This window comes from Amblyraja radiata, chromosome 9 (assembly GCF_010909765.2).
Source record: "Amblyraja radiata isolate CabotCenter1 chromosome 9, sAmbRad1.1.pri, whole genome shotgun sequence".
Lineage (NCBI taxonomy): Eukaryota > Metazoa > Chordata > Chondrichthyes > Rajiformes > Rajidae > Amblyraja > Amblyraja radiata.
In genome coordinates, this window is record NC_045964.1 from 7,545,219 (window position 1) to 7,833,576 (window position 288,358).

The window sequence follows — 288,358 nt, forward strand, 5'->3', positions numbered from 1 at the left end:
CAGCATCTATGGAGCGTACACAGAAATGCTGGAGAAACTCAGCTGGACAGACAGGCAGCATCTGTGGAGAGTACACAAAATTGCTGGAGAAACTCAGCGGGTGCAGCAGCATCTGTGGAGCGAAGGAAATAGGCAACGTTTCGGGCCGAAACCCTTCTTCAGACTCTGGAGAGACTCTTTTTCAGATTGAGACGTCGCCCATTCCTTCTCTCCAGAGGTGCTGAGTTGCTCCAGCATTTTGTCTCTTATCTTCACTCACTCTCACACACACGCAAACCGGAATAGGACAGGATGAGAGTTTTGGTAATAGTATAGGTATAGATATAGCGGGACAGGCAGCATCTCTGGGGAACATCGATAGGTGATGTTTCGGGGGTCTTCTTCAAACCTTGTGTTACCGTATGTGTGTTTGCCAAGTTAATCTGATACAAGGAGACGTAATGGGGAAGTTCAGATCCATGGAGTGCACAGCAGGGACAATTTGGGACTTCAGGAGCCTCTCTGGACTACCACAGATGGGTCCAGGAGCTTGAGCTGAAATTGTTTCAACCATCCACCAGACTGAGCATTTCATGAATTACATGTTTCAAAGAGTGGTCACCCTCGTTTCGAAGGATGGTTGGAAAGATAGACATAGGGTGACTGTCAAATAAACAAACAAAAATGCACGTAGGTGGTTCCAGGGTTTTATGAGGTTATTACTCCATATCTCCTGCCCATTGTTCAAGTCAAGTCAAGTCACATTTATTTATATAGCACATTTAAAAAACAACTCTCGTTGGCCAAAGTGCTTTACATTGGTATAAGAATAGTATAACAGACAACAGTGGTTCATAGATTAAATACAAACATCACTACATACATATAGCCCTCGCTCAGAGGACGTCAAGAAAGGCTTGGGAGATGAGCTTTTAGTTTCGACTTAAAGGAGTCGATGGATGGGGCAGTTCTGATGGGAAGAGGGCTGCTGTTCCACAGTCTAGGAGCTGCAACTGCAAAGGCACAGTCGCCCCTGAGCTTATGCCTAGACCGCGGGATATTCAGCAACCCCAAGTCGGCCGATCTGAGGGACCTGGAGGTGGTGTGGTGGGTGAGCAGACTTTTAATGTAGGTGGGGGCAAGTCCAGCGAGGGCTTTGTGGACATAAAGGAGGATCTTGAAATTTATTCGGAACCGCACAGGGAGCCAGTGGAGAGAGGCCAGGATCGGGGTGATGTGGTCCCTTTTTCTGGTGCCCGTCAGGAGTCTCGCTGCGGCGTTTTGGACCAGTTGCAGGCGGGACAGGGAAGATTTTCTGATGCCAGTATAAAGGGAGTTGCAGTAATCGAGGCGGGAGGAGATTAATGTGTGGATGATCTTTTCGAGGTCATCAAACTGGAAGAATTGTTTTATTTTAGCTATCGTCCGAAGCTGAAAGAAGCTAGCTTTTACCACGGCATTGACTTGTTTGTCAATTTTCAGTGCTGAGTCAAATATCACGCCAAGGTTTTTGATGTGAGGTTTGTGCAGAGTCAAACAGGATGCCTTCAATTACCTGGATGAAAGAGAGATGGAGTTCCTGTTGAATTCCTGAGCTGACAGCCATTTTATAGAATACCTCATTCCTAGACTTGCAAACTACCCTAAGACCTACAGCCGTGAAGAACCTATTCTCTCATATCCTTCCTACACAGTCAGAGTCTCACAGAGGCCACCACTCAAGGTAGTTAGTTCAGTTTAGAGGTACAGCATAGAAACAGGCCCCCTCAGTCCTCCGAGTCCGCGCCGACCAGTGATTCCCCCAATACTAAAGCTATTTTACACACACTGGGGACAATTTACAATTTTACCACACCAATTAACCTGCAAACCTGTATGTTTTTGGAGTGTGGGAGGAAACAGGAGCACCCAGAGAACACCCACGCAGGTCATGGGGAGAACGTACAAACTCTGTACAGACAAACCCTGTAGTCAAGATTGAACCCGGGTCTCTGGCGCTGTAAAGCAGCAACTCTTCCGCTGTGCCACCATTCGGAGACCCTCATCTATCTCCTGGAATCTGTATTAGCCAAAGATGTGTGGAAAGTGACCATTTTATGATTCAACTTGGGTAGCCTCATAACACAAGTATATGTGCTCTGAACACAAACTGAGAAAATCATCAAATGCTGCTAGAAGATCATCCACTCGGTGAAAGACACTCTCTGGTTACCTGAACCTTGTAAATCTTACAGTGCAAGAAGCTAGATATAATGTGAAGGCTGGCACATTCCAAGGCCCAGAACTCCAGGACAAGCTCAACCTTGATGAAGCTGCTACAGAAGCTCAATAGGAAAAGGCCGCAGACTGAGACCCTACTGCTGTGTACATTGAGGGGACAAGAAGCTGTGTACAAATCCTGTGAAATATTACATCAAAGAAAGTATGTAATGGAAAATGAATATCAGGCTGATGTAAATAGATCACTATAAGCCCTGTCCCACTGTACGAGTTCATTCAAGTGCTCTCCCGAGTTTAAAAAAAAATCAAACTCGTGGTAAGCACATAGAATGAACGTAGCGGGTACATCGGAGCTCGGGGATGTCTCTTAGCGGCTCGTAACGCTAACGGCAGGTACTTGGGAAATGCGATAAACTCGAGAAGACACGTAAAGATTTTTCAACATGTTGAAAATTGTCCACGAGAGCCCCTAGTACCGACGAGCGGCCATTACTCTCTGAGTTCGAATCAGGGCAAACTCGGGAGAACTCTTTGAATGAACTCGTACAGTGGGACAGGGCTTTTAGGGTTCACAAGTTCACGTTATAGGAGTGGAATTAGGCCATTAGGCCATTCGGCCCATCGAGTTTACTCTGCCCTTCCATTATGGCTAATCTCTGCCTTGTAATCCCATTTTCCTGCCTTCTCCCCATAACCCTTGACACCCATTCTAATCAAGAATTTGTCTATCTCTGCCTTAAAAATATCCACTGACTTGGCCTCAACAGCCCCCTGTGGCAATGAGTTCCACAGATTAACTACCCTCTGACTCATATTCTCTGGCTCATACGGAGAAAGACGGCATGTACTGCCCATATTGGTAGTTTTTATAGATAAAATGCATTTTTGCAAAAATAAAATCATTTTCTTGAACCAGTGCTGATGGTAATGGAGTCACAGGCAAGACCCTAGCAACAAAAATTATTATTCAGATGTGCAGAGAAATAGCCAGAAGTCAAGAGCGGAATAGTTTTAGTTGCTAGAAAACCACAGATCAGGCACTTTCTATCAAAAGAGAAGATAGACACAAAAAGCTGGAGTAACTCAGCGGGTCAGCATCATCTCAGGAGAGAAGGAAACGGTGACGTTTCAGGTTGGAATCCTAAGTTTAAAGAAGGGTTCTGACCCGAAACGTCACCTATTCCTTTTCCTCAGAGTTGCTGTCTGACCCGCTGAGTTACACCTGCATTTTGTGTCTATCTTCAGTATGAACCAACATCTGCAGTTCATTCCCGCACATTCTGTCAAAAGAGAAACAGATAACATTTTACTTTTGTTGAAATGTGAAAGTGTTGGGAAAAAATATGTTTACGTTGTAGAGAAGATGGCAGCAGCTGGCATAGGACAGAGAGAATGCCTGTGGTATGGTAAGACCAAGGCAAATGGATTAACAGGGGAAGTTAAAAGATGAATTTGCTGATTTTTTCCGTGATGTGTGTTGCTAATAACAGGACTGTGGGACTTGCCCGGCAAGTCAAGCTGTACAAAAGGTGAGAGGAAAACTGGTCCCAAATCACAGATGGATGACGTATGGCACAAATGGTCAGTTCTTATGGAAGGAAAATTACCTAAAGTTGGAGAATCTTATATTGAGTCTGAAAAGCCAGATAGAAAATGAGATGCAGTTCCTCACATTTGCATTGGGCTTCATAACAGTGTGGACCATCTATCTATATCTTCTATCTATCTATATTACTAAAAGTCTGATCTTGACCACTTCCTGTTGTTCTGTATATTGATTTTAGAAAAAACGTTGCTACTTAAGGCTGTGATTTTTGACCATCTTACTCAGAATCCCCCTCCGCTGCGCAGGACAAGAGGATTTTTCCCATCGATGAAAAATAAAAGTTATTAGTGTTTAAAAAATGTTGAGATTCTCTCTCCTGAAGGTCACGCCCCTTCCGGAGGGACTATAAAACCAGGAAGTGTTGAGTGCCTCAGTCAGTCTCTGCAAGATGGGGAAAGCGTGAGGGACACATCTCTCAGTCTGGGCTGTGAATAACACTGAACACATGTCTACTAAACTATGAGTGGTTTTACTGACCTGTCAATTCCCTTAATGTGATTTGAAAATATATTTTGGAAATGCTAAAACTGTGTTGCCTTTGGTTTGGAAATGCTAAAGCTGTGTTGCCTTTGGTTTGGAAACGCTAAAGCTGTGTTGCCTTTGGTTTGGAAATGCTAAAACTGTGTTGCCTTTGGTTTGGAAACGCTAAAGCTGTGTTGCCTTTGGTTTGGAAACGCTAAAGCTGTGTTGCCTTTAGTTTGGAAACACTAAAGCTGTGTTGCCTTTAGTTTGGAAACACTAAAGCTGTGTTGCCTAAAGTTTGGAAGTAATAAAGCTGCGTTGCCTAATTAAAGTTGCCTTGCCTAATTAAAGTTGCCTTGCCTAATTAAAGTTGCCTTGCCTAATTAAAGTTGCCTTGCCTAATTAAAGTTGCCTTGCCTATATAATTAAAAGTTATTATATAACACAGCCCCCTCCCCCACACACACCCCCTCTCCCCCACTCACCTCCTCCCCCACACACACCCTCCCCCACACACCCCCTCCCCCCATTCCCACCACACCCCCCCCCCCCCCCCACCCCCACCCCACCCCCCCACCCCACCACACCACACCCCACCCCCCCCCCCCCCCCCACACAGCCTCCCATGTGATTGGGACCCAACAGGTCCCACTTGGTCTATTAGATATTAAGTTGGAGTGGGTAGGAAGGAACTGCTGATGTTGGTTTAAACTGAAGATAGACATAAAAAGCTAGAGTAACTCAGCAGCACAGGCAGCATCTTCTTTTGAGTTTGAAGAATGGTCTTGACCCGAAACATCACCCATTCCTTTTCTCCAGAGATGCTGCCTGTGCTGAGTTACTCCAGCTTTTTGTGTCTAAAGTTGGAGTGGGAATAATATGGAGGATTAAAAGGGCAGACAACATGAAGCTGGAAGTTGCTCATGCAGAATGGATGCAGCTGCTCCAAAACACAAACAGGGTACAGGTGTAAGGGATTACGTAGCTGGAGGAGCAAGTAAGTATTTCTGTCATTATAGACGAGATTCCAGGATGGTATGTTTCTTCCCTGAAGCCAGGGCATAACAATATTGAAAGTTTGAGGAACATTTGTGTAGCGGCACGGTGGCCCAGTGGTAGAGTTGCTGCCTTACAGCACAAGAGACCCGAGTTCAATCCTGACTACAGATGCTGTCTGAACGAAGTTTGTACGTTCCCCCCGTGACCCGCGTGGGTATTCTCCGAGATCTTTGGTCTCCTCCCACACTCCAAAGACGTACAGGCTTGTAGATATAAATGTAAAATTGTCCCTAGTGTGTGTAGGATAGTGTTAGTTGCGGGGATCGCTGGTCGGTGCAGACTCGGTGGGCCGAAGGGCCTGTTTCGGCGCTTCTCTAAACTAAACCAAAGGTGGATGGACAGTTAGAAGTTGTGGTCCATGTTGGCTCCAACGATGGAGGTTTAAAAAAAAAGCGTGAGGTCCTGCAGATAGATTGTAAGGTGGCAGGCAAAGAATTATGAAACTGGACTTCTTTATCTTTAGAATACACCTCTTGTCATGCGACAATTAATATGGAAATGGGAGAACATGTGGGTGGAAAGAAGGTCCAGGAGGGAAGATTTTAGATTCCTGAGTACTGGGACTCGTGGGACCTGTGTGCAGATCAGATGAGTTTAGCTCAACAGGACTGGCATTAACATACTCAGGAGAATGACTCCTGGTGCTGTGTGTAGAGGGATTAAACCAGCTGCTCAGACAAATGGGAAACAAGATTCAGAAAGGCAGAACTAGAAATGGAAGGCAGAAAAATGATGAGAGAGTTTGAAAGGAGAGGAAGCAGATTATAAAATGGACAAAAAAGGCGATGCTTTTTTTGTGGAGGGGAGAGGAGTGAAGGTGGAAGTTACTTATAATGAAATAATTCAACATACATAACGCTGGGTTGTAAGCTATCCAACCAAAATACGAGATGCCCGTGTCTCGACCTGAAAAGTCACTCATCCGTTTTCTCCAGATATGCTGCCTAACCCGCTGAGTTACTCCAGCACGTTTTGTCTATCTATGTTTGGTACTGTTTACCACAATTCGGGGAGTTTAGCGAATAAGGAGCCGTAAGATACTGGAGTAAAATAAATCTGCTGGATGAACTCGAGCAGCATCTGTGATAGGAAATGGATAGTCAATATTTCGGGTTGGGACTTTTGTTTTGGATATGGAGTTCAGTGAATAGGGCCATTGAACTGAAGATGTGGAGATATGATATTTTGGAGATGGTTAAAAGGGGTTAGAATGGTCATTTAGCATTCCTGGATATATAGTTTTCAAATGAGATAGAAGTGAAGGGAATAGCAATTCTGTGAGAAGTGATGATAAGTTATAAGGTTATCAAATGAGGAGCAGCACCTTCGCTTGGGTAAGACTGGTGGAAGAACCGGGAAGGGGGAGGGGATGGAGAGAGAAAGCAAGGGCTATCGAAAGTTAGAGAAGTTATTGTTCATACCGCTGGGGTGTAAACTACCCAAGCAAAATATGAGGTGCGGTATGAATATTGACTTCTCTCACTCTTCCTTTCCATCTCCCTCCATCCCTCCCCCATCCTAGTTCTCCGACCAGTTTTGATTGTCTTCCTGATTAAAATTTAATCTTTGTACGCTTTGTTGTCACCTTCTCCTAATGATTTATTCCACATTTTCCTTGATCATCATCCCCTTTGAGGTCTCGTTTTCACATCTTATGCTCCTGTCCCACTTTGGCGATTTTTTTTTGGCGACTACAGGCCACATAGTTGCGGGGTGATGCCTGTATGGTCGTGCATAGTCTCCTTAAGTCACCTAAAGAGTCGTAACGTTTTTCTGGGTGCCGCTGGATTTTGAAATGTTCAAAACCTTTCGGCGACTGTGGGCTTGACGTAGCTTGTCTTCTCCTGTCGTAGGTGCTGTCGTAGGTTGCCGCCAGGATGGCACAGGTTGTCGGCAGGTGACGTTGGTTGTCGCCGGGTGCTGACCTCGGTGAATTCCATTGGCGACTACCTACGTCAACCGGCGACAGGTACCGCCGACTGAATTGTCTTCAGTTGTCGCCGACAGGGTCGTTGCTTGTCGTAGCTTGTCGCGGGTGGATGTAGGTTGACTTTGGATGTCGTAGGTTGACGTAGGTGTGGTCGTAGGTGGATGTCCTAAGTCACGACGATTGGGTCACCAGTTGTCGGTAGCCTGACGTCGACTGGGTGGTAGGTTGTCGTAGACATTGTCATTGGGCGAGTCCAGTCGCTGCTTTTTCGGCGACTTGCTATGACTGTGACGGTCGCCGGCAGTCCCCGACAAAATCGTCTAAGTGTGACAGGCCCATTACTTTTCCATATCTCTGTGTCTCCCTCTCCTCTGTCTCTCAGTCTGAAGAAGGGTCTCGACCCAAAACGTCACCCATTCTTTCTATCCAGAGATGCTGCCTGTCCTGCTGTGTTACTCCAGCATTTCTTGTCTATCTTCAGTGTAAGCCAGCATCTGCATTCTTCCTACTCAAATGAGGCCAAATGGATTGAACTGAAGAACAAACAAAGGGCAGTCACACTATTATGGGTGTACAACAAGGATCCAAACAGTGCAAGAAAGATGGTCGGAGCAGATGACCTCGCAAGCAGCTGACGTGAAGAGCCATAAGAGCAGTACATGTGGGGGTTTTAGTTACCCAAATATTAACTGCATCTTCTAGATATTAGAGGGCACAGAATTACGAAGCTACGGCAAAAAACAATTCATGCTGGAATAACTCAGTGGGTCAGGTAGTATCTTTAGAGAACATGGCTAGGTGACGTTTTGGTTTGGGACCCTTCTCAGACTAATTGTAGCTTGGGGGAGAAAGCTGGAAGAGAAAAGGGCAGGACAATAGGTTTATACAGGTGAGGAGGGTTTTTGATAGATGGTGGAGAAAGGCCAGAGATTTAGGGTGGTGCAGTGGTAGAGTTGCTGGGTTCAATCCTGACAACAGGTACTGTCTGTATGGAGTTTGACTCTGCTTCTCCTTCCACTGATGCTACCTGACCTGCTTGAGTGTTTCCAGGATTTTCTGTTTTTATTTCGTATTTCCAGCATCTGTAGTTCTTATGACTTTAAATGGAATGAGGATTTCAGCCTCCACCATTACTTCAGGCAAGAGACCCAGGTCCCCTCCATCTTCTACGTGAAAAACAATGTTTGTGCCTAACATGATGCCAAATTAAACTGCCTGTACATGAGTGATATCTTTTTTTTTTTAATGCAGCTGGTAAATCTCTCTGTCTTTTCAGAGGTTTTGAAAAACAAAATAGAGAGCCTTGCAACAATGCTTACTGCTCCAACCAATTTTATTTATTTAGCGAATGCAAAGTCCTTTAGCCAAGCAGTTGCCTCTTGATCTGCTGTATGAAGGGTGACAAGTCCTCCTTTGAGTCTTTGTTGAGGGCATGCTTCAATGATGTGTTGCATTGTTTGCTGCTCTCCACAAGCACACCATGGGGTTGGACTGCTGCCCCATTTGTGAAGGCTGGCCAAGCAGGGGCCATGTCCAGTCCTGAATCTATTCAGCGTCGTCCACTGCTTCCTTGGGAGATTGGTGCCAGGGACCGGTAGGGTGGGGTCTGACACCAGATGTTTATTTGGGACGTCCTTGGACTCCCATTCCCTTTTCCAAGCTGATTGGATGGTGAAATCAGCTGGTGGTGGGTTCTTCCAAATTGGTCGTCTAGATGGAAGTCGAGCAGTGGGTGGGTTGAAGATGTCCATGTGAATTGGCAGATGAGGGGAGTTTTTGGTCTTTTGGAGCATCCTTTGAGTGAGGACTACTCGCCGGATGTGTGGAGGGGCTATGTTGGATAGGACAGGGAGCCAGGGGAGTGGTGTTGAGCGGATTGTTCCTGTGATGATCCTCATTGTTGAGTTCAATTGGGTGTCCACATGGTGTGTGTGGGATGACCTGGACCAAACAGGGGCACAATATTCGGCTGAAGAAAATGCAAGGGCTAGTGCTGAAATGCGCAGTGTGGGGGCTGCTGCCCCCCACTTTGAGCCAGCAAGCTTACTGAGGAGACTGTTTCTGGACTTCACCTTAGCTGCTGTTCTGTTCTCCAACAAATGGCAGAAGATCATAAGTGATTGGAGCAGATTTAGGCCATTCGGCCCATCAAGTCTATTCCATCATTCGTGAAGTCTTCGCCTGACTCCTGAAGAGTGTTTCTGATCTGTTGGACAGGTGTTTGGGGTTTTTTTCTTTATTATAGACAGAATTCTTCTGTCATCAGCTGTGAAGGTCTTGCTTGGCCTGCCAGTCCCTTTGCGATTAGTAAGCTCACCAGTGCTCTCTTCCTTCTTAATGATGTTCCAAACAGTGTGATTTTGGTAAGCCTAAGGTTTGGCTGATGTCTCTAACAGTTTTATTCTTGTTTCTCAGTCTCATAATGGCTTCTTTGACTTTCATTGGCACAACTTTGGTCCACATGTTGATAAACAGCAATAAACGTCTCCAAAGGTGATGGAAAGACTAGGGGAAAGACTAGGCGGTGAGAGCTCTCTTATACCTGCATTAAGGAGGCACTTAAATACACCTGAGCAATTACAAACACCTGTGAAGCCATGTGTCCCAAACATTATGGTGCCCTGAAATGGGGGGGACTATGCATAAATACAGCTGTAATTTCTACATGGTGAAACCAAAATGTATAAAATATACCCTTTAATAAAATCTGACAATGTGCACTTTAACCACATGTGATTTATTTCTGTCACAAATCTCAAATTGTGGAATACAGAAGCAAATAAATAAATTATGGGTCTTTGGCCCAAACATTATTGAGGGCACTGTATATCTCTTGTTTCCCTTTCCCCTGACTCTCAGTCTGGAGAAGGGTTTCGACCCGAAACATCACCTATTTCTTTTCTCTAAAGATGCGGTCTGACCCGCTGAGTTACTCCAGCTTTTTTGTCTCTAACAACCTGTGCCCATTGTGATATCTATGAAAGTTCAAGTTTCAAATTCAAGTTACATTTATTGTCACATGCACCAATTGGTACAGTGAGATTTAAGTTACCAAACAGCCATACGAATAAAAAAAAAACTCAACACACTTTAGAATTTAACATAGACATCCCCACACAGCAGAATCAATGTTTCCCACTGTGAGGGAAGGCAACAAAGTTCAGTCATCTTCCTCTTTGTACACCCGTGGTCGGGGCCTTTTGAGCCCTCCCCTGTTGCCGCTATGGCGGCTCGATGTTCAGGCCCTCTCGCCGGGATGATCGGAACTCCGACGTCGGAACGGAAGAACATTCTCAGCAGCTTGGAGTTTCCGAATCGGCCCCTTCTTACCGGAGATCGCGGCTCCCAAAGTCTACATGCCGAGCTGGGCGGAGATTCAACGCTGCCGGAGCTCGGCAATAGGAACACCAGGACTCCGCGATGTTGAAGTCAGCGCCGCCCGCGGCTAGAAGCTCCGCAACCACAGCTCCACGATGATAAAGCAGCAGGCCCAACTCTCCGGAGCTTCAACATGGCGATCCCCGGTAAGGCATCGCCCGCTCTGTGATGGTAATTCAGTGCTGCCCGGCTGCTGAAGCTCTGGCTGGTCTCCGGCAGGAAAGACCACTCCAATCCAGATGGTAGGCCATGAGGGGGGGGGCGAAGACATGACTCGGAGAATAGATGCACCCTCGCCAGGAAGTGATTGAGAAACGGTTTCCCCCCTTACCCTCCCTACCTCTCCCACATAAAAAGACTAAGAAACCTCCAAAACATACTTTTTAAACAGACTAAAAATAACAAAAAGATGAAAAAACAGACATAGGCAGAGGCTGCCTTCATACGGCGCCCCTGGTGGTCAAGTGTGAGCCTTGCACTAAGTACACAGAAGACCAGACCTACAACACCACCTAAACAATTAAAATCCACACCAAAACCTTGGTCAATGTGGGATCAAGTTCCAAATTTTGGGAGACAGCACTTGGCAGGTATTGAAATTAACAGCTGACCTAATTGAGTCACCTTAACCCCTGTCTCAATACAAAGGTGATCATTTGAAGGCTTAAACCTGGCAGCTCAGTGTCTAGCAAGCAGCAGTAATGCTGATTGCATCAGAGGCATTGAGAAGTCAGGTCCTCAATGCACCGAACAGGGCTACCATCAACACTACTTCTGCAAATTCCTCCAGATCCTTGTGTGGGATAGATAACATAGCTTCTTCAGCTTCCTCTCCCAATCCAAAATCACCATCAGAAAGGTTGTGACCCTACTGTACCAGTTTCAATGAGCAGGCCAGATCACCACATCCCTGGTATCAGACTTGAAACCCTCAGATGGACGTAAAATGTTGGAGTAACTCAGCGGGTCAGGCAGCATCTCTGGAGAAAAGGATTGGGTGCCTTTTCGGATCGGAAGCCTTCCACAGACAGAAACAGTTTTGAAACCCTCACTCTGACCAGAGCTCTCTTATGTCAAACAGCTTCCAAGAGATCAAATTTGTTCTTCATTTTTATTCTTTATTTTTTTTTATATATAAAGGTGTCTCTCAAAATTCCTTGAAAAAAATGGAACATCCTCACCAACAACTGGGAATCCCAGGCTCGTTCACAAGGATCACTCACACCGCAGTCATTCTTAGGAAAGCAGTCAATGAAATCAAGGACCAATAACACCCCAGTCACTCCCTCTTCTCCCTTCTCATGTCGTGCAGTAAATACAAAAGCTTGAAAGCATGTACCACCAGATTCAAGAACTTTCACCAGATTCAGATTCAGATTCTTCCCCTTTGTTATCACTTTCCTGAACAGTCCTCAAATGCTACTAATGGATTCCTGATCTAATCCACCTTATTGCAGCACTTGCACTTTGTTTCATCTGCACTTTCTCTGTTGTACTAATACTATATTCTCCATGCATTATTTTCTCTTTGTACTATTTAATATACTCATGCATGATATGGTTAACATGCAAACTAAAGTTTTTCACTGTATTTCTGTACGTGTGAAAATAATAATAAACCAAACCAAACCCAAGACCATTGACAAAACAGCCTTAAGAGCCTGTCTCACTTACGCAACCTTTACAGGCGACTGCTGGCACCCGTGATAGGTCGCCAAAATTGTCAACATGTTGAAAATTCAGCGGCGACCAGAAAGACGCTACGACTCTTTGGAGACCTCTCACGACCATAGGAGACCTCTCACGACCATAGGAGACCTCTCACGACCATACAAGCGACCCTGGTGACATGTCACGGGTGACCTCTCACGACCCTAGGAGACCTCTCACGACCATACATCCTATATGGTCATGAGAGGTCTCCTATGGTCATGAGAGGTCTCCAAAGAGTCCTAGCATCTTTCTGGTCGCTGCTGAATTTTCAACATGTTGAACATTTTGGCGACCTATCAAGGGTGCCGGCAGTCGCCTGTAAAGGTTGCGTAAGTGGGACAGGCCCTTTAGGAAGACACTGAACACCACGAGTCTCTCTGATAGGAGTAGTGGAGACCACATGCAAACAGTGGAAGGAACCAACAGAATGGCTGTCACCCCCCCCAACTCTATAAGCTCCACCAAACCCACCTCTGGCAGAATATGTGGCCCCTTCAGGAGCCCACAGAACTGGAATTGAACCAAGACATTCTTAACCCCAAGGAACTCCCCCAAAATAAAATCTCATACACCATAGAGTGATGAAGTTGACTGATATTTTCCACTCAAGGGAGAGGGATATTGTCTCCTTTTCCCTAAGTAATTAGCATGAAACTAATCTGCATTGTATGTTTGTGAGGTGGATAGACACAAAATGCAGGAGTAACTCAGCGGGACAGGCAGCATCTCTGGAGAGAAGTTATGGGTGATGTTTTGGGTCAAGACCCTTCTTCAAAAGCTGCGAGATGGAGGTTTTTTTGGAAGTCCAAGAAGTGACAGACCGCACCAGGCGATGCTCAGACACCCCATGGTTCCACAAGGATCACAAAAACTAACATGGTCTGAACATACAACTTGAGTACAATCACGAGTAAAAATACGTCTTGGTTAATAGCATGCACCTGGGGACCAGAGAGGAAGGTGTAAACACAAAAACAGCTCCAGGAGCAAGATGATAATTCAAACAGCCCCATTAGTTAGGACAGTAACCCACACACCAGCTGCACTAGTTACGATAGTACTCCACAACAGATCCACTAGTTACGATTGCAATACACACACCAGCTACACTTCTTAGGATAGTAATCCATACACCAGTTGCACTAGCTAGAGTGCTAATCCACACACAAAATGCACTAGTTATGATAATAATCCACACACTAGCTCCACTAGCTAGAGTGGTAATCAACATAACTGGTCAAAGGTGAGAGTGCTAATCCACACACCAGCTGCACTTGTTACAATAGTAATCCACACACCAGCCCCACTAGTTAGCAGTAACCCACACACCAGCTCCACTAGTTAGGATAGTAATACACACACCAGCTCCACTAGTTAGGATAGTAATGCACACACCAGCTCCACTAGTTAGGATAGTAATGCATACACCAGCTCCACTAGTTAGGATAGTAATGCACACACCAGCTACATTAGTTAGGATAGTAACTCACACACCAGCTCCACTAGTTAGGATAGTAATGCACACACCAGCTACACTAGTTAGGATAGTAATGCCCACACCAGCTCCACTAGTTAGGATAGTAATGCCCACACCAGCTCAACTAGTTAGGATAGTAATGCACACACCAGCTACACTAGTTAGGATAGTAATCCACACACCAGCTCCATGTTTGTACGGCAACAGCCCCCCAATGTAGCATAAACCATAGTAAGGCAGCCATTATTAGAATGAAACTACAACAGGTGCTTGTGATCACCACTATCTTTAAAGTGCTGGTCTTTCGTCCTTGCTGGGTTTAATTCCTAGAATCCCACTACACTTTCCTCTGCTTTCCGAGTAACTGCAAACTTGTTCCTTTTCTTGGCCTTTGAAAACGTGGTTGCAGGTGTGAGGAGAAAGGTTGCAACTGCGTGGAAACAATGTGGTTGCGGGAAGCTTTGCAGCCTGCTGCGCTGTAGATGGTAAATGCTAAAGAGGCTGGGACAGACACAAAATGCTGGAGGAACTCAGCGGGACAGGCAGCATCTCTGGAGGGTAGTAATGGGGTAACGTTTCGTGTCGAGACTCTTCTTCAGACTGGGCTGCAGATCCTGCACACAGGGCGAGGAGGTGGCAGGAGTGTTCCTGATGCAACCTGCAACTATGGAGGAACAAAAATAATAAACGTATAATGATGGTTGAAAACTCGCATTGTTCGAGTGTGAAAGGTTGGATCGGCAACATCTGGGCTGACATCTAACTGCGGTTTCATGAGGAAGTGATATGACAGGCAGGAAATAATTGCCATGTGTTCCAATTTCACAGTGTTACCAATATGTTCCTGGCATGTTGTCACATATTGTAAATTTCATAAGATGAAATGTATTGAATAAACCATTAAAAAAAATCAAAAATCAAATTGTATATATGAAGTCTGAAAGATTCGTAACATGGGAAGAGCACTTCATACATGCTGTTTGCATTCTTGTTTTATGGGGGGGGGGGGGGGGGGGGGGGGATGGATACGGTGTAGGGAAAGTCGAACAACAAGAGTCAGCCGAGCTTTCATTCCTGAACCCTGTGTGTGGATGTGCGGGGAGCGTCAGTCAGTGAACTGTTCACCAGCCTGTCCAGACTCACCGATGAAGAAGAATACTGGAAGGTTGCCATAGACGTCTCAGCGAGCGTTATACGGAAAGGAAGAGAACCAATGTCAAACAGGACAGGCTTTCTTGTTCTATGTTCTATGTTTCTTTGTACCGTTCAGGTTCACACATTAGCCACCCCCCCTGCTCTGCTTGTCATCCAGACCAGTGTTCGTGTACTAAGGATGGCATATTGAAACCTAAATATATACAGATAAATATCCCTGGTAAACAGCCCGCCTGCCTGCTCCGTTCACCCGTGCTTGCTGCTTTCACTTGCGTTCCTGCTGTCAAATGCGAATGTCAGAAATCTGTGTCGTGGCTTGTCACCTCCAGCTGATGCCCGGGGCAGGTTGGGGGGGGGAGGGAGGGTGGGGGTTGGGGAGACGGCTGGGGGGAGGGGGGTGTAAATGGAAAGTGGGAAGGCAGCTCGCAGGTCCCAAGGCGCTGGGTAAAGAGTGCGGAGGCCAGCACGTTGCCGGGCCGGGCCGGGGAGAAGGAGGAGGCGAGTGGGTGGGTGTGACAGCGTTGCTCGGCCCGGCCACAGCGGCCAATGAAGCGGGCCGACCCGCCCTCCGCGCCCGGCTCCTCGCCCATTGGCGGTCGCGCTGTCCTCGGCAGCTCCGGCTGGAGGCGGCTACACTGTGGCGGAATGGCGGCCGTCATTCACAACCCCCTCAAATCGTAAGTAAGCAGCTGTTGCACCGCTGCCCAGCCGCGGAGCCGCGGGCACTGCCTTCCCTTTCGGCGCTGGCGCTGGGCGGGTCGCGGTGGGCGCTGCTCCCGGGCTGCGGAGCGGGGTAGGTGCTACTGCTGCAGCACCGATGGCTGGGAGCCGGGGTCTGGCCAGGGACGGCTGGGCTGGGCTGGCCCTGCCCGGCGCCCCCTTTGACAGATGCATAGTTCGCAGTGCATATCTCTGGCGTACGTATCTCCTGCAGTCTGATGCACCGGGCGACACCTCCCTCCCGTAGCTGGCCGGGCTCCGAGAGGAAGGGAAACCAAGGGAAGGGATACATTCCCAGCCCTCACCCTCTCCACACTTGCTATTCACCTGCTGCCTGCAACCACGGCCTTGCTGTTTGTTTTTTTACACACACACACACTCTCCACATCAGAGAGAGCAAAGTGTATTTGCAATTAATTGAATCCACGTGGAATTATTCTCGTTTATCTTAATTTACAGCAAGCTGCAATGTGCCCGTTTTTCTATAACGGCTCCTTCGACTTGGTATTTCTCACGCGATGATGTGTATTCTTTTAAAAAAATAACAAAGTTTGAATGAGTCTTGTCATTTTGCTGCAAACTTTTGAAAGAATGTGTTTTGTAGAGCGTGCACGAGCAGTTCCGTATTTCACGTATGTTGTCTTCAGACAAGTTACCTTTCAAATGGGATCCAGCTCTTCATTGCTTTACTGTTAAAATCCACACAGTCGCGTTTATGTGTTTCAACAGTGCAGGGTAATCGGTGTTGCAGTGTGCTGTGTGTTGTGTGTGTTTATATGTTAAATAGTTGGAGCAACATATTATACAGGTTATTGCACAGCTATTTTGACTGTGTATTGCGGGATTTTGAAACAATGTATCTACTTTCTATCAGTTACATACAAAATACAACACGAATTGTTGCATTTTGAGCTCAATGATATTTATTGCATATGCTTGAAAATTGCCTTATCGCAGTTGCGTGCCCTCGGGGTTTTTAAGGATGATTGTCAACCTCTTTCATCTTTATTAGCGCATTATTAATTTATTGGTCGGCGTTTAAGATTTACAACACACTCGCTGCAAGTCGCCGTTTTAACCGCCCTCTTCAGACCTCGGGAGAGTCTCTGAAGACGGGTCTCTACCCGAAATGTCGCCCATTCCTTCTCTCCCGGAGATGCTGCCTGTCCCGCTGGGTTCCTCCAGCTTTTTGTGTCTCTCTTCGGAGCCTTTTATCTGTCTCAATTGACAACATGCCTTCTTCCCACGTCTGTGGAGGAGGCAGCCGAGCCAGAATCCTATCGCGTTCCGCTGTGGGCTCTGGTCGTAACTGCTGCAATTTCCAAATCACGTTGTTACAGTCAGACGGGCTTGGATCCCAGCAATCAGCTCACCCCAAACCCTGCCCATGTTGGCATCCCATTGCCCCCGCCCCCCGTTTACCACCCTAAATTGGCACTTTAAATTGGTTTTAAAATTCTCCTTGTTTTCAAATGCCTGCGTCGCTTCATCCTCCCCTTTATCTAACTTCCTGCAGCCCGACGATGTTTGGAGCCCTGCCCACTTCTAATCCAGCCACCTGAGCATCCCTTTATTTTCATTGTGCCTTCAGCTGCCAACTCACAAGCTTTGGAAATCCACCCCCGTCGCAGAACCGGTCCCTTCGCACAAATCCCCAAAATCCGACCGAAGATAAACACTAAAAGCTGGAGTAACTCAGCGGGCCAGGCAGCATCTCTGGGGAGAAGGAATAGGTGACGTTTCGGGTCGAGACCCTTTTGCAGACCCACTCCATCCAGCTCTTTGTGTCTATCTTCGGTTTAAATCCAGCATCTGCAGTCCCTTCCTACACATCCTAAAATCTACCACTCGCCTACAATCCCCAGTTACTCGCCCACGAATGTTTAGGATGTGGCAGAAACAATCGCCGTCACAGGGGGATTGTGCAGACTGCACTCGCACAGCACCCGAGGTCAGTCAGCATTGCTGGCAACAAGCCGCGCTGCCTTCCCAATAATACGCCTTTTAAAGCCTCTTTCTTTGTCCAACCTTTTGATCGCCTGCCTCATTATGGCGGCTTAGAGTTAATTTCTGCTTTGTTTAAATTGGACCCTGGCAAGTGATTTAGCACCCCTTGATGTCGTGAAGTATCCTCCGTACTTTGAAATTGCTGTTGACTCCAGAGCTGTCACGTTACTGAAATGCTGTTTCATTGTTCGACCTTAATTTGAATGCTTACGAGTTCAATGTTATCTCAAGAGGCTAATGGATGCAGATACAACATATTACATCTTTAAATATGCAGTTTTAAGCTGGCGGCAACCACGAAAAAAACGATTTCTGTGTTTTTTCCCCATGCGCCGTATTCTCAAGATGTTTTGAAGTGCCTGTGTTTGCGTGGTTGTGTCAAAGCAGGGATATGCATGTGAGAGACCACTCCATGCCTTGCGCTGTAACAAACATAGAAACATAGAAATTAGGTGCAGGAGTAGGCCATTCGGCCCTTCGAGCCTGCACCGCCATTCAATATGATCATGGCTGATCATCCAACTCAGTATCCCGTACCTGCCTTCTCTCCATACCCTCTGATCCCCTTAGCCACAAGGGCCTACAAAGCTCTTGCCCAATGTGTGGGCACTAATTCCCTTTTAGTACGCGACACGGTCATCGAGGTAAGTATTGATTGGTGTACGAAGGAACTGCAGATGCGGGTTTAAACCGAAGATAGACACAAAATGCTGGGGTAACAGCGGGACAGGCAGCATCGCTGGAGAGAAGGAATGGGTGACTGGCTGAATCAGACTGAAGAAGTGTCTCGACCCGAAACGTCACCCATTCCTTCTCTCCAGAGATGCTGCCTGTCTGTCCCGCTGAGTTACTCCAGCATTTTGTGTCTGTATTCGGTGTAAACCAGCATCTGGAGTTCCATCCTACAGAGTCGGTCTGATCAGCAGGCTCAGCACCCAGAGCGATGGAGTGAGTGCAGGATCAAGTGGACCTGGTTCACAGTCTGGGATTCCAGGCTGGGCTGTGGTTTGGCGCAGCATTGCCATTAGGGACAACTTGGAGCACTGGCAATAAAAGTACTCGTGTGCTTCTAACGCACAGAAATCGCCATTGAGGCCCTTCTGAGCCATGATGCAGGGTATGAATGAATGACACGTTATTATCATGTGATATGTCACAGTGAGGTGCTTGGTTTTGCATACGCAAGTATGCAAAGAGTCGCCACATAAAAGGCACCGACAATCTTACAAAGTCTTCCATTTAATCCCCAATGGTCCACCTTTGTTCTCGGTGATCCCCGCTCCCCTTCCACGCCAGGTTCCCCTTACTTAGTTCTCTTTGTTCGCTCAGTGCCCCCCCCCCCCCCCCACATGCTGGGTACCCCTTCGTTCTCATTGGCGCGTCAAGCCTCTGCCTCTGCAGATGCTGCCTGACCTGCTGAGTTTCTCTGGTATTGAGGTAGTGCAGCGTAGGTTTACAAGGTTAATTCCTGGGATGGCGGGACTGTCATATGCTGAGGGAATGGAGCAGCTGGGCTTGTACACTCTGGAGTTTAGAAGGATGAGAGGAGATCTTATTGAAACATATTAAGGGCTTGGACACGTTAGAGGCAGGAAACATGTTCCTGATGTTTGGGAAGTCCAGAACCAGGGGCCAGCCACAGTTTAAGAATAAGGAGTAAGCCATTTAGAACAGAGACGAGGAAACACTTTTTCTCACAGAGAGTTTTGAGTCTGTGGAATTCTCTGCCTCAATTCTGGTGGAGGCAGGTTTTCTGGATGTTTTCAAGAGAGAGCTAGATAGGGCTCTTAAAAATAGTGGAGTCAGGGGATATGGGGAGAAGGCAGGAACGGGGTACTGATTGGGGATGATCAGCCATGATCACATTGGATGGCAGTGCTGGCTCGAAGGGCCAAATGGCCTCCTCCTGCACCTATTTTCTATTGTCTAAGACCAGCAAAGCAAATTAGATCAGAGCTTGAATAGCTGGGCTATCCCCTGGTTGTCCAGCTTGTACACCTTTTGAAGATCCGGTGTCCTAATTTTAATGACTTGACATGAATGAAACCCACCCGTCTGGGGGAATGGTGCTGTCACCAATGAACATGTCAAATTAATCTCGACCCGAAATGTCACCTTTTTTTTTCTCCAGAGACGCTGTCTGACCTGCTGAGTTACTCCAGCTTTTTGTGCCTATCGTGTAGTTATCCCAATACACTTCAGTAAAAGCACTGATAATAGCTGGGACCTCAGTCTCTGAGTGTGCATCCATCTACCTACTGCTTTACTCCCTCAGTTATCCAGACTACATTTCCTCCCACCCAACCTCAAGCAAAGAAGTTAAACCCTACTCTCAATTTCTCTGTCTCTGCCGTATCTGCTCCCAAGATGAAACTCTCTGCTCCAGGGCATCCGAGATGTCCTCTTTCTTTCTTTAATAAAAGTGTTTACCCCCACCCCCCCTCCCTGTCGTCATAGATGGATCCCTCATCCATGCCTCTTCTGTATTCTGTAGTTCAGCTCTTGCTCCCCCTCCCCCCCAGATGGTACAAGGATAGAGTTCCTCTGATCAACTCGTCATTCATCCCACCAGCCTCTGCTTCCAACACATCATTCTCCGACATTTCCGCCACCTCCAACGTGATGCCACCAGCAGTCGCATCTTCCCCTCCCCACCCCTTTCCTCCTTCGGCAGGGCCCACTCCATCTGCAAGTCCTTTGTTCACTCATCTCTTCCCACACAAACCATCCTCTCCCCAAGTACCTTTTCCCCTGCAACCACAGGAGATGTGGCACCTGTTTCTATCCCTCCTCCCTCGTATCCAGCCAGTGACCCGAGTAATCCTTCCAGGTGAGAAAGGGATTCATGTGCATCTCTTCTAACCTCGCCTGCTGTAAACGGTGTCCTCAAAGTGACCTCCTCACATTGGCAAGACCAGGCATAGACTCCGTGACTGTTTCGCCAAACACTGGCGCTCGGTCAATCAAGCCCATTGTCAGAGGCCACACACAGAGTGAGGAACAGCACCTCGTATTCCACTTGGGTAGCTCACAAGCCAATGTTGATTTCCAAAAATTTGGAGGAATTAACCAAAACACTCCCTCTCCTCCCCCCCTCTTTCTTTCCCCCCCTCTCTTCCCACCTGGGCTTGCACTAATTTCCTCCCTCCCCACCCACTTCCACATATATTCCATCATCTGGCTTCACAATTCGCAACTCTTCTTTCCTTATCCCAAACCTTTTGTCCTTCTATTGCTGGCCTTTGTGCAACCATCTGCCTATCAACCCCCCCCCCCCCTCCATCCCCCCCTCTACCTATCACTTGCCAAGCCTTGTCCTGGTCATCTTATTTTCCAGCTATTTTTCCGCCCCCAACAGTCTGTCTATCCTTTCCTTCTTTGTGTTTTTAATTGTATGTGTTAAATGTATGTTTTTAGTGTACTTTAGCTTGTTTTATGTGGGGGGTGGGTGGGGTTTGGGGATTTTTTTTCTCATCTCTTACCTCGACAGAGATGCAATTTTATTTCCGTATCGTATCTCCGTCCGCACTGCGGCCTAACATCGAGGAGTTGGCGGCATTTGCTGGAGACCTTATATTGAGAGCTGCACTGCAGTTGCCTGCGGACTTACCATCGCGGAGCTCGCGATCCCTTTGTCAGGGGTCGACCTCCAACCGTGGGTGCTTGCGGACGTAACGTTACGGAGCCCGCGGGCACAGGTCAGAGACCGACTTTGGGAACTCGCCACGATGCGGGGGCTTCGACTGCCGGCTGCGGGAGCTTCGATCGCTCCGACGGATGGTTCGACTGCCCGACTGCAGAGAATAAATTGGACTTTGTTGCCTTCCATCACAGTGAGGAATGTGGGGAATCGACTGTGGTGGATGTTTATGTTAACTTTTATGTAGTTGTGTGTCTTGTTGCTTTTGTTTTTGTATGGCTGTATGGTAATTGGTACATGTGACAATAAAAGACCTTTGAATCCAAAACGTCAGCTATCCATGTTCTCCAAAGATACTGCCTGACCCACTGAGTTACTCCAGCACTGTCTTTTTTTGTAAATCAGCATCTACAGCTCCATGTTTCTACATTTTACTGCTTGACTGAGACGGGGAGTATGGTCACCGTGAGCAGCTTCCTACTAATTCTGAAGATTAGCTGCTTTCCCAGAGGAGGGTTATTGTTGCTGAGATGCAATATTGGAGCAATAACACAGCCTTGTTGGTGACCTGTCTTCATGTATGGAAATGGTTCTGTTGTAGACGTATTGTTAAAATCATGTCTTGCATGTGCTGTCGTGAAGCACAGAAGATGCAGCTGATTATTTTGGGCAGCGAAATTAGAAAAGGATGTTCCACAATCCTAGCCTACTGGTGGCTTTGTGGTTGAAAGTAGCCATGTACAGCTGCAGGTGTTTTATTGGTGGTGTTGTCATTGTGGTGAAGATGGTTTCCATTGTGCCTCTGTATGGGCAAGATCCGCACTGTTTCCAGGAGCAACTCTTGGCCACTAAGTGTTGAAGAGGACTTTAACCTTCCGTGTAGCAGCAGACCCTTCTGCAGTTACCAGTGCATGTAGAGAGACTGTTTCCACTAGTGGGAGAGTCTAGGACCAGAGATCATAGCCTCAGAATTAAAGGACTTTCCTTTAGGAAGGAGGTGAGGAGGAATTTCTTCAGCCAGAGGATAGTGAATCTGTGGAATTCTTTGCCACCGATGGCTGTGGTTGCCAAGTCAATGGATATTTTTATGGCAGAGATAGATAGATTCTTGATTAGTACGGGTGTCACAGGTTGTGGGGAGAAGGCAGGAGAATAGGGTTAGGAGGGAGAGATAGATCAGCCATGATTGAATGGCAGAGTAGACTTGATAGGCCGAAGGGCCTCATTCTGTTCCTATCACTTATGGCCAGGGTCTAACTTGTATCCTTTCTTGAAGATGGTCATGGCTACAGCATCTTTGACGTCCTCTGGTAGATCATCCTCTTTCCAGAAGTGGATGATGAGTGTGGATTTGTGCCTGAAGCCCTTCATTGCTGGGAGTTTTACGAATTCAGCAGTGATAGCATCTGCTCCCAGGACCTTGTTGTTATTATTGTGTTAGATTTGGGCTTCTCAAATGTCTGTTGGTGAGGAGTGGCAGCAAGCCCGGCCCGTCCATGTGGAATGGAGTCAAGGATGCGATGCCAAGTCAAGGTAATTGTCATATGCACCAGTGCTTTTTCAACCTGAGGTGCGGGTACAAAGGAATCCTTGCTTGCAACAGGATCTCGGGTACATAGACTCAGACAGAATACAAAAACATATTGTGCAGGAAGAAAATGCAGATGCTGGTTTACACCGAAGATAGACACACAATGCTGGAGTAACTCAGCAGGACAGGCAGCATCTCTGGATAGAAGGAATGGGTGACTTTTCGGGTCGAGGCCCTTCTCCAGATGGTCTGGACCCAAAACAAAAACATATTGCACATTACACAAATTCTACAAGACTGTGCAAAAGAGCAAAAGTCAAGATATTAATTGAAAATACAATTGTAAAATGACTCCATGGTGGTGTGAGAAGTGGCCTGTAGTGTGATATTGCCAAGGTGGAATTAGGTTTGTTCAGGTCAGTGCAAGAACCTGATAGTTGTAGGAAAAGAGTTGTTCCTGAACCTGCTGGTGCGAGACCTTGGGCTCCTGCATGACGGCAACAGTGAGGAGAGGCAGTGGTTTGTCCTTGATGACAGATACCACCGCTTTGAGGCAGTGTCTCTTGTCACGAGTCTACGAGTGCCCCGGTCTCCGGTCTCCGGGGAGGAGGCAACCGCTCCAGACTTTCCAAGCCGCTTGAGGAATTGTTTCACCCGACGCCAGTGTTCCATCTTCACGGCAAGAGGGCCCTGAAAATCATCGGACTGGCTGCAAGGCCACAAATGGGCCCCGACCTCGGGTGTTTCAGAGGAAGAGGACTTAACTTTCTGTTGCCTTTCCGCACAGTGGACATTTTTGATTCTGTTGTGGGGGGATGTTTGTGTTGAACTCTATAATGTGTTGTGTCCATTTTCTTTCTTTCTTTATTTTTAACCTTTTTCTATGGTTTGTATGTAAACTTATTATTTAATTTATGTAAAGCACTTTGGTGTCAATGCAAGTTGACTTAAAATGTGCTATATAAATAAAGCAATAATAATAATAATAATAAGGACAGTCACAGTTAAGGAAGTCCACAAAGCATTTAATCGGACAGGTATTGACTGCCTCTCTGTTTTTAATGAGTCCACCCTCATTCCTCCTGGGTGTGGGCCTGGAATATGAGTGTGCCCTTCTATCCTGTGCTCTGTTCTTGAGCTTTGTGCTTTTCTGTTGGACCTTTGCCTTCAGGTGTGTTAAATCTCTTTCTCTTCCCTCGAGGTGGAGTGGAGTTCCCAACACGGGACAATCTTCTTGTGTTTCTGGTTAATTAACTCCCTGATCTGCTCATGCTCATGGAACTGATCGCGGTCCCCTTTGGAAATGAAAGCAAGAATGTCTTTACTGGTCCAAATTGTGGTTTCGTTTTTAAACTCAAGTACATTAGATGGAGCAAAGTGCAAGCACAGAGTGCAGAATATAGTTCTCAGCATTGTAACGAGTCAGTTCTATAGACAAAGTTTAAATAGCGCAATGGGGTAGATGTGAATCAGTCAATACCCTGGCTTATGGAAGGACTCTTTAGAAGCCTGATAATAGGGGAGGGGGGGGAGAAGCTGGTGCTGAGTCTGGTGATACGGGCTTCCAAGCTTCTGTACCTTCTGCCGGACAGAAGCAGGGAGAAGATAGAATGACTGGGGTGGGACGTCGTTGATGATATTGACTGCTTTTCCAAGGCAGCGTGGTGTAGATGGAGTCAATAGTGGGCAGTCTGGTCTGGTCACAGTTATGGACTGTGCTATATCTACAGCTCTGCAATTACTCACACACTTGGGCCGAGCTGTTCCCAAAGCCAACTGTGAAGAAACCTGAGAGAATGCTTTGTGTGGTGCATCTGTAGAAGAGTCGTTGGATATGTGCCAAATTTCCACTGTCACCAAAGAAACTTGAGGTGTTGATGTGCTGCTTTCTTGGCAGTGGAAACAGTGTGGTTGGTCCATGACAGATCATTGGTAATATTAACGCCAGGGACCTTGAAGATCTCAACCATTTCCACAGGTATCATTGACGGTGATTGGAGCATGTACACCATGCTCCTTGAAGTCGATAAAGCTCCTTCATCTTCCTGACATGGAGAGAGAGGTTATTGTCCTGACACCATGTCACTAAGTTCTCTATCTCCTTGCTGTACTCTGTCTCATCACTGTTTGGGATCCAGCCCGCCACAAACTTGTAGATGGATTGAAGGGCCTATCTCACTTGGGCGTCATTTGCGCGTCACGCAGATGGCACGGGAAGATTTTGTACATCTCAAAATCCTTGGGCGCCGCGCGCGATTGCGTGTCACTGCCTACGACACCATGCACCATGCGCGCATAATGCGCACCATACACGCATCACGTGCGCGTCGTGACGCGTAATTTATGTTACGTAAATGACAAGCAAACGACGCCCAAGTGGGGCAGGCCCTTTAGAGCCGAATTTGGCCGTACCGTCGCCAGTGTGTCGGGAGTATAGTAGGGGATGAGGAACGCATCCTTGTGTGGGATGGGCGTTGAGAATTATTGTGGAGAAGGTGTGGTCACCTCACCGTGTCCTCACCGATTGTGTGGTCTATACATCAGATAGTCAATGATCCAGTGGCAGAAGGGTGTGCTGATTTCTAGGTTTGCGAGTTTGGAGATGTTTCGATGGGATTATGGCATTGAAGACAGAGTTGATAGTTGATGAATAGTTTAGGAGCCCTTGTTTAGATGTTCCAGAAATGTGTCTAGGGCCAGGGAGATGCTGTTTACTGCGAGCCCGTTGTGATGGTACACAAACCGCTGCAGTCCAAGGCTGGCCGGGAGGCTGGAGCTAATGAGTGCCATCGGAAGACCTCAGGGCTGCCCTTGACTGCGGACATTCTGCATCCCCTGTAGGCAGGATTTGGCAGGTTGTCCAAGACGCACTGTCTGAGAAGGGCTGTTTTAGTAGATTAGTTTAATTTAGAGATACGGCACAGAAACAGGCCCTTCGGCCCACCGAGTCCGCGCCGACCAGTGTTCCTCACACACTAACGCTATCCTACACATAGGGACAATTTTACATTTTATGCCAAGCCAATTAACCTACAAGCCTGTATGTCTTGGAGTGTGGGAGGAAAGCGGAGAAAACCCACGCAGGTCACGGGGAGAACGTACACACTCTTTACAGACAGACAGCACCCGTAGTCAGGATCGAACCAGGGTCTCCGACACTGCTACTCTACCGCTGCACCACCGCGCCGACCTTGATCCTTTCAGACCTTCATCATTGATTTTTCAGCAGTGCTGTTTTGGTTAGCTGGGCCTGTGATTTAGATGGTGGTTATTCCAACACTCATTGTTTCATGGCTTGGGGAAGGAGATGTGGACACCTTTTCAGTCCCTTGCTTGTGCAGTGATATCCTCACAGGTGAGGGGAAGGGCAGTGTTGACATGGTGACTCGGGCTTGACCATGGAACAGGGTGAGATGGACATCCTGGGATATGGGCTTTATTACTCCTTCCTTGGTAATTAAACCTTGCCAGAGGTCGCATCTTTTTCATTCCTGCGTTGAAGTCATCCAGGTGGATCAATTTGTTTCCATTTGGGACGTAGGGCTGGAGTTTTTCCCAAGTCGGAAAAACATCATAGATAAACACAAAAATCTGGAGTAACTCAACTGGACGGGCAGCATCTCTGGAGCGAAGGAATGGGTAAGAAGGAACTGCAGATGCTGGTTTAAACCGAAGATAGACACAAAAAGCTGGAGTAACTCAGCGGGACAGGCAGCATCTCTGGAGCGAAGGAACGGGTGACGTTTCGGGTCGACTCTTCCTCAGACTGGTTAGGGATAAGGGAAACGTGAGATATAGATGATGATGTGGAGAGATAAAGAACAATGAATGAAGGATACGCAAAAAAGTAATTATGATAAAGGAAACAGGCCATTGTAAGCTGTTTGTAGGATGAAAACGAGAAGCTGGTGCGACTTGGGTGGAGGAGGGATAGAGAGAGAGAGAGGGAATGCCGGGGTTACCTGAAGTGAGAGAAATCAATTTTCATACCACTGGGCTGTAAGCTGCCCAAGCGAAATATGAGATGCTGTTCCTCGAATTTGCGTTTAGCCTCACTCTGACAATGAAGGAGACCGAGGACAGAACTGTCTGTGTAGGAATGGGAAGGAGAATTAAAGTGTCCGGCAACCGGGAGATCAGGCAGGTTCACGCGGGCTGAGCGAAGGTGTTCCGCGAAACGATCGCCCAGTCTGCGTTTGGTCTCGCTGATGTATAAGACCACATCTTGAACAAAGGATACAGTAGATGAGGTTGGAGGAGGTGCAGGTGAACCTCTGCCTCACCTGAAAGGACTGTCGGGGTCCCTGGACAGAGTCGAGGGAGGAGGCATGGCGACACGTGCTGCATCTTCAGTGGTTGCAGGGGAAGGAGGGGGTGGTTTGGGTGGGGAGGGATGAGTTAACCAGGGAGTTGCGGAGGGAATGGTCTCTGCGGAAGGGGGAAAGGGGTGGAGATGGGAAAATGTGGCTAATGATGGGATCCCGTAGGAAGTGGCGGAAATTTCGGAGGATTATGTGTACTATGTGATGGCTGATGGGGCGGAAGGTAAGGGGGAGTCTGGCTCTGTTGCGACTAGGGGGGAGGGGGAGCAAGGGCGGAGCCTCGGGGTTCCGGGGAGACACGAGTGAGGGCCTCATCTATGATAGGAGAGGGGAACCCCTGTTCCCTAAAGAATGAACACATCTCGGATGTCCTAGTATGGAGCATCTCATCTTGGGTACAGATGCGGCGTAGACGGAGGAATAGGTAGGGGATAGAGTCTTTGCAGGAAGCAGGGTGTGAAGAGGTGTAGTCGACATAGTTGTGGGAGTCAGTGATAGATGTCAGTCAATAGTCCATTTCTTGTGTTGGAGATTGTGAGATCAAGAAAGGGGAGGGAGGTTTCGGAGATGGTCCAAGTAAATTTGAGTGGGGGATGAAAATTGGCAGTGAAGTTGATGAAGTCCATGAGTTCTGCGTGGGTGCAAGAAGTAGCACCGATGCAGTCATCAATGTAATGGAGATATAGTTCGGAGATAGGGCCAGTGTACGCCTGGAACAGGGATTATTCAACGTACCCTACAAAGAGGCAGGCATTGCTGGGGCCCATGCGGGTATCCATAGCTACGCCTTGGACTTGGAGGAAGCGGGAGGAGTCAAAAGAGAAGTTGTTAAGGGTGAGGACCAGCTCCGCTAGGCGGAGTAGAGTGTTAGTAAAGGGAAATTGGCTGGTTCTGCGGTCGAGGAAGCATCGGAGGGCTTTAAGGCCTTCCTGGTGGGGGATGGAGGTGTAGAGTGACTGGACATCCATAGTAAAGATGAGGGAGTGGGGGCTCGGAAGGCGGAAATGATTAAAGAGACGAAGCGCATGTGAGGTATCTTGGACATAGGTCGGGAGTGATTGGACCAGGTGGGGTAGGATGGAGCCGAGGTATGTGGAATGATTTCCGTGGGTCAGGAGCAGGCAGAAACAATGGGTCTGCCAGGGCAGTTGTGTTTGTGGATTTTGGGGAGCAGCTAAAAGTGGGCTGTGCAGGGCTGGGAAACGATAAGGTTGGAGGCTGTAGAAGACGGGACAGCCAGAAGTGATGAAATCGGTAATGGCGTTTGAGATTAAGGCCAGGTGCTCATCTGTGGGATTGTGGGATCAGATTGAGAGCCTTCTTCAGACTGAGAGTCATGGGAGAGGGAGTTTAGAGATATGGAAGGGTAAGGTGTGAAAAGGACAGATCAAATCAGAGGATGATCAAGAAAATGTGGAATGGTTCACTGTTGGCTGAGGGGAGGGTGACAACGAGGAATACAAACGGTAAGATTAGTCCGGAGGACAGGAGGACTAGTCGGGGAACTAGGGTAGGGAAGGGACGGTGAGAGAGGTCGACTTCACTGGAAACTTCCAGGGTTGGGACAAGTGCCTGCACAATCGTGATACGGTGATCTGTCTCAGAGTGAGTGGAAGGGCCATAAAGGGCCTGTCCCACTGTACGAGGTAAATCAAGAGTTCTCCCGAGTTTTCCCCTGATTCGAACGCGGAGAATGTCCATAGCGGGTCCGTAGGAGTTCGTGGATGTCTGGTAGCGGCTCGTAATGCTAACGGTGGGCACACGTGAAATCTGGTAAACTTGTGACGTTTTTTCATCCCTGCAAAAAATGTCCACAAGTTAAAAAAATACTTGTGATGAAAAAATGGTTACTTTTTACTTGTACGAGCCGCTACGAGACATCCACGAACTCCTACGAACCCGATACAGACATTCTCCGAGTTCGAAGCAGCGGAAAACTCGGGAGAACTCTTGAATTACCTCATACAATGGGACAGGCCCTTAAAACATTTACTAATTCTGTAAGGGCAATCGCTGAGACACAAGACCGGCTCCCTCTTGATGAGGAAGTTTGCTTCATGAAGGCACCCTTCCTCTGATGGTGTAACCTCCAGAAGATGAGGTGCCAACAACCATGTTGTTTGAACTGGCCACCCATTGCTCAGTGTGTCTGACTCTGTGCAGCAATATTGATGGCAACGTTTCTGAGTTCTCCAGCTGTTTCCCAAGAGGGTAAATTTAGAAAGTCTAAGAAAAAGTGATATTTATATGCTCTAACAAACGTCTTTTTCTTCCAAAGAATTGATGTGTATTTTTAGGATGGGCCGGTAATGGTATCAGGCAAGAAGTTGTTGTATTTTCCCTCTGCAGTGAACTGCAATAGCTAATTAAATGGAGGTTGATAGAATATATCATCGTTTATTTTACTGTGTGCATAGATGGAGATGAAAGCATGTGCAGCATATCTTCTGGGTTTGTTTTGAATGAATGAATGAATAAGTTTATTGGCCAAGTATGTACACATACAAGGAATTTGCCTTGGTGCTCCGCTCGCAAGTAACAACACGACACACTGTAACAGTTAAAGGTCAAAGGTTGATTTATTGTCACATACACCTAGATGTAGTGAAATTCTTTTTGCCAATGCAGCACATAAAAAAGAATACAAACATAACAATAATAAATAGCTTTAACATAAAAACATCCCCCCACAATGGTTCCCATTATGAGGGAAGGCACAAAGTCCAGTCCCATCCCCAATGTCCACCCATAGTCGGGCCTATTGAGGCCTCCACAGTTGCCTCTACGGAGGCCCGATGTTCCAGGCCGTCCTCGCCGGGTGATGATGTTCCGGCGTCGGGAGAGTCCTCTCAGCGGCATGGGAACCCTGGAACGGCCGCCTCCCTACTCGAGACCGTGGCTTCCGGAGCCGACAAGGCCGCGCCGATGGAGCTCAACTGGCGATCTCGTCGCGAGATCCCAGGCTCCCGGTGTAAAGTTCGGCGCCGCCGCCCGCAGCTTCGCGATGTTTTTAACGCCGGTCCCAGCTCACCGGAGTTCCAGCGCGGTGACTCAGGCAAGGCACCGCCCGCCCCGCAATGGCGCTCCAGCGCTGCACCGCCGTCCTCAGACCCGCAGCTCCGCCACCGCCGATGCCGGTGCCACCGATGCCGAGGCTCCGGGCGGTCCCCTCGCTCCTCGGACCCGCAGCCGCCGCCGATGCCGAGGCTCCGGGCGGTCCCCTCAGGAAATGCCGCTCCAGGCCCGCTGGTAGGCCGCGAGGACGGGTCGAAAGTGCAGCCCGGAGAAAAGCTGCATCTTCGACCAGGTAGGGACCCTGAAAATTCGTTTCCCCCTCTCCTCCCCCCCCCCCCCCCCCCCCATACATAAAAAAGCTAGAACTCCTTAAAAACAAAACACTAAACTAACTAAAAATAAGAAAAAATAAATGAAAAACAGACAGCTGCAGGCTAGGCAGCCATACCCCCTACAGGTCGGCGCCAATATTCTTAAGAACGACACATAAAACATTAAACATTAATAACAAAACATTATAGTTTAAACATGTGAATGCAATAAAATACCAGAGTAAAAGGAGGCTCCAGACTTTTGGTTATTGAGTGGAGCTACTGCTTGTGGGGAAAAAAAGCTGTTTTTATGTCTGGCTGTGGCAGCTTTGACAGTCCGGGAAGTGATTCAAAGTGTTTGTGGCCAGGGTGAGAGGGGTCAGAGATGATCTTACCCGCTCGCTTCCTGGCCATTGCAGTGTACAGTTCGTCAATGGGGGGGGAAGGTTGCAGCCAATAACCTTCTCAGCTGATCGGACTGATCGGATGTCGTGCTTGGTGGCTGAGCCAAACCAGACCATGATGGAGAAGGTGAGGACAGACTCTACGATGGCCGTATAGAATTGGACCCTCATTGCCTGTGGCAGATTGTGTTTCCTCAGATGCCTGTACATCCGATGGACTTGCACATGTAACTACATATGGTTAGGTGATAAGGTCATAAGTGATAGGAGCAGAATTAGGCCATTCAGCCCATCATCTACTCCGCCATTTAATCATGGATGATCTGTCTCTCTATCCTAACCCCATTCTCCTGCCTTCTCCCCATAACTGGTCAGGCCGCATTTGGAGTACTGTGAGCAAATTTGGATCCCATATCTGGAGAGGGTCCAGAGGAGATTTACAAGAATGATTCCAGGAATGATTGGAACATGATGAGCATTTGACAGTACTGGGCCTCTACTCGCTGGGGTTTAGAAGGTAGATCTCATTGAAACCTCATTGAAACTTACAGAATAATGAATGGCATAGATAGAGTGAATGTGGAAAGGATGTTTTCACTGGTGGGAGAGTCTAGGACCAGAGGCCATGGCCTCAGAAGTAAAGGACACTCTTTTAGAAAGGAGTTGAGTAGGAACTTCTTTAGTCAGAGGGTAATTAATCTGTGGAAATCATTGCCACAGAGGGCTGTAGAGGCTAAGTCAGTGGATATTTTTAAGGCAGTGATAGACAAACTCTTGATTAGATCAGGTATCAAGGGTTATGGGGAGAAGGCAGGAAAATGGGTTTAGGAGGCAGAGATCTGATTCCACTCCTATAACGTGAACTTGTGAACAAGATAATAAATAAACAAAATATCAATAAATTAATAACCCCTATACCAGAGCAAAAAAAAAATCCTGGCCTGAGTCACAGACTGTGAAAGATGGTACAAATTTTATAGTTTCAGGTTTTGAGAGTAACATGAAATGAGAGTGTGGCCAGGGTTGTGTGGGTCTTTGATGTTGGCTGCCATTTTGAGGCAACGCCTCCATTCGTTCCCTTCGATGGTGGGGAGGTCAGTGGGGATCTACCATTCTTTGTTACCTCCTTCATTCCCTGGTCATTTGAGTTGCTGAACACATAAATATACTCTCTACCAGTGCCAATGCTGTAGTCCAACATTAAGAGCCATGCTCAATCCCACTGAATAACAGAAAATCCCTAAGAGCAGCACCAGCTCATTGTGGCAAATTGTCCCCTGTCACTGTGAACATTCCACAGTGCAAGGCCTTAAGGGCCTGCCCCACTGTACGAGGTAATTCAAGAGTTCTCCCGAGTTTTCCCCTGATTCGAACTCGGAGAATGTCCGTAGGAGTTCGTGGATGTCCCGTAGCGGCTCGAAGAAAGTAAAAAGTATCCATTTTTTTCATCACGAGTATTTTTTTACTCGTGGACATTTTTCACAGTGTTGAAAAAACGTCACGAGTTTACCGGATTTCCCGAGTACCCACCGTTACTTTTACGAGCCTCTACGAGACATCCACGAACTCCTACGAACCCGCTACGGACATTCTCCGAGTTCGAAACAGGGGAAAACTCGGGGGAACTCTTGAATTACCTCGTACAGTGGGACAGGCCCTTTTACAGCCTTGTGTACATCAGCTCTTTAAGAGGGCACTTTGAAATTGCAATTAGTGTCACTAAAATAGTGACAGTGACAGTGAAGATGATGCTCAAAAATTACATTGGGATCTAAATCATCTCAGCATGGGGGCCGAGGAATGGGGAATGTATTTTAATTTGGATGTTTTAAATGTTGCATTTTAGGAAGTCAAACCAGGACAGGACCTTCACAAAAAAATGTAGGAACCTAGAGGGTGTTGTTGAGAGGAGGGATCTCAGAGTCCAGTGTTTAGTTCCCTGGAAGTGGTGTCACAGTTTGATAGTGTGGTCAAGATGGCTTTTGTAATGTTGGCCTTCAGTCAGAGAATTGAGTATAGAACTTGGGACATTGTACAAGACCTTGGAGAAGCCACACCTGCTGAAGTAGCTCAGCGTGTCAGGCAGCATCTCAAGAGAACATGGATTGGTGACGTATTGGGTCGGGACCCTTCTTCAAAAAGGTACAAGTTCGAGCTGTAATTGGCATCTCCAGTACTTAATGTAACTGGAATTAACCAGGTCTAAAGCTACATGTCCTAATAAAATGAACTCATACTTTAATTCCACCTCATCAACTTGGAGATGAACCTCCACTGTTCCGTTTCCCTGATCCAGTTTCTACATGGTAAGATGTTTTTACCTCTCACTGGTACTCTTCCAGTTGATCTGTTTACAGGGATTAGCAAATTTCTGGTGCAAATCTGTGAGCATGGGAAAGGACAACAGATTAGAGTTACCTAGAACATAAAAACGCCTGTTCAGCCATTCCGTAACAAATCCTGTTGCTTATCTCTGCACCACTTCCTTGCACTAACTCCATCATTCTCTTAATATCCAAACATTTATCCATCTCTGGTGAATATACTTAGTAACTGAGTCTCTCTAGCCCTCTTGAATAAAAATTCCCAAGCATTCCCAAGCAATTCCCAAGTATGCTTTGGGTGAAGACATTTCTTCAGTCCCAAATGGCAGTCTCCTTATTTTGAGATTGAGTTTCCTTGTTCTCAAACCCCTAGCCTGGAGAAACATTCTCTCTGTGTCTACCCTGTCAAACATTTGCATGTTTCTCTGAAATCATCTCTTATAAGCTCACGAGTAAGATTCATTCCATTTAACCTGTTAATATTATCCCCAACTCCTTGTCAAATTGCTTCCTGCAGTGCACATTATTGAAGGAATTCTGCACTTCCAAATGCATTGCATCAAGTGCTTCTTCCCTCAACAGTCCTAGTTACAACCTCACAAAACTTTGATTTGTTAACCGTGATTCCCTTTTTGTAAATTCATATTCACCCACTCGTTGTTTTCCAAGCTTTCTACCACAACTGCAAAATAGTTTTTAATGTTTGCTCCACAGCTGATAACAGGCCAGATTTTTTAAAATCTCTTTTTCCCTTTATGTAGTGATATTATGTTTTAAATTTCTGGGAACTGCTCCAGAATTTATGGAATTTTGGAAATTGATAACAGTGCAGGACTATTTTCTCAGCCACCTCTTGAAAACTTTACGATGCGTGTTTATCAGGGCCTGGAGATTTATCAGCCCCATTTATATGACAGATGGCACAATGGGCTAAGTGTTCGGCTGGCGACCGGAAGGTAGCCGGTTCGAATCCCGCTTGGAGTGCATACTGTCGTTGTGTCCTTGGGCAAGACACTTCACCCACCTTTGCCTGTGTGTGAATGTGTGTGAGTGATTGGTGGTGGTCGGAGGGGCCGTAGGCGCAGATTGGCAGCCACGTTTCCGTCAGTCTGCCCCAGGGCAGCTGTGGCTACAGAAGTAGCTTACCACCACCGAGTGTGACTGAGGAGTGAATGAATAATGCGATGTAAAGCGCCTTGAGTATTAGAAAGGCGCTATATAAATCCCATCCATTATTATTATTATTATTATTATTTACTTCACTGTTTTTAAACTCGTGGTCATTTCATTCAGTCTTCATGTTATCATCTTCATTATTTCATCTACTATTTCTGGGAAGGATGTTATGTCCTTTACAAAGGTGGATACAAAATATTTGAATCATTTATTAGACCATTCCATTGCCCAGTATTTTCCCATAAAGGGCTCACACTGATCTTCCCTCATGTTTATCTTTTGTTCATAGATGGGGATGTTTTTGTTTTGGAGACACAGCATGGAACTAAGCCCTTCGGCCCACCGAGTCCGCACCGACCAGCGATCCCCGCACATTAACACTATCCTATACACACCAGGGACAATTTTACATTTATACCACGCCAATTATCCAGAGATGCTGCCTGTCCAGCATTTTGTGTCTACCTTCAACCTACAAATCTGTACGTCTTTGTAGTGTGGGAAGAAACCGAAAATCTCAGAGAAAACCCACGCAGGTCATGGGCAGAAGGTACACCAAGCACCCATAGCCAGGATTGAACCCAGGTCTCTGAGGCAGTAACAACTCTACCATCGCACTAAATGGTAGATGTGATGCATTTTTGAGTTGAATGTTAAGGACTCTTCTTTAGAAGTGGTCCATTGTATAGTGATTAAGGTCAATGAAAATTCCTTGTCCTTGTTTCATTATAATTGATGGTCACTAATTGAGTTTCAATTTTTAAACCTTGTCTGCTTTCCTGTGGCCCTTTTCTGTTGCTTTGCCAACTGCTGCTGTCAACCTTGCCGTAGGCAGGTCAGGCTGATCTGTTTCCCTTTGGCTTTCCTCACTGGTAGGAGCTGGATCAGCACGGAATCTTATCCGCTTGACACTTTTCACCCCGCAGCTAAAGCAAAGCAACTCAAATTGCTCGCTCTGCCCTTTCGCCTTCTGTGGAGCAGTTTTTTCTCAGCAAGTATATATCCTATGCATCCATCTCCATTCCAGATAGTGTCTTCCAGATCACAATTTAATCCGAAAGTAAGTAGCTCTCTTAATTGTGTATGAAGGAACTGCAGATGCTGGTTTAAACCAAAGATAGACACAAAATGCTGGAGTAACTCAGCGGGACAGGCAGCATCTCTGGAGAGCATCCCCAGAGATGCTGCCTGTCCCGCTGAGTTATGGGGCTGTCCCACTGTCCGAGTTAATTCAAGAGTTCTTCCGTTTCCCCTGATTCGAACTCGGAGAATTACGGTAATAGCCGCTCGTAGGTACTCGGGGCTCTCGTGGACATTTTTCAACATGTTGAAAAAACTTCACGAGTCTTACCGAGCTTACCGTGTTTCCCGAGTACCTGCCGTTAGCGTTACGAGCCGCTAAGAGACGTCCCGAGCTCCGACGTACCCGCTACGTACATTCTACGTGCTTCCACGAGTTTGATATTTTTTAAGCTCGGGAGAGCTCTTGAATTAGCTCGTACAGTGGGACAGGGCCTTTACTCCAGCATTTTGTGTCTATCTTTAGCTCTCTTAATTCCCTGCGTTTCATTTGCTAATCACCTTCATACTGTCATCTCTGATGTTCCGGCATTTCTCCGTCTCTGCTTTCTATTCCTTTATCAGCACTGTGGCCAATATTAATTACATGTCCCTAAATGCTATGGGGAAAGTGATAGTGAACTGCCTTTGTACTGCCCCAACCCTCTTGGTGAAGGTGCAGGAGTTCAAACATTAAAAACAAAAATAACACCCACTCCCAATGTGACCTCTTGAAGGTGAAACAAAATAACAGCAGATGGATGCAAATTGCTGGAGTGATTGAGGGGGACAGGCAGCATCTCTGGAGTGAAGGAACGGGTGATGTTTCGGGTCGAGACCCTTCTTCGGAGATGCTGCCTGTCCCGTTGAGTTACTCTAGCATTTTGAGCCTATCTTCGGTGTAAACTAGCTTGTGCAGTTCCTTCCTACACCAAATAACAGCAGATGCTGGCTTAAGTTGTCTGGCTGAATGGTTACTGAGGAACACAGATAAAGGAGCATGTCAAAGCTATGAAGTGCAGGGCTGTAGGAAATGAACAGCTCTGGAGAGGTACAAACTGTTAATGTTCCGAAGTAGCGCGGAGCACCAGATCTTCCCAGTTCTGACACAAATGGAGAAAGTAAGTTACAGGAAACCGTAGGATTTGACGTCGAGTCCAGAAGCCACTCCGTGCCTGGATGGAAAAGGAGGGACTGTTCCTCAGGCTTAGGGTGGTGAATCTGTGGAATTCTTTGCCACAGAAGGCTGTGGAGGCCAAGTCAGTGGATGTATTCACGTCAGAGAGAGATAGATTCTTGATTAGTAAGGGTGTCAGAGGTTATGGGGACAATAGACAATAGGTGCAGGAGTAGGCCATTCGGCCCTTCGAGCCAGCACCGCCATTCTATGTGATCATGGCTGATCATCCCCAATCAGTACTCCGTTCCTGCCTTCTCCCCATATCCCCTGACTCCGCTATCTTTAAGAGCCCTATCTAGCTCTCTCTTGAAAGTATCCAGAGAACCGGCCTCCACCGCCCAGAGAATTCCACAGAGAAGGCAGGAGAATGGGGTTAGGCGGGGGGAGATAGATCAGCCATGATTGAATGGCGGAGTTGACATGATGGGCCGACGGCCTAATTCTGCTCCTATCATTTATGATTCACCTTCAAGAGGCCACGTAAGGAGTGGGAGTAGGTGGGCAGTGATTGGCAGGCAATAAGCTCACCCTAGGGATTGAATGCAACCATTCTGCAGAACGGTTGTCCTGTTTGCATTTTGGTTCCTCTGGTGCAGAGATACATACCCGAGGACGGAGGTACATCGGCCCAACTTGTCCATGGACCAAGTTATCTGCCAGACCTAGTCTCACGCGCCTGTACCTGGCCTACATCCCTCCAAACCTTTCCTATCCAAGTACCTGTCTAAATTTCATTCCAATATTGTAACTGTATCCGTCTCTATCAGTTCCTCATGTATTGACATTCCGCTGACTGGTTAGCACGCAACAAAAGCATCTCACTGTACCTGGGCACACGTGACAATAGACTAAACTGAACTGAACTCTGGCAGCTCATTTCATATACCCACCATCCTTGGTGTGGAAAAAGTTGCCCTCCAGATCCCCTTTCAATCTTTCCCTTCTCACCTTAAGCACCCTGGCGCAGCGGTAAAGTTGCTGCCCTGCAGCGAATGCAGCGCCGGAGACCGGGATCGATCCCGACTACGGGTGCCGTCTGTACGGAGTTTGTACGTTCTCCCCGTGACCTGCGTGGGTTTTCTCCGAGATCTTCGGTTTCCTCCCACACTCCAAAGACGTACAGGTATGAAGGTTAATTGGCTTGATAAATGTAAAAATTGTCCCTTGTGTGTGGAGGATAGTGTTAATATGTGGGGATCACTGGTCGGCGCGCACCTGGTGGGCCGAAGGGCCTGTTTCCACGCTGTATCTCTAAACTAAGCTAAACGATGCCTCCCCAAGTCGGGGGGGGGGGGGGGAGGGGGGGGGGGGGGGGGGGGGGTACTGGCTATTTCATTATCTATGCCACTCAAGATTCCATAAACTCCTACAAGGTCTTCCCTCAACCTTCTATGTTCCAGAGAAAGAATACCCAGACCATCCAGCCTTCCAGACTTGGTATCATCTTTGTAAATCTCTTTTGCACTTTTTCCAGTTTAATGATATCCTTCCTATAGCAAGGTGACCAGAACCGTACACAGTACTCCAAATGCGGCCTTAATATTTAATACAGTGGTAAGATGATGTCCCAACTCAATACAGTGACCGATGAATGTAAGCAGCAAAAGGTTGCCTTCGTTCCCCGAGCTACTTGTGTCTCCACTGTAATGTAATTATGTGCCTGCATTCTAGGTCTCTCTGATCTACAACACTCCCCAGAGCCTTACCATTGTAAATTTTACCCTGGTTTGTCTTACTATAATGCAGCACCTCACATTTATTTGAATTAAACTCTAGTAGCCATTCCTAGGCCAATTGATCAGGTTGATCAAGATCTCGTCGTAATCTTAAAATCTTTTTCACTGTCCACTTTACCACCAACTTTAGTGTCTTTGTATGCTTCGTTGCCATCCTCTCCGAGCTAACAATGATCTATTCTGCATTTCCCTTGAGCTTCGTCCTGTTTGATGTATTGTTTTCACACCATACCCTTCCATATCTCTGTTTCTCCCCTCCCTTGACTCTCTGTCTGAAGAAGGGCCTCAACCCAAAACGTCACCCATTCCTTCTATCCTGAGATGCTGCCTGTCCTGCTGAGTTACTCCAGCATTTTGTGTCTATCTTCAGTGTAAACTAGCATCTATAGTTCCTTCCTACACATCAGAACACGTTCAATATGCAAATTCATTGACTAGAAGTTTTATGCACTTTTATGCTGGAGGTGCGCACTTTCAAACTTCTGTGCTTCTTGCTTGATGGGAGAGGGGAGAAGAGGAAGTGACCAGGGAGAGACTGGTCCTTGATAATGCTAGTGACCTTGTCAAGGCAGCGTGATGTGTAGATGGAGTCAATGGAAATGGGGATGTTTGACATAATGGTCTGGGCTATGTTTGCAACACTCTGCAATTTCCTGCGGTCTTGGATGGAGTTATTCCCAAACCAAGCTGTGGTGTATCCAATAAAATGCTTTCTACCGCATAGTTGTAGACATTGTGAGGGTTGTTGGGGACTTGCCAAACTTCCTAAGCCTTCTAAGAAAGTAGAGGCGTTGGTTTGCTTTCTTGGTCATTGCTTCAATGTGGCTGGTCCAGGATAAATCCAGTGATATTTATTCCTAAGAACTTGAAGAGCTTGACTTCTACTTCAGACTTCTTCTTCTTCTTTTCGATCCCATCTTGTTACAAATGTTGACCTTGCTGTCATCGTCCGTCCTGAAAAGGACGCGAGCCTCCGGCGACAATCAGTGGGAGCCATCACTTGTCGCAATAGATGATGGTGGTAGCAGAATTAGCTCAGGATACTTCCAGATTCCAGCCCCACGATGTGGACGCTTCTGCTATGGTGCCTTCTACTTCAGTGTCATCAATGTGACAATAGACAATAGGTGCAGGAGTAGGCCATTCGGCCCTTCGAGCCAGCACTGCCATTCAATGTGATCATGGCTGCTCATCCCCAATCAGTACCCCGTTCCTGCCTTCTCCCCATATCCCCTGACTCCGCTATTTTTAAGAGCACTATCTAGCTCTCTCTTGAAAGTATCCAGAGTACCGGTCTCCACCGCCCTCTGAGGCAGAGAATAACACAGACCCACAACTCTCAGTGAGAAAAAGTGTTCCCTCATCTACGTTCTAAATGGCCTACCCCTTACTCTTAAACTGTGGCCCCTGGTTCTGGACTCCCACAACATCGGGAACATGTTTCCTGCCTCTAGTGTGTCCAAACCCTTAATAATCTTATGTGTTTCAATAAGATATCCTCTCATCCTTCTAAACTCCAGAGTTTACAAGCCCAGCCGCTCCATTCTCTCAGCATATGACAGTCCCACCATCTCGGGAATTAACCTTGTAAACCTACGCTGCATTCCCTCAATAGCAAGAATGTCCTTCCTCAAATTTGGGGACCAAAACTGAACACAATATTCCAGGTGTGGTCTCACTAGGGCCCTATACAACTGCAGAAGGACCTCTATGCTCCTATACTCAACTCCTCTAGTTATAAAGGTCAACATGCCATTCACTTTCTTCACTGCCTGCTGTACCTGCATGCTTACTTTCAATGACTGATGAAAAAGGACCCCCAGATCCCGTTGTACTTCCCCTTTTCCCAACTTGACACCATTTAGATACTAATCTGCCTTCCTGTTTTTGCCAGCAAAGTGGATAACCTTACATTTATCCACATTAAACTGCATCTGCCATGCATCTGCCCACCCACGCAACCACCCAACCTGTCCAAGTTGCCCTGCATTCCCTGTGTACTGGGGTATGTGTAGCTCTTCGCATCCTGAAGTCGATCACAATCTCCTTTGTCATGCACACTTTGAGGGAGAGATTGTTTTCTTGGCACCAGGTCAAGAGGTTCTCAATCTCCTTCCTGTTCTCCATCTCATCATTATTTTATACACAGCCCAGTATGGTGGTGTCGTCTGCGAACTGAGTTGTATTTGGCTCACAGTCATGTGTATAAGTTCATAAGTTTATTAATTGTCACATACACCAATTGGTGTAGTGAAATTCACTGGCCAGGTCAGTCATACAATTTTAAAAGGAACACTAAAAAAAAACACATTTTGAGATAAACATCCATCACAGTGACTCCTACACATTCCTCACTGTGATGGAAGGCAAAAATAAAGTTCCAAGTCCTGCCCTTGTTGTTCTTCCTCGGTCGGGGGCCTCGAGCCCCCGTTGACGGGATGGTTTTGACTCCCTTAGCCGGCGGCGTTCGGGCCCTCCGCGTCGAGGCGTTCAGCTCCTGCATCGGGGGGGATGTCAGCTCCCCCGCGCCGTGCGATCGAACCTCGCATCGTGGCTGGACGAACCTTCTGCGATGTTGGAGCTCCCGACTTGCCTCTCCTGAGACTGTGAGCCCTAGATGGTAAGTCCGCAGGCCGCGGTGGGAGCGATCCCAGGCAAGGGATCCGCTCCGATGTATAAGAGTATAGAAGGGGTTTGAGGACGCATCCTTGCGGAGCAGCAGTGTTGAGGATTGGCGTAGCAGATGGTTTGTCACCTTTCGTCACTGATTGGGGTCCGTTGGTCAGGAAGTCGAGGATCCAGTTGCAGAGGACATTGTTGACCTCAAGTTTCAAAAGTTTGGAGATGAGCTTGGATAGGATAATGGTGTTGAAAGCAGAGCTGTAGTCTATGAATAGGAGTCTGACGTAGGTGTCCTCCTCATCCAGGTATTCCAGGGATGAGCGTAGGGCCAGTAGATGAACTGCAGTAGTTCAAGGTTGCTTGGTAGGCTGGATCTAATGTGTTCCATAACCAACCCTCTCGAAGCACTTCATCATAGTGGATGTCAAGGCCACTGGACTGTAGTCATTAAGGCATGAGATTGGATTGGATTAGCTGATATTGGATTGTCCCTTTTGAACCTGGTCAGCCCTCTCCTTATAAAGCCAGGTTTAGTTTAGTTTAGTTTAGAGATACAGCGCGGAAACAGGCACTTCGGCCCACCGGGTCCGCGCCGACCAGCGATCCCCGCACATTAACACTATCCTACGCACACTAGGGATAATTTTCACATTTACCAAGTCAATTAACCTACAAACCTGAACGTCTTTGGAGTGAGGGAGGAAACCGAAGATCTCGGAGAAAACCCACGCGGGTCACGGGGAGAACGTACAAACTCCGTACAGACGTAGTCAGGATCAAACCCGGGTCTCCGGCGCTGCATTCGCCGTAAGACAGCAACTCTACCGCTGCGCCACCGTGACTGCCCTGGTGTTCCAACCTGAGGAGGTTGGAAAGGGTGAGTGAAGAAGAGGAAGAGCGAGTTGCTAATTGTGTTCCCCTGTTACAGGTTTGGAGAAACACTGAGCCACTGGGACAACCCTGACACCTCCAGCGCTTACTTATGGTCAAGACTGAGCTGCCGGGACCAGCCCAAGACAGCCGGTTCCTCCTCTGAGGCCAAGACTGTGTCTGGGGCATGCCTTAGACCACCAGTGCCCCCCAGCTGCCCACAGACAGCAATGGACTCTGCCCGCACACGGAGCCACCAGGATAAGCCAGAGACCGCCAATGTCTCCTCTTCAAGCCCAGTAACGTTTGTCCCAAGAGTGCTGCAAGCAGTGTTTTTACGGCAGAGTTTGGTTTAATTTAGAGGTGCAGCATGGAAACAGGCCCTTCAGCCCAACGAGTCCATGCTACCATTGGTCACCCGTTCGCACTAGTGGATCTAGAACCCGGATCTCTGGCGCCGTGAGGCAGTAGCTTTACCCGCTGCACCACAGCAGACGGTGATTTACAAAAATGGCTACAAAGTGCCGGTGTAACTCAGCAGGTCAAGCAGCATCGCTGGAGGTCATGGATAGGCAATGTTTCAGGTCGCGACCCGTAGACTGATTGTGGTGGGCGGAGATCGGGGTGGAGAGAAAGGTGGGGCAGGACAAAGACAATTTTAAGTAAATACCACTTTCACGACCTAATTCACAACCTTTTTTACTCGTGGACATTTTTCATCATGCTAGAAAAAACGCCCCGACCTGCTTGATGCCACGAGTACCTCGCATCACGACCTCCTACAACCTACCGATGACCTCGTGATGACCATGCAGTGAGTATGACTCAAGGGCAAACTCGGCAGAGGTCATGAATTAGGTCGTGAAAGTGGAACAGGCCCTTGAGCCATTTACAGTGTACAGATGATACATGATAAGGGAATAATGTTTAGTGCAAGGAAAAGCCAGTAAAGACCGATCAAAGATAGTCCGAGGGTCACCAATGAGGTAGATAGTAGTTCAGGACTCCAAGGACTTGCCAGGCTTTGTCCTGTTCCTCCTTTCTCTTCCCTAACCTCCCCCTCCCCCCACCACAAACAGTCTGAACAAGGGTCCTGACTTGAAACGTCACGTCCCTGTGTTCTCCACAGATGCTGCCTGACCTGCTGAGTTACTCCAGCACTTTGTGATAGGTGGATACAGGTGAGGGAGGGTGGGGTTGATTGGCAAATGATTCGTCAAAGACCAGAGATGAAAAGACAAAAAGTGCGAGATGAGGATAAAAGATGTCTGAATTGTGAATCCAGAAGAAATATAGGGGGAAATGTATGGGGGAAGGGGCGAAGTGGGGGTGAATACAGGTCATAGTGTCATAGAGTGATTCAGTGTGAAACCAGGACCTTCAGCCCAACCTGCTTACACTGGCCAACATGTCCAAGCCACACTGGTTCCACCTGCCTGCATTTGGCCCATATCCCTTCAAACCCATCCTATCCACCAGTCTAACTGTTTCTTAAACGTTGGGATATCATATCCCAGTCTCAACTACCTCCTCTGGCAGCTTGTTCCATACACCCACCACCCTTTGTGTGAAAAGGTTACCCTTCAGATTCCTATTAAATCTTTTCCACTTCACCTTAAACCTAGTTCCTCTGGTCCTTGATTCCCCTACTCTGGGCAAGAGACTCTGTGCATCTACCCGATCTATTCCTCTCACGACTTTATACACCTCTATAAGATCACCCCTCATCCTCCTGCGCTCCAAGGAATCGTGTCCCAGCCTCCTCGACCTCTCCCTATAGCTCTGACCCTCTAGTCCTGGCAACATCCTCGTAAATCTTCTCCGTACGCGTTGCAGCTTGACAACATCTTTCAGTTCAGAACAGAACACGATTAAATGTGGCCTCTGGTGGGGCACAGGGGATGAGAGCGGGAGGGCAGGCGGAGGCAAGAGTGAGTGGTTGTTTGTCGGAGAATTTAATGTTTAGGTTGTAAGCTACCCAAGCAGAATCTGATTCTTAATAAAGATTTTTAATAAAGATTGGATGAACGGTAACCAGAGTTGACAGGAATGCAGAGCTGATGTGACGAGCAGAGCAGTGGTGATTATATTGAATAGCGGAGCAGTGATTTAATTAACTGCCCATAATGTTTATTTGTTCTTCTATTTGACAGATTTACTATATTTGGAAAATGCTGATTTGTGAGCACTGGGGGAGGGGGGTTGTGTTTTGTTTAACTTTGTGAAACGTAGGGAATGAAGATGCGTTGCCTCTCACAATTTGCGCTATCCACCATCGGGTCTGAAGAAGGGCCCCGACTCAAAACACCAGGGCATCGGAAATGTCCTCGTTCTTCAGGGAACGGGGATTCCCCTCCGCCACCATAGATGAGGCTCACACCAGGGTCTCATCCATACCCCGCAACACTGCTCTCTCTCCCCATCCCCGCACTCGCAACAAGGGCAGAGTCCCCCTAGTCCTCACCTTTCACCCCACTAGCCGCCAAATACAACACATAATCCTCCGCCATTTCCGCCACCTCCAACGTGACCCCACCACTCGCCACATCTTCCCATCTCCCCCCATGTCTGCTTTCCGCAAAGACTGCTCCCTCCGCAACTCCCTCGTCAATTCTTCCCTTCCCTCCCGCACCACCCCCTCCCCGGGCACTTTCCGTTGCAACCGCAAGAAATGCAACACCTGTCCCTTCACCTCCCCCCTCGACTCCATTCAAGGACCTAAGCAGTCGTTCCAGGTGCGACAAAGGTTCACCTGTATCTCCTCCAACCTCATCTACTGCATCCGCTGCTCTAGATGTCAGCTGATTTACATCGGGGAGACCAAGCGTAGGTTGGGCGATCGTTTCGCCGAACACCTCCGCTCAGTCCGCAAAAACCTACCTGAACTCCCGGTGGCTCAGCACTTCAACTCCCCCTCCCATTCCCAATCCGACCTCTCTGTCCTGGGTCTCCTCCATTGCCAGAGTGAGCAACAGCGGAAATTGGAGGAACAGCACCTCATATTCCGTCTGGGGACCTTGCGTCCTTATGGCATTAACATTGAATTCTCCCAATTTTGCTAGCCCTTGCTGTCTCTTCCCCTTCCTTAACCCTCTAGCTGTCTCCTCCCACCCTCCCATCCGCCCGCCCTCGGGCTCCTCCCCCTCCTCCCCTTTTCCTTCTTTCTCCCACCCCCCATCAGTCTGAAGAAGGGTTTCGGCCCGAAACGTCGCCTATTTCCTTCGCTCCATAGATGCTGCTGCACCCGCTGAGTTTCCCCAGCAATTTTGTGTACCTCTTATCCATTCCTTACACATGTGCTGTCCGACCCATTGAGTCGGGGGCGGAAAACCCAGGGGTGGGGGTGGGGGGGGGGGGGAGGGTGCAGGGGGGAGATGTGTCCCCCCCCGCTTGGAGAAGTGGGGGACGATTTCTCTCCCCCCCCATTTCTTGTAATCCGGATTTTAAAACCCGGAGAAATCTCCGCTTTCCGCGAGACAGTGGGGGTGGGACTGATGGTCGATGGCGCCGATTGGACGAGAGAGACGTCGGTCAGCAGGCAATGGGGGCAGGATATGATGATTCAACGCAATGATTGGAGGAGGGAGGTGTCGGTCAGAGGCGGAAGTGGGGGGGGGGGGTGGGACTGAGGATAGAGCGCGGTGGTCGAAGGAGGGAGACGTCCTGGTGGGAACGACGGCCCAGGTTTACAGCCAGCGTGGAGAAACAGCGCTAGCTCCACGGCTCCGGATTGGTGTCCCGTGAGTCCAGGCAGGGCTGTAGGTTAACCTGGCGAGACAGGCAGAGTTGAGCTGCATTTAGCGCTGCTTCAACTCGCTGGTCATAAGCCTGGGCCATCGTTCCCGTAATTACCGTCCACAGGGCCCAAGGTTGAACCCTCCAAAGCCTCGTGTGTGTGTGTGAGTGTGCGCATGCGCGCGCGGCCACCAAGAAATTGTGTCCCCCCCCTGTTTTGATAGCGATTTCCGTGCCTGCGCAGAGTTATTCCGGCACTTTGTGCTTTGATCGAAAGCTATAAGACTGGTAGCTGCAGAGTGGTTTCACAGTGGACATGAAGATTGCTTCAGCTCACCAACTTTGCTGAAATACTAGCACAGAGTCTTTTGCCCAGAGTAGGTGAATCGAGGACCTAGATTGGACATAGGTTTAAGGTGAAGGGGAAAGGATTTAATAGGAATCTGAGGGATAACATTTTCACACAAAGGGTAGTGCACTTATACCATGTCTCTTGTCTGTTGCTTCATGTCAGAAGAAGGGTCTCGACCCGAAACGTCACCTATTCCGTTTTTCCAGAGACGCTGTCTGACCCGCTGAGTTACTACAGCATTTTGTGTCTACCTTCTGTTACTTCTTGAAGCTAGCTTCTGATTTGAACTCTCCAAGCACATGCAAGTGTTACTGAGTGATAGAAGTTGAATCTATTAAAAATTGTGAACCTTTGAATAGATTCTTTGTGTGTGGAGAGAACAAACGTAGAACAATTAAGTCTGAAGAAGTGTCTCGACCCAAAACGTCACCTATTCCTTTTGTCCAGAGATGCTGCCTGTCCCGCTGAGTTACTCCAGCATTTTGTGTCTGTCTTCGATGTAAGGCAGTAGCTCAACTGCTGCGCCACCGTGCCGACCTTAAATACTTAAATACATTTTGTAAATTACCAAATGCAAACTAGCCTTTAAATAACATTGTTCAATGATACTTTGCTCATGTTACTACAATGGAAAACTTTGACAGAAGTATTTTGTTCTAGAATATAATGAACAGGAACTGACCAATTCTTCTGCACCAGGCAATGGAATCACCTCCCAAGGGCCTTGATGGCATTTTGAGAGATTTGGATGTCTTATCTAATAAGTTTGAAGAGGTGAATTCAGAAAGCAATTACATGGCTTTTATTGATAGGCGAGAAGAGCCTTTTTGGAGGACAAGATTTTTCCTCGAAATATTGAATCTTTTAGTAGATACTTTGAGCGTGCCCTTGTTTTGGAAAGAACAGCCTAATATTAGAGTCGAGTTGAATTGATTGTTACCTGGTAACTAGTGAAGCTTCTGTAAACATGGTTTCTGTGTTATTTTTAGTTACTCTGTAGTCCTTATTTAACATGTATATCATAAAACTAGATTGAATACATTTGGCCTTGCGATTACTCTTTTCATAATTGATTGGATGCAGAATTAGGCCATTCGGCCCATCAAGACTACTCCGCCATCCGATCATCGATGATCTATCTCTCCCTCTCATTATCCTTTCTCCTGCCTTCTCCCCATAACCCCCTGACACTCGTCCTAATCAAGAATGCATCTATCTCTGCCTTAAAAATATCCATTGACTTGGCCTCCACAGCCTCCTGTGGCAAAGAATTCCACAGATTCACCTGATGAAAGAAACATTAAATTTGATATAGAAACATAGATAATAGGTGCACGAGGAGGCCATTCGGCCCTTCGAGCCAGCACCGCCATTCATTGTGATCATGGCTGATCGTCCCCAATCAATAACCCGTGCCTGCCTTCTCCCCATATCCTTTGATTCCACTAGCCCCAAGAGCTCTATCTAACTCTCTCTTAAATCCATCCAGTGATTTGGCCTCCACTGGGATTATTATTTGCAATTGAGAATTAACTGGAGAATTTGGAAAGATGTTTAAAAATTCAGCTCGTCCTCCGCTTTAACATGCTGTGTGCTGTACTAATTACCAGAAAGTACAACTCATCAGTAGATGTTGGTAAGGTATGATATTGTCATTTGACATTTTCGAAAGCCATATTTGTTTGGACTGAAAGACTTGGCAGTGCAATTATAGATTTATTTTGCTTCAAATCTGCATTGTGTTTGAAGAGATCAAGTTATACTATTCTAATTGATCGTTGCGGCATTATTCATGGATGCTGTGGAATTTTTAAAGGCTGTTTTTAAAGACATTTAATTGCTGAGCGTAGAATATTTGTGGAACTGCGATGATTGCCCATGGAATTGATGAGATTGATGGGAGATTGAATCAACTTCTCTAGTTTGGCAACTGCTTGTAAATTCCTGTCACTTTTGGATGAACAGTACGAAGATTTAATCATCGATGACATCCCATTGTTAAACTTGCACCGAATATTATATAGGATGGGTTTATAACTTTCCAATGAATAAAACTCCTTGGAGACAATAGACAATAGACAATAGGTGCAGGAGTAGGCCATTCGACCCTTCAAGCCAGCACCGCCATTCAATGTGATCATGGCTGATCATCCCCAATTAATACCCCGTTCCTGCCTTCTCCCCATATCCCCTGACTCTGCTATTTTTAAGAGCCCTATCTAGCTCTCTCTTGAAAGCATCCAGAGAACCTGCCTCCACCACCCTCTGTGGCAGAGAATTCCACAGACTCACCACTCTCTGCGAGAAAAAGTGTTTCCTCGTCTCCGTTCTAAATGGCTTACTCCTTATTCTTAAACTGTGGCCCCTGGTTCTGGACTCCCACAACATCGGGAACATGTTTCTTGCCTCTAGCGTGTCCAAACTCTTAACAATCTTATATGTTTCAATGAGATACCCTCTCATCCTTATAAACTCCAGGGTGTTCAAGCCCAGCTGCTCCATTCTCTCAGCACATGGCAGTCCCGCCATCCCGGGAATTAACCTTGTAAACCTACGCTGCACTCCTTCAATAGCAAGAATGTCCTTCCTCAAATTAGGGGACCAAAACTGCACACAATTCTCCAGGTGTGGTCTCACTAGGGCCCTGTATTTGTCGGCACGGTGGCGTAGCAGTAGTTGCTGCCTTACAGCGCCAGAGACCGGGTTTGATCCTGACTATGGGTGATGTCTGTACGGAGTTTGTACGTTCTCCTCGTGACCTGCGCGTGTTTTCCCCAAGCTCCTCGGTTTCCTCCCACACTCCAAAGACGAACGGTACATGTTTGTAAGTTAATTCGCTTGGTGTAAATGTTAAAATTGTCCCTAGTGTGTGTAGGGTAGTGCTAGTGTGCGGGGATCGCTGGTCGCTGTGGATTCAGTGGGCTGAAGGGCCTGTTTCCGTGCTGTATCATTAAATTAAACTGCACTAAACTAAATTTTGGAAGCTGTCACAATTTGTGTGGGCTGTCAGTGAATTGGTCAGCAGCTTTAGCAGTGGTTGCATTGCTGTTGCCTCTGTATTTCAGCATAGTTCACACTAACGTGGCCTGAGGGATAAACTCTCTGGAATTCTTGGAAGAGGGTTGATGACCATTCAAACCAAATATTTCTGTACATGAATGGCTCTGTACCTGCGCCATTCTGTGGCAAATATTCTTTAACGTTTTCTCGTGATACATAGATTTTCATAATCGAAATGGAAATTGACGGAGTGTTTTTTTTTTTAACCAACGTCAGTTGAATTTGTTTTGTACTAGTGGGGAAGATGATGGTATCCTGGACTCTGACTTTACCCTGAGGTTAGCCAGGGTGGAATACACATGTTGAACAGTGAGTGTGGTGTGGGTTAGTGCTAATTTGGCTTCTGATATGTAGCACCAATTGTCCCAGTTGCTGCAAGGGTAAGACAAAAAAAAATTTCTAACAGAAAAAACAAAGCATTGCATTCCAATTTTATCTGTGAAAATGGAACCAAGGACATGCCTGTTAAAGATATTATTACTAGACTAGACTAAGTGGGACCCGTTGGGTCCCAGCATCACACAGGAGGGCTGGTCATCCAACGCAATATTCCACCTCTCCACCAATTCTAATATTTGTGGCCAGTTGGGGGGGGGGCGGCTTTCTGGAGCGCTAATATGGGTGTTGTGGGCTGAAGGGACTGGTTTCCAGACGGCTAGTATGCAAATTGTGCGCCAAATGGATTCTTGGGCTGGCGTCTCAGTCAATCAAGCCTGTTGTGCTGGCAACTCACTCACTCACGGCTGGTGGGCTGGTAGTTGACTCACGGCTAATCCTTGAAATTCTATTTCAAGCAGGGTATAAGGCCACCAAATTCAAGTGCAGTTTCTTACCACTTCTAGCAGGGTGCAAGGCCACCAAATTCAAGTGCAGTTTCATACCATTTGAAGTAGGGTGCAAAGCCACTAAAGACAGCGAATCGTGACCTCTCCCTCCTCCATCTTGCAGAGACTGAGCCCCACCCACATTTCCGGGTTTTATAACCCCCCCCCCCCCCCCACTGGAAAAGGTGTGGCTTTCATGGAGTGATTGACAGGAGAGAGATTCTCAACATTTTTTTTTTAACTAATAACACTTTTATTTTTAATTGATGGGAAGAATTCTCTGCACCTGCTCAGCAGAGGGGGACTGGGTAAGATGGCCAAAAATCACAGCCGTAAGTGGTAGCGTTTTATCTAAAATCAATATACAGTGCAAACAGGAAGTAAGTGCATTTACAGTAGTGCCTTTTAACTTCAAGCCAAAGCACCCAAGCCACCATTTGCAGTAAGTAGTGCCTTTCAACTTCATGCCACCATTTGCAGTAAGTGGTGCCTTTCAACTTCAAGCCAATGCACCCACGCCACCATTTGCAGTAAGTAATGCTTTTAACTTCAAGCCAATGCACCCAAGCCACCATTTGCAGTAAGTAATGCCTTTTAACTTCAAGCCATTGCATCCAAGCCACCATTAGCAGTAAGTAGTGGCTTTCAACTTCAAGCCACACCCAAGCCACCATTAGCAGTAATAGTGCCTTTCAACTTCAAACCAAAGCTCCCAAGCCACCACTTGCAGTAAGTAGTGCCTTTCAACTCCATGCCTCCATTTGCAGTGCCTTTCAACTTAATGCCAAAGCACCCAAGCTACAATTTGCAGTAAGTAGTGCCTTTGAACTTAAAGCCAAAGCACCCACGCCCCCATTTGCAGTAAGTAATGCATTTTAACTTCAAGCCATTGCACCCAAGCCACCATCTGCAGTAAGTAGTGCCTTTCAACTTCAAGCCACACCCAAGCCACCATTTGCAGTAAGTAGTGCCTTTCAACTTCAAGCCACACCCAAGCCATCATTTGCAGTAAGTAGTGCCTTTCAACTTCAAGTCAAAGCAACCAAGCCACCATTTGCAGTAATTAGTGCCTTTCAACTTCAAGCCAAAGCAACCAAGCCTCCATTTGCAGTAAGTAGTGCCTTTCAACTTCAAGCCAAAGCAACCAAGCCACCATTCGCAGTAATAGTGCCTTTCAACTTCAAGTCAAAGCTCCCAAGCCACCATTTGCAGTAAGTAGTGCCTTTCATGCCACCATTTGCAGTAAGTTGTGTTTTTCAACTTCAAGCCACACCCAAGCCATCATTTGCAGGAAGTAGTGCCTTTCAACTTCAAAACTCCCAAGCCACCATTTGCAGTAAGTAGTGCCTTTCAACTACATGCCACCATTTGCAGTAAGTAATGCCTTTCAACTTCAAGCCATTGCACCCAAGCCACCATTTGCAGTAAGTACTGCCTTTCAACTGCAAGCCAAAGCACCCAAGCCACCATTTGCAGTAAGTAGTGCATTTCAACTTCAAGCCACACCCAAGCCATCATTTGCAGGAAGTAGTGCCTTTCAACTTCAAGCCAAAGCAACCAATCCACCATTTGCAGTAAGTAGTGCCTTTCAACTTCATGCCACCATTTGCAGTAAGTGGTGTCTTTCAACTTCAAGCCACACCCAAGCCACCATTTGCAGTAAGTAGTGCCTTTCAACTTCAAGCCAAAGCAACCAAGCCACCATTTGCAGTAAGTAGTGCCTTTCAACTTCAAGCCATTGCACCCAAGCCACCATTTGCAGTAAGTACTGCCTTTCAACTGCAAGCCAAAGCACCCAAGCCACCATTTGCAGTAAGTAGTGCCTTTCAACCTCATGCCACCATTTGCAGTAAGAAGTGCCTTTCAACTTCAAGCCACAACCAAGCCATCATTTGCAGGAAGTAGTGCCTTTCAACTTCAAGTCAAAGCTCTCAAGCCACCATTTGCAGTAAGTAGTGCCTTTCAACTTCAAACCAGCAACCAATCCACCATTTGCAGTAAATAGTGCCTTTCAACTTCATGCCACCATTTGCAGTAAGTAGTGTCTTTCAACTTCAAGCCACACCCAAGCCACCATTTACAGTAAGTGGTGTCTTTCAACTTCAAGCCACACCCAAGCCACCATTTGCAGTAAGTAGTGCCTTTCAACTTCAAGCCAAAGCAACCTAGGCACCATTTGCAGTAAGTAGTGCCTTTCAACTTCAAGCCAAAGCAACCAAGCCATCATTTGCAGTAAATAGTGCCTATCAACTTCAAGCCAAAGCTCCCAAGCCATCATTTACAGTAAGTAGTGCCTTTCAACTTCAAGCCAAAGCAACCAATCCACCATTTGCAGTAAGTAGTGCCTTTCAACTGCATACCACCATTTGCAGTAAGTGGTGTCTTTCAACTTCAAGCCACACCCAAGCCACCATTTGCTGTAAGTAGTGCCTTTCAACTTCAAGCCAAAGCAACCAAGCCACCATTTGCAGTAAGTAGTGCCTTTCAACTTCAAGCCAAAGCTCCCAAGCCACCATTTGCAGTAAGTAGTGCCTTTCAACTTCATGCCACCATTTGCAGTAAGTAGTGCCTTTCAACTTCATGCCATCATTTGCAGTAAGTAGTGCCTTTCAATTTCAAGACACACCCAAGCCAAGCCAACCAGGGGGGGGGTAAAAACATTAATATTTTTGTCATTTTTAATTGATGGGAAAAATCCTCAGCACACACGCGGCGGAGGGGGGCTCTGAGCAAGGTGGCCAAAAATGACGGCCGTAGGTGGCGGCGTTCTCTCGGAAATCGCAGCACAGATGGCCAAAACCGGTCAAGAACAGACTTTTAGTAATATAGAAGATGGTCAACAGCCATTGACTTAAATGGATGAATGTTGAGTGACCATTATACTGATGGTATATTTTTCTCCCAAGGGTGCTAAGGTCTCTAGGGAGAAGCCTGAGATTATCCCATGCTTAGTTTAGAGATACAGCATGGAAACAGGCCCTTCGGCCCCACTGAGTCCATGCCGACCAGCGATTCCCCCTCACACTAACGCTATACTTCACACACTAGGGACAATTTCCAATTTTTACCGAAGCCAATTAGCCTAGAAACCTGTTCGTATTTGGAGTGTGGGAGGAAGCCGGAGCACCTGGAGTAAACCCGCGCAGGTCACGGGGAGAACGTACAAACTCCGTACAGACAGCACCCATAGTCAGGATCGAACCCGTGTCATTGGCGCAGTAAGGCAGCAGATCTGCGCCACCGTGCTACCTGCTTTTTTTTTGGTAAGAGAGATAATTTTTTCTTTGTTGGTTCAATGCCCGTCAGCATTCATGGAACCCAATAAATATACGCACCTACAATTAAATGAGTTTGTCTTGTATAATGGAGAAAAATACATTTTGCAACAAAATAATAGACTTTCCAGGGGGTCACTGCAAGTGGAATCATTCATCGCTCAATATATAATAAAGGAGAAAAGTCTGAAGAAGGGTCTCGACCCGAAACGTCGCCTAATTCCTTCGCTCCATAGATGCTGCCTCACCCACTGAGTTTCCCCAGCATTTTTGTCTACCTTCGATTTTCCAGCGTCTGCAGTTCCTTCTTAAACAAAAAGTTGTACACATGTTTATTAAAAAAAAAAAGAAAATCACTCTCTCATTTCTCCATCTTCTTCTTCCTCATGGCTTTCACTGCACCAGGCAAGCATGCTTTAGTACCCACTCCCTCAGGGGTTTGGAGTTAGTGCGGCAGGCGGACACAGGCAGAAACATAAATGGAGAAGGACTCTCAGCTAAAGGACATGTTCACTAGGGTTGTCAGGGTGCAATTCCGATACCTGAACCTCCACAAGGAGTGTGTAGGAAGGAACTGGAGATGCTGGTTTAAACCCAAGACAAAATGCTGGAGTAACTCAGCGGGACAGACAGCATAGCATCTCTGGAGAGAAGGAATGGGCGATGTTTCGGGCCGAAACCCTTCTTCAGACTGATGGGGGGTGGCGGGGAGAAGAAAGGAAAAAGGAGGAAGAGGAGCCCGAGGACTGAAGGATGGGAGGAGACAGCCCGAGGGCTGGGGAAAGGGAGGAGACAGCAAGGGCTAACAAAATTGGGAGAATTCAATGTTCATGCCCCCAGGATGCAGACTCCCCAAGCAGAATATGAGGTGCTGTTCCTCCAATTTCCGGTGTTGCTCGCTCTGGCCATGGAGGAGACCTAGGACAGAGAGGTCGGATGGGGAATGGGAGGGGTAGTTGAAGTGCTGAGCCACCGGGAGGTCAGCTTGGTTATTGCGGAGATATTCAGCGAAACGATCGCCCAGCCTCCGCTTGGTCTCACCGATGTAGATCTGCTGACATCTAGAGCAGCGGATGCAATAGATGAGGTTGGAGGAGATGCAGGTGAACCTCTGTCGCACCTGGAACGACTGCTTGGGTCATGGAATGGAGTCGAGGGGGGAGGTAAAGGGACAAGTGTTGCATCTCTTGTGGTTGCAACGGAAAGTGCCCGGGGAGGGGGTGGTACGGGAGGGAAGGGAAGAATTGACAAGGGAGTTACGGAGGGAGCGGTCTTTGCGGAAGGCAGACATAGGGGGAGATGGGAAGATGTGGCGAGTGGGGTCACGTTGGAGGTGGCGAAACTGACGGAGGATTACTTGGTGTATGTGCCGGCTAGTGGAGTGAAAGGTGAGGACTAGGGGGACTCTGCCTTTGTTGCGAGTGGGGGGATGGGGAGAGAGAGCAGGTGTTGCAGGGTACGGAAGAGACCCTGGTGCGAGCCTCATCTATGGTGGAGGGGGGGAACCCCCGTTCCCTGAAGAATGAGGACATTTCAGATGCCCTGGTGTGGAACACCTCATCCTGGGAGCAGATGTGACGTAGACGGAGGAATTGGGAGTAGGGGATGGAGTCCTTACGGGAAGCAGGGTGGGAAGAAGTGTAGTCCAGATAGCCATGGGAGTCAGTAGGTTTATAGTGGATGTCGGTCAGAAATCTATCACCTGCGATGGAGATAGTGAGGTCAAGGAATGGTAGGGAAGTGTCGGAAATGGTCCAGGTGTATTGGAGTGTCGGATGGAAGTCAGTGGCGAAGTGGATGAAGTCAGTCAGTTGTGTGTGGGTGCAGGAGGTGGCACCAAAGCAGTTGTCGATGTCAGGAGGTGGCACCAAAGCACATGTCCCCTGTGGACTTGTGCATTGAGCTTCTCCCCAGCTCCAACAGTAGAAACATTCGTGGACCACTTTAAGGTAGCTGGCTGGGTATTGTGGTCATTACATTCTACACATTTGGCTCATTGTACACTTACCATTAAGGTAATTGTATTGCAGTTTGCCATATCCTGTGTGCAGTGGAGGTCACAATTCCTTCAAGAAAGCAAAGCAAAAAGAAAGCAAAAGCACATTAGACTCTTTTACCAAAGGCAAGCAATGTGACATGGATTTGCACAAATTGCAGAATTCCCCATGAAACAATATTTAATTGGCATTACAGTTGTTTAATCGGGTAGCGAAGGATAGAGTTACACTTGGCTCATTGTCCATAAACCTTTATTCAAAGAATAAACTGGAAAAAACCCACTCAGGACAAGGGGAGAATGTACTAACTCCATACAGACAGCACCTGAAGTCAGGATCGAACCCGGGTCTCTGGCACTGTAGACCCTGGTCTCCTTATTGTGCAAGAAAGAACTGCAGATGCTGGTAAAATCGAAGGGACACACAAAATGCTGGAGTAACTCAGCGGGTGAGGCAGCATCTATGGAGAGAAGGAATGGGCGACGTTTCGGGTCGAGGCCCCTCTTCATTCCTTCTCTCCATAGAGCTGCCTCACCCGCTGAGTTACTCCAGCATGTTGTGTCTTCCTTCTCCTTATTGTGCAACTGCCTCTCTCCTTAGCAAGATTAAAATACACACAAATTAATTCACTTGGATGCAAAAAACGATTCCATTCTCTCTCTTAAAATGCACATTACTGTCTTTCCATTAAACTGAAAACTATCGTCCTCCATGCAACTTTCACAACTGAAATCTCTTCATCTTCAGATGCTGCCTCTTTGGGATCTTCAAATATTTCCCTTAACATTCAGTGAAATAATCTGTTAATTTTTACATTTTATTCTCCCCAATAATAGCTTCAGCCGGGTAAGATCACTCAATCTCCTTCTTCTTTCGTATGGCGTGCACAGCCTAAAGTTGTTGGACAACTTGTTCTATTTGATATTCCGTTTGTGCACGTAGAGTTGATTGTATTAGTCGAAACAGGGTCGAGAGCAGTCTTCAGATGACCCGAAACGTCACCCATTCCTTCTCTCCAGAGGTGCTGCCTGTCCCGCTGAGTTACTCCAGCATTTTGTGTCTATCTTCGGCTTAAACCAGCATCTGCAGTTCCTTCCTCCACATGTAATTCATGGTACTGGCCAAATAAAGTCCCATGTCCACTATGTCTACGAGCGCCTGTATTTCAGCAGCTGGAGAATGTTAACAAGCCTTTTTATTTTCTTAGCATCACAAGCTAGAGGACAACATTTACCATTCTCGCCCATAAGAATCCAGCTGCACTAGAGTATCCATCAGGAAGAGTAGCATGTGAAGCATCACTAAAGGTAACTCGCTTCATTTTCCTTGGTTCGCATAAGCGAGCATTTATCTAATTTTAAATTTCATTAGTTTCTTCTTTTTTCCCCTTTAAAACATTCCCCAGTTGACCTTAACACATCAAAACTAACAAATTACTTAATCCTAATTGTACATCCAGTTCGGCAATCTAATCAAACTTCACATTCACTCTCTTTAGATATAACATCATCTATTAGTAATAACCTAGCTGAATTAATCGGAATGCAACCCATAATCTCTAAATAGCAATGTTGATTTTAGTTAACACCATTGTCATTAACCTTATCTAATGTATTCAAATGCCCCACATTTGTAACTTGAAATTCTTCTTTAAAAGTCTAGAGAGTCAAGATTGCAACATGCACTGAAATGGAACAATGATATTTCTACTCGCCAACAGTCTGTCTGTCCTTTACTCTTTTTTTGTTAGTTTTAGTATGTATTAAAAGTATGTTTTAGTGTTCCATGGTTTGTTTTATGTGGGGGGAGGGGGAGGGAAGGGGGTGGGGGGAAACTTCTTTTCAATCTCTTACCTCGACGGACATGAGATTTTTTTCCATATATCGTACCTCTACCCCCACTGCGGCCTAACATTGTGGAGTTGCCGGCCTTTGCTGGAGACCGGGAGTCTGCGGGACTTTAACATCGCGGAGCTTGCAATCCCTTTGCTGGGGATCGAAGCTCCAACCGCGGGGCCTGTGGACTTTAACATGGTGAAGTCTCGCGGCCTCTGGTAAGAAGATGCCGACTCGGGAGCTCCATGCCGCGGAGAGAGTTTCAACCGCCCCGACAAGGGAGTTTCGATCACCCCGACGGGGACTTCGATCGTCGGCTGCTGGGGCTTTGATCGCCCCGACTGAGGATGATTTGACTTCCCCGACTGCGGGGGAACAAGAGGAAGAAGATTGAACTTTATTGCCTTCCGTCACAGTGAGGAATGTAGAGTCCATTGTGGTGGATGTTTAAGTTAACTTTTATGTGGTTGCGTGTCTTGTTGCTTTTCACTTAGAATGGCTGTAACTCAAATGTCACTGTACCTTAATTGGTACATGTGACAATAAATCTGACCTTGAGAGCTTGAACAAGTTTGTAAACAGTACTTAATAGATAACATAATAACCAAAAAAAGTTCAATACATTAAAAAAACCCTATACGATATAAACAAAACAAAAGCCCAAAGTCCCTAGTTTTAGTTTGTACTTCAAAGGTTAGCTGGAGTTTGTAGTGTTTCTATTGCCTAATGATCAGTTTAGGTTAGTTTAGTTTATTGTGTCACGAGTACCAAAGTACATCCAGTCAGCAGAAAGACAACACATGATTACAATCGAGCCATTTACAGTGTATAGATACATGATAAGGGAATAATGTTTCGTGCAAGGTGAAGCCGGAAAAGTCCGATCAAGGATAGTCCGAGGGTCACCAATGAGGTAGATAGTAGTTCAGCACTGCTCTCTGGTTGTGGTGGGATGATTCAGTTGCCTGATAACAGCTGGGAAGAAACTGTTCCTGAATCTGGGGGTGTGTGTTTTCACATTTCTATACCTTTTTCCCGAATGGGAGAGGGGAGAAGAGTGAGTGGCCAGGGTGCGAATCGTCTTTGATTATGCTGCTGGCCTTGCCAAGGCAACGTGAGGTATAAATGGAGTCAATGGAAGGGATGGGATGGTTTGGGCTGCAATTTGCTGCAATTTCTTGGTGTCTTGGATGGAGCTGCTCCCAAACCAAGTTGTGATGCATCCTGATGAAATGCTTTCTATGGTGCATCTGTAGAAGTTGGTGAGAGTTGTAGAGGACATGTCGAACTACCTAAGGCTTCTAAGGAAGTAGAGGCGTGGTGTGCTTTTTGGACGTTGCTTCAATATGGGCGATCCAGGAGAAATTGTTGGTGATATTGACTCCGAGGAATTTGAAGTTCTCAACCATCTCTGCTTCTGCGCCGTCTATGCAAACTGGGGATGTGTACCACTTCGCTTCCTGAAGCCGATTACCATCTCCTTTGCCTTGCTGACATTGAGCGAAAGGTTGTTGTCTTGACACCAGGTCATGAGGTCTTCGATCTTCTTCCTATACTCCAAGTCTCCGGGGGACAGGTGCTTCAGGAGGGACAGGGGTGAGGGTTAAAGAGGAGGGGGGGGTTGCCTGATTGGTTAAGGAGGACGTCAAGGCAGTGATCAGAGGTGACATTACAAACGGTTTGTCTAGTGGGGCTATATGGGTGGAGCTGAGGAACAGGAAAGGGATGATCACCTTGTTGGGGTTGTACTACAGACCCCGAATAGTCAACGGGAATTAGAAGAACAGACGTGCCAGGAGATTGCAGACAGCTGCAAGTTAAACAAGGTTGTTATAGCAGGAGGTTTTAACTTTCTCAATATTCACTGGGAAAGTCATGGTGTGAAAGCTTTAGATGGGGTGCAATTCCTCAAAGGTGTTCAGGAGAGTTTTCTACGGCAACTTGTAGAGGGCGTCAGGCATGAGAGTGCAACACTTGATCTAGTAATAATAATAATAATAATAATGCATTTTATTTGCTGGCACCTTTCTGGACACCCAAGGACACCTTACAGGACATAAAATCACAATACATTTATCAATATTAAAATCAAGTTGATTAAAAACAAAAAACAAAAAATACACAAAACATTTTAAGTCATTAAAATCAGGGTGAACATGGTGGAAGTTATGTCGGGTATGCTAATCTAAACAGGTGTGTTTTGAGTTGTGATTTGAATTGATCGATAGTGTCCAGGTGACGGATGGGAGGTGGGAGAGTGTTCCAGAGACGTGGGGCAGAGCAGCTGAAGGCTCTGGCACCCATGGTGCTGAGTCTAAATGTGGGGACAGTTAAAATTGCAGCTGAGGAGGAACGAAGTGACCGGGAAGGAGTGTATGGTAGCAGCAGGTCAGAGAGGTATTGGGGAGCAAGGTGGTGTAGGGCTTTGAAGGTCAGCAGTAAAATCTTGTAGTTAATCCGGTGGTGCACAGGGAGCCAGTGGAGCTGAGTGAGGATGGGTGTGATGTGGTCCGATGATCTGGTGCGGGTGATGATCCGGGCTGCAGAGTTCTGAATGCATTGGAGGCGATGAGGAAGTTTATTGGAGGTGCAAGTGAGGAGGGCGTTGCAGTAATCGATGCGGGATGTGACCACAGCGTGGATGAGGACTTTTGTATTGTCTTTGGAGAGGGAGGGGCGGAGTCTGGAGATGTTGCGGAGATGAAAGTATGCAGAGCGTGTGATATTGCTGATGTGGGGGCCAAAGGAAAGTGTACTGTCCAGAATGACGCCGAGACTTTTGACATGGGAGGAGGTGGGTATGGGTGAGCCATCAACTGAAATGGTGAATGGGTGGGTTTTGGAGAGTGTGGACTTTGAGCCAATTAGCATGATTTCTGTTTTATTTCCATTGAGTTTTAGAAGGTTGAGTGACATCCAATTGCTGATAGCTTGAAGACAGGTGGTGAGGGCAGTTGGGGGAAGGGAGGTGTTTGGTTTTGTGGAGAGGTAAAGCTGTGTATCATCGGCGTAGCAGTGAAAATTGATTCCAAAATGACGGAGATTATTGCCAAGAGGTTGAATATAGATGATAAAAAGCAGTGGACCCAGCACCGATCCCTGAGGAACACCATGGGTGACTGTGGCAGTTATGGATGTGACTTTATTTCCCTGGATGAACTGTTTTCTGTTATGTTCTAGTCTTGGGAAATTGGGAAGGGCAAGTGAATGAAGTGGAGGAGCCTTTTGAGACCAGTGAGTTTGATTAGGTTTAAGATAGTTATGCATAGGGACAGAGAGGCCCCACTTGTTAAAATGCTAAATTGGGGTAAGGCCATCTTTGAGGGTATGAGAGAAGTTGAATGGGGCAGGTTGTTTCAGGGGAAAGGAACATCAGCCAAATGGGATGTTTTTAAAAGTGTGCTGATAAAAGCTCAGGATATGCACGTCCCTGTTAGTGAAGGGCAAGGCAGGAAAATGTAAGGAAGCTTGGCTGATGAGGGAAATAGAGGCATTGGTCAAGAATAAGATGGGACAGGTATAGGCAGCTGGGATCGTGTATCCCTGGAGGAGCTTCGGGAACTAAGGAGCAATGTAAAAAAGGAAATCAGAAGGGCAAAAAGGGGCCAGGAGATAGCTCTGGCAGATAGTATTAAGGACAACCCCAAGAGTTTTTATAAATACATAAGGGGGAAAAGGGTAACTAGAGAGCCAGTGGGACCCCTCAGGAATCTAGGCGGGCAACCATGTGTGGAGCCACAGGAGATGGGCAAGGTCCTCAATGAATATTTCCCCTCTGTATTTACCAAGGATGACTATGAGTATTATTTGATATCTAGCCCACAATGGTAGTGTTGTCTGCGAATTTCAAAGGTTTCGAAGGTCTTTTATTGTCACATGTACCAATTAAGGTGCAGTGATATGCGAATTACCATACAGCCATACAGAAAAAAAAGCAACAAGACACATAACTACATAAAAGTTAACATAAACATCCACCACAGCGGATTCCCCACATTCCTCACTGTGATGGAAGGCAAAAAAGTCTAATCTTCCTGTTTATTTTCCCATGGTTGGGACGATCAAACTCCTGCAGCCGGCGGTCAAAGCCCCCGCGTTGGGGCGATCGAAGCTCCTGCGGCTTGGAGCTCCCGAAGACCAAAGACTTTTAACATCCTAGCTCTGTGATGCTAAAGTCTGCAGGCACCCACAGTTGGAGCTTCGAGGGCGATTCCTGGCAAAGGGATCACGGGCTCCGTGGTGTTAAAGTCCACAGGCTCCCGCGGTGGAGCTCCCGAAGTCGGTCTCCAGCAAAGGTGATGTTAGGCCGCAGTGCGGACGGAGATACGATACGGAAAAAATCGCATCTCCATCGAGGTAAGAGATTAGAAAAAGTTCCCCCAACCGCCACCCCCACATAAAACAAGCTGGAGAGACACTAAAAACATACATTTAACACATACTATTTAAACAACAAGGAGGATGGGACAGACAGACTGTTGGCAGAATAGATTTGCGCAGGACTGCACAGTCATGGGTGTATAAGGAGTATAGAAGGGGATCGAGAATGTGGAGCACCAGTGTTCGGGATTATCAACAAGTGGAAGTTGGGAAGAAGCTATTCCTGAACCTAGAGGTCACTATTTTCAGGCTCCTTTACCTATACAATGCCAGTATTCGTGGTGGACCAGCAGTGTCCACCATTTGTTGTAATCTTCTTCGGTCCTGGACATTTGAGTTGCAGAAACAGGTTGTGATGCAACAGTCATAGATGGTCATACAGTGTGAAGACAGGCCCTTCTGTAGGTATGTTGCAAAGCCTACCTGAAGCGTCTTTGAAAATCTGCCGCTACGGGTGTGCGCGATTTTGGCGCCGTTTAGAGGGGGCGGGTTTAAAACGCGATTTTCTCTAGGCTGTTCAAATCGCAGATGTTCAGCCTAGTTAATTATTAACGAAAAATCGCTGGAAGACCCCGTCGCAAAAGCTATTATTAGTTTTAAAGGCCTTGAATAATAGTTATAGTAGTTTAAAAATCAATCTCTAAACCCGCGACCGCCAGCAACCGCAGGGTCTCATAAAGCAGACAGCTGAAGGTAGGTTGTATATTTTTACATTAAAAAGGGCTTCTAAAGATCCCTTTATACAAAGTTTAATATTGCGAGTAGCTCATTTTGGGTCCATTATATCGCGCAGTATTTTTCTGGGCATTTGGGGCACAAATCTACCGCAATGTGAACGTTCTAAACCAGCGCGTTCCACAGAGACCCACTGGAAAGCTGATTTAAATGGGCATTTATTTACAGCAATTGAACACTGAATTCCTTCCATTTGGCCTATAAATTAATGTAAATGAGATTTAAAAATCATGTTTTATTGTGAATTATTTGTGAATATTATTTGGACATTTAGGCTATTTAAAAATGTTAATCATTTATTAAGAAATGGATAGATGTTTAGATCTAGTAATTGAAGTCTGAAATTAGCTACAATTAGGTAACTAACTAATTATATGCTTTAATTTCAGGTCATCCAAGTAAGATTATTTTATATTTGTTTCAGAATGCTTCAATCTATGATAACTGAAAATTTCATTCAGTTCTCTTAATTTTTAAGAAAGTTATGGGCTTTTGACTGTTCACGATCACAACTTTTTTGTTATGTCCATAGAAAATCAATAGGGAACAAGATGCTCATTTCCGAGTATGAAAATGGCCATAACTTTTTAAATACTTGCGATATGAAAGTGAATTAGGTGTCAAATTAAACTTAGTTTTATGCTTTATCTGATGGGATAAATTACAGACTTGATTTTTAAAATCTCAAAATTTTGTAACATTGCTACCTTCTGCCCAATATGGTCCCACCCTGCCCATGCTTGGCCCATAATCCTCTAAACCTGTCCGATCCATGTACCTCTCCAATTGTCTCTTAAATGTTATGATAGTACCTGCTTCAACAATCTCCTCCGGCAGCTCATTCCATATACCCACCATCCTTTGTGTAAAAAAAAAGTGACCCCTCAGTCTGAAGAAGGGACTTGACCCGAAACGTCACCTATTCCTTCGCTCCATAGATGCTGCCTCACCCGCTGAGTTTTTCCAGCATTTTTGCCTTCCTGCGATTTTTCCAGCATCTGCAGTTCTTTCTTAAACAACCCCTTAGTCAATATGCTCTTGACCGTATACCTGTTCAAGAAAGTATTTGTTGTCATAAGTTAATGTGATAGGAACAGAATTAGGCCATTCGGCCCATCAAGTCTACTCCGCCATTCAATCATGGCTGATCTAACTCTCCCCAACCCCATTCTCCTGCCTTCTCCCATTAACCCCTTACACCTGTACTAATCAAGAATTGATCAATCTCTGCCTTAAAAAATATCCATTGACGGCCCTCACAGCCTTCTGTGGCAATTAATACCACTGATTCACCAGTCCCCTGACCAAAGAAATTCCTCCTCATCCCTTTCCTAAAGGAACGTCCTTGTATTTGTCATACTGAATCTCCTCAATCTTCTAAGGAAGTAGAGGTGTGGATGGGCTTACTTTATGATTGCATCAAAGTGCTGGGTCCAGGTCAGATCCTCAGAGATATGCACGCCCAAAAACTTGACGCTGTTGACTCTCCCCACCACCGACTGTCGATGAAGACAGGTTTGTATTCTGAAGTCAACAATCTGCTCCTTGGTTTCAGTAACATAGAGAGCAAGGTTGTTGTTTTGGCACCATTTAATAAAACTATTTCCCTCCTATACTCTGACTCATCATTGTCCACAATCCGTCCAACAATGGTGGTGTCATCGGCGAATTTAAAGATGGAGTTGGAACTGTGTCAGGCTACACAGTCATGAGTAGAGAGTGAGTATGAGGCACGTGCCATCAGGGTAGGCAAGGTAGGCACTGCCTACCCTGCCTAAAATTATAAAATGGTAATTATTAAATATAAATAGTAAAGGCACAGGAGAATTATGCCTATCTAAGAGATCGATCTCTTAAGTAGGCATAATTCTCCCGTGCCTTTCATCCACAGTACATGTAACACGCAAAAGTATGTGCAGCTCATGTACCGTGGACGCTGCTTCAAGCCTTCAATGACAACGGCCTATAAAGGCAGCTGAAATTCTGCCGTTACACCATGGACTGCGTGCATGCGCTGCGCAAGTTTCTTGGCGGGTTTTTCAAATAGATAATGGATTGTCATTATCTTAAGAGTATCTTAAGAAATGAAGAGAGAAGAATGGAGTTTGTGTACAAATAATGTGGTAAGTAGATTTCTTTGAACTATATGTTTTTAAATACTTTATTAAGAGAAAAGGCTTTTGAAGATAAATTACTTTATAAAAGTCGACTGACTGCCTAGCGGAGAGGAGAACAATCTGCGCATGCGCGGTTTTCAAGATTTTCAAGACTGTCTGCCTACCCTGAGTAATTACTCACGGCACGTGCCTGGTGAGTAGAGCAAGGACTGAGCACACAGCCTTGAGGTGCTCCTGAGCTGATGGTTATCGAGGTGGAAGTGTTGAGCATTCAACTATTTATTCATTGTCTCTATTTAGGATTTTTTTTGAATACTGTGATATTACCTCACATGAAACCATGATGTATTGTGAAGCTGCCTGGTTGGTATTGATAAAATGTGATGTGATCTGAATTTAATTGAACATCACAGCAAAACTGATCCCACATTCCCAGAAGCTTCATTCTGGCCATGAGAGGCATTTGGCTTTTATACATTTTCTTCTTGATTTGTTAAGGGGAATTTGTGGCTATCTAATGAGTAAATTCTTTGAGAAGGTAACAAGGAGGGCCAATGAGGGTAGTGCATCTCATAGTGTACATGGATTTTTGCAAGTCTTTGAGAAAGTCACAAAGTCTCCAGCAAAGGCCGCCAACTCCTCGATGTTAGGCCGCGGTGCGGACGGAAATACGATACGGAAAAAAATCGCATCTCCGTCGAGGTAAGAGATTGGAAAAAGTTTCCCCCAACCCACCCCCCCCAACCTTCCCCCACATAAAACAAACTAAAGAGACACTAAAACATACATTGTAAAAACATCTAGTAGTGCGGTGAAAAAGGTCAAAACCCCATTGGGTTCAAACTTGGCTCAGCAGCAGAAATCGGAGGACAATGGTCGATGGGTATTTTTGCTACCAGTGAGTTTCCATGGGGATCTGTGCTTGGTTAGTTGAGTTTTTGTAGCCTATATATTTCTCTTCATTTGATCATGATGAAGAAGATTACAGATAACACAAAAACAATGGCCATCACATAAATCAACCTCCCTCCCTTCCTGAAGAAGGGTCTCGACCTAAAACGTCACCCATTGCTTCTCTCCAGTGATGCTGCCTGTCCCGTTGAGTTGACCCAGTATTTTGTGTCTGTCTCGTGAATCTTCCCCACTGTTATCAGACACTTGAGCGGTCCTGTCATATGCTCAGGTTGAATTTGCCTTCCATCACAGTGAGGAATGTGGAGGAGTCACTGTGGTGGATGTTTATATTAAAATGTGTTTTGTGTGTTCCGTTGCTTTTTATTTGTATGACTGACTTGGCAAACGAAATTCCTCGTATGTTGCAAAATATACTTGGCTAATAAAGTATTATTGTGATTGTGATTCTCAATTTTCCAGTCTTGATTTGTCCCAGCCCATGCACCTTTTCTTATCTGTACTTTCTTTGTGGCTGTAGCTACTTGTAGCATGGTAGACAAAAGTGCTGGAGAAACTCAGCGGGTTCAGCAGCATCTATGGAGCGAAGGAAATAGGTAACGTTTCGGACCAAAACCCTTCTTCAGACTGATGGAGGGTTGGGGGGGGGGGGGGGGGACGGGGAGAAGAAAGGAAAAAGGAAGAGGAGGAGTCGGAGGGCTGAGTGAGAGCTGAGAAGGGGAGGAGAAGGGCTACTTGGAATTGGAGAATTCAGTGTGAGGACAGGGGAGGAGGAGGGATGGAGAGAGAGGGACTGTAAAGGTTACTTGAAGTTAGAGAAATCAATGTTCATATCACTGGGGTGGAATGGGAGGGGGGGAGTTACACAGTTTGACCTTCTTCCCTTAAAAATATATATCGAAGAATTGGAAGGAGTTCAAAGGTGGTTCACAAAATGTGTTCTTTGGATAAGAGGACTGTCCTATCAAGAGCAGCTGGACTATCTGGGCCTGTACTCCTTGGAGAATGTGGGGTAACCTTTCCAGACATAGAAGGTCCTAGTGGATTAACAGGGGAGTTCCTTCGTCTCAGTCTGAAGAAGGGTCTCGACCCGAAACTTCACCCATTCCTTCTTTGCAAAGATGCTGCCTCTCCTGCTGAGCTACTCCAGCATTTTGTGTCTATTAACATGGGAGACGTTAGGATGTTCTTGTGGATGGGAGGACTGCGAAGAAGAGGACATAGTTACAAGATGAGGGACTGGTCATTTAAAACTGAGGTGCATAGAAACTTCTTCTCACAGAGGAAGGTGAATCTTTGCAATTCTCTGTCCCTGATGCTGATCGTATTACTAGATATAATTGATGATGACAGATAAGGATTGGAAAGTTTACAGCCCCTGTCCCACGATGCTGTCCCACGATGCTGTCCCACGATGATGTCCCACGATGCTGTCCCACGATGCTGTCCCACGATGCTGTCCCACGATGCTGTCCCACGATGCTGTCCCACGATGCTGTCCCACGATGATGTCCCACGATGCTGTCCCACGATGATGTCCCACGACCCAAGAGCTCTCCCGAGTTTTAAAAAAAATCAAACTTGTGGTACTTCATCACCAGTATCTTTTTACTCTTGGACATTTTTCACAGTGTTGAAAAAACTTCACGAGTTACCGCGTTTCCCGAGTACCTGCCGTTAGCATTACGAGCCGCTACGACACATCCATAAACTCTGACGTAGCCGCTACGTACTTACCACGAGTTTGATTTTTTTTAAAACTCAGGAGAGCTCTTGAGTAAACTCACATCCTGGGACAGGGGCTTAAGGGTTCAGGGGAAGTGGCACAGAAGATAAGTTGATGCCAGCATTGATCAGCCACAATCTTATTGAATAGTTTACTTTAGTTTTAGAGATACATAGCTCAACGAGTCCGAATTTAACAGCGACCCACCGAACGCTAACACTATCCTACACACACTGGGGACATTTTGTACATTTATACGTTTATACCAAGCCAATTCACCTACAAACCTGTACATCTTTGGAGTGTGGGATGAAACCGAGGATCTCGGAGAAAACCCACGCAGGTCACAGGGAGAACGTACAAACTCCGTAGAGACAGCACCCGCAGTCAGGATCAAAGCCGGGTATCTGGCGCTGTAAAGCAGTAGCTTGAGGGGCCTGATGACCTACTCCGCCTCAGATTTTCTCGTGTACTCCTCACATTAGACAAAAAATGTAAAATATTAATTCTTTCTGAGCTTGTTTTGTACAGGCCTGAGTTGGAAGCCACAAACCTTCAAGCCGGCTCCTTGAGTGATTATAGACAGTCTGAAGAAGGGTCTCGACCCGAAACGTCACCCATTCCTTCTCTCCAGAGATGCTGCCTGTCCCGCTGAGTTACCCCAGCATTTTGTGTAAACCAGCATCTTCAGTTCCTTCCTACACATCCATAATTGATTATCAAGGTTGATTTTTATCTTTCCTTCGCTCTCCAGCCCTGTCCCCACATCCCTAGACTCTCTTAGTACCGAAAATATATCTCCGCTGAGTAGTTACTGGGACTTGCTTGGTTATTGATTTCCAGAAACATTCACTTCATTATTGATTCACAGGTTATGAATGAAGTGTTGCTCACAGCATGTGATGCCGAGTGGAATCCAATCATGAAGACAATGGGGACTTTCAGCCTCATATCACCGCAGGTCATGGCTGACACGTTTGGTTATTGGAAAGAATAAATAGATATTTCTCTCTTATCGTGTATTGCCACAGAAGATAGTTGAGGCCAGTTCATTGGCTATATTTAAGAGGGAGTTAGATGTGGCCCTTGTGGCTAAAGGGATCAGGGGGTATGGAGAGAAGGCAGGGATGGGATACTGAGTTGGATGATCAGCCATGATCATATCGAATGGCGGTGCAGGGTCGAAGGGCCGAATGGCCTACTCCTGCACCTATTTTCTATGTTTCTATGTCCAATTTTCATACAGAGATGCAGAACAGAAACAGGCCCTTGGGGGCCACCTAGTCTGTGTCCATCCACATTAATCCTGCTTTAATTCCACTTTTTTTAATTTCAAAAATGCCTATTTACACTAATCCTACATTAACTCTGCTTTTTCTTATTAACCTCCTAGTCCTGTCGACTGCCCTCAGGTTGTATATCGCCCACTTACACACTGGGAGCAATTTACAGGGGCCAATTAACCCACCCACCATGTCCTTGGGAGACAATAGACAATATGTGCAGGAGTAGGCCATTCGGCCCTTCGAGCCAGTGGGAGGAAACCAGAGCACTCGGGGGGAAAAACCCATATGGTCACAGGGAGAATATGCAAACTCCATGCCTACACCACCTGATGTCAGGATTGAACCTGGACCTCTGCAACAGTGAGGCAGTAACAGCACCACTGTATTCTCTCCTATAGGAGTTTTATTCCTAATCAATTTTATCTTCCATATGTAAAGCAGACAGAGATTAATTCATTGCCAGCATTTATTTCAAGAGGACTAGAATACAAAAATGTGATGTGATGCTGAGGCTCTTTAAGCCGCTGGTCAGGCCACATTTGGAGTATTGTGAGCAATTTTGGGCCCCATATATGAGGAAGGATGTGCTGGCCCTGGAGAGGGTCCAGAGGTGATTTATGAGAATGATCCCAGGAATGAGTGGGTTAACATACAGTACGATGAGTGTTTGCCAGCACTGGGCCTGCACTCGCTGGAGTTTAGAAGGATGAGGGGGTACCTTATTGAAATGTATCTAATAGTGAGAGGCCTGGATAGGGTGGATGTGGTGAGGATGTTTCCACTAGTGGGAGAGCCTAGGACCCCAGAGGTGATAGCCTCAGAATTAAAGGACGTACCTTTAGGAAGATGAATAGGGATTTCTTTAGTCGGAGGGTGGTGAATCTGTGGAATTCTGTGCCGCAGTAGGCTGTGGAGGGTTTCAATGGATATTTTTAAGGCAGAGATAGATAGATTCTTGATTAGTGCGGGTGTCGGGGGTTATGAGGTGAAGGCAGGAGAATGGGGTTAGGAGGGAGCGATAGATCAGCCATGATTGAATGGCGGAGTAGACGATGGGCCGAATGGCCTAATTCTGCTCCTATCACTTATGAACAAGAACTTACTGTTGTATTGTGGTTATGGTAAAATGATGGGCATTGCTATTCATCTTTGGAGTTGGTGGATATCTGGATTATTTCACAACACACCTCATTACAAGGAAAGAGACCTGTCCTTTTTCCCATGTCTTCCATGCAATTTTGGATCTTCCAAGACTTGCTATTGTTAAATTTTAGAATTCCACTGGGAGCAATTTACAGGGGCCAATTAACCCACCCACCATGTCCTTGGGAGACAATAGACAATAGACATTATGTGCAGGAGTAGGCCATTCGGCCCTTCGAGCCAGTGGGAGGAAACCAGAGCACTCGGGGGGGAAACAGTGGAATTAAAGCAGGATTAATGTTAAATTTTAGAATTCCACATCAGGTGGTCAATGCTGATGGAGACCGGGGGCTCGCCCGCCGTGGACGGAGGACCCACCCGGTAGGCCCGACTTGCTTGCCACGGTCAAAGAACTTGTATCGTAGACCGGAACCCCTCCAGGAAGGCCCGCTGTGGATCGACGGCCCACGCCGTGGACTGTGAACCCACCTGGTATATGATCGGCTCGCACGCCTAGACTGGAAGGAGTCAAACGGAGGACTGGTAAGCAGACCGGCTGTAGGAGGTAGCACAACGCGACTGGGGAGTGGGCCGCTGGAGGTCCTGCAGCTGCCTGGAGCTCGCCTGGACTGGGCCCCGCTCCAAGATGCCAAGCACATGGAACAGATGCAGCATACAGCGGTGGAGCAGCAGCAGAGAACACCAACCAAGTGACCCGGGCAACCCCACCAGGACAACGGGCCTTCATGGCCAGGTCAAGAACCCTGCACTTACAACAACTGGCACTTGAAAATGGCGATTCTCTACACAGTCTCAGTGTATTACTGCTGTACACTTGTACTGTATCTGAGATGCTTATCTAACATGTATCTGAGTGCTTATGTATTGTGATACTTCTACTGAACTGTGTACAAAAATAAATGTCACTGTACCTCGGTACAGGTGACAAATAAAGTACTGTACTATACCATACCGTACCATACCATGCTGCTTGCTCACAGTTCCAGACCATGCAACAATTCCCATCTGGCTCATTCACTTTTGTGTGTGTTGGTTTCTCTCGATGAATGTACTGTCTAGTTATTGCTGGCTGTATATACGACCAGCAATGCATGGCCATTTCTAATCATAATTTTATATACGGGATCCAGGTGTAAGGGGCACCGCCAGCACGGAGTGAATATCCCTACTCTGAAGGGGTAGCAAGAACAGCCAGAGGGAAGAGCACACGTTCTTTTCAATGGCTTGGGGAGAAGGAATGATGAGGTCTTGCCGAAGACCTTCAGGAAGAAGGATAATAACATGTGGAATTCCCTGTCACAGAGGGCAGTGGAGGCCAGATCACTGGATGGATTTAATAGAGAGTTAGATACAGCTCTAGGGGATAGTGGAATCAAGGGATATGGGGAGGAGGCAGGCACAGGTTATTGATTGGGGACGATCAGCCATGATCACAATGAATCAAAGGGCCGAATGGCCTACTCCTGCACCTATTTTCTATGTTTCTATGCTAGTTTACACCGGAAATAGACACAAAATGCTGGAGTAACTCAGCGGGACAGGCAGCATCTCTGGAGAGAAGGAACGGGTGACATTTCGGGTCGAGACCCATCTTCAGTCTGAGAGTCAGGGGAGAGGGAAACTGGAGATGTGGAAGGATACAAAGCAAAGGGTACAAAGCGAATGTGAGGTGTGAAAAGGACAGATCAAAGCATACAATGCTCGAGGAAATGTAGAATGGTTCTTGTTAGTTGAGGGGAACGAGGTATACAATCAGCAATATTTAATAATCAGTGAAACTTGTCAGAGAACTAGGGTGGGGGAGGGATGGAGAGAGGGGGAAAGCAAGGGTTAGTTGAAATTAAAGAAATAAATATTCATACTGCTGGATTGTTTTTATTTCCTTTTTATTTATTTTTATTGGATCTTATTTCTCTTCAGTAATTTCCAAGTCTCATCCTTGGTTTCTCCCTTTTTTTAAATCTCCCTCGAGAAACTTGATTTGTTTTTGTTTTCTACAAGTTTATTCTCTGTGTCTTTGCTCCCCTTAAAATAATTTTTGTTATTTTCTGCAGGCTTCCAAAATTTCTTCTGGTCTACCATTCAAATCGAAAAAAAAATTATGTTTAATACTACCATCATCAACTTCCTTAAGGGGCTGTCCCACTGTACGTGTTCATTCAAGAGTTTTCCTGAGGTTCCCCTGATCCCAACTCGGAGAATTACGGTAATAGCCGCTCGTAGGTACTCGGGGCTCTCGTGGACATTTTTCAACATGTTGAAAAATCTTTACCCGTCTTCACGAGCTTACCGCGTTTCCCGAGTACCTGCCGTTAGCGTTACGAGCCGCTAAGAGACGTCCCGAGCTCCGACGTACCTGCTACGTTCATTCTACGTGCTTACCACGAGTTTGATTTTTTTTAAACTCGGGAGAGCTCTTGAATTACCTCGTACAGTGGGACAGGCCCTTTAGTTAGCTCCAAATAGATTACTCCTTGAGTGGGATATTTCTCAGTGGAATGTACTTTTAAAGAGTTCGGAAATATTTCCTTCATGTCTGCCATTGATTATAGACCATTTTATCTTTCCTATTTTTCCAGTCAACTTTAACTGCTAAAGTTTCAGGCCTTTGTAATTCCCTTTATTTCAGTTTGAGACATTAACTTCAGGCCCAATTTCTAACTTTCAAACTGAACATGAAATTATCATGTTATGATCACTCTTCCCTCAAAGGGCATAATTGAAGGCCTGAGCAGAACACAGTGTGAGAGTAACTCAGCAGGTCAGGCAGCATTTGTGGAGGGAATGGACAGGCGTCATTTAAATTGCCCTGTCTTGTAACACTTGTCCAGTATTTAAATGTTTTTTTCTCAGTTAACTCTGTGATGTACTGTTCCAAGAACCTGTACTGAATATGCAGGGAATTTGTTGCCATGCCTAGCTACGCCAAGTTGTCTAATCTATAGTAAAATTGCTGTTGCTCAATTATTGCAGTACATTTGGAGGTGCAAAGGGACTTGGGCGTGCTGATGTAGGATTCCCTAAAAGTTAATTTGCAAGTCGAATCAGTAATAAGGAAAGTAAATGCAAATTTCAAGAGGGCTAGAATACAAACACAGGGATGTAATGCTGAGGCTCTATGAGGTGGTGAACAGGCCGCATTTGGAGTATCGTGAGCAATTTTGGGCACCATATCTGAGGAAGGATGTACTGGCTCTGGAGAGGGTCCAGAGGAGGTTTACAAGAATGATGCCAGGAATGAGCGGGTTATCATACGTTGAGCGTTTGACGGCACTGGGCCTGTAATGGGTGGAGTTTAGAAGTATGACGGGGGACCTCATTGAAACATACAGAATAGTAAAAGGCCTGGATACAGTGGATGTGGAGAGGATGTTTCCACTAATGTGGGAGAGTCTAAGACTAGAGGTCATAGCCTCAGAATTAAAGGACGTTCCATAAGGAAGGAAGTGAGGCGGAATTTCTTTAGTCAGAGGGTGGTGGATCTGTGGAATTCTTTGCCACGGAGTCTGTGGAGGCCAAGTCAATGGATATTTTTAAGGCAGAGGTAGATAGATTCTTGATTAGTACGGGTGTCAGGAGTTGTGGGGAGAAGGCAGGAGAATGGGGTTAGGAGGGAGAGATGGATCAGCCTCGATTGAATGACGAAGTGGACTTGATGGGCTGAATGGCCTAATTCTCCTATCACTTATGACCTTATGACATTTGTTACAAGCCGCTGTTCTTTCTTAGTTTATATTCTGTGCTGGAGGGAAGCTCCTGTTTAACATCTCACTCCTATGCTTTCTCTTCTTTGATTTTTATTATCTCCACCCAAACTGGTTTAAAATTCTCTGCACCCAGATCCTTTCTCTTTGATCTTGTTCTTTCTCAACAGAACTGCCCATCTCTGTTTTTTTTTTTCTATCTGCCTCTCCTTCCATACCATCAAATAACGGCTTGTGTGCTGAGATTCTATTATTAAAGACAGACACAAAAAGCTGGAGTAACAGTGGGACAGGCAGCATCTCTAGATAGAAGGAATGGGTGATGCTTTGGGTCGAGACCCTTCTTCAGACTCTGTGTGACTTTTTGTGTCTATCTTCGGTGTAAGCCAGCATCTGCAGTTCCTTCCGACACAGTACATGATTAATGTCTGTTTTAAACTTTTTTAATGTTGTTCGAAGGATATGAAATCTGGAGGCCATAACTACTCCCTCTCTCTTCTCGTATAATGCCATGATATTCTAATGGACCTGTCCCACTTTCACGACCTAATTCACAACCATTTATACTCGTGGCCATTTTTCATCAGACTAGAAAAACGCCCCGACCTACTTGATGCCACGAGTACCTACGACTAGCATCACAACCTACCTACGACCTACCTACGACCTCCTATGACCTTCTACGACCTCGTGACGACCATGCTGCGAGTACGAGTCAAGGGCAAACTCGGCAGACGTCGTGAATTAGGTCATGAAAGTGGGACAGGCCCTTAACACAGCTCAACCGTAGGAAGGGGGACCCTGAGTAACCTCTATTTAGCTTCTCCTCATAATGATAATGTGGATCTTAGCACAGGAGACCATTGAAGGAGCAGTGCATGCTCCTGTTCTTTGGAAAAACAATAATGTATGCTAACCTATTGTGCCTGTATTATGCTGACATTCTTAACCTGTCTTTATTAATTTGTTTCATGCAGTCTGATTGCCTGACGTTTGCATGAGTGTGCGGGCGCATGTGTGCCAATTGCGACTTTCTCCATTGCAAGAAATCCCTCTGTGTTTCCACAGGCTGGGAGAGCAGTTCTACAAGGAAGCCATCGAACATTGCCGTAACTACAATGCCCGCCTGTGTGCCGAGCGCAGTGTGCGGCTGCCGTTCCTGGACTCGCAAACCGGAGTCGCTCAAAACAACTGCTACATCTGGATGGAGAAGAGACACCGTGGCCCGGGTAATATGCTGGTGTGAATCTGGGTGTTCCCAAAGTTAAACATGGAAATATAGAAAATAGGTGCAGGAATAGGTCATTCAACCGTTCGAGCCAGCACCGCCATTCAATATGATTGTGGCTGATCATCCAAAATCAGCATTTCATTCCTGCTTTCTCCCCATATCCCTCAATTCCATTAGCCCCAAGAGCTATATCTACAGTGCATTCAGAAAGTATTCAGACCCCTTCACTTTTTCCACATTTTGTTACATTACAGTCTTATTCTAAAATTGATTAAATTCTTTTTTTTAAATCATCAAACTACACACAATACCCCATAATTAAATAAAAACACGAACAGGTGTTTAGTAATGTTTGCAAAGTAATTAAAAACAAATAACTGAAATATCACATTTATATAAATATTCAGACCCTTTACTCAGTACTTCGTTGAGGCCCCTTTGGCAGCGATTACAGCCTCAGGTCTTCTTGGGTATGATGCTACAAGCTTGGCACACCTGTATTTGGGTAATTTCTCCCATTCTTCTCTGAAAATCCTCTCAGGCTCTGTCAGGTTGGATGGGGAGCGTCGATGCACAGCTATTTTCAGGTCCCACCAGAGATGCTCGATCAGGTTCAACTCAGGGCTCTGGCTGGGCCACTCAAGGACATTCACAGACTTGTCACGAAGCCACTCCTGCGTTGTCTTGGCTGTGTGCTTAGGGTCGTTGTCCTGTTGGCAGGTGAACTTTCACCCCAGTCTGAGGTCCTGAATGCTCTGGAGCAGATTTTCATCAAGGATCTCTCTGTACTTTGTTCCGTTCATCTTTCCTTCAATCCTGACTAGTCTCCCAGTTCCTGCCGCTGAAAAACATCCCCACAGCATGATGCTGCCACCGCCATGCTTCACCGTAGGTATGGTATTGGCCAGGTGATGAGCGGTGCCTCGTTTCCTCCAGACGTGATGCTTGGCATTCAGGCCAAAGAGTTCAATCTTGGTTTCATCTGACCAGAGCACCAGAGAAAACAACCCTTTTAGCAAACTCCAAGTGGGCTGTCATGTGACTTTCACAGGAGTGGCTTCCATCCGGCCACTCTACCATAAAGGCCTGATTGGTGGAGTTCTTCTGGAAGGTTCTCCCATCTCCACAGAGGAACTCTGGAGCTCTGTCAGAGTGACCATCGGGTTCTTGGTCATCCCCCTGACCAAGGTCCTTCTCCCCCGATTGCTCAGCTTGGCCGGGCGGTCAGCTCTATGAAGAGTCCTGGTGGTTCCAAAGTTCCACCATTTAAGAATGACGGAGGCCACTGTGCTCTTCTGGACCTGCAATGTTGCAGAAATTGTTTTATACCCTTCCCCAGATCTGTGCCTCGACACAATCCTGTCTCGGAGGTCTACGGACAATTCCTTCGGCTTCATGGCTTGGTTTTTGCTCTGACATGCACTGTCAACTGTGGGACCTTATATAGACAGGTGTGTGCCTTTCCAAATCATGTTCAATCAATTTAATGTACTCCAATCAAGTTGTAGAAACATCTCAAGGATAATCAATGGAAACACCATAGCAAAGGGTCTGAATACTTACGTAAATGTGATATTTCAGTTATTTCTTTTTAATTTCTCTGCAAAAATGTCTAAATACCTGTTTACGTTTCTTCATTCTCGCCTACACACACACACACACACACACACACACACACACACACACACACACACACACACACACACACACACACACACACACACACACACACACACAAAAACACAAAAAACACAAACAATAATAGTGCAAAAAGACAAAACCAGTGCCCCCCAAAGTCTATGTAGTTCAGAGCTTGGTTGTAGTGTTTAATAGCCTGATGGCTGTAGGGAAGAAGCTGTTCCTGAATCTGGACATTACAGTTTTCAGGCTCCTATATCTTCTTCCCAGTGGCACGATTAAATGAGTGTGTGGCCAGGATGGTGTGGGTCTCTGATGATGCTGGCTGTCTTTTTGAGGCAGCAACTCCTGTAAATCCCTTCGATGTTGTGGACGTCAGAACCCGTGATGGACTGGGCAGTGTTCACCAGCTTTTGCAGTCTTCTTAGCTCCTGGGCAGTCAAGTTGCCGAACCAGGCCATAATGGAACCAGTCAATATGCGCTCTACTGTACACCTGTAGAAGTTCAAGAGAGTTTTCTCTGACATACAGAATCTGTGCAATCTTCTCAAGAAGTAGAGACGTTGATGGGCTTTCTTTATGATTGCGTTAGTGTCCAGGAAAGATCTGGTTAAAAAACTGGTTTTACATGTTGCTGCCAATATTGTGTGTTGGGTGCGTCTTTGTGAGACATGAGCACAATCTGTGTACAAAATCTCCTAACCTTAAAGAAATGTTTGTGTTGCACAGAGTTTGTAATTGACTGTGTACAAGCTGCTGCACGCTAATTCAGTGACTGTCTCTTGCAGGCTTGGCTCCTGGTCAACTGTACACTTACCCCGCCCGCTGTTGGCATAAGAAGAGGCGTCTGCACCCCCCGGAAGACCCCAGGTTGAGACTTTGTGAAATAAAACTCGGTGAGTTGTTCTTCCCCCGCCCTGAAGCCTGACACCGGTAGAATAACGGCATTGGAGGTTTCCTGTACAAACCACACTTTAACAAAACAAGCCACGAAGTGCTTCAAATCGTACATTGTATGCGTTGGAATTAGCTGCTCTGTTAACTTCGAAGGAGGAAGTGGTGAGGAGGACAGTTAACATGCATTAAATTATAGAAACATAGAAAATAGGTGCAGGAGTAGGCCATTCGGCCCTTCGAGCCAGCACCGCCATTCAATATGATCATGGCTGATCATCCAAAATCAGTACCCAGTTCCTGCTTTCTCCCCATATCCCTTGATTCTGTTCGTCCTAAGAAGTATATCTAACTCTCTCTTGACTATATCCAGTGAATTGGCTTCCACTACCTTCTGTGGCAGAGATTTCCACAGATTCACAACTATCTGGGTGAAAAAGATTTTCCTCATCTCAGTCCTAAATGGCCTACCCCTTATTCTGAAACTGTGACTCTCGGTTCTGGACCAGGTGTGGTTCCAACATCAGGTATCGGTGTGGTTCCAACATTTTCATCGGATATCAGATTATAAGAAGCTGTGGTAGGGGCCTCCTACTGCCCTCCCCTTCAGCCAGGCCCTATCAGAAGGTGGGGCAACGAGTGCCATTTGGTATGGGCCTCATGCCTGCCTGCTTCAAAGGGATCTTGATTTGGGGGCCTCTAAAATTGAAATTAGCCTGGGCCTCAGTTCATCTATGAGAGGGCCTGCTTTCAGCCTGCTCTACCTTTCAACCAAGATGCCAGTCTTCTACCTCCATGCCATTTTCTCGCTCCCCCCGTTTGATCAAGCAGTCCCTTCTTTGAATAAACTCTGACTGACTGAGCCTTCATGACCTTCTGGGGTAGAGAATTCCATGGATTCATCACCCCTAGAGGGATGAAGAAAATTCTCCCCCTCTCACTCTTTAGTTTAGTTTAGTTTGGTGATACAGCGCAGAAACAGGCCCTTCGGCCCACCGTCTCCGCACCGACCAACGATCCCCACACATTAACATTATCTTACAAACACACTAGGGATAAATTTACACTTACTGTATACCCAGCCAATTAACCTGCAAACCTGTATGTCTTTGGAGTGTGGGAGGAAACCGAAGATCTCGGAGAAAAACCTATGCGGTCAGGGGGAGAACGTACAAACTCCGTACAGACAAGCACCCGTCGTCGGGATCGAACCCGGGTCTCTGGCGCTGCAAGCGCTGTAAGGCAGCAACTCTACTGCTGCGCCACCGTGCCGCCCCAGGCGCACAGCTGTAAGACCTCCCACTCACTCTTTGACAGGTTTAGCACACTTGCACCGTTTTTCCAGTGTTTCTGCAGGATGTAATGGGTGTGTAAATTAACTTGTATAATCTGGATATAACTTGTCTGGAATATTTCCATAATACTTGGAGGCAGAGTGGATGACCTATTGCCCCAAACTATCACCCAAACTGGCCCTTCAGCCCATCATGTTATGCTGGCCACCCACAGAGCAGTCCCATTATCCCTCTCTTATTTCCCTGCAGCCCTACGGTATGGTACTTTGCTCCTTAACTTGTCACATGCACCGAGGTACAGTGAAACTCATTTTGTGCACAGTTCAGTCCAAGTATCACTATAAATAAGCACTTCGATACATCTTAAATAGGCATCCCTGCAGCTTATACGTCCTCATACTTGCCCAGTTCACAGCCGTCTGGAAATGAAGAGGTTAGATTTGTTTCAACATGGAAGGCTTTTGATAGAACACATAGAGAGATAAAGGGTTGCCTCTAGATTAGGGTGGGGAGTGAGAGTTACTGACCAGCTGTGGAGAACAGAGGTAGCAGGGTGCTGGTGATCGTGGACCCTCTGACCTTACAAGCCAATACACCAGCACTTTTCAACTTGGTTAAATGCCATCCCGGGCAAAGCTTGCAGGATGTCGGGACTTTATTGGAATAGCTATCTAAAATAGATGAGAAGGGAACCATTGTGCAATCAACGGACCCTGAATAAGTCGGCAAAAATGGTTATGAGCACTTCTTTTTGTATAATTAAAACTAATTGCACCTCTCTGCTACCTTCAGGTAGAAGGTACAGGAGTCTGAAGACTGCAATGACCAGGTTCAGGAATAGCTACTTCCCCACAGCCATCAGGCTATTAAACTTGGCTCGTGCAAAACTCTGAACATTAATAGCCCATTATCTGTTATTTGCACTTTATCAGTTTATTTATTCATGCGTGTACATATTTATTTCATGGTATATGGACACACTGATTTGTTTTGTAGTCAATGCCTACTATTTTCTGTGTGCTGAAGCAAAGCAAGAATTTCATTGTCCTATCAGAGACACATGATAATAAACTCACTTGAACTTGAACTTAATTGAGAACATAGAACTGTAAAGGACAGGGACATGCCCTTTGGCCCACAATGCCCATTTTGAGCATGATGCCAAGTTAAAATAATCACCTCTGCTTGTGTGCGATCCATTACATTCCCTGTATATCCATGTGCCCAAAAGCCTTTCAATGCCACTATTGTGTTTGCTTCCACCACCAATCTTGGCAGGGCATTCACCCAGGCACCCACCGTTCTCTGTACGGGAAAAAAACGTACTCTGATAAAAAAAGATTCTGATTCTCTCTGCCTCTCATAATTGTTTATACTTCTAACAGGTCTCCTCTCAAACTATATCACTCCAAAGAAAATATTCCAAGTTTGTCCAACCTCCTTATAGCTAATATCCGCTAATCCAAGCAGCATTAAGCCTCTTCAGCTCCCTCTCCAAAGCCTCCACATCTATCCACTGATGGGGGTGAACAGAACTTTGTTAAAAGCTTTGTTGAAGCTGCAAGGTGACTTCCTGACTCAATGTATTAACCAATGAAGGCAAGCATACCATATGTCTTCTTCACCACTTTATCTGCTCGAGACCCTTCTTCAGACTGAGAGTCAGGGGAGAGGGAGACACGGAGATAAGGAAGTGTAAGGTGTGAAAATGAGACAAAGGGGATGGAGATCAATGAAAATGTAGACTAGATCATTGTAAGCTAGGGGAAGGTGACAACAAAGCAAACAGATAAAATGTAATCAGGGACAGTTAGACTGGTCGGAGAACTGGGAAGGGGGAAGGGATGGAGAGAGAGGGAAAGCAAGAGTTCCTTGAAGTTAGAGAAGTCAATATTCACACCGCTGGGGTGTAAGCTGCCCAAGCGAAATATGAGGAGCTGTTCCTCTAATTTGTGCTGGGCCTCACTCTGACAGTGGAGGAGGCCCTGGACAGAAAGGTCAGTGTAGGAATAGGAGGGGGAGTTCAAGTGTTTAAAAACCTGGAGATCAGGTAGGTTTAGGCGGACTGAGTGGAGGTGTTCGGCGAAACGATCGCCGATCTTGCGCTTGGTCTCACCAATCCATGGGTGTTCACACCTGGAACAGCAGATACAGTGGATGAGGTTGGAGGAGGTGCAAGTGAACCTCTGCCTCACCTGAAAAATATTGCTAAGATATTTGGAGTCTGGAATTCTTCGTGTGGTAATTTGGGTGGTAATTGCCCATGGTTAAAAATATACCCCCTATTTCTGTTGGACCATTTTCTAACGATTTTGATTTTTTAACACTTTTTATAGTATATACAGTAACACAATCTGCACCCTCCTCTGGTTGTGTCATCAAGTCAATGCATTCTATTGGGCTTTAGTTCAGTTTAGTTTATTGTCACGTGTACCGAGGTACAATGAAAAGCTTTCGTTGCATGCTATCCAGACAGCGGAAAGACGATACATGATTACAATCGAGCCATTTACAGTGTACAGATACTTGATCAGGAACACTTGCTCATGCCATCAAAACAGATCAGATATACCATACATAGATACAATCAGTCCAAACCCAAGGGCATTAGAAACATAGAAACATAGAAAATAGGTGCAGGAGTAGGCCATTCGGCCCTTCGAGCCTGCACTAGATAGAGCAAAGAGGAATTTACAAAATGCAGAATATAGCTGCTAGCATTGCAACACATTGATTCCTTAGACAAAGTCCAATGTCCTCAGTGGAATAGAAGTGTTTTATTTAGAACAATGGGGTCTCAGATGAGATAGAATTTACAAATGGTCTTTGCCATTCTGCCCCTCTAATCTGTACTGGCTCTTCTGTAAGAGCAACCCAGCCTGCCCCATTCCTTCCATGGAGAACTCAGATATTTATCCAGCTTCTTTCTGAATATTAGAATTAAATTAGTCCCTGCAATTCGCCCAGCAGTGCATCACAGACCCTAACCTAATTTTTGAATTTGATCTTTGATTTTTTTAATTCTCTGCCCCCACCCCCCACCCACCCGCAATGCCTTCATTCTGTGTCCTTAGTTCTTAACTCCCTGCCAATTGGAACAATTTTTTTCTCTCTAATTTAGTTTAGAGATACAGCGTGGACACAGGCCCTTCGGCCCACTGAGTCCGCACCGACCAGCGATCCCCCCGCACACTAACACTATCCTACACACACGGGACAATTTTTGAAAAACATATATACCAAGCCAATTAATCTACAAACCTGTACGTCTTTGGAGTGTGGGAGGAAACTGAAGATCTCTGAGAAAACCCACGCTGGTCACGGGGAGAACGTACAAACTCCATACAGACAGCACCTGTAGTCGGGATCAAACCCTGGTCTCTGGCGCTGTAAGGCAGTAGCTCTACTGCTGTGCCACCTTGCCGCCCTCCTCTGTCTACACCTAATATGGTTTTAAAATAATCTATCAATCCCCTTCTAACCCCAAAGCGCCCCGACCTAGCTTCTCCAGATTCTCTATATAACTAAAATCCCTCAACCTTGGAATCATTTTGGTTAGTCTCCTCTTTGCCTCTGAAAAGCTTTCATATATTATACAAATTGTAGTTCCTGGAACTGGACACAATACTCCAGTTGGGTTTTGAAGGTTTAAGCACCACCAGGTATATTAAATCTTTCCCCTCTTGCCTTAGACCTGTGCCTTCTGGTTCTTGATTCCCCTACTCTGGGTAAAAGATTCTGCATTCACCATCATGATTTTATACACCACTGTAAGATCATGCTTCAGCCTCCTGCACTCAAAGGCATAAAGAACAAGCCTGTCCAGCCTCTCGCTACAACTCAGGTCCTGGCAACATCCTTGTCAACACCCTTTTCTGCACTCTTTCCAGCTTAACAGCATCCATCCTATAACAGGGTGACCAAAAACTGAACACAATACAACAAATAAGGCCTCAACAACATCTTGTACAACTGTAACATAACATCCTCAACGTCTTTACTCCATACCCTGACTGATGAAGGCCAATGTACTGAAAGCCTTCTTGACCACCTAATCTATCTGTTAATGCTCCTTTCAAAGACTTATGTACCTGCACTCCTAGATCCCTCTGTTGCATAGCCCTCCCCAGGGCCCTACCATTCACTGTGAAGGCCCTGTCCTGGTTTATCTTCCCAAAACGCACCAACCTGCACTTATCTACATGAATCATTATTTAGCCCACTTGCCCAGCTGATCAGGAGCCTGCTGCAATTTTTGATAGCCATCTTCGCTATCTACGATACCACCCGCTTTAGTGGCATCAACAAACTTATTAATCATTCTTTTATATTCTCAATCCAAATCGTTGATATCAACCACAAACAGCAATGGTCCCAACACCGAACCCTGAGGCACACTACTAGTCACTAGTCACACCTCCAGAATGAAAAACAACCTTCCACCATCTTCCATGAAGCCAATTTTCTATCCAGTCAGCTGGCTCTCTCTGGATCCCATGCGATCTAACTTTCCTGAGGAAACTGCCATGCAAAACATTATTGAACGTCTTGCTGAAGTCCATGTGGACAACATCTACAGCTTTGCCTACATCAATCTTTTTGGTTACTCTTCAAAAACAACTCAGTCGGACTAGTAAGGCACAATCTCCCACATACAAAACCACGCTGACTATCCCTAATCAGCCCCAGACTATCAAAATGCCAAATAGAGACACAAAAAGCTGGAGTGACTCAGCGGGTCAGACAGCGTCTCTGGAGAAAAGGAATAGGCGATAATTTGTGTTGAGACCCTTCTTCAGACTGCCAAATGCCTTTATGTCTTATCTCTCAGAATCCTTTCCATTAACTTGCCTACCACAGATTTTGGGCTCACTGGTCTATAGCGCCGAGGATTTTCCTTGCAGACCTTCTTAAATAGGGCATGACACGAGCTGCCCTTGTCTTCCGACACCTCCCCCTTGTCTAATGATAGTTCATAAATCTTAGCCATGGCGCTTGCCATTTCTTCATTAGCTTCCCACAGTGTCCTCGGATATATATGATCAGGCCCAGCTGCAAAGCTATTTAACGTTTCCACTCCATCCCTGATTTAAAGCTGGTCTCACAGCGAATGTGCTTTCTGGATGGGAAACTCGATTGAAATATACATTAGCTGATGAAAGGCATTAACCTCTCAGCACGGTGGCACAGTGGTATAGTTGCTGCCTTGCAGGCTCAGAAACCCGGATTCAATCCTGATTACGGGTGCTGTCTGTACAGATCCCCCAGTGACCCGCGTGGGTTTTCTCCGGGATCTTCGGTTTCCTCCCACGCTCCAAAGATGTGCAGGTTTGTAGGTTAATTGATTTGGTATCATTGTAACTTGTCCCTAGTGTGTGTTGGATAGCACCAAGGTGCGGGGATCGTTGTTCGGTGCGGACACGGTGGGCTGAAGGACCTGTTTCCGCGCTGTATCTCTAAACTAAACTAAACCTGACTCTCCAAAGATGCTTGGTGGCCAGCCGTGCATTTTCTGCATTTTGTTTCCGTGTTAATGTTGGAAACATGAACATACAAAGAATTGGGAGCAGGCAGTGTCTGCTGTACCATCAGACAAGCTCATGAGTGATCTGACTGTGACTTCCACTCTGCAGTCGGTCCTCCACAGCCACGATAACCTTCCACTGCTCCTGCTGGATAGCCACCCCTGCCTCAAGAATTATCAATGACTCTCTTCTCCAATGCAGTCAGACTTCCAAAGCTCTCCCATGTGAAAGCCTTGGATCGAGTGGATGTGGAGAGGATGTTTCTACTAGTGGGAGAGGACAGGACTAGAGGTCATAGCCTCAGAATTAAAGGACGTTCCTTTAGGAAGGAGGTGAAGAGGAATTTCTTTAGTCAGAAGGTGATGAATCTGTGGAATTCTTTGCCACAGAAGGCTGTGGAGGCCAAGTCAGTGGATATTTTTAAGGCAGAGAGAGATAGATTCTTGATTAGTACGGGTGTCAGGGGTTATGGGAAGAAGGCAGGAGAATGGAGTTAGGAGGGAGATATAGGATTGATGGAGGAGTAGAGTTGATGGGTCGAATAGCCTAATTCTGCTCCTATCACATTTGACCTTATCATCATTCCTGACTTGGGGCGGAGAGAAAAAAATTCACCACCTCTTTGTCTCAAATTGGTGACCATTTATTTTGTTCACAGTGACCCAGAGTTCTCACACATCCACCTGTCAAGTACCTGAGGGTGCTGCATGTTTCAAATTGGTATTATGGTCCAAAGTCACTCTTCCTCTCCCCATCCCATCTTACACTGTCTTCTTTAATTCATGCTCGTACCTTTCCAAGCAACTAATTTAAATTGCTGGAGCAATCACTGAGAAGCATAATTGTAAAGCGAGCCTGAGAACAATAATTTGGTGCGGACACAAAGAATAGCAGACGCTGGTTTAGAAAATAAGGTTCAGTTTAGTTTACTGTCACTCTTACCGAGGGACAGTGAAAGGTTTTTGTTGCGTGCTATCCAGTCAGCAGAAAGACAATACATAATTACAATCGAGCCATTCACAGTGTGCAGATGGTAGCTGAGCGCTTACCACAACCAGAGAGCAGTGCTGAACTACTATCTACCTCTTTGGTGACCCTCAGACTATCCTTGATTGGATTTTGCTGGCTTTACCTTGCACTAAACGTTATTCCCTTATCATGTACACTGTGAATGGCTCGATTGTACTAATCATGTATTGTCTTTACGCTGACTGGTTAGCACGCAACTAAAGCTTTTCACTATACCTCGGTACACGTGACAATAAACTAACCTGAACTGAACTGATAAGGGAATAACGTTTAGTGCAAGGTAAAGCCAGCAAAGTCTAATCAAGGATAGTCCGAGGGTCACCAATGAGGTAGATAGTAGTTCAGCACTGCTTCAGCGCAAAGTGCTGGAGCAACTTAGAAATGTGATGAGTAACTTGGTGTAGTAATGCTACTGTGTGGAACCATTGTCTGCTGTCACATTGGCATCTCTGGGTCCCCTTCTGTTTTGGGTGAGAGGGCTACTGCAGACAGACAGACGCTGCTGCTCCAGACTCAGCCGTAACCACTTTACAGTGGCTAATTATGCCCCTTTTAAATACAGGTTTATTACGAGGATCTTCTGCGGAATAAATTGCCTCTGGCAAGGAATTGACATTATTAAAAACTAATTGCTAAAGTTGTCTTATTCCATAGACCCTGCTGGAAGGAAAGACAGGCTTATTTTTGGCCTAAACCAGAATTTGATGCAGAAATGTATTTGCTGTGGTTATTCCATTTATACAGTGTAATTGTTCCCTGTTTTGTCAACAGTGACTTTCAGATAAAGAAGGGTAAAGGATAAAGAAAGGATAAAGTATAAAGAAAGATATTCAGATAAATGAAGAAGGGTCTCGACAAGAAACGTCACCTATTCCTTCGCTCCATAGATGCTGCCTCACCCGCTGAGTTTCTCCAGCATTTTTGTCTACCTTCAGATAAAGCAAAGTCTTTGGTCAGACTTTGACCGTGTGCTCTGGCCTTCCAGCCACCAGCGGCCGAGGCTCTTGTGCTCAGCAAAGATAGTGGGTTGTTTAGGAAGGAACTGCAGATGGTGGCTTGAACTGAAGATAGACATAATAAGCTGGAGTAAGTCAGCGGGACAGGCAGCATCTTTGGAGAAAAGGAATTGGTGACATTTCGGATCGATGCTCTTCTTTTCAGGTCTGAAGGGTCTCGACCCGAAAGTCACCTATTCATTCTCCCCAGTGATGCTGCCTGACCCGCTGAGTTACTCCAGCTTTTTGTGTCCACTTTTGTTTAAACCAGCATCTGTGGTTCCTTCCTACACATTCTCTCAGTAATTTCCGTGTTCTAGTCGTCATTGTTTTAGCTCGTTATTTTTGCAGAAGTTGAGCAGAATGTTTGAATGTCTTGAACTTACATCAGGTCAGGAACAGCTTTGGGCTGCAATCCCATTAATTAGTTGCAGCAAGTGAATCTCAGGTCGATGCAGTAGCGTGAACATCAAAAATCAAGTCTATGGAGATGTTTTGGGTGGCCCAGTGACAAAACAGCAGAACTGCAGCCTTACTGCACCAGAGACCCGGGTTCGATCCCGTCCTCAGGTGCTCACTGTGTGGCGTTTGCACTTTCTCGCAGTGACCACATTGGATTTCCTCTGGATGTTTCGGTTTCCTCCAACATCGCAAAGATGTGCGGGTTTGTGGGTTAATTTGACCCTGTAAATTGCCCCCAGTACGTAGGAGGTAGATGAGGAAGTGATCTAACTTAGAACCAGTGCGAACGGGTGATCGATGGTGAGCATGGACTCGGTGGGCCGAAGGGCCTGTATTCATGCTGTGTCTCTAAACTAAAGTAAGTTAATTCTGCGTTGTTGCAGGAGTAGCAGGTTTTAGCAGCAAGCCCGTTGATTCACCTAATTGTATCCACATTGCCTAATTGAGCAGCGGATAAAAGCAAGGCAAGGTTCAGTTCAGTTCAGTCTATTGTCACGTGTACTGAGGTACAGTGAAAAGCTTTTGTTGCGTGCTAACCAGCTAGTGGAAAGACAATGTATGATTACAATCCAGCCATTCGCAGTGTACAGATACATGATAAGGGAATAACGTTGAGTGCAAGGTAAAGCCAGAAAAGTCCGATCAAGGATAGTCCGAGGGTCACCAATGAGGTGGATAGTAGTGGAGCGGCCATGTTGAGAGAGAGACTGTGTTGACGTCAAGTTAGAGTCTTTGGCTCTAGATTTTTTGGCGAGGAGGCTGGAGGAAGGAGGCTATCACAGGTGGATAGGAGGATAAGGTACAGTCTCCCTGTGTGTGAGTCTTGTTATTTTTTTATTTCGCTCCCTTTCATGGTCCAGTTGCAGTGGTGCTGTCAGGTAAGTTGGTACGATGCTGCTCTTGCAGGAAGTGGGGAGACAAGGAAACTGCTGGTGTCTCTGATGACAACACAAGTGGAGATTGTGTCCAAGTGCCCTAAAGACTGCATTAGGGAAATGGAGTTGCAGCTGGATGAACCCAGGGTCATTTGGGGTGTAACGGTAGATTTTTATATCGTTCAAGAGAATACTCCCTCTAGCCACTAAATGGACAGCATGGTTAAGGGGAATGTCTCTGTATGCATGCGAGACCTTCAGAGCTTATTCCCAGATAAATCTTCAAAACACAGTCTTTTGATTGATAAATTCTTTATTGTTGATGAAAAACAATAAGGTACATCCAACCTTCTTCCGACTCGTACACTATAATCTTCATCGAACTCCAGCTTATCGCTTTAAAGGTTAGAAAACTCCTCGTGTCTCCGTTACACTTCGCATGGTCAAAGGGTAAACCTTCCCCATGCTGGTCCCAAACTAAACTAAAAACTAAGCTTCTGCGCAAGAAACTTAGCTCCAAACACGCACTAAAATACGTCATAAATCCCACCCGCAATATAATGGGCAGTCTAAAATTTAAAGATGCATGCCATAATTAATGATACACAAAACAAGCCAAATGGCCACTAAACGGGGGAATAAGAGTTTCTTGGCTAAGGCGCATCGCAAAGTTGTCACACACCCAAGGTCCAGGAAGAGAGAAGGTGGGTGGCCACGAGGAAGGGAAATAGACAGGGAGCGCAGGAGACCCCTGTGCCCTTAAAAATGGGTGTCATGTTTTTAGTGCTGTCGGGGGAGGGGGGTGGTGACACTTGCAAGCTAAGCAGCAGTTCCAGGCAGGGCTGTGACACAGAGCCTGGCACTGCGGCTCGTCAGGGAAGGGTACCGTTAGGTGGAGACATGGTGTAGGTGACTATAGTTCGGGGTGCAGACAGGAGATTCTGCGGCAGCAGTCAAGACTCCAGGATGATGTGCTGCCTGCCTGGCGCCAGGGCCCAGGAGTGCCAGGGCCCAGCATGACATCCACAAGAGGCCGACTAGGAAAAGGGGAGATGCAGCGAGACCTGGGTGTCATGGTACACCAGTCATTGAAAGTGGGCATGCAGGTGCAGCAGGCAGTGAAGAAAGCGAATGGTATGTTAGCTTTCATAGCAAAAGGATTTGAGTATAGGAGCAGGGAGGTTCTACTGCAGTTGTACAGGGTCTTGGTGAGACCACACCTGGAGTATTGCGTACAGTTTTGGTCTCCAAATCTGAGGAAGGACATTATTGCCATAGAGGGAGTGCAGAGAAGGTTCACCAGACTGATTCCTGGGATGTCAGGACTGTCTTATGAAGAAAGACTGGATAGACTTGGTTTATACTCTCTAGAATTTAGGAGATTGAGAGGGGATCTTATAGAAACTTACAAAATTCTTAAGGGGTTGGACAGGCTAGATGCAGGAAGATTGCTCCCGATGTTGGGGAAGTCCAGGACAAGGGGTCACAGCTTAAGGATAAGGGGGAAATCCTTTAAAACCGAGATGAGAAGAACTTTTTTCACACAGAGAGTGGTGAATCTCTGGAACTCCCTGCCACAGAGGGTAGTCGAGGCCAGTTCATTGGCTATATTTAAGAGGGAGTTAGATGTGGCCCTTGTGGCTAAGGGGATCAGAGGGTATGGAGAGAAGGCAGGTACGGGATACTGAGTTGGATGATCAGCCATGATCATATTGAATGGCGGTGCAGGCTCGAAGGGCCGAATGGCCTACTCCTGCACCTAATTTCTATGTTTCTATGTTTCTATGAGAGGGAGCAGCCGCAAGTTGTTGTGCACTTTGGCACAAATGATGGAGTAGGGAAAGAGGGAAAGTAGAGGGACTTCGGTAAAAGACTAAAAAGCAGGACTCCAGTGATCTGTGGATTACTCCCAGTGCCCCGTGCTAGTGAGTTTGGGAACAGGAAGATAAGAGGGGGGGGGAGGAATGTTTGGCTGAGGAGTTGGTGCAGGGGGCAGGGATTCAGATTTCTGGACCATTGGGATCCCTTCTGGGGCAGAGGCGAATTGTACAAGAGGGATGGGTTGCACCTTAACTGGAGGGTAACCAACATCCTGGCAGGCAGGTTCACTAGTGCTACACGGGTTGGGTTTAAACTAGACTGGCAAGGGGGTGGGATCCTGTGCATGACCAAGGAAGCTGAGAGGCTGGAAGGCAGTATGTGTGGTAATGAAAGACAGTGGACAGAATAGGCAGGTTAAAGGCAGGGAGCATGGATGGGCTGTTGGTTTGAATTGTATTTATTTTAATGCGAGAGGCTGATGAACTCAGGGTGTGCTTAGGTACGTGTGTCTGGGGCATTGCAGCTAATACAGAAACCTGGTTAAGAGCGGGACAGCTTAATGTTTCTGGGTACGGGTGCTTCAGCAGCGATAGAGGTGGGGATAAAAGAGGAGGGGGTGTTGGTCTATTGATTAAGGAGGATGTCACGGCAGTGGTCAAGGTGACATTACCGATGGTTCGATGATTATTATGTCGGAAGGAGTGCAAATGCTGGTTTACACCGGTTAGACACAATATGCTGGAGTAACTCAGCAGCGCAGGCAGCGTCTCTGGAGTGAAGGAATGTGTGACGTTTTGGGTCGTGATCCTTCTTCAGACTGAGAGTGAGGGGAGAGGGTAACTAGAGATATGGAAGGGTACAAAGAGCAGACGATGATCAAGGATATGCACAATGATTCATTGTTGGCTGAGGGGAAGCTGACAACGAGGCTGACAAAGACATGTGGGTTTGTGGGTTAATTGGCTGCTGTAAATTGCCCCTAGTGTGTAACGAGTGGATGTGGAAGTATGGTTGTCCTGGGATCAGTGGGCCAAAGGGCCTTTTTTCACATCTATACTATTACTAAAATTCTCATCTTGACCACTTCCGGTCTGCGTTGTTTTTAAATTTGCGCAAAAACGGTACCATATATTGCTAGGATTTTTCGCCTCCTTACTCACCGTTCTCCTCTGATCCAAGCGCGCCATGATTTGTTCCGATCGGTGGAAGATTACAAAAGTTATGAAGGTTTAAAAAATCGTGAGATCAGCAGATTGTTCTCGCCTGTCAGTCACCATGAAGGTAACGCCCCTTCCGGCACCGACTGGAGAATAAAGTCCCGGAGGCGGGGCTGTATCCGTGAGCACGTCCAGAAGCCGCCCAGAATAAAGCTGAAGCAGCGGCTTGTGGGCTGTGCTCGCGGGCGGGGGCGGGCTGTGTTCATGGGTGGGGGCTGTGAGCGAGACGGGAGCAGGGGACGGGAGCAGCTGAGTGAGTCCGGAGCCGGGTCCTGGAGACAGGAGTGCGATCGGAGCCTGGGACGGGCACCGGTGAGCCCACACACCCCTCCAACACCCCCCCCCTCCCCAACACCCCCCTCCCCTACAACCCCCTCCCTCACACCCACCCCTCCCCCACACCCCCTCCCCCACGCTCATCATATGTTAACCTACGCATTCCTGGGACCATTCTTGTAAACCTCCTCTGGACCCTCTCCAGCACCAGCACATCCTTCCTCAGATATGGGGCCCAGAATTGCTCACAAATGCGGCCTGACCAGCGGCTTATAGAGCCTCAACATTACTTCCCTCTGCAGCATCAATGCGTTTCTGATGGAATGCATGGTCATTATTAACTGGATAAAGTATCTGTCCATTTTGTCACGATGGAATTGCAGCAAAGCAAACTCTGACTTTATTTTTGCCCTTGCTCAACCCAGGCCAACCACAAACACTGTGCTTTTTAACTGTGCAGATTTTAATTGTTGATGACATTGTGGTGCTATTATTAAATGGGGTCTAGACCTAAAGAAAAACAGTTGCAAGCAGGCAGGCAGGCAGGGCTGTGGGTTAGAGCAGGAAATCAGGACTCGTTAGACAACTCTTTCACAGAGCCAGCATAGGCATGATGGGATGAATTACTTTTTCTGCTGCATAATTCTATTATACTAGCATGGTAAATGCTCGCATTTATTTAAAGAGGAATAGAATACAAAAACAGTAATGTAATGCTGGTCAGACCGCATTTGGAATATTGTGAGCAATTTTGGGCACCATATCTGAGGAAGGATGTGCCGGCTCTGGAGAGGGTCCAGAGGAGGTTTACAAGAATGATCCCAGGAATTAGTGGATTAACCTATGATGAGCATTTGTCGGCACTGGGCCTGTACCCACTGGAGTTTAGAAGTAACAGGGAGGACCTCATTAAAACATACAGAATAGTGAAAGGATTGGATAGAGTGGAGAGGATGTTTCCACTAGTGGGAAAAGTCTAGGACTAAAGGTCATAGCTTCAAAATTAAAGGACGTTCCTTTAGAAAGGCAATGAGGAGGAATTTCGTTAGTCAGAGGGTAGTGAATCTGTGGAATTTATTGCCACAGGAGGCTGTGGAGGCAGTCAATGGATATTTTAAGGCAGAGATAGATATATTCTTGATTAGTTCATGTGTCAGGGGTTATGGGGAGAAGGCAGGAGAATGGGGTTAGGAAGGAGAGATAGATCAGCCATGATTGAATGGTGGAGTAGACTTGATGGGCCGAATGGCCTAATTCTACTCCTATCACATGACATTATCTTTTTCTTTGTGGGCCAAGTGTACTCAAGACCAAGCGACTGGAATTGGCAGAGCTGGCCGCTGAAGACTGTTTGTGGTTGTACCTTGCTGTGAAAGGACTTGGTGTGTGTGTGTATGCTATCACTGCTCACTCATATCCACCGAGACCAAACGCAGACTGAGCGATCGTCTTGCGGAACACCTTCGCTCAGCCCGCGTGAACCAACCTGATCTCACATTTGCTGGACACTTTCATTCTCCTTCCCATTCCTACACAGACCTTTCTGTCCTCGGTCTCCTCCATTGTCAGAGTGAGACTAAACGCAAATTGGAGGAACTCATCTCATATTTCGCTTGGGCAGCTTACACCCCAGTGGTATGAATATTGATTTCTCTCACTTCAGGTAGCCCCGGCATTCCCTCTCTCTCCATCCCTCCCCCACCCATCCGTCGCACCAGCTTCTCATTTTCACCCAACAGCTTACAATGTTTAGGAAGGAACTGCAGATGCTGGAAAATCGAAGGTAGACAAAAATGCTGGAGAAACTCAGCGGGTGCAGCAGCATCTATGGAGCGAAGGAAATAGGCACCATTTCGGGCTGAAACCCTTCTTCAAACAGCTTACAATGCCCTGTTTCCATTATCATTGTTAATTTTTTACATATCTTTCATTCATTGTTCTTTATCACTCCACATCACCGTCTATATCTCTCGTTTCCCTTATCCCTAACCAGTCCGAAGAAGGGTGTCGACCCGAAACGTAACCCATTCCTTCTCTCCAGAGATGCTGCCTGTCCCGCTGAGTTACTCCAGCTTTTTGTGTCAATCTCCCATTTTGAAGGTCAGTCTCTAACCGCTGCCTGGAGAATTTGTATTCCAACTCGATGCCCGCGGACAACCCTCCCTTTTTGCATTTCCGATGGAATTCGCGGCCATTATTAACTGAATGAAGTTTCTGTACTAATGATCTAGGGATGGACAGTTTCCGCTGTCTCCGGCTTCTGTCAGTGTGTCGTGTAATTAGCTGCTTGTGTTGTGTTGATCTACCTTTTGTTGTGCACGGCCCATTTGAGTCACACTCTGAGAAAATCCATGCTGCGATCAGAAGACAGATTGGTCTCCTACAGCTGGGTTATTCTAACACTGAAACCCCAGGGAGAAAGAGATTTGTCAGGGGCGGCACAGAGGACGGCGGGGGCCGGGAGAGAGAGAGCCTGAAGGTGGACGTTGCATCTTCAATTAAATTCACTCTCCTCTGACATCAGGGCTTTGTCAATTCCCCCGCAATTATTTTAACGTCGCAATTGCTGAGCAAACTCTCCTTTGGAAGCTGTGTTTATGTACTCCTTAAAAATGCATGCAATACAGCGCCAAACAGCATGAGGAAGTTGGAGCAGGGAAGTCAAGGATTTATTTTCACGGTATAAATTAGTAAATCATTGCCCCAAAGGATGAAAAATGTTGCATTTACATTTTTAACCCTTTCCTGCAGCGTGGAAACATAGAAAATAGGTACAGGAGAAGGCCATTCGGCCCTATGAGCCAGCCCTGCCATTCATTGTGATCATGGCTGATCATCCCCAATATAGAAACATAGAAAATAGGTGCAGAATAGGTGCAGCATTACTCCGCTTAAAGGCTTGAAAAGAATAAGCACAGTGCCTGTGTTTGGATTCGTACTGTTATCTATAACAGCACGCTTTGAATAAAATATGCAAAGTAATCTGCATGGAGTCGCAAGGAACTGCAGAATGCTTGAATCTTGTGTACAACACAAAGTGCTGGAGTAACTCAGCTAGTCAGGCAGCATCTTTAGTGGGTCATAAGATCATAAGTGATAGGAGAAGAATTAGGCCATTCGGCCCATTAAGTCTACTCCGCCATTCAATCATGGCTGATCCATCTTCCCCTCTTAACCCCATTCTCCTGCCATCTCGCCAGCACCCCTGACACCCGTGCTAATCAAGAATCTATCTACCCCTGTCTTAAAAATATCCATTGACTTGGCCTCCACAGCCTTCTGTGGCAATGAATTCCACAGATTCGCCACCCTCTGAGGGGTGGAATGTGTATGTGTTTTTTGTTGTTAAGTCGGCAGAATTTCTGATCTTCCCATCTGCAGAGCGTGGGCTTCAACCTTTTGGCCTGCTTGTTCCTAGTTTCCTTTGCAAGCTGAGGGATAAGGTGACCCACCCTCTCTATCCCTTAATCTATCTCAGCGCAACAGGATGCTCGACTTTCGGGTAAAACCACTGGAACTGCACGTTTGTCAATCCCTTACAACATCAATCTTATAAAATCCATGCTCTCCGGCAGCTCTTTGTTGCTTTCAAACTGTTTTTCTCATCAAGTGTTTGTCTGAGGTCTGAGAAAGGCGGGCGGGGGAGGGGAGTGGGTGGGGGGGTGGGGGGGGGGGGGGGTTAGAGATGCCAACAAAAGAGCTAAAATAGTGTTCTGTAAGGATCAGAAATGGGTTCACTTTTCACAAACGATCTGGCTCAGGTAACACAAGCACAACCTGCAGATTTGTGGATGACTCTAAATTGGGGAACGTACTTAATATGGAGCAGGCAAGCTGTCTTCCTCATCGGAGACCCTCGGACTATCCGTTGATCTGGCTTTACCTTGCACTGAACATTATTCCCTTATCCTGTATCTATACACTGTAAATGGCCAGATTATAATCATGTATTGTCTTTTCGCTGACTGGATAGCATGCACAAAAGATTTTCACTGTACCTCGGTACACGTGACAATAGACTAAACTGAAGAAGGTATATTTATATTGGTTTATCTGCCAATCACAAATAAAATGTAAAGTGCATTTTCATAGAAAAAAAATAGAAAAAACATGTGGCAGGAATTGCACAGATTCACGTGGAATAATGTGCATGTTTTTTTTTAAGTCATCAGAATTTCTGATTTTTCCATCTCCGGAGTGTTGGCTTCAACTTCTTTGCTCGCTTGCTCTTAGTTTCTAGGGGAATAAGACCCGTGGAACCTGAGGTGTAAGGTGACCCTTATTTCATAGGAAAAAACGAAATGTAAGGTGCATTTTCAAAAATATATATAAAAGCCGTATATAGCTTGCAAAGTAGATGCAAAGTGGGGTCCTAAGGGGGCGAGCTCACTGGAGGTTAGTCTGCGCGCAGGCATGTTGGTAATGTTGGCATTGCATGTTTGCAGTAGTCAAATTGTGTCATTAATCAATGTGCCACTGATTTTACACAGACCTTGCTGAATGCTTCAGTGACACAGCTAATAGCAAGCATTAAAAAAATCTAGATCCAGTATTTAACAGAAAGAACATTTCTCTTGCCTCCCTGTTCAGTTCAGTTTAGTTTATTGTCACGTGTACCGAGGTACAGTGAAAAGCTTTTCTTGAGTGCTATCCAGTCAGCGGAAAGACAATACTTAATTTCAATAGATTATATAATGATACAAAACAGTTACATGATGAGGAAATTACGTATTGTGCAAGTCTGATCAAGGATAGTCCGAGGGTCATCAACGAGGTGGATAGTAGTTCAGCACTGTTCTCTGGTTGTGGTTATGTGCACCACCTCATATTTCTCTGTATTAAAGTCCATGAAACTGTATTAAACTTGTGAAACTATGCCTTGTGATTATGGCCACTGGTCTCTGGGAAAGCACTCAGCCTCCATTCTTCAGCATGTTAAAGGGGGTGAATAAACATGATATCACAATGCCTGTTTCCCAGCTCGTTCCAGTGTAGCTCCATGATGGTATGAACTGGGCAGAGAACTGAGTTTAGGAGGCACAGTGATGCAGTAGTAGAGTAGGTGGCTCACAGCACCAGAGGCCTGCGTTCAATCTTGGTCTCTATTGCTCTCTGTGTCGAGTTTGCATTTTCTGCCTATGACTGCATGTATTTCCTCCTGGATCTATGGTTTCGTCCCACATCCCAAAGTAACATGGGTTTGTAGGTTAATTGGCCGCTGTTTGATCGCCCACCATGTGGTAGGGAGCGGATGCGAACATGGAATATCTAGTGATATTAGTGTAAGCGGGTGATCGATGGTCATCGTAGACTCGTGAGCCAAAGGGCCTCTTTACATGTTGTATCTTTAGTAATTAATAATAAGAATAGAGGAAACTGACAAAGCAGGAAGTTAAATTGCTGAAAGTAGCTGAATGTTAAAGTAACTCAGTTAAAAATAATAATGCACTGGGATTCATTCCTGCCAGGATAGAATCAAAAAGGCGAGAAGTGTGTTGATTTTGAACAGAATACTGGTTACACTATGAATGTGTAAAAAGATAAAGGTTATTTAATTCCCACAAGCCTGCTCTGCTTCTGAATAATCTAAAGGCTGAACCCAGACTAATTCCATCTATCATACCAACCCCATTGTCCCACACCCTGGAGTTTCTCTGCATGATGAAAGTCTATTGGTCATAGATTTTAAATCGAACAAATGATCCTAACATTGCTTCTTGGCATTTTAAAGGGCCTGTCCCACCTGGGCGTCATTTGCGTGTCACGCAGATGGCGCGCGAATATTTTGTGAATCCCAAATGCCTGGGGCGCCGTGCGCGACTGCGCATCACTGCTTACGTCACCACGCGTCATGCGCGCATCACGAAATGCCGTGACTCGTAAACGATGTCGTGTAAATGACGCCCAAGTGGGACAAGCCCTTAAGTCTCTAATTACTCCCAATCATGGTATGTCAAACTCTCTCCTAACGTTCCTCTTGAAATGGTTGTCTTCAACTTTAACTCCAAGTTCACTTAGTCCTGGGTTCCACAACCTGTGGAAGTGCCTTTGTTGCCTCCCAAGCTCCTGAAGAAGGGTCTCAGACCCGAAACACCACCCATTCCTTCTCTCCAGAGATGCTGCCTGTCCCGCTGATTTACTCCAGCATTTTGTGTCTGCTCCATGAGTGGTTCTCCTTCTGCAACAGGAAAGCTGCGAGGTGATCTGTTGGATCTCTTTCAGGTAATGAAAGGGCTGCAGTCAGTTTGTTTCCAATTGCAAAGGAGCTTGAAGCTAGAGTTACTAAATTCTAGCAGGTATCTGGGCAGCAAGCTCATTGCCCAGTGAATGGTCGGAGTGTGGAACTTATTTCAGCAAGTAGTTGTCGAGGCAGAGATACAACACGGAAACAGGCCCTTCGGCCCACCGTGTCCGCACCGACCAGCGATCCCCGCACATTAATACAAACCTACACACACTAGGGACAATTTACACTCATACCAAGTATATGAAACCGCCAATCAACCTACAAACCTGTACGTCTTTGGAGTGTGGGAGGAAACCGAAGATCTCGGAGAAAACCCACGCGGTTACGGGGAGAACGTACAAACTACGTACAGACAGCACCCGTAGTCGGGATCGAACTCTTCCACTGCAAGCGCTGTAAGGCAGCAACTCTACCGCTGCGCCACCGTGCCACCCATGAGTTCTCCCATGCCGCGTTGTCACCTTCCCCTAGCTAACAATGATCTATTCTACATTCCCCCTTGATCTCTCGTTTTCACACCTTACCCTTCCTTATCTCTATGTCTCCCTCTCTCCCTGACTTTCAGTCTGAAGAAGGGTGATGACCCAAAACGTCACACATTCCCTCTCTCCAGCGTTGCTGCCTGTCCCGCTGAGTTCCTCCAGCATGTTGCGTCTATCTCGGGAATTACGAGATCTCATGAAATCAGCTCCCTAACATCAGCCAATTTGCAATTAACTTTGTCTCAGTTTAATTAAGGGCATTTATTTTTGTTGCATTGCTGTTTTCCCTTGGCATATTATTTAGTCTCTTTTGCAGTCGCTTTTTTTTGCGTGAGATTGTGAGCAGTCTATTGCAGCAAGTTGATCAGTGGTTTCACACTGCTTGATGTTGCTCCAACTAGCACCAATCTGATGGGCCAAATATCTTCTATCTCTTCCGTCATCAGTCACGTTACAGAATGAGCGCAAGGCAGCTTTTGTGCTGTTTCTCAGCCACAGGTTAGGGATGCTTCTCACGGTCCTCTGGAGCTTCCTCTGCTACCTTTACCCTCTCTGAGAATCATGAGTCTCACCTCATGGATGCACGAACCATTACGCCAAAAAAACCCTCACTATTCACTAGTTGAAAGTTGCCTCTTGGGCATTTTGCCTCCTGACCGTCAAATCTTTTGTTAATAATACCCTCTTTAAATAAAAACTGTATGTCATAAGGTCATAAGTGATAGGAGCAGAATTAGACCATTCATCCCATCAAGTCTACTCTGCCATTCAATTATGGCTGATCTATCTCTCCAACCCCATTCTCCTGCCTTCTCCCCACAACCCTTGACACCCGTACTAATCAAGAATCTATCTATCTCTGCCGTAAAAATAACTATTGACGTGGCCTCCACAGCCTTCTGTGGCAAAGAATTCTACAGATTCACCACCCTCTGACTAAATAAATCCCATCTCATCTTCCTAAAGGAACGTCCTTTAATTCTGAGGCTATGACCTCTGGTCCTAGACTCTCCCACTAGTGGAAACATCCTCTCCACATCCACTCTATCCAGGCCTTTCACTATTTAAGTTTCAATGAGGTCCCTCCCCGCATCCTTCTAAACTCCAGCGTATACAGGCCCAGTGCCGCCAAACGATCTTCATAGGTTATAAGCCTTGACGTTCATGTTCTTGCAAGTTGCCACACTCCTCTAAAGTTCTTGGACATGTATCTGTCTCCCCATTCCATGTCTATTTACTTTGGAACTCCATAATTTTGAATCCTTGGTTGGAATATGTTCATTTTCTTTCTGCAGAAGGAGAGATCACTTTGAAACGGGACGGCGTGTCGGCTGAAGGGACCACTTTGGAAGCCCTACTGCGCGGGGAAGCGCTGGAGAAAAGAAATGATCCTAAAGAAGATGAAACACTTAATGAAATTCAGGTCAGTCCTTTTACCTCTTTGGAGAATTGCCACCTGTGTAATTTCCCACTCTTTAAACCGTGATGCTGTTAATAATCATAGTGTTTACTTTAGGTTAAGGATATAGCAGGGAAACAGGCCACTGAGTCAACACCGACCATCGACCACATGTACACACTAGTTCTATGTTATCCCACTTTTGCGTACACTCCCTACACATTAGGGGCAATTTTGCAGATAGACCTGCAAACCCACACATCTTTGGGATGCGGTTGGAAACTGGAGCACCCGGAGAAAACCCACATGATCACAGAAGGACACGCAAACTCCATATGGACAGCACCCGAGGTCAGGATTGAGTCCAGGCCTGTGGTGCTGGGCCAACAATTCTACCAGCTGAGCCTCTGTTGTTCTACATATTTGGGATGGTCCTTCCTTGCTTTTTTTTGTCCCATCAGACCTGACGCAGGAAGAATTCCCTGTGCCCAACAATGGACTCTTTCTCGTAAACCAATTCCTGTGGGGATAAATTAAATGGCATTTTCTGAATCTGTGGCATTTCTCCAAGTAAGCGCAGGAGGAGGCACTTCTCCACTGACCGCCACATGCAAGCTACATGGGGCGGTCGCGGTGGCGCAGTGGTAGAGTTGCTGCCTAACAGCACTTGCAGCGCCGGAGGCCCCGGTTCAATCCCGACTACGGGTGCTGTCAGCACAGAGTTTGTACCTTCTCCCCGTGACCTGCGTGGGTTTTCCTCGAGATCTACGGTTTCCTTCCACACTCCCAAGATGTACAGGTTTGTAGGCTAATTGGCTTGGTATAAAAGTAAATTGCCCATAGTGTGTGTAGGATAGTGTTAATGTGCGGGGATCGCTGGTCGGTGTGGAATCGGTGGGCTGAAGGGCCTGTTTCCGCGCTGTATCTCTAAACTAAAACTAAGCCCCTAGCTCCCTGAAAGTGGCAACGCAAGTAAATAGGTTGATCAAGAAGGTGTACAGCAAGGTTGCCTTCATTGGTGCTGAATGTATGCATCAGGAAATGACATTGCAGCTTTATTAAGGTCACATTTGGATAATTGAGTTGCTGCATTACAGGAAGGGTTCTGAGGTTGAAGTTGTGACATTGTTACTTTCTTTATTATTACCTCAAAGCGCAATGAATGGGTTCATAGCTGCCAAGCAGATCAATAACCCAGTTTACTCATCCAGTATGTTCACTACTTCTCTGACTAGTTTTACCGTCCTTCTGATTAATTTTACTGATTGTCTGCCTCCTTGACACCTTCCGCTCGGCTAACAGTGAAACATTCTATTTTGTTTAAGAAGGAACTGCAGATGCTGGAAAATCAAAGGTAGACAAAAATGCTGGAGAAACTCAGCGGGTGAGGCAGCATCTATGGAGCGAAGGAAATAGGCAACGTTTCGGGCCGAAACGTTGCCTGTTTCCTTCGCTCCATAGATGCTGCCTCACCCGCTGAGTTACTCCAACATTTTTGTCTACCTAGTGAAACATTATACATTTTCTCATCATCGTCTGCTTTGACTTGTTGTTTTCACACCTTACCCCTCCATATCTCTAGTCTCCCTCTCCCCTGATTCTCAGTCTGAAGAAGGGTCTCAACCCGAAACATCACCCATTCCTTTCCCTCCAGAGATGCTGCCTGTCCCGCTGAGTTACTCCAGCATGCTGTGTCTATGTTCAGTCATCTCGCTGCTCCTTATAACTACAGCAGCAATAACTCATAGCAGTAAATATCCAGTGACGTGCGTCAGGTAACTAGAAAGTTTCAACAATTACACCTCTTTTTCCACTGTGGTCATGGCTGTGAGGGTGGTTTCTAACTTAACGACATTTCAAAAGCAAAGTAACGGAAAAAAAATCCTTGCCATTTGTATTCTCAAAAAGAAAGTGAATTGACCCAGACAAGAGAGCAGGTGAGGAGCTGTGGATTATGCCCCTATCCTACTTAGGAAACCTGAACGGAAACCTCTGGAGACTTTGCGCCCCACCCAAGGTTTCCGTGCGGTTCCCGGAGGTTGCAGGTGGTTGCCGGAGGTTGCTGGTAGTGGAAACAGGTAGGGAGACTGACAAAAACCTCCGGGAACCGCACAGAAACCTTGGGTGGGGTGCAAAGTTTCCAGAGGTTTCCATTCAGGTTTCCTAAGTGGGAGAGGGGTATTACTCCCCCTCTCTCCCATTCCCACACTGACCTTTTTGTCCTGGGCCTCCTCCATTGTCAGAGTGAGGCCCAGCGCAAATTGGAGGAACAGCACCTCATATTTCACTTGGGCAGCACACAACTCACCAGTATGAATATTGATCTCACTAAATTCAAGTGACCCTTGAATGAGTAGGTTAACATATGATGAGCATTTGTCAGCACTGGACCTGTGGTTTTTAGAAGAATGAAGGGGGGGGGGGGGGGGGGGGGGGGGGGGGGGGGGGGGGGGGGACTTAATTGAAATGTACTGGATAGTGAAAGGCTTGTATGGAGTGGATGTGGAGAGGATGTTGCCACAGTCTGTGGAGGCCAAGTCAATGGATATTTTTAAGGCAGAGATAGATAGATTCTTGATTAGTATGGATGTCAGGGGTTATGGGGAGAAGGCAGGAGAATGGGGTTAGGAGGGAGATATAGATTATCCATGATTGAATGGCTGTGTAGACTTGATGGGCTGAATGGCTTAATTCTGCTCCTATCACTTATGACCTTGTGACCTTACACCCACTCTGTCTCCATCCCTCGCCCACCCTAGTCGTTATACTAGTTTTACGGTAGTTCTGGTGAGTTTCATTGTCTGTATTAAGGGCCTGTCCCATTTACGTGATTTTTTTAGGCGACTGCCAGCGACAAGGCTGTCGCCTGTATGGTAGTGAGTCGTCCCCTCAGTCGCCCAAAGAGTCGTAGCGTCTTTCTGGTTGCAGCTGGATTTTGAAATGTTCAAAACTTTTCGGCGACAGTCGGCTTGTCATAGCTTGTCTTCTCCTGACGCAGGTGCTGTTGTAGGTTGTCGTAGGTTGTCGCCAGGATGGCGTAGGCTGTCGCTGATGCTGACATCGGTGAATTCCATTGTCGTATTCACCGGCAGTCGCCTAAAAAATCGCCTAAGTGGGACAGGCCCATTAGCCCAGTCGCCGGTTTTTCGGCGACCTGCTACGACTATGTCAGTCGCCTGAAAAAATCGCCTGGCAGGACAGGCCCATAACTTGTTTTTGTCTAGTCCACAACCAACAATGGATCACTTTCTTTATCATTGTTACTTGATTGCATATCTTTCATTAATTTCTTCTATATCTCTCCATATCACCGTCTATATCACTTGTTTATCGTTCCCCTGACTCTCAGTCTGAAGAAGGGTCTCGGCCCGAAACGTCACCCATTCTCCACAGATGCCGCCTGACCTGCTGAGTTACTCCAGTTTTTTGTGTCTATCTTAATATTAACTGTGATATGCCCTTTTAATTTAGCAAGCCCAGATTTGATATTGACAATCTTGTGTCCAGTGAGCTGGTGTTCTTAAAATTAAAAAGTATAATTGCCGCAATTGTGAATCTACCAACTAAAGTAAGAATGTTTCATTGATTGCTCCAGTGGGGGATGCGACATCAGTGTACTGTCATTATTGGCCTCTGACCTGTGTCCTTTCATGTAAGTTTTAACCCTTCATTCACCTTCCTGAGAAAGCGATCCTGAAAATGAAACAGACCACGACAAAACAAACTCAACAATAATGCATAGGAAGGAACTGCTGATCCTGGTTACCACCGAAGATAGACACAAAATGCTGGAGTAACTCATCAGGACAGGCAGCATCTCTGGAAAGAAGGAATGGGTGATGTTCCGGGTCGAGACCCTTTATCAGTGAGAGTCTGACTCTCAGTCTGAAGATGGGTCTGGACCCAAAGCGTCCCCCATTCCTTCTCTCCAGAGATGCTGCCTGTCCTGATGAGTTACTCCAGCATTTTTGTCTGTCCCACTGCAATTGAGCTGGACTGGAGGCGTTTCGAGTAATTGCATTTTTTGTTGACCGCAGAGAGTTCTAAACAACGAGGAGAATGTGGAAGACTTAGAGGAGGAAGAACTTGAAGATGAAGTGCCAAAGCGCAAGAACAAGCCACGGGGAAGGGTAAGCATGATGCAGGAAAGCAAGAAGTACATAAAACTGTTGAGAAACAGTTCTACCTTAACCTGCAAAAAATAATTTGATAGAAATTTAAAATAAGCTGAGTGATGTATGCATTTTTAATAGAGTATGATTAATACTATTCTGTGTTAACTCCCACAAAAGAGAGGACAGATCGACATGACCAAAATAACCTTGCCATATATACCTCTGAAAACAAAAAGCAAATTGCAGTTATTCCCTTGTTCATAGTCATAGTGTGGAAACAGGCACTTCGGTTCAACTTGCCCACACCGGCCAAGATAACCCAGCAACACGAGTCCCCCCTGCTTGCATTTGGTCCATATCCCTCCAAACCTGCCCTATCTTATGCTTGGGTGAAGATGCCAATTAGGACATTTTTGCCTGGAAAATCAAAAGGAAACTGCAGATGCTGGAATTCTGAAATCAGAAAATGTTGCAAATACTCAGCAGGTGGTGAAAGGAGAAGCAGAGTTAATGTTTCAGGTTGAAACAGCTCAGTCCGAGCAGAATAGAATCACCAGGATGTTACCGAGACTGGAGGGTTTGAGATACAAGCAGAGATTGAATAGGCTGGGGCTTTGTTCCCTGGACTGAGAGATAACCTTTTAGAGGTATATAACATAATGAGGGGCTTAGAGAAGGTAGATGTCTCACAGTCTTTTCCCCAGGGTAGAGGAGTCCAGAACTAGAGAACATAGATTTAAGGTATGAGGGGAAAGAGTTTTAAAATGACCTGAGTGTAATTTCTTCACATAAAAGGTAGTACCTGTACTTGTATGATACAAACTCCAGAAGAAGTTGTGGGGTTGGGAACAATAGTTAGATGTTTACAATACATTTAGACAAGTATATGCATAGGAAGGCTTTAGAGGGATCTGGGCCTAATGCAGACAAATGGGACTCGCCCAGTTATAAAACCATGTCAGCATGGGCCAAAGGGCATGTTTCTGTATGGTATTTGACTCTGTGATTCTGCAACTGGTAACGTTTTTAGTTTTAGTGTAGGGATACAGTGTGGAAACTGGACCTTCAGACCACTGAGTCCACGCCGACCATCGATTATCCATTCACACTGGTTCTATGTTATCCCTCTTCCTCATCTAGTCCCCAGGAGCAATGTACAAAGGCCAATTAACCGCACGTCTTTGGACCTATCTGGACCTATTAACTTGAGGTGGAATTAAAGGTGCACGATAATATTATAGTATAGTTGAATCAAACCCTGTACTTCATTCACAATAATGTGCACTACACATGGTGAAAGTGATCATACTTGACTTACATAGAAACATAGAAACATAGAAATTAGGTGCAGGAGTAGGCCATTCGGCCCTTCGAGCCTGCACCACCATTCAATATGATCATGGCTGATCATCCAACTCAGTATCCCGTACCTGCCTTCTCTCCATACCCTCTGATCCCCTTAGCCACAAGGGCCACATCTAACTCCCTCTTAAATATAGCCAATGAACTGGCCTCGACTACCCTCTGTGGCTGAGAGTTCCAGAGATTCACCACTCTCTGTGTGAAAAAAGTTATTCTCATCTCGGTTTTAAAGGATTTCCCCCTTATCCTTAAACTGTGACCCCTTGTCCTGGACTTCCCCAACATCGGGAGCAATCTTCCTGCATCTAGCCTGTCCAACCCCTTAAGAATTTTATAAGTTTCTATAAGATCCCCTCTCAATCTCCTAAATTCTAGAGAGTATAAACCAAGTCTATCCAGTCTTTCTTCATAAGACAGTCCTGACATCCCAGGAATCAGTCTGGTGAACCTTCTCTGCACTCCCTCTAGGGCAATAATGTCCTTCCTCAGATTTGGAGGCCAAAACTGTACGCAATACTCCAGGTGTGGTCTCACCAAGACCCTGTACAACTGCAGTAGAACCTCCCTGCTCCTATACTCAAATCCTTTTGCTATGAGCACCAAGGACTTGATACCTGAACCCACGTGATCAGCTGTGTGAGGTGCGTTTACCTGCGTACAGGTGATCGGCCATGTCCACAGTGCCCCCTGCAGCTTCCCCAAAACTGATCCCACTTCCTCATCTCCTCTTGCAATCACGTACTGTATGTTCGATGTTTCAAAACATTACTGGTTAGTATTATTGCATCCACTTATAGCTGTGGGCTGGCATTTGCTGCGGATGTCCCAGACACCCCTTCAATCTGGTGATGACCTTCTCATCTACTGGAGGTGCTAGCTGGTCCTTTCATCTGGTCTTGCCTTTGATTTCTGCAGGGATCAAAGGAGAACCCGGCGTGGGGGGGGACCACCGTGGAGGAGGGGGGGGGGGGGGGGGTGGGATTAGAGAACAAAGGAGGAACTGACGCAGGATACTTTGAAACTCTCCAAAGATGTAGGTTAATTGACTTGGTATAAGTATAAATTGTCCCTCGTGTGTGTGTAGGATAGTGTTAATGTGCGGGGATCGCTGGTCGGTGTGGACTGGAAGGGCCTGTTTCCGCGCTGTATCTCTAAACTAAAGTAAACTAAACTAAACTTTGTCGGCGACCTCTATGTGGCGACTCTTTGCATACCTTGGGTGTGCAAAACAAAGAATTTCACTGTGACTTGTCATGTGACAATAAAGTATTAATTCATTCATGCATGCATTCATTCATGCATGCATTCATTCATTCATTCATTCATTCATTCATTCATTCATTCATTCATTCATGCATTCATTCATTCATTCATTCATTCATTCATTCATTCATTCATTCATTCATTCATTCATTCATTCATTCAGGAGTCCATTCTGAAGTAGCAAATGTGCAAAGCTTAACAGCGATGTGGATTTGTGCCTTGCTCAATTCTTAACCATGAAAACGGTAGCTATCGTCAGCAAATTTACAAACGTTAAACGTAATTCCTTGTGAAGATCAGCGACATTTTGTGAGTGGGATCCACATTCTCACGGTCAAGTGCTTGTGGAATTTCTGGCCTTTGGCTAATTACTCACTGAGCTGTGTTATAGCTGAATTTGAAACAATGTCCCCAGTTATGCAGCTTACCACTGAAGCTATTTGTTTCTTGCTGCTTGTTGTGAGGTTATCCATTTTGGTGGCAAAAACAGGAAAGCAGACTATTATCTAAATGGTGGCCGACTAGGAAAAGGGGAGATGCAGCGAGACCTGGGTGTCATGGTACACCAGTCATTGAAAGTGGGCATGCAGGTGCAGCAGGCAGTGAAGAAAGCGAATGGTATGTTAGCTTTCATAGCAAAAGGATTTGAGTATAGGAGCAGGGAGGTTCTACTGCAGTTGTACAGGGTCTTGGTGAGACCACACCTGGAGTATTGCGTACAGTTTTGGTCTCCAAATCTGAGGAAGGACATTATTGCCATAGAGGGAGTGCAGAGAAGGTTCACCAGACTGATTCCTGGGATGTCAGGACTGTCTTATGAAGAAAGACTGGATAGACTTGGTTTATACTCTCTAGAATTTAGGAGATTGAGAGGGGATCTTATAGAAACTTACAAAATTCTTAAGGGGTTGGACAGGCTAGATGCAGGAAGATTGCTCCCGATGTTGGGGAAGTCCAGGACAAGGGGTCACAGCTTAAGGATAAGGGGGAAATCCTTTAAAACCGAGATGAGAAGAACTTTTTTCACACAGAGAGTGGTGAATCTCTGGAACTCCCTGCCACAGAGGGTGGTCGAGGCCAGTTCATTGGCTATATTTAAGAGGGAGTTAGATGTGGCCCTTGTGGCTAAGGGGATCAGAGGGTATGGAGAGAAGGCAGGTACGGGATACTGAGTTGGATGATCAGCCATGATCATATTGAATGGCGGTGCAGGCTCGAAGGGCCGAATGGCCTACTCCTGCACCTAATTTCTATGTTTCTATGTTTCCCTACAAAGGCTAAAAATGATGGATTGAATTGGAGTCAAGCGTTGTGGTGACTGGTCAGGAAAGTGAAAGGGTTCAATTTGATCCATGACTTAGAAAGTTGGACCAGTGTTAAGGGGAGAGATAGCTGTGGACGATGTAGAGGCACGGTGGCGCAGCGGTAGAGTTGCCGCAATTACAGCGCCTACAGCACCAGAGACCCGGGTTCGATCCCAACTACGGGTGCTGTCTGCACAGAGTTTGTACGTTCTCCCTGTGATCGCGTGGGTTTTCTCCAAGATCTTCGGTTTCCTCCCACACTCCTAAGACGTGCAGGTTTGTGGGTTAATTGGCTTGGTATAAGTGTAAATTGTCCCTAGTGTGTGTAGGATAGTGTTAGTGTGCAGGGATCGCTGGTCGGCGCGGACTCGGTGGGCCGAAGAGCCTGATTCCGCACTGTATCTCTAAACTAAACTAACTTACTTACCTACTTACTCCGTATTATGCCTCCGGGCATGTAGGGCAGCAACGAAGGTCCTCCACTCCTGTATGTTCTGGACTAGTTTCTGGACACTACCCCAGGTCAGGTCCATTGTTTTCATTTCCTCCTCTACAGTTCGACGCCAGGTGGTTTCGGGTCTCCCTCGTTTCCTTTTCCCTTCCGGTGTCCAGTGCAGGGCTATTCTTGGGATGCTGTCTGGTTCTCCTCTCAGTATATGGCCATTCCAGTTCCAGGATCCAGCGACATTTTCATGATGATGGTGTCCATGGTCTCTTGTTGGCATTGCTTTTGTTTGGCATTTAGAACTTCCACCTTCCTGCCAGTGGCTTCCTTTCGGCTTTCACCATCGACATTCATCCTAGCATCTGTCGATAGCCCTGGAAGCCCATCGCGCCCTGTAGTGTTGATTCCTTCAGTTGCTGTTTCCGTAACATGTTTGTTTTACGAGACAGGGTTGTTAGCCCAGTGCTCAATCCCCAACCTGGAGGACCAGTGGATTGCTCTTCGTCTCGCCTCTACCCTTCCACCTGTCCAGCATGGGCGACTCTAACAGGAGACGAATCTCCCGCTGGTGTAGCTCTAGTGGTCACTGAGACACACAAGCTCCCCGACCACGACAAGGTTGCAATCCAACGGGGAGAAAATAAACTAAACTAACTATTTAGGCTTTTGTTTAAGAAGGAACTGCAGATGCTGGAAAATCGAAGGTACACAAAAATGCTGGAGAAACTCAGCGGGTGCAGCAGCATCTATGGAGCAAAGGACATAGGCAATGTTTCGGGCCGAAACCCTTCTTCAGACTGATGGGGGGTGGGGGAGGGGGGCGGGGAGAAGAAAGGAAAAAGGAGGAGGAGGAGCCCGAGGGCTGAGGGATGGGAGGAGACAGCAAGGGTTAACAAAATTGGGAGAATTCAATGTTCATGCCCGCAGGATGCAGACTACCCAAGCAGAATATGAGGTGCTGTTCCTCCAATTTCCAGTGTTGCTCGCTCTGGCCATGGAGGAGACCCAGGACAGAGAGGTCGGATACGGAATGGGAGGGGGAGTTGAAGTGCTGAGCCACCGGGAGGTCAGGTTGGTTATTGCAGACCGAGCGGAGGTGTTCGGCGAAACGATCGAACATTTAGGCTCATAATAATAATAATATAATAATACATTTTATTTAATGGGCGCCTTTCAGACATCTCAAGGACACCTTACATAGTAATCGGCATAAAAACATATAATCGGAATTTAACAAGTAAAAAAGACATCACAGAGACACAAATTAAAAACAGAATTCAATCCAAAAACAGAAAATCAAAAACACAGTGTGAAGAGAGAGCAGCGGCAGCCAAAGCGCGCCAGCGTCCATTCTCTCTTCACGGCAGCCATCTTGGACACAGACCTACAGGACTACAATTAGACAAAAAAAATCATCCCCCCACAGTGGGTACCACTGTGGAGGAAGGCACAATGTCCAGTCCCCACCCCATGTTCACCCCAAAGTCAGGCCTATTGAGGCCACCGCAATTGCCTCTACGGAGGCCCGATGTCCCTGGCCGTTCTCACCGGGTGGTCTTGCCCCGGCGTCGGGAGAGTCCTTTCGGCGGATGGGCCACCTGGAACGGCCGCTTCCTGGTTGGAGCCCGCGGCTGCCGAAGCCGACAAGGCCGCGCCGGTTTGGAGCTCCCAGGCTCCCGATGATAAAGTCGGCGCCGCCTCTCCGCACTGCCGCCTCTCCGCTCCGCAGACCCGCAGCCCGGAGATGTTGCTCTCGGCGGTCCAGCTCGTCCATGACCTGAGACACCACAGTCATCAGCCTTTCTGTAGCCATAGGTGGAGGGGCTCTTGGGACAATCTTTCCACCCGCCTTATAACAGGCTACGGCCCTGTTATTGCACACAATGGTAAGAGCCAGCAAGGTTGATGGACGTAACGCAAATGGAAAACAACAGTGCTATTTCAGGTAGACACAAAATGTTGGAGTAACTCAGCGGGTCAGGCAGCATCTCTGGTGAAAAGGAATGGATGATGTTTCGAGTCGAAAACCTTCTTCAGACTGAGAGTCGGGGGGGGGGCAGGGAAACTAGAGGTCTGAAAAGGAACCTCATATTTCTCTTGGGCAGCTTACAACCCAGCGGTATGAATATTGATTTCTCTAATTTAAAGTAACACTTGCATTCCCTCTCTCTCCACCCCTCCCCACCCTAGTCGCCTGCCAGTTCCGATGTTCACATCCAGGTTCTCTTCGTTATGACCTCTTCCACAGCCAACAATGGACCATTGTGGGCTCCACCTTTCCTTGGTCATCGGTGCCGACTCTTATTTGTTCTGAATATTTTCATACCTCTGGTTTCCCTCTCCCTGATTCTCAGTCTGAAGAAGGGTTTCGATCTCAAACGCCACCTATTCCTTTTCGCCAGTGATGTTGCCTGACCTGCTGAGTTACTCTCGATTTTTGTGTCTATCTTCCGTGTAAACTATTTCAGTGTATTGTGCTGGGAGGCATTGGTGTGGAATCCTTCAGGGACTCCTTTGTCCTTTGAGGACCTCTCTTTAGTTTAGATTAGAGATACGGCGCGGAAACAGGGCCTTCGGCCCAACGAGTCCGCACCGACCAGCGATCCCCGCACACTAACACTATCCCACACACACTGGGGACAATTTACATTTACACCAAGCCAATTAACCTACAAACCTGTACGTCTTTGGAGTGTAGGAGGAAACCGAAGATCTCGGAGAAAACCCACGCAGGTCATGGGGAGAACGTACAAACTCCGTACAGACAGCACCCGTAGTCAGGATCAAACCCAGGCCTCTGGCGCCGTAAAGGCAGCAACTCTACCGCTGCGCCACCGTGTATTGTATTGTGTGTATTCTATTTAGTGTATCGTTATAGGAGCCATTGGTGTGGGATCCTTCAGGGATTCTGAACATGAGGACCTTTCTTTGCCAGCATCTTTCGATGACTACAGTCCCTACCTCTCTTTCTTTGGAGAGGTAGAACAGGAGCCAGCAGCCAGTGTGTAAAGTATATGATGGTCCCTATGGAAAGCACATAGAGCTGGGCAGACACTGGGTTGTATCTTGAGGTCCCTGACACCACTCCCCACAAAGCCCCTTTGTGGCCCTGCGTCCATTTTCCCACAGGTAGTCCTGCCCCAACACCAATTGGATATGAATTGGGGATCGCTATTGGTATTCTGCAGGAGGAATTGGTTGTAATACAGCTTCAATCAGGAACTAGAGAACCACTTCAGGGTTGCTTTGGAAATTGACAAGCAGAAAAAAATCTTTCCCCGAAGGGGAAAAACTGTTTCCATGTAACCTTCCTGCAGTAATCAGACACAATTGTCTCTTAAGCAAACAGTCTGTCATTTTCACTGTAGGTGACCATAGAAATTGACAAGAAGACACTTGTGCAAACATTCGCTTGGGCAGCTTACAACCCAGCAGTATGAGTATTGATTTCTCCAACTTCAAGTAACCCTTGCTTTCCCTCTCAATCCCTCCCTCACCCTAGTTCTCCCACGTTTCACTGTCCTTCTGATTAATTTTACTCATTGTGTGCCTCATTGTCACCTTCCCCTCAGCCAACAATGAACCATTTTACGACAATGAACCATTTTACGTTTCCTTACCATCGTCCCCTTTGATCTGCGCTTATCACACCCTGCCCTTCCATATCTCTGTATCTCCCTCTCTCCTGACTCTCAGTCTGAAGAAGGGTCTCGACCCGAAACGTCACCCATTCCTTCTCCCCAGAGATGCTGCCTGTCCCGCTGAGTTACTCCAGCATTGTGTGTCTATCTTCTGTACAATGATTAAACTGGATGTCAGTGAAATTCAGACTCGCTGAGCCGAGGGCCTGTTTCCGCGCTGTATATTTAAACGAAACTAAACTAAACTAAACTAAATTGGGTGGTCTTCCCCCTCATCACATTCCCATGGTGACTTACATTGTAGTCCTTTATTGGTCAATCATATGCACACATTTCATAAACCATAAATTGGATGTAATGTGGCTGCCTAAGATAGACACAAAAAGCTGCAGTAACTCAGCAGGACAGGCAGCATCTCTGGAGAGAAGGAATGGCTGCTTCCTGTCCTGCAGTGGCAGGGATCCTTCCAGGGAACTCCAATCCCAGCAAGATCTGTGCAGCCTCCAATATTTTTAGCTTGTGGTTACAAAAATAAACATGCAGCTATTAAAATAATTTTTATATTGTGGGTCTGAAACTTTCTATTCCATAAATCCCTTTTCCCCAATGGTACAATTATTTTTGTAACGCGATGCTCTACAACACTTCTTCCCACCCTGCTTCCTGTAGGGACTCCATCCCCTACTCCCAAGTCCTCCGTCTACGCCGCATCTGCACCCAGGATGAGATGTTCCAAACCAGGGCATCGGAGATGTCCTCATTCTTTAGGGAACGTAGGTTCCTCGCTTAAAACTATAGATGAGGCTCTCACCAGGGTCTCTTCTATACCTCGTAACTCTGCTCTTACTCCCCATCCCCCCACTCGTAACATGGGCAGAGTCCCCCCTGCCCTACCAGCCGTCACATACAACCGATAATCCTCCGACATTTTCGCCACCTCCAACAGGATCCCACCACTGGCCACATCTTCCCATCTCCTCCCCTTTCGGCTTTCCGCAGAGACCGCTCCCTCCGTAATTCCTTGTTCAATTTGTCCCTTCCCACCCGAACCACTCCCTCCCCTGACACTTTCCCTTGCAACCGCAGAAAATGCTACACTTGCCGCTTTACCTCCCCCCTTGACTCCATTCAAGGACCCAAGCAGTCTTTCCAGGTGCGGCAGAGGTTCACCTGCACCTCCTCCAACCTCATCTATTGCATCCGCTGCTCTAGGTGTCAGCTGCTCTACATTAGTGAGACCAAGTGTAGGCTCGGCGATCGCTTCGCCCAACATCTCCGCTCAGTTCGCAATAACCAACCTGATCTCCCAGTGGCTCAGCACTTCAGCTCCCCCTCCCATTCCGAATCTGACCTTTCTGTCCTGGGCCTCCTCCATGGCCAGAGTGAGGCCCACCATAAATTGGAGGAGCAGCACCTCATATTACGCTTGGGTAGTTTACACCCCAGCGGTATGAACATTGACTTCTCCAATTTCAGGTAGTCCCTGCTTTCTCCCTCTTTCCCCTCCCCTTCCCAGCTCTCCCACAGCCCACTGTCTCCGCCTCTTCCTTTCTTCTTCCCGACCCCCCCACCCCCACATCAGTCTGAAGAAGGGTCTCGACCCGAAACGTCACCTATTTCCTTCACTCCATAGATGCTGCCTCACCAGCATTTTCTCCAGCATTTTTGTCTACCCTCTACAACACAAGATTTCTTCGGCAAGCAACTATCATGCTCTAGCAGCACTCCTTGTAACAGCTGAAGCACATATCCGACTTGTATAAGACGAAATATGTAGGAAGGAACTGCAGATACTTGTTTATACTGAAGATAGACACAAAATGCTGGAGTAACTCAGGGGAACAGGCAGCATCTCTGAAGAGGAATAGGTGACGTTTTGGGTCGAGACCCTGCTTCAGACTGAGAGTCAGGGGAGAGAGAAACGAGAGATATAGACGGTGATGTAGAGAGACATAGAACAAATGAATGAAAGAGGTGCAAAAAAGTAACGATGATAAAGAAAACAGGCCATCGTTAGCTGTGGGCTAGGTGAAAATGAGTTGCAGACAATGAGACTCAACAAGACGACTTGGAGAATCCAAATCTGGGAGTGCAATTATCCCTGAGAGCTGGAGATGGGAGTGTACTCCATGAGAGCAATGTGGGTGGGGGCACAGGGGGAATGGCCCCAGATCGCGCCTCTGTTCCCTCTTTGCTCCACGTCCATTCTACAGGACCAACACTGGTGTGCGTTTTTCAGTGGATCTTGCAGCTCGGTGCAAATCCTCCAGGAATCTTTTGTGAACGGGTTTCGTGAACTGCTCAATTCTATGTATTGGTTGCGAGCTGGGATTTGCTCACACAAATATCTAAATTCTGTGGTAACAGCACAGTGGTGCATGGTCCAGCGTACAGGCATTTTAAGGTTAATTTTAGACTGGTGACCTTTTCTACTGGAGCTTGTTAATGATCTGAAACTTGCACCTTTCACCCTGTGAATACAGAGTTAGTTATAACTCTGGACTCTAATTGGTAGCAATACTTTGCAGGGAACTTGCAGAGAATTTAGGGGCGACACAGTGGTGCACTGGTAGAGGTGCTGCACTTACGGTGCTTGCAGCCCCGGAGACCCGTGTTCGATCCTGACTACGGGTGCTGTCTATATGGAGTCTGTACGTTCTCCCCGTGATCTGCCTGGGTTTTCTCTCAGAGATCTTCGGTTTCCTACCACACTCCAAAGACGTACAGGTTTGTAAGTTAATTGGCCTGGTAAATGTAAAAATTGTCCCTAGTGGGTGTAGGATAGTGTTAATGTGCGGGGATTGCTGGTTGGTGCTGACTCAGTGGGCCGAAGGGCCTGTTTCCGTGCTGCATCTCTAAACTAAGTTGTGAGTCTGTGGAATTCTCTGTCTCAGAAGGCGGTGGAGGCCGGTTCTCTGGATACTTTCAAGAGAGAGCTAGACAGAGCTCTTAAAGATAGCGGAGTCATGGGATATGGGGAGAAGGTAGGAACGGGGTACTGATTGGGGATGATCAGCCATGATCCCATTGAATGGCGGTGCTGGCTCGAAGGGCCGAATGGCCTATTCCTGCACCTATTGTCTATTGTCCATCGTCCATTGTCTAAACTAAACTAAACTAAATTAAATTCTCACTTTATTTTTCTCAGTCTGAAAGTCAGATAATATTAAGTAATAAACCAAATGTATTTGAATTGAAACAGCAATTTGCATCTCTCTCTGATTATATAAAAATCCAGACAAATGAAATGGGTCACGTCACGTGGGTGCTTTTTATTGGGGAAGTTTTCTTAGAGTGACGATTCATTAAGAAATAGTTAACTCACCAAACTCAGTTTAGTTTATTGTCACGTGTACCGAGGTACAGTGGAAAGCTTTTATAGCGTGCTATCCAGTCAGTGGAAAGACAACACATGATTACAATCGAGCCATTTACAGCGTGCAGCTACATGATAAGGGAATAACGTTTAGTGCAAGGTAAAGCCAGCAAAGTCTGATCACGGATAGTCGGTGGGGCACCAAAGAGATAGATAGTAGTTCAGCACTGCTCTCTGGTTGTGGTAGGATGATTGAGTTGCCTGATAACAGCTGGGAAGAAACTGTCCCTGAATCTGGAGGTGTTCGTTTTCACATGGTAGTGCAGCGGTAGAGCTACTGCTTCAGAGATCCGGGTTTGATCCTGACCACTGGGTGCTGTCTATACGGAGGTTGTGTATTCTCCCCATGACCTGCGTGGGTTTTCTCCAAGATCTTCAGTTTGCTCCCACACTTCAAAGACGTACACGTTTGTCAGTTAATTGGCTTGGTATAAACGTAAATTGGCCCTAGTGTGTGTAGGGTAGAGTTAGTGCTTGGGGATCACTGGTCGGTGCGGACTCGGTGGGCCGAAGGGCCTGTTTCCACGCTATATCTCTAATCTATATCTCAGGACGACAGATGGCACAATGGGCTAAGTGTTCGGCTGGCGACCGGAAGGTAGCCGGTTCGAATCCCGCTTGGAGTGCATACTGTCGTTGTGTCCTTGGGCAAGACACTTCACCCACCTTTGCCTGTGTGTGAATGTGTGTGAGTGATTGGTGGTGGTCGGAGGGGCCGTAGGCGCAGATTGGCAGCCACGCTTCCGTCAGTCTGCCCCAGGGCAGCTGTGGCTACAGAAGTAGCTCACCACCACCGAGTGTGACTGAGGAGTGAATGAATAATGCGATGTAAAGCGCCTTGAGTATTCTAGTCGGCCCATCCATTATTAAACAAATCTAGTTATGGGGAAAATTGGATAGGCTAGGTTTGTTTTCCCTGGAACAATAGGGTAGATGGTCCGAATCTTTCTCCTGTATTGGGGATATCTAAAACAAGCGGGCAGAGGTTTAAGGTGAATGAAAGGAGTTTTAAATGAGATCTGAGGAGCAAGTTGCTTTTTACACAGAGTGTGGTCGATGTCTGAAACACACTGCGAGAGGTAGTGGTGGGATTAGATACAATCACTGTGCTTCACAAGGATTTAGACAGTCACTTAAAAGCATCGAAGATTGTAAAGATCATGCAGGCAGATGAGGTTAGTGTAGAAGGGCATAAAGAGCTCCGAGCTGCACGAAAGGCTTGGAATAGTGTGGATGTGGAGAGGATGTTTCCACTAGTAGGAGAGTCTAAGACCAGAGGTCATAGACTGAGAATTAAAGGATGTTCTTTTCGGAAGGAGATGTGGAGATATTTCTTCAGTCAGAGGGTGGTGAATCTGTGGAATTCTTTGCTACACAAGGCTGTGGAGGCCATCAGTGGGTATTTTTAAGGCAGAGATAGATAGATTCTTGAATAGCACAGTTGTCAGGGGTCATGGGGAGAAGGCAGGAGAATGGGGTTGGGAGGGAGAAATAGATCAGCCATGATTGAATGGTGGAGTAGACTTGATGGGCCAAATGGCCTAATTCTACACCTATCCCTATGGCCTTATGACTCTATGGCTCCGTTTAAATATCACAACATATCTCAGCCAATATCTTGGGTGTGTGGAAGAATGAACTGGCTGTTATTAGTGGGAACGTCTGCCCTGCTCCAGTACAAATGCTTGACGAACAATGAAGAGGTGCGAAGGAAGGAACTGCAGATGCTGGTTTAAACAAACATAGACACAAGATAGACACAAAATGCTGGAGTTACTCAGTGGGTCAGACAGCATCACTGGAGTAAACAATAGACAATAGACAATAGACAACAGGTGCAGGAGTAGGCCATTCAGCCCTTCGAACCAGCACCGCCATTCAATATGATCATGGCTGATCATCCCCAATCAGTACCCCGTTCCTGCCTTCTCCCCATATCCCCTGACTCCGCTATCTTTAAGAGCCCTATCTAGCTCTCTCTTGAAAGCATCCAGATAACCTGCCTCCACCGCCCTCTGAGGCAGAGAATTCCACAGACTCACCACTCTCTGTGAGAAAAAGTGTTTCCTCATCTCCGTTCTAAATGGCTTACCCCTTATTCTTAAACTGTTTAAGAATAGTTGGCCCCTGGTTCTGGGCCCCCAACATCGGGAACATGTTTCCTGCCTCTAGCGTGTCCAGGAAAGGAATAGAGTAGATTAGAGTAAAGGAATAGGTGTCATTTTGGGTCGAGGGCTGCTCCTGGTACTGTATGTTTCTATCTCAATTTCTTCCTAAATTGCAGATGGCTGTAAATGTCAGTGATCATTGGAGTGAGCTAATGTGAGCTTTGTTTGTTCCATTGGCCTGGAAGAGTAGGTTTTCCAACTCTTATGATGGTTATTAAGGGGTTTATTGAAAGCAGTCAGTTGTTTGATTTTGCTTTTAACTTTGGAGACAGTTTAGTGTACAGTTCAACTAAAATTTCCAAATTGACGAAGAAACGTATTGTATTCATGTTTAGTTTAGTTTAGTGACACAGGACGGAAACAGGCCCTTCGGCCCATCGTGTTCACGCTGGCCAGCAATCTAAGCACTATCCCACTTGGGACAGTTTACAATGATACTAAGCCAATTAACCTACAAACCTGTACGTCTTTGATGTGTGGGAGAAAACTGGAGATCCCGGAGAAAACCCACGTGGGTCATGGGGAGAACGTACAAACTCTGTACAGACAGCACCCGTAGTCAGGGTTGAATTCTGGTCTCTGGCGCTGTAAGGCAGCAACTCTACCGCTGCGCCAACGTTCCGCCCCCATCTAAGGTAGCAGGGTGTCAACGATAGAATTTAGATGATAATGTAAATATTATAGATTCTTCCAAAAATGATTAAAAGCCTGAAGTGTTTTGAACATAATGCCTAAAGGGCCGTTCCCACTTGGGCGTCATTTGCACGTAATTTACGCTACATCATTTACGCGTCGCGACGAGCACGTGACGCGCGCATGGTGCGCATTACGCGCGCATGGTGCGGGGTGATGTAGGCAGTGATGCGTTGTCGCACGCAGCGCCCCAGGATTTTGGGATGTACAAAATCTTTGCACGCCATCTGCGTGAGGCGCAAATGACGCCCAAATGGGACAGGCCCTTAAGACTGCACTGATACCCAGCTGGTATGTAGTTTAGTTTAGAGATACAACACGGAAACAGGCCCTTCGGCCCACCGAGTCTGCACCGACCAACGATCCCCGCACATTAACGCTACCCTACACACACACAAGGGACAATATATATTTACACCAAACCAATTAACCACAAACCTGTACGTCTCTGGAGTGTGGGAGGAAACCGAAGATCTCGGAGAAAACCCACGCAGGTCACGGGGAGAGCGTACAAACTCCGTACAGACGGCACCCGGAGCCGGGATCGAACCCAGGTCTCTGGCATTGAAAGTGCTGTAAGGCAGCAACTCTACCGCTGCGCCACCGTGCCACCCAGTATATCGGTGCAGAGCGACAGCATATCGTTTCATTTTTCCAGCCAGTAAATGTGTTTCATGGTGCCTTTTATCCTTTTAACTGTCACAGTGAGGTTATTCGGCAGTAACCTTTAGAATTATGCTTTCCAGTGTTGGTAGCATTTGATAATTTCAGTACCGACGCTCACTGGGTTGCCTGTATTTATGCGGTGGCATTTCAGTGTTCTCTACCACTCAAAATCTGTCATCTCGCTGTCTTTTGTCTCCCCTTCCAAAGCTGACAAGCCTGCATCCCTTGACACCTCAGGTGTCCTGCTCAAAATCCATTGCATTGTGGTTCATTTGCTTCCCCTGATTTACATTCATCTGTAAATTTGCTGCTTAAAAAAATATATAATTCAAGTGCTGTGGGCTTCAGAGGCTAAGCTGGAGGGAGCCAGCAGTTTAGTTTAGAGATACAGTGCGCATACAGGCCCTTCGGCCCATCAAGTCCGAGCTGACCAACGATCCCCGCACATTAACACTCTATCCTACAATCGCCGGGGACAATTTAACATTTACACCAAGCCAATTAACCTACAAACCTGTACGTCATTGGAGTGTGGGAGGAAAACGAAGATCTCGGAGAAAACCCCACGCAGGTCACGGGGAGAACGTACATACTCCGTACAGAAAGTAACCGTAGGTACTTGGGATCGAACCCGGGTCTCTGGCGCTGTAAGTAAGAAACTCTACCCCTGCGCCACCATGCCACCAGTAGGCGACTACCAGAGCCCAACCACCCTACCAAAATAATGAAGCATGTTGGGCATGTGTGTTTAATACAAGCCCCAGCATCAATGGTCCGATTTAACTTCGAGCAGTCAGGCTCGACAGCTGAACACGTTGCACATCTGAGGTGAACCTCTTTAGGGGTGGCACAGTGGTGCAGCAGTAGAGCTACTGCCTTCCAGCAGCAGAGACCGGGGTTCAACACCGACTACGGGTGCTGTCTGGACGTAGTTTGTACGTTCTCCCCATGACCGCATGGGGTTTCCCCGCACAATCCAAAGACGTACAGGTTTGTAGGTTAATTGGCTTCGGTAATATTGTAAATTGTTCCCAGTGTGTGTTAGTGTGTGGGGATCGCTAGTCGGCGCGGACCCGGTGGGGAGAAGGGCCTGTTTCCGTGCTGCATGTCTACACTAAACTGAACTAAATTCTGCATCTCTGAAATCTTAGTGCGACTGCATTGTGAAATTAACTCACACCAGGCCGTAACTTTTTGTTGCAAAGTTGTTAGGGTGTGGTCATAAGGTCATAAGTGATAGGATCATAAGTGATAAGAATCAGGCCATTCGGTCCATCAAGTCCACTCCGCCAGACGGCACAATGGGCTAAGTGTTCGGCTGGCAACCGGAAGGTAGCCGGTTCGAATCCCGCTTGGAGTGCATACTGTCGTTGTGTCCTTGGGCAAGACACTTCACCCACCTTTGCCTGTGTGTGAATGTATGTGAATGTGTGTGAGTGATTGGTGGTGGTCGGAGGGGCCGTAGGCGCAGATTGGCAGCCACGCTTCCGTCAGTCTGCCCCAGGGCAGCTGTGGCTACAGAAGTAGCTTACCACCACCGAGTGTGACTGAGGAGTGAATGAATAATGCGATGTAAAGCGACTTGAGTATTAGAAAGGCGCTATATAAATCCCATCTATTATTATTATTATTATTATTATTATTATTCAATCATGGCTGACCTATCTCTCCATCCTAACCCCATTCTCCTGCCTTCTCCCCATAACCCCTGACACCCGCACCAATCAAGAATCTATCTATCTCTGCCTTAAAAATATCTATTAAGGACTTGCATGTTTCTTATACTTGGCCTTTTGTGACAAATTCCACAGATTCACCACCTTCTGACTAAAGAAATTCCTCCTCATCTCCTTCCTAAAGAAACACCCTTTAATTCTGAAGCTATGGCCTCTAGTCCTAGACTCTCCGATTAGTGGAAACACCCTCTCCACATCCACTCTATCCAAGCCTTATCACTGCTTGGTTCATTTCAATGAGGTCCCCCCTCATTGGCCTCCACTAAACGTGCGTTCCTTTTCCTTTATCCTATAGACACGGGGTGTAGGAGGGAAAAGAAAAACAGACGCCTCTTCCCAGGAAGACCAGGACAAGCCATATGTGTGCGACAGTAAGTAGCTCGTGGTGGCGACGAGAAGCTGTGGGCTTCCACCTCCTGCCTCTACACCTTTTTTCTGGCATGCGTAAGAACCGTCTCATCCCTTCTCTGCTCTGTCTTCTGTGAAATTCACTCCTTTTTCTCTTGTTTCTTCTTCTCTGTTTCAGATAGTTTCAAACAAAAGCATAACTCAAAAACATCTGACAAAGGTACTATGCAGTTGCCGATCTAGTCTATCTGTAACTTTGCATAGACTGCAGCTGTGCTGTTCCTCTTCTTACCTATTTTTAATTTACCTATTTGTGTGCACTTTTTTATTCATAATATATCCTTTTAATACTTCACTCTTACTAAAACGATTAGCCACTTTTGGAGAGAAAATGATCAATTTAATATCTTGACAGTGTGGTTTCACATGACTAATGGACAATCTTCCTGGTCTCTCTCTCTCTTTCTGATTGCAGTCTGTGGCAAGCGCTACAAGAACCGGCCTGGCCTCAGCTATCACTATGCTCACACCCATTTAGCCGATGAGGAAGGAGACGATGACCAAGATTCGGAGCCTTGTTCGCCCCCCGTCCTGAAGAACGAGGGGCATAAAAGTAAGTTGAGCTCGAATCTTCTGAATGTTGTAGTTGGCAGGGCAGTACTCAGCATATCGCCAACGTTGACAATTTTACATTTTTACCAAGCCAATTAACCTACAAACCTGTACGTCTTTGGAGTGTGGGAGGAAACCGAAGATCTCAGAGGAAACCCACGCAGATCACGGGGAGAACGTACAAACTCCGTACAGACAGCACCCATAGTCGGGATCGAACCCGGGTCTCTGGCGCTGCATTTTGCTGTAAGGCAGCAACTCTACCGCTGCACCACCGTGACTGCCGAAGTCCCGAGCCATACACACCCTCTCGTCCAGAGCCTGGGTTTCCCCATCTGCATCATAAACACGCACCACATTTAACTCTGCAGTCAGACGGAGACAAAAAGCTGGAGTAACTCAGCGGGTCAGACAGCATCTCGGGATAGAAGGGCACCTCATTGAAACGTACAGAATAGTGAAAGGCTTGGATGGAGTGGATGTGGAGAGGATGTTTCCACTAGTCGGAGAGTCTAGGACTAGAGGTCACGGCCTCAGAATTAACGGGCGTTCTTTTAGGAAGGAGATGATGAGGAATTTCTTTAGTCAGAGGGTGGTGAATCTGTGGGATTCTTTGCCACAGAAGGCTGTGGAGGCCAAGTCAGTGGATATATTTAAGGCAGAGATAGATAGATTCGTGATTAGTACGAGTGTCGGGGGTTATGGGGAGAAGTCAGGAGAATGGGGTTATGAGGGAGAGATAGATCAGCCATGATTGAGTAGACTTGATGGGCCGAATGGCCTAATTCTACTCCTATCACATGATCTTATAATCTTATGAATGTGTGACCTTTCGAGTAGAGACCCTTCTTCACACTGAGTGTCAGGGGAAAGGGACACAAGAGATATGGACGGTGATGCAGAGAGATGTAGAAGACATGAATGGAAGATATGCAAAAAAGTAATGATGATATAGAAAAAGGGCCATTGATAGCTGTGTGCTAGATGAAAACGAGTTACAGACAATGAGACACAACAAGACGACGTTGAAGCTGGTGGGGGAGGGATGGAGAGATGGAGAGAGCCTGAGAGATGGAGAGAGAGGGGATGCAAGGGTCACTTGTCGTCTTGTGGAGTCCCATTGTCTGTAATCATGCTGATAAAGCGGATAAAGATATGTAAAATCATGAGGGGGGGTGTGTAGGGTGAATGCACATTCTTTGACCCAATGTCGGGGAGTCGAGAACCAGGTTTCAGGTGAGAGGGGAAAGATTTAATAGGAACCCGAGGGACTACGTTTACACTCAGAGGGTGGTGGGGCATGTGAAACGAATTGCCAGAGGAGGTAGGTGAGGCAGGTAGTTTAACAGCATCGAAAAGACACTTGGACAGGCACATGATAGGCAAGGTTTCCTGCTCATGTAAGGGAAAGGGAGATGAGTCAAGTGTGGACAAATGGGACTAGCTCAGATGGGGTGTCTTGGTTAGCATGGACAGGTTGGGTCGAAGGGCCTGTAGTGCTGTGAGTGTTTGCGAGGTGTACCGACCAGAGGGAGTTTTAATCCCTCACCTTGTTGGCACATCAGTTAAAGGACCAGACTAACAATCCAGAGTGTTCAGATCATACCAGGCTAGCTGCGTCATTTCAATGCTCTTTCATAGCCTAGGATTTAGAAAAGGAACTAGGGGAGCCACGGTGGTGTAGCGGTAAAGTTGCTGCCTTACAGCGCTTACAGCGCCAGAGACCTAGGTTCGATCCCGACTACGGGTGCTGTCTGTACGGAGTTTGTACGGAGTTTGTACATCCTCCCCGTGGTTTTCTCCGAGATCTTCGTTTTCCTCCCACTTTCCAAAGACGTACAGGTTTGTAGGTTAATTGGCTTGGCATGAAAGTGAAAAATGTCCCTAATGTGTGTAGGCTAGTGTTAATGTCGCTGGTCAGTGCAGACTCAGTGGGCCAAAGGGCCTGTTTCTGTACGGTATCTCTCAACCAAACTTGTACTTGTTCACAAACAAAGTGCTGGAACTCAGCAGACCAGGCAACATCTGTGGAGGGAAATGGACAGGCAATGGTTTGTGTTGGGACTGCTCTTTGCTGTATGGGTCATAAAAGCAACACAATTGCTGTTAACAATCCATCCGGTTTCAGGGGAGGAATCGTCCACCCTTACCTGGTTTGCCCTGTTATGTGTCTCCAGACCCATCCCACGAGGCTGACTGTTAAATACCTTCCAAAAACTGCTTGGTTGGACACAGCTAACCACCAACCATCACAAGGGCAGTTATAGATGGGCAATAAATGCTTAGATTAGTTTCTTTTGTTTAGTTTTAGTGCAGTTTAGTTTACTGTCACGTGTACCAAGGTACAATGAAAAGCTTTTGTTGCGTGTTATCCAGTCAGCAGAAAGACAATACATGATTACAATCGAGCCATTTACAGTGTACAGATACATGATAAGGGAATAATGTTTAGTGCAAGGTAAAGCTAGCAAAGTCCGATCAAAGATGGCCCGAAGATCACCAAAGAGGTAGATAGTAGTTCAGCACTGCTCTCTGGTTGTGGTGGGATGATTCAGTTGCCTGATAACAGCTGGGAAGAAACTGTCCCTGAATCTGGAGGTGTGCGTTTTCACACTTCTATACCTTTTGTCTGATGGGAGAGGGGAGAAGAGGGAGTGGCCTGGGTGTGACTCGTCCTTGATTGTTCTGCTGGCCTTGGCGTGAGGTATAACTGGAGTTTGTTATTGTGACGTGTACCGAGTTACAGTGAAAAGCTTTTGTTTGTATGCTATACAGTTAAATAAAGGACTATTCATAAATACAATCAAGCCGGCCACGGAGCACAGATTAAGGGTAAAGGATACAATATTTAATGCCAGATAATGACAGATTAATGATAGCTCAAAGGACTTCATTGGTGTAGATGGGAGGTCAGGACTGTACCCTTGCTGATACAATGCTGGCATTACCTGTGACTCCCACATCGTGAGAAATGAATAACATGAACAAAGTTACAGAGAGACTGTTTGCAAGAATGCTGCTTTCACTAAGAACATAGAACAGTGCAGTACAGCACAAGAACAGGTCCGTCAGCCCAAAATGTCCATGCTGAACAGGATGCTAAATTAAACTAATCTCCTCTGCCCACATATGATCCACATCCCTCCAATCCCTGCATATCTATGTGCCGAAGGCAATCAACATTAATATTAACCGAAGGAAGCGAAAGAGGGGCATTTGGAGACCACTACTTCATTTGGGAAATATTATTCTTTATATACTCTTCATCTGCCACCTATGATTGCTTGTAGTGTGTAGGAAGTGACTGTAGATGCTGGTTTACGTCAAAGATAGACACAAAATGCTGGAGTAACTCAGCGGGACAAGCAGCATCTCTGGAGAGAAGGAATGGGTGAAGTTTCGTGTCGAGACTCTTTTCTGAAGCAGGGTGTCGACCCGAAACATCACCCATTCCTTCTCTCCAGAGATGCTGCCTGTCCTACTGAGTTACTCCAACATTCTGTGCCTGCCTATAATTACAGTGCAGTTGGATTTATTTGTGATGAAAGCAATCTCATCAGAGGGCGGAACAGTGCTGCAGCTGATAGAGCTGCTGCCTCACAGTGCCAGAGACCCAGGTTTGATCCTGACCTCGGCACTGTCTCTGTGGAGTTTGCATGTTCTCCCTGTAACTGCGTAGGTTTCCTCCGAATGCTATGGTTTCCTCTCATATCCCAAAGACGTGCGATGTCGTAGGTCAATTGGCATTTTGAATTGCCCCTAGTGTGTAGGGAGAGGATGAGAAAGTAAGATAGAACCAGTGTGAAGGGCTGATTGTGAACATCAGTGTGGACTCGGTGATCTGAAGGGCCTATATATATATATATCCACACTCTATGTGTAAAACTAAAACGAAAGATAACATTTCCTGTCAGCAAAACACAGAGTATTGTGAGATTGAAACAGGAGCGTTTGTTAAATGTAAACTGAAGTGGTGCAGTGCAGCAGAGGAATGATTGCTGGAAGCTTCAGAGGTGTGGAGAGAAAGCCTTTCTGCCCTGACCAGCGGTCGTTTAATGAGGTCTGACTGCAAGATGCAGCGTTTGACAGCTTTGCAGTGACAGCACAGATTGAGCTGAGGAGGATTAAGGAGTGGTGGTTAGGCGAGAGAGAGTGTGAAGAATTGTCCTGGGAGCAACAGACAGCTGAATATTGATCAGTTTTTGCTCAAGTAAGCAAGGTCACGGACTGATGCCTTGCCCCATCGAAGCGAATGAAGGAAGTTGAGGCCTAGGTGTGATGATTGTCCTGATTAGCCGGTTACTATAGAAACCACACCGACCTGAGTGTGGTTACGTTCGACAGCAGCTAAAAATAATTTATTTTGCTCAGCTGCGTCCTTTCCTTGTTTTGCTAGCTCGCTGTGTATCAGTAATCAGCAATATCGGCGCAAAACCAGGAGACTGTTTGCACGCTGGCCACAGAAGCAGATGTACAAACTCATATTGCATTCGCTCCACACTCTTAAATCACGATTCCTATCTGTACACTGTAACTGGATCGATTGTAATCATGTATTGTCTTTCCACTGACTGGTTAGCATGCAACAAAAAGCTTTACACTGTACCTCAGTACACGTGATAATAAACTGAACTAAACTAAACTAAACTAACAACAGCGATAGTTTTGCAAGTAAGGCTGGCTGATAGATTCAAAGCGTGGAGAGCGGAAAATGGACCTCATTCTAATAGCATAGGAATTGATTCTTTTTAAAATTTAATTCCATGTGTTCTATTTCCCATGGCCTTTAGTGTTGAAAAGCTTACACGGCACCTGACAAGGGGAAGGTAGTGGGGTGTGACAGCTAGGAATTGGGACGGTGCCAATTAGTGAATGTAGACACGAGCTTTGCAAGCATCTTATAGAGGTGTATAAAATCATGAGAGGAATAGTTCGGGTAGATGCACAGAGTTTTTTACCCAGAGTAGGGGAATCAAGGTCCAGAGGACATAGGTTTAAGGTGAAGGGGAAAAGATTTAATAGGAATCTGAGGGATAGCTCTTTCACACAAAGGGTGGTGGGTGAATGGAAAAAGCTGCCAGAGGAGGTTGTTGAGGTTGAGACTCCCAATGTTTAAGAAACAGTTAGATACAAAAAACTGGAGTAACTCAGCGGGACAAGCAGCATCTCTGGAGAGAAGGAATGAGACAGGCAGCATCTCTGGAGAGAAGGAATGGGTGATGTATCGGGTTGAGACCCTTCTTCAGACTGGTTAGGAATTAGACAGGTACATGGATAGGACAGGTTTGGAGGGCTGTGGACCAAACAAGGGCAGGTGGGATGAGTGTAGCTGGGACATGTTTGCTGGTGTGGGCATGTTGGGCCGAAGGGTCTGTTTACATGGTGTATCACTCTATGACTCTATGACGAAGCCAAAATAAAGAATAACCCAAGGTGGACACAAAATGCTGGAGTAACTCAGCGGGACAGGCAGCATCTCTGGAGAGATGGAATGGGTGACGTTTTGGGTCGAGACCCTTCTTCAGGCTGATGTCAGGGGAGGGGGCGGGACAAAGATAGAATGTAGGCAGAGACAGTGAGACTAGTGGGAGAACTGGGAAGGGGAAGGGGAGAGAGAGGGAAAGCAAGGGCTATCTGAAGTTAGAGAAGTCAATGTTCATACTGCCTTTGATTTAAACCAGCATCTGCAATTCTTTCTTACACATAAAGAATAACCCAGATCTATTTACAGATAAATATCATTCATTATATTGCATCCTTGAACTGTTACTCACTTTTCCAGAAGTTGGTGAGTCCCTACACAACAGCACATTGCAGCTAATTAAAGATCGGTAACTTAAATTTTATTTTTCCTCCATTACATCAGATTCCCCGAAGTACTCTGTTCCTCGTTAGTAGCTCAATTCGGAATATTGAATGGGGTGGCACAGTGTCGTCGCAGTAGCGGTAGAGCTACTGCCTTACAGCGCCAGAGGCCCTGGTTTGATCCTGACCATGGTTGCTTGCTGTACAGAGATTTTATGTTCTCCCCATGACCTGCATGGGTTTTCTCCGAGAGAACGATTCCTCTCACACTCCAAAGAGCATAAATGTATAATAGTCTCTCGTGTGTATAGGGTAGTGTCAATGTGCGGGGATTGCTGGTCGGTGCGGACTCGGTGGGCCGAAGGGCCTGTTTCTGCTCTGTGCCTCTAAACTAAACTAAACTAAGCTAAACTCCATTACATCAGACTCCCCTGTGTACCGTGTTCCTCACTGCTGAATTTTGAATTTGAATTTTTGATTTGCGAATATTTTTAGATACAGCACCGAACCAGAGATCCCTGCACATCTCGGCCCACTGAGTCTGCACCGACCAGAGATCCCTGCACACTTACACTGTCCTACGCACACTAGGGATAATTTACACTTATACCTAGCCAATTAACCTACAAACCTGTACGTCTTTGGAGTGTGCAGAGGACACAAAGACTGACATTCAATCTGCTAAATATGGAAGGTGACAATAGGAATGATTAAGGAGTGATGAAGGGCCAATGGCACCAGATGGGGGAGGAGATGTGGCACGGTGGCGCAGCGGTAGAGTTGCTGCCTCACAGCGCCAGAGACCCGGGTTCGATCCTGACTACGGGTGCTGTCTGTTGGAGTTTGTACGTTCTCCCAGTGATCTGCGTGGGTTTTCTGCGGGATCACTGGTTTCCTCACGCACTCCAAAGACGTGCAGGTTTGAAGGTTAATTGGCTTGATATAAATGTAATTTGTCCCTAGTGTGTGTAGGATAGTGTTAGTGTGCGGGGATCACAGGCCGGTGCGAACTCGGTAGGCCATACAACCTGTTTCTGTGCTGTACCTCTAAATTAAACTAAACTAAACTAATCTAAAGTAAACGGGTGTGGATGAAATGAGTGTGTAATTGGTGAATGGAACTAGGTAGGGAATGGGGATGAAAATGGGGGAGGGGAAGAGGTCTGAGGCAGATGAGTTGGAGAGGGAGCTGAGGTGGATTGGAATGAGAATGAATGGAACACAGGAGGTTAAGAGTTCAAAGAAGTACAGGTTTGTAGGTTAATTGGCTTGGTATAAATGTAAATTGTCCCTAATGTGTGCGTAGGGTGGTGTTAAGGTGCTAGGATCGCTGGTTGGTTTGGACTCAGTGGGCCGCAGGGCCTGTTTCCACGCTGAATGTCTAAACTAAACTCAAATTAAAGTCACCGGAAATTGAAAAATTAAATGTTCGTAGCCTTGGGTTGTAGACCACTCGGATGGAGTATCATTCCTCCAGTCATGCTGCCTTTCAACAGAACCGCTTGTGATGTTATTGAGAGGCCGAGCCGGTCCGAGGGGAAATTTCCACTCCTGTCTTTTCTGTGAAGGCTGAGTGTCAGGGAGAGGCCTCACCGTCAATGGTCTTGTGTGTTCTGCCGTCTAGTGTTGTCAGCACGAGCAGCTTTATGCAGAGGCAGCCAGGGTGGGAGGCAGGCTGACTGGGGCTCTTCACAGCAGCAATAGTGGGAGTTGACCTTTGATGAAGGGAAATTACTTTCTCCCCCCCCCCCCCCACTAGTGACCATATGCCATTAGATTGAAAGATTCTTGATTTAGTGCACCATCCTTCCGTAAGGCATTTACTTGATAGTGAACCAGTTAGCACTTTAGCTCCCCCTCCCATTCCCACACTGACCTTTCTGTCCTGGGCCTCCTCCACTGTCAGAGTGAGGCCCAGCGCAAATTGGAGGAACAGCACCTCATATTTCGCTTGGGCAGCTCACAACACAGCGGTCTGAATATTAACTTCTCTAACTTCAAGTAACCCTTGGTCTCCCTCTCTCTCCATCCATCCATCCGCCATCCCAGTTCTCCCACCAGTCTGACTGCCTTCCTAATTACATTTTATCTCTGTTTGCTTTGTTGTTACCCTAGCTAACAATGCTCTATTCTGCATTTTCCTTGAACTTTGTCCCCTTTGATGTCTAATTTTCACACCTCACCCTTCCATATCTCTGTGTCCCCCTCTCCCCTGACTCTCAGTCTGAAGAAAGGTCTCGACCCGAAACATCGCCCATTCCTTCTCTGCAGAGATGCTGCCTGGCCCGCTGAGTTACCCCAGCATTTTGTGTCTGTCTTCAGCTCAAGCCCACTCTAACAGCCGTTAGATTCACCACAGCTGTGTAGTGGGGAATGCTGCTGGCTAAGATGCCAGCGGATGGGGGAACTAGGCCCCAATTCCCCAGCTGTAGAAGGGCAGTCCTGGGTGTGAAATATCTTTGTTTACCTTGTCTGCTCCCTTTACTCCCTTATCCTGCTTGCAAGCAATCTGTGTCACTTAATAGGATAGACGCTAACTGCTGGAGTAACTCAGCGGGACAGGCAGTATCTCTGGAGAGAAGGAATGGGGGATGTTTCAGGTCGAGACTGTGCCACTTAATAACTGAAGCTGACTCTTACGGGCCATGTAATGAAATCGTCTGATGCATACTGTAGGATTGTGTGGAAATTCTTGTCTGGTAGATGGGTTCTGTACAATTTCTTTGTGTTGGAATAGATTTATTATTGTCAGGTCAAGAGACAGCCAAGAGTGTTTAATGTTTAATGACGGAACAATTAAATCCTTACTTTCAAGAACGGTGGGCGGCACTGTGGCGCAGCGGTGGAGCTGATGCCGTGCAGCGCCAGAGACCCGGGTTCATGCTGACTACGTGTGCTTGTGTGTGCGTTCTCCCCGTCACCTGCGTGGGTTTTCACCAGGATCTCGGACTTCCTCCCACACTCCAAAGACAGATAGGTTTGTAGGTTAATTGGCTTTGGTAAAATTGTAATATTGTCCCTAGTGGGTGTAGGAGAGTGTTAGTGTGCGGGGATCGCTGGTCAGTGCCGACTCGGTGGGCCGAAGCGCCTGTTTCCGCGCTGTATCTCTAAACTACACTAAGCAGCATAACACTTGTATCGACATACAGTTAAAAAATATAGTTTGCGTGCTATCTAGACATAACATGTTACACATGAGTACTATCATGCCAGACACAAGTACAACAGGGAATGCAAAGCGAAAAAGTTAAAGAGTGCAGAATATAGCGTTACCCTTACAGATAAAGTGGTGAATAAACAAAATGAGCAAGGGCCACATTTAGGCAGGTTGGGAAATCAGGGCTACTCCCCTATCCTAGGCGAGGTCTGTCAGTAGTCTAATAACAGCAGTGGGATAAATTATTCTGGCTTTTAGTTTAGGTTAGTTTAGAGATACAGGGCGGAAACAGGCCCTTCGGCCCACCGGGTCCGCGCCGACCAGCGATCCCCGCACATTAACACTGTCCTACACACACTAGGGACAATTTTTACATTTACCAAAGCCAATTAACCTACAAACCTAAGATCTCGGAGAAAACCCACGCGGTCACGGGGTGAACGTACAAACCCCGTACAGACAGCACCCGTAGTCGGGATCGAACTCTGGGTCTCCGGCGCTGCAAGTTCTGTAAGGCAGTATCTCTACCGTACTGCCCATTGCGAACACTTTGAAAGAGCAATAACCTTTTCCCAGCACAGATCTGCCCAATCTTCACTGTAAAATATTCATGCATCGGTTAAAGAAATAACAGCCAGTCACGTCGCCTTGTCAAGGTTACATCAAGCTATTTGTTTCCAGATAGTTCAATAACTCTCAGTCTCTTTGTCCTTCTCAATGCACGCTTCTTATCGCTGCATGCATTCAATTAAGGTAATAAGCAAACGTGCCTTGCAGAAGAAGTATGTAGATCATAAACTTTCTGCAGCTGCAAGACTCATTGACCAGGGTATGTGATTTTGACCAGGATATGTGACAGCGTGTGCCCGAGGTAGATGAGACTAATCAGCGTAACAGACAACCAATTCCAATCAATTTACACAACAAAGTATCACACAACGGAGTCGAGGAGGATCCCGGGATAAGTGACAATGGGACTTACTACTCCATGTTGTCAGCATGGCGGTGTAGCAGTCAAACTACAGCCTTTACAGCCCCAAAGACCCAGGTTCAATCCTGACTACGGGTGCTTGTCTGTACGGAGTTTGTACGTTCTCCCCGTGACCTGCGTGGGTTTTCTTCGAGATCTTCGGTTTCTTCCCACACTCCAAAGACGTCCAGGTTTGTAGGCCAATTGGCTTGGTGTAATTGTAAAAACAATGGCTCTAGTGTGTGTAGGGTAGTGTTAATGTGTGGGAATTGTTGGTCGGTGTGGGCCAAATGGCCTGTTTCAGCATTGTATCTCTAAACAACACTAAAACAGCTCTGAATGTTATATGTTGATGCTTGAGTGGAATGCTTCTCATAGAGTGACACAGTATGGAAACCAGCTCTAACAACGACACTGAAGTTGTCCCACTGACTCGGTGTAATCTAATCATGAATTGTCTTTCTGCCGACTGGATAGCACGCCACTAAAGCTTTTCACTGTACCTCGGTACACGTGACAATAAACTGAACTGACACTGAAGTGGAGAAGGCCGGTGCTCCAATGTGGAGCAGAGGTACCTGGAGATGTGGATATGTGGAGCGGAGGCAGTCAGGGTGGCGCAGCGGTAGAGTTGCTGCTTTACAGCGAATGCAGCGCCGGATACCCGGGTTCGATTCCGATTCCGGGTGCCGTCTGTACAGAGTTTGTACGTTCTCCCCGTGACCTGTGTAGGTTTTCTCCGAGATCTTTGGTTTCCTCCCACATTCCAACGACGTGCAAGTTTGTCGGTTAATTGGCTTGGTAAATGTAAAAATTGTCCCTAGTGGGTGCAGGATAGTGTTAATGTGTGGGGATCGCTGGTCGGCGTGGACCCAGTAGGCCGAAGGGCCTGTTTCCGTGCTGTATCTTTAAACTAAAATAAACAAAACTAAACCCAAGCTTCAATAAATTCAAGGCAGTGTCCTTTTAATTGTTAAACAGCAGAGAAGGATCTAATTTGCTTTAGAAGTATATATCTTATAGAGGTGTATAAAATATATACAAGAGGTGTTTCCAGGCTGTATCACTCTGACTCTCTATGACTCTGTATCTTTCTGGTGCACATATCCATAGATACTGTGTTCAAGAAGGAACTGCAGATGCTGGAAGATCGAAGGTACACAAAAATGCTGGAGAAACTCAGCGGGTGCAGCAGCTTCTGACCTGCTGAGTTTTTCCAGCATTTTTGGTCCGATGCTGAGCAATGCAGTATAATTTTCAATAGAATATTAATATTATCAATCTCTATTCATCTATTAATGGATATTCCCACATAGAAGGCTTTATCATTTCAGCTCGTAAAGTTTGATGGACTTATCACTGCAAAACAGTGAACGCCTACAATCCCTTTAACCATGGCCAATTACCACACAAATTACCACGCTAAGAATTCCAGACTCCAAATATATGAGCAATATTTTTGCGAAGATACAGTCTTTTCAGGTGAGGCAGAGGTTCACTTGCAACTCCTCCAACCACATCTACTGTATCCGCTGTTCCAGGTGTGGACTCCCATAGATCGGCGAGACCAAGCGCAGGCTCGGCGATCGTATCACTGAACACCTCCGCTCAGTCTGCCTAAACCTACCTGATCTCCCGGTTTTTAAACACGCTAACTCCCACTCCCATTCCCACACTGACCTTTCTGTCCTGGGCCTCCTCCATTGTCAGAGTGAGGAATTGGAGGAACAACATCTAATATTTCGCTGGGGCAGTTTACACCCCAGCGGTATGAATATTGACTTCTCTAACTTGTGCTGCCCTGTGCCAAAGTGCTGCCCAGAGTCTTGTAAAGTGTTCAAGAAGGAACTGCAGATGCTGGAAAATCGGAGGTACACAAAATTGCTGGAGAAACTCACCGGGTGCAGCAGCATCTATGGAGCGAAGGAAATAGGCAACGTTTCGGGCCGAAACCCTTCTTCAGACTTGTAAAGTGTCCCTAGTCTGACTAGGATAGTGTTAGTGTGTAGGAATCGCTAGTCGAAGGGGACTCGATGGGACGAAGGGCCTAGTTCTGCTCTGCATCTCTAAACTAAACTAATCTAAAACATAGCAACTTCTCATGATTTTGCACACGTCTATAACGTCACTCCTCAGCCTCCTGTGCTCCAAGGAATAAAGTCCTAGCCTGCACAATCTCTCCCTATAGCTCAGGCCCACGAGTCCTGGCACCATCCTTGTAAATCTTCTCTGCACTCTTTCCAGATTAATGACATCCTTTGTTATAGCAGGGTGATTTTATGCTCTTATGAAGTCTAATTGCTCTGTAAAGTCGAGGGTAATTTAACAGGGAGATGTAATTCTAAGAGATTTTATGAGTTTCCTGGAGCGTAGGAGGTTGAGATTTATAGTGTTTTATAAAATCATGACGGGCATAGATCAAGTGAACAGTCTTTTCCCCAGGCTAGGGGAGTCTAAAACTAGAGGCCCAGGATAGGGGAGTGTAAATCTAGAGGCCCAGGCTAGGGAAGTCTAAAACTAGAGGCCCAGGCTAGGGGAGTCTAAAACTACAGGCTCAGGCTAGGGGAGTCTAAAACTAGAGGCCCAGGATAGGGGAGTGTAAATCTAGAGGCCCAGGCTAGGGAAGTCTAAAACTAGAGGCCCAGGCTAGGGGAGTCTAAAACTAGAGGCCCAGGCTAGGGGAGTCTAAAACTAGAGGCCCAGGCTAGGGGAGTCTAAAACTACAGGCTCAGGCTAGGGGAGTCTAAAACTAGAGGCCCAGGCTAGGGGAGTCTAAAATTACAGGCCCAAGCCAAGGGAGTCTAAAACTAGAGGCCCAGGCTATGGGAATCTAAAACTAGAGGCCCAGGCTAGGGGAGTCTAAAACTATAGGCCCAGGCTAGGGGAGTCTACAACTAGAGGCCCAGGCTAGGGGAGTCTAAAACTACAGGCCCAGGCTAGGGGAGTCTAAAACTATAGGCCCAGGCTAGGGGAGTCTACAACTAGAGGCCCAGGCTAGGGGAGTCTAAAACTACAGGTTCAGGTTAAGGTGAGAGGGGAAAGATATATATATTTGGGGCCAATTTTTTCACACAGTGGGTGCTGTATATGTAGAATGAGCTGCCAGATGAAGTGGCAGAAATAGATAGATTTGTATCTGAGGGGGGAACAGGTGGATGTTGTGCATTTTGATATCCAGAGGGCCCACACGAGGTTAGTGAGCACATGGAATTGATGGTACAGGTTGTCTCCGGACTATGAATGCCTGACTTGTGTATGGCCCGTACACGTGAGCAAGTGTTTGAGAGTTCGACGGGATGGATTTACCGGCAGCTGTGGGGCTGCAGGCATTTTTGTTGTGTACCTTATCTGAGTGGGTGCGTTAAATGCCCTAGTTACCACCTGCTGCTCTTCGTCGGCCTACGTTTCCATTTAAATGTATTTCCTGACGGCCACATTTACAGCTTGAGAACTGTTGGCATTACAGCTGGTTCTCAGGAACGGAACCCCGTCATAATCTGGGGTGGAGTTTAGTTTAGAGGTACAGCACGGAAACAGGCTCTTCGGCCCACCGAGTCCGCGCCGACCAGCAATCCCCGCACACTAACACTACCCTACACACACTAGGAACAATTTACATTTATACCAAGCCAATTAATCTACAAACCTGTACGTGTTTGGAGTGTGGGAGGAAATCGAAGAAGGCACCAGTGAAATAAATTCCTGTAGTTTCAGAAAACCCACAAGGTCACGGGGAGAAATACAAACTCCATTCAGACGGCACCCGTAGTTGGGATTGAACCCGGGTCTCCGGTGCTGTAAGGCAGCAATTCTACCACTGCGCCACTGTGCTGCCCTATCATCGCCCATGCAGCCCTGTAATAGATTAGAATTGGTTAATGGATAGAGGAAACAAAGAAAGAGGAATAAACCATTCCTTCACGATTGATGGAAAGACCAAGCCAACCCTAGTTGGCCATGTGCCGTATATCTGAGCCCTTTCCACAATATCTCCTTGGAGAAAATACGTGGGTAGCTGGGACTAGAAGCCGACATCGCCTGAACCTGATGCCTGCACCCAAGGATTCCAAAGCAACAAGAGTAATGTTTCCATAATTCATGTTCATAAGTGATAGGAGCAGAATTAGGCCATTCAACCCATCAAATCTACACCATCATCCAATCATGACTGATCTATCTCTCCCTTCTAACCCCATTCTCCTGCCTTCTCCCCATAACCCCTGACACCCGTACCAATCAAGGATCTATCTCTGCCTTAAAAATATCCATTGACGGCCTCCACAGCCTTCTGTGGCAATGAACTCCAGAGATTTTCCACCCTCTGACTAAAGAAATCTATCCATCAACAAATCTGCTGTTGAAAATAACTTAAAAATTGCATACAGCAATGTTTTAACATATTTATAGTTTACAGTTTAATAGAATAGGAAGAGTGAATTAATTGTTCCTTATCACCGTTTCGATTGACTGCACTGTACTGACAATAACGATGGTCCCAGGTCATGGACTCTACTGAGCCCGAGATACCCTGGTCTGCCCACTTTCCACTCCATTGCCCACCCTAGCTTTCTCTCAAAGTGCAGATAATTATCCACAATGTCCCTCTTTGTTCACAGCTCAGCAAACACCTTTACACACTGTCAGAGTTCCCCATTGAAAGCTGCTGCAAAATATCGTGAACCAAGTCCCCCCTCATTTCTAGCCATGCCAAATAACAAGATTCTTTCCCTCAATGGACATTTTTTTGGAACATATTTAAATGCAAGTATAAAGAGTTGTCAAGTCAAATTTATTGTCTTTTTGACAAGTACGTGAGGTTTAGGCACAATGACAATCTTGAGTATCCGTAGTTCCTTGTTTCTCAATGTAAATCTTGCAGCAGCATTACAGGCACAATGACAAATAACACACAGACACATAAATTATATATAAATTGGGCGGTGCAGAGGTTGAGCTACTGCCTTTCAGCGCCAGAGACCCAGGTTCGATCCTGACTACTGGTGCTGTCTGTACGGTGTTTGTACGCTCTCCCGTGACCGCGTGGGTTTTCTCCGAGATCTTCGGTTTCTTCCCACATTCCAAAGACGTGCAGGTTTGTAGGTTAATTGGCTTGGTATAAATGTAAATTGTCCCTGGAGTGTGTAGGATAGTGTTAATGTGTGACGATCGCTGGTCGGTGCGGACTTGATGGGCCGAAAGGGCCTGTTTCTGCGCTGCATCTTTAAAATCAAAACTGAAGTACACAAATGCTACGAGACTGTGAAAAAAGACTGTGGGGGAGAAAAGGCATTAGAGTAGACGCAATTAGTTGCTCTTTGACGGTATTCAACATGCTTCACAATTTTCAGCACTACTATTAAATCTTTCTTGAATATTCTCTGATCCAGAGAGAACAATCTCAATGCAACAGAGGCCCTCCAATGCTGATTCCGCAGATGTGGTTCCCAGAATGAGGGACTTTTCCCCGATAGGGCTTGCTTGCCCGGTGATCTCCAAGCTTCCCCTTGCTTTTGGGTGGGGAGGGTATATGTGAAGGGCAGAGATTAGTTTAGTTTAGAGATACAGAGCAGAAACAGGCTCTTCAGGACAAAGATGAGAAGAAATTTATTTATGTGGTGAATCTGCGGGGCTGTGGAGGGTCGACGTTTGAGTGAACAGTGCGCTAAGATTTAGATCAAGAGAGACAAGAGAGTTTAGTGTCATATGTCCCAGATAGGACAATGAAATTCTTGCTTTGCATCAGCACAGCAAAATATAGTAGGCACGGATACAGAACATATCATATCAGTGTGTCCATATACCATTATATAAATATATACACACATCAATTAATATGCAGATAAAGTGCAAATAAGCAGATAATGGTCTATTAGTGTTCAGAGATTTGTTTCAGTTGAGTTTAATAGCCTGATGGCTGTGGGGAAGTAGCTATTTCTGAACCTGGGCAGTGTTTACTACTTTTTGCCGTTTTTTCCGCTCCAGGGCGCTCAAGTTGCCGAACCAAGCCACGATGCAACCGGTCAGCATGCTCTCTACTGTGCGTGATATGACGTGCAATGCATTTTCTCTGAGGCATTGCGTTAAGGGGAGCTGTAGTCGCCTCTCAAAGTAATACTTTGTCCTACAATCAACTTCCACCACATCCCCCTCCTTTAACCCGTTTTCCTCCTGAACTCCTCCTACACTGCCTCTCTGATCCCTGGACCCCATCCCTTTCCCTGACACTGGTATTTCCTAAACGCTTTCCTAATGCATGGGCCATGCAGCTGGGAGATATGTGATATAAGTGGCTCAATATGAGAGACGAATGTCCCTCAGGAAAGCATCTCCGCTTATAACATGGGATTCATATGTTCGTAAGTGATAGGAGCAGAATTAGGCCATTCGGCCCAACTAGGCTACTTTAGTTTAGTTTAGAGATACAGCGCGGTAACAGGTCCTTCGGCCCGCCGAGTCCACGCCGACCGGCGATCCCCGCACATTAACACTACCCTACACTCATAAGGGATAATTTATACTTATACCAAGCCAATTAACCTACAAACTTGTACATCTTTGGAGTGTGGGAGGAAACCGAAGATCTCGGAGAGAATCCGCGCGGTCAGAATAGGGTCTACTAGAATCATCCCACTGTTTCACTGTGCATGGCTTGACTACACTCATATACAGCATGGTTTGTGTAGGAAGGAACTGCAGATGCTGGTTTACACTGAAGATAGACACAAAATGCTGGAGTAGCTCAGCGGGCCAGGCAACACTACAGGAGAGAAAGAATGGGTGACCTTTCTGATCCAGTCTAAAGAAGGGTCTCAACCCGAAACGTCACCCATTCCTTCTATCCAGCGATGTTGCCTGTCCCGTTGAGTTACTCCAGGATTTTGCGTCCATCTTGTAGTATGATTTGACTGGATAGCACGCAAACAGAATTTTTCACTGTGGTCAGGTACATGGATAAGAAAGGTTTGGACGGTTATGGGCCAAACACAGGCAGGTGCGCCTAGTGTAGATGGGGTTGGCGTGGGCAAGTTGGGCCGAAGGGCCTATGTCCACACTGTATGGCTTTGACTATCTCAATGCACCTGACGATGGTGTACCAATAACAGTTCCCAGATTTCACCCTCATTGCACCAGTTACAGCTCTTCTTCTCTCCTGAAGGGCCAGTCCCACTTTCACAACTTAATTCAAAACCTGTGCCGACATTGAAGGACCTAAAAAAAAAATCAAGATCGTGGTATTCTACGAACTCCTACGACCTTCCACGACTATGTTCACAAACTTCTACGAGTATGTCTACGAATTCCCACCACTATTTCGATGCCCTCCTTACGAGTAAAAAGTTGCAATTTCTTTCATCCCAACCATTTTTTTACTCGTGGACATTTTTTACCGGGCTGGAAAAAACGTCCCGACTTACCTGATGCCACGAGTACCTACGGCTGGCATAACGAGCCGCTACGATATATCCACGAACTCCTACTACCTCCTACGGACTTGTTACGAACATTCTGCGAGTTTGAATCAAGGGGAAAACTCGGGAGAATTTGTGAAATACCTCGTGAAAGTGGGACAGGCCCTTAAGTCCTCCTCCAGTTCTAACCTATTGAGTTCTGCACCTTGACCCCTCTGGGATTCCATTCCTACTAGCCCTTCTCTATCCTCTTCTCAGATGCTCCCCCTGCCTCTTTGACCAAGCTTTTGGTTCCCTGCACATACCTGCAGGTCTTGTTTCTGCGAAGCATTTGGATGTTTCCGAAGGTGCTGTGCAAACATTGGCTGTTATTTTTTATATCAAGGGAATGGGGTTTGCAGCGTGGGCTGAGGGAAGTAGATTTGTCTCCCCGGTGTCGATTGACGACCAGACAAATATTTGGCAGACCCATGGTGAGTTGAAGGCGAAATCCACAGAGAGGAATAGATCGGGTAGATGCAGTCTCTTGCACAGAGTAGGTGAATCGAGGACCAGAGGCCATAGGCTTAAGGTGAAGGGGAAAAGATTTAATAGGAATCTGAGGGGTAACATATTCACACAAAGGGTGGTGGGTGTATGGAACAAGCTGCCAGAGGAGGTAGTTGAGGCTGGGACTATCCCAACGTTTAAGAAACTATTAGACAGGTACATGGATAGGACAGGTTTGGAGGGATATGGAGGCAGGTGGGACTAGTGTAGCGGGGACATTGTTGGGAAAGTTGTGCCGAAGGGCCTGTTTCCACACTGTATCTCTCTGTGACTCTATGACTGTACACCAGGAGACTGATGTTATGTTTTTGGTTTACCAGGGAGCGGCGTGTCATTGCGAAGTAGGAGCAGGGGCAAGAATAGAACGTTGGAGGACTCCAGAGGTAATATTTGATTAAGATCTCATCGTTAGTCCACGTGGATAAGCTACAGCAGCCAGGCTGGAATCTCGGACTGTGCTGGGCGCTAACCCAAGACGGGATAAAGTAGGGACCGGGTTAGGAATCTGGGCATTGGCAGCAGAAAAAAAAATTGGCTGGGGTTCATGATCCTACCAGGATGCATTGTCAAATCTGTCCGCGGCCACACCAGGTCCTGCGATCAGAATATGCGATCGTCCCGTACAACTCTGTGCAGGAGACCACCAGAACAAGTCATGGTGAGCCGGCATCATCCGTGCAAATCACGGCTCAAAGCAGAGACTGTTTTTAAAAATGTTATTACAAAAAATAAATGTAACTGCTTATGGCGATAATATGTACAATTCAAAACAATACCAAACAAACCCACCAACAATACAAAATCACCCAATTATCTAAACAAATATTCTTATATTCTTATAACTAAATATACTGCTGCACAACTATATCATAATCCTCGTCAAGGATGCATTCCACCCCCCACCATGCGGTACCCAGCGGTCCTGGAAATCCCCCATGGTGCCCGTGGACAGCGCGTAGTCCCTTTCTAGTACCATCCGGGTGCGGGCGTAACCCCGGAACAGGGGCAGGCAGCCGGCTCGGGCAGAGCCCTCCTCCGCCTGGCACCGTAACTCGCAGATGACCAGCTTGGCCAAGCCCAGGAACAACCCAACCAGGACATCTTCAGCTCTGCCCTCTCGCCTACGCACAGGGTGTCCAAAGATGAGGATGGTGGGTGTGCAGAGACTGTTGTTAGTGGCAGTAAATTCACTTTAATAGAAGTATTAAATGAGTGGGATTCAATGTCCCCCTTCCACCCCCCCCCCCCCCACACTCCCATCTGCCTTCTGATTTTCTGCAAATATACCTCGCCAGACAAAAGCTTGAGTTGAGACTAAAAATGCCTCTCAGCGTCAGAGACCGTGGTTCAATCCTGACCTCGAGTGCGATCTGTGTGGAGTTTGCACGTTCTCTGTGACCACGTGGGTTTCCTTCAGGTGCTCCAGTTCCCAACCGCATTCCAAAAACATGCAGGTTAACTGGCCTCTGTATGTTGCCCCTAAGGTGGACACCAAAGTGGGAGAATAGCGTAGACTCATTTGGCAAAGGACCTGTTTCCACATTGTATCCTTCAATCAACCGATCACTAAGAGCTTCCAACAGTTTCTGTGTTTTACTTGGGTCGCTTGTGGAGCCCCATTCTTTACTTTAGTTTAGAGATACAGCGCAGAAACAGGCCCTACAGCCCACCAAGTCCGCACCGACCAGCGATCCCCGCACACTAACACCATCCTATACACACTAGGGTCAATTTTACACTTGCACCAAGCCAATTAATCTACAAACTTGCACATCTTTGGAATGTGGGAGGAAACCGGCGATCGCGGAGAAAACCCACGCAGGCCATGGGGAGAAGGTACAAACTCCATACAGACAGCACCCGTAGTCTGGATTCAACCCGGGTCTCTGGCGCTATTAGGCTGTATCTCTCCCACCGTGCTGCCCTTTTAAATTTTATTCTGGTTTGGTGTCTTGTGTTTACGCAGCTCGGAAGGGCCCAGACGGGGCAATCATCTCCAACAACTACTGTGACTTCTGCCTGGGTGGGTCGAACATGAACAAGAAGACGGGCAGGGCGGAGGAGCTGGTTTCCTGCTCTGACTGTGGCCGTTCTGGTAGGTGCACCCATGAAATATTATCAGATGAACCGTAACCTGACCTGAGGCAGCCACTGATTAGATCAGTTCCTGCCCGCTCTTTTCATGCACTTATGCACCCGGCAATCTGGTGAACACGTACAGGTGCCGGGTGAGTTCTCAGAACAAAACTAGCACCCTGAGGATAGGCGTGAGACGCTATTTTTAAAGTGACATGCTTCTCCACTAGATCAGTATCTGTACTGCATTGGTGCTAATATTGAACATAACACGTAGACCAGAGCTGGAACTCGAGACGCTAAACTGAGAGACCATTCAAGTCTGAGTATTAAACTTCAAGATGATTGGACTTTAAAAACTAATTCTAATGCATCTTTAAAAACTGCTTTAAACAAACCGCTAGTTCAGTTTAAACAGACATGGTGTTTCAACTATAACACTAATCTAGTGGTCACTAACTACCCAATGGTTAGCGACACCTACCCTAACTTGTTGGACTGGGTGTGGGGTCATGAACATTAGTTCAACCCTCATCTTACTTGAATTTTCCATGCAGTCCAAACAGAATCTTTGTTTTCAGTCTATAATTTAAAAAAAAAGTGAACTGCAGATGCTGGTTTATACCGAAGATAGACACAAAATGCTGGAGTAACTCAGTGGGTCATGCAGCATCTCTGGAGAGCGTGGACAGCAGTCTGAGGGAGGGCCCCAACCTGAAACGTCACCTATCCATTTTCTCCAGAAATGCTGCCTGACCCGCTGAGTTACTCCAGCATTTTGTGTCTATCCTTGTTTTCAGTTCTTCACCCTGTTTCTTCATTGGACTCTTACTCTGTACACATCAATGAAAAATCATGAGAACGATAAACTAATTTTGCTCCAAAGCTTACGTTAAAAGCACATTAAATAAAAATTGGTCTTATCTCCGATGCCACCTTCTTTCCATTCTGTACAGTGTTAAAACTGAAAGCAAATCCCCTGCAGTTGATTCTCACACCTTGTCTGCTAGAAGCTTGGGTTAACTCTGTTAGTTTATTTAGAGATACAGCGTGGAAATAGGCCCTTCGGCCCGTCTAGTCCGCGCCGACCAGCAATCACCCTGTACACTAGCACTATTCTACACACTAGGGACAATTAACAATTTTTCATCGAAGCCGATTACCTACAAGTCTGCATGGGATTTAGGAGGAAACCAGAGCCCCTGGAGAAAACCCAGGCGGGAAGAACGTGCAAATTCCGTACAGACAGCCTACCCGAAGTCTTAGGGATTCAAGGAGCAGTGTGGGGGAGGAAGAGCCTTCTTGCACAAGATGGAAGACTTCAGATTCATGTGTAGCCTTAGAGTCTCAGAGATGGGAAGTCTAACATGGGCAGAACCTACACAGTGAATGGTAGAACTCTGGGGAGTGTTGTAGAGCAGAGGGATCTAGGAGTGCAGGTGCATTGTTCCTTGAAGGTGGAGTCGCAGGTGGTCAAAAACACTTTTGGCACATTGGTCTTCATAAGTCAGGTATTGAGTATAGAAGGTAGACCCTAACCCTAACCCTAACTCCGCGGGTGAGCCCATTCCTTCCCTCCAAAGATGTTGTCTCACCCGCTGAGTTACTCCAGCATTTTGTGTCTACCTGCGATTTTACCAGCATCTGCAGTTCTTTCTTAAACAAAATATTGAGTATAGAAATTGGGAGGTCATATTGCAGTTGTATAAGGCCGCATTTAGAGTACAGTTCTGGGCACCACATTATAGGAAAGGTGTTGTCAAGCTGGACAGGTTTGGAGGGATATAGGGCGAATGCAGGCAGGTGGGACTAGTGTAGCTGGGACAGTGTGGGCAAGTTGGGCCGAAGGGCCTGTTTTCACGCTGTATCACTCTATGACTCTATGAGTGCTGTGTTTCAGTGCTGAGGCAGTGCCAGCCTGTCAGATGAGCTGCCCTCTGAGGGTGGGGACATTGGCCAAGGGCCTCTCTGCCATAGATTGCAGGGCACAGTCCTAAAAAGAAAAGAGCAGAGAAGTTATTGCCCTGTGCAACATTAATTTCTCAAAGACTCTATCTGACCGCTGACACGTCATTGTGGGGAGTTTCACTTTGCAATCTGGCTGCCATCTTTCTGAGGTTATAACGGCAATCTGATGGGTTGCAAAGGGCTTTGATAGAGATTTGAAAGATACAATATCAAAGTAAGATTTTATCTTCTACCACTCCCCCCCTCCAAATAGTTACTGAGAACATGCCTGACGAATTTTGTAGCTACACATAGACGAGTGAATTCTGACCTTTGGTTATTGTACATCCTAACCTCCGCTGTTGACGAGGGAAGAGAAAAAAGAGCGCACTCAAGATAACAAAAAATTAAAAAGGTCCACAAGGTTAATTAACCACACACACAGAGAGAGAAAGAGAGATGGGATGGACACAAAAGGCTGGAGTAACTCAGCGGGACAAGCAGCATCAGGAATGGGTGACGTTTCAGGTTGAGGCCCTTCTAGTAACGATGATAAAAGAAACAGGCCATTGTTAGCTGTTTGTTGGGTGAAAACGAGAAGCTGGTGCGGCTTGGGTGGTGGAGGGACAGAGAGAGAGAGGGAATGCTGGTGCTACCTGAACTTAGAGAAGTCAACATTCATACCACTGGGCTGTAAGCTGCCCAAGCGAATTATGAGATGCTGTTCCTCCAATTTGCGTTTAGCCCCACTCTGACAATGGAGGAGACCTAGGACAGAAAGGTCAGTGCGGGAATGGGAAGGAGAATTAAAGTGTTTAGCAACCGGGAGATCAGGTTTGGTTCAGGTGGGCTGAGCGAAGGTGTTGAGTGGAACGATCGCCATTGAATGATGTTGAGGTGGAGGTGAGGGGGGACTGGGGTGATGGTGGGATTTGGCACTTTTCAAGACCGCTTGCCCCAACAGTGGTTATTTCTGTTTAGACATCTCTAACACTGTGTATTACCAGCTCTGTTTAAATTAACCTTAATGCCAGAAGCCTTACATTTTTTAAACGACACGAGTATGTGAAGAGACTGAGTTGTCCAAGTACTATGAAACATTTTAATACCCTTGGGCTATTGTGCATTATTACCATCCCATTCTCCAAATACAATGATTAAAAAATGCTAGGTTCACTTTATTACTAGATCTATTATTGTCACGTATACCAAGATATACTGAGAAGCTTTGTTTAGCTTGCGATCCAATCAAATGAAATAATACAATACATAAATACGACACCACGCCAAAGGCAATTTATAACCTTAACATTTATACAGCAAACTGGCTGTGGTTTGAAATATGCGCGTGGTTTAATAAAACTATGTTGGAATTATTTTGTGCATAAGTGTTAGAATTCTTCGATCTAGCAATGAAAGGGGCTGTTCCATTTGTGTTTTAAGCCATGTTTTATATTATCTCATGATTAGCTTTTTAACCCTTTCGCTGTCTGGCAAATAACAACATAGCAGGGTTTGAGATTAAGAGGATTTTGCTAGTTTAGATATTGTGTGTTTAGAGGTGGGATCTGCTATTGACTTAAAAAAAAATCATTTTGTGTGTGAGTGTGTGTGTGTGTGTGTGTGTGTGTTTTACTGAACCCATGTGCTGATATGTACATCATCATACATGTTAGCTTATTTTGGACAAGGAGCCGTTAAGGAGCCGGACTTGCGCACGGCAGAGGACTTGTTTGCTGTCTCATCTGAAAGCGATGCTTCCACGTTTCATGGCTTTGACGATGAGGATATGGACGAGCTGCTATCAACCAACAGTGCCCTCCCGCCTAGTAATGATGCAAATCACACGTGCAGCGGCTAACTGAGCCATCGTGGCGATGACCTGCCCGCGCACCACAAACCAACCCATCAACTCGGGCAGGATTTAATGAATGGTGTTGACAACAGTGGAAGCCGCCTGGAGCCGAAACGAAAAGTTTCTGCTGAAGTCTAGACCTTTTTTGTGTGAAACTGAGCAGAGTTGATGCATTTAATCGTTCATCAGTAAACACGATGAATCTGTCACTTCGAAGATGATCGGGATTGCTTTTGACTTGGGATTTATTTTTTATTTATTTTTTTTAAAACAAACAAAAAAAGACATTTGATTGACTTTAAATGAGTGAATCGGTGGGGAACACAGGGATATGCGGGCTGCCTCGATCCTTGCACAGTGCAATGGCCCTCAGTCAGCTCTCTTCTCTCATGTGGGTAGAGTTAGCCAATGCACCTGAGTTGGGACCCTCTTCGCCAGAGGATTGCACACCTCTAACACCTGTAGTCCTCGGCTTTTACAGCGGAGGTGGAAGAAGCAGTTGTGTCTTTGTTCCCTGGAGGAGAACGCAGCCCACCTCCAGGGTCAACCCCTCCCCCCCCCCCCCTCGTTGACCCATCTCATTCATCTGAATTGGCCTGGTGGTGTTACCCAGCGCTAACATCCATGCGGGGGCTTCTATTGAGAGGACCACGACCCTTGAGCACAGGTTCTTTGCCCGAGAAATATAATTACACCACCAACCTATCATCTTGTTAACTTGAAAAGAAGTCATCAATAACCTCGCAAGGTATGTGAGCATGGTTTGTGTTTTAACTTGCTTTTAATTGAAAATATGTTTCATCGGTTGCATGATTAGAACTAATTGGGGGGGGGGGGGGGGGGGGGAGAGGGAGGGTTGCCTCTGTTGGAGCAGTCGCTGAGATGTGAGCTGGCGATGTATTTTCCGTAACCAAGTTGCCAGCCTGATTGTTTTAAAATGGATGGGTGAACCTGTAAAAAAGACTTGCCTTCTAAACAAACAGCTTTCCTTCCTTCACCAGACATCCCAGATGGCAGTGGTCACCGTGCATACTAGTCCTCAGAGGAGACAAGGAAGGGGAGAATTGTGACCACCTTCACCTCTAGGAGGCACTGCCTTCCAGCTCCTCATTAATGGCAGCCAGCCTGGGGAATCCGCTGAGCACTCTAGCTGTGTGAAGGAAGACCAGTGGCGGACTGGGTCTAAAAATATTGGTTGCCAGGAGACAGAGGGGGCCCACTTCATCAGGGGCCCACTTGATATAGGGGGCCCACTTCATCAGGGGCCCACTTGCCATCGGGCAAGCTGACACCCTGGTCAGTCCGTCACTGAGGAAGACTGCTTTCTTTGCCAATTTGATTTGGAAACCTTAAATCAGGTCTTCTGCGGCATTCGCAGGTAGAGGACGGCAATGGAGAGGAAAGAACTGATCACACTTGGCAATGTTTGACAATTTAGCCCCAAAAAATAAACGTTTTTATGTAGATACCTTGCTTCCTTTGAAAAAGAAATGGATCATTTTTTTTTTTTAATGGGCATGGCGGCTGTTTTGCCCGATGAACCCTTAGAAAAAGCGTCAACTCTGCTCAGTTTTTGTTATCAAGGCCATTTGATTGAATCTGAATAGGAGTGCTACAATGTGGATGTGGTAAGTGTCTGATATGTGCATAGCCCGTCTGGAAGTCTAGTCCTACTTTCTATTTATTAATTAGTCTCACCGTAATCTGCTGTAACTCCTTTCCTCCGCCCTTTGTGATGAAGTTATGGTATTGTCACCATCAACTAACATGGATGCTGTTGTTTTGTTGTACAATGTTAAATGTATAAAAAAAAAAGTTCTTTATAAAGCCGATTAAAATGCTGTGGAGCTTATGAAATCTTTATTTGTTAGAAAAATAAATTGCCGAATGGTCTCACAATTGTGTCCAATTTCTCAGTGTTTATTAATTTTTGATGGTTCACTGGTATTTAATTTGTATTTGCACTTAATATTGGGTTGGATAGTGTTGGCTATTCTAATGGTGTAGCTGTAGATTAGTTAGGACAAACATGCATTCTACACAGCAGCTCTGCCCAGCAGCGAAAGGGTTAATTACTCAATTAAATAGTTTTTGTTTCTGAATCTTATTCATTTTTTCTTTTTTAGTTATGTGTATTTCATCTCTCGTTCACCCTGACTCCTCCACCATCATAGTTTGGCCATTGTGTTTCTTTTTTTGGTGGGGAGTGGTTACCTCACTAACCTCATCTTATCGTCTCACCCACACTTACTCTCAATTCTTTACCTCTCCTTATCTCCCCCCCCACCATCCCTAGCTCTTGCCACCTCCATCTTTCCCCTTCCGCATCCATTTCCCACTGCCATTCTCTCTTCCCCAATCCTCCCTACCCACCCCCCCCCCCCCACCCCCGCCTTGTCTCTCTCTCGCCCCCACTGCCCTATACTTCCTTTAAATGCTCACCCCCTCACCTTCTCTCCTGTTAGGTTCCTCTCAACCTCTCTCTCCCTGTCCTCTTCTCTCACTGCTTCCTCTCTGCACTTTCACTTGCTTTGCACTTCCTCCTCTTTCACTTCCTTCCTCTTTTCCCAGCATCTCTTCTCCTTTTCCTCCTCCTTTTCCTCTCTCTCCCCTTTTCCTCCTCATTGTCCTCTCTCTCTTCCCCCTCTCTCCGCTCACTCCATCCTCCATTCCTCTCTTATCTTCTCAAATCGCCCCATCATTCTCTCTCCTCCCCGTCTCTCCCCTGCTCCCCCTTTCTTCTTTTCTGTGCCCTCTAGTCCTGCTTTGCATCCCCTCTCTTTCCCATCCCTCCCTTTCCCTTCTCCCATTCCACTCTCCTCCCATCGCTCCCTCATCCCCTCTTCCTCTCTCCCTCCTCCCATCTCTCCCTCATCCCCTCCTCCCATCTCACCTTCCTCCCTCTATCCCCACCCCTCTTCTTTCACCTCCAAACACTCCCCACTCTTTCTTCCCACACCCCCTCTCTCTCTCCCCCCCTTTTTTCTTTCTCTCTCCTTTCTCTTCCCCTCGTCTTTCTCTCTAACCCCCCTCTACCGTACATATCTCCGCCTACCTCCCCAATCTTCCCTCTCCCTCCTCATCTTCCTCATCCTGCTCATACCTCCCCTGCCTCCTCTCTTCCTCTCCCTCTCTCCCCCTCTTTCTCCCCCCCCTCTCTTCCCCTCTCTTTCTCCTGCTCCATACCTCCCCCTGCTCTCTCTCTCCCCCTCCCTCTCTCCCACTCTTTCTCCCCCACCCTCCTCTTTCCCACCCCCTCTCTCTGCGACTCAGGAAATGGTGTGTAAAGGTCTCCTGTTTGTTGCATCCCCTCAGGTCACCCCTCCTGTTTGCAGTTCACAGTCAATATGACTGCAGCTGTGAAAACCTATCACTGGCAATGTATTGAGTGCAAATCCTGCAGCCTGTGCGGGACTTCCGAGAATGACGTAAGTTTTTATTTTACCTGTCCATCGTCTATCACATATGAATAAAACACTTTGGTTGGAATCCATTTCTCTTGTGGTTGTGGCCCATGAGTTTAATTACCGATGAGACTGTTTCCCCCAGCTCCATGCTAGTGTGCTTGGGGTGGCCCTGGTCCATTGCCATGCCCAACGTGTGGGAATAAGACTAGACTGGAACCCTCATCTGTTGAATCACAAGTAATTTAGTCTCTGCAGCGATTGGCGTAGCTCAAACCAGCCTGATCTCCATTTGGGTTCCAATCCATGGACTGCATTCTGCTACACTCCAGCTGGGCGAATTGCCAGGGGACCCGACAAGTCCATGTGGTCTCTGACCGTGACGGACTCCTCTGCATCAGTGAGTGAAGCCGTTCTGATCTTGCAGCACCCCGTGAAGCACTCTGCTGTCTGGAGATCTGAGAGCAGTAAGGATATGCGGTCAGCAATATAATGTCCTAGCTTGACGTATTGCTGCCTTGCTTTGTATTCAGGGTAGATAGGGTCTGGCCGGCAGCCAACCCAGCTTCGTTAGTCTTCTGTGCCAGGGGGTTAGACACAAAATGCTGGAGTAACTCAGCGGGACAGGCAGCATCACTTGAGAGAAGGAATGGGTGACGTTTCGGGTCGAGACCCTTCTTCAGGGATAAGACACAAAAAGCTGGAGTAACTCAGCGGGACAGGCAGCATCACTGGAGAGAAAGAGTGGGTGATGTTTTGGGTCGAGACCCGACTTCTGTGCCCGAGGTTATGGGGAGAAGGTAGGAGAATGGGGTTAGGAGGGAGAGATAGATCAGCCACGATTGAATGGCGGAGTAGACTTGATGGGCCGAACGGCCTACTTCTGCTCTTATCTCATGAACTTATGGACTTCAGTGCATGGTTAAAACCATGTTATTCTCCCCTTCACCCCGATGTGCTCAGGTGATGGGTGGTCCCACCCAGAGAGATCAGCTGATTGCTGCAAAGGTAATGTTACACAGCCCTTTATAACCATTTGCTTAAGGCACACGACTCTAATGGAATCGAGAATTTAGTGTACAGGTCACTTGAAAGTGCACAACTGATATATCAAACCTGTAAAAAATATAGATTTGAGACTCTGCTGTCCCTTGTATCTCTGTCATGTCGACCTCACACTGACTCCAGCATTCTTGCAACCCGAGCCTCAATGATGAGCTGTAGTTACATAGTAGGAGATCGGGTTCTGACACGAGTGTGCGCAAACTCTGCCAAAGGCTTCCCTTGCAGTGGGCTGCACGGTGGCGCAGCGGTAGAGCTACTGCCTTACAGCGCCAGAGACCCGGGTTCCATCCTGACTACGGGTGCTGTCTGTGTGGAGTTTGTACGTTCTCCCTGTGACCTGCACGGGGTTTTCTCCGAAATCTTCGGTTTCTCCCCACACTCCAAACACGTGCAGGTTTGTAGGTCAATTGAAGAAGGGTTTAGGCCCGAAACGTCGCCTATTTCCTTCGCTCCATGGATGCTGCTGCACCCGCTGAGTTTCCCCAGCATTTTTGTGTACCTTGTAGGTCAATTGGCTTGGTAGAAATGTAAAATTGACCCTCATGTGTATAGGATAGTGCGGGGATCACTGGTCGGTGCGGACTCCATGGGCCGATGGACCAGTTTCCGCGCTGCATTTCTAAACTAAACTAAAACTAAACGCTGAAAGAGCATTCAATACCTTTGACAACGTTGAGTCAGTGTAAACCTTCATGTTGTTTTACAGATTTTTGTTGGAGCATCATTGTGTCTGTCTTTAACAATTATTAAAGCCAAACCTCACTAAATAGCTACGACGGGAAGAGAAGGAAAACTAACTGTGTAGGAAGGAACTATAGATGCTGGTTTACACCGAAGATAGACACCAAATGCTGGAGTAACTCAGCGGGACAGGCAGCATCTCTGGAGAGAAGGGATTGGTGACGTTTCGGGTCGAGTCCCTTCTACCTGAACCAGTTTGTACCAGATTAGTGACTAAATGATCTTTGGTCAGTTGTATTCATCGAGTGACAAACACCCAAGTTCGCATATCAAAACAATTCCCGGGTTGAATATTTGACAAGATAGGTGAAAGTGGCGGAAATCTTCGGCAGGGCAGGCAGCGTCTGTGGAGAGAGAAACAGTCAGTCAGAGCAGGGATAAAGAAAGCAAGCTGGGTATAAGCTGCGGGGAGGTTGGGGATGGATAGGAGCAAGGAGAAACCTCTGATGGGGCAGGATTGTTGTGGGTAGAGGCTGCAAATGAGTAGTTAATGGAGGCATGAGGTGTCTCAGCAGGTCGGGAAGCATCTGTTTCCAGTTCAAGTCCCTCAGCGTTTTCACCTCAATGTGCTTGAACAACGAAACATGAACTCAACACGATTTGTGCAAGTTGTGGTGGAGCAGGCTCGAAGGGCCTACTGCCCACTCTCACTCCTGCTTCTTATATTATCCCCACAAATCGCAGTAAGAGATCTATGTCAACTCTTCTTGACTCAACAACACAAGTGCTGAAGGAACTCAGTGGATCAAGCAATAGGTGCAGGAGTAGGCCATTTGGCCCTTCGAGCCAGCACCGCCATTCAATGTGATCATGGCTGATCATCCACAATCAGTCCCCCGTTCCTGCCTTCTCCCCATATCCCCTGAATCCGGTATCTCTACAAGCTCTATCTAACTGTCTCTTGAAAGCATCCAGAGAACCAGCCTCCACTGGCCTCTGAGGCAGAGAATTCCACACACTCACAACTATCTGTTTTTCATCATCTCCGTTCTGAATGGCTTGCCACTTATTCCTAAACTATGGCCCCTGGTTCTGGACTCCCCCAACATTGGGAACATATTTCCTGCCTCTAGTGTGTCCAAACACTTAATAATCTTATATGTTTCAATAAGATATCCGCTCATCCTTCTAAGCCCAGCCGCTCCAAACTATCAACATATGACAGTCCCGCCATCCCGGGAATTAACCTCATGAACCTACGCTGCACTCCCTCAATATCAAGAATGTCCTTCCTCAAATTTGGAGACCAAAACTGCACACAATACTCCAGGTGTGGTCTCACTAGAACCCTGTACAATTGCAGAAGGACCTCTTTGCTCCTATACTCAACTCCTCGTGTTATAAAGGCCAACATGCCATTCGCTTTCTTCACTGCCTGCTGTACCTGCATGCCTACTTTCAGTGACTGATGAACCAAGACCCCCAGATCCCGCTATACTTCCCCTTTTCCCAACTTGACACCATTTAGATAATAATCTGCCTTCCTGTTTTTGCCAGCGAAGTGGATAACCTCACATTTATCCACATTAAACTGCATCTGCCATGCATTTGCCCACTCACCCAACCTGTCCAGGTTACCCTGCATTCTCATAGCATCCTCCTCACAGTTCACACTGCCACCCAGCTTTGTGTCATCTGCAAATTTGCTAATGTTACTTTTAATCCTTTCATCGAAATGATTAATGTATATTGTATATAGCTGCGGTCCCAGCACCGAGCATTACGGTACCCCACTAGTCACTGCCTGCCATTCTGAAAGGGACCCGTTAATCCCTACTCTTTATTTCCTGTCTGCTAACCAATTTTCTATCCATGTCAGCACCCTACCCCCAATACCATGTGCTCTAATTTTGCCCACTAATCTCCTATGTGGGACCTTATCAAATGCTTTCTGAAAGTCCAGATACACCACATCCACTGGCTCTCCCTAGTCCCTTGTCCATTATCCTGGTAACATTCTCAAAAAATTCCAGAAGATTAGTCAAGCATGATTTCCCCTGTGTAAATCCATGTCGACTCGGACTGATCCTGTTGCTGCTATCCAAATGTGCCGCTATTTCATCTTTTATGATTGACTCCAGCATCTTCCCCACCACCAATGCCAGGCTAACTGGTCTATAATTCCCTGATTTCTCTCTGCCACCCTCCTTAAAAAGTGGGATAGATAATGTTAGCTACCCTCCAATCCACAGGAACTGATCCTGAATCTATAGAACATTAGAAAATGATCACCAATGCATCCATAATTTCTAGAGCCACGTTCTTAAGTACCCTGGGATGCAGCCAATCTAGCCCTGGGGATTTATCAGCCTTTAGTCCCATCAGTCTATCCAACACCATTTCCTGCCTAATATGAATCTCCTTCAGTTCCTCCGCCACACTAGATCCTCTGGCTACTAATACATCAGGGAGATTGTTTGTGTCCTCCTTAGTCAAGACGGATCCAAAGTACCTGTTCAACTCATCTGCCATTTCCTTGTTCCCCATAATAAATTCACCTTTTTCAGTCTTCAAGGGTCTTCAACTTTGGCCTTAACTGTTTTTTTTTTCTCTTCACATACCTAAAGAAGCTTTTACTATCCTCCTTTATATTCTTGGCTAGTTTACCTTCGTACCTCATCTTTTCTCCCCGTATTGCCTTTTTAGGTATATTCTGCTGCTCTTTAAAAGTTACCCAATCCTCTGGCTTCCCGCTCATCTTCACTATGTTATATTTCTTCTCTTTTATTTTTATAATGTCCCTGACTTTTCTTGTCAGCCACGGTCGCCTCTTACTCCCCTTGGAATCTTTATTCCTCTTTGGAATGAACTGATCCTGCACCTTCTGTAATATTCCCAGAAATACCTACCATTGTTGTTCCACTGTCATCCCTGCTAGGATATCTTTCCAGTCAACTTTGGCCAGCTCCTCCCTCGTGGCTCCATAGCCCCCTTTGCTCAACTGTAACACTGACACCTCCGATTTACCCTTCTCCCTCTCAAATTGTAGATTAAAACTAATCATATTATGGTCACTACCTCCTAATGGCTCAAGTCCGGAGAGAGTTCTGGCCCAAATGTTATTCCCTTATCATGTTATACACTGTAAATGGCTCGATTGTAATCATGTATTGTCTTTCCGCTGACTGGATGGCATGCAACAGAAGCTTTTCACCGTACCTCGGTACACGTGACAATAAACTAAACTGAACTGAGTCAGGCTCGGAGTCACGCATAGACCTGATTGCTACTGCTGCTCATCGCTGACATGTCAATTGCAGCTAATTGTTCAAACTTATCGTCCCACAATGATTCCTCAGGGGGGAAATGTCCTTTCAGAATCTTTTCCCAAATGAGATCACCTCTCATCTGTCTGCCCAACTGAAACGGAAACATCCGCTAAGTTCCTCCAGCACTTGTGTTTTTCTCAAGATTCCAGCATCTGCAGTTTCTTGTGCCCCAGTGCCCCTCCCTTCGTTAGAACTGGCCGAGCTGTGTGCATGCTGGTTGGCTCATTGTGCATCCACAGGGACTGGTCTTGATGAAATGGACGAGACTCAGTACAAGCCAACCATTCTCACACATTGAACCCAGTTGTACAACCTGTCACGGAACCAAGGAAGGTGTTTCAAGAAGCATTCAAGATGTTTGTGGTAAAGAATGGGACTGCCAAATTTAGAGACACAGATATTAAGATTCACCAAGAGTTTAGTACAACATAGAGCAGAGAAAGTGTAGAAGGGCGGCACGGTGGTGCAGCGGTAGAGTTGCTGCCTTACAGCGCCAGTGACCTGGGTTCAATCTTGTCTACGCGTGCTGTCTGTACGGAGTTTGCACGTTCTCCCCGTGACCGCGTGGGTTTTCTCTGAGATCTTCGGTTTCCACCCACACTTCAAAGACGTACAGGTTTGTAGGTTAATTGGCTTAATATAAGTGTAAATTGCCCCTAGTGTGTGTGGATAGTATTAATATGCATGGACATTTTTAAGGCAGAGATAGATAGATTCTTGATCAGTACTGGTGTCGGGGGTTAAGGGAAAAAGGCAGGAGAATGGGGTCAGGAGGGAGAGATAGATCAGCCATGATTAAATGGTGGGGTAGAATTGATGGGCCGAATGGCCTAATTCTGCTCCTATCACAGGACGTTATGACCTTATGAGCAGAAGAGGCTGAGAAAGACCTGATGGAGGGGCCAGGGGTTAAGAAACAGAAAGGATAGTGGGCTGTTTCCCTTGGCAGAGGTTTTAAAGTAACTGATTTAGAGTAGAACCACCAAAATGCTGAAATCCAAAAAACAAAATTGGGTGGCATGGTGTTGTAGCGGTAGAGTTGCTGCTTTACTGTCCCAGAGACACAGGTTCGATCTTGCCTACGGGTGCTGTCTGTACGGAGTTTGTACGTCCTCCCCCTGACCTGCGTGGGTTTTCTCTGAGATGTTCGGTTTCCTCCCACGCTCAAATGACGTACAGGTTTGTAGGTTAATTGGCTTGGTGCAAGTGTAAATTGTCCCTAGTGTGTGCAGGATGGTGTTAACATGCGGGGATCGCTGGTCGGCGCGGATTCGTTGGGAAAAAAGGCCTGTTTCCGTGCTGTATCTCTAAACTAAACTAAACTAAAGCTACAGGTGCTGGACTTTGAAATAAAATCAAGAATGTTGGAATCACCCAGTAGTCAGGCAGCATCTGCGGAGAGTGAAAAAGAGAGCGTGTTCGAGTTTTGATGTGTAGGAAAGAACTGCAGATGCTGGTTTACACCAAAGATAGACACAAAAAGCTGGAGTCACTCAGCGGGACTGGCAGCATCTCTAGAGACCAGGAATAGCTGGCGTTTCGGGTCGAGACTCTTCTTCAGACTGAGAGTCAAGGGGAAAGGGAAACGAGAGATATGGATGGTGAGGTAGAGAGATGAGAGGATGCTGCAGAACTCTCGTCGGAGAGAGGAGGAGAACTTCTTCAAAGTAGGCATACCTTGAGGAGATTTCACAGTGGGGCAGCCAAAATGTGTAGGAAGGAATGTGTAGATTATGGTTTAAACTGTGTAGACACACAAAGCTGGAGTAACGCAACAGGTCAGGCAGTATATCTGGAGCAAAGGAATAGGTGGCATTTCTGGTCTGATGAAAGGCCTGCTCTTTGCTGTTACAGCTTCACCTGCAGAGCTTTTTGGCATCACTGTGGTGCAGCTGGTAGAGCAGCTGCCTCACAGCACGACAGACCTGGGTTGCATCCTGACCCCGGGTGCTGACTGTGTAGAGTTGGCACCTTCTCCCTGTGACCATATGGGTTCCTCCGATGCTCTGGTTTCCTTCCCACGTCCCAAATATGTGCGGTTTTGTAATATGTGCGGGCCTCTGTAAACTGCCCTTAGTTGGTAGTGAGTGGATGAGAGAGTGATAAGATTGAACTAGTGTGAATGGGTGATCGGTGTGGACCCGGTGAGCCAAGGTGCTTATTTCCATGGTGTATCTGTAAACTAATCTAATCCCGGCTCAGTAGTCCTGTGGGCTCTGGCATTTCAGAAGCTGGTGCATACACTTGAGTGAACATAGTGGAGGTCCTAGTTCCCACTAAACTCCCAAGCAATGAGTTCCAAACCCTGCAATTCCACAGTAAGCTTATAGCCACCGAACATTTCCTCATGATCGCGTGCACCTAATTCACGGAAACTACTGCGGAACATCCCCAAAGAAACATTCGATGCTGAAATCATGAGTTATATGTGAAGTACATGAGGACCTCAGCAGCGTCTGCGGAGGGAATGGACTGATGACATTTTAGGTCCTCAGACTGACTGAAGAAGGGACCGAACCTGAAATGCCATCTGTCTACTCCCTCCATGGATGCTGCCTGACCTGCTGAGTTCCTCCAGCACTTTGTGTTTTGTTGGACGATCCAAATATTTTCCTAACTCTAAATTTTCAAGTGGTCTGGTCCAAACAACTTTGTCCAAACAACTTTGCAGATGTGTAGTGGGAAAAGGAGAATTACAAATACACTGGATTTCATGAAGCCCATTTGAAGTTGGCTGTAGGTTTAGCGAGGGAACATAAAGGCAAGGAGGTGGTGGAGCTCTGGAACTCTATTATAAAACATTGGTTAGGCCACAGTTAGTTGTACAGTTCTGGTCAGCACACTACAGGAAGGACACGATTTCACTTGAGACGGTGCAGCAGAGGTTCATAGCATAGAACATAGAAAAGTACAGCACATGTACAGGCCCTTCGCTCCACAATGTCTATGATTAGATTAGATTAGATTAGATTATTTAATGACCACACAGTCAAGCTGGTGGAATTCAGGTTCAGTACAGGATGTTACAAGGTAGGCTGATTCCCGTCAAACATAACATAAAACACAACATCATACAATATACAGTACATGCATGGGGAGGATATGTGCTGTTATCATAGTGTGTTCAGAATTCGGATTGCGTGTGGGTAAAAACTGTTTTTAAATCGAGATGTCTTGGCGGACAGTGAGCTGTAGCGCCTTCCTGATGGCAGCAGGTGGAAGATGTGGTGAGCTGGGTGGGAGGGATCAGAGATGATTTTCTTCACCCTTGACACAGACCGTTTGTGATGGAGTGATTCTATTGATTCTATGCCAAACCTAATGCCAAGATAAGCTAATCTACATGATCTATACCCCTCTAATTCTTGCACATCACAGGCCTATCTAAAAGCCTCAATGGCCACGTATCTGTTTCCAACCACGTTCCAGTGTGTAAAAAAAAACTTCACAAATCTTTAAACTTAGCCCCTCTGACCTTAAAGCTATGCCCTTTTGTCCTTGACCTTTCCGCCTTTGGGGAACGTTTCAGACTGTTCACCCTGTCTATGCCTCTCATAATTTAATATACCTCTATCAGGTGCCCCCTCAACCTGTGGCATTCAAGAGTAAGCAGTCCAAACGTTTCCGAGCTCTCCTTGTAGCCAATACCCCGCGACCCAGACAGGAGGATATGGAGCCTGCGGTAGAGCATCACCACATTCAGGAGAGACTGGAAAAGCTGGCTCTGTTCTTCCTGAAGCAGAAAACACTCCCCGAGGCAGGCAGCAACTGAGGGAGGTATGGAAATTATTAGTGGGACCTCACCCCACAGCAGGGGCTGATTCAAACGAGACTGCAGGTGCGGGTTGTGATGGAATTTATTTCTGAAGACAATCTTTTCAGCCAGAGGATGCTGGAGTCTGGAACTCACTGCCTTTGAGGGTAGTGGAGTCAGAGACTCTCACATTTATCGATACAAGTGAAGGTAGACACAAAAACCTGGAGTCGCGTTTTGGGTCGAGACCCTTCTTCAGACTGAAACAAGCACCTGAATTGGCAAACATAGTAAGTACAAAGCAAGTGAGGAATTATGTATTCAGGAAGTCAAGTTGCAGCTATGGAGGTGTTAGAGCCTCCATGCTGTCACCTCCTACAACACCATGTGGTCCTGCTACTTCCCCTCTCTATAATGGTACCTGGGTCCTGCTGTCATTCTCCCTATTCTAACCATGCTCCTTCTCCCATCTCCCATTCTCACACCCCCCTCCCCTCCGAACCCACATCATCTCCACACAGTACCTGGCTCGAGCCTTGCTGCCCCCCTCTGACCCCAGCCCACATTCCTGCTGTGTTTTCCCTCTTTATACAATAGACAGTAGACAATAGGTGCAGGAGTGGGCCATTCGGCCCTTCGAGCCAGCACCGCCATTCACTGTGATCATGGCTGATCATCCACAATCAGTACCCCGTTCCTGCCTTCTCCCCATATCCCTTGACTCCGCTACCTTTAAGAGCTCTATCTAACTCTCTCTTGGAAGCATCCAGAGAATTGGCCTCCACCGCCCTCTGAGGCAGAGAATTCCACAGACTCACAACCCTCTGCGAGAAAAAGTGTTTCCTCGTCTCCGTTCTTAATGGCCTACCCCTTATTCTTAAACTGTGGCCCCTGGTTCTGGACACCCCCAACATCGGAAAATGTTTCCTGCCTCTAGTGTGTCCAATCCCTTAATAATCTTATATGTTGCAATAAGATCACCTCTCATCCTAAATTGCAGTGTACACAAGCCCAGTCGCTCCATTTTTTCAACATTTGACAGTCCCGCCATCCCGGGAATTAACCTCGTGAACCTACTCTCTACTCCCTCAATAGCAAGAATGTCCTTCCTCAAATTGGGAGACCAAAACTGCACACAATACTCCAGGTGTGGTCCCACTAGGGCCCTGGACAACTGCAGAAATACCTCTTTGCTCCTATACTCCACTCCTCTGGTTATGACCCCTTGCAGAATTCAGACCTCAACAGGGGATTTGTATCTTTGTACCCAGTGATGACCCCTTGTCCCATCTCCAACATTCCTCCTCCTCTGGGGAAAAAAAGGGTATTCAGGGAGAATGGGGCCGCTCAGGAATCAAAGTGGTCATCTCTGTGTGGAGCCATAGGAGATGGGCAAGGTCCTCAATAAGTATTTCTCCTCTGGGTTTACCGTGGAGAAAGACATGAGAAATCACAGGAAATTGGGGCAGTAAAGGAGGTGCTGAAGGTCTAACGTGTATGTTTACGAGGATGTTGCCAGGACTAGAGGGTGTGAGCTGCAGGGAGAGGTTGAGTACGCTGGGTCTCTCTTCCATGGAGCGCAGAAGGATGAGGGGAGATCTTATAGAGGTATACAAACTCATGAGAGGAATAGATCGAGTAAATGCACAGAGTCTTTTACCCAGAGTAGGGTAAACGAGGACCAGAGGACATAGGTTCAAGGTGAAGGGGAAAAGTTTTAATAGGAATCCAAGGGGTGACTTTTACACACAGAGTGTGGTTGGTGCATGGAACAAGCAGCCAGAGGAGGTAGTTGAGGCTGGGACTATCCCATCATTTAAGAAACAGTTGGACAGGTACATGGATAGGACGGGTTTGGAGGGTTATGGACCAAGCGCAGGCAAGTGGGACTAGTGTAGCTTGGACATTGTTGGCCGGTGTGGGTGAGTTGGGCCGAAGGGCCTGTTTCCACTCGGTATCACTCTATGACTCTATGTATGATGGTAGACAAATCTCCCGGGCATGACCTGATACGAGGCATAATTCGTAAGTTTGCAGACAACAACAAAGTTGGTGGTTTTGTCGATAGCGAAGATGGTGGTCAAAAATTGCAGCAGGATCTTGATTGATTAGGCAGGTGGTGCTGAGGAATGGTTAAATGGCCTTGAATACAGATAGGTGTGAGGTCTTGCATTTTGGCAAGTCTAACCAGGGCAGAACCTACACAATGAATGGAAGGGCTCTGGGAAGTGTTGTAGAGCAAAGGGGTCTAGGAGTGCAGGTACATAGCTCCTTGAAAGTGGTGTCACAGATAGATAGAGTAGTCAAGAAGGCTTTCGGCACATTGATCTTCATTAGTCAGTGTGGAGTCTAGAGGTTTGGAGGTTGAAGATTGAGGGGGGATCTTATAGAAACTTACAAAATTCTTAAGGGGTTGGACAGGCTAGATGCAGGAAGATTGTTCCCGATGTTGGGGAAGTCCAGAACAAGGGGTCACAGTTTAAGGATAAAGGGAAATCTTTTAGGACTGAGATGAGAAAAACATTTTTTGTATATATATTTTTTTATTAAAGGTAATCAATTACAATGCTTCAAACAACTTTATATCAAATTAATTCAATTTGCATTAAGTAAAACACTAGTAATACTTATCTACTATTTTTTTTAGAAATAATGATAGAAAAAGAATAGAACAGTTATAAATCATTAAGAGAGTGATTAAATAATAATTTGATTATATATAAGAAAGAAAAGAGAAACGAAAGGAAAAAAAAAAAAAAAAAAAATGAAAAACCACAATATGTATTGTTAATAACACTACTACAAGTGATAGTATCAATAAAGACATATATGTTAATTCCAATATAAAAATGAATTATTCTCACCAAATCCCGCAGGGTGCACGCCGAGCTGTGTTGCCAAAAACATTTTTTACACAGAGAGTGGTGAATCTCTGTAATTCTCTGCCACAGAATGTAGTTGAGGCCAGTTCATTGGCTATATTTAAGAGGGAGTTAGATGTGGCCCTTGTGGCTAAAAGGATCAGGGGGTATGGAGAGAAAGCAGGTACATGATACTGAGTTGGATGATCAGCCATGATCATATTGAATGGCGGTGCAGGCTCGAAACGCCGAATAGCCTACTCCTGCACCTATTTCCTATGTTTCTCTGTTATGTTACAATTGTACAAAACATTGGTGAGGTCACGTGTGGAGTATTGGGCCATGTGGAGTATTGTGTTCAGTTTTGGTCACTCTTTTATGGGAAAAGATGTTGTTAAACTGGGAAAGGGTATAGATAAGTTTTACGAGGTTGTTGCCATGACTGGAGTGCCTGAGCTATAGGGAGAGGCTGAGCAGGCTGGGACATTATTCCTTGGAGCACAGGAGACTGAGGAGCGATCTTAAAGAGGCGTATAAGATTATGAGAGGAATAGATAAGGGAAATGCACAGAATCTTTTAACCAGAGTTGGGGAATTAAGAACCAGAAGATGAGGGGAAAGAGATTTAATAGAAAGCTGAGAAGCAACTTTTTTAAATGGAAAAGTCTATGGAATGAGCTACTAGAGGAGGTAGTTGAGGCAGCTACTATTACAATGTTTAAAACAACATGGACAGGTACATGTAAACGATAGGTTTGGAGCCTTATGGGCTAAACGCAGGCAGGTGGGACTGGTGTAGATGGGTTATGTTGGTTGGCGTGGGATGAAGGGCCTGTTTCCACGCTGTATGACTCTTTGACACTATGTCGACTCCCACTGCCAACCTTCTACCCTTTATGGACCTTTGTATTTCCAACAGCTGGCGTGACATCCACCATCTTGAATTCTCCACATCCCATACCCACTACAATCTAACGGCCCTTGAACACCCACCCCACCGTTCACTCTGCAACAATCCCAACATTGTCATTAAATCCACTGACAAGAGAGGTGCTGCTGTAGTCTAGCCAGCTGACATATAACTTTATGGCCGCCCTTTAGGTGGTGACTCTTTACATACCTTGGGTATGCAAAACAATAAATTTCCCAGTGACTCCTCACATGTGACAATAAAGTATTCATTCATTCATTCATTCATTCATTCATTCATTCATTCATTCATTCATTCATTCATTCATTCATTCATTCATTCATTCATTCATACATTCATTCATTCATTCATTCATTCATTCATTCATTCATTCATTCATTCATTCATTCATTCATTCATTCTTTCATTCATTCATTCATTCATTCATTCATTCATTCATTCTACTGTGCTGAGGCAAGATACCAGCTCTCTGCCTGCTCCCCCCTCACTGAACTCATCTCCACAGACCTTGAATCCATCCGATCGCCCCTTGTCCGGGCCCTTCGACCTACATCCAAGCCATCCAAGGGTGGCATGGTGGCACAGCGGTAGAGTTGCTGTCTTACAGCGCTTGCAGTGCCAGAGATCTGGATTCGATCCCGACTGCGGATGCTGTTTGTACGCTTTCCCCGTGAGCACGTGGGTTTTCTCCGAGATCTTTGGTTTCCTCCCACACTGCAAAGACATGCAGGTTTGTAGGTTAATTGGTTTGGGTTTGTATAAGTGGGTATAAGTGTAAATTGTCCCTAGTGTGTGTAGGGTAGTGTTAATGTGCGGGGATCGCTGGTCAGTGTAGACTCGGGGGGCTGAAGGGCCTGTTTGCGCGCTATATCTCTAAACTAAACTGAACGAAACACCTCAAGCACCTTTTAACTCTTCAATAACTTTCAATTTCTCGGCCCATATTGCCTCATCTTTCCAATGGATGTCCAGTCCCTCTACACCTCCATCCCCCACCAGGAAGATCTTAAGACCCACCGGTTCTTCCTTGAATCCATTTCCCTCCTCTGACACTCTCCTCCGGAACTAGTCCTCACTCTCAATGTAGGAGCAAAATGGAAAGACCACACGGAGTTGGTGTTTGAGGTAAGGTGCGATTTTTTAAACTGGTCCACACCAGGACACCAGATAAAGCTGACCTGAACACTGGGTCTAAATGTCTGTTACATTGATGGGTGCACACATAATCAAAGAAGTGTGACTTTGGTACATTTTTTATATTCTCAGATGACAAGGTTACTCAGAAACATGATTAACAGTAAATCAAGGTCTTAATTACAGAATGGAACTCAGAAAGACTTAATTAGGTCACAAACAGACTGAGATGATTATCCACAAGTCTAAATTAATTAACAGGAGATGCATATTTCTGTTACAATGATGGGTGCAGGCATGATCGATGAAATTCCATTCCTGTTAGGCATGGTCTGCTGTTTCCTGTCACCGCATTAGTCCAATCCACATCGCTATTTACTAATTATTAGCCCTCACTATTGGTTACCCTGCAACACACTCAACAATTCTTGATTCTTCTCACTCTCTGCAAGGCAAAGGGCCTTTCCCACTTGGCCGTCATTTGCGCGTAATTTACACAACATGATGGGGTGGAAGGTGAGGACAAGGGAGACTCTGTCCATGTTGCGAATGGGGGGAGAGGGAGCAAGAGCGGAGCTGCGGGATATCGAGGAGACCCTAGTGAGAGCCTGATCTATGAAGGAAGAGGGGAACCCCCGTTCCCTAAAGAATGAGGACATCTGCAACATCTGCAGTTTGTGTGGTTATTCTTTTCCAGTATCTTCTTGCTCTTGCGATGCGGAGAAGGTATCACAGCCCCTCAGCCACATCTGAATTCCAACATGGTTTCAATCCAAAATCAATTAGCTCTGATATTTCCAATCACAGCAGTTCATAAGCAAAGAGATGATTTCACTCTCAAGTACACTTAAACTGCATGAGGCATTGTTGGGTTTTTAAATCGTGTGCTCATCGTTTGTCCGAATAACCAAGGTGTGTAACTCAGGACAATGGTCAACTTCAGATGAAAGAGAAATAGTTTCATTCCAAAGACAGATACAAAAAGCTGGAGTAACTCAGCGGGACAGGCAGCATCTCTGGAGAGAAGGAATGGGTGACGTTTCGGGTCGAGACCCTTCTTCAGACTGAGAGTCGGGAAAGGGAAACGAGAGATATAGATGGTGATGTCGAGAGATATAGAATATTTGAAAGAAAGATATGCAAAAAAGTAACGATGATATAGGAAACAGGCCATTGTGAGCTGTGTGCTTGCCATAGAGGGAGTACAGAGAAGGTTCACCAGACTGATTCCTGGGATGTCAGGACTTTCATATGAAGAAAGACTGGATAGACTCGGTTTGTACTCGCTAGAATTTAGAAGATTGAGGGGGGATCTTATAGAAACGTACAAAATTCTTAAGGTGTTAGACAGGCTAGGTGCAGGAAGATTGTTCCAGATGTTGGGGAAGTCCAGAACAAGGGGTCACAGTTTAAGGATAAGGGGGAAATCTTTTAGGACCGAGATGAGGAAAACATTTTTCACACAGAGAGTGGTGAATCTCTGGAATTCTCTGCCACAGAAGGTAGTTGAGGCCAGTTCATTAGCTATATTTAAGAGGGAGTTAGATGTGGCCCTTGTGGCTAAAGGGATCAGGGGGTATGGAGAGAAGGCAGGTACAGGATACTGAGTTGGATGATCAGCCATGATCATATTGAATGGCGGTGCAGGCTCGAAGGGCCGAATGGCCTACTCCTGCACCTATTTTCTATGTTTCTATGTGTGCGAGGTGAGAACGAGTACAGGCAATATGACCAACAAGACTACTTTGTCGAAGAGTCTGAAGAAGGATCTCGACCCGAAACGTCACCCATTCCTTCTCTCCAGAGATGCTACCTGCGTGACTCCAGCATTTTGTATCTAACTAAGGCGACATTGAAGCTGTTACGACTTGGGTGGGGAGGGATGGAGAGAGAGGGAAAGCAAGGATTACTTGAAGTTAGAGAAGTCAATATTCATACTACTGGGATGTAAGCTGCCCAAGCGAAATATGAGATACTGTTCCTCCCATTTGCGCTGGGCCTCACTCTGACAATGGAGGAGTGCCAGAGGATATTCGATTCCTCTTTATAACAAGAGGAATCGAATATCGGAGCAAAGAGGTCCTTTTGCAGTTGTACAGAGCCCTAGTGAGACCACACCTGGAGTATTGTGTGCAGTTTTGGTCCCATAATTTGAGGAAGGACATTCTTGCTATTGAGGGAATGCAGCGTAGGTTTACAAGGTTAATTCCCGGAATGGCGGGACTGTCATATGCTGAGAGAATGTAGCAGCTGGGCTTGTACACTCTGGAGTTTAGAAGAATGAGAGGGGATCTCATTGAAACACATAAGATTGTTAAGTGCTTGGACACACTAGAGGCAGGAAACATGTTCCCGATGTTGGGGGAGTCCAGAACCAGGGGCCACAGTTTAAGAATAAGGAGTAAGCCATTTAGAACGGAGCCGAGGAAACACTTTTTCGCACAGGGAGTGGTGAGTCTGTGGAATTCTCTGCCTCGGAGGGCGGTGGAGGCAGGTTCTCTGGATGCTTTCAGGAGAGAGCTAGATAGGGCTCTTAAAAATAGCGGAGTCAGGGGATATGGGGAGAAGGCAGGAACGGGGGACTGATTGTGGATGATCAGCCATGATCACATTGAATGGCGGTGCTGGCTCGAAGGGCCAAATGGCCTACTCCTGCACCTATTGTCTATTGTCTATTGCCAGGACGGAAAGGTCAGTGTGAGAATGGGAAGGGGAATTAAAGTGTTTGGCAAGCAGGACTTATCCCAACCCTGGGGCTTCCTTGGATAGTCTCTCTTTAGAGTGCAGCCGAATATCACTTGTCACTGTAGCGTAGGTCCGCCAAAGGACAGATACTTTCTCTTTATATCTCATGCATGCTCTAGAGATGGATGCTGGCTCGTACAATCCATAACAATGGTTGGGTGAGAGGACTAAGTGTAATTTATTCAAGTCTGCTGAGGATACGTGTAGGAAAGAACTGCAGATGCTGGTTTACACCGAAGGAAGACACAAAATGCTGGAGTAACTCAGCGGGACAGGCAGCACCTCTGGAGAGAAGGAATGGGTGACGTTTCGGGTCGGGTGGAGACCCTTCTTCAGACTGAGGTTCAGGGGAGAGGGAGACCTTACCTTGTTTGGTGCTAGTGTGAAGATGATACAGAGAGGTTCAGGAGGATATGGGCTGGACAACAAAAACATAGCATTTAGAATACGTGTGGAAAATAATGTGAGTTCTGTTGGGCAAATGAGTTGAGGAATGGTTTAATGCAGAGAAGTGCGAGGTGTTGCATTTCGGAAGTCAAATCAGAGCAGGACCCTGGGGAATATTGTAGAACAGAGAGATCTAGGAGTACAGGTACTGTACATACTTACTTACTTACTGCCTATTATGCCTCCTGGCATGTAGTGCAGCAACGAAGGTCCTCCACCCAGTAGTGTTGATTCCTTCAGTTGCTGTTTCCGTACCATATTTGTTTTGCGAGACAGGGTTGTTAGCCCAGTGCTCAACCTCCAACCTGGAGGACCAGTGGATCGCTCTTCATCTCGCCTCTACCCTTCCACCTGTCCAGCATGGGAGACCCTAACAGGAGACGAATCTCCCGCTGGCATAGCTCTAGTGGTCACTGAGACACACAAGCTCCCCGACCATGACAAGGTTGCAATCCAACAGGGAGAGGTACTGTACATGAGTCACGGGTAGTCTTCACCGTTCAGGGTATTGGGTATAGAAGTTGGGACATTATGTTAAAGATGTACAAGACATTGGTGAGGCCACATTTGGAGTATTGTGTTCAGCGTTGGCCCACCTGCTAGAGGAAGGATGCCTTTAAGCTAGAAAGAGTGCAGAGAAGATTCACAAGGATGCTGCCAGGACTCGGGGGCCTGAGCTGTTGGGGGGTTTGGGCAGGTTAGAACTTTATTCCTTGGAGCCCAGGAAGCTGAGGAGTGACCTCATTGAGGTGCATAAAATGGTGCGAGGATTAGCTAGGGTCTTTTACCCAGGGTAGGGGTGTCAAAAACCAGGGGACATAGTTTTAACTGAGAGGAGCAAGATTTAATTTGAACCTGACAGGCAATTCAGGGGAATATGGAACGAGCTGCGAGAGGAGGCAGTTGAGACAGGTGCTAGAAAAGATACTTGGACAGCTACATGGATAGGAAAGGTTTAGTGGGACATGGGTCTAACGCAGACAAATGGGACCAGCTGAGATGATGTGTCTTGGTCGCCATGGGCCAAAGGGCCTGTTTCCATGTTGTGTGTTTGGACTTTAACTCCTCCAGATTCTATCCTTCATCCCGACACTAGGGGGCAATCTACAGTTGTCGATCTACCTGCCAACACACAAGCCTTTGGGATGTGGGTGGAAACCAGAGCTCCAGGGGGAATCGGACACGGTCAAGGGTGAGATGTGAATACTCCACACAGACAGCACCAGAGGTCAGGAGCAAACCGGAGTCTCTGGAGCTGCATGGTAATGATACCACCTCTAACTCTTAGACTCTGAACCCTGACTCTAGACTCCTCAGCTGAAGAATCATCCACCCCATATCTACTGCGCTGAAATAAAAGATACAAAATGCTGGAGTAACTCAGAGAGTCAGGCAGCATCTCTGGAGAACATGCCGTTTCAGGTTGGGACCCTTCCTCAGACCATTCGGCCCAGCTGATGAAAGCCAATGTACCAAATGTCTTCTTTATCACCCTATCTCCCTGTGACACCGCTTTCAGGGAACTCTGTACCTGTACTCCGAGATCCCTCTGCTCTACAACACTCCGAATGGGATATTGGGACTGAAGATGGGTCCCAACCTGAAAAGTCACCTATGCATTTTCTCCAGAGATGCTAACTGACCCATTGTGTTACTTTATGTCCAGAATCTTGTGTCTTTTTAGTGAACCAGCATGTAATGGCAGTTTCTATACCTTCTCAAAGTCCAACTTCGATAGCCATTACTTCTCGGGAACATGATGGAGCTATAGTTTACGCACTCACCGAACTATTATGATAGGAAAAACAAATCCTCCAGATGTTGCTTCTTCATTAATTGGTCTTTATTGAAGTAATACATAACAAAGAAATAACTCATAACTTTCCGTTCTCAATAGCTGTTGCATTTGTGGCATAAACATCATATAAGAGTGTGGCGTCTCGAGTCTCGTGAGATCGTGAGATCGTGAGCGTGGAAAAAACAGTTGGCTTTCACATCCCTCGAGACAGACTAAAACTCAAATCAATGAGTCTGCGCTAGTCTCCTCCAAAGTAGACACATCTCTCTACGTATACCATCCCACCCACAAAAGTACAGACAGATGAAATAAAAATATTAGACATGGCTATAATATACGGACTTAAGCTTAATGGCTCCTACACAGCATCTGAAGTTCGACAGATGGACATAAAGTGCCTGAGTAACTCAATGGGTAAAGCAGTATCTTTGGAGAAAAGGAATAGGTGACATTTCGGATCGAGACCCTTCATCAGACTGAGCCAGGGAGGGGGACACTGAAGGTACGGGAATATCGATCATTCAGAAAAGGTCGATCCCACAATGGCCCATTGTTGGCTGGAGGCGAGGTGATAACGAAGGGATACAAACGGTGACATTAGCAAGGGGGAGGGACAGAGAGGGAGTGAGAGAGAGAGAGAACACAAGGGTTACTTGAAGTTTGAGAAGTCAATCTTCATGCCACTGGGTTGTGAGCTGCCCAAGCGAAATATGATGCAGTTCCTCCAATTTGTGCTGGGCCTCACACTGACAGTGGAGGAGGCCCAGGACAGAAAGGTCAGTGTGGGAGTGGGTTTGGGAGTTAAAGTGTTTTGCAACTGATGTTCCTTGTTTCTACATTCTACTGTGTAAACCTCTTCTACATCAAACACACCGACTCAGAAACAGGTCTGGTGAATCCTTTCTGCATTCTCTCCATGGCAAGAACATCCTTCTTCAGATAAGAAGTGCAAAATTGTAACTCAATCATGCCTAGGGATCCATGTAGACATCCCTGAAGGGCAGTCAGTAAGGTGCATGGTGAGTTGACCTTTACTGCATTAAAGGCCTCACAACAATCATGAGGGTGTATAAAACAATGAGGGGTAGAGATATGTTGTGTAGGAAGGAACCGCAGATGCTGGTTTAAACCGAATGCAGACACAAAATGCTGGAGTAACTGATTTGAGGGAGGACATCCTTGTGATTGAGGCAGTGCAGCGTAGGTTCACGAGATTGGTCCCTGGGATGGCGGGACTGTCATATGAGGAAAGATTGAAAAGACTAGGCTTGTATTCACTGGAGTTTAGAAGGATGAGGGGGATCTTATAGAAACATATAAAATTATGAAAGGATATTTAAACTAGATGCAGGAAAAATGTTCCCAATGTTGGGCGAGTCCAGAACCAGGGGCCACAGTTTTAGAATAAAGGGGAGGCCATTTAAGACTGAGGTGAGAAAAAAACTTTTTCACCCAGAGAGTTGTGAATTTGTGGAATTCCCTGCCACAGAGGGCAGTGGAGGCCAAGTCACTGGATGGATTTAAGAGAGAGTTAGATAGAGCTCTAGGGGCTAGTGGAATCAAGGGATATGGGGAGAAGGCAGGCACGGGTTATTGATTGGGGACGATCAGCCATGATCACAATGAATGGCGGTGCTGGCTCGAAGGGCCGAATGGCCTCCTGCACCTATTTTCTATGTAACTCAGCGGGACAGGCAGCATCTCTGGAGAGAAGGAATGGGTGGCGTTTCGGGTCGAGACCCTTCAGACTCAAGAAGAAGTCAGTCTGAAGAAGGGTCTCGACCCGAAACGTCACCCATTCCTTCTCACCAGGGATGCTGCCTGTCCCGCTGAGTTACTCCAGCATTTTGTGTCTAGCATAGATAAGGTGAATGGTCAGAGTTTTTTGTCAAGGGGAAGGGGAGTCTAAAACTAGAGGGCATAAATATACGATGAGAGGAGAAAGATTTTAAGGGACCTAAGGAGCAATCATATTGCACAGAGGGTGGTTTCGTTTTTGGTTTAGTTTAGAGATACTGCACGCAAATAGGACTACCTTGGTTAGGCACCTTGGTCAGTGTGGCCGTGGGCCAAATGGCTTGTTTCCACATTGTAAAACACTGCCTCATACAGTGCTTTGGTGAGATTATACCTGTGCTATTATGTGCGGTTCCATTCTTATCTAAAGAAGGTTAGAGGCTTATGCAGACTGGTTGCCAGGGCCACAGTTTTGTCTGTGAGGAGTCATTTGGCAGAAGAATGGGAGGTGACCTCATTCAAAGGTGCACCATTTTTAGTTTAGTTTAGTTTAGAGATACAGCACGGGAACAGGCCCTTCGGCCCATCGAGTCCGCACCGACCAGCGATACCCGCACATTAACACTATCCTACACACACTGGGGACAATTTACACTTATACCAAGCCAATTAACCTACAAACCTTTGGAGTGTGGGAGGAAACTGGAGCACCCAAAGAAAACCCACGAGATCACGGGGAGAACGTACAAACTCTGTACAGACAGCACCCGTAGTCGGGATCGAACCCGGGTCTCTGGTGCTGCAAGCGCTGTAAAACATTCAGTACTGAGACTCAAAGAAATGTCAACACTAGGACGGTGAATCTTTGGAATTCTCCACAGGGAATTGTGGAGGCTCAGTCGCTGAGTTTGTTCAAGTCAGAGGTCAATATATTTTTGGATGTCAAGGGAGGTGTGCTGTGATCGCTGAATGGCAGAACACAAGGGGCTGAATGGCCTGGGAGTCTGAAGAAGGGTCTCGACCTGAAATGCCACGTATTCTTATTCTCCAGAGATGCTGCCTGACCCGCTGAGTTACTCCAGCTTCTTGTGTCTGCCTTCGGGCTGAATAGTCTGCTCGACTTCCTCTTTCTTACGTGCTTGTGTGGTGATACCAAAGGCTAGTGGGCATAGCTTTATAGTGAGAGGGGCAAAGTTGAAAGGAGACGCTTGGAACAATGATGTTGTGGCCATTGCGGAAACGTAGTTGCAGGGGGGCTCAATGTTCTGGGGTTTCGATGTTTCAGATGTGATCGGGAGGGAGGCCAAATAGGTGGAGGAGTTGTGCTACTGGTCAGGGTGACGATCACAGCAGAACTCAGAGAGGACATACTGGACAGAACTCAGAGAGGACATTATTGTCACGTGTACCGAGGTAAAGTGAAAAGCTTTTGTTGCGTGCTAACCAGTCAGCAGAAAGACAATGCATGATCACAATCGAGCCATTGCCAGTGTTTAGATACACGTAAAGAGAATAACGTTTGGTGCAAGGTAAAGTCCGATCCTTGATAGTCCGAGGGTCACCAAAGATAGTACTTCAGAACTGTTCTCCAGTTGAATGGGTGCAGCGTAGAAATAAGGAAGGTGCAAGCACTCAAATGAGATTGTACTAAAGATGCCCAATATCAAGCAGGAGATAGAGGAACAGAAGTGTAGACAGATTACTGAAAGTTACCAGAGCAACAGAGTTGTCTCTGTGGTTGATTTTAACTTTCCCAATGATGACTGGGATTTTCTCAGTGCCAAAGGCTTAGATGGGGCCGAATATGTGAGGTGTATCTGAAAGGGTTCCTTGAAACAGTATGTGGATAGTCCAAATGCGTAGGAAGGAAGTGCAGATGCTGGTTTAAACTGAAAATAGACTCAAAAAGCTGGAGTAACTCAGCGGGTCACGCAGCATCTCTGTAGGAAAGGAATAGGTGACGTTTCGGGTCGAGACCCTTCTCCAAACTGAAGAAGGGTCTCGACCTGAAACGTCACCTATTCCTTTTCTCCAGAGATGCTGTCTGACCCTTTTGTTGGGAAATGAGCCTGGCCAGATGACTGGTGCATCAGTGGAAGAGCATTTTGAGGATAGTGATCACAGCTCTTTTAAATTTTAAGATTGGTTTGAATAGGGAGAAGACTAAACCTTGTGGGAAAATGCTAAATTGGAGTAAAGGCAAACTCCAATTTTATGAGGCAGGAGCTCGGGAGGGTACATTCAGAGCGACTGTTATTGGGTAAGTCCACATGTAGGAGTGCGAAGGACGGCAACGTAAAGCTATCTTGGATGACCAAAGTGACTGTACATTCAGTCTAAAAGAAAAAGGAAGTGCATGTAAGATTTAATAGGATGGAATCAGACAGGGTCTTTGAGGAATATAAAGAAAGGAGGAAAAAACTCCTGTAAACAATTAGAAGGGCCAAAAGGGGCCACAATATTTCTTTGATGAGTCGGATTAAATAAAATCCCAAAGCTTTTTATAACTATATTTAAAACGGGAAGATGACCAGGGAGAAGGCAAGACCGCTCAGGATAAAGGAGGGAATTTGTGCATATAAGATGGGGACAAGATATTAAACAAGTACTTTGGGTGGAAATCGCTTTTAAAACATGGGGGGGGGGGGGGGGCCCTAACATATAGGACAGAGGTCAGCAACCTACGGCCGTAGGCCGAAATCATCCGGCCCGCAGGCGGTTTTTTTCAATAAGTTTTCGCAACCGGGGAACTGCAGCCAGTCCCGGGGCCCGCAGGCGACCTGGGCGCTTCAGCTAGACCTACCATCTGACCTGGGCATTACAGCCAGTCCCGGGGCAGGCGAGCTGACTTGGGCATTACAGTTAGTCCCGGGTGGTTTTGCTGCAACATGTTTCACAATTAACATGGGGGTGGGGGGATTGTCCCCCACCTCTCAAAACATGGGGAGACAGGCCCACCCACACCCCCCCCCCCCACCCAGGATTTCCGCCCATGGGTTTTCACTAGGGATAAGGACATGCAGGATAGTGAGATTAGTGTGGAGGACATTATGAGATTAAGAAGGAGAAGCTATTGGGGCTCTTGAAGAGTATAAAGGTGGATATATCCCCAGGACCTGATGGGATTTATCCCAGGTTATTGAGAGGGGCAAGAGAGGAGATTGTGGGAGCCTTGCCAAATATCCTCATGTCTTCCCTAGCTACAGGTGAGGTCCTGGGAGACTGGAGAGGAGTGAATGTTGTTCCTTTATTTAAGAAAGGATGTAGAGAGAATCCAAGGAATTGTAGGCTGGTGAGCCTCACATCAGTGGCAGGGAAACTATTGGAGAGGATTCTTCTGGATAGGATTTACTCCCATTTGGAAGAGAAAGGTTTAATGAGGGACAGTCAGCATGGCTTTGTACTTTCAGGTTGTGTCTTATTAACTTGATCATGTTTAGTTTAGTTTAGGTTAGAGATACAGCGTGGAAACAGGCCCTTTGGCCTACCGGCTCCATGCCAACCAGCGATCCCCACATATTAACACTATCCGACACACACATACCTACATACCTGCACATCTTTGGAGTGTGGGAGGAAACCAAATATCTCGGAGAAAACCCATGCGGTCACGGGGAGAACGTACAAACTCCGTACAGACAGCACCCGTAGTCGGGATCGAACCAGGGTCTCCAGCGCTGCAAACGCTGTAAGGCAGCAACTCTACCGCTGCACCACCATGCCGCCCTTATTGTTTGAGGGGGTGATGAAGATGATCAAAGAGGCTCGGGAGGTGGATGTTGTCTACATGGATTTTAGTGAGGCATTGAATAATGGTGATCATGGCATTTGATGGTAGGCCTATCCAGAAGATTAAGATGCATGCGATTAATAGTGACATGGTCGTCTGGATTTAGAACAGGTTTACTGATAGAAGACAGAGGGTTGTGGTGGAAGGACAATATTCAGGCTGGAGGTCTGTGACCAGTGGAGTTCCACAGGACGTTTGCTGGGACCTCTGCTGTTTGTGATATATATAAATGACTTGGACGTCAACATAGATGTGTTGGATAGTGTTGGTTAGTAAGTTTGCAGATGACGCCAAGATTGCTAGGGCCGGGGAAGGCCGACAAAATATGATGAGATGAGGTGCTGCCGGAAGTTGATACCATATTGTTTGATGGGCTTTTAAACAGGCACGTGGATATGCAGGGAATGGAGGGATATGGATCACGAGCAGGTAGATGAGATTAGCTTATAGAGTTTATTATATATATAATATATATTAGTTTATATAGGCCTGATGTTCAGCACTGACATCGTTGGCCGAAGGGACTGTTCCTGTGCAATACTGTTCAATGTTCAACACACTGTGACAAAACTAGTGAACATCAAATAAAGTCAAGTCAAGTCAATTTTATTTCTATAGCACATTTAAATACAACTCTCATTGACCGAAGTGTTTTACATCAGTGCAGGTACTAACGTGCTGCATACAACGGTACATAGATCTAACAATACATACATAAATACATACACACAGCACCCGTAGTCGGGATCAGAGGACCTCAAGAAATGCTTGTGAGTAGAAATAGGTTGTAAGTCTAGACTTAAATGAGTTGTTGGAGGGGGCAGTTCTGATAAGAAGAGGGATGCTGTTCCACAGTCCGGGTGCTGCAACCACAAAAGTGCGGTCACCCCTGAGTTTATGCCTGGACCGTGGGATAGTCAGCAGCCCGAAGTCGGTGACCTGGAGGTAGAGTGGTGGGTTAGCAGATTTTTGATATAGGTGGGGGCAAGCCCGTTAAGGGCTTTGTATACATAATTGAGGAGCTTGAAATTGATTCTATACCGTTCTGAGAGGCCAGTGGAGAGAGGTCAGAATCGGGGGGGATGTGGTCCCTTTTACGGGTGCCCGTCAGAAGTCTCGCTGCGGCGTTTTGGACCAATTGCAGGCGGGACAGGGATGATTGGGTATAGGTTGTGTCATAGATTGAAAATGACTTGCTCATTCAGTGTGCACTTTCAAATTATTTTTCATTTCATCCATGCTGCAGCCATCTTTGTAGTTTTTCCTGCCTTCTCCTTACAGACAGGTGCCGCACCACATTACACTGTGAATAACTGTCTCCTACAGAGCAGATAGTATTTTGTCCCAACCGTCAGCAGAGACAGTTTTGAAGATGACTACCTCGATGGCTTCTGGGTGCTTTTGTAAACGGAACTCTCTTTCTTTTCTAGGACCAGTTGTTGTTTTGTGATGATTGTGACCGTGGTTATCATATGTACTGTCTAAAGCCACCGATGGTTCAGCCACCTGAAGGTACAGTACCCACATCACACGGATACCTATTGTGTTGTTTATTTGAGACTTCTTGAAGCATGTTGTCACTACCTTGTGTTTGTCTTAGTTCAATGTTCTCACCCACCTCCTGAAAAACTCAATCAAGATCATAACACAAGCTGCCACATACAAAGCTATGCCGACTGTCCCTAAATAACCCAGTTTCTTCCAGATGTTAGTAGATCCTATCCTGAAGAATCCTCGCCAGTAGCTTCCCCACCACTGATGCGAGGGTCAACAGCCGTTAATTTCCTTGATTATCTCAACTCCCCTTCTTGAACATAGGAACACCAACTCTCCAGGTCTCCGGGACCTTGCCTGTGGCTAGAGAAGATGCAAAGATCTTCGTCACGGCCCCTGCAATCTTCTCTCTTGCCTCCCTCAATAACGGGATAGACTCCGCCAGGACCTGGGGATTTATTCACCTTAATGTTCTCCAAGAAGACCAACACAACCTCCTACTAATCTCAAGCTGCTCTATTAGTAGTCCCTGTCCTGATCTTACTGTTCTCCATTGTCCTTTTGTATTTAACCTTTGAAGACTTCATTAAGCATCAAAAGTATTGACATGTAATAGATTGAGCAAATGTTGCCATTTCAGAATTACAAATGAAAGTTTTCAAAACTAGAACATTCAAAATAGTTATGTACTTCAACACTGCAGCAACATTTTCCTTAAGCTTAACCCAAACTTTTGCATTGGCGATCAAAATAAAGGGCCTGTCCCACTTAGACGACCTAATCCACGAGTTTAGAAGACCCTGGACAAGTTGAATAAATGTCAAGGTCGCGTTGACTTGCCGAAGTAAAAGACCTCCTATGACCTCCTACGACTTTGTCCACGGCCTCCCACGACTATGTCTACGACCTCTTACGATCCCCCTCGACCTCAGTCTTCCACACCTAAGACCAACTACGACTAGCTATGAGTGGAAAATGATCACATGATAAAATTATGTCATGTTTGCATTTTTTTTTCTCGGGTCAGTTACCGACCTACGACTACCTACGACAACCATCATGACCTACTACGACCTACCTATGAGTAAAAAGTGTGCATTTTTTCCAAGCCGACCTTTTTTTACTCGTGGACATTTTTTATCAGGCTGGAAAAAACGCCGCGACCGACTTGAGGCCACGAGTACGCGGAGACCACTCACGAGCATGAGGAAGAGTTACAAAGACCTCCTACGACCTCGTGGTGACCATGCTGCGAGTATTTCAAGGGCAAACTCGGCAGAGGTCACCAATTAGGTCGTGAAAGTGGGACAGGGGCTTAACATGGCCGTCTTGTATTAGTTACAGATACAAGGCTTACTGCGATTAAATTTAACATTGTTTGATAATCTGCATTAGACCGCAACTTAAAGCTGTGAATTATAAATGACTACAAAATAAATGCTTTCTATAATATTAGATTCTATTGCAACATCTATTACAGGATCTTTGTATAGGCCCTGGTATGTCCTTCTCCTTGGTAGGCTTGTCAAGCTATTTCTAGAGAGGTCGATGGTGCTATTGCCAGTCAGGGAAAAGGGGAGAGAGAATTCAAAGCTGCAAAATGAAATGAGCGGAAGATAGAAAGGTTAAGACATGCGATGACGCCTTTGGCGCGAGGTTGAATTAATGGAAGGGTTTCAGAATGATCTGTAATTACTGAGAAATGTGGTGGGATTCTGTCCTTGTAAACATTGCGTTCTTTCTCGCCTGCAGGAAGCTGGAGCTGTCACTTGTGCCTGGAGCAGCTGAAGGAGAAGGCTTCTGCCTGGCAAAGCAAGCCCTAGTTCAGTCTCGTCAACTTTTTTATATTTTTTTAAGATCAGTTTGATTTGAATGCATGCGGTCAGGATTTGCACTTTCAGGCGAAAATGCAGACTTTTTTTCACAAAATGTGTAACAAAGCAAAGTGTTACTGCATTTAGCTTGTGGCTCAATATTGCAGGCATATTGATCAATGTGATCACCCTGTATGTATGTGTTGCAGCCAGTGATTTGCAGTGTCACCCCTCTGCTAAATGTGGCTGTGGTAACAGTTCAACATATTTTATCATTCAGATCACAGGTTCCTGACACATTCTCTTGACAAAATCACACAGAGGCCCATGGTTTCAGACGTTAATAAGTAGATTTGCCTTTAGTGTTCCTAAACTAGGGGACTTAAATATTCGGAGTTATCATATATTCTGAGGTTGTGGACTTACAGGAGGATTGAAAAAGCATATTACATGCAAATGTTAACTTGTTTCAAACTAGAATGCCCTATTAAAACAAAATCGTAACAGATCTCTCATGGGACCTTTCCACATGGAACTTTACCCCGATTGCACTCTGAGCTCTGGTGAGTCTCATGCAACGATCTGAGACCGCTCTAAGATCCTTGGTCTCAGGTGTCAATGACCCCAGGGAGTGCAACCAAACAGCCAATTATCAATGCTGGTTTAAAATTAAACATTGCAAAAAAATAAATAACAGCCAGAGCTAATTAAACTCTAAAGGCTCACATTTCAACAGTATTAGTGCATTTTACAAATAGCTATTATGAACGTAGGAACATTGGCGAGGTTATTTCATTGGCTTGTTTCCTGTTTACGTTTCTATCTAAGTATTGTGTGCGGAGAATAATTGCTTCAGAGACTCTCATCAATGCAGAACGCAGGATCTACTCAGTCCTGCCATTTTGCTGCTGCATTCCTACGTAATTTCACACAAGTTCCAAAATAAGATGCCAGAATATACTGGGATGAGTTGAAAGAAAATTCCATTATATTAGACTTTGGTGGAAAAAATCAATGCCATTGTGGTTATTGTGTGATGTTAATAACTAAGCATATTAGCATGCCAGTATCAGTATTTAATAGAGCTCACCAGACTTAATACCACTGTAGAGATTGTCTGTGCTTAAATCTGTTTATAGTTCAGATCTTCAAGGTAGTCTTTTAACGTATTTTCTTGTAGCTGAGAATTATTGTGATATGCTTAAGGCTACAGTGTCAGAGAGTTGGAGCGACGTGTTACGCCAAACGCCACCAACCTTTCTTAGTAACCGTTCAGCGGCAGTATTTTGAGTAACAAGGGGTGTGAGGGGGTTGTTACCTGACAATATTTATCCTTTTAGCCAACATAATTGAAGCACATGATCTGTTTTGTGCCATCTTCATTAATATAGACAAATAGACAATAGACAATAGGTGCAGGAGGAGGCCACTCGGCCCTTCGAGCCAGCACCGCCATTCAATGTGATCATGGCTGATCATCCACAATCAGTACCCCGTTCCTGCCTTCTCCCCATATCCCCTGACTCCGCTATCTTTAAGAGCCCTATCTAGCTCTCTCTTGAATGTATCCAGAGAACCGGCCTCCACCACCCTCTGAGGCAGATAATTACACAGACTCACAACTCTCTGGGAGAAAAAGTGTTTCCTTATCTCCGTTCTAAATGGCTTACTCCTTATTCTTAAGCTATGGCCCCTGGTTCTGGACTCCCCCATTACTCAGCATATTTCTGAGTTACATCTGCAGCCCCCCAGCAGATCACAGGCTGAGAGCACTTTGGGGCACTGAGATCGCGAAAGATGCTACAAAAAGCGAAAGCACGCTCAGTTTTGCGTTTACTTATTTCTGTATTTGCCCCTACAGATTTATACAGCATTCTAGACCGAGCCAGGCAGTGAGGGTTCAAGATTTCAAGACCCTTCTTCAGACCCGAAACGTCACCTATTCCTTCTCTCCAGAGATGCTGTCTGACCCGCCGAGTTACTCCACCTTTTTGTGTCTATCTTCGGTTTCAATGGAAGATAGACATAAAATGCTGGAGTAACTCAGCGGGACAGGCAGCATCTCTGGAGAGATGGAATAGGTGACGTTTTGGGTCGAGACCCTTCTTCTGACGTTTACCAGCACCTGCAGTTCCTTCCTCCACAGGCTACACCGTTTGCCCATTTCTCCCCAACTTACCACAAGCATAGAAACATAGAAAATAGGTGCAGGAGGAGGCCATTTGGCTCTTCGAGCCAGCACCACCATTCATTGTGATCATGGCTGATCGTCCCCAATCAATAACCCGTGCCTGCTTTCTCCTTCTTCTTCCTCATGCTAAATGTATCACACTCTACCCCCACTGGGGAAAGGATTAGATCATTTAATCCAGAAATGTGGCAGTTACCTTTTGGCCGTGGTGTGACTGACTTGTGCACGCTGACTGTTCTTGCAGGTAAGGGGAGGTTTGGTTTAACTGCTGAGGCTTTTCCATCACCAAACACTTTAACCCCCCCCCCCCCCCTTCCCATTCCCACACTGACCTTTCTGTCCTGGGCCTCCTCCATTGTCAGAGTGAGGCCCAACACAAATTGGAGGAACACCACCTCATATTTCGCTTGGGAAGCTTACATCCCAGCGGTATGAATATTGATTCCTTTAACTTCAAGTAACCCCTGCATTCCCACTCTCTCCATCCCTCTCCCACCCAAATCATACCAGCTTCAAAGTCGTCTTGTTGAGTCTCATTGTCTGTAACTGGTTTTCACCTAGAACACAGCTAACTATGGCCTGTTTCCTTTATCATCATTACATTTTTGCATATCTTTCATTCATTTGTTCTATATATCTCTCTATATCTCCATCTATATCTCTAGTTTTCCTTTCCCCAGACTCTCAGTCTGAAGAAGGGTCTTGACCCGAAATGTCACCCATTCCTTTTCTCCCGAGATGCTGCCTGTCCCGCTGAGTTACTCCAGCATTTTGTGTCTATCTTCAGTTCCTTCCTACACACCTCTTCCACCAGCCCGAGCCTTTGCTCCCAACACCAACTGCCTCCACCCACACCTGCCTGCTCAAGCCTCACATTGCAGCCAGATCTCCTGTCGCTGCCGCGCTCCCACACATGGTGGCAGAGTGGTGGAGCTACAGCCTTACAGCGCTGGAGACCCGGGTTCGATCCCGACTACGGGTGCTGTCTGTACAGAGTTTGTACGTTCTCCCCGTGACCTGCGTGGGTTTTCTCCGAGATCTTCGGTTTCCTCCCACACTCCAAAGACGTGCAGGTTTGTAGGTTAATTGGCTTGGTGCATGTGTAAATTGTCCCTGGTGTGTAGGATAGTGTCAGTGTGCGGGGGTCGCTGGTCGGAGCGGACTCGGTGGGCCGAAGTGCCTGTTTCCGCGCTGTATCTCTACACAAAACTAAACTAAATTTACATTTATCTGGGCCCTGTAATACTGGGAAACATCCGGAGCAGACTCACAGGTATAATTAAAGATGGGCCTCCGGGAACAATATCTGCAGGGGAATATTTGGCAACATCCACTCTCTACTTGAAATCCCTGGTACTGTCTTCTCTTCAGGCAATGTCGGATTGGACTGACTGCAGGCACTCCATGATCTCTTGACAATCCAATTATGTATTGATAGGTAGAAACTGGGAATTGCTGATGCTGGTTGACAAAAAAGGACACAAAGTTCAGAAGAAGGGCCCTACCCGAAATGTCACCTGTCCATGTTCTCCAGTGATGTTGCCTGACCCACAGGACATGGAACTGTACAGCAACGGAATGGGCTCTTCAGCCCACAATGCTTGTGCCAAACATGATGCCTAGCTGAACGATCTCATCTGCCTGCATATGATCCTTATCCCTCTATTCCCTGCACTTCCATGTGCTTATCGAAAGGCCTCTTAAAAGCCACTATCGCATCTGCCTCCACCACCACCCCTAGCAATGCGTAATAGGCCCCAGACTAATCCTCCATGTAAAAAACTTGCCCGCACATCTCCATTAAACATTACCCCTCTCACCTTATATCCATGCCCTCTGATGTTGGACATTCCCGCCCTGGGAAAAAGGTTCTGCCTGTCTACCCTATCTATGCCTCACAATTTTATATACCCGCTGAGTCACTCCAGCACTATGATGTATTTATGGGCTAGGCCAATCTATACAGGTCGGCCTGGGTTATGAACATCTGACATGGACACATCTACATGTTTGGGAGATGTATCGGATTATGAGAGGAATAGAGAGAGTAAATGCGAGAGTATTCAACCCAGAGTAGGGGAATCAAGAACCAGAGGACATAGGTTTAAGGTGAGGGGGAAAAGATTTAATAGGAACATGAGGGGCAGCTTTTTTACACAAAGGATGATGGGTGTATGAAACAAGCTGCAGAGGAGGTAGTTGAGGCAGGAACAAATGCAATGTTTAAAAAACAATTAGACAGGTACATGGATAGGACAGGTTTAAAGGGATATGGGGCAAACACAGTGTAGATGGGGCATGTTGGTCAGCATAGGCAAGTTGGGCTGAAGGGCCTGTTTTCATGCAGCATGACTATATGAGCAGGCTCCCAAAATATCATTCAATTGAAAAGTGGGACATATAGAATAGCACATATAGAAGTCCGTTCTCTCTGCATTTTGGGTCATTGTTATTGCTGATCTGTCTTATGTGCTTTTGATGTCATTCACTACAATGTGTCATCACCACAACAAGTTATTGTTCCGACTTATGGACAAAATGGACATCTGTAAAACTGGAAACCCACCTTACCTAGGGAAGGCCTGTATGTAAGTCCAAAACTTGTCCCTGTTAATAAACGCTGTCAGGTTCCTTGGGTTCATCTTGCCTGCTCTTTCCAACCAAGACTGAAAACTGTAAGGTGGACCAATCATGATTGTCTGAAGAAGGGTCTCGACCCATTCCTACTCTCCAGCGATGCTGCCTGTCCCGCTGAGGTACTCCAGCATTTTGTGTCTATCTTGATTCATGAGATCTCTGTTTCCACGACAAGGTAACTTAAATCGTAGGAAATTACAATGGATTGCTTTAGAGTGTCTCATTGAATATACACGTTCACATATGGGTTATTGATATGGGACGATCAGCCATGATCACAATGAATGGCGGTGCTGGCTCGAAGGGCTGAATGACCTCCTCCTGCACCTATTTTCTATGTTTCTATGTTTCTATGTTTTTAAATGTGCTGAATGATTATCGAAGGGGTCCCTCAAGGCCATTGCCCCCATCCCCACCTACCTCCCCCCTTCCTCCCACCCCATGCACACCGACGTGTCAGAGACATTGGTAGCTCACCACGCTGGGAGGAGCAGGAGGGGTTTCACTAGTGTTCCTGTGCAAAGCCACTGTTGGTTCGTGTGCTTCCTGCATCCCAAGCTTTTGATGAAAGGGTGGTTGACTCCCTCGACTCCGTCTTTTCAGGTGAGGCAGACATTCACTTGCACCTCCTCCAACCTCATCTACTGTATCCGCTGTTCCAGGTGTGGACTCCTATATAACGGCGAGACCAAGCGCAGGCTCGGCGATCGTTCCGCTGAGTCCACCTGAACCTACCTGATCTCCCGGTTGCTCAACACTTTAACTCCCCCTCCATTCCCACACTGACCTTTCTGTCCTGGGCCTCCTCCACTGTCAGAGTGAGGCCCAGCGTAAATTGAAGGAACTGCACCTCATATTTTGTTTGGGCTGCTTACACCCCAGTGGTATGAACATTGACTTCTAGTTCAAATAACCCTTGCTTTCCCTCCATCTCCACCCCCCCGACCAATCTGACTATCCCCGATTATATTTTTGTCACCTTCTTCTTGCTAACAATGAACCGTTCAACATTTTCCTTGATCTGCATCCCCTACGAGGCCTCTTTTTCACATCTTACCCTTCCACATCTCGGTGTCTCCCTCTTCCTTGACTCTCAGTCTGAAGAAGGGTCTCGACCCGAAAGGGTCTGCAGAGATGCTGCCTGTCCCGCTGAGTTACCCCAGCATTTTGGGTCTGTCTTTCATACATCAGTGATTGTTTTAGATACACCTCTGCGTTTACAACCTGCAGCCATGTTTGACAGTTTTTAGCTTTAAACAACATTAAAATGACTTTATGCTTAACATATGTGGAGCATTAGACACAATAATCCCTCAGCTTAGTGATGGCAGAATAAACTTTATATCTTATACTCAATACACAGTGTAGGTAGGTAATACTTATAAACTTCACCCTAATTAAGTAAAATTGTTGAAATGTAACGGCTCCAGCCACAGTATTCTGCCTCGGCAAAAGCAAGCGTAAAATGTTCTGGAATGTTTGTAACAGTGTATTTCAATCCAATAGTCGTATTTATTGATAGCTATTTATTATGGAACCATTTGTTTCACAATGAAACTTGTGAGGGGTGGCTTTGTTTTACTGGTGGGGAAGAGTGCGATGATTTCTGCTGCTATGTGAAGAGTTTGTGAGTCTAAAGGGCCTGTCACACTAGGCGATTTTTTTCGAGGGTCGCCAAAGAGTTTGAACAAAACAATTGTTGCGACACATGAAAAAACACCGCGCGTCAATATGTCATCACGCCGCGTCACACCACGTCACGCCGCATCACGCCACATCACACCACGTCACGCCGCATCACACCACGTCACGCCGCATCACACCACGTCACGCCGCATCACACCACGTCACGCCGCATCACACCACGTCACGCCGCATCACACCACGTCACGCCGCATCACGCCGCATCACACCACGTCACGCCGCATCACGCCGCATCACACCACGTCACGCCGCATCACACCACGTCACGCCGCATCACGCCGCATCACACCACGTCACGCCGCATCACGCCGCTTCACGCCGCATCACGCCGCATCACACCACGTCACGCCGCATCACACCGCATCACACCGCATCACACCGCATCACACCGCATCACGCCGCATCACACCGCATCACACCGCATCACACCGCATCACACCGCATCACACCACGTCACGCCGCATCACACCGCATCACACCGCATCACACCGCATCACACCGCATCACACCATGTCACACCGCATCACACCGCATCACACCGCATCACACCGCATCACACCACGTCACACCGCATCACACCTCGTCACACCGCATCACGCCGCATCACGCCGCATCACACCGCATCACACCATGTCACACCGCATCACACCGCATCACACCGCGTCACACCGCGTCACACCGCGTCACACCGCATCACACCGCATCACGCCGGGTCACGCCGCGTCACGCCGCGTCACACCGCATCACACCGCATCACACCACGTCACGCCGCGTCACACCGCATCACGCCGGGTCACGCCGCGTCACGCCGCGTCACACCGCATCACGCCGCAAATTTTTCAGTGACCGGATACATCAGTCAATGATGCCGGCATCAATTGGAACAGGCCCTTTAAGATGTGACATTCACCTTGATTGCCTGGGATCAACAGGTTTCTGAATTGAATGGTGTTCTGAGAGAGACAAGGGTCATAAGGTCATAAGGAATAAGAGTAGAATTAGGCCCTTTCAGCCCATTTAGTCTACTCCACCATTCAATCATGTCTGATCTATCTCTCCCTCCTAACCCCATTCCCCTGCCTTCTCCCCGTAACCTCTGACACTCGTACTAACAATAAAGGGGAAAGGGAACTTCCAACAAGGAAGTGTCTTTGGAATTAAGTTTGAGGGGGAAGAGTTCTTCATCAGCGGTGAAGAGTGATGTGGGGTTTTTAGGTGAGGAAGCATTGTGATACATAGATTCTTGATTGGTACGGGTGTCAGGGGTTATGGGGAGACAGCAGGAGAATGGGGTTGAGGGGGAGAGATAGATCAGCCATGATTGAATGGGCGGAGTAGATTTGATGGGCCGAATGGCCTAATTCTGCTCCTATCACTTATGAACGGAGAGCTTGGAGTGCTGACTGCCTCCTTTTCCGTGGGTTACAGAAGCACCTCATTTGCCATCGGAAAGGTTTATTGTTGGAGATTCAGCTGATTCGAGCAATTTTGCGCTTGCCCAGGATGGGGCGGCAGCCTCTACGTCCGTGCCCGGCTCCGTAGCCCCTTGTTTCTCTCTCCGCTGGCCACTCGCCCACCGTTGAGGGGGTGGGGGATAGAGAGAGAGAGAAAAAAAAATAGAGCAGTGTTGTGTTCAATAAATCACCCCAGATTCGGACAACAGAGTTTGAACAACAAGGTAATTTATCACACTACCAAACAGGGCACATAGACTCACGTATCCGTGTTACCACTCACGAGTACACGGCAGAGAGCGCCACCAGACCCTATCCTGTTGGGACTGTTCGCCACACAGTCCAAGACTGGGGCTCTCTCCTCTCTGGAAGTGCGCCGACACGGTCCTTTATGGCACGTCCTATCCATTCAGACCGTGCCATACCGCCTCCCGTGAACCAATCATTATCCCCTTGTGCGCTACGTTTCTACACTACTACCAGTAGGGGGCGCAGGTGGTCCGACAACTACTGCAGTGTTTTGCTCAGCCAATCTAGACATTCACAGTCATTGTCTGGGAACATCTACTCAAACATCTACTTGTTTTCAAAGGGGCTGGAATGCTGTGCTGCTAATTTAACCGACAACTCCATTTTAGCTGACATGGTTTGTTTGGCCCTTGTACTACAGGCGGTCACGGTGGCGCAGCGGTAGAGTTGCTGCCTTGCAGCACTTGAAGTGCCGGAGACCCGGGTTCAATCCCGGCTATGGGTGCTGTCTGTACGGTGTTTGTACGTTCTCCACCTAACCCACCACCCTGCTCCCCTGCCCTCTCTCTACAACAGTAGCTGGGTGGAGGTTAGGGTCGCCAACGTTCTCACTCCCAAATAAGGGACAAAAGGTCAAAATAAGGGACAGATTCCCAACGACAATTCGTTGACCGACTTGACCGTGGCTGGGTGAATGATGAGATGTCCCGGGTGCTGAACTGCACACAAAGCCCAGCCGGCGGGCCAGCTGAGGAGTTTTGGCCCGGGCCGCGCAACGTCGAACGCAAAGTCCGGCGCCCCGTCCAACTCATGAACCGATGATCGGCCGTGAGAAGGAGGGGTGGTGGTGTCGGCGGTAAGCGAAGGTCGGACAGCTGGCCGGGCTGCCGACCGACGGGGCCACGGGCGAGGCGCTGCTGCTGCTGCACTCCATGGGCTGCACTACGTCGGGACGGGTGAGGCAGGGCCGGATGTGGCGCTCTGACCCGACAGTCCACTCGACCCAAGTAGTAGCAGTCAAACACGGGACAAGGGCGGTCCCGTATGGGACAAACCAAGTTAGCCCAATATACGGGATGTCCCGGCTAATACGGAACAGTTAGCAATCCTAGTGGAGACAGTATAAGACGTTGGTGAGACCACACTTGGAGCACTGTGTAGAGTTCTGGTTGCACAGCTGTAGGAAGCATGTCATTAAGCTATAAAGGGTGCAGAAGAGATTCCCGGGGATTTTTACAGGGACTGGAGGGCTTGAGTTATAAGGAGAAGCTCGACAGGATGAGACTGTGTCGTAGGCTGAGGAGTGACCTTAGAGAGGTTTAGAAATGTAGAGATAGCAGCACGGTGGTGCAGCAGTAGAGTTGCTGCCTTACAGCGAATACAGCGCTGGAGACCCGGGTTCGATCCCGACTACGGGTGCTGTCTGTACGCCATTTGTACATTCTCCCCGTGACCCGCATGGGTTTCTCCGAGATCTTCAGTTTCCTCCCACACTCCAAAGACGTACAGGTTTGTACATTAATTAGCTTAGTATATGTGTAAATTGTCCTTAATGTGTGTAGGATAGTGTTAATGTGCGGGGATCGCTGGTCGGCGCGGGCTAGGTGGGCCGAAGGGCCTGTTTCCGCTCTGTATCTCGAAACTAAACTGAAAAATAAGGTGAGAAGATGTAGAGATGAGATAAAAAATGAGAGACGTAGATAAGGTGCATCTTTATCGAGAGCAAGGGATTCTGAAAGCAGAGATCGTAGGTTTAAGAGGGTGTTAGGTATATGGAGCAAGCTGCCAAAGGAAGTGGTGGAGATGCATTCAATTACAATTTACAAGACATTTGGACGTAGATTGTTAGGAAAGATTTCGAGGGGTTTGGGCCAAATGGATGTATTGAAGACAAGCTCAGGTAGGCACAGTCAACATGGATGAGTTGGGCTGATGAGTTGGCCTGTTTCCATGCTGTACAACTGACTCTATGAGACTGTGTCAGTGGTGCAGCTTGAAGCTTGGCAGTGGCCTGATGCTCTGGAACCCTCCTCCTCACCCCCACTCACCCCCACACTGCGGCATCGACTGGCTATTGAAGCCCACCTGCTTCAGCCCAGCCCAGCCCACGAGAGGGGGAGAGGTGGGCGAGGGGGCTGTGGTGGCCCCAGGTGACAGGTACTGACCACAGCTGCGGGGAGGTGATAGAGACATAGAGACATAGAGTGATAGAGTGATAGAGACAAGAGACAGAGAGTGATACAGTGTGGAAACAGGCCCTTCGACCCAACTCGCCTACACCGCCCAACATGTCCTATTTACACTAGTCTCACCTGCCCCCCGTTTGGCCCATATCCCTCGAAACCTGTCCTATCCATGTACCTGCCTAATTGTTTCTTAAATGTTGGGATAGTCCCAGCCTCAACTACCTCCTCTGGCAGCTTGTTCCATACACCCAGCACCCTTTCGTGTGAAAAAGTTACCCCTCAGATTCCTATTAAATCTTTTCCCCTTCACCTTAAACTTATGTCCTTTGGTCCTCGATTCCCCTACTCTGGGCACTCCAGCGCTCAAAGGAATAGAGTCCCAGCCTGCTCAACCTCTCCCTATAGCTCAGACCCTCGAGTCCTGGCGACATCCTCGTAAATCTTAGGTAGACAAAAATGCTGGAGAAACTCAGCGGGTGAGGCAGCATCTATGGAGCGAAGGAAATAGGTTCTCAAAAGAATTCTGAACCAGCCCAGGAGATTCTTAAGTTCTCCTCGTAAATCTTTGTACTCTTTCCAGCTTGACGACATCTGTCCTATGACATGGTGCCCAGAAATGAACACAATACTCTAAGTGTAGCCCCACCAATATCTTATATAACTGCAACATGACCTTCCAACGTCTATAGGTGGCGCTGCCCCCTGTGTGATCACTACAGTGACAGACCTGGCTCCACTCTGTGGAGTATGGGATGAGTGTACTTCACACTGCACTTTGTAAGGTTGCGGTTGGTCTCACGAGCATTTGTCCTGCACAGTAAATGCTGAAGCTGCTGTCCTGATCATTGCTGATCATTGACGCCCATTAAATAAAATTTATTATTATTATTATTACTGAAAGATGGGACAATTGTCCAGTATTTACTGCAGCTGCCTCAACAGTGAACTAACAGCATAACTTAAGGTATTTCGTTATTCTAGATTCTGTGACAAGTTTCCATTTTGTATGATTTTTTCGTAGATGAACTATTTTGTACAGTTTCACGTTTGTAACAACATACCCAAAGGAATAAAGTTGGTGGAGTTTGCGTACTTGTAGTGTTCACTTTGTTGCACCAGAGGGCGACATTTCAGCATTTTGCTTCAGTTCTAATATCCCCACAAGTTAAATTTAAGTTTATGATTCATTAATTATAATATGCACCGACTAAAATAACACAATTCTTAATTTAACTTTATGCATTGATTGATTGATTATTGATTGATTTATTGATAGATGGAATAATCGATTGATTTATTGATCGATCGATTTATTGATTTATTAATTGATTGATTGATTGATCGATTGTTTGATTGATATTGGTTGAAATACAGCAGGGGAACAGGCCCTTCTGTCCACACCGACCATCGTTCACACAACTTCTGTCATCTGACTTTCTCATCCATTCCCTACACACTAAGGACAATTTTAAAGAGACCAATTAACCTATAAACCCGCACATCTTTGGGAAGTGCGAGGGAACAGGAGCACCTGGAGGAAACCCACGCGGTCACAGGGAGAAAGTGCAAACTCCACACAGACAGTACCCGAGATCAGGATCGAACCCAGCTCTCTGGCGCTGTGAGGCAGCGGCTCTACCCACTGCGCCACTGTGCTGCACTTGTAATACAAATCTTTGTACTCTTTCCAGATTGACGATATCTGTCCTATAACATGGTTCCCAGAAATGAACACAATACTCTAAATGTGGCCCCACCAACATCTATATAACTGTAACATGACCTCCCAACTTCTATAGGTGGTGCTGCCCCCTGTGTGATCTCCTGGGCTGGGTCAGAATTCTTTTGATAAATGTTTAATTTGGAATTCAGATTTTCACTGCCAAGCATGCATGTTTTTGATAAAACCTGAAGATTCCCGGTCCTAGAACACTGATGCTATTATTAAGAAATCACATCAGCACCTCTACTTCCTGAGAAGCTTACGGAGAGTCGATACGTCAAGGAGGACTCTCTCGAACTTCTACAGGTGCACAGTAGAGAGCATGCTGACCGGCTGCATCGTGGCTTGGTTCGGCAATTTGAGCGCCCAGGAGTGGAAAAGGCGGTTAAAAGTTGTAACCACTGCCTAGTCCATCATCGGCTCTGACCTTCCTTCCATCGAGGGGATCTATAGCAGGCGCTGTCTCAAAAAGGCTGCCAGCATCATCAAGGACCCACACCATCCTGGCCACACACGCATCTCTCCGCTGCCATCAGGTAGAAGGTACAGGAGCCTGAAATCTGCAACATCCAGGTTCAGGAACAGCTTCTTCCCCACAGCCATCAGACTATTAAACACAACTTCAAACAAACTCTGAACTATAACAACCTATTGCACTTTATCTGTGTATTTATGTGTATATATATATATATATATATACATATATTCTATGGTATATGGTCACACTGGTCTGATCTGTATTTATGCCTAAAATATTATGTCAGGCTACAGCAAGCAAGTATTTCATTGTCCTATCTGGGTCACATGACAATAAACTCTCTTGACTCTTGATTCTTGACCTTCTGAGGCAGTGTCTCATGTTTGAGGAAGGATTGTTTACACTCCAGTGCTGTGGGTTCTGTGGTGGTCGATGAGAGAACCACAGACTCTCCCACACAAGTGGGGCAGGGAATGGATATGGGTGAGGTGATGCACCCCATCTGCCCTCTCTACAGGGCTGCTGCATGCCGATCATGGGGTGAAGAAGGCTCCCCATACCAGCCCCAACGCTCTTTTCCACAGAGCTGTCATAGAGTCATAGAGTGATACAGTGTGGAAACAGGTCCTTCGGACCAGCTTGCCCACACCAGCGAACAATGTCCCAGCTACACTAGTCCCACCTGCCCACGTTTGGTCCATATCCCTCCAAACCTGTCTTATCCATGTACCTGTCTAACTGTTTCTTAAACATTTGGATAGTCCCAGCCTCAACTACCTCCTTTGGCAGCTTGTTCCATTCACCCACCACCCTCTGTGTGAAAACCTCACCCCTCAGATTCCTATTAAACCCTTCACCTTAAACCATTGTCCTCTGTGCCTCAATTCACCTACTCTGGGCAAGAGACTCTGTGCATCTGCCAGATCTATTCCTCTCATGATTTTATACACCTCGATAAGATCAGCCCTCATCCTCTTGCGCTCCAAGGAATAGCACAATACATCAGTCTGAAGAAGGGTTTCGGCCTGAAACATTGCCTATTTCCTTTGCTCCATAGATGCTGCCGCACCTGCTGAGTTTCTCCAGCACTTTTATCTGCCCCAGTCTACTCATTCTCTGCCTATAGCTCAGACTCTCTAGTCCTGGCAACATCCTCGTAAATCTTCTCTGTAGAGATCCCCAGGGTATGCGGCAACCTTTAAGGAAGGTTGTCTGCAAATGATAGCCATTCACACGTTTCCTAACTCTGTGGGTAACTGTTCTCAGATTGTTTGTGCCTTACAATGGCGCAACCAGTAGAGCTGCTGCCTCACAGCGCCAGGGACCTGGGTTCGATCCTGACCTTCGGTGCTGTCTGTGTGGAGTTTGCACTTTCTCCCAGTGACCGCGGGGGATTTCTTCCGGGTGCTCCAGTTTCCTCCCACATCCCAATGACGTGCGGGTTGATAGGGTAATTGGCCTCTGTAAAATTACCCCTATTGTGTGGGGAGTGGGTGAGGAAGTCAGAGGACAGAAGTTGTGTGAACGGGTGATCGATGGTCAGTATGGACTCGATGGGCAGAAGAGCTTGTTCCCATGCTGCATCTTTCAATCAATCAATGTTATGGTGTCATCCCTTGTCATTTGCATGTACACAGTGGCCATTCACCACATCCTGGGGCACAAGAAACATTACTGGGGTCTAATGTAACAGAGCTCGGCTGTAGGAGTCTAGCTGAGAAAATGGAAAGGGATGATCACCTTGTTGGGAGTGTACTACAGGCTCCCAAATAGTCATCCTTTCCACATCCACTCTCTCCAAGCCTTTCATTATTCTGTAAGTTTCAATGAGGTCCCCCCTCAACCTGCTAAACTCCAGCGAGTACAGGCCCAGTGCTGACAAACACTCATCATGTGCTAACCCTCTCATCTCTCGCTATACTCCCTAATCTCAAGAGTCGTCAAGAGTGTTTTATCGTCATATGTCCCGGATAGAACAATGAAATTCCCACTTGTAGGAATCTCACTGTGGAGGAAGGAGCTGCAGGTGCTGGTTTACACCGCAGATAGACACAATATGCTGGAGTAACTCAGCGGGACAGGCAGCATCTCTGGAGAGAAGGAATGGGTGATGTTTCTGGTCGAGACCCTTCCTCAGACTGGAAGAAGGGCTCCGTCCCGAAACGCCACCCATTCCTTCTCTCCAGAGATGCTGCCTGTCCCGCTGAGTTACTCCCGAATCTCACTGTTCACATTGGGATCTCATATTGTATTCTGGTACAGCATGGGCATGCAAAATCTGGGGCTTGACACCATGACTTACAGTTTATCTTCTATTGCAAGAGGATTTGAGATCATCGAGTCCCACAGCACAGACTGGAACAGATTCCAGCCCCTTGTGAGGCTGCAAGTTGTAGATATCAACCTCTCAGTAACAAACATTACCTCTCAGAACCCATTTAAAACTGTGTATGCAACTGTCTCATAAGGTGATGTGATAGGAGCAGAAGTAGGCCATTCGGCCTATGGAGTCTACTCTGCCATTCAATCATGGCTGATCTATCTGTTCCTGCTAACCCCATTCTCCTGCCTTCTCCCCATAACCCCCGACACCTGTACTAATCAAGAATCTATCTATCTCTGTCTTAAAAATATCCACTGACTTGGCCTTCACAGCCTTTTGTGGCAAAGAATTCCACAGATTCACCACCCTCTGACTAAAGAAATTCCTGCACATCCCATTCCTAAAAGAACATCCTTTAATTCTGAGACTATGACCTCTAGTCCTAGACTCTCCCACTAGTGGAAATGTTTTCTCCACATCCACCCTGTCCAAGCCTTTCACTATTCTGTAAGTTTCAATGAGGTCCCCCCTCATTCTTCTAAACTCCAGCTAGTCCAGGCCCAGTGCCGTCAAACACTCATCACATGTTAACCCACTCATTCCTGGGATCATTCTTGTAAACCTCCTCTGGACCCTCTCCAGAGCCAGCACATATGGGGCTCAAAACGCTCTCAATACTGCTCTCCCCTCCATCTAGGCTGCTAGTTATTTAATGTGCCTTAATCAAGCAGCTGATTCCCAGGAAAGCATCTCAACCTGTCTGAATCTTTTCTCATGGCAACCCTCGTTCAGACCCAACAGTGCAGTAGTCTTCGTCCCCCTGCCAATTCCAGTGAAACCAGAACAGTTCCCACAGCAGACTGGCTACTGAATATCTTGCACTCTGTGCCTTGAATAATAGAGCAAACTTCCCAAAAGACTCACGTACCTGCTCAGCTTGCATTTGGGCATCAGCAGCGGGAGCCAAGGTTCCTCAGTTACTCTGAGCATCTCATGTGTACACAGTTCTTGTTGGCCACCCGTGTGTCCACCTGACTTGTCCCTGTAGCTCACCTGCAGTCAATAGACAATAGACAATAGGTGCAGGAGTAGGCCATTTGGCCCTTCGAGCCAGCACCGCCACTCAATGTGATCATGGCTGATCATCCCAAATCACTACCCCGTTCCTGCCTTCTCCTCATATCCCCTGACTCCGCTATTGTAAGAGACCTATCTAGCTCTCTCTTGAAAGCATCCAGAGAACCGGCCTCCACCACCCTCTGAGGCATAGGCAGTCTACAACCTCCCTCCACACCAGCAAACACGTGGTCAATTTAGTTTAGTTTAGAGATACAGCGTGGAAACAGGCCCTTTGGCCCACCGAGCCTTCGCCGACCAGCAATTCCCGCATATTAACACTATCCTACACACACACTAGGGACAATTTTACACTTATACCAAGCCAATATACCTACATACCTGCATGTCTATGGAGTGTGGGAGGAATCCTTCAAGCCAGCACCGCCATTCAATGTGATCATGGTTGATCTTTCCCAATCAGTACCCCGTTCCTGCCTTCTCCCCATATCCCCTGACTGCTATATTTTAAGAGCCCTATCGAGCTCTCTCTTGAAAACATCCAGAAAACCTGCCTCCACCGCCCTCTGAGGCAGAGAATTCCACAGACACACTAGGGCCCAGCACTGAGTCCTGAACAAGCCCATTAGCAGAACCTTGAGAATTAGCAGTCCGAAGAAGGGTCTCGACCCAAAGCTTCCCCCATTCCTTCTCTCCAGAGATGCTGCCTGTCCCGCTGAGTTACTCCAGCATGCAGTGTCTATCTTCAGTACAATCTTTGAGCTGTGAAACCAGGCCCGTTAATTTTTATATCTGACCGCAGAGCTAAACTTGTGTCCACATCACCCCTCTCCTAGAATCCCCTGGGCCTTTTCTATAGTCACGTGGCATTCTCAAACATCTTCCTAAAATCCGTGTGGATGGGACCAATCTCTGAGCTACAGTGAACTAACTACACCATCATATATATATATGTAAAATCATGGGCGGAACAGATAGAGTGAATGTACGGAGTCTTTGATCCAGGTTTGGGGAATCAAGAGCTAGAGGGGGGTTTAAGGTGAGAGATGGTGATTTAATAGGAGCCTAAGTGGTAATGTTTCCACAGACGGTGATGGGCATAAGGAACGAGCTGCCAGAGGAAATAGTTGTGGCAGGTACAGTAATGACATTTAAAAGACATTTGGACAGATACATGGACAGGAAAGGTATGGAGAGATATGGGCCAAACGCAAATGGGACAGCTAAGATGGGGCACCATGGTCAGTATGGATGAGTTGGGCTGGCCTGTTTCCATGCTATAGGAGTCTAATGCCCCTGTCCCACTAAGGAAACATGAACGGAAACCTCTGGAGACTTTGTGCCCCACCCTAGGTTTCCGTGCGGTTCCCGGAGGTTTTTGTCAGTCTCCCTACCTGCTTCCACTACCTGCAACCTCCGGCAACCACCTGCAACCTCCTGGAACCGTACGGAAACCTTGGGTGGGGCGCAAAGTCTCCAGAGGTTTCCTAAGTGGGACAGGGGCATTTGGGCTCTATGATATCCTCCTTGCAGTAGGGTGACCAGAACTGCAAACAACACTCTAAATGTGGCCTTACAATGTCTCGTACTGCTGTAATATGACATCCTGACTCCTGTACTCAATACTCCAACTGATAAAGGGCAGAATGTCAAATGTCCAATTTACCGCTCTATCTACCTGTGTGACCACTTTCATGGAAATATCTACCTGGTCCCAAGGTATTTTTCCACTATATCACCTCCCATGCCGTTACCATTTACTGTGTAAGTCCTGGACTGGTTTGTCTTACCAAAATGCAACACCACACATTTATTTGAGTGAAACTCTATCTGCCATTCCTTGGCCATTGGCCCAGTTAATCAAGGTCCCATTGTAATCTTAGATAAACTTCTTCACTTTCAACTATACTAGCAATTTTAGTGTCATCCATCCGCAAGCTTACACATCACGTCATCTATGTTCTTATCCACACTGTTGCAGTTCCTGACTAATACGGGAAACCATCCAAACAGGTTGTGGTTGTGGAGGAAGGAACTGCAGGTTGCTGGTTTAAGCCGAAGATAGACACATATAAGATGATTAGGGGTTTGGACACGCTAGAGGCAGGAACATGTTCCCAATGTTGGGGGAGTCCAGAACCAGGGGCCATAGTTTAAGAATAAGGGGTAAGCTGTGTAGAACGGAGATGAGGAAACACTTTTTCACACAAAGAGTTGTGAGTCTGTGGAATTCTCTGCCTCAGAGGGCGGTGGATGATCAGCCATGATCACATTGAATGGCGGTGCTGGCTCGAAGGGCCGAATGGACTACTCCTGCACCTACTGTCTATAGTGTCCAGGATCCAGTATCCAGGATCCAGTATCCCAGTGCCCAGGCCCAGTGCAGGCCCCAGTGCCAGAACCCAGGGTTCAGATTCAGTGCTTTAACCATTTCCTGCCCTCTCCAACATCGCTGAGTCACTTCACACCAAGATGACGATTTAATTTAAAACGTTATCTTACAACAGGAAATGGTTGCGGTGATACCAGAGAGAACTCATGCTAACCTTTTCCTGTGTTCACTTCACTGGAACAGGAAGAATAGCTTGAGGATGTTGAGCTCATCCTTTCACTGCTTTGCAGCCTTTGCTTAAACAAGAGATAAGCAGTAGAAGGCCATTCGGCCCTTCAAGCCTGTCCCATCCACCATGAAGATCGTGGCTGATCCACCTCAGTGCCATTCACCCGCACTGTCCCCATTTCACCCAGATCCCCATCAATCTCTGTTCTGAGTGAGCTTGATGGCCGAGACTCCACCACGGCCCCCTAGAGGAGAGAATTCCAAAGATTCACCGCCCGCTGAATGGAGACATTTATCACCAGCTCAGTCAGTGGCCGCCCCCTTACTCTGAGACCATGACCCTAGTCGGGGATGTGCTTGGGTTCGGCAATACTCTACTGGACTGTTTGTAAGAAAATAATTTCACCGTGTGTTTGTACTTCTGCATGTTCCAATTAACCATAGAATCACTTGGTCCACCCCCTCCCTTCATCTCTCTGTGCCAGCTAACCCCCATAACTCCATCAGTCTGAAGATGAGTCTCGACCTAAAACATCCCCTTCCCATTTCCCTCCACAGATGCTGTCTGACCTGCTGAGTTCCTCCAGCTGACACGAGGAACTGCAGGTGCTGGTTAACCAAAAAAAAGACAAAGTGCTGGAATAACTCAGTGGGTCAGGCAGAATCTCAGGAGAATATGGATGGGTGACTTTATAGGTTGGGACCCTTCTGGCCCATGAATGTTCTCCAGAGATGCTGCCTGACCCACTGAGTTCCACTGGTTGTTGAGTTTTTGATTTAGAAAACACTCGGCAGGCAAGCCAGTGAGTGGAAGAAATATCAGATAAATGAGGCAGTGGATGATGAAATGCAATCAGGTTTGTAAGGTCCATTGAACAGTGGGATCGTAGGCACAAACTACATCAGGTTTAACGTGATGCTTTATTTTTGTTTTAAATGTGAAAACAAGCAAATTAATGGAAGTTTATCAGTACAATTAAGTTTGTAGACATTTGCAAAGCCTGCTGGTGTCCAGAAAGGTCGGGGATATGGGGGGGGGGGGGGGGGGGGGGGGGGGTGAAGGGGGCAAATTTCTATCAAGGTTCACTATGATCATGGCTGGGAAAAACTTGAATCCGGGTCATTGTTACGAAACGCACTTTCCTCCTCTTCCTCCTCCGCCCCGGATTCAGCACAAACCGGGAACCTGGGAAGGAGAAGAGTCCGGTTAAGACAGACACAAATTGCCGGAGTAACTCAGCGGGACAGGCAGCAGCTCTGGAGAGAAGGAGTGGGTGACGTGTCCGGTCGAGACCCTTCTTCAGACTGAGAGTCAGTGGAGAGGGAAACGATGTAGATAGATATGGAACAAATGAATGAAAGATGGGCAAAAAAGTAACAATGATAAAGGAAACAGATGATTGTGAGCTGCGTGGTAGATGAAAACAAGTTACAGATAGTGAAACGCAACAAGACGGCTTTGAAGCTGGTACGACTTGGGTGGGTGAGGGATGGAGAGAGAGGGGGGGATGCAAGGGTTACTTGTAGTTAGATAACTCAATAGTCATACCACCTGGGTGTAAGCTGCCCAAGTGAAATATGAGGTGCTGTTCCCCAGTGGAGATCTTTCTACAAGGGCGTCATCACCCTCTACATTGGGGACCTGGGGTGGAGAGTGTTGCACAGAGTGGTGGCGTGTAATAAACATTTGAGTCATTTCACAGGCTCGCCGGCCGCCTGTATTTTCTGCGGCGAGGAAGAGACCGTGTTCCACGTGTATATGGAGTGTGTGAGGTTGCTGCCCCTGTACCAATATCTGAAGGGGCTGCTCCTCAAGTTCGGGTTGCATTTTAGACCCACGATCCTGGTGTTTGGACACAAGGCAGTGAGTGGGGAGAGCCGATCAGAGGGGGTTGTGGGACCTCCCTGTCGGTTTGCTCAAGATGGCCATTCGCGGGTCCAGGCAGCGGGCGGTCGATGGTCACGCCAGAGTCGGCTGCCTGCCCCTCTTCCGGGCCTACGTCCGTGCTCGCGTGTCCCTGGAGAGGGAACATGCGGTGTCCACTGGGATGCTGGAGGCCTTCCGTCAACGCTGGTTGCCGTGCGGGGTCTAGAGCATTGTTAATATTGATTGCACCATTGTATTATAATGACTGCTTGATGTATTGTGACTTTGAGTGTTTATACACTCTTGGTACACTGTAATATGCCCTTGTTGAATAAAGTCCTTGGAAAGAGAGAGGGTCAGAGAGAAAGAGAGAGTCAAGAGAGAAAGAGATTCAAAGAGAAAGAGATTCAAAGAGAGAGAGAGAGTTACAGAGAGAGAGGGAGAGAGAGAGAGTCAGAGAGGGAGGGGGTGGGAGATTGCAACCTTCGCGTGGTCCGCCCTGTTTCGATGAATGCAATCAACCCGGCGTGCACAATCACATAAGATCAAACAGAACAAGTTGTCCTACAACTTTAGGCTGTGCACGCCATACGCAAGAAGAGGAAGAAGAGAAGAGAGGGAGTGTCAGAGAGTCAGGCAGCGGCGACAGTGGGTGATTTTTAACCTGTGCCCTGGTGCCCAAATCCACGCACCTGGGTTCATTTGGAGCTCTCGTTCCCTTCTTGTCCACACCCTGCAACGAGAAAGAGGGAGAGAGAGGGCTGTCAGTGGGGAGGCTGCTTATCTACTCCTGGCCTTTCCCCAAAATTATCTATCCTTATAGTTAACACTCACTAATCCAGAAGATAGACACAAAATGCTGGAGTAACTCAGCGGGACAGGCAGGATCTCTGGAGAGACGGAATAAGTGACGTTCCGATGATGTTTCCTTCTCTCTCGAGATGCTGCCTGTCCCACTGAGTTACTCCAGCATTTTGTGTCTATCATCTGCACACTCTAATCCAGGCAGTATTCTGGTAAATCTCCTCGGTTCCCTCTCTAAAGCCTCTACATCCTGTAATGAGGCGACCAGAACTGCACGATTCTCCAAATGTGGTCTAACCAATGTCCTATAAAGTTGCTACATGACTTCCTGACTCTTATACTAAATGCAAGAAGAGTCTCGACCCCAAAATGCCACCCTTTCCTTCCATCCAGAGATGCTGCCTGTCCCGCTGAGTTACTCCTGCTTTCTGTGTCTATCTTCGCTGCAAACCTCTCTCCCGGGCTAGAGTTTGAGCAAAGGCCTTACCTCTGGGTCTGAAGAGTGCCACGTAGCAGGGTTCGGTACAGTACGGGTTCCCATCATGCTGCAAGAACAATGGGAGGAATCAGCCACAGATATCTCCTCGACACACAGAAGCCTACAGGAGGTCACCCGACTGGCCAACTCAAGGCAGCCTCTAGGGGGCGATGGTCTGAGACAGTGCCTCTTAAACTATTTACATGTCATTCATCCTGGAGTCTTCATCACAAAATTTCATTCATCCTCCACTAGATTTGTAAAAAGAAATTTGGGTAATTTTCGTCTTATTCTCCCCTGTTTATAATTTTATATATTATTTATTTTGTCACATGAGAAAAAAAACATAAAGTAACGAATTTCTTACGTGTCTATTTTATTCAACTTTTTAAACATCCTAAAAATATGTTAAAATAAACTAGGTGTGAAAAAAAAAGTTTAATTTCCACTGGAAAATCATTCTATTAGAATGATAAAAAAAACACATTCCGACATCTAAACACTGGGATTCAGCCCCATCCTATCCTTTCAGGCTTCGGTTACTGCAGTTTTTTTCTGGGAAAACTAGCTCAAAAAAACATGGTCTTCCCTGAAAGGTTATATTACAGTAAATTTGGGAAATATTCCTGCTAATTTGAAATTAGAAAACCGTAGGTAGAGAGAAAAAAAATCATCAAATTTTCAGCTCCACTGCCATTAAAACCAATAAGAGCTTACTATCCACTTTCATGGCAATGCCTTTAAGTATAGAAGAACATATATAAATATCTGAATAAATGAAGTAATTCACCCCAAAATAATTTAATTCACCCTTGTGTGAACCATTCACCAGTTTAAGAAGCACTGGTCTAAAACACACACCGAGACTCACACTCACTGAACCCCGGCACTGTGGAAATGTCTATAGGCTGAACAAGGGCAGGATTCCTGGGAATCCCGCACATTAATACCGTCCTCCACACATGAGAGATAATTTTTACATTTCCACCAAGCCAATTAACCTACAAACCTGTACGTCTTTGGAGTGTGGGAGGAAACTATTCTTTTGTCTATTGTCTATTGAAATCAAAGATCTTGGAGAAAACCCACGGGGGTCACGGGGAGAACGTACAAACTCCGTACGGACAGCACCCGTAGTCGGGATGGAACCCAGGTCTCTGGCGCTGTAAAGCGGCCTTTTCACGGGGCGACTTGACGCAAGAGTTGACCAGAGTTTAACATCGTGGGAACCTCGTGCGATAACAGTACGGCATTCGTGGACCACCGTAGCGCTAACGGCAGGTAATCGTGTATCTTGGTCACTCGGGAGAAAATTCAAGAAAGTTTGAATTTCTCCAAGAGTGACTTGTACACTTGTGGTCGAGCATTGCAATATTATATGGACGTAGTGGCCAGTGCGATATCCGTAATAACTCTTGCGGGTACCGTGGGAACTCCTGCGAATGGTGAACCCGGAAAGGTGAGTAAAAAAGGTGGTCTCAATATCGACAAGGGAACATGTGTCCTTCGAGGACGTCCCACCTAATTGTCATTGTTGGATAATCTTTTTAACAGGAACACTTGCAGAGATGGCTCCCAGAAAATCTCAAAGAAAGGGGGTAAAGCGTGTCAGAGATGTTTTTGCCATGTTGCTCTATTCAGTTTCTATATTGTTTCAGTTTCTATATCTATATTGTTGCTCTATTCAGTTTCCCAGGGGATCGGGACAGGACTGGAGTTGGGAGGGAAAGGTGGGGGAGTCGAGGGAGAGGAGGGGGAGACAGATGGGGGTGTCTTCATTTACTGGCGGCGGGTGTCTGTCACTGAAACAGGCAGGTGAGATTTCACATCCACCTTGTGTGTGCCTCTCTCTCTCTCTCCCTCCCTCTTACACAGGCTGAGAGACTCTGCCTCTGTGAGTGTACGTCTCTTTCTCCCCCTCTCCCACACACAGTAAGACCGAGGTACTGTGCTCAGTCCTTCTGTGTCTCCCACATACACAGTAAAACATGTCTCCAAATGAGCCAATTCAACCAAGGGAGGATATTTATAGTGTGTGAAAAAAAAAGTTACATCATTTGTGTCACGTGTAGTTCACGATGTTCATTCAAGATTTAACGCGAAAGCTCGGGAGACGGACAAGTCACTCGCACAAATAACAGAAATGCCGAGTACCGTGGGAACTCTTTATCTACCCCCCGTTATATCGTGCGAGACTCGTGCTGGACCACGACCACTTCACTCTGGTGACATCTTGCGTCAACTCGCCCCGTGAAAAAGCCCCATAAGGCTGCCCCACCGTGCCGCACGACTTTAAAAGGATTTGTGCAGATGAGGGGAAGAATCACAGCAATGTAAGAATAGATTAGAGGAACAGGAGGAGAAATGGGACTGGCTGGAGTGTTTCGAGGGCCAGTGCAGAATTGATAATGGACTGAATGGCCTCGTTTATGTCACAAGGAAATAATGAAACGTTTGTAATATACAAGACCAACTGACCTCAGTGAAGATGCAAGAAGTCAAGTCTTTATTGCATTTTGCACACTTCAGGCAGCCGCGATGCCAAACCTTGCCCTGGGCTGACTTCTGCTCGACTGCAAGAGACAAGCACAATGGTTAGGGAACATTGTACACAAGTTCACCGTCCACCCCCAGAATTGGAACTGGCATCCAAGCCCAAAGTAATCCACACCAAGCTAATCGACAAGGGTCTCGATCTATAATCAGTCATCAGTAATTTTACTGAGTGTATGCCTCTGTCACCCTCCCCTCAGCCAACAATGAACCATTTTACTTCGGAGTCACCGGTAAGTTTTAAACTCAAGGTAAGCTTGTTTTTCTTACCTGTTTTGTTCCTTGCAGGAACCTCTTGTTCCAGAGGCTTCCTGCTGGGGGATTCGCGAGGCCGCGTATCGGGAGGTTTTTCCTCGAACATAAATATTTATGCTGGGGTCCGCGTGGAGGGGACCTCCAGTAGACTGGGTGTTGGGAGGGTTTCCCCCGATATAATATAGATGCCGGGTGTCGGGAGGTTTCCCCCCCGATATATACATAGATACTGGGGTTCCCAGGTAGGGGAATACAGTAATTATGCGGCTTTCAGTCCACAGAGGTCCCCAGGAAAGGAGTTAAACGGACCTGAACGGTCAGCCTGGTGCCGGTAGGGGGTTTCCCTCCGGTAATATATATGGGTGCTGGGATTCCCTGGGGAGGGGAAATCCACCAGCTATGTGGTGCCCAGACCGCAGAGGTACCCAAGATAAGGGGAGGTAAACTGGACATTACTAGTATTCCAAGAAGGTTGGAATTAGGCCAGAAGAGTGTTGAGCCAGGTCCAGTATTTTAGCCAGGTTTGCCTTCGAGACAGGATCGGAGATATGGGGAATTGTCTTTCAAGGCAAGGTCAGAATTATGGCAAGAGTTGTCTTGGGACATGTGAGAATTATCGGTACCGTGCCAGAGTTGCCGTTCAGGGCAGACACGAAATGATGGCAGGCGTGGCCTGTTCATTATGAAAGAAGGGTGATCAAACTGAGTTCATAGGGTTTTCCATGTACAATGATCATCAGAGATATTTGAAGGCATTGCTATGATGAGGCAATTTATTAGTATGATAACAATAAATCATTCAAAGGACTACTCAAGAGTTCAAAAGCACTTGTGATGTATTGTCTGGATTATATTTTGACGCTGTATTTGGCTAAAATCCAATGTTTTAGTCTCAAGCTACTTGAGAAATTGTTCTCTCCTATCCAGTTAAATTAGGTTGTTATCAAATGGATAGTTGGCTTGTGACTCCGCCCTGGGCAACAGATTGGAGTGAATAGAAACCTGGAACAGCCTTATTGTTATAAAGCAGTTTCTATTCATTAGACTGGCAATGTAATAGATGTGATGCAGCTGTGCAAGTGGGAGAACTGACAGCATGCTTAATGGCAAACTATAAGGGCCATGAAGGTCATCTATCTATCTATATTACTAAAAGTCTGTTCTTGACCGGTTTTGGCGATCTGTGCTGCGATTTCCGAGAGAACGCCGCCACCTACGGCTGTCATTTTTGGCCACCTCGCTCAGAGCCCCCCTCCGCCGCATGTGTGCCGAGGATTTTTCCAGTCGATGAAAAATGACAGAGATATTAATGATTTTACAAAATTCCCCATTCTCTCTGCTGCCCCCGCTGGCGGCAGGGGGGATGAACTATAAAACCAGGAAGTGGTGTGCCTCAATTGGTCTGCAAGCAGGAGGAAGGCAGAGGGTCACGTTTCTCTGAGCTGTGAATAACACTGAACACATGTGAACACAACTGTGAGTAAGTACCATTAATGTGGTTTGAAAATGAAAATATGGTTAAAGTAAAAAAGCACTGCCTGCAAAGGGTTGTTTGGGGGGTTTGGGTTGAAATAAAAAGGCACTCTCTCTCCCCCCCCCCCCTCTCCTCTCCCCCCTCTTCTCTCCCCCCCTCTCCACTTCCCCCCCCCTCTCCTCTCCCCACCCCCTCCCCCTCTCTCCCCCCCTCCTCCTCTCCCCCCCTTCCTCTCCCCCCCTCTCCTCTCCCCTCTCTCTCCCCCTCTCCTCTCCCCCCTCTCCTCTCCCCCCCTCTCCTCTCCCCCTCTTCCCCCCCTCACTCTCACCCTCTCTCTCTCCCTCCAGCCCCCAACTTTCCCCTCTCACCCACCCTCCCTCTCCTCCTCCTCACCACCCCCTCTCCCTCTTGCCCCTCTCTCTGTGTCTCTGCCCCTTCTCTCTCTGCCCTCACTCTCTACCCCCCCCCTCCCCCCTCTCTAGATGTGACTGCAAGTTGGGGGCTATGCGTCAGTAGATAGGGTGGTTATGGGGTAAAAGGAGCAAATTAATAATATTCAGATTCAGATTCAGATTCAACTTTAATTGTCATTGTCCGTGTACAGTACAGAGACAACGAAATGCATTTAGCATCTCCCTGGAAGAGCGACATAGCATATGATTTGAATAAATATTTACATTGGCATATATACAGACATAGTGTTTTTCCTGTGGGAGGAGTGTCCGGGGGGGCGGGGGGGGGGTGATTGGCAGTCACCGAGGTACGTTGTTGAGTAGAGTGACAGCCGCCGGGAAGAAGCTGTTCCTGGACCTGCTGGTCCGGCAACGGAGAGACCTGTAGCGCCTCCCGGATGGTAGGAGGGTAAACAGTCCATGGTTGGGGTGAGAGCAGTCCTTGGCGATGCTGAGCGCCCTCCGCAAACAACGCTTTCTTTGGACAGACTCAATGGAGGGGAGCGAGGAACCGGTGATGCGTTGGGCAATTTTCACCACCCTCTGCAATGCCTTCCGGTCGGAGACAGAGCAGTTGCCATACCATACTGTGATACAGTTGGTAAGGATGCTCTCGATGGTGCAGCGGTAGAAGTTCACCAGGATCTGAGGAGACAGATGGACCTTCTTCAGTCTCCTCAGGAAGAAGAGACGCTGGTGAGCCTTCTTGATCAGAGTTGAGGTATTGTGGGTCCAAGAGAAGTCATCGGAGATGTTAACACCCAGGAACCTGAAGCTAGAAACACGTTCCACCTCCGTCCCGTTAATGCGGATGGGGGTGTGCGTGCCGCCCCTGGACTTCCTGAAGTCTACAATGAGCTCCTTGGTCTTCTTGGAGTTAAGGGCCAGGTTGTTGTCAGCGCACCATGCTGCTAAGTGCTGGACCTCCTCCCTGTAGGCCGACTCATCGTTGTTGCTGATGAGGCCAATCACCGTTGTATCATCTGCATACTTGATGATGGTGTTAGTACCATGTACAGGTGTGCAGTCATAGGTGAAGAGGGAGTAGAGGAGGGGGCTCAGCACACAGCCCTGTGGAACGCCGGTGTTCAGGGTGAGGGTTGAAGAGGTGTGCTTGTCTAACCTAACAGACTGTGGTCTGTTGGTTAGAAAGTCCAGTATCCAGTTGCAGAGGGAGGGAATCGATGCCCAGGTTACCGAGTTTGGTGATCAGTTTTGATGGTATAATGGTGTTGAATGCTGAGCTGTAATCGATGAACAGCATTCTTACGTAAGTATTACTTAATATATCAAGGGGGTAATTAGCGTGGGTGCGGGGGGGGGGAATAGTTAGTGTGTGTGACGCTGCATGCCGCCTCCCTCCCACTTTCGCACGTTGGGGGAACAGACCCAACGGGTCTGCACTTGGTCTAGTATGTGACTAAATCTCTGATCTTGACCGCTTTTGGCCGACTGTGCTGCGATTTCCGAGAGAACGCCGCCACCTACGGCCGTCATTTTTGGCCACCTCGCTCAGAGCCCCCCTCCGCCGTATGAGTGTGGAAGACTTTTTCCGTCGATGAAAAATGAGAGAGATATTAATGTTTTTACAAAATTCCCCATTCTCTCTGCTGCCCCGCTGGCGGCAGGGGGAGGGACTATAAAACCAGGAAGTGTTGTGCCTCACTCAGTGTCTGCCAGACCCAGGAAGCGAGAGGGTCACGGATCTCTGAGCTGCGAATAACACTGAATGCACGTCTAATCAATGGTGAGTCCCCTCGATGCGGCTGTAAAGTGGCTGCAGCCCTTTTTAACAAGTTTGTGTTCACAAAATGAATTTTGGTTGTCGGGTGTCTGCAGCCCAATTGTTTGCCTCGCCTTTTTTTAACAAGTTGGTGTTCACAAAATGAATATTGGTTGTCGGGTGTCTGCAGCCCAATTGTTTGCCTTGCCTTTTTTCCCCATGTTTGTGTTCACAAAATGAATATTGGTTTTTATTTTATTTTATTTATTTTATTTAACCTTTATTTAACCAGGAGAAGTCTCATTGAGATTAAAAATCTCTTTTACAAGAGAGTCCTGGCCAAGACAGGCGGCAGCACAGTTCCACAGTTACAGACAATAATTTAAAAACAATAGAGAACATATAAATAGAGTCACAATCATAACATCATCAAACAAAGCATGTACAGACAGAAGAGCATGTACAACATCATTAAGAAGGGATTTAAATCTGTTTATAGAAACCAGCTCCTTAAGTTTCAGTTCATTCTGCAGCTGGTTCCATGCGAAGGCAGCAGCATAACTAAATGCCCTTCTCCCCAGTTCAGTACGGACTTTAGGAACAGTTAGTAAGAACAAGTCCTCAGAGCAGAGCTGATAAGTTCCTGTGCTTTTTCGAATTACATACTTCTGCAGGAATGAAGGAAGAACACCGAGGATAGTCTTATAAATAAGGATATGCCAATGATGGAGTCTGCGGGTGGACAGGGCAAACCATCCAACTTGAGCATACAAAGTGCAGTGGTGCGTGAGGGTTTTAAAATTAGTAACAAATCTCAGTGCTTCGTGGTAGACCGTGTCCAAAGACTGTAGGCATTTTGAAGATGCATTCATATATAAAACATCACCATAGTCCAACACAGACATAAACGTTGCAGCAACAAGTCTTTTTTTGGCTTCAAAAGAAAAACAAGATTTGTTTCTAAAGTAAAAAGCTAATTTTATCTTTAGTTTTTCACGTTGCTGGATATGAGGTTTAAAAGAGAGAGAATTGTCAATTATAATTCCCAGATATTTATATTGAGACACAGATTCAACCACAGAGCCCTGCAAAGTGGTGATAGGAGGGAGGTCCGAGGGCTTTGATTTAGCTTTAGTGAACAGCATGAGCTTTGTCTTGTCAGCATTTAAAACAAGTTTTAAATCACACAGGTTACGTTGCACAGTGTTAAAAGCCGTTTGGAGCTGACAGAGAGCCTGATTTGGGGTAGACGCAGAGCAATATATCACTGTGTCGTCAGCATAAAAGTGAAAATTTGCGTTCGGAGCTTTATGATCTAGACTATTAATATAAATAGTAAATAATAAAGGTCCTAGAACCGATCCCTGTGGCACACCCTTTGATACATTAAGAGAGCTAGAAGTAATACCTTCTGCTCGCACACACTGGGATCTGCCTGATAGATAGTTTTTAAACCAACAGACAGCTTGATCAGACAAACCGATGCTGCATAGTCTTTGTAACAATGGCATGATCCACAGTATCGAAAGCCTTTGATAGGTCAACGAAAAGGGCTGCACAGTGTTGCTTATTGTCTAAAAATTCAATAAAATCATTTACTACTTTTAAAGCAGCTGTTGACGTACTATATTTTTTCCTAAAACCAGATTGAAATTCAGATAAAATACTGTTAGTTGATAAAAAGTCCTTCAGTTGTTGGTTTACAATGGATTCCAGCACCTTAATTAAAACAGACAGTTTGGGGATGGGCCTATAGTTGTTTAGCACAGTGGGGTCCCCCCCTTTTAACAGTGGGAGAACAAAGGCAGATTTCCAAATAAGGGGAATTTCGTTTGTCTCCAGGGATAGATTAAAAAGATAAGTCAGAAGCAATGCAATAAAATCAGCAGCTAACTTTAGGAAGTAAGGCTCAAGGTTGTCTGGACCTGCCAACAGTTGGATGCCTGCCCATGGTTGTCGGGGGTCTGCAGCCCAATTTTTTGCCTCGCCTTTTTTTTAACAAGTTTGTGTTCACAAAATGAATTTTGGTTGTCGGGTGGCTGCAGTCCAATTGTTTGCCTTGGCTTGGCTTTTAAAATCTTTGCAACAGTTGGATGCCTGCCCAAGCATCCATACGGCCCACAATGTCTATACTAGCCCTCTGGATACCAGTACCTTCGGCCAGCAACACCCATGCTAGCGAAACAGACAGCCCCCCCCCACTGGCGAGCAGTATTGGAATTGGTGGAGAGGTGGAATATTGTGTTGGTGACCAGCCCTCCCATGTGATGCTGGGACCCAACGGGTCCCACTTAGTCTAATATATATACACACACACACACACACACACACACGGCACTTTTTTCTCGTTGATTATATTGTTTGCAGTGCACTGTTATTCTGTTGTGTTGCAGCAAGTAAGTAATAGGTGACGTTTCATGTCGAGTCCCTTCTTCAGACTGAAGTAGGTTTGTTCACTGAAAAATGGTCTCGACTTGAAACATCGCCTATTCCTTCTCTCCTGAAATGCTGTCTGACCTGCTGAATTACTCCAGTTTTTCAGGTTTAAAGCAGCATCTGCAGTTCCTTCCTACACAAGAATGTTATTGTTCTCTCTGGGATATATGATAATAAAATACACTTGTCTCTTGACTCCAGTTCTGTAAATTTCTCCTCATTCTTTTAATTGCATTACCATTTTGCTTTAAGTTCAATACTATCTTTAAGTTCCATTAAACATGGTCGGCAGGCCACGCCCAACAAAGTGGATAATCTACAAACAACAAATGAATCTGCAGCACCCGTTCACACATTTAACACGAAACCGATGCGAGGCGAGATTTTAATCGACACCATCGTAAAAAAAACTCCACCACTCAAACAGCCGGAGAAACAACTAGTCCCCACCCCAAACCATTAACGCATTAAATAAAAAACAAAAAACAAAGATTGCAGCACCTTAAATCAGAAAACCAGTCTGGATACTTACAACATGTTAAAGCAATTCTGACCAAAAATAAATGTATACATTGAACATTTAATTATAAATTAAAAAATAAATATATGATAAATATATTTATAAATACATGTATTGGTCTAACCCTAACAGGCAAGTTAGTCATGTGTTTATAAATAAACCGATACCGCCGGAGAGGTGTTATAACAAGTTAGGTAGAAATGCTACTGAGACGCTTTGGAATGAAAGGTGAAGCATATTAACACAGAGTTTGAGCTGATGGAAGTCATGCAGGATAGGTGGGTCTGCTTACCAAAGAGCACATCTTTTTTGCAACCTGGGCAATTGGACATGTTTGGTCCACAATCTGCTCTGTCCTTTGCCAGGAACGAACTCACACACTGTCTGTGTCTCTCTCCAAAAGTACCTGCCTCTCGGGCTCCGTGTTTATATAGTGGGCAGGGAACAGCTTACACACTGTGTGTGTGTGTGTGTGTGTGCGTGTGTGCGTGTGCGTGTGCGTGTGTGTGTGTGTGTGTGTGTGTGTGTGTGTGTGTGTGTGTGTGTGTGTGTGTGCGTGTGTGTGGGTGTGTGTGTGTGAGTGTGTGTGTGTGTGTGTGTGTGTGTGTGTGAGTGTGTGTGTGTGTGTGCGTGCGTGTGGGGGGTGTGTGTGTGTGTGTGTGTGTGTGTGTGTGTGTGTGTGTGTGTGTGTGTGTGTGTGTGTGTGTGTGTGTGTGTGTGTGTGTATGTGTGAGTGTGCGTGCGTGTGGGGTGTGTGTGTGTGTGTGTGTGTGTGTGTGTGTGTGTGTGTGTGCGTGCGTGCGTGCGTGCGTGCGTGTGTGTGTGTGTGTGTGCGTGCGTGTGTGTGCGTGTGTGTGTGTGTCCCAGTCCCGTCCCTGCTACGTACAGAGAACCAGCCACTCCTCAAAGACCGGCTCACGGCCCGAGGGCGTTGTTGGAGGAAATGGTTCGTTGGGCTTCAGCATGAAGTTGACTGGTAGAGCTGTTTACCAGCCCAATACCGGCTGCGTTCAACAGACTCTGGCTCCGAACAAGAGAGAGCGGTGGTGCCCCTTCTTCAGACTGAGAGTCAGGGGAAATTCAGAATTAATGGGCGCTCTCAATTGATTGTAGACTTTAGGAGAGCTCCTCCTCCCCTCCCACACTCACCATCAACAACACCACAGTCACAACTGTGTAGTCCTTTAAGTTCCTCGGAACCATCATCTCCAAGGACCTTAAATGGGGGGCCACCATCGACTCCACAGTCAAAAAGGCACAACAGAGGATGTACTTCCATCGGAAGCTGAGAAAACACAATCTGCCACAGGCAATGATGGTCCAGTTTTACACTACTACCACAGTCTGTCCTCACCTCCTCCATCATGGTCTGATTTGGCTCAGCCAACAAGCAGGACATCCGGAGACTGCAGCGCATTGTTCGATCAGCTGAGAAAGTTGTTGGTTGCAACCTTCCCCCCAGTGACGACCTGTACACTACAAGGGCCAGGAAGAGAGTGGGTAAGATCATCTCAGACCCCTCTTACCCTGGCCACAAACTCATTGAATCACTTCCCAGTGGAAGGCGACTCTGGACTGTCAAAGCTGGGGAGAAGGGAGGAAAATGGGTTGAGGAGGCAGTGATCAGCTATGATTGTCAGAACTGAACGAGGAGGAGGACACAAATGCAGGCTCAGACACAGGGCAGATCAGTCTTCGGCGTTTAATCGGTCCAAGTCAGTACACAGGTAGGCAAAACAGAGGCAACAGTACCATATAGGAGCAGGCAAGAACCAGTGGTCGAAAATACAGGCAAAGGTCGAGATCACAAGGTCACAAGATTTCGAGAGCTGGAACGAGGTGATACCAAGTAGCATACAACACGAACTGGCAATGGGAACTAAAACACAAAAGGCTTAAATACAGACTAGCAGGGGATAACGAGACACAGGTGAAACACATCAGGGCGTGGCCAACAATCACATGAGGGTAAACGACCTGACAGGAAATGGGACCTGAAACAAGAGGAGATGTGAGACACCAAAATAAAACAAGAATGCAAACTCTAATACTAAAAACCAATAAGAAACAGAAACTAGATCAAACGCGAGACCTAACAGTACCCCCCCCTCCACGGCCGGCTCCTGACGGCCCAGGATCTTCAGGATGTTGGCGCCGATAGTCCCTGATAAGTTCCGGGTCGCATATGTTGCGAGCTGGCACCCAAGACCGCTCCTCAGGTCCATACCCCTCCCAATCCACAAGATACTGACAACCACGACCACGCCGGCGCATCCCCAGCAACCGGCTGACCGTAAACACTGGACCCCCATCAAGGAACCGGGGGGGCGGAGGGGGTGTGGAGGCAGGGACCAGAGGACTCTCCTTAAATGGCTTCAGACGGGAGACATGGAAAGTAGGGTGGACCCTCATGGCACGGGGGAGTTTGAGACGAACCGCCACAGGATTGATGACCTTCGATATGGGGAAAGGACCAACAAAACGAGGAGCCAGCTTCCGGGATTCCACCCTCAGCGGTAAGTCTCGAGTGGAGAGCCACACCTTTTGACCAGGCGAGTATACTGGAGCCGGCGTTCTTCCACGGTCAGCCATCCTCTTGTAACGCGCAGAACTGCGCAACAGCATCTGACGAGCCCCATTCCAAACCTTGCGACAGGGACGGACGAGAGCCTGAGCGGAGGGCACACTGGACTCCTTCTCCACAGCAGGGAACAATGGCGGTTGATAACCATAGGCACACTGGAATGGAGAGAGACCAGAGGATGAGCAAGGAAGTGTGTTGTGTGCATACTCCACCCAAATAAGGTGTTTGCTCCAAGTTGAAGGGTTCTGTGCCACCAAGCACCGCAGTCCTGTCTCCAATTCCTGGTTAAGGCGTTCAGTCTGTCCATTGGATTCCGGGTGATAACCAGATGTAAGGCTGACCGTGGCGTCCAACAGAGAACAAAATTCCTTCCAAAACCTGGACACGAACTGAGGCCCCCGGTCAGACACAATGTCTCTGGGAAATCCATGAATGCGAAAAACATGAGACAGCATGACCTCTGCCGTCTTCTTGGCAGAGGGAAGCTTGTGCAATGCAATGAAATGGACCATCTTAGAAAATCTGTCCACTACAGTCATGACTGAGGTGTTACCTTCAGAAGAGGGCAAGCCCGTGACAAAGTCCATGGAGATGTCTGACCAGGGGCGTGAGGGGACAGGCAGCGGATTCAGGAGGCCAAAGGCGGCCCGACGGGAGGTCTTGTTCTGAGCACAAATACTGCAGGCGGCGACGTACTCCTTAATCCCCCTCTCCATGGAAGGCCACCAAAACCGCTGTTTGGCCACAAACAGGGTTCGGCGGACACCGGGATGACAGGAGATCCGAGACGTATGAGCCCAGTGAATCACCTGTGAACGAAGAGACTCGGGAACAAACAGACGATTAGAAGGACACCCTAGCGGAGACTGAACACCAGCAGTTGCCTCGGAAACTCTCTTCTCAATCTCCCAAGTAACCGCCCCAACAAAACAGGAAGCAGGCAGAATGGGAGTTGAAACCTTAGGGGATGGGTCAGGATCAAACTGTCTGGAGAGAGCATCAGGTTTGCCATTCTTGGCACCAGGGCGGTAAGACAGTACAAAATCAAATCGATTAAAGAAGAGAGCCCACCTTGCTTGGCGCGAGTTGAGGCGTTTGGCTGACTTGATGTATTCCAGGTTTTTGTGGTCTGTCCAAACTAGAAACGGCTGCTTAGTACCCTCCAACCAATGTCTCCATTCCTCCAAGGCTGTTTTAACCGCTAACAGTTCACGGTTACCCACATCGTAATTTCTCTCAGCAGGAGAAAGCTTCTTTGAGAGGAAAGCGCAGGGATGTAATCGACCATCTGTGGGGGATTTCTGTGAGAGTACGGCCCCGATGCCCACACCCGAGGCGTCCACCTCAACCACGAACTGGAGTGACGGGTCAGGGTGAACCAGGATGGGGGCTGAGGAGAAGCTCCTCTTGAGTCTCATAAATGCAGTTTCTGCTTGAGAGGACCAAGAGAAAGGCACGTGGGGTGAGGTAAGAGCATGGAGTGGTGCAGCAGTGACACTAAAGTTCCGGATAAACTTCCTATAAAAATGAGCAAACCCAAGGAACCCCTGAAGTCGCTTACGACTGGAGGGTGTAGGCCAGGTGGCCACAGCACTGACCTTGCTCGGGTCCATCTGTATACCAGCAGGTGATACAACAAAACCAAGGAATTGAACAGTGTTAACATGAAATTCACATTTCTCAGCTTTCACAAACAGATCATTCAGGAGCAAACGTTCTAGCACCTGGTGTACATGCTGCACATGGGAAGTCTCGTCTGGAGAAAAAATCAAAATGTCATCAAGGTACACAAACACAAATCGGTTCAGCATGTCCCGTAATACATCATTAACCATGCCTTGAAAAACTGCTGGAGCATTAGTAAGACCAAACGGCATGACCAGATATTCATAATGACCACTGGGTGTGTTAAACGCAGTTTTCCATTCATCCCCGTCCCTTATCCTCACCAGATGATACGCATTTCTAAGATCTAACTTAGTGAATACTGCAGCGTCTTTTAACAGTTCAAATGCAGAGGAGATAAGAGGAAGAGGGTATCTGTTCTTAACAGTAATGTCATTGAGTCCTCTGTAGTCAATGCAGGGCCGAAGTGTTCCATCCTTCTTATCCACAAAGAAGAATCCAGCTCCTGCAGGTGAAGAAGAAGGTCTGATGATCCCAGCAGCAAGGGCATCGTCAATGTACTTTTCCATGGCGAGCCGCTCAGGTGAAGACAAGGAGTAGAGATGGCCCTTAGGAGGCGCTGTACCTGGCAGAAGGTCGATGCAGCAGTCGTACGGTCTATGCGGCGGAAGAGATGTGGCCTTGGCCTTGTTGAACACCTCCTTTAGGTCTAGATAATATGAGGGAACCTTGGTGAGATCTGGAAAATCCTCCTCCCTTAAACGGGGAGGCTGCCGGAGGGTGGTCCTGGAAGATCCCAGCAAACTGCTCCTTGACGGATCCTTCATAGACTCAGGAGAAGAATCATGCAGATAGATGAGTTTACAGTTATTCCCCCAAGAAATTACTTCCCCAGTACCCCAGTTCATGTGAGGATTATGGTAAGACAGCCAAGGGAGCCCCAAAACCAGAGGATGAAGAGGACAGTCGAGGAGATGAAAACTGATGGTCTCAAGGTGATTACCTGCCACGATGAGTTGAACAGGTTGAGTTCGGTGAATTACCCTGTACAGTAGGCGCCCATCCAGTGCACTAGCCTCCATAGGATCTTGAAGCTGTTCACGTTCCAGCTTCAATTCATCAGCCAAGCGAATGTCCATGAAGTTCTCATCTGCCCCAGAATCAACCAAAGCCTGCAGGGAGTGCCACTGGGAATGCACCAACAATTGTACCGTCGACAATGGACGAGAGGAACGGCTCATAGGAGCGGTACAACTCACCAATGTCCTCTCTTTCATTGGTGAGCTTTGTCTTTTACTGAACAGCTGTTCAACAAATGTCCCAGTTCACCACAGTAAAAACACCTCCCCTCCCTTAGGCGGCGCTGCCGTTCCTCCGGACTGAGTTTGGCTCGTCCCACCTGCATGGGCTCCTCCGAAGATGCAGGTGGCGCTGTAGGCTGACTGGACCGGCCGAGAGGGAAGAAGTCCCGACTGGAAGGTGAAGGGCGACGCTGCCGCCACTGCTGGGAGGAGGACCGAACTGCAGCCGATCTCCTCTCTCGATCTCTTTCTCTGAGCCTAGCGTCAACTTGGATAGCCAGGGAAATCATAGACTCGACGTCGGAAGGCAGGGTTAGAGGAGCCAATTGATCTTTGATAGCTTCAGACAATCCATTGCGAAAAGCATCCAACAAAGCAGCCTCATTCCATCCACCCTTAGCAGCAACAGTTCGAATGTCAATAGCAAAATCCATAACAGAGCGATTACCTTGTTTCATGGAGACCAGGTTCTGTGAAGCCTCTCGGACAGGATTGGAGTGATCAAACGTGCGGGACAGAGCTTCCATGAACAGGACCGATGTCTGGCAAACAGGAGAATTCCGAGACCACTCCGCCGTGGCCCAAGCCTCCGCCCTACCCGACAGGTGCGTGATGATAAAGGCTACCCTTGAGCGTTCTGATGAAAAGGAAGCCACTTGAAGTTCGAAATGCAGTCCACACTGAATCAAAAAAGGTCTACATTTCTCCGATTCCCCCGAAAAGTGTTCCGGTCTTGCCAGGTGGACGAATGGAGATGCTGCAGCAGCCGCGGCCATCGGAGCTCCTGGAGACACAGACAAGGAAACAGACTCGGCAGGCACGGGAGCCGCAGCAGGAAACAAAGAATTCAGCCGAGTAACCAGGTGTTCAAACCGAGAACTTAAAGTGTTCACCTGTGAACCGATGTCTGCCTGGAACCCCTGCTGACGCTCGCCGAGATCCCGGAACCCGGCGACGATCGAGGAGAGTTGACCCTCGTAATGCGAGATGCGCTCCTCTTGCTTCTGGAGCGCTGCACGAAAAGGATCAGAGCCCGCTGAGTCCATTGTTGGCCAGTTCGTAATGTCAGAACTGAACGAGGAGGAGGACACAAATGCAGGCTCAGACACAGGGCAGATCAGTCTTCGGCGTTTAATCGGTCCAAGTCAGTACACAGGTAGGCAAAACAGAGGCAACAGTACCATATAGGAGCAGGCAAGAACCAGTGGTCGAAAATACAGGCAAAGGTCGAGATCACAAGGTCACAAGATTACGAGAGCTGGAACGAGGTGATACCAAGTAGCATACAACACGAACTGGCAATGGGAACTTCTTCTTCTTCTTCTTCTTCTATGTGGTGTTTTTTGGCGGTTGGCAAACAACTTTTTTGGTGCATTACCGCCACCAACTGGCATGGAGTGTGGATCAAACAACACCATTACATATACTAATAACCTATATCCTTCCGAACAAATTGGTTACCCTAAGAAAATGCAACAGGATTTGATAGCACTTATATGAACTTCCTTGCAAAATATCTACCAAATCAAATTGTATTCTTTCTTTTCTGAACTGCTCACTCATCCGTTCTCTCTCCTCCTCATACCTCTCACAATGTACAATGACATGCTCTATTGTCTCTTCTTGCCCACAGTATTCACATCTACCTGTATTATGCTTGCCTATTATAAAAAGTGTACTGTTCAGACCAGTGTGTCCAAATCTAATTCTTGAGATTACTGTCTCCTCTTTTCTGTTTTTTCCTGCACATCTCATTTCTCCCACTTTCCTCTGGACTCTGTAGAACCACCGTCCTTTCCGCTCTTCATCCCATTGCTTTTGCCATCTTTCCTTCAGTCTTTGCTTAATAATGTCTTTGATTTCAGTTTTACCTATGTTAATACTTAAATCAATTTTACTTCTTTTTGCTACCTCTTTTGCTACCTTATCTGCCATTTCATTTCCTCTAATGCCAATGTGTGCTGGTACCCATAAAAATATGACTGTAAGCCCCATCATTTGAATTCTGAATAGTGTTTGTTGTATTTCAATCAAAATGTCTGGTCTACTGTCTGAATGGCTGTGCTGTAAACTCTTTATTGCTAAACCTGAATCTGAGCAAATAACTGTCCTTAAAGGCCTAGTATCCTCGACCCACTGTACCGCTAACAATGGCAATGGGAACTAAAACACAAAAGGCTTAAATACAGACTAGCAGGGGATAACGAGACACAGGTGAAACACATCAGGGCGTGGCCAACAGACTAGCAGGGGATAACGAGACACAGGTGAAACACATCAGGGCGTGGCCAACAATCACATGAGGGTAAACGACCTGACAGGAAATGGGACCTGAAACAAGAGGAGATGTGAGACACCAAAATAAAACAAGAATGCAAACTCTAATACTAAAAACCAATAAGAAACAGAAACTAGATCAAACGCGAGACCTGACAATGATTGAATGGCGGAGTGCATTCGATGGGCTGAATGGCCTATTTCTACTATAACTTGTGAAATTGTGGAAACGAGAGAGAAAGAAGGTGATGTAGAGAGATGTTGAACAAATGAATGAAAGATATGCAAAAAAAGTAACTCTGACCCACTGAACGGTCCAAGTTTTTTTGTGCTCCCCAATCTACTTTGTTGTGGTCTTTGAGCGCTTTATGTTATCTCCACTTCCTCCGTACCAGGCACGGAAATCACTATCAAAATATGGAGGGGACCGGGGGACCGGGGAGGACACAATTTTATGGCTGCCCGGCACGCGTGCGCACACGCGTGTGAGGCTTCGGAGGCTCAATCCAGCGCTAAATGCAGCTCGACTCTGCCTGTCTCACCAGGTTAACCTTACAGCCCTGCCTGGACTGACGGGACACCAGCGCTGCTTCTCCGCACTGGCCATATTTCCCCCAAGTCCAGGCAGGGCTGTAGGTTAACCTGGCGGGACAGGCAGAGTTGAGCTGGGTTTAGTGCTGCTTTTCCGAGCTGGCTGTGGGCCTGGGGGTACAGCTCCCGTCTGACTCCCGACCTCTCTGGCCACCCGTGGGTGGGTGGGGACGGGACAGCGCCGGGGAGCCGGGATCGATTCTGGCTGTGGATGAAGCGCAGGCCTGTGCCACGTCTCCCTCCTCCAATCACCGCGCTCTATCCTCAGTCCCACCCCCCCTACTTCTGCCTCTGACCAACACTTCCCTCCTCCAATCATCGCGCTGAATCATCATATCCCGCCCCCATTGCATGCTGACCGACGTCTCTCTCGTCCAATCGGCGCCCTCGATCAGCAGCCCCACCCCCACTGTCTCGCGGAAAGCGGAGATGTCACCGGGTTTTAAAATCCTGATTACAAAAACTTGTGAGGTCTATCACACACACCAGATCTCCCTTCTCTGCTCCAGAGCTCAGTGGCTGCAGTCTCTTGGGACACTTGGCCCAGTGTTTGCTGCTGATCTCAATACAGTCCCCGCCTTGCCTGACTGTCACCTTGAAAGTGAACCCATTGACACCAGCCTACTTGTGTTTCTTATCTTGTGCCCACGACACCTAGTTTTAGTGCTTCCAAAGGCTGCTGGCATGCTAGATGATTTTGCACCTGACAAGTCCCTACAGGAGATATGTGTGTCTCACTGAGACAGCTTGCAACAATAGTCTAGTGATAGTCAGTTTTATGTGTGTGTGTGCGTGAATGAAGGTAAGTTTGTGTACATGCATGGGAACGTGTGTGTGTGTGAATGTATGCGTGTGTGTTTGTGCACATGCATGGGCACATGTGTGCGTGTGTGTCTGTCTGTCTGTGTGCGCATGTATGTCTGTGTGTGTGCCAGTGTCTGTGTCTGCGTGGTTGTGTGCGCGTGTTTCCATGTGTCCCCGTGTGTGTGTGTGTGTGTGTCCGTGTGTGTGTGCGTGTCCATGTGTGTGTGTATCTTTGTGTGTGTGTATATGTCTGCATGTGTGTGTGTGTGTGTGTGTGTTTGTGTGTGTGTGTGTGTCCATATATGTGTATGCTTGTCCACATGTGTGTATCTGTGTGTGTGTGTGTGTGTGTTTGTGTATGTCCATGTGTGTGCATGTCCGTGTCTGTGTGTGTGTGCCTGTCTGTGTGTGTGTGTGTGTGTGTATCTGAGTGTGTGTGCGCATCTGTGAGTGTGCGTGTGTGTGTGTGCACGTGTGCATAAGTGTGCGTGTGCACGTGCGCGTGTGCGCATTAATGTGCGTGTGTATCTGCGTGCGTTTGTGCAATTCTGGTTGACCAGCTGGAGAAAGGATGTCATTAAGATGGAAAATGTGAAGAAAAGATTCACAAGGATGTTACTGGGACTGGGGTGATGGGAATGTGGGGAGAATATAATGGGATTTGTGTAAATGGGTGTTTGATGGTCTGCATGGACTTGGTGGGCTGAAGGGCCTGTTCCACTCTTGCTCTCCATGAACGTAGAGACACTTGGGTAGTGTTAATGGGGGACTTCAATTACCTGAAAATTAACTGGAATACAACAGGCTTGAAGGTGAAGAGACACAGAATCCCTAAACAATTTGCAGCAAGAATGGGGATTAGGTTTGGGTGAGGAAGCTGGCAAAGAGGAAATGGGGATTTATCTGCCTTCAGTCCCAGCAGTTTAACCAACACCATTTTCAGATTAATGTGGATTCCCTTGAGTTCCTCCCTCCCACTAGTTCCTCGGTTCCCTAGTATTTCCAGGAGATTGTTTGTATCTTCCTTAGTGAAGACAGAACCAAAGTACTTGTTTAATGGTTCTGCCATTTCCTTGTTTCCGATTATACATTCAACTGTCCCTGACTGTAAGGGACCTACATTCGTCTTCACTAATCTTTTCCTTTTCACATACCTAAAGAAACTTTTACAGTCAGTTTTTATATTCCCCACAAGCTTTCTCTCATGCTCTTAATTAACCCCTTTGTCCTCCTCTGTTGAATTCTAAATTTCTCCCAGTCCTCTGGTTTGCCGCTTCTTCTGGCCAATTTATATGCCTCTTCCTTGGATTTAACACTATCCGTGACTTCCCACATCAGCCACTGTTGAGCCACCTTCCCAGTTTTATTTTTTGCCAAACAGGGATGAACAATTTCTGGAGTTCATCCATGCAGCCTTTTAATCTTTGCCATTGCAACTCCGCAGTCATCCCTTTAATTATAATTTGCCCGTCTATCCTAGCCAATTCACGTCTCATACCTTCAAAATCTTCTTTATTCCAGTTCATGACCCTAGTCTCTGTATTAACCGTGTCACTCTCCATCCTAATGCAGAATTCCACCATATTAGGGTCACTGTTGCCCAAGGGGCCTTGCACAACAGGATTGCTAACTAATACTTCCAATTTTACACAATATCCAGTCTCGGATGGCCTGCCCTCTAGTCGATTCCTCTACATATTGGTTTAAAAAACCATCCCGTAGACATTTCAGGAAATCCTCCTCCTCAGCACTGTTACCAATTTGGTTGGCCCAATCTATATGTAGATCAAAGTCACCCATGATAACCGCTGTACCTTTGCTACATGCATCCCTAATTTCCAGCTTGATGCTATCCCCAACCTCCCTACTGCTGTTTGCTGGTCTGTATACAACTCCAACAAGCGTTTTCTGCCCTTGGCTATTTCACAGTTCTACCCATACCGATTCTACAGCATCCAAGCTAATGTCTATCCTTGCTATTGCATTAATCTCCTCTTTAACCAGCAATGCCACCCCACCTCCTCTTCCTTTCTGTCTATCCTTCCTAAATATCGAATATCTCTGCATGTTTAGCTCCCAGCCTTGGTCACCCTGGAGCCATGTCTCTGTAATCCCAACTGTATCATATCCCTTAACTACTAACTGCACATTCAATTAATCCACCTTATTTCGAATGCTCCTCACAGTAAAGGGCCTGTCCCACGAGCATGCGACTGCATGCGGCAAGCGCGACCTAACGTGGTCGCTTGAGCTGTACGGCCTCGCGGGGCCGGTCCCACTTCGATCGCCGGAGCCGTATGGAATTGTCTTGACACCGTACGCAGCGTCTTGATGGCGTACGCCTTCGCTCGAACTTCATGTCAACTCGTACGGGATCACTCGACCTCCGCGCGGCCCATCGCTTCCAGTTTGTTCGTGCTCGCCGCATGCAGTCGCATGCTGGTGGGACAGGCCCTGTACGGAGATCACTCAACCACCGCGCGGCCCCCACTTCTGGTTTGGTCGCGCTTACCGCATGCAGTCGCATGCTCGTGGGACAGGCCCTTTACTGCGAGGAGCATTCGAAATAAGGTGGATTAATTGAATGTGCAGTTAGTAGTTAAGGGATATGATACAGTTGGGATTACAGAGACATGGCTCCAGGGTGACACATAAATAAGCAGATAAAGTGCAATGGGCTATTAATGTTCAGAGTTTTGTTTGAGTTGAGTTTAATAGCCTGATGGCTGTGGGGAAGTAGCTATTCCTGAACCTGGATGTTGCAGATTTAAGGGAACTATGTACCTGCATTCCTAGATCCCGCTGCTCTACAACACTCCCCAGAGCCCTGCCATTTACTGTGAAGGTCCAGCCCTGGTTAGACTTCTCAAAATGTAACACCTTAAATTTACCTACATTTAACTTAATTAACCCATTCCTCTGCCCATTTGCCCAACAGATCAAGATCCTGTTGCAACCTTTGATAACCACCTCTGCTATCTACAAAACCACTTTAGTGTAATTTGCAAGCTTACTAATCCTGCCTTGTACGTTCTCATCCAAATTGGTGATATGAATCACAAATGGACAATGGGCCTGGCACCAATCCTTGTGGCACACCATTAATCAGAAGCCTTCAGTCCAAAAAACAACCTTCCACCATCACCCTCTGCTTCCTTCCATCAAGCCAATTTCTATCCAGTCAGCTTATCCCTCCTTGGGTGCCATGCGATCTAACCTTCCAGAGCAGCCGACCATGCTGAACCTCATTGAATGCTTTTCTGAAGTCCATATACACAAAGTCTACGACTCTGCCCTCATCAACCTTTTTGGTTAGATCTTAAAAATCAACAATCAGATTGGTGAAACACAATCTCCTGTGTACAAAACCGTACTGACTACCCCTAATCAGCCCTTGTGTATATAAATGCATCTTATCCCTCAGAATTCTCTCTAATAACTTTCCGACCACAGATGTCAACACGATCGTGATCTTGATGACTGCAATGTAGTGTTGAGGACTTGACTCCAGCTCATAATTGTCATCTTCTCAAAAGAAAGTGGATCAATCACCAGGCTAAAATATATCCCAAATTGTGAAACAACACATGGGAGGAAACTGCAGATGCACTGACTACAGTGCCAACCCAGGCTGACATCGGGACCAGCAACAGAGGACTGGAGCATTGCTGGTGTTTTACCGTTGTTTAAAAAGGGAGGAAGGAATAACAGTGTAGGAAGGAACTGCAGATGCCGAAGATAGACACAAAAAGCTGGAGCAAGATAGACACAAGGCATAGTCTACTGAAGATAGACACAAAAAGCTGGAGCAACAGCGGGACAGGCAGCATCTAAATAGATGTTTTTAAGACAGAAATCGATAGATTCTTGCTTAGTGCTGGTGTCAGGGTTTATGGGGAGAAGGCAGGAGAATGGGGTTAGGAGGGAGAGGAAAATCAGCCATGATTGAATAGCGGAGTAGACTTGATGGGCCGAATGGCCTAATTCTGCTTCTATCACATGACCTTTTGATCTCTGGGGAGAAGGAATGGTGACATTTCATGTCGAGACCCTTGAATAACAGTGTTGGGATGATTATTGGGCTCCATTCTCAGGGACTGTGTCTCCATTGAGCAAGGTACATGGTTCCCTGTCTGGAGATGATGATCAGTTGGTGATGGGATTCTGGCAACATCTACAGTACATAGCTCCAGGGATAGTACCCAGATCCCACAAGACATGAGACTACACAAGCATGCTTTCCTCATCAACGTTGGGCCACCACCACTGGGACCTGTGACGATTATTATGTACATCAACAATGTGATGTAAACGTAGGAGATAGGAATAGCAAATGTGGAAATGAGTTAAAAATACTTGCTGCAGGGTAAACATGGATCAGGGGATGACACGGATGAGTTTGCAAGATGGGTTGAATAGTGGCAGATGGAATTTCATCCTGAAGGTGAGAGCTGAGGGCTTTTTGGAGGAATGGTGAGGATAGGATGAACATAATAGGACTTGGGGTGAACTACGGAACAGTAGGGTGTGGGTGGGTGGCCATATAATTATGAAGGGCTTCGTTAGGAGAGTTAATGAGGATTCTCACACCATAGCACAGATGTCTGAAACTAGAGAGTTGGTGTGTGTGTGTGTGTGTGTGTGTGTGTGTGTGTGTGTGTGTGTGTGTGTGTGTGTGTGTGTGTGTGTGTGTGTGTGTGTGTGTGTGTGTGTGTGTGTGTCTGTGCGTGTGTGTCTGTGCGTGTGTGTCTGTGTGTGTGTGTGTGAGTGTGTGTGTGTGAGTGTGTGTGTGTGCGTGTTTGTGTGCGTTTGTGTGTTTGTGTGCGTTTGTGTGTGTGTTTGTGTGTTTGTGTGTCTGAGTTTCTGTATGTGTGTGTGAGTTTGTGTGTTTGTGACACACACACACACAAACACACATAGAGAAACTCACACACACACACACACACACACACACACACACACACACACACACACACACACACACACACACACACACACACACACACACACACACACACACTCTGTGGAATAAATGGAAATAATTCAATGAAGTGTCCACAATCTCCACCAGGAGCTGTTGGTCAGATAAATCCACCTGAGTGAATTTTGGTATCGTTTAGTTTTGTGATACAGCGCGGAAACAGGCCCTTCGGCCCACCGAGTCTGTACCGACCAGTGATCCCCACACGGTATCACTATTCTACACACATTATGGACAATTCACATTCATACCAAACCTGTACGTGTTGGGAGTGTGTGCGGCAAAAACCCACGCAGGAGAATGTACAAACTCCGTAGTCGGGATTGAACCTGGGTCTCAGGCGCTGCAAGCGCTGCAAGACAGACACTCTACTGCTGCGCCACCGTGCCAACTATAGTTGGAAACGGAAACCTTAGGCTCAGAAAGACAGTAATAACAGTCAGTGACACAGGAGGCTGGGGAGATGGATGGGAGAGAGATTACTGAGGATGTGAGTGATCTGGGTCAACATTAATGGATATACAGTCATTAACACGGGGCACTGGAGGGAAGAAGGTTACTGAGGAACAGTGTGAGGTTATTGGGTTAACGTCAGCGATGATACAGTCAGTGACAAAGGATACATGGGAGAGGATTACTGAGGGTCAGTGTGTGGGGAATCAGCAGGATGTGGCCTGGACGATGCCCCTGAGCTGCCAGCAGCCACCCACACTTGGACGGTGTGGGTGGTGAGCTGGGTGGGAAACCTGAATGAAGGAATTAATGAATGAATGAACTAATGAATAAGTTTATGAATGAAAACATTTATTGGCCAAGTATTCACATACAAGGAATTTGCCTTGGTGCTCCGCCCGCAAGTGACAACATGTTGCACAGTGACCGTTAGAAATGACACATAAAACATTAATGCTGCCTGTCCCGCTGAGTTACTTCAGCATTTTGCGTCTACGATAAGGTTGCACAATAATATAAACCTTAGCCCGCGAGCACCGTTCCACCTCCAAACCTCCAAATCTTGCCTGAAGAACGGAAATACACGGCATCTCCATTCATCGGGCGAGATCATCAAAAATTTAATGGGACTCCGATCAATTTCAGAATTCCATTTGTGTTCTAGGAATATTTTTAATCCATCGGAATCTCGGCCAACACCCGAGGGAACATCACTACAATCCTGGCACTGTTCACAGACGAGGCCTTTCGATGGAGATCAGGACATGTTGGGAGACATTGCAATCCCGTGACCTCAGTGTGTCAAGTTTGTAGCTGGAACGGTGCACACGGACTTAGGTTGACATCGTTGAACTGTTAATATTGACCAAATTAAAGACACTATACAATGGAGGATCCCTACATTTGTAAGATTTGCTTAACCTTTGTCAGTGGAAAAATACAGGCTGTGGATGGCGCCGGCCAGTCTGAGCCTCAAATTGATATGCAGGATGGTGAAAGATCCAGGTGTTCTCCTAATTTCCTCCTAATTGATAATATGTATTTAAACTCTGCAAAGAAACTTAAATGCATTGCTTTGATTGGATTGCTGCAAAGGGATTGTAAATAATGTAAATAATGTCGCAAGACAGTTACCCTCCTGTTTGTTAATTGGCCAGAGTGTTAACACAGAATTGTTTTGTGTTCCAGGGTAAATGTTGCATTATTCAGTTAACTAACTTCCTTCCAGAAGCTTCTGTAAGAAACATTGTTTAAGACTCGCTGTAATTGGGTTGGGGAACTGTCAATAATGTATTGATGTAATTGATATGTTTGATTGGATTGTAATGGGAACCACCCCTATGTAGTTCGGCCCCTCAAGATTTTTGGACCTATAAAAGGTAGCCCCTATTTAGATCGGTGTCGATCTTCTGGAAGGGCGCTTGGGACTGCGTGACCTTTTGGGCAGTGTCTGCTTGCACGAGGCTGAAGGGCTTGGCCAGGCTGAGACAAGGATCGAACCCGAGGTAGTTAAGTATCGTATAGGGGAATTTGTGTTTGTTATAAAAATAAAGATTATTTGGTCCAGTGCTTGAGTCAGTGTTTTTACTGAACCAGACTAGGAGGGTCAGCTTTAGGAGCGCATTTACAGAACACCCTGGCACTAGTTGCAGATGCAAAATGCTGGAGTAACTCAGGCAGTATCTCTGGAGAGAAGGAATAGGTGACGTTTCGGGACGAGACCCTTCTTCAGACAGTCTGAATCCGCAGTTGCTTTTTCCTGTGCAGTTCCTTCCTACACTAACTAGACATTTGCCTACCAGCCAGCCTCCTGCTGGGGATATGGTTCAGGGTTCCCACCCAGCTCTGCACCCACACCGTCCAAGTGTGGGTGGGTGCTGGCAGTTCACGGGCCCAGTCACCCATGTCAGGGCCCAGAGGTGACTTGTAGGTTGGACCAAGAGGAGAAATCTCAGCTGAGCCAAGGCCTAAATGGCAGACATGCGGTTACATTGTGCCTCTCCCATCCTAGTGATCCTGTGCAAAGCCACTGTTGGATCATGTGCCTTCCTGCATCCCAAGATTTTGATGAAAGGGTGATTGACTCCCTCGACTCCGTCCAACGACCTCGACTAGGCATGTTACAATATTTACCTTCAGCAGTGCTGCAGTTCTGCCACTGGCCTTGTGCGCGATTTTGGCGTCTTTGAAGGGGGGGGGCTGAGTAAAAACGCGTTTGTTTCTTACCTTGTCCTGGATTATATTTTGTTGGAGTGCAAGCTTTTGCTGAAGAATTGTTCCGACAGCCGTTCTGTGTATTTCTTTTTAAATCGGCCGACAAGTTCAGCGCTAGAGTAATTTTAAAATCAGCTTCTAAAGCCGTCAACGCTAACAACGGGGTCGGATTTCAGGTACGGGACAGGTAAAAGAAAGCCGTTTATTTTATGTATAAAGGTGCTCCTTAAGATGTCTTTAATTCACATTTTACATTGCGAAACGGTGATTTTTTCCCCATACGAACTGGCAGTATTTTTTTTGCCGATACGGGTTTAAATCCACCACAACCGCAACGTTCCAAATGATCACGTTCCAGAAAAACCCACTCGCAAGATGATTTAAATGGCCATTCGTTTACAGGTATTAAACATTAAATTCTTTCCATTTGATTCAGATTCAGATTCAGATTCAACTTTAATTGTCATTGTCAGTGTACAGTACAGAGACAACGAAATGCAGTTAGCATCTCCCTGGAAGAGCAACATAGAATATGATTTCAATAAATAAATCCATTTACATGCATACAGTCATAGACTTCTTTTTCCTGTGGGAGGAGTGTCCGGGGGGGAGGGGGGGGGGGGTGATTGGCAGTCACCGAGGTACATTGTTGAGTAGTGTAAGAGCCGCAGGGAAGAAGCTGTTCCTGGACCTGCTGGTCCGGCAATGGAGTGACCTGTAGCGCCTCCCGGATGGTAGCAGGGTAAACAGTCCATGGTTGGGGTGAGAGCAGTCCTTGGCGATGCTGAGCGCCCTCCGCAGACATCGCTTGCTTTGGACAGACTCAATAGAGGGGAGTGAGCAACCAGTGATGCGTTGGGCAATTTTCACCACCCTCTGCAGTGCTTTCCGGTCGGAGACAGAGCAGTTGCCATACCATAATGTGATACAGTTGGTAAGGATGCTCTCGATGGTGCAGCGGTAGAAGTTCACCAGGATCTGAGGAGACAGATGGACCTTCTTCAGTCTCCTCAGGAAGAAGAGACGCTGGTGAGCCTTATTGACCAGAGTTGAGGTATTGTGTGTCCAAGAGAGGTCATCGGAGATGTTGACCCTCAAGAACCTGAAGCTGGAAACACGTTCCAACTCCGTCCCGTTGATGTGGATGGGGGTATGTGTGCCGCCCCTGGACTTCCTGAAGTCTACAATGAGCTCCTTGGTCTTCTTGGAGTTAAGGGCCAGGTTGTTGTCAGCGCACCATGCTGCTAGGAGCTGGTTCCGAGCGATTTAGGAGGGTTTGGGGCTGTTTAGAGGGATTGGGATGGTTTCAGAGGGCTATAGACGGGTTTACATAGAAACATAGAAACATAGAAAATAGGTGCAGGAGTAGGCTATTCAGCCCTTCGAGCCTGCACCGCCATTCAATATGATCATGGCTGATCATCCAACTCAGTATCCTGTACCTGCCTTCTCTCCATACCCCCTGATCCCTTTAGCCACAAGGGCCACGTCTAACTCCCTCTTAAATATAGCCAATGAACTGGCCTCAACTACCTTCTGTGGCAGAGAATTCCAGAGATTCTCCACTCTCTGTGTGAAAATGTTTTTTCTCATCTTGGTCCTAAAAGATTTCCCCCTTATCCTTAAACTGTGACCCCTTGTTCTGGACTTCCCCAACATCGGGAACAATCTCCCTGCATCTAGCCTGTCCAACCCCTTAAGAATTTTGTAAGTTTCTATAAGATCCCCCCTTAATGTTATATTGTGAATTCTTATGTGAATGTTATTTGGACACTTAGGCTATTTAAAAATGTTAATCTATTCTTAAGAAATTGATAGATGTTTAGATCTAGTAATTGAATTTTGTAATTAGCTACAATTAGGTAACTAACTAATTACATGCTTTAATTTCGTCATCTAAGTAAGATTTTCATATTTGTTTCAGAATGCTTCAATCTATAATAACTGAAAATTTCTTTCAGTTCTCTTAATTTTTAAGAAAGTTATGGGCTTTTGACTGTCCTCGATCACAGCTTTTGAGTTAAGTCAATGGAAAAGCAATAGGGAACAAGATGCTAATTTCCGAGTATGAAAATGACCATAACTTTGTTAATACTGAAGATATGAAAGTGAATTAGGTGTCAAATTAAACTTCTTTTTATGCTTTATCTGATGGGATAAATTACAGACTTGATTTTGAAAATCTCAACATTTTGTAACATTGCTACCTCGACAGTCCTTTCAGGTGAGGCAGACATTTACTTGCACCTCCTCCAACCTCATCTACTGTATCCGCTGTTCCAGGTGTGGACTCCTATATATCGGCGAGACCAAGCGCAGGCTCGGCGATCGATTTGCTGAACATCTCTGCTCAGCCTGCCAAAACCTTCCTGATCTCCCGGCTGCTAAACACTTTAAGTTAGATTGAGTTTAGTGGGGTAGACACCCTCCCCAGTTACAGACCCACCACCCTGATCCCCTGCCCTCTCTCTACAACAGTAGCTGGGTGGAGACAGTATAAGACGTTGGTGAGACCACACATGGAGCACTGTGTGGAGTTCTGGTCATCCAGCTGTGAAAAAGTTACTTTTAATTAAACAAACAGGCTTGCTTCTTAATAAACAGACAACTCACAATACAGTTGTTAGACCTGTTCAAAACTTTACTAAATATCGGCCGATGGAAGTGGCAAGGAAAACCCCAGCCAAGTGAGCAACACAGTCCCTTGGCTGTCCTCTCTCCACTTCCTTGAACACCAAAAATCCTATAGCGGAGCAAGATAGGCTACTCCTGCGAAATGCAATGGGCTGACGTGTAGTACGTTACGGAGGGGATCCTGGGCATTTTTCCCCACCCATTTTAGTAACCGGAACCTACCCGACACGACCCGACTCGCAGGGTAATCAACGTTGCGGGGGAACAGTTTGTGTGTGTGATATAGGGTTAGATTCATAAATCTGTCAGTTCATACTTCTGTTAATTCTTGTCAAGAATAAAATTTGACTCTGGTAATTGTCTTTTTTAATGTTTTTTAAATCATTTCTTTTTAAATGGCTCATAAGCTGTGTTTGAGTTGATTTTGTATTAACCGGAACCTACCCGACCCGACCTGACTCGCAAGGTCATCAATGTTGCGGGGGAAGTTTTTGTGTGTGTGATATAGGGTTAGATTCATAATTCTGTTAGTTCATAATTCTGTTAATTCTTGTTAAAGAATAAAATGTTTATAAACACACATACATGAATGTGATATAAATGTATATAATCATATAACACACACAATTATATTTCTTCTGATTTTTATATCAAATGATGAACTTTATTTCAGACTAGACAAGGGACATTAAATAATAAACATTGTAAACCTCCCCGCAACTTCACACACACTAGGCCCTATCCCACCCCTCAACTCTTCTCCCCCCCCCCCCCCCCCCCCACGGCACTCCCTCGCCTCCCCCCACACTACAATGTCTCCCCCCTCCTATGCTGTAGTTCTTTAACCCACCAGCCCCCAACCCCACATCTCTCCCTATGCTCTCTGCACCCCGCCCCCTACCCCCTACCCCACCTCTCTCTCCCAAAGATCTTATAGTGGAGCTCTGCTATAAGATCTTTGCTCTCTCCCTCCCCCGGTCCATCCCAACCCTCCAGCACCACCACTACCCCACTTGCACTACTCCCCTCCTCTCTCCCCGCTGTTGAGGGCCGCGCACCCCCTCTCCCCGCTGTCCCATGCCGCGCACCCCCTCTCCCCGCTGCCCCGGGCCGCGCACCCCCTCTCCCCGCTGTCCCGTGCCGCGCACCCCCTCTCCCCGCCCAAGTCAAAGACCAAAGCGAAGATACGGGAGTGGAGGCGGAAGCAAAGATCCGATCTTTGGCCGGAAGCAAGATGGCGGATGCTGGTTGCTAACATGGGTCCTATAATCACCCATGAATCTGCCCATGACCGTACTACGTGTTTTGCGTAGGAGTAGGCCATCTTGCTCCGCTATAGGATCTTTGCTGAACACAGAATTACATGGTATTATATACTGTTATTTTGTCACCTTAGCACATTCCACAAGCATTAGTCATGGTCTGAGGTACAGAGAATACATGTTACTACAGGATACGTCTGAGTTGTCTCGTCACATCAGTTGCATCAAAGGCATCTTGTCATGTGGTGCAAGGACTTTACATTTCAAAGGCATCGGACATTTGTTACAAAATACTTGCATATCAAAGTCATCAGGCACTGCATACCTCAAAGGCACCGGACATTGTCTCAATACCCCTTACTGGGATTAATCTGGGCTTCCTCTCTCGTCCAATGCCAGACGCATTCCAAAGTCATCGGTCACATCTCAATGTACATCGACCTGGGGGGTGTCTGGGCTAGCTCAATACAGAGTCATTTGAGCGCAAATCATTGTTTTAACACGCAGCAGTCTGGGCAAATCTGGGCTTGTCTTTCTGTCAATTTACTGGAGAGAAGCCTGCTTTGAGACTAAATGTAAGTGGAATCTTAGCCCAGGAATCCATTTAATATATATTTATATTAAACATCATTCAGCCTTATCAGCTGTAGGAAGCATGCCATTAAGTTGGAAAGAGTACAGAAGAGATTCCCGGGGGTGTTACAGGGACTGGAGGACTTGAGTTAGAAGGAGAAGCTCGACAGGATGAGACTGTGTCGTAGGCTGAGGAGTGACCTTAGAGAGGTTTCGAAATGTAGAGATGGCAGCACAGTGGCACAGCGGCAGAGTTGAATTGAATTGAATTGAATTCCTTTATTGTCATTCAGACCTTACGGTCTGAACGAAATTTCGTGCCTGCAGTCATACATACAATCATACAATAATAAACAACACTAAACACAAATTAACATCCACCACAGTGTATCCTCCAAGCACCTCCTCACTGTGGTGGAGGCAAAAATCTTAGGGCTGCAGTCTCTTCCCTCCTCTTCTCCCTCTGCGCTGAGGCGATTCCCCACCGGGCGATGGCACAAACAGTCCCGCGGCTCACCGAACCCCGCAAACGGGCCGGTTCAAACACCGCGGCCCGGGGTGGTCGAAGCTGCCGCCCTCCAGTCCAACGGACGCAGCCGCTGGCCCGCGGCTGAACCCCGGACTCAGGTCACCGCCGCCAGAACGCCGTCCCAGCCACCGGAGCACCGTTCCAGCCCCGAGCCGGATCGCCCTCACGTGAGTGCCGTTCCTCCCTCGAGCTGGGCCGCTCCGACGGAAGTGCCGTTCCTCCCTCGAGCTGGGCCGCTCCGACGGGAGCGCCATTCCACCCTCGGGATGGGCCGCTCCGACGGGAGCGCCACAGCCCCTCACGGGAGTGTCTCAGCCCCTCGCCAGGCCGCCCTCACGGGAGCGTCACATCCCCTCACGGGAGCGCCGTTCCAGCCCCGAGCTGGGCCGTCCTCACGGGAGCGAGCCCAGGGCGAGTCCTGACTGGCTGCCTCCGGAGTCTCGAGGTCGCCAGCTCCGCCATTAGGCCTCAGCGCAGACAGAGGCAGAGAAGGGGGATACGACAAAAAAGTCGCATTCCCCCGAAGGGAGAGACAGCAAGCCCTGTTTCAACCCCCCCCCCCCCCCCACATAAACACAACCTAAAAACCAAAAACTTAACTAGACAAAACGAAAAAAAACAGCACAAAAAAGTAAAGACAAACGGACTGCAGGCGAGCCGCAGCCGTTCACCAGCGCCGCCACCAGCAGGGGGAGCACCACAACAGCTGAGAAGGCAGAAGAAGGGCTGCAGCAGGATGAGACTCACAAGTTCACAAGTTAAGGGGCTGTCCCACTGCGGTGACCTAATCCGCGAGTTCAGAAGAGTTTGCCCTCGACTCATACTTGCAGCATGGTCGACACGAGGTCCTAGGAGGTGTTTGTAACTCTCCTTCATGCTCGAGGGTAATCCTCGTGTACTCGAGGCCTCAGCTAGGTCGCGGCGTATTTTTCTTGCTGAAAAATGCCCGTGCGTAAAAAAAGGTTTCCATGGAAAAAATCTATATATTTTTTACTCGTAGGTTTAGTCGAAGTAGGTCGTAGTAGGTCGGCATGTTAATCGTATGTAATCGAGGGTAGTCGAAGGTAATCGAAGGTAGTCGAAGGGAGGTCGAAGGGAGGTTGTCTTCACTCTCCACTATTCGGTGTCCAATTTTCCTGTAGCTAGTCGAGGCTAGTCTTCAACATAGTCGCAGGAGGTCGAAGGAGGTCTTCAACATGACACTTTTTCAAACTTGCCTAAACTCTTATGAACTCGTGGATTGGGTCGATGCAGTGGGACAGCCCCTTTATAGTAGAATAAGGCCATTCAGCCGGTTGAGTCTACACCGCCATTCATTCATGGCTGATCTCTGCCTCCTAATCCCATTTTTCTGCATTCTCCCCATAACCATTGACACCCGTTCTAATCAAGAATTTGTCTATCTCTAGCCTTAGGATTATCCACTGCCGGCCTCCAGCGAGTACAGGCCCAGTGCTGTCAAACACTCATCATGTGCAAACCCACTCATATCTCGCTATACTCCCTAATCTCAAGAGTCATCAAGAGTCAAGAGTGTTTTATTATCATATGTCCCGGATAGAACATTGAAATTCCCACTTGCAGGAATCTCACTGTGGAGGAAGGAGCTACAGGTGCTGGTTTACACCGCAGATAGACACCAAAGTGCCGGAGTAACTCAGCGGGACAGGCAGCATCTCTGGAGAGAAGGAATGGGTGACGTTTCTGGTCGAGACCCTTCCTCAGACTGGAAGAAGGGCTCTGTCCCGAAACGCCACCCATTCCTTCTCTCCAGAAATGCTACCTGTCCCGCTGAGTTACGCCTGAATCTCACTGTTCACATTGGGATCTCATATTGTATTCTGGTACAGCATGGGCATGCAAAATCTGGGGCTTGACACCATGACTTACAGTTTATCTTCTATTGCAAGAGGATTTGAGATCATGGAGTCCCACAGCACAGACTGGATCAGATTCCAGCCCCTTGTGAGGCTGCAAGTTGAGATGTCAACCTCTCAGTAACAAACATTACCTCTCAGAACCCATTTAAAACTGTGTATGCAACTCTCATAAGGTGATGTGATAGCAGCAAAATTAGGCCATTCGGCCCATGGAGTCTACGCCGCCTTTCAATCATGGCTGATCTATCTGTTCCTCTCAACCACATTCTCCTGCCTTCTCCCCATAGCCTCTGACCCGTCCTAATCAAAATCTATCGATCTCTGCCTTAAAAGTATCCATTTACTTGGCCACCACAGCCTTCTGTGGCAATGAAATCCCCCAGGATCCAGTGTTTAGGATCCAGTGTCCAGGATCCAGTGTCCAGGATCCAGTGTCCAGGATCCAGTGTCCAGGATCCAGTATCCAGGATCCAGTATCCCAGTGCCCAGGCCCAGTACAGGCCCCAGTGCCAGAACCCAGGGTTCAGATTCAGTGCTTTAACCATTTCCCACCCTCTCCAACATCGCTGAATCACTTCACACCGAGATGACGATTTAATTTAAAACGTTATCTTACAACAGGAAATGGTTGCGGTGATACCAGAGAGAACTCATGCTAACCTTTTCCTGTGTTCACTTCACTGGAACAGGAAGAATAGCTTGAGGATGTTGAGCTCATCCTTTCACTGCTTTGCAGCCTTTGCTTAAACAAGAGATAAGCAGTAGAAGGCCATTCGGCCCTTCAAGCCTGTCCCACCCACCATGAAGATCGTGGCTGATCTACCTCAGTGCCATTCAATTCAATTCAATTCAATTCAATTTATTGTCATTTGGACCCCTTGAGGTCCAAACGAAATGCCGTTTCTGCAGCCATACATTACAAACAAATAGACCCAAGACACAACATATTTTACATAAACATCCATCACATTGCTGTGATGGAAGGCCAAAAAAACTTCTCTCTCCACTGCACTCCCCCCCCTGATGTCAGAGTCAAAGTCAAAGCCCCCGGCGGGCGATGGCGAATTGTCCCGTGGCCATTTAAGCCACGCCGGGTGATGCAAGGTCGCACACCGGGTCTTGGTGTTAGAGCCCCGGCGGGCGCTCGCAGAGTCCCGCCGCCATTCCAAGCCGCGCGGGGCGGTGCTGTAAGGCCCCGCTCCAGGAGCTCTTCAACCCCGCAACTCGGGCGGGAGAAGTCGCCGTTGCGGGAGCCCTGAAAAGCGGTCTCCCTCCAGGGACCCGCGGGCTCCCGGTGCCGTCCGCCAAACCCGCAGTTGCAGCCACCGAATCTCCGGGGGTCGGGTCGCAGCAGCGTCCACCACAGCTCCACCCGCTCTGGACTCGGCCAGCTCCGCGACGGTGAGGTGAGTAGTTGGCACCAGAGTCCCCGGTCTTCCTGTTGGAGGCCGCTCCTCGTTGCAGCCCCAACGACAACGGAGACCCGACAAGAAAAGGTCGGGTCTCCCGTGCAGGGAGAGATTTAAAAGTTACCCCCAACCCCCAACCCCCCCACACCACCCCCACCCCCCCCACACACATACCCCAACAAAAATAACAAAAACTACATAAAAACATAGACATAAAATAATAAAAACGCAGATGGACTGCAGAGGCCGCTGCAGACGAGAGTCGCGCCGCCTCATTCACCCTCACTGTCCCCATTTCACCCAGATCCCCATCAATCTCTGTTCTGAGTGAGCTTGATGGCCGAGTCTCCACCACCGCCCCCTAGAGGAGAGAATTCCAAAGATTCACTGCCCGCTGAATGAAGACATTTATCACCAGCTCAGTCAGTGGTTGCAACGGAAAGTGCCCGGGGAGGGGGTGGTACGGGAGGGAAGGGAAGAATTGACAAGGGAGTTGCGGAGGGAGCGGTCTTTGCGGAAGGCAGACATAGGGGGAGATGGGAAGATGTGGCGAGTGGTGGGGTCACGTTGGAGGTGGCGAAAATGGCGGAGGATTATGTGTTGTATTTGCCGGCTGGTGGGGTGAAAGGTGAGGACTAGGGGGACTCTGCCCTTGTTGCGAGTGCGAGGATGGGGAGAGAGAGCAGTGTTGCGGGGTATGGATGAGACCCTGGTGCGAGCCTCATCTATGGTGGCGGAGGGGAATCCCCGTTCCCTGAAGAACGAGGACATATAGAATAACAGCATTACAGTGTTACAGCTACGGAAATTGTATAGATGGAAATAGTACATTGGTGTTAATGGCCTGCCCCACTATACGAGTTTACCCAAGACCTCTCCCGAGTTAAAAAAAAATCTAACTCGTGGCAGTACATTGCAAGTATTTTTTAACACTTGGAGATTTGTCACACTGTTGAAAAAACTTCACGAGCTTACCGCGTTTCCCGAGTACCTGCCGTTAGCGTTACGAGCCGCCAAGAGACATCCACGAGCTCCGACATACCCGCTAAGTACATTCTACGTATTTACCACGAGGTTGATTTTTTTTTAAACTCGGGAGAGCTCTTGGGTAAACTTGTACAGTGGGACAGACCCTTAAGTGTGAGGAGTTCATCATTATGGTGGCAGCTCTCGAGAGGCAGTGCGAAGTGTAAATGAAGTGGATGGAAGGTGGGGTAGACTAGTTACTGTGATGGTTTAGTTTAGAGATACAGCGCGGAAACAGGCCCTTGGGCCCACCGGGTCCACACCGACCAGCGATATAACCATATAACCATATAACAATTACAGCACGGAAACAGGCCATCTCGGCCCTACAAGTCCGTGCCGAACAATTTTTTCCCCTTAGTCCCACCTGCCTGCACTCATACCATAACCCTCCATTCCCTTCTCATCCATATGCCTATCCAATTTATTTTTAAATGATACCAACGAACCTGCCTCCACCACTTCCACTGGAAGCTCATTCCACACCGCTACCACTCTCTGAGTAAAGAAGTTCCCCCTCATGTTACCCCTAAACTTCTGTCCCTTAATTCTGAAGTCATGTCCTCTTGTTTGAATCTTCCCTATTCTCAAAGGGAAAAGCTGATCCACATCAACTCTGTCTATCCCTCTCATCATTTTAAAGACCTCTATCAAGTCCCCCCTTAACCTTCTGCGCTCCAGAGAATAAAGACCTAACTTATTCAACCTTTCTCTGTAACTTAGTTGTTGAAACCCAGGCAACATTCTAGTAAATCTCCTCTGTACTCTCTCTATTTTGTTGACATCCTTCCTATAATTGGGCGACCAGAATTGTACACCATACTCCAGAATTGGTCTCACCAATGCCTTGTACAATTTTAACATTACATCCCAGCTTCTATACTCAATGCTCTGATTTATAAAGGCTAGCATACCAAAAGCTTTCTTTACCACCCTATCCATATGAGATTCCACCTTCAAGGAACTATGCACAGTTATTCCCAGATCCCTCTGTTCAACTGCATTCTTCAATTCCCTACCATTTACCATGTACGTCCTATTTTGATTTGTCCTGCCAAGGTGTAGCACCTCACATTTATCAGCATTAAACTCCATCTGCCATCTTTCAGCCCATTCTTCCAAATGGCCTAAATCATTCTGTAGACTTTGGAAATCCTCTTCATTTTCCACAACACCCCCTATCTTGGTATCATTTGCATACTTACTAATCCAATTTACCACCCCTTCATCCAGATCATTGATGTACATGACAAACAACAAAGGACCCAACACCGATCCCTGAGGCACCTCACTAGTCACCTGCCTCCAACCCGACAAACAACCATCCACCATTACCCTCTGGCTTCTCCCATTCAGCCACTGTTGAATCCATCTTGCTACTCCTGCATTTATACCCAACAGTTGAACCTTCTTAACCAACCTTCCATGAGGAACCTTGTCAAAGGCCTTACTAAAGTCCATATAGACAACATCCACTGCTTTACCCTCGTCAATTTCCCTAGTAACCTCTTCAAAAAATTCAAGAAGGTTAGTCAAACATGACCTTCCAGGCACAAATCCATGCTGACTGTTCCTAATCAGACCCTGTTTATCCAGATGCTTATATATATTATCTCTAAGTATCTTTTCCATTAATTTGCCCACCACTGAAGTCAAACTAACAGGCCTATAATTGCTAGGTTTACTCTTAGAACCCTTTTTAAACAATGGAACAACATGCGCAGTACGCCGATCCCCGCACACTAACACTATCCTGCACACACTAGGGACAATTTACAATTTCACCAAGCCAATTAAAGCCTGCACGCCGAAACCGAAGATCTCGGACAAAACTCACGCAGGAGTACATACAAATTCCATACAGATAACACCCAGTCAGGATTGAACCTGGCGCTGTGAGGCAGCAACTCTACCACTGCGCCACCGTGCCACCTTAATTTATTTTGAAACCGTTGATGGGACAAGACTATATTTTAAAAAAATCAGCATCTCTCCTATCAAAGGATATAGCAGAGGAAGAAATAATATTCAAACTTAAAAGATTAAACATGGTACGAGGCACTCAAGGTTCGTAGCCTGATCTTTATAAACAAAAAACAATAATTACTAATGCCAGACACAAAATGGTGAAGTAACTCAGATGGTCTGGCCGTTAGCTGATCATTGAGTCAAAGAGTGATACAGTGGGGAAACAGGCCCTTTGGCCCAACTTGCCCACACCGGCCAACATGTCCCAGCTACACTAGGCCTACCTGCCTGCGCTTGGTCCATATCCCACCAAACCTGTCCGATCCATGTACTTGTCTGTTTCTTAAATGTTGGGCTAGTCCCTGCCTCAACCACCTCCTCTGGCACCTTGTTCCATACACCCACCACCCTTTGTGTGGAAAAGTTAACCCTCAGATTCCTATTAAATCTTTTCCCCTTCACCATAAACCTTTGTCCTCTGGTCCTCGATTTCCCTACTCTGGGCAAGAGACCGATTTTGTACACTTCTATAAGATCACCCCTCATCCTCCTGCGCTCCAGGTCTATAGAGTCCCAGCCTGCTCGACCTCTCCCTATAGCTCACACCCTCTAGTCCTGGCAACATCCTCATAAATCTTCCCTTAACCCTTTCAAGCTTGACAATATCTTTCCTATGACATGGTCACCTCCCACACCCTCCTTTCTGCATGGAGCAAGGATCCCACACCCACCTTCCACCTTCTCCACCGCCCCAGGGAGTGAGTGTGTCCCCTGCCCCCATCCACCGGGGACCCGCCAGGTAGGCCCGACTCTCCCGCCACGGAGAGAGGACCCGGGCCGCGGACCAGGAACCCACCTGGACCCAGAGTGGAAGGAGTGGGCCGGAGGGCCGGTAAACAAACGAGCTGCGGGAGGGAGTGGCCAACGTCGACGGGGGAGTGGGCCGCTGGAGGTCCCGCAGTAGCCTGGGGCTCAGTTGGATCGGGCGACGCTCCAAGTGGCCAAGCTTGTGGACCTTACAGCGGATTTGGAAGAGGGAATTAGGAGCAACACTAGCAAGTTTGTGGATGACACAAAGCTGGGTGGCAGTGTGAACTGTGAAGAGGATGTTAGGAGGTTGCAGGGTGACCTGGACAGATTGAGTGAGTGGGGAGATGCGGCAGATGCAGTATAATATAGATAAATGTGAGGTTTTCCACTTTGGCGGCAAAAAAAAGGGGGCAGTTTATTATCTCAATGGGGTTAGGTTAGGTAAGGGGGAGGTACAGCGAGACCTGGGCGTCCTTGTACACCGGTCACTGAAAGTTGGCGTGCAGGTACAGCAGGCAGTGAAGAAAGCTAATGGAATGTTGGCCTTCATAACAAGAGGATTTCAGTATAGGAATAGAGAGGTTCTTCTGCAGTTGTATAGGGCTCTGGTGAGACCACATCTGGAGTATTGTGTACAGTTTTGGTCTCCTAATTTTAGGAAGGACATCCTTGTGAATGAGGTAGTGCAGCGTAGGTTCACGAGATTGATCCCTGGGACTGGCGTGAGGAAAGATTGAAAAGACTAGGCTTGTATTCACTGGAGTTTAGAAGGATAAGGGGTGATCTTATATAAACATTAAATTCTAAAAAAAAAAGTTTTAGAATTTTATACCCTGCAATGTCGCCAGGACAACGGGCATGTCAGTGATTAACTGCAGAACATGTCGAGGTTGCAGAAGGTATTGTGGAAATAGAAGTATATTTTCATTTTATACTCGGCTGGAAATTTTAGACATTATTAGAAATCCTCCCACACAGACCTGTCTGTTCACTGCCAGAGTGAAGCCACACACAAACTGGAAGAACAGCATCTCAAATTCCACCTGGGTAACTCACAACTCAACGGCATTGACATTATATTCTCCAATTCCAGGTAAACCCTTCCCCACTTCTTTCTCATCCACTTTCCTGCCCATGTGCACCTCTTTTTCTACTCTCCCCCACCCCTATAATCCAAGTCCATCTCCTTCATCCATTCACTCATCTCCTCCACTCACTCATCTCCCGCCCAGGAGGATCTGAAGAAGGGTCTCGACCCGAAACGTCACCCAGTCCTCCTCTCCAGAGATGCTGCCTGTCCCGCTGAGTTACTCCAGCATTTTGCGTCTACCCGGGTCAGACAGCATCTCTGGAGAAATGGAATAGGTGACCTTTTGGGTCGAGACCTTGCTTCCCTATTCTCTCTCCATACCTCCCTCACCCAAGTCGTCCCAGCTTAAAGTCATCTTGTTGAGTTTCGTTGTCTGTAACTCGTTTTCACCTAGAACACAGCTAACAACGTCCTGTTTCCTTTATCTTCGTTTCTTTTTTACATATCTTTAATTTATTTTTTCCATAATTCTCTACGTCACCATCTATATCTATCGTTTCCCTCTCCCCTGACTCTCAGTCTGAAGAAGGATCTCGACCTGAAACGTCACCTATTCCTTTTCCCCAGAGATGCTGCCGGTCCCGCTGAATTACTCCAGGTTTTTTGCGTCTTTTTTTGGTTTAAACCTGCATCTGCAGTTCCTTCCCACACATTTTGTCTGTGGTCATGTGTATCTCTCTCCTGCCCCTCCAGAGGGCATTCCTTGCCCAGCGGGCACCTCCATGAGCATGGCAGTGCTACCTGACCCAGGTGAGCTCAACACCTGACTGCAGGAGTGTCCCTCCCCTTCTCACCCACGCAGGTTGGAACTTCTGTGTTGAGAGTAGTTTAGTTTAGAGATACAGCATGGATACAGCAGAGATACTAGAGTCAGGAACGGTTCCAATGGACTGGAAATCCACAAATGTAACTCCGCTGTTTACGAAGCGAGCAAGGCAAAAGGAAGGAAATTATAAGCCAGTGAGTCTGATTTCAGTGGTTTGTGAAAATGTTAGAGTACATTAATCATAAGTGATAGGAGCAGATTTAGGCCATTCGGCCCATCAGGTTTACTCCACCATTTAATCATGGCTGATCTATCTCTCCCTCCTAAGCCCATTCTCTAGCCTTCTCCACATAACCCCTGATACCCGTACTAATCAAATATTTGCCTGAGAAATTTCCATTGACGGCCTCCACAGCCTTCTGTGGCAATGAATTCCACAGGTTCACTACCCTCTAATGAAATAAATTCCTCCTCATCTCTTTCCTGAAGGAACGTCCTTTAATTCTGAGGCTATGACCTCTGGTCCTAGACTGCCACTGGTGGAAACATTCTCCCCACATCCACTCTTTCCTGGTGTTATTAAGGATATTTCAGGGTACTTAGAAAATATAGAAACATAGAAAAATAGGTGCAGGAGTAAGCCATTCAGCCCTTCGGGCCAGTACCACAATTCAATATAATCATGGCTGATCATCTAAAATCAGTACCCTATTCCTGCTATTTACCCATATCCCTTGATTCCTTTAGCCCGAAGAGCTAAATCTAACTCTCTCTTGAAAACATCCAGTGAATTGGCCTCCACTGCCTTATGGCAGAAAATTCCACAGATTCACAACTCTCTGGGTGAAAACGTTTTTTCCTCATCTCAGTCCCTGAAAGTCTTAGTCCTTGGAAGCACCGGATAAAATAGGCTGATATTAAGGGGAGATTTTTCCCGACAAATCTGTTGGAATTCTTTGGGGAATTGACAAGCAGGATAGACAAAGGAGAATCAGTGATATATGGATTCTCAGAAGACTTTTGATAAGGTTCCGCATGTGAGATTGCTACACAGGATTGGAGACCAAGAAGACAAAGAGTGGGAATAAAGGGGGCCGTTTCAGGCTGGCTGCCATTGACAAGTGATGTTCCGCAGAGGTCGGTGTTGGGTCCACTACTCTTCACATTAAATGTTAATGATATGGATTTGTGGACAAGTTTGCGGATGATACAAAAATAGGTGGAGCAGCAAGTAGTGTTCAGGAAGCAGGAAGTTGCAGACCGACCTGTTCAGGTTGCAAGAGTGGACAAAGTGGTGATAGATGGAATACAGTGTAGCAAAATGCACAGCTGTGCACTCTTTTTGGAAGGAATACAGATGCAGACTATTTTCTAAATGGGGTGAGGAGTCAGAAATTGGAGATGCCAAGGGACTTGGTGCAGGATTCCCAGAAGGTTAATTTGCAGGCTGAGTCAGTAGTAAGGAAGGCAAATGCAAAGTTAGCATTTATTTCAAGACAAGGATATTAGATTAGATTAGATTAGATTATTTAATGACCACACAGTCAAGCTGGTGGAATTCAGGTTCAGTACAGGATGTTACAAGGTAGGCTGATTCCCGTCAAACATAACATAAAACACAACATCATACAATATACAGTACATGCATGGGGAGGATATGTGCTGTTGTCATAGTGTGTTCAGAATTCGGATTGCGTGTGGGTAAGAACTGTTTTTAAATCGAGATGTCTTGGCGGGCAGTGAGCTGTAGCGCCTTCCTGATGGCAGCAGGTGGAAGATGTGGTGAGCTGGGTGGGAGGGATCAGAGATGATTTTCTTCACCCTTGACACGGACCGTTTGTGATGGAGTGATTCTATTGATGGAAGGGGAGTGCTGATGATTTTGGATGCTTTGTTAACTATGCGCTGTAATTTATTACGGGAGTGAGTGTCTAAACTGCTGAACCAGGGATGTAATACTGAGGCTTTATAAAGCATTGGACATCAAGAGAGAGTTGAGAGTGATTTATTGTCTTACATCCCCAGCAGTACAACAGAATATGTAAACCTGGTATTCTGAACATTTTTTGTTTATTATCTTGTTTATAATGTGTGATCAGAGGTCATATATATATATATATATATATATATGTGTGTGTGTGTGTGTGTGTGTGTGTGTATATATATATATATATATATAAACACTACAACCTCCAAATAAGCTCTGAACTACATAGACGTTTTGTGTTTTTATTATGTTGTTCACAGTGTGTGTGTATATATATATATATATCATATATATCATATATATCATATATATCATATATATATACACACACGCACTGTGAACAATATAATAAAAACACAAAACGTCTATGTAGTTCAGAGCTTATTTGGAGGTTGTAGTGTTTAATATAGCTTGATGGATGTATGGAAGAAGCTGTTCCTGAACCTGGACGTTACAGTTTTCTGGCTCCTGTACCTTCTTCCCGGTGGGAGGGGTGAAATGAGTGTATAGCCAGGGTGATGTGGGTCTCTGATGATGCTGGCTGCCTTTTTGAGGCAGTGACTCCGGTGAATCCCTTCGATGGTGGGGAGGTCAGAGCCAGTGATGGACTGAGCTGTTCACAACTTTTTGCAGTCTTCTTTGCTCCTGGGCGTTCAAGTTGCCGAGCCAGGCCGTGATGCAACCAGTCAATATGCTCTCTACTGTAGAAGTTCACGAGAGTTCTCTCTGACATACAGAATCTCCGTAATCTTCTCAGGAAAGTTGATGTACTTTCTTTATAATTGTATCAGTGTGCTGGGTCCAGGAAAGATCTCTGGAAATATGCTTTCTTCAGAAATATGCAAACTCAGGAATTTGAAGCTTTTGACTCACCCCACCATCATCCAGTCGATATAGACAGGTTTTTGGGTCCTCACCCTTCAGTTCCTTGCTCTTACTGACATTGAGTGGCCGGGTTATTGTGCTGGCACCTTTTGGCCAGTTGATCAATCTCACTTCTATACTCTGACTCATCACCATCTGTAATTTGTGCAGATTCTTTATTGGCACATGTGACATTTCACAGTGAAATTCTTTGCTTTGCACATTAGACACAAAGTATGCAAAGATTCGCCACGTATATGGGGCGACAGGTTACAAAGTGTTCAATGTGCTCCCAATGGTCCCTCTTCCTTCTCGACGGCCCCCCACTCCGGGTCCCTCTTTGTTCTTTCTGCGGCGCATCGGAGACGAGGAAACACTTTTTCACACAGAGAGTTGGGAGTCTGTAGTATTCTCTGCCTCAGGTGCAGGTGGAGGCCGATTCTCTGGATACTTTCAAGAGAGAGCTAGATAGAGTTCTTAAAGATAGCGGAGTCAGGGGATATGGGGAGAAGGCAGGAACGGGGTACTGATCACATTGAATGGCGGTGCTGGCTCGAAGGGCCGAATGGCCTCCTCCTGCACCTATTGTCTATTGTCTATTTTGCCAGATCCTTTCTATTTGCGGTCCATGGGTCTGGAAGTCAAGGGTCTAAAAGTCCTGCCCCACTGTACGAGTTCATTCAAGAGTTCTCCCGAGTTACCCTGATTCGAACTCGGAGATTTACGGTAATGGCCGCTCGTAGGTACTCGGGTTGAAAAATCTTCACGAGTCTTCCCAAGCTTACCACATTTCCCGAGTACCTGCCGTTAGCGTTACGAGCCGCTAAGAGACATTCCTGAGCTCCGACGTACCCACTACATACATGCTACTTGCTTACCACGAGTTTGATTTTTTTTTTAACTCTGGAGAGCTCTTGTATGAACTCGTACAGTGGGACAGGGCTTTAACTGTACAGGTGGGTTGCTGAGTCTTAGGTCCAGGAATTTGGAGATGAGTTTGGTTGTAATAATGGTGAAGGAGCAGCTATAGTCAGTAAATAGGAGTCTGGCGTAGGTCCAGATGGTCCAGGGATACGTGCAGATCTGGGGAAATAGCGTCTGTCATGGAACGCATTGAGTTCAGGGAGGGATCCTTATATTCAGAGCCACCATTTAAAACCGACTGTGGTAAGTTTAGTTCAGGGATACAGCACGGAAACAGGCCCTTCGGCCCACCGAGTCCGCAATGACCAGCGATCCCCGCACATTGGCGCAGCGGTAGATTTGCTGCCTTACAGCGAATGCAGCGCTGGAGACCCGGGTTCGATCCCGATTACGGGTGCATGTCTGTATGGAGTTTGTACGTTCTCCCCGTGGCCTGCGTAGGTTTTCTCCAAGATCTTCGGTTTCCTCCCGCAGTCTAAAGACGTACAGGTTTGTAGGTTAATTGGCTTGGCAAATGTAAAAATTATCTCTGATGTGTGTAGGATGGTGTTAATGTGCGGAGATCGCTGGTCGGCACGGACCCGATGGGCCGAAGAGCCTGTTTTGGTGCTGTATCTCTAAATTAAACTAAACTAAACTAAACTAAACTAAACTAATCTAAACTAAATTAACACTATCCTGCACACACTAAGGACAATTTACACCTATACAAAGCCAATTAGCCTACAAACCTGTACGTATTTGGAGTGTGGGAGGAAACTGAAGATCTCGGAGAAAACCCATGCGGTCACGAGGAGAGCGTACAAACTCCGTACAGACAGCACCCGTATCGAACCCAGGTCTCCGGCAGGTGTAAGGCAGTAACTGTACCGGTGTGCCACCGTGCCGTCCTTAGGTCCTCGGTTCTACAGTGGACTCCTGCCGTGGAGATGAACAGCTGGCTGGTGTCAGCCACTCCCACAAACGCCCAGGCAGAGGCTCTGAGCACAGCCAGTGATACAATGTCATTGGGTCAGGGCCAAAGCTCATCTTGGCACCGAGGACAGACACAAAGTGCTGGAGTAACTCAGCGGGACAGACTGCATCTCTGGAGAGAAGGAATGGGTGACGTTTCGGGTCGAGACCCTGCTTCATCTTGGCATGGATGGACTGGATGAGGAATGTGACCCATCCACGTTGCTCATGGAGACCGGCAAAAACATCCCCAAATAGACATGTGGGAAAAGATGTGGATGTGGAAATTGGAGACTTTCCCTGAGAGAGTGAACTCCAGGCCAGGGAATTATGTCGCCATATCCTACTCCAACATTCCCTCACCATGTACCTGTCCAAAGCTGTCTCTGCCTGTGCATGAACCCAAAACTAGAAGCCTGCGGGAGAACAGGGAGTGGTTGTACTTAGAACGCAGAACAGTACAGCACAGGAACAGGCCCTTCGGCCCATCATGTCTGTACCAAGTTTAACTGACATCCTCTGCCTGCATGCGATCCATATCCCTTGATTGCCTGTATATCCATAAGCCCATCCAACAGAGGATAGAGACAAAATGCTGGAGTAACTCAGCGGGACAGGCAGCGTCTCTGGAGAGAAGGAATGGGAGACGTTTCAGGTTGAGACCCTTCTTCAGACACAGCCTCTTAAACTATCATGTCTGCCGCCCCCACCACCCCCTGACAGCATGGTCCAGGCACCCACCACCCTCTGTGTAAGGGGAACCTGGAGGAGGAAAACAATAAGAAGGGTCAGCATGGGGATAGAAACTGGGGCTGAATGGCCTCTGCTGTACCAACTTGGTAATATGAATATGATGGGAATTGGGAGCAGTGTTGATACAGCCTGCGCAACTCCAGGGAATGCCTCGCCATGCTGGATAATTTACATGGGAATGGTTCGGAGACGGCTCTGTGATCCCGAACTATTAGTGAAGCTAATATTTGTATTTGATTTGTACTTATAAGTCACCTATTGCAACTGCAAATCATGCACAATTTAGACAGCTTACAATCCAGCGGTATGAATATTGACTTCCGTGCTTTCCCTCTCTCTCCATCCCTCTCCCATCCTAGTTCTCTGACCAGTCTGACCGTCCTCCAGATTAAATTGTTGTATCATTGTATCCTTCGTTGTCACCTTCCCCTAGCTAACATTGATCTATTCTACATGTTCCTTGTTCCTCGTCCCCTTTGATGTCTCGTTTTCACACCTTGCGCTTCCTTATCTCTGTGCCTCCCTTTCCCCTGACTGAAGAAGGGTCTCGACCCAAAACGTCACCCATTCCTTCACTGCATAGATGCTGTCTGTCCCGCTGAGTTACTCCAGCATTTTGTGTCTATCTCCGATGTAAAGCAGCATCTGCAGTTCCTTCCTACGGTATATGGATTCATACATTCCGGAGGTGAGGCATTCCCTGCTGGGGATGTGGACTCTGAAAGATCCGTAGCCTGAGGGCCTGTTTCCATGCAGTGGGACTCTTTGCCTGCAGGTGGCAGTCTAATGTCTAGTGTAATAAGGAACTGCAGATGCGGGTTTAGACTGAAGATAGACACAAAGAGCTGGAGTAAACGGCCTGTCCCACTCGGTGAATTTTTCGGCGACTGCCGGCATCATTGAGTGACGTATCAGGTCACCGAAAAATTTGTGGCGTGACGCGGCATGATGATGTATTGATGCGCGGTGTTTTTTCAATTGTCCCAACATTTTTTTTGTCGCCACTGGATTTTGAAATGTTCAAAATCTTTTGGCGACACTGATATCACGCCAGCAGTTGCCGAAAAAATTGCCAAGTGGGACAGGCTCTTTACTGAGCGGGCCAGGCAGCATCTCTGGAGAGAAGGAATGGGTGATGTTTTGGGTCGAGACCCTTCTTCAGACTGAGAGTCAAGGGAAAGGGAAACGACAGATACGGACGGAGATATGGAGAGATATAGCATACTGACTGAAAGATATGCAAAAAAGTAATGATGATAAAGAAAATAGGCCATTTTTAGCTGTGGGCTAAGTGAAAACGAGTTACAGACAATGGAACTCACCAGGACTACAGTTGAAACAACTAGGGTGGGGAGGGATGGAGAGGGAAAGCAAGGGTTACTTGAAGTTAGATAAATCAATATTTATACCGCTTACATTTTTGCATATCTCCCATTCTTTTATTCTGACCCGCTGCTACTCCAGCTATTTGTGTCTCTCTGCAGTCTAATGTCTATACCAGTTGTGATATGTGACACCCTTCCTGACTGCATGGTGTCACATCCAGGGTGTGGCTGACTGCTGCAGGGTGTGTGGTCAGCGAGTTCTAACGTCACGGAAACAGGCCCTTTGGCCCAACTGGTCCACCCCGACTGAAGTGTCTATCTGAGCTAGTGCCCTTTGCGTGCATTTGGCCCATACTCCTACAAATATTTCCCATCCATGTGCTACGCTTGGCCAGGCCGACACTGGAACCCCGCCAGGACAACGGGCCTTCATGGCCAGGTCAATATCCCTGCACTTACAACAACTGGAGCTTGAAAATGACGCCAAACTGGCGACTCTGTATATTATCTCAGTGTATTACTGTTATACACTTGTACTGTATCTGAGATGCTTTTCTAACATGTATCTGAGTGCTTATGTATTGTGATACTTGTACTGAACTGTATTCAAAAATGGATTTCACTGTACGTGTGCTAAATAAAATACCATACCATATCATCTGTCTAAGTGGATTTAAATGTCATAAATGAACCTGCCGCTATCACCTCCTCTGGCAGCTTGTTCCATTCACCCACCCAACTGTGTGGAATAGTTGCCCCTCACATCACTTTTAAATCCTTCCACTCTCTCCTTAAACCTATACCCTCTAGTTTTAGACTGCCCTATCCTGGAGAAAAGGCAGTGAACGGCCACCGGTTCTACGCACTCCATGATTTTATCATCCTCCTCCATAAGGTCACCCCTCAATCTCCTTCCCTCCAGAGAAAATAGTTTGGAGGGTCTCGACCCGAATCATCACCTATTCTTTTTCCCCAGAGATGCTGCCTGACCCTCTGAGTTACTCCGGCATTTTGTGTTGCTCTTTCGCCCCATCCAATCTCTCTTTGTAACTACAGTTCTTCAGTCCAGGCAACATCCCGGTGAATCTCTTCCACACCCTCTCTATTGTCACCATGTCCTTCCGTAGCCTAGTGACTGGAGTTGCACGCCAGATATTCCTGGTGTGATCACAGGCTCTTCACTGATCCTCCCCATGTCTGAATGCGTGGTGGAGGAACAATCAATAGACAATAGACAATAGGTGCAGGAGTAGGCCATTCGGCCCTTCGAGCCAGCACCGCCATTCAATGTGATCATGGCTGATCATTCCCAATCAGTACCTTGTTCCCGCCTTCTCCCCATATCCCCTGACTCCGCTATCTTTAAGTGCCCTATCTAGCTCCCTCTTGAAAGCATCCAGGGAACCTGCCTCCACTGCACTCTGAGGCAGAGAATTCCACAGACTCGCAACTCTCTGTGAGAAAAAGTGTTTCCTCGTCTTCTTTCTAAATGGCTTACTCCTTATTCTTAAACTATGGCCCCTGGTTCTGGACTACCCCAACATCGGGAACATGTTTCCTGCCTCTAGCGTGTCCAAACCCTTAACAATCTTATATGTTTCAATAAGATACCCTCTCATCCTTCGAAACTCCAGAGTATACAAGCCCAGCCACTCCATTCTCGCAGCATATGACAGTCCCGCCAACCCGGGAATTAACCTTGTAAACCTACGCTGCACTCCCTCAATAGCAAGAATGTCCTTCCTCAAATTAGGGGACCAAAACTGCACACAATACTCCAGGTGTGTAGTCTCACTAGGGCCATGTACAACTGCAGAAGGACCTCTTTGCTCCTATACGCGACTCCTTTTGTTATAAAGGCCAACATGCCATTTGCTTTCTTCACACAATCATTGATGAAAGAGCTGAGCCTGGTTGGGCCAGGGCTGAAGGCGAGCAGAGGGTGAGTGGTGAGAGAGGAGCCGGCAGGATAAAGGGTGATGTTGACTATGTTCTCTTTGACTGAAGCAGGGTGAGGGTTTAGCTTGGACAGACACAAAATGCAGGAGTAACTCAGCGGGACAGACAGCATCTCTGGATAGAAGGAATGGGTGACGTTTTGAGTCGGGACTCTTCTCGAGGGTTTAGTTTGCGATACAGCGCCGAAACAGGTTCGTCGGCCCACCGAGTCCGTGCCGTCCAGCGATCCCCGCATATTAACACCACCCTACGCACACTAGGGACAATTTTTACATTTATACCAAGCCAATTAACCTAGAAATCTGCACGTCTTTGGACTGTGGGAGTAAACCGAAGATCTCGGAAAAACCCACACAGGTCACGTAGAGAACGTACAAAATCTGTACAGACAGCGCCCGTGGTTGGGATCGAACCCGGGCCTCTGGCGCTGTGAGGCAGCAACTCTACCGCTGCGCTCTATTGTTGATGGGGATGTTGATTCAGAGCGAAGAGTAAACAATGAAAGCTCCCAATTATCTGTCCGCATTCTTATTAGATTGTTTGTGTCAGGAATAGCTATCCATTCCCCGGGGAACACCAGCAGTCTCTCAGCTTTCCCAGCTTCGAGATTCCTGCCTGACCTCTGCCTCTGTGATTGGAGCGCCTCTGTTTTAATCCCCACCTCTCCCAGTCCCTGCTACATATCCACCCTGCCTCTTCCTCCCTCCATATCCCCCTCACTCTCACTCCCCCCCATACCCCTCTCTCCATATTCCTCACTGTATCCCCACCCTCTATACCCCTCCTCATTCTATATCCCCTCCAATCCATCCTCCATATCTCACCCCTCTCACACTCACGTCATATTTCCATCCCCCTTGCTCCTTCTATATTCCCTATGCACCCACTCCCTCCCTAACGCCCTTACTATCCCTCTTCCCACTCTCGGTATTCCTCTCCTCATTCTCCATATCCCTCTGCCTACTTTCCCTATCGCCTCACTCCCTCCCTATCCTGAAACTGGAGATCTTGGAGAAAACCCACGCAGGTCACGGGGGGAACGTACAAACTCCGTACAGGCAGCACCCGTAGTCAGGATCGAACCTGGGTCTCTGGCGCTGTCAGGCAGCAACTCTACCGCTGCACCAGCGTGCCGCCCCAATCCTGTGCAGGACGGGATATTCTGCAGGATCTACCTCTGCCGAGCTCCCACGTCTGTCTCTGCGCCAGAGTTCCTGACCCAACCCCCATCGCGAGGGGGTGAACCTGTGGTGCAGGCAGACACCTCTCTGCGGGAGTGCTGCACTGCTGTCCAGCGGTGCATGACAAGAGCTGCGTCAGAGATCGACCAGAGTAGAGGGGTCTGGAGAGGGAGCTGTGATCTGGGAGCGATCAGGAGCCACGCATCGAAAGAAGCACCGTACTTGATTAGTACGGGGCATCAGAGGTTATGGGGAGAAGGCAGGAGAATGGGGTTAGGAGGGAGAGATAGGTCAGCCATGATTGGATGGCGGACTATATTGATGGGCTGAATGGTCTAATTCTTCTCCTATCACTTATGACCTTATAACCCCATGATTATTCCCCATGCCTCACTAGCCAAACTCCAAAGACTCACTTCGATTGATCATACTTCCTTTTTTCCCTGAAGAGGCTCATTAGTCATTAGTGTATTAATAGCATTTACATCAAGGGGAAACAGTCAAGTGTTTAATTCTGTTCAAAAGGGAACTGCAGATGCTGGAATATCGAAGGTACACAAAATTGCTGGGGAAACTCAGCGGGTGCAGCAGCATCTATGGAGCGAAGGAAATAGGCGACGTTTCGGGCCGAAACCCTTCTTCAGACCGTGTCTGAGTGTTTAATTCTCTTGTCTACCACCTCTGGAACAATGGAATTCTCACTTGTTGCATGTTTAGTTTAGTTTAGTTTGGTTTAGTTTAGTTTATCAATACATGATTACAATCGGGCCGTTCACAGGAACATTATTGCCGCAGTACAACAAATAAATACACAATAAGCTATAATTCAATAAATTATCAGTAATACTAGGTTAGCAAACTATAATGGTGAAATCCTGATCTGAAGAATGGTCTCGAACTGAAACATCACCCATTCCTTCTCTCCAGAGATGCTGCCTGTCCAGCTGAGTTACTCCAGCATTTTGTGTCTATCTTCGGTTTAAACCAGCACCTGCAGTTCCTTCTGACACATGGTGTGTCTGGTAACTCAAATATCACTCTACCTTAATTGGTGCATGTGACAATAAATGTGAACTTGAACTTGAACTTGAAATGTAGTGCAACCTAAATACCATCCATACTGGACATTACCCGGTCCATCATTGTGGTTAAGGGCCTGTCCCACTTTCACGAGGTAATTCACAAATTCTCCCGAGTTTTCCCCTTGATTCAAACTCGCAGAATGTTCGTAACGAGTCCATAGGAGTTCATAGATACATCGTAGCGGCTCGTTATGCCAGCCGTAGGTACTCGTGGCATCTGGTAAGTCGGGACGTTTTTTTCCAGCCCGATAAAAAATGTCCACGATTAAAAAAATAGTCGGGTTGAAAAAAATTGCAACTTTTTACTCGTAAGGAGGGCATCAAAATAGTGGTGGGAATTCGTAGACATGCTGGTTTACACCGGAAATAGACACAAAATCCTGGTGTCGCTCAGCGGGACAGGCAGCATCCCTGGATAGAAGGAATGGGCGATCATTTCGCTGAACACCTCCGCTCAGTCTGTCTAAACTTACAGGATCTCCCGGTTGCTAAACACTTTAACTCCCCCTCTCATTCCCACGCTGACCTTTCTGTCCTGGGCCTCCTCCACTGTCAGAGTGCAGCCCAGCGCAAATTGGAGGAACAGCACCTCATATTTCGCTTAGGCTGCTTACAATCCAGCGGTATGAATATTGACTTCTCTAACTTCAAGTAATCCTTGCTTTCCCTCTCTCTCCATCCCTCCCCATCCTAGTTCTCCGACCAGTCTTACTGTCCTGATTAAAATGTTATCTTTATATGCTTCATTGTCACCTTCCCCTAACTAACAATGATCAATTCTACATTTTCCTTGATATTTGATCCCTTTGATGTCTCGTTTCCATATCTCTGTGTCTCCCTCTCCCCAGACTCTCAGTCTGAAGAAGAGTCTCGACCCGAAACGTCGCCCAATCCTTCTCTCCAGATATGCTGCCTGTCCCGCTGAGTTACTCCAGCATTTTTGTGTCTATCTAGGTCAATGATGGACCGGGTAATGTCCAGTATTTTCCGCAGCCACCTTTGTTCTTGGACATCTGTGTTGCTGAACCAGGCCGTGATGCAACCTGTCAGTCAGTGCTCTCTCTCCTGTACACCTGGAGAAAACTGAGAGAACACTTCATTCTCAGGTCAGGATTTACAAAACGTACATCAAATTAAAACGCCACACTCTTGTGTAGGAAGGAACTGCAGACGCTGGTTTAAACCGAAGATAGACACAAAAAGCTGGAGTAACTCAGCGGGACAGGCAGCATCTCAGGAGAGAAGAATAGGTGACGTTTCGGTCGACTGCTTGAAGAAGGGTCTCGACCCGTAACGTCACCTATTGCTTTTTTCCAGAGATGCTGGAACATCAGAGGAAGATGACTGAACATTGGTGCCTTCTCTCACAGTGGGAAACTTTGATTCTGCTGTGTGGGGATGTTGGACTCTATTGTGTGTTGTGTTCTTTTTTTATTAGTATAGCTGTATGGAGACCACACATTTCACTGTGCCAATTGTGACAAATAAATGTATCGTATCTTGTATGTATCTTGTATCTTGTATGTATCATCTTGTCCGACCCGCTGAGTTGCTCCAGCTTTTATGTCTAAAACATCGCCAACCTTGTCTAGGGTGCACTTCAGCCCCTGATCAACCAGAAGGCTTCTAAGGAGCCAGTAGACATCGCATGCTCCCTCTCCATGGGACACTCTGCAACGGATGTATCTTCGGGAGAGGGGTGGGCAGTCGGTTCAGGCAGAACTCTCTGCCGCCCGCTGTCCGGCGCTGAGAATGGCCACTTTGGCCAGACCCTGGAGCAACCTTGTGAGGTGGTGCTTCAACTGACACCCCATCTCTTCCCCACTTGCCTGAACCATCCTCCCCCACACTGGGTTCAACATCACATGGAACGTTTTGTCCACAGGATTCATTGCAGTACCGAAGTGGAAACGATTTGGAAGAGACCACCACAGCCAATTCTTCATTGACAGCTGCCCCGGCTCGAATAGCGGAGAGGACGTTTCCACTAGTGGGAGAGTCCAGGACCAGAGGTCAGAGCCTCAGAATAAAAGGACGTATCTTTAGAACGAAGATGGGAAGGAATTTATTCAGTCTGAGGGTGGTGAATCTGTGGAATTTGTTGCCACAGAGGGCTGTGGAGGCAAAGTCAATGGATATTTTTAAGGCGGAGATAGATTCTTGAATAGTAAGGGAAGAAGGTTGAGAGGTGACATGATAGAGATATATTTAAGGGGCATTAATAACATAGGTAGTCTGATTCTCTTTTCAATGGGGAATGTGTCATAAAAAAGAGGGCCAAGGTTTGAGGTGAGAGGATGGAGTTTTAAAGTAGATTTAAGGAGTATGTTTTTTTAAACACAGCATGGTTGGTATTTGGAAGGTGCTGCCAGCGGAGGTGATGAAATGAGATACAATCACTATGTTTAAATGTCATTTAGATAATCGCAGCAATAGGCATGTTCCCAATGCAAGCCAGCATGATTAGTGTAAATGGGCATAAAGGTTGGCATGGACATGGTGGGCCGAAGGGCCCATTCCTGTGCTGAACAACTCAACGAGTGTTCATGGGTTAGCTGGAGCCTGTGAAGAATTAAATAGAGGTAATGGCCACGGCAGCAATGCAGAGGCCTAGTCAGAGTCACACAGCACGGAAACAGACCCTTCGACCTAAATCGTCCATGCTGACCAAGATGCCGAGAGTCCGATTAAGCAACGTGTGACTCATATATCTCGAAATGTTTCCTATCCACTACCCACCCAAGAGTCTTTTAAATGCTGTTGTTGTGCCTGACTCAAATATTTCTTCTGAAGAAGGGTCTCCCTTTCCTTCCCTCCAGAGATGCAGTCTGACCCGCGGAGTTACTCCAGCATTTTGTGTCTACCTGCAACTATTTCCTCTGGCCTTTTGATGAAAGTTCTGAAAAAAAAACCTTCTTGACCTTGGGGATGGGAGAGGCACAATGTAACCGCAAGTTTGCCACTTAGGCCTTGGCTCAGCTGAGATTTCTCCTCTTAGCCAAGCCTGCAAGTCACCTCTGGGCCCTGACATGGGTGACAGGGCCCGTGAGCTGCCAGCACCCACCCACACTTGGACGGTGTGGGTGCAGAGCTGGGTGGGGAACCTGAGAGACTTATCCCCAGCAGTAGGCTGGCTGGAAGGCAAATGTCTACAGTTAGTGTAGGAAGGAACTGCACATGAAAAAGTAACTGCAGATTCAGACTCAGTCTGAAGAAGGGTCTCGTCCCGAAACGTCACCTATTCCTTCTCTCCAGAGATGCTGCCTGTCCCGCTGAGTTACTCCAGCATTTTGCATCCGCAATTAGTGCCAGGTTGTTCAACGATGTCAACCTAAGTCCGTGTGCACCGCTCCAGCTCCAAACTTGACACGCTGAGGTCACGGGATTGCATTGTCTCCCAACATGCCCTGATCTCCATCGAAAGGCCTCGTCTGTGAACAATGCCAGGAATGTGCCGATGTTCCCTCGGGTGCTGGCCGAGATTCCAATGGATTAAAAATATTCCTAGAACACAAAAGGAATTCTGAAGTTGGTCGGGGTCCCAGTAAATGTTTGATGATCTCACCCGGTGAGCGGAGATGCCGTATGTTTCCGTTCGTCAGACATGATTTGGAGGTTTTGAGGTGGAATGGTGCTCACGGACTAAGGCTTATATTATTGTGCAACCTTATCATAACCTGATGATGAGCATGCAGGTACAGCAGGCAGTGAAGAAAGCGAATGGCATGTTGACCTTCAAAACAAGAGGAGTTGACTATAGGAGCAAAGAAGTCCTTCTGCAGTTGTACAGAGCCCTAGTGAGATCACACCTGGAGTTCATGTGCAGTTTTGGTCTCCAAATTTGAGGAAGGACATTCTTGCTATTGAGGGAGTGCAGCATAGGTTCACGAGGTTAATTCCCAGGATGGCTGGACTGTCATATGTTGATAGAATGGAGCGGCTGGGCTTGTATACTCTAGAATTTCGAAGGATGAGAGGGTATCTTATTGAAATATATAAGATTATAAAGGGTTTGGACACGCTAGAGGCAGGAAACATGTTGGGGGAGTCCAGAACCAGGGGCCACAGTTTAAGAATAAGGTGTAAATCATTTAGAAAGGAGATGAGGAAATACTTTTTCATAGAAACATAGAAACATAGAAAATAGGTGCAGGAGTAGGCCATTCGGCCCTTCGGGCCATTCAATATGATCATGGTTGATCATCCAACTCAGTATCCCATCCCTGCCTTCTCTCCATACCCCATGATCCCTTTAGCCACAATGGCCACATCTAACTCCCTCTTAAATATAGCCAATGAACTGGCCTCAACTACCTTCTGTGGCAGAGAATTCCACAGATTCACCACACAGAGAATAGTAAGATTAAACGAGAACTTACTAGTTCGAAGTTTGATCATTATTTTATGAGGAGTACGTTGAGGGAATACGTGAAGAACCCCGCCAGGACGCATGCGTGTCATTCTTCAAAGCAGCGGTGTGAAATCACAGATAACTGTAATGACTGAACATAGTAAGATTAGAGAAGAAATACCAGTTGAGTATATGATCAAGGGTGGGAGCGGAGGGCACGTATTCCCTCAACGTACTCCTCATAAAATAATGATCAAACTTCAAACTGGTAAGTTCTCGTTTAATCTTACTATTTTACTTCGGAGTCACGTGAGTGACTACGTGAAGATTTCAAAGCTCTGTGATTTCATGCCGTGGAAACGAGTCCATGCATCACATCTGCCTTAATGACTGTGGGAGGAATTGTGTCAACATAATTTAGACATGAATCCGACATTGAAATCCATGAACATTTATTAACACCAAATTATAGCCCCTATTTATGGGGTAAATTAAATTACAGAACTTAAAATTGTTTCTGCAAACGTTCCAGGTTTAATGACTGGTTGATGATAAAATAGTTGGAATGTTTTTTCCCCTGACCATCCTGCTGTCTTGAGGATTTGGTCCATTGGTACATCCAACTGCATAGCTGCCGATGTAGCTGCAGCCCTGGTGGAATGAGATTTAAAAATATTAGTATCCACCCCAGCCTGTATTAGAACCTGTTTCAGCCATCTTGAGATGGTCTGGACCGTCACTTTTTTGTGTGGTTGCTTGTGGCTGATTAAAAGTGCCTTCTCATTGCCTCTGATGATCTTCGTGTTCTCCATGTATAACAACAAATGTCTTACTATACAGAGACGATCATCTGTAGGGTAAGACCTAAATTCTATATTGAGGCCTGCTGATCCCTGTCTGTTCTGCTTAACTAATTCATAAATATGAAATGTAATATTTCCAGATGAAGAAGTCATGTTGTCCAGTCTTAATTTATGTAACGACTGTACCCTTTGTGCCGTGACCAATGCCATTAGCATGACTGTTTTTAATGTCAGTCTATGTAGGGACAGAGCTGTTGCTGGAGACCAATTCCTGAGCATCTTCAGGACAATACTCACATCCCATATTTGAGAGTACCTGGTTCTTGGGGGATTGGTATTAAAAATTCCCCTCATAAGTTTTGTTACCAGTGGGTGAGTCCCGACAGAATGACGCTCTGTTCCTTGCCATAGATAAGTTGATAGGGCACTTCTGGTGCAGTTGATGGCACTATAACTGAGCCCCTCATCATAATGGAGGCCTGCCAGGAATTCCAGAACAGACGGGATGTTCATTAATCTGTAGGTGATGCTGTTTCTGTGACAATACATCTCCCATTTCCTGATATAGACCAGATACTGTTTTTTGGTGGACTGTCTGTGGACCGCCAAAATCATGTTCACTGTTCGGTCCGTCAGTCCCAGCTGTAGTAGAGGTATTTTTAGACTCTACAAATTAATAAATTCATATAGTTATGGCATGGGTGGCTATCCTTTGTTACGGGATGAACTAATAAATCTGGTCTATTCGGGATGGTGATACATGGTTCTAATACCATGTTGAGTATCACAGGGAACCATGGTTGAGTAGGCCAATCGGGTACTACCAAAATACCAGACGCAGAGTCTTGCTGTATTTTCCTTAAGACCCGACTGATGAGGCCGAAAGGAGGGAATGCATAAATAAACAATTTCCCCCAATGCAGCGAAAATGCATCTGTCGCCGCTGCCCCAGGGTCTGGTTCCCACGAAACATAGTTTGATAATTGGTGATTAAGCCTGGATGCGAATAGATCGATATCTGGTGTTCCATATCGTGCTGTAATATCAGCAAATACTTTTTTATTCAACATCCATTCGGTGTTTTCATTAAATTTGCGTGACCTGGTGTCTGCCACTAAATTTAGTTTACCTGGTAGGTAAGTAGCTGATATCCAAATATGTCTCTGGATACACCATTGCCAAATTGTATTAGTCAGATTGTCACATGATGTCGATTTGTTTCCACCCATGTGGTTGATATATGCTACCACGGTGGTATTGTCAATCTGTAGTCTAACATGCTGGTGATATGACCCAGTACAATATGACTTTAGGCCATGGAATGCACCCAACATTTCCAGGTGGTTTATGCCCAGTGTTAGTAATAATGATGCCTCCTGTGCAGTCCATCTACCTCCACAGCTGGAGATGGAATTGGTGGCACCCCAACCAAGTGCACTGGCATCAGTTTGTAGCACCATAGAAGGGTTGCTGATAATGATTGGATTGAAACAAAGCCGAATGTTATCTATCCACCATTTTAGTTCCATTATAGCTTTGATTGGTAGCTTCATTGGTCTGTCAAAATGACCAGCATTAATTTTGAGTGCTCGTATTTTTGCTCTCTGTAAATTTTGGTAATGTAAAGGTCTAAATTGTGTGGCTGGAAAAGCAGCCACCATTTTGCCAATTACTTTTGCTACCAATCTGATGGACGGTTTACTGATGTCAATGAGGTTATTGCAAGCCTCTATTAAGACTATAGCCTTTCCCTTTGGCAAAGTCACCGACATGTGAACTGAGTCAATGGTGAACCCCAAATAGTCCACAGTAGTGGAAGGCGTTAATTTAGATTTAACTGGATGGATAATAAACCCCAGTTTTTCAAATAACTGTTTTGTGGCTGTTACAGTTTGTTTGGCCAATTCCAAAGTTTTGCCCACAATAAGTATGTCATCTAGATATGCCATGACCATGTGTTTTCGTTTCCGTAGAAATGCTAGGGCTGGTTTCAAAGTTTTTGTGAACAGCCTGGGGGCTGATGTTAACCCATTTGGCAGTGCTCTATACTGCCAGTTCTGTCCCATCCAGTTGAATTTTAAGTAACATCTGTGGTCACCTCTTATAGGCACTGAATGGTAAGCATCTTTTAAATCGATGCTAGCCATGAAGTAACCTTTGGAAATCAATTGTTTTGCAGTAACAAAGGTTTCCATTTTAAAATGAATATATTCTACAAATGTATTCAATTTGGTCAAATCTATGATGATGCGACAACCACCATCTTTTTTGTTTTTGGTAAAGATATTGGACACGAATTCTAGCGGTTCGTGTTGGGATTTTTCAATTACCCCTTTTGCGTAAAGCCGCTCCAGTTCAATTATTAGAATTAGATACAATTTATTGTCATTTGAGCCTCAGTGAGGCTCAAACGAAATTCTGTTTCCACAGCCATACAAACAAAGACAATTCCTAGACATACACACAATTTAGTTCACACAAACATCCATCACAGTGGACCCACTGTGATGGAAGGCAAAGTTTTTTTCTCTCCCCTGTTCTCCATGTCTCTCCCAATGTCCAAGCCCCAGGCGGGCGATGATAAGTCCCACGGCCATTTTAGGCCGTGCCGGGCGATTTACGGCCCCGCTCCCGGTCTAGAAGTCTCAAAGTTGGAGCCCCCGGCGGGCGCTGGAATGTCCCACGGCCATGAAGCCGTGCCGGGCGATGTATGACCCCGCTCCGGGTCGTTCCAACCCCGCGACAGGGGCTGGAGAAGTCGCGTTGCGGGAGCTCCGGGAAGCAGTCTCTCTCTCCCCCCGGACCCGCGAGCTCCCGATGTCCCAGTCCACCGGACCTGCAGCTGCGTTGCTGGAGCCTCCGAGCCCCAGGAGTCGAGTCGCAGCAGCGAGTCACCACCGCTCCCCACGCTCCGAGGCCAGCCAGCCCCACGATGGTGAGTAGTCCGCAGCTCCGCAGTCTCCCGAGCCCCCGGGTCGTTCAGGTTGGAGGCCGCTCCACGGTGCTAGGCCCCAACGACAACGGAGACCCGACAGGGAAAAGGTCGGGTCTCCCAGACAGGGAAGAGATTTTAAACGGTTTCCCCCCCCCCCCCCCCCCCCCCCCCCCCCCCCACATGTACACATTTAAAACCAGTATTAAAAAACACCAAACACTACATTTAACTAGACAAAAAATAAAAAAAAGACAGACAGGCTGTAGGGGCCGCTGCAACGGGTGAGTCGCGCCGCCAACTTCAGCATGCGGTTCTGATTTTTCTTTACCGGAAAGTACGAACATTCGGTTCGGTACATGCTGAACTGGAGGGCTGTATTTGTGTATAAATTCTATGGTATATCCCTGGATACTGCTTAAAATATAAGTGTCGGTAGTTAACATGCTCCATGCATCCAGAAAGGAGTGTAATCTCCCCCCAACCTCCATGCTCCCCGCAATTTGTAGGGAACCAGACCCACCTATCTCCATAGTTACCAGTGGCAGGTTTACCTCTTTTTGTAAATCCTTCGTTGATGTTGAGGCGCCGGGTGACTGGGTTTGTGGTTGGGTTGATGTTGGAGGTTTGCGTATCTTCCAAGAAGGCCGGCCTGGGCCATGGCCCAAAAAAGACTCATGTTTGGTGTACCGGTCCTTCCAGCTTTCACCAGTTTGTCTTGTTGGGTGCGTAAGGGTGCTGTTTATGGCCGTAGTAGGTTTTTGATGAAGTTCCTTTTATGAGCCCCAGGGTTTTTGCCTCCTCATCGAGCTCCTTGACTTGCTTCGATAGGTTACCTCCAAATAGTAGAATTGGTGGTTTTACGTTTCCAGGTTTGCACAGACCCGCGAATTTCGGGTTTAAAGTAGGTCGGATGGCACTCTTCCTGATGCTGTTTATTTCATATTGAGTGTTGCAAAGCAGTGCCAGTGCATCCTGTTGGTCCTGCGACATGTCCTTCTCATCTACTGTGAGGGTGAAAGCTGTTATTCCCGCTGTTAGGAGCTTTAATACCTTTTGGAGTTTGACATCCATGCCTCTAACCCCTGCTCCGATATGTTTCCATATGCAATTATTTACAACAGGAACATTCAGGGATATACAGTTACCCGGTGCCAGGTGTCTTGCCGTGGTGTCCAATAAAGCCTGTTCCTGTAGCTGGTTAAAGGACATATAATCTATACTGGCAGCTAGATTTTGTTCCAGGTTTTGGCCAGTCTGGTCTGGCTGTATGAAGTTGGACACCATGTCCAGTAGATTCTCACGTTCCTGCACCCCCTGCACACTTGATTTCTCTTCTGCAAACCCCTCTTCAGGATCAGCCCAGAACTGATCCCCAGTACTCCCCTCTGACGAGGGAGATGCACTGTGCAGCCCTACAAGAGGTGCTGCTGTGGGTTTTACATAGTGCCCACAGTGACTAGACTCCATCTCCCGGAGTCTGTCACGTTCCACACCGCTCCATCCGGCTCCAGCGCTCACGGTCACTGGCCGCTCGCGGCTGCTCAAAGTCGGACTCATCTGAGTCCACGACTTTGTTGGTTTTTTGTTTTGCCTTACCGCCCGGCTGCGGAGTGGATCTGGCCGGTGCGGAGGCGACATCGGGCACAGCTGTTCCCATTACGGGTGATTCATGTGCCGCTGGCCGCTGCTGGCTGCCCGCTACTCCACGGTCCTCCCCCACCAGCTTTGTCGCAGCCCTCGTTGCTTTCTTCGACTTGTCCATTTACTCCCCACCTGTAAATCAGTATGGGAAAACACAAAAAGACCGCAGAGTAACTCTTACCTGCAGGTTCCGGCTTTTAAAACTGCCGCTGCGGAGGAACGTCGTTCCACCCCGCCTGACTGTTTCGCAATGCGTGTAGCGATATGACACGCATGCATCCTGGCGGGGTTCTTCACGTAGTCACTCACGTGACTCCGAAGTAAAATTGCGAGTCTGTGGAATTCTCTGCTTCAGAGGGTAGTGGAGGCCGGTTCTCTGGATCCCGGAGATAACGGAGTCAGGGGATATGGGTTGGGGCAGGAACGAGGTACTGATTGTGGATGATAAGCCATGATCACGTTTAATGGTGGTGCTGGCTGGAAGGGCCGAATGGCTACTCCTGCACCTATTGTCTATTGTCTAAATGCCGTGCATTCAAAACTATGCGACAAACTGGCCACTGAAACCATTCCTCCGGCTGGGGTGAGATGTGGTTCTGCTCAAACGCACAACGTTGTCAAAGACAGGAGACGTGGGCCTGTGATAACCAGGGCAGGTGAACGCAGCATCAAACTAACTTCTTCCCAGGAATAAACACTGCAGCACAGGCCCTAGTTCAACCCTGACCTCCCAGTGTTGTGTTTCTATGTTCCCCGCATATTCTCTCCGTGACCACAAGGATTTCCCCAAGTGTCCCAGTTTCCATCCAGACACATGTGGGTCAGTCGGTTAATTAGCGGAGAGTAGGATTCAGTGGGTGCAGATGCCAATGTGGGCTGAATAAATAAAGTGGCTTCATTGTAGATTAGATTAAATGGGTGGTTGATGGTCGGCATGGACTCAGTGGGCTGAAGGACCTGCAACTGTGCTGTATCTCTCTGTGATTCTGTAACAAAGGTTTCAGGGAATCTGTGGGCTGGGCGTGAGGATCCGAGGGGATGGGAGAGTGTGAGCAAGCAGTGAGGAGATTCATTCATTCATTCATCATCGTTGAGAACATTAGTGACCCAGTGGTGCTGGTTTCTGACAGGAATGGTGACGGACGCACCACACGTCTCTGTCCTCCAGTTCCTGCGGACTTCCGCCGCTGGAAGTATAGGATTTTGGTGTGTGTGTGCTTTATCATTCATTACAAAGCTGTGTACGACAGTGATCGCAACTTCTACTGAAGTGTGGATGGCTGTTGACTCGCTAGAAGCTCATCCGCCCTTTGACAGGTCCTTGTTTTTGGTCCTGCTGGGGGTCCACAGCCCCCCTCTTCACCTGGCAAACCAGGTGGGGGAGACGGTTTAGTCACCGACTATCTGACCATGGAGCAGGTAGCACGGGATTACATGGTACCCGTGGCCGGGGGAACTCCCCCCGACCTGACCTGGGCAGTGGTATTAAAGTGGCGTTGCTGGATTGTATGTCTGTGCAGGGGGGAATGGATGGAGCCGACACTGTCACACATGCCCCACTATTCTCAGAGTCGGCCTGAGCTCAGGTTGCCTGTGTGTTGGAATGGGCAGCATTGAGAGGAGTGGGGCCGACACTGCAATTCACCTCTTCACACTCTGTACTTTCAGGGATGACTGGGAGCTTGTGTGAAATTGGACACGGACCAAGTACGTGCTTCCTATCAGGATCTCACACGCGGTGAGGCTGAAGCTGGATCCTGATCCCTTCCCCACCACCTCCGCTCCAGTTCAGGTTCAAGTTTCAAGTTACATTTATTGCCACATGCACTAATTGGTACAGTGAAATTTGAGTTGCCATACAGCCACACTAATAAAAAAGAACACAATACACGATAGAATTTAACATAAACATTCCCACACAGCGGAATCAACGTTTCCCACTGTGAGGGAAGGCACTAAATTTCAGTCATCTTCCTCATTGTTCACCCGCGGTCGGGGCCTCCCGAGCCCTCCGCAGTTGCCGCTACGGCGGCCCGATGTTCAGGCCCTCTCACCGAGATGATCAGAACTCTGACGTCGGAACGGAAGAACATTCTCAGTGGTTTGGAGTTTCCGAATCGGCCACTTCCTACCAGAGTCCGCGGCTCCCAAAGTCCACAGGCCGAGTTGGGCGGAGATTCAACGCTGGCGGCCCTCGGCTAGAGGATCACCAGGACTCTACGATGTTAAAGTCAGCTCCGCAACCACAGCTCCACGATGATAAAGCAGCAGGCCCAACACTCCGGAGCTTCAACACGGAGATTCCCGGTAAGGCATAGCCCGCTCCGTGATGTATCCAGTGCTGCGCCGCTGCTGAAGCTCTGGCCGGTCTCCGGCAGGAAAGGTCGCGCCAATCCAGATGTTAGGCCGCGAAGACGTGACTCAGAGAATAGACGCACCCTAGCCAGGAAGTGACTGAGAAAGTTTCCCCCTTACCCTCCCAACCTCCCCCACATAAAAAGACTAAGAAACCTCCAAAAACATACTTTTTAAACAAACTAAAAATAACAAAAAGACGGAAAACCAGACAGATTTCATACGGCGCCCCTGGTGGTCAGCACTCACCTCTCCATCCCCCCACCCCTCCCCAACAGCGAGTCAGCTATAAGCCCTCAGTGAATGGGCTGAGAATGTGCAATTGATGGACATCCTTGAACACATGATCAAGCTCCCCGCACATTTACGTGAACAGTTTTGACGTACACATCTACATATTCATTCATGTGAATGGCCGAGCTGACACAAAATTGCAGAGAGTTGTGGATGTATCCCGGTCCATCACACAGACCACCCCAGACTCCATCTACACTTCACGCTGCCTCAGGAAAGCAGCCAACATAATCAAGGACCACTCATATTTGTCATGTTCTCTTCTTCCCTCTCCAGTTGGACCGAAGATACAAAAGCTTGAAAGCAAATACCACCAAATTCAAAAATTAGTTCAAGGGCGGCACGGTGGCACAGTGGTAGAGTTGCTGCCTTACAGCGCCAGAGACCCGGGTTCCATCCTGATTACGGGTGCTGTCCGTATACGGAGTTTGTACGTTCTCCCCGTGATATGCATGGGGTTTTTTCGGGTGCTCCGGTTTTCTCCCACACTCCAAAGACGTACAGGTTTGTAGGCTTATAGGCTTGGAAAAATAGTAAATTGGGGCTAGTGTGTGTATGATAGTGTGAATGTGCGGGGATCGCTGGTCGGCGTGGACTCGATGAGCCAAAGGGCCTGTTTCCGCACTATATCTGTAAAACTAAAGTTCTTCCCTGCTGTTATCAGACTATTGAACAGTCGTTCCATAAGACAAGGGTGTAATCCTGATCTCCCAATCTACGTCATTACGGCCCTTGGACTTTTGTTATCCGTATTTTATATGTGACTGTAACATTACATTCTGCACACTATTTCATTTTACTCTGGCACTGCCTATTGTACTCATGTATGATTTGATTATACTTATGTAAGGTATAATTTGCCTGGACAGCACACAAAACAAGATTATTCATTATATCATTGCGTGTGGTGATAATAAAGCAGGTAACACCAAACCCCTCTCTCCGTCTCCACATTTAATAATTGTTCTTTCTCATCAGTCTTATGACCTATTCGTTACAGCAGTCCTAAGGTTCGGTTGCCACATTGGGTGATATCTGAGTGTTTTCCAACTTGCAGGCAAAGTCGACCTATGGGCGTTTACACAAAATGGACCCCACCAGGGGGTGGCCGGTATATTGGCCTCCTGCACAGTTCCTCTGGAGTCCCTCACCCTGAAGTCAAGGGTTGGGAGCCAAAATCTCCCCCGATATATGAGTGTGTTAGAAGATGTTTCTTCTTGTGGTAGAATCTCAAATGTGGAGTCACTGTTTAAAGTAAGGGATTGCCTGTTTAAGACAGATGTAATGGGGCTTTTTCACAGGGCGACTTGACGCAAGAGTTAACCAGAGTTTAACATCGTGGGAACCTCGTGCGATAACAGTACGGCATTCGTGGACCACCGTGGACCACCGTGGCGCTAACGGCAGGTAATCGTGTAACTTGGTGACTCGGGAGAAAATTCAAGCAAGTTTGAATTTCTCCAAGAGTGACTTGTACACTTGTGGTTGAGCATTGCAACATTATATGAACGTAGTGGCCAGTGCGATATCCGTGCGATATCCGTAATAACTCTTGCGGTTACCGTGGGAACTCCTGCGAACGGTGAACCCGGAAGCTGGACAGAGGGGACAGAAGGTGAGTAAAAATTGTCTTCTGTGGGATTGAATTTAAAAAATAAAGATTTGCATCCGCATATGGACATCAACTTATTCATGAGTTATGTTAATGAGATTCAAGAATCTTTAAAAGGGACTTCAGATTCAGATTCAATTTTAATTGTCATTGTCAGTGTACAGTACAGAGACAACGAAATGCATTACAACTTTACTGAAAGGTCCCGCATTTTTAGGGTCCGTGAGAAATTTTTCACATGTACTTCTTTGAGAGATACAGCTCGGAGTCCTCGCCGACTAGCGATCGATGCCTTTCCGAAGCAGGGTCCTGAACGCTACCAATCAATGTTCTCCAGAGACCCGTGTAAGGAGTGAACTGCACATGCTGGTTTAAATCGAAGACAGACACAAAATGCTGGAGTAACTCAGCGAGTCAAGCAGCATCTCTGGAGAAAAATAGGTGATGTTTCGGGACGAGACACATCTTCAGACTCAATTCCGATTAGGATGTCTGAAGAAGGGTTCCGATTCGAATACCCCCCCCCCCCCCCCCAACTCCCACCCACACACACAAATGCTGGAGAAACTCAGCGGGTGCAGCAGCATCTATGGAACGAAGGAAATAGGCAACGTTTCGGCCCGAAAAGTTGCCTATTTCTTGTGCATGTGTCGGAAGGAACAGCAGATGCCGGTTTAAAGAGAATGCTGGAGTAACTCGACGGCAGGCAGCATCTCTGGGGAGAAGGAATGGGTGACATTTCGGGTCGAGACCCTTCTGATATGCTGCCTGTCCCGTTGAGCTACATGTTGTGTCTATCTTCGTTTTAATCCAGCATCTGCAGTTCCTTCCTGGCCGAACCCGATTGAAAGATGAGAGGCTGGGCGATAGAGCACTGAGTGTGACAAGGATCAGGCTTCAGTAAGCAAAGTAAAGAGAGGTGGCAACGTTATGGAAATGAAGCGGGTAATCCGAGTGATGGCGAGACGGTATCCTCTAATGTGTCGGAAAGAACTGTAGATGTTGGTTTGCGCCGATGATAGACACTGTAATACTGGAGACAGACATAAAATACTGGACGGGCAGCATCTGGATAAAAGGAATGGGTGACTTTTCGGGACGAGACTCTGAAGAAGGGTCTCGAACCGAAACGTCACACATTCCTTCTCTCCAGAGATGCTGCCCGTCCCGCTGTGTTACTCCAGCATTTCGTGTCTATCTTCCGTATGCTCTGTGATGGTCATCTCGGAGTCAAGTGGCAACTCTGGTCTGTAGACACGAGGAACTGCAGATGCAGGAATCACGAGCAAAACACAGAGCGTTGGACGAGCCTGACCCTTTGAGTTCCTCCATCTCTTAGTGTTGAAGTCAGGTCTGGACATTGCTTGGCTCAGTCTCAGGCGCCGGCTAACTAGGAAGGTCGAGTCAAAGTCCAGCACTAACACTCAAGAAATAACGTTTGCGGCCTGATGTTCCCAATATTTAATTGAAATCATCAATAAAGTAAATAAATAGATACCGGTCTAATCAGTATCTACGGGATTGGACAGGCTAGATGCAGGAAGAATGTTCCCGATGTTGGGGGAGTCCAGAACCAGGGTCCCAGTTTTACAGTCTTCATTTACTGGCGGCGGGTGTCTGTCACTGAAACAGGCAGGTGAGATTTCACATCCACCTTGTGTGTGCCTCTCTCTCTCTCTCCCTCCCTCCCTCTTACACAGGCTGAGAGACTCTGCCTCTGTGAGTGTACGCCTCTTTCTCCCCCTCTCCCACACACAGTAAGACCGAGGTACTGTGCTCAGTCCATCTGTGTCTCCCACATACACAGTAAAACATGTCTCCAAATGAGCCAATTCAACCAAGGGAGGATATTTATAGTGTGTGAAAAAAAAGTGACATCATTTGTGCCACGTGATGATTTAACAACACTTCACAATGTTCATTCAAGATTTAACGGGAAAGCTCGGGAGACGGACAAGTCACTCGCACAAATAACAGAAATGCCGAGTACCGTGGGAACTCTTTATCTACCCCCCGTTATATCGTGTGATATCGTGCTAGACCACGACCACTTCACTCTGGTTACATCTTGCGTCAAGTCGCCCCGTGAAAAAGCCGCATAAGAGTTTTTTACATTCTCTCAGAGGATGGTGTCTTTGCAGCTTTCTTCCTCAAAGGGAGTGGTAGCAGAGTCTTTGACTATTAGTCAAGTCAAGTCAAGAGAGTTTATTGTCATGTGTCCCAGATAGGACAATGAAATACTTGCTTGCTGCAGCACAACAGAATATTGTAAGACAAAATACAGAACAGTTCAGTTCAATATACACATAAATAAACAGATAAAGTGCAATAGGGTGTTACAGTTCAGAGTCTGATTGTTGATGAGTTTAATAGCCTGATGGCTGCGGGGAAGTAGCTATCCCTGAACCTGGATGTAACAGATTTCAGCCTCCTGTACCTTCTGCCCAATGGTAGAGGAGAGATGAGTGCGTGGCCAGGATGGTGCGGGTCCTTGATGATGTTGGCTGGCTTTTTGAAGCAGCGACTGCGATAGATCCCTTCGATGGTGGGGAGGTCAGAGACTGGGCAGTGGTCACAACTTTCTGCATCCTTTTCCGCTCCTGGACCCTCAGGTTGCCGAACCAAGCCATGATGCAACCAGTCAGCATGCTCTCTACTGTGCACCTGTAGAAGTTCGTGAGAGTCCTCTTTGACTTACCGACTGAAGTGGAGAAAGCTGAAGTGGAGAAGCAGGGGTTGGAAAGGCTTGCGAGGGTCGGTGGGAATACAGGGTGAGGGCACAGTCAACCTACCTGATCTCCCCGTTGCCGAACACTTTAACTCCCCCTCCCATTCCCACACTGACCTTTCTGTCCTGGGCCTCCTCCACTGCCAGAGTGAGGCCCAGCGCAAATTGGAGGAACAGTACCTCATATTTTGCTTGGGCAGCTTACACCCCAGCGGTATGAACATTGACTTATCTAACTTCAAGTAGCACTTGCTTTCTCTCGCTCTCCGTACCTACCCCCCCCCCCCCCCCCCCCCCCCCCCCCCCCCGCCATCCCCATCCTACGACCGGACTGACTATCTTCCTGATTAAATTTGATCTTTGTTTGTTTTGTTGTCACCTTCCCCAAACTAACAATAATCTATCCAACATTTTCCTTGAGCTTTGTCCTCTTGATCTCATTTTCACACCATACCCTTCCATATCTATGTGTCTCCTTCTCCCCTGACTCTCAGTCTGAAGAAGGATCTCGATCCAAAACGCTATCTATTACTTCTCTCCAGAAATGCTGCCTGTCCCGCCGAGTTACTCCAGCATTTTGTGTCTATTTTGAGGGTACAATCTGGTCGACCCTGATCTTCTTGAGAGGCAGAATGACCTGCGTCTGTTCTTAATTCTTATCCTCATACGTTTGTCCGAGTTTACACTTCAAGTTCAAGGGTGTTTATTGTCATGTGTCCCTTATAGGACAATGAAATTCTTGCTTTGCTTTAGCACTACAGAACATAGTCGGCACAAATACAGAACAGATCAGTGTGTCCATAACCCATTGTATAAATATATACACACATGAATAAATAAACTGAAATTAACAGATAATGGGCTATTAATGTTCAGAGTTTTGTCCGAGCCGAGTTTAATAGCCTGATGGCTGTGGGGAAGTAGCTATTTCTGAACCTGGACGTTGCAGATTTCAGACTCCTGTACCTTCTACCTGAAGGTAGCGGGGAGATGAGTGTGTGGCCAGGATGGTGTGGGTCCTTGATGATGCTGTCAGCCTTTTTGAGGCAGCGACTGCGATAGATCCCCTTGATGGACGGGAGGTCAGAGCCGATGATGGACTGGGAATTATCTGTAATTATTGTAATCATTCAGAGACTGTTGATAAAAATCATAGATTTGAGACCAGCTGCTAATTGCTGAAGTGAGATAGTTGCATCGGATGTTTTAGTTTATGTTTGCCATGACAGCACAGCTAAAATAGAGCAGGAACAGGAATTCCCCGTCAGTTTCCATGGAAACCCCTGTGTTTTGATTGAGTGACTACCTTCCATTCACTGACATAATTGGAGAAATAATCCTGTTATTACCGGTGGATGTTGCTCTGGTCATGAGCTCTGCGTTTGTAGAGATTCCTTCTAAAAGACCTCTGACTGTCCCCGTACACTGGTAGACTTCTTCACACTCTTGCCCTGCCTTCACCCACTGAACTTCAGCCGTCAGTTGGAGAGGCCATTCACCTCCTCCTATTATCCAACCTAGCCAGAAATGGAGTTTGCTGGGCCACCCCTCCCCAGTCCTCTTCCCATAGTCCGTTGCACACCGAAGATAGACACAAAAAGCTGGAGTAACTCACTGGGACAGGCGGCATCTCAGGAGAGAAGGAATTGGTGACGTTTCGGGTCGAGACCCTTCTTCACACTGAGATTCAGGGGGAAAAGGAAATGAGAGATATAGACAGTGATATAGAGAGATATAGAACAAATGAATGAAAGATTTGCAAAAAAGTAACAATGATCAAAGGAATTGTACATTTACACTGTAATTGGATCGATCGATTGTAATGCTCAAGTAGGAACTGCAGATGCTGGAAAATCGAAGGTAGACAAAGATAGCTGGAGAAACTCAACGGGTGCGGCAGCATCTATGGAGCGAAGGAAATAGGCAATGTTTCGGGCCTTCAGTCTGAAGAAGGGTTTCGGCCCAAATCGTTGCCTATTTCCTTCGCTCCATAGATGCTGTCGCACTCGCTGAGTTTCTCCAGCAATTTTCGATCGATTGTAATGTTTTTCTGCTGACTGGTTAGCACGCAACAAAAGCTTTTCACTGTACCTCGGTACATTCATTCATTCATCTTTGTTGAAAACATTAGCGACGCAGTGGTGCTGGTTTCCAACGGGAACGGTGACGGACGCACCACACGTCTCTGTCCTCCAGTTCCTGCGGACTTCCGCCGCTGGAAGTACCGGATTTTGGTGTGTGTGTGCTTTACCATCATTCCTTACAATGCTGTGTACGACAGTGATCGCAACCTACTGAAGTGTGGATGTCCGTTGGCTCGCTGGAAGCTCATCCGCCCTTTGACAGCTCTTGTTTTTGGTCCAGCTGGGGGTCCACAGCCCCCTCCTCACCTGGCAAACCAGGTAGGGGAGACGGTTTAGTCGCCGACTATCCGACCATGGAGCAGGTAGCACGGGATCACATGGGTGGGGGGAACTCCTCCCCATCCTGACATGACCTCGGTACGCGTGACAATAAACTAAACTGAACCTGAACTGAACTGAACGGAAACAGCTAGCTGTATGCAAGGTGTTAACCAGTTATACAGACAGTGAAACTCTCAAGGACGACAGTGAAACTGGTGCAATGACTAGGGTGGGTGGGGGAGGGACGGAGAGAGAGGAGATGCAAGGGTTACTTGAAGTTGGAGAAATCAATATTCATACCGCTGGGTTGTAAGCTGCCCAAGGAAAATATGAAGTGTCAGGATGCTCACCCGGACCCTGTTACAGAAACCACGATCAAATGTCTGTAGTGACGGGACTCTCTTGATCCCACCCAGAGAGACCATGTTGGGTCTATCCTGCACCCCCCACCCCCACCCCCAATGCATGGGACAGGGGGGGGGAGAAGGAGAGATGGATCAGCTATGATTGAATGGCGGGATAGACTTGATGGGCCGAATGGCCTAATTTTGCTCCTATCTCTTATGACAAGGTCGGCCTCCTATTCATAGCCAGTACCATGCACTTGGCTGCTTCTGACAACATAACATGAGAGATGATTAATAGATGATCAATATCAATGAGTAGGCCCAAGGTGTCAGAATCTTGAGCAAAAAACACTTAAGTGCTGGAGTAGCTCAGCATGTCGGGCGGCATCTGTGGAAAATATGTTCTGCTGAGATGCTGCCTGGCGTACGTTAGATTATCAATGGCCCTTCAATCGCTCTCAAAGCCTTCCCTGGCTCCATCCACCTGTCTCTTGCCGACTCTCACCCAACCGTCTCGCTCACCTCTCCCACGCTGGGTATTATTTTTTAAATTTAGTTTAGTTTATTGTCACGTATACAGAGACCCAGGGAAAAGCTCTATGTGGTGTGCTAACCAGTCAGCGGAAAGACAATGGTTACAATGATACAATGACAATGATTACAATGGAGCCGTCCACAGTGCCAGCTGATTGAGTAGAGGTTTAAAAGAGTGGAGAGATTGCAATGTGTGATTGTAGTTACACCTCTGGGACCAGTGCGGAGAGAGTGGCCAAGGGTACCATCTTGGAAACTTCTTGGTTATCTCCTCTCTCCACTCTCACTGCCGATGCAGAGTTTCAACCCAATACAATGTCTGTCCATTTCCCCCACAGATGCTGCCTGATCCGCGGAGCTCCTGCACCATGTTGCTCCAGATGCCAGCATCTGCCTGTCTCCAAAAACCACCTCTCTTCCTCCAACAGTCCGTGGAGGTCCCTTGCTTCCACTCCATTCCTGTGGGTCCTGAGGTGAACTACGAGGCCTGTGTAGGAATCGGGGGCTCTCTGCAGAAGGTCGGGAGGAGAGCGTGGGGCAGTGCAGCTTACGTGGTCTACTGCACGCTCCTGAACTTCCGAGGTTGTGAGTCAATGAATATCCGGGGGTGAGTTGAGGAGAAGGTTGGAGAATAGCATGGGATGGGTTTGAGAATGAAATGGATGGATGTAGATGAGTGGTTCATTGTCAGCACGGGCTTGTCGGCCTGCACCTGCATAATCCAACTCTCCCTGATCATTCCTAAAAGCCCTGTCCCACGGTACAAGTTCATTCCAAGAGTTCTCCCGGGTTTGCCCTGATTCGAACTCGGAGATTTACGGTAATGGCCGCTCGTCGGTACTCGGGGCTCTCGTGGACATTTTTCAACATGTTGAAAAATCTTCACGAGTCTTCCCGAGCTTACCTGCCGTTAGCGAGTCTTCCCGAGTATCTGTCGTTAGCGGTACGAGCCGCTAAGAGACGTCCCCGAGCTCCGACGTACCCGCTATGTTCATTCTCCATGCTTACCACGAGTTTGATTTTATTTAAACTCGGGAGAGCTCTTGATGGGGTTTGATGCTTCTTCTCCGGGCTGAGCTACAACAGGGTTCCCAGGAGTTCAATGTTGATGATGGTGCCTCTGCCTGGCCGATGTTCCCTCTGCCCGGCTGTTTGTCCCTCGACACCAGTCCTGGCGGCTCTGGCCCAGTTTTTGGAAGGGTGGAGCTCCGTATCTCCGTCCGTTCCCCCATTGGGTCAGCAGTCGATTAAGTTCATAAGTTCTAGAAGCAGAATAAGGCCATTCGGCCCATCAAGTCTACTACATCATTCAAGCATGGCTGATCTATCTTTCCCTTCCAATCCCATTCTCCTGCCTTCCCCACATATCCCCTGACACCCGTACTAATCAAGAATCTGTCACTCTCTGCCTTAAAAATATCCATTGACTTGGCCTCCACAGCCTTCGGAGCTGTGGCAATGAATTTCACAGATTCACTACCCTCTGACTAAAGAAAGTCCTCCTCATCTCTTTCCTAAAGGATCATCTTTTATTCTGAACCTATGACCTCTGGCCCTAGACTCTCCCACTCGTGGAAACATCTTCTCCACATCCACTCTATCCAGGCCTTTCACCATTCGAGCTGGGGTAGCTGTCAATGAAGAATTGGCTGTGGTGATCTCTTCCAAATAATTTCTACTTCAGTTCTGCAATGAACCCTGGTATAGGCTGGTGGGCAAGGGATGGGGTTGGTACTCCACCTCACAAGGTTATTCCTTGGCCATCTTCAGCACACTCATGGGAGATCATGTAGGTTGATGCCTTGGTGGCATCATCGAGTGTGGCTGCCTCGCCTGCAGCTGTCTGTCCTTTTTTTTGGAGGTCTTTTAAACTTTTTTTGTGGGGGTAGGGGGGGAAGGGGGAAACTTTTTTTTTAGTCACTTCCTGGTCGAGGTTGCGACTGTTCTCCGAGCCGCATCTTCGCCCCCTCCTCGCCATCTACCATCTGGATTGGCACGGCCGTTCCTGCCGGAGACCGGCCAGAGCTTCAGCTTCAGCAGCGGCACAGCACTGGATTCCATCGCGGAGCGAGCGATGGCTTACTGGGAATCGCTGTGTTGGAGCTGGGACCGCCGACATTGAACACCGTGGAGCTGTGGTCTGTGGAGCTTCCAGCCACCGGCGGTGGGAGCTTCCAGCCACTGGCGGCACTGACATTCACATGGCGGAGCCTGGGATCTCTCACCGAGGTCGCCAGTGTTGAATCTCCGCCCAGCTCGGCCTGTGGACTTCGGAAGCTCCAGTAGGAAGTGGCCGATTCGGAGGCTCCAGGCCGCTGAGAGTGTTCTTCCGTTCGAGGGCCTGAAACATCGGGCCGTCGTTGTGGCAACTGCGGAGGCCTCAATAGGCCCCGACCACGGGTGAACAGAGGAAGAGGACTGAACTTTGGTGCCTTCCCTCACAGTGGGAAACGTTGATTCTGCTGTGGGGGGATGTTTTTTATGTTTTATGTTAAATTCTAAAGAGTTGTGTTTGTGTGCTGCATGATAACTCAAATATCACTGCACCAATTAGTGTATGTGACAATAAATGTCCTTTGTCCTTGTCCTTTTGTCCTTGACTGTACCCTCACCCTGTATTCCCATTGACTCTCACAAGCCTCTCCATCCCTTGCTTCTCCACTTCAGCTTTAATAATAGTCAAAGACTCTACTACCACTCCCATTGAGGAAGACAGCTGCAAAGACTAAACTTCTTCCGAGAAGATGTTAAAAACTGTCTTGCATCCTTAAGGGGCTGTCCCACTTGGGCAACCTAATTGGCGAGTTTAGAAGAGTTTAGGAGAGTTTGAAAAAATGTCATGGTGAAGACCTTCTTCGACTATGTTGAAGACTAGCTACGACTAACCGGGAAAATTGGTCACTGAATAGTGGAGAGTGAAGACGACCTCCTTCGATCTCCTTCGACCTCCCTTCTATGTTGAAGACTCCTTCGACTACCTTCTATTACCTTCGACTACCCTCGATTACCTACAACTAACATGCCGACCTACTACGACCTACTACGACTAAACCTACGAGTAAAAAAAGTATCCACGGCAACCTTTTTTTACTCGCGGGCATTTTTCAACATGACCTAGAGTACGCCTTGAGTACACGGGGACTACTCTCAAGCATGAAGGAGAGTTACAAAGACCTCCTACGACCTCGTGCCGACCATGCTGCGAGTATGAGTCGAGGGCAAACTCGCCAGAACTCGCGGATTAGGTCGCCCAAGTGGGACAGCCCCTTTACTTCTAACAGTGGTCTCACCCTGAAAGGTCACCCATTGCTTCCCGGCAGAGATGCTGTCTGTCCCGCTGAGTTACTCCAGCTTTTTGTGTCTATCTTTGGTGTAAACCAGCATCTGCAGTTTCGCCTAACACTCATGTTTGAGATACATACTCATATATCGGGGGAGGTTTTGGCTCCCAGCCCTTGACTTCAGGGTGAGGGACTCCAGAGGAACTGGGCAAGAGGCCAACATACCGGCCACCCTCTGGGTAATGGGTGGGGTCCACTTTGTGTAAACGCCCATAAGTCGACTTTGCCTGCAATTTGGAAAACACTCAGATATCACCAATTGTGGCAACCAAACCTCCAGAGTGCTGTAACGAATAGGTCATAAGACTGATGAGAAGGAATAATTATTAAACGTGGCGATGGAGAGAGGGGTTTTGGTGTTATCTGTTTTATTATCAGCACACGCAATGATATAATGAATAATCTTGTTTTGTGTTCTGTCCAGGCAAACCTTACATGAGTATAATCAAATCATGCATGAGTACAATAGGCAGTGCCAGAGAAAAATGAAATAGTGTGCAGAATGTAATGCTACAGTCACATATAAAATACAGATAACAAAAGTCCAACGACCGTAGTGACGTAGATTGGAAGCTTGGGATTACACCCTTATCTTATCGAAGAACCGTTCAATTGGCTGATAACAGCAGGGGAGAACTTTATGTTTAAGGATACAGAGCGGAAATAGGCCCTTTGGCCCACCTCTCTGCCGAGCGGCACGGTGGAGCAGTGGTAGAGTTGCTGCCTTTTACATCCCATGCAGTGCCAGAGACCCGGGTTCGATCCCGACTATGGGTGCTGTCTGTACGTTCTCCCCGTGACCTCCGAGATCTTCGGTTTCCTCGCACACTCCAACGACGTACGAGTCAATTGGCTTGGTATAGATGTAAATTGTCCCGAGTGCGTGTATCTCCAAACTAAAATTCATACCGATGGGTTTATCCGACCAACACCTCCTGATGGAGATTGTGGACACGTCATTGAATTATCTCCATCCCCCTCCACATTGTGTGGGGCGGTGGGTGGCTGCTGGACCAGAGTGAACGGCGCTGACACAACGGCAGCTCGATGTGTGTGTCCCTGACACTGCTCCTGGACGGTGAGTTTACTCCAAACCACACCCGCTGCCTCTCCTCTCCCCCTCTGCTGCCGGAGCCACAGACAACCCCACCCCAGGCAGGAATGCCGCTGGTGAACTCTGTCCCCTCTCTCCATGGGGACTGGCTCGCCCCGGGCTCCCCGCACTGTTGTCAGCCAGTATCTCACGGTTTGTTTATCCCCTGTCATTGTGTTGCTTTGGTTTGTTGCTAGGGAGGGCCTGTTGTTCCCAAACCACATCCGGCTTTGCGTGTGTGCGTGTGTGTGTGTGATTTTGAATAACTTTAATAACGGTGCACACTCACTGACTAACGCGCGCACACACCGACCTGTACACACACACTGATATACACGCACGTCCACACAGCAATTTAGGCACACACTGACTGACACACACACAATGACTGACACAAACAGACTAATACAGAAACAGTAACACACACACACAGTCTCTCACATACTGACAAACACACATATAAATACTCATACTGACACACATACACAGACACACACAAACTGACACACACACATAAATACACACACATTTACACCCATCGATACACAAACTCACACACACATATAAACTCTCTCTCACACACACACACACACACTCACACACACACACTCACACAAACACACACTCACACACACACAAACACACACACAAAATCACAGACAAACACAAACTCACACACATACACACACAAACACACACAAACTCACACACACAACACACACACAAACACATACACATACACACACACACACACACACACACACACACACACACACACACACACACACACACACACACAAACATACACATACAAACTCACACACACACACACATAAACACAAACTCACACACTAGACATACAAACTCACACACAAACACACACACACACGCACATACACACACATACACACACAGAAACACACACACATACACAGAAACTCACACACACAGACACAAACTCTCACACACATGCACACGCAAACGCTCAAACACACACACACACACAAATCCACACACACACACACACACATCAACTCTCTAGTTTCAAACACCTCTGCTATGATGTGAGATTCCTTAGCTGAGTCTCACGTTGCGAGTTGACACAAGAGGTACCCCGAGTGAAAGACACGTGGTTGTGTACGAGATTGCAAGTGTATGATCAAGAGTTTAACCGAGTTCCCACGGGTATGACAAGTTTGCCGTTTACTTGTCATTTCTGCGATGTTCCAAGTTCGTCTCCCGAGTTACTCTTGAGCCAATCCTGATTGAAGGTTTGTTTTAATAAGCAACAGTGTTATGTTTTAATAAGCAACAGTGTTATGTTTTAATAAGCAACAGTGTTAAAGAAGACCTCTCCATCCTGTGGCTTTGTTTTAAAGATAGAATTCAGCGCGGCTGCATCTATTGATGTGACCTACAAAGGGAAAATGCGCAACATCCAGTGCCAGAGCAGTTATACTTATGATTTGTTTGAAACACACAGGTTTGATATGTTTTAATTGAATTTACTGCCATGTCTACACACTGCGGGGAGACGGGAGATTAAATCTTTGAATGTGGACGGATGTGCACATCAGATTGTTGTGAGACTGAGCTCAGAGTTCGCCTCCTGAGCTGCTTTGGTGCCCAGGCGTGAGTTGAGGTGGAGAGAGGTTGGGGGGGGGGGGGCGTCATTAATCTGTCTGGGGTGACATGGCTCTTGGGTTAGGCTGGGATCATTCTCTGCGGGGTGATCTTAGTGCGGGAGAAGTGTAGGAGAGGTGTATTGACTGTGTGGGCAGACACTTTCGAAGTGATTGCCCACCAGTCTCAAAAGCCGCTGTGTCTCCCTGTCCCTGGGATAGCAGGGGGCAATCCAACAGCACAATACCCCCCTCCCCCTCCACGCTAACAAGAAGGGCAACAATCCCAAGGCTTTAGCATCAGGAACAGCGGGCAGGCGACAACCACCTGCCATAACGCGAGAGAGATCATGCACTGTTGTAGGTCTCCTTTGCACGTCGGTGTTTCTGTCTTTCTCCACTCATTGTTGGCCCTATCTGTCACCACCCCCACCTACACCCCTCTGCTTCCCGGCCATGTGTGTGACCCCTTCCCTCCCCTCTCCAGCTCCCCGCCCATTGCACGAGGCACGGGGGCTTTGCACTGTCTTCACGTCGGCGATGCCAGCAGGTCAGTGCCAGTTGCCCCGGGGCAGTCGCTCCCTTCAGTTTCCCAGGGGGTCGGGACGGGACTGGAGTTGGGAGGGAAAGGTGGGGGGGGGGGGGGGGAAGGGTGTCAGCGGGCACGCCGGCTCTTGACTATTTTCTGCATTTCATCGTAAAATGTTCCTGTTATTAAAAAATAGTAATGTCTATCCTGTCATGAGTAATGTGTGAGCCTGCAGCCCTTCACCTCCACCCCCCTCCCCTCAGTCCGACACCGAGATCCTGCTGAAGATGGGCAGCTGCCGGCTGGATGAAGTGGCAGCGGGTACCGTAGGGGCAGAAGCTGATGGTGTGCAAGGTACGTCTTGTTCTTGGGGTGGCGGATGAGGGGGCGCAGCTCGGGCTGTGGGCGAACTGCCACTTGTCGCCGTAGCGGCCCATCGGAGAGCGGGTTCCTCTGGAGTTGGAGCGGGGCTGGGCTGCAGTTGCTGATGGCTGTGGGTCTCTGGGTTCTCCGTGCTTGCAGTGGGCCTGGTGGGTCTGGGGGTCGGTGTCCCGTTGGTCCTGACATCTCCGGCCACCCCCCTGGACAGGAGCTGAGACTGGGAACTGTACCGCCCTTGTCCCCTCCCTCTGCAACTGCAAACAACCCCACTCTCCTGCTCACCTAACCCCGCCATCCCCCCCCCCCCCCCCCCCCCACCTTTCCCTCCCAACTCCAGTCCCGTCCCGACCCCCTGGGAAACTGAAGGGAGCGACTGCCCCGGGGCGACTGGCACTGACCTGCTGGCATCGCCGACGTGAAGACAGTGCAAAGCCCCCGCGCCGGTGCAATGGGCGGGGAGCTGGAGAGGGGAGGGAAGGGGTCACACACATGGCCGGGAAGCAGAGGGGTGTAGGTGGGGATGGTGACAGATAGGGTCAACAATGAGTGGAGAAAGACAGAAACACCGACGTGCAAAGGAGACCAACAACAGTGCATGATCTCTCTCGCGTTATGGCAGGTGATTGTCGCTGGGAAACTGAAGGGAGCGACAATCTGCTGCTGCCTGCCCGCTGAGTTAAAGAGTTCCCACGGTAGACTCACGATACACGCATGGTAGACTCAAGGTAAACGCATGGGCCACTACGTTCTTACAACGAGTTTTCAAGAGTTGACGAGTTTCACGGGTACTTCCCGTTAGCACCACGAGTCTCTAGGTTGCGTCCACGAGTTCCGTACGTTAATCGTACGTTATTACCACGAGTTTTAACTCGGGGTACCTCTTGTGTCAACTCGCAACGTGAGACTTAGCTTTGACTCTCCTCTCGATGCCCATCATAATTCTGTGGCCACCCACCCACACCCCACTGTTCCGCAGTTCACCCCAAGTCCTATCCTCACAATTCCTTCAAAAAGCCATCAGCTCTCATCTTCAGGATGAAATTCCATCCGCCACTATACGACCCATCTTACAAACTCATCCGTGTCATCCCCTGATCCATGTTTACCCTGCAGCAAGTATTTTTAACTCATTTCCATATTTGCTATTCGTATCTCCTGTTTACATCACACTGTTAATGTACATAATAATCGTCACTGGTCCCAGTGGTGGTGGCCAATTGTAGAGAATGACAGCATGCTTGTGCAGTCTCATGTGAGGAATGTGGAGGAGCCACTGTGGTGGATGTTCATGTTAAGATGTATTTTATGTGCTCTGTTACTTTTTATTGGTATGACTGTATGGCAAATCAAATTCCTGATATGTTGCAAAACATACTTGGCTAATAAAGTATGATTATGGTGTCTTGAGGGATCGAGTGTGGCTGACAAAGTCGACCCTTTAAGAAGACTCAAGCAACTATAGAGCCTGTCCCACTTGGGTGTCATTTGCGTGTCATTTACGCGACATCATATACGCGTCACGACGCATTACGCGCGCATGGTGCATGGTGACGTAGGCAGTCATGCCCGGTTGCGCGCGGCGCCGCAGGATTTTGGGATGTACAAAATCTTTGCGCGCCATCTGCGTAAAAGGCCCTTAAATGATTAACTATCAGCAGTGAGTTTTACTTGCACAAGGGGAGAAGTGTCTCAGTCAAAGGCTGTGATCACATCTCCAAAATTAGGTCGGCACAGCAGGACATTGATACACCAAAAAAGATAACAACTGAGGAAGTACGGATGTGAGATAGATAGATGTGTTAATTACAAGAATTGTGCTTTACTCTAACATTGTACAAAAGTCGCGACTTCTCGGTTTCCGAATGACAATAGACAATAGGCAATAGGTGCAGTAGGCCATTTGGCCCTTCGAGCCAGCACCACCATTCACTGTGATCATGGCTGATTATCCACAATCAGTACCCTGTTCCTACCTTCTCCCCATATCCCTTGACTCCGCTATCCTTAAGAGCTCTATCTAACTCTCTCTTGAAAGCATCCAGAGAATTGACCTCCATTGCCTTCTGAGACAGAGAATTCCACAGATTCACAACTCTCTGGGTGAAAAAGAAAGTCCTCGTCGCCTTTCTAAATGGCTTACCCCTTATTCGGGTCTCCGGTGGGAAGGCGGCCGTTCCTTGCACCCCAAGCCGCTGGGGGTTCTCCCGACGCCGGAGCACCATCACCCGGCGAGAACATCGGGCGCCGTGGCGGCGACTGTGGAGGCCTCAATAGGCCCGACTTTGGGTGGACAAGAGGATAGGGACTGGACTTTGTGCCTTGTGTTTTGGTGTTGAACTTCTTCTTGAATGCTATGTTGTATTTTTTATTAGTGTGCTGCAAGGACATCTGAATTTCCCCTGAATAAGGGGATTAATAAAGTCTAATCTAATCTAATCTAATTCTCAAACTATGGGCCCTGGTTCAAAGGTAACGTTAATGAAGGTGTTAATGGTGAGTCTGTGGAACTGACAGTTCCAATGTGCGGGCCACACACACATGGAAGCAGTGGGGTACATGAAGCCCGCTGTGGGGGGATTTAGGGCTATAGCCTTCCTCCTGACCCTGACACCAACGAGTCTGCTTCGGCGATCATCTTCAAAACTGCTGACCGCCTTCCTACTGGTCGTAGGCCAGCCAGTCAGTTCAGTTTAGTTTATTGTCACGTGTACCGAGGTACAGTGACAAGCTTTTGTTGCATGCTATGCAGTCAGCATATGGGAGAGGGGAGAAGAGGGAGTGGCCAGGATGCCACTCGACCTTGATTATGCTGCTGGCCTTGCCGAGGCAGCATGAAGTTTGTGTAGATAGACGCAAAAAGCTGGAGTAATTCAGCAGGACAGGCAGCATCCTGGAGAGAAAGCATGGGTGATGTTTCGGGTCGAGACCCTTCTTCAGACGTTTAAACCTTCACTTAAAACCAGCATCTGCAGTTCCTTCCTACACAGGAAGGTTTGTGTGATGGTCTGGGCTGCGTCCACAATTTGCTACAGTTTCTTGGATGAGCTGTCCTGCCACTGGCGCGGGGTTGTAGTTCTTTTGGGGCTAGGCCTACCTGCTGGAGGTGGTCCTTAAAGCAGTCTTTCAACTGTTTCCTTGGGACCTTTGACCCTGTGACAGAATTCCGTGCAGGCATGTGGGATTCATCCATCCGGATCACAGGGCCTGCCCGTGGAAGCTGGGCCTTTATGATCATTGTCTCGATGTTCGTGAAGCCAGCCTGGTCCAGTTCTTCCACGTCACTCAGCCTGTCCTGCCAGCGGTATGCCCATGAAGGACCGCAGAGGGCACAGCGGCCAGTGCCAGGGGTGTACACCACCAGGCCAACGCATCCAATCACAGGCAATCCTCCCTCCACTATACCCTCTGCCTCCTGTCACTGACCCAATCCTGGCTCCCACTTCCCACTGTGCCCAGGATCATAAGCGATAGAAGCAGAATGAGACCACTCGGCCCATCGTCCACTCCGCCATTCAATCATGGCTGATCTATCTCCCCCCCCTAACCCCATTCTCCTGCCTTCTACCCATAGCCTCTGACACCCATACTGATCAAGAATCTATCTATTTCTGCCTTAAAAATATCCATTGACATGGCTTCCACAGCCTTCTGTGGCAAAGAATTCCACAGATTCACCACTCTGACTAAAGAAACTCCTCCTCATCTCCTCCCTAAAAGAATGTCCTTTAATTCTGAGGCTATGACCTCAAGTCCTAGACTCTCCCACTTTCCCATTAGTGGAAGCATCCTCTCCACATCCACTCTATCCAAGCTTTTCACTATTCTGTACGTCTCAATGTCCCCCGCGTCATTCTTCTAAACTCCAGCGAGTACTGGCCCAGTGCCATCATACGCTCATAATATGTTAACCCATTCATTCCTGGGCTCCCCCTGGACCTTGTGAGACCTTGCCAAGGCCTAACTGGAGTCCATGTTGACTCCATCAACTCGATTCATAATCACCTCCTTGAAACATTCATATTATAGACAATAGACAATAGACAATAGACAATAGGTGCAGGAGCAGCACCTTCGAGCCAGCACCGCCATTCAATGCGATCATGGCTGATCATCCTCAATCAGTATCCCGTTCCTGCCTTCTCCCCACATCCCCTGACTCCGCTTTCTTTAAGAGCCCTATCTAGCTCTTTGGTCAGATCACATCTCAAAACTATATTTGAATAACCTGCCTTTCCACGTGCTGATTAAAACTGTCTCTTATAATTTTTCCACTAACTTTCCTATTGTTGTTGGTAGATTCACAGTCCTGGCATTTACCTACTGACCTTCGTAAATAAGCTGGCCACATTTGCTGTCCCCCAGTCATCCGCCATCGCATTGTGGCCAATGAAGATTTGAAAGTCTCCATCAGGACCTCAGCAAAGACTTCCCTTGCTTCCCGCGGCAACCTGGGCTCTGGAGAAATCGTCACCTCAAAATATTTAATAGCTGTTCCTTTCCTGAGAATTCCACCATCCACCTCCCTGAACTCTCCAATGACAATGTCCTTCTCCTTTGTGAATGTAGAGTCGCAGAGAGATTCAGCGTGGAAACAGGCTCTACCTCCCAACTTGTCAACATGTCGCAGCTACACTAGTCCCATCTGCCCACGTTTGGCCCATATCCATCCAAACCTATCCTATCCACGTACCAGTTACCCCTCAGATTCCTATTGAATCTTTTCCTCTTCACTTTAAACCTATGTCCTCTAGTCCTTGATTCACCTACTGTGGGCATCGACCCGATCTATTCCTCTCATGATTGTAAATGAGAAGTTTCCATTTAAGAACGTATCCACAGCCTCTAGTTCCCAGCACAAATTGCCCCTTTGGTTCTTAACGAGACCCGCTCCTTCCCTGGTCATCCTCTTGCCCTTAATGTACTTATAAACCGCTTAAAGGGCCTGTCCCACTTTCACGACTTAATCCAAAACCTCTGCCCAGTTTAAAGGACCTAATAAAAAAATCAAGATTTTGGTCATCTACAAACTGCTACAACCTTCCACGAATATGCTCACAAACTGGAGTGACAGAGGTCACGTGCTGATGTTGACTTAAGCTTTTGTTTTCACTCACCTTTTTTTCTCTGTCCAGCTGCCGAGCTACGAGTACCCACGAATATCTACGAGTGCCCACGACTACCCTCACGGCCTACTATGGTCTGCCCGCGAACTAACTATGAGTGAAAAGTTGCAATTTTTTTTCAACCTGACTATTTTTTTACTCGTGGGCATTTTTTATCGGGCTGGAAAAAACGTCCCGACTTACCTGATGCCCCGAGTACCTACGGCTGGCATAATGAGCCGCTACGATATATCTACAAACTCCTACGGACTCGTTACGAACATTCTGTGAGTTTGAATCAGGAAAACGCGGGAGAATTTGTGAATTACCTTGTGAAAGTGGGACAGGCCCTTGAGGATTTCTCTTGAGCAAAACACAAAGTGCTGGAGATAATCTGTGGATTAGGCAGCATCCGTGGAGGGTATAGACATTGCGGGTTGGGATCCATGTTCATTTTGAAATATGTCTGAAGTCTGAAGATGACCTGAAACATCCATTCCCTCTGCAGATGCTGCCTAACGCACTGTTCCTGCGGCAATTAGTGTTTTGTTCAAGGTTCCAGCATTGGCAGTTCCTTGTGCTTCTTTAAGATTTCCCTTAGCCTTGTTCCCAGTGACACTTCACCCTCCCAAATACTGCATTAAGGATGCATTCCCTTCCCCAGTCCCACAAATTCCATGCTCCTGTTCGGCCTCTCTTGTATAAAGTTCTATCATAAGCTTTTCCTTTGTCTAACCCTCAATGCCCATGGTTGTTTGGACTTGCTGACCTTACCATTGACCATGACAGGATCATACTGGCCCTGAACTCCAGTAGACCTACCTGCAAGTAGCTGCTCCCAGCTCACATTGCAACTCATGTTCATGTGATAGGAGAAAAATTAGGCCATTCGGCCCATTAAGTCTACTTGCCACTCATGGCTGATCGATCTCTCCCTCCTAACCCCGTTTTCCTGCCATCTCCCCATAACCCCAATACTAATCAGGAATCTATCTACCTCTGCCTTAAAACTATCATGGCCTCCACAGCCTCCTGTGACAATGAATCCCACAGATGTTGATTTGCTTGTCCTGGCTAACTCTGAATTTGGGGCATATTGGGGATGCAGGGAAGATGGTTTCCCCTTCAGTGTCTGGAAAAGGCTAATGTAGGTAGTCCAGGTCTTAGATACATCTCCAAATGCAGAGATCAATGCTGCACAGTGCCAGGACTGAGGTCTTGATCATCACACATTTCATTCCTGAATCGACCAAAGGCTATTCTGGTACATTGAAGGTGAAGATGAATTTCACCAGGTGGTGGAGCAGGCGTTTGGCTCATTTGCCATCAGCAGCCAGGGCACTGAATACTGGAGTTGGGACATAATGTTACAACTATACAAGATCTTGGCAGGAGTACTGTTTAACAGTTCTGGCCACCAAACTGCAGGAAGGATGTCATTAAGCTAGAAAGGGCGCAGAAAAAAAATCACAAGGATGTTACACATACAGAAAACGTCCTCAACACATTCACATATTGAAAGAAGATTCAGATGTAAGTAGCGGATGATGTTGAAATACCACTGGAGTTGGCACTGTTGCTCTGGTGAGGGCTATTTGGCTCTCCACGTTCTGTAACTAAAGGGCCTGTCCCACTTGGCTGTCATTTGCACGTAATTTACGTGGCATCATTTATGCGTCACGACGCATGACGCGCGCGGCGTGACACGCACGTGATGCGCGCATGGCGTGTGATGACATAGGCAGCGACTGCGCATGGCGTCGCAGGATTTTGTGATGTACAAAATCTTCGCGCGCCATCTGCGTGACGTGCAAATGACGGCCAAGTGGGACACGCCCTTAACATGTCTCGACCTGAAACGTCACCCATTCCTTCTCTCCAGAGATGCTGCCTGTCCCGCTGAGTTACTCCAGCACTTTGTGCCTGTAGCTAACATGCTCACTTTCAAACACACTGCAGTGGGATAATCAGTGTCGGGCCAAGTGGGAGGGTCAGGAATGCCACTTGATTCCGTGCGGTGCTACTGGGGAGAGTTCAAAGGTCTGTACTTACTGTGTTTGTTCCCATTTGATTTGCATGAGTTCAGATTCCTAACATATGCTGGCCAAGAACTGACTAATGTTTAACAGATTTATGTTCCAAGGCTGGAACAGAAAGGCTTCGAATGCTTTACAAGATCAACGTTGCATTTCTTCAGTTAATGTTCTTGGAGCTGTTTCCAGTAGCAATCTAGAAATTGTCAGTCGCCCAGCACACATTTGGCAGGCGTTGTTTGGGAGCTCGATATGATTACAGAGGCTCCAGGAAGATCTGTTCTTCAGATGTCTGGGTACTATCCGCGGAGCTATGCAGATGTTGCCAGAATCCCATCGCCAACTGGTCATCATCTCCAGACAGGGAACCATGTACCTTGCTCAATGGGGACACAGTCCCTGAGAATGGAGCCCAATAATCGGCCAACACCGTTATTAAAGGGTCTCGACCTGAAACATCACCATTCCTTCTCTCCAGAGATCAAAAGCTCATGTGATAGGAGCAGAATTAGGCCAATCGGCACCATCAAGTCTACTACGCCATTCAATCATGGCTGATCAATCTCTCCCTCCTAACCCCATTCTCCTGCCTTCTCTCCATAACCCCGGACACCCGTACTAATCAAGAATCTATCGATTTCTGTCTTAAAAACATCTATTTAGATGCTGCCTGTCCCGCTGTTGCTTCAGCTTTTTGTGTCTATCTTCGGTAGACTATGGCTTGTGTCTATCTTGCTCCAGCTTTTTGTGTCTATCTTCGGCATCTGCAGTTCCTTCCTACACTGTTATTCCTTCCTCCCTTTTTAAACTTAGCAGTGGAGCAGGTGAAAAACATCAAGCTCCTGGGAGTGCATATAACGGATACCTTAACTTGGTCTACAAACATCACATCTCTGGTAAAACGGGCACAGCAGCGTTTGTACTTCCTCCGCAGGATGAGAAGATCACACCTCCACCCTCCCATCCTCACCACATTCTACAGAAGCACCATTGAATCAGTCATGACCAGCTGCATCTCTACGTGGTGCGGCGGCTGTACAGCTGCGGACTGGAAGTGCCTTCAGAGAGTGGTGAGGACAGCGGAAAAAATCATTGGGACTTCTCTTCCTTCCATCATGGACATTGGTTACAAACGCTGTCTGACAAGAGCTAAGGGCATTACCAGAGCCCCCACACACCCACAATATGGACTGTTTACACTGCTGAACTCTGGGAGGAGGTACCGCAGCATGAAGAGCGGGACAAACAGGTTCTGCAACAGCTTCATCCCCCAGGCCATAAGACTATTGAACTCACAATCAAACCGATGCTAGAACTTTCTTATACATTGCCACTTTTAAAAACTTTCCCACATATCTATTTTACAGAACTACGCACATGAAGCACTTTTTATGGACACACTAAGCACTTTTACTGATCGCCTGATATAAATGTTATATTCTGCTGCTACTTTGAAGAGTCAATGCAACGAAATTTCGTTCAATGTGCACTGTGTCTATGTGTATACCTGAATGACAATTAAAGTTAATCTATCTATCTATCTATCTCTCTATCTATCTATCTATCTATCTATCTATCTATCTATCTATCTATCTATCTATCTATCTATCTATCTATCTATCTATCTATCTATCTATCTATCTATCTATCTATCTATCTATCTATCTATCTATCTATCTATCTATCTATCTATCTATCTATCTATCTATCTATCTATCTATCTATCTATCTATCTATCTATCTATCTATCTAACGGTAAAACACCAGCAATGCTCCAGTCCTCTGTTACTGGTACCGATGTCAGCCAGGGTTGAAACTGTAGTCAGAGCCTCTGCAGTTTCCTCCCATGTGTTATTTCACAGCTTGGGATATATTTTAGCCTAATGATCGATCCACTTTTTTTTGAGAAGATGACAATTATGAGCTAGAGTCAAGTCCTCAACACTACATTGCAGTCATCAAGATCACGATCGTGCTTGATATCTGTGGTCGGAAAGTTATTAGAGAGAATTCTGAAGGATAAGATGCATTTATATACACAAGGGCTGATTAGGGTAGTCAGTACGGTTTTGTACACAGGAGATTGCGTTTCACCAATCCGATTGTTGTTTTTCAAGATGTAACCAAAAAGGTTGATGAGGGCAGAGTCGTAGACTTTGTGTATATAGACTTCAGTAAAGCATTCAATGAGGTTCAGCATGGTCAGCTGCTCTGGAAGGTTAGATCGCATGGCACCCAAGGAGGGATAAGCTGACTGGATAGAAATTGGCTTGATGGAAGGAAGCAGAGGGTGATGGTGGAAGGTTGTTTTTTGGACTGAATGTTGTGCCACAAGGATTGGTGCCGGGCCCATTGTCCATTTGTGATTCATATCAACAATTTGGATGAGAACGTACAAGGCAGGATTAGTAAGCTTGCAAATGACACTAAAGTAGATGGTTTTGTAGATAGCAAAGATGGTTATCAAAGGTTACAGCAGGATCTTGATCAATTGGACAAATGGGCAGAGGAATGGGTTAATGAAGTTGAATGTAGGTAAATGGGAGGTGTTACATTTTGAGAAATCTAACCAGGACAGGACCTTCACAGTAAATGGCAGGGCTCTGGGAAGTGTTGTAGAGCAGAGGGATCTAGGAATGCAGGTACATAGTTCCTTGAAAGTGGAGTCACAGGTAGATAAGGTGGTCAAGGCTTTTGGCACATTGGCCTTCATCAGTTAGGGTATTAAGTGTAGGATTGGGATGTTATGTACACATGTAGAAGGTGCTGGTGAGGCCATGGTTGGAATATTGTGTTCAGTTTTGCTTGTCCTGCTATAGGAAATATGTTGTTAAACTGGAAAGAGTGCAGTGAACATTTACGAGGATGTTGCCAGGACTTGGCCTGAGTTATATGGAGAGGTTGGACAGGCTATGGCTCTATTCCTCGCAGCATAGGAGGATTAGAGGATTAGAGGTGTATACGATCATGAATGAAATAAATAGGGTAGATGCACTCTTTTATCCAGAGTAGGGGGATCAAGAACATGGGTTTAAGGTGAGAGGAGAAAGATCTAATGGGAATCTGAGAGGCAATTTTTTTCACACATTTTCTCACACTTAGACAATAGTCAATAGGTGCAGGAGTAGGCCATTCAGCCTTTCGGCCCTTCGAGCCAGCACATTCGAGCCCTTCAATATGATCATGGCTGATCATCCACAATCAGTACCCGTTCCTGCTTTCTCCCCATATCCCCTGACTCCGCTATCTTTAAGAGCCTTATCAAGCTCTCTCTTGAAAGAATTCAGAGAACCGGCCTCCACCTGAGGTAGAGAATTCCACAAACTCACAACTCTCTGTGTGAAAAAGTGTTTCCTCATCTCCGTTCTAAATGCCTTAGCCCTTGTTCTTAAACTGTGGCCCCGGGTTCTGGACTCCCAGGACGGCACAGTGGCTGAGCGGTAGAGTTGCTGCCATACAGTGCCAAAGACCCAGGTTCCATCCTGACTACAGGTGTTGTCTGTACTGAGTTTGTACATTCTCTCTGTGGCTGTATGGGCTTTTCCCTGGGTGCTCCGGTTTCCAGCAGGTTTGTAGGTCAATTGGCTTTGGTAAAAATTGTAAATTGTCCCTGGTGTGTCAGTGGGATAGTGCTTGTGTACGGGGATCACTGGTCGGCACAGACTCCGTCGGGTGGGCTGTAGTGGGTGGGTGGTGTTTCTACATTATAAAGCTCAACTAAGCTAAACTCTGGTGGTGCCAGAGGAGGTAGTGGCAGAAATTGTAACAACATTTAAAAGACATTTGGACAGGAATATGGATAAGAGTGGTTTAGAGGGATGTGGGACAAGTGCAGGTGGAACACCTTGGTTGGCATGAGCAAGCTGGGCTGAAGGGCTTGTTCCGTGCTCTGACACTGACTGTGAACCCTGGTTCTGAATTCCTCTGCCAGGACAAGCACCTCTCTCCCCGCATCCATTCTGCTGAGCTTGCATGTAAGAGGTTGGTACGTTTCAATTAGATCATTTCCCCCTCTGCTAACACTTCCTCTTTCTCAATGGTTATTCCATCCAATAGTTCACTCATTCACCAGCTCCACCACAGTTCAACACCCTTTTATACGAAGGCATTGGGGGAAATATTCATGAAAAACCTTACCCCGCACCCTCCACCTCCACACACAGACTGATTCTGCTCCCTAACAGCCCCTACTCATTCCCAAGTTACCGAAGATAGACACAAAAAGCTGGAGTAACTCTGCGGATCAGACAGCATCTCTGAAGAAAAACAATAGGTGACGTTTGGGGTTGAATGAATGACTGAATGAATCTCTTTATTGTCATTGCACATGGTACAACGAAATTTAAAAGTCAATCCCACGGTGCGATTCACAAGAGCAATTTTAAATATATAAGAAAAGGTAAAAATATATACATATAAAAAAAATTACAGATAAATAACAATAGCAGCTGAGGTAGAACCATTCAGTTGAATGTGAGTGTTATTTCTTATTTTGCATTGTTCACGTATGGCTATGGGGTAGAAGCCTGAAGAAGGGTCTCGATCCGAGACGTCACCTATTCCATCTCTCCAGAGATGCTGTCTGACCTGCTGAGTTACTCCAGCTTTTTGTGTCTATCTTTAGTGTAAACCAGCAGTTCCTTCCTCCATGCTCCCATGTTGACTTCTCTTTGTTTCTGACTGTAGGCACAACTTTGGACTTCCTGGATTTAACAGCCTATAATTTCCATGGCCGTCCATTGCTTTCTGAATTTCGTTTCTAATGTCCCTCCTGATCCCTCGAAACTTTCCCGGGATTTCTGTTACCAAATGTGAAGGGCTTAGAGTTTGACATGAACTTTGCCCTTTTTTCTACTCTACAGACACCTTGGCATCCAGGGTTCCAAATGTGACAATCTTGCCCCTTTCTTGCGGGGACATATTTACCCTAAACATCTTAAATTTCCCCCTTCATTGCCTCCTGATTTCCCTTCCAGTCTACCTCTGTTCCCTGTCTACCTCTGCTAACTCAAAAGAGAGAAAGATAGATCAGCCATGATTGAATGGGTGAGTAGAATTGATGGGCCGAATGGCCTAATTCTGCTCCTATCAGTTATGAACATGAACTTATCTTCTCCTGTTGAGAGCCTATTGAGAAGCAGAGGACATTGGTTTTACGGTGAAGGGGGAAAGGTTTAATAGGAATCTGAGGGGAAACCTTTTCACACAAAGGGTGGTGGGAATATGGAATGAGCCGCTAGAGGCAGTTGAGGCAACGTTTAAGAAACAGTTAGACAGGTACATGGATAGAGCAGGTTTAGAGGGATATGGACCAAGCACAGGCAGGTGGGACTAGTGTAGCTGGGACATGTTGGGCAGTGTGGGCAAGTTGGCACGATGGGCCTGTTTCCACACTGTATCACAAAGAGTGTGACTCTAATTTATAGAAAAGGTAAACATTTCTCTAATCAGATGTAGATAAAACTACAGGACATAGATTTAAGGTAAGGGGGAATAGATTTAAAGGGGTTCTAGGGAGAGCGTTTTCCTTCTGAGAATGGTGAGTAGCTGGAGTGCCCTGTTAGAGAGACTGGTGGAAGCAGAGTCAGTGACAGTGTTTAAGAGATGTCTCAATGAGCACGTGAATCGTACATTAGTGCATGGGGCCAGTGTTGGAATTAATACAGTGTAAACGTGGTGGCTGAATAGCCTGTTTCCATGCTGCGAGACTCTATAATACTCACACACTCACATACACACTCACACTTTAACATACACACACTTGCACACGCTCTCAAATATTCACAGTCACAATCACACATATACTCGTGCACTCTCTCGCACGCATGCTCTCTCTCACTCTCTCACACTCTCTCTCTCTCACACTCGCTCTCACACTCGTTCTCACACTCGCTCTCACACACTCTCTCACACTCTATCACACATTCCACACTCTCTCACACTCTCTCTCTCACTCTCACACCTCACTCTCACTCTCACTCACACTCTCACTCACACTCTCTCACAATCTCATTCTCACTCTCTCACTCACACTTGCACAAAACTCCCACACTCGACTCGCTTGTCTTTTGGATGTGGGATGAAACCGGAGCACCCAGAGGAAAAGCACCCGGTCACAGGGAGAAAGTGCAAGCTGCACACAGACAAGTCAAGTCAGGGTTATTGTCATCTGTGTGAGTACGGTGTGTAGAGACACAATGACAATCTTGCCTGCAGAAGCATCACGGGCGCATAGACTCGCACACACAAATTAAACATCAATTACAATTTTATTAGTATGGCGTGCACAGCCTAAAGTTGTAGGACAACTTGTTCTATTTGATCTTATTTGATTGTGCACTCCGGGTTAATTGCATTCGTCAAAACAGGGCAGACCACTTGAAGGTTGCAATCTCCCACCCCATGAAAATGCTGTGTCAAAGGCTGTGCCAAAAAA

General features: G+C 46.9%; 1 protein-coding gene and 1 long non-coding RNA gene across 8 annotated transcripts; one reads left to right on the forward strand and one right to left on the reverse strand.

Annotated features, from left to right (window-relative positions):
• Window positions 1-15,553: 15,553 nt before the first annotated feature.
• dpf3 (double PHD fingers 3) lies at window positions 15,554-190,913 on the forward strand. 7 transcript variants are annotated; one of them, XR_004413037.1, is made up of 15 exons: window positions 15,575-15,656; window positions 56,347-56,446; window positions 74,067-74,227; window positions 76,656-76,763; window positions 98,281-98,408; window positions 102,422-102,514; window positions 119,449-119,524; window positions 119,680-119,721; window positions 119,977-120,114; window positions 138,324-138,386; window positions 139,970-140,098; window positions 147,197-147,309; window positions 172,988-173,069; window positions 174,804-176,278; window positions 190,884-190,913. XR_004413037.1 is itself a non-coding variant. In XM_033026623.1 (13 exons), exons 1-13 carry the CDS (start codon window positions 15,625-15,627, stop codon window positions 174,872-174,874), a joined length of 1,236 nt encoding a protein of 411 aa, XP_032882514.1. In that variant the 5' UTR covers window positions 15,554-15,624; the 3' UTR covers window positions 174,875-176,320. The 7 variants fall into 7 exon arrangements, 1 of the variants encoding a protein (XP_032882514.1); XR_004413033.1 differs by lacking the exon at window positions 56,347-56,446 and having other exon boundaries at window positions 15,554-15,656; XR_004413034.1 differs by lacking the exons at window positions 56,347-56,446; window positions 119,680-119,721 and having other exon boundaries at window positions 15,554-15,656.
• Window positions 190,914-194,449: 3,536 nt separating this feature from the next.
• On the reverse strand, window positions 194,450-199,220 carry LOC116977308. The gene is made up of 3 exons (XR_004413166.1): window positions 199,075-199,220; window positions 196,007-196,047; window positions 194,450-194,633 (listed from the first exon to the last, which is right to left on the reverse strand). It is a non-coding gene; the product is annotated as an uncharacterized LOC116977308 (long non-coding RNA).
• Between the last annotated feature and the right edge of the window lie 89,138 nt (window positions 199,221-288,358).

Excerpts from the sequence above, each read along its gene's own strand:
- dpf3 (XM_033026623.1), top strand. The coding sequence starts at position 15,625 with ATGGCGGCCGTCATTCACAACCCCCTCAAATC. Across the intron at positions 138,387-139,969 it reads AACGTTGGAGGACTCCAGAG|CTCGGAAGGGCCCAGACGGG; the intron begins GTAATATTTGAT and ends GTGTTTACGCAG. Across the intron at positions 140,099-147,196 it reads CTCTGACTGTGGCCGTTCTG|GTCACCCCTCCTGTTTGCAG; the intron begins GTAGGTGCACCC and ends GCATCCCCTCAG.